Raw genomic sequence first — 231,715 nt, 5'->3', positions numbered from 1 at the left:
GCCCAGCTGCCGCGCGCAGCGCCCCGCTCTGTGGAGGGAGCGTTGGCGCCTGCCGCGGCCCCGCCCTGCTGCCTCCTCTCTCGCGGCGCCTTCCTCCTCCTCAGCCCCCTCCTCATCCTCGGCGCCCTCCTCGTGCTCCTCGCCCTCTGTACCCTCTCGGCGCTCCCCTCATCCTCCTCGCCTTCCTCCTCCTCAGCCCCCTCCTCATCCTCGGCGCCCTCCTCGCCCTCCGCACCCTCTCGGCGCTCCCCTCATCTTCCTCGCCTTCCTCCTCCTCAGCCCCCTCCTCACCCTCAGCGCCTTGTTCATCCTTGGCGCCTTTGTCGTCGTCGTGCTCCTTGATGCCCTCCTCACCCTCAGCACCATCCCCATCCCTGCTGCCCTCCCTGCCTCACCACCCCCTCACCCTCGGGTGGCCTAAGCCCCTGGCCGCGGTGTTGTTGTGGGCCCAGGCGTCCAGCTCGGGCGGCAGCTGGGCCAGAGCAGCCATGGCACCCGTTGGGTGGGAGGCGCCGGCATCCCCGGGCGCCCACATGGGCCCAGATAGCCCCATGGTGGCAGCACCTTCCAGCCCTGGATAAAACGGGGCTTATCGCGTTGGGGCCCACAGCTGTGGCAGGGCCTCAACCGGCATCTTGTTCTCACATTTAGTGTGGAAAGAGTAAGCGGTGTCCTGGGCAGCGCTGTCCTCAGCAGGCAGGGTTGTCCTCAAGAGTCAGGGATATCCTCAAGAGTCAGGGATGTTCTCAGGAGTCAATGATGTCCTGGGCAGCAATGTTCTCAGCAGGCAGGGATGTCCTAGGCAGCATGCAATGTCCTCAACAGTCAGGGATGTCCTCAGCCATCAACGATGTTCTCCACATTATGGGATGTCCTGGGCAGCGAGGGACATCTGATGCAGTACGTGATGTCCTCATCAGTCAACGATGTCCTGGGCAGGAAAGGATGTCCTCATCCTTAAGTGATGCCCACAACATTAAGTGATGTCCTCGGCAGTAAGGGATGTCCTGGGCAGCAGCCGTGGCTATTCCTGGGGCCTTCAACTGGCACTATACCACCTGCTGCCAGTGGGGTGTCCACCACAGGGCCGCATGGGCACCCCGTCTGTCAGCCTGGCCCTGCACCTCCTGCTCAGCACCGCAGCAGCCTCCTTGGAGGTTGCCCCTATCTCAGCCCCGGTTGGGGACCCAGCACTGGCGGCCCCCGCCTGGGGTGTTAGTGCCACCCACCTCCCCCACCACTGGCCTCCGGCGGCAAGGCCCTTCTTCACTTCCTCTCGGCCAACGCCGCGTGCGCAGCCCTCGGCTCGCGTGGTCCCGGTTGGGTCCTCTTGGAGAGCGAGGAGCCAGGAGGGAGAAGGGGCAAGGTGAGGGAGGAGCGGCAAGGTGAGGCCGCCCGGCCCCCACCAGCGCCCACGCGCCCCGTGTTGCCATCGAGTGGGCGCTCCCCTCCTTCCCACACTCGCACAGAGGCGGACCACGAGCCTTTGTGGCATTTCAGTAAAGTAAATATGCTCATACGTTACATTAAGTAATGTAAATTTGCTCGAGTCTTAAATAGTTGAGGCATTGAGTTCTGCTGCAGGAATATTAGGCAGAATCAAACTCCACAGAAAATAAAATAGATTATTAAGACTCTATAAACAAGCCCATTCATGAATGAAAAATGTCAGCTGCAAACTGAACAAAATATTTTTCACTTTTATTTACCTTTCTGGAAATATGAAATGTAAGGGTATAATACAGTAAGGCTTCCAAAGAGTTAATGCGCGTGCTATAATCGTTCCACCTCTTAAAATCCACACACGCACCCTTGTATTGCATTTCTCACAAAGCTAAAATTACCATTCACAACCATAACTGGAATAAAAGTAGTACATTAATCCTTTATGAAATGTGAAAAACATTATTAGCACACAGAAGAGAAGGTTTTTTTCCACTCCTTAATCATTTCACTTCAGTTAATGACTTGAAGAAAACTGATAAGAGAAAAAAAGACAAGGGAAACCTATCAGCAGCAAGTCAAAGATAATAAAAAGGATTTAAAATATACGTTATTAAGTGCAAAAATTCTACAAATTGAACTGTCAAAAATAATACATAAACGGCTGAAAATTTTTCTTTATGTATTTGTGAAGGAGCTAGTTGATGCAGTCATATCACAGAACAATGACACATTTTCTGCATTTAGGCATTTCTGGATCATGTGGTTGAGATAACTAACTTCACAGATTTTTTAAACCTGATGGGTTTGAGTACCTCTCGTGGCCGTTTTTAATAACGCTTAAAGTATTGGGTAAGTTTCAAAGGAGCAGAAGCAAACCAGACTCCAATATTTGAAAAGAGTAAACAAGATAAGATAGACAATTATGGGGATTTTCAGCAGATGATGATCACAGGCAGTAACAGAATAGTTGATAAGTAACACTATTTATAAGGAATTAAAGGAGGGGATTATAATGCTGGATTAACTAGGGTTTATGGAAAATTAATGTTGCAAAAATAACCTCATACCCCTTTTGATTATAGTAGATGTGTGAAAGAAAGCAATAATGCTAATCTTCAGACTTACACTTCCTTAAGTATTTGGTACGGTGTTTCGTGTAACGTGTATGCAACAGATTAAGAACTGGGCAAGTTTCAAACTGCATTTTTAAGTGCAGGGTCATCACTAAGCAGGGACTTTTCCCATTTAATCACACAGAAAGCAAATGGTTCTGTGTGTTACGTGAATTTCATATTTTTGTTACTAAGTTCAAATAAAATATAAAACCATAACTGGAGGAAGTTTGCAGATTAGGGAATGGTAACAGATAAGAATGAGAATAACTGACACACAAAAGTGCTTTATGTTTCATAAGGCCCAAATATAATATATTGTCAGTGTGGGGGGAAAAAAAGGTATGCTGTATTTACAGTTGGGAAAAGAATAGCTGAAAAACGCTTAGGATAGAAGTAGATGAAAACTATGTTGTGATCAGAAAGTCTTATGTGATAGGTATTTACATATAAAAATGAACCAGAAGAGCAAACAGGAATATATTATTATCTTTGTACTGGGCAATTCTATGACTGCAAAAGGCATATTGTGTCCAGCCCTCATACCTGTTGTTCAGAAAAGGAGCAAATGATAGATGTTTTGGAGAACTGCCTTAGGGATGATGAAAGAACAGGAAAATAGAGAGAAACCTCTTTAATATAGCATACAAGCCCAAAGCAAGAGCCCTCCCATGGCTGGGTGATGAAGCCAAGTAAATTCGGTTGGAAATTACAGCCAAGTACAGTTTTTTAAACTGAGAAATCTGGAAAAACTGGGAATCTTAACTAGGGTATGGTGGATTCTTGGCCCCTGGAGATTGTTAAAAATTTCTTTTTTTTAAAAGATATGATGTAGCTCAAACAAGTAATTCAGGGCCGTCACAGAGCTGTTAAACAGAAGGATCGGAATCGAGTCACAGCGATCCTTCTGGCTCTTTCACTTTGATGTCTATGAACGGTAACCATCAATTTATACATATTTATATTCATTGATGAGTGTGTATCTTGTGTGTTGAAAAAATGCTAGGTATTGAAAAAACTTAGAATAGCATACTTTAAATATTTGATTTCAATGGATTTTATAAAATTATCTTGCAAAAACACTGAACACCAACTTATTATTTAGTACAAACAATGGTAAACAGGTTTCGATGTATTTCAGTTCGCCTAGGGAACAATGCCAACAGATAGCTAGGACATACTGACCTGACTTAGTAGTCTTGTCTCCCTGTTAATGAGCAGTCACAGAAAAAGATGAAAAACATCAGCTAATGAGGCTAAGAGAAGGGCGGCGGGCAGTGGGCTGTGAGCACGGGGGCGGCCTCCGTGGTGAGCCATGCGGAGGATCAAGGGGCTGCTGGGCACAGGCTGCCCGCACAGGCAGCAGATGCCCTGCACCAAAATATGGCATAGCCACAGCATCCGACTTTGACAAAATGCTCTATCCTTACTATACGTTTTCTGTGGCTTATTGCACATGAGTGTTAACCATAAGAGAACATAACAGACACTATGACAGTATAAGGGGAGCTATTTCCTTCTAATTACTGAAGTTCAGATCAAAGTTATTATTGCTTTTGGAGACACAAGCAACTTGACAATCTACTTGTTCTGTCATACATGATGAGGTAAGGAAATAATATGTGTGGGAAAAAAGAAAAATTTTCATAGGTATTAAAAAATGCCCTTCATCATATGAATGATATTGGTGAAAAGAACACTCTGCTCTTAAAAATGCCTTGAAAAGACTTATTTTCTCCCAGCCAGGAACTCTGCAACTGATGAAAGTGCCTGCTAATTTTTTTATGCTGTAACTGTGGGACAAAATGAAAACACTCTGGAGCTTTATCTTAACTTCTAATTTCTACTGATATTCATTATGCTATTCACATTTCACGCATGCTTCTCAGTGAATAACTCCTCCTCAGCCCTCTTTCCCCCATCCAAACCATAAGCTCCCTGAAGTCTGCCAGCAATTGGGTCTGCCACTGACACAAACAGGCCTGCTACCAGAATTAGAGGGCGTAATGATGCCTGATAGGAAAATGAAACAGTCATTTGGATGCAAAGCCATTCAGGAAACCCATTTGGGGATCTCCAATTCAAATTCAAATCAAGATTTTAAATGTTCTTAGGTTGCAGAACAGAAAATTCCACCCTGAATCATCAACTTGGTTCATAAACAAATACACACACACACACACAAAAAAAACCTGAAGAACTGCAAGTTGGCTGAAGTTCTGCAACTCAAGTGTGGGCACCTAGATACATATTAGAGCGACAACACATGGACTAAACTAGATGCACAAATGACTTCAAAATCCTGTAACATTAGTTATGTCAGAGATTAACAATGAGCCCTCCTGGCCTTAAATTTCTGTGAATCCCTACAGTCAGAACACATCCTCTGCCTCCTGGAGCGCTCTCTAGTAGTACGGACTGTGCCTCTCACCTGAAAATCAAATTCAGTCATGCAAAAGCCTGCTAGCTACAGTGGGATGTTATCTGCAATAAGTACCTGGGTCATGTTCCCAGATATCCAGCTGCAGAAGCAGGATTTTACATACATGCACTGAAGTAATTAAATTATTTCAACTTTTGCAGAAAGTATTAGGTAATCCAAAAATGCAAAGAAAAACCCCACGTGGCAAAAGATAGTGCTATGTGGAAATACATTCACAAACATTATGAAGTATTACAGTGGCCTGCCTGAGAATCAGAGAATGACAGAGCAGCTGGGGTTGGCAGGGACCTCTGGAGATCATCTGGTCCAACACCCCGGCTTTAGCAAGGTCACCTAGAGCAGGCTGCCCAGGGCTGTGTCCAGTTGGGCTGTGAATACTTTCAAGGTCGGAGACTCCACCACATCTATGGGCAGCTTACTCCAATGCTCAGTCACCTTCAAGGTAAAGAAGTGCTTTCTTGTGTTCAAGTGGAATTTTCTGTGTTTCAGTTTGTGCCCATTGCCTTTTGTTCTATCACTGGGAACCACTGGGAAGAGTCTGGCTGGTTCTTCTTTACACCCTCCCGTCAGATATTTATAGACATTGATAAGATCCTCCTCTCAGTCTTCTCCAGGTTGAAGAGCCTCAGCTCTCTCAGCTTTCCTCATATGAGAGATGCTCCAGTCCCTTAATCACCTTAGTAGTGCTTCGCTGGGCTTGTTCCAGTAGCTCCTTGTCTCTCTTATACTGGAGAGCCCAGAACTGGAACCACCACTCCAGCTGTGGCCTCACCAGGGATGAGCCGAGGGGAAAGATCATCTTCCTTGACCCATTGGCAATGCTCCTGATGTAGCCCAGGATGCTCACGGTCTTCTTTGCCACAAGGGCATGTTGCTGGCCCATCTTCAACTTGTCCACTAGGACCCTCAGGTCCTTCTCTGCAGAGCTACTTTCCAGTCAGTCGGCCCTCAACCTGTACTGGTGCCTGGTGTTTTTCCTCCCCAGGGGCAGGATTTGCACTTGCCTTTGTTGAACTTCATGAGGTTCCTCTCTGGCCATCTCTCCAGCCTGTCCAGGTCCCTCTGAATGGCAGCACAGCCCTCTGGTGTATCAGCCACTCTTCGCAGTTTGGGATCACCTGCAAACTTGCTGAGGAGGCACTCTTTCCCTTCATCCAGGTCATTAATGAAGATGTTGAACAGCATTGGACTCAGTATCGACCCCAGCGGGACACCAGTAGTGACTGGTCTTCAGCTGGACTTTGTGCCGCTGATCACAACTCCTTGAGCCCAGCAGTTCAGCCAGTTCTCAGTCCACCTCACTGACCACTTACCTAGCCTGCACTTCATCAGCTTATCTGTGATGCTGTTATGGGAGACAGCGTCAAAAGCGTTACTAAAGGTAACAGTATGCATTGCTCTCCCCTCACCCACCAAGCCATTCATCTCACCAGAAAAGGCTATCGGGTTGGTTAAACACTATTTCCCCTTCATAAATTCACGATGACTGCTCCTCATCGCCTTCCTGCCCTTCATGCGCCTGGAAATGGTTGCCAGGATTAGTTGCTCCAGACCCTTCCCAGGATCGAGGTGAGGCTGACCAACCAGCCTGTAGGGTCTCAGATCCCGCCTAGAAGGCCTTCTGGTCTGTAATATTCAGCCTAACCACACAATCATGATCGCACTATCCCAGTCAAGTTAATTCATTTGTGCATTCAGTTAGGCTAACAAGGAAGACTAGAAGTAAAACCCTCATACTTTGAAGTCAAATGTTACTGATTACAACCAGGAAATTTCATGAGATTTATATACTTACTACTTCAAAAGCTCCCAGAAATGACTAGAATATTCATTCTAAAACTAACATTTTAAGAGGTATTCCATTAATACATTTCTAAATCTCCTCTTTAAAACAAACACTGCATTTTACATGTCATTTCTTCCACATGAAGTGGAAAACCACTCTAACAGTAGCATCACAGTAACTGAAACCGTTCATTTTGCTTACAAGGCCATTTGACACCAAAATTAAGGCAAATGAACTTTTTCACGATATGCTTACAAATCAAGAGTTTCAGTCACCCACAGTACTGTGAATTACATTTAAAAATTCCTTGTCTTTTAGGATGTTAAGTCAAAACTAACATTAATTTGTATATTCACTGTACAGTTGGTTTTCATAAGGCAGTGAAGTTCTAACATCTGTGCTGATCAGGCCGCTCCTCGTGCTCAGAGGCACGGCAGAAGTAACACGCTACCTCTGAAAGCATACCAATAAAGCCCTCGAATAAAGCCTTAGTGTCCAGGTGTGTACTCCAGTTCCGTGCAGTTGTAATTCTGCCAGCTTCAATGGAGTTATTCCTAATTTATGCCACACTGATTTGCAGCAGTAGTATCAGGCTTCAAAATTTTGAGCTATCAAATACAAATGAACAAAAACACTCCTTCTTCCTGCTGTTCTGAAGATAATGTCTATTTTGCATTTACCAGCAAAACCTGGCCAAATTCAGAATGACTTCCATTCATTTTTCAGGTCTCAATTTTAGAATATTTCTATCCATTTTCTACTGGGCTGAGAAGGCAAATAGAACTGTTTTCTTTCTGCAAACCGCAGGTGGTCTTTACCCCTCTGACACATTGGGCCTCTGCCTTCTTTAAATTCCTCTCCGGTTTGTTTTATTCCAAAAATTTGCTTTTTGAAAGACAGAACCTAATGGCTAGAGAATGAACAAAGTAGAAAAATAGCTTGGTGCTTACCAAGTAGTACTCACTCAGCTGAAGTAAAGAATTAATAAATTATCATCTACCCATTTGAGGGTGGTTTTGTTCAAGAGCCGAGCTGGTAATTTTTTTCATGAAGGAAGAGTCTTAGAGATGCATCATTTGCCCTGGACTGCAGTCAAAACAAGGACTGCAGAGCTATTTCTGAGAAATTGCACTGACATACTGCGAAAGCACGTTGCTTGCTCTGGGTTTCTGAGTTTCTGCGCTGAGCCAATTGACAAGCTTGTAATCAGCCCCAACTGTGGAGCGGGGAGATATGACATTAGAGAGATGGACTCATTCCAGCTGAGGCGGGCAGAGACTGCTTCGCAGAGGAAACCATCCTTACCGCGGCCCTGGTTGCAGATTTGCAGAACCAAGGCAGCATTTGTTACAGCCACTAGAGAAAACCAAAGACACCACGCAGCTCTCACAGAGCCTCATAGCAAACCCACCGTGTTTCCCACGTACACACCTCATAAAGAGAATATTGCGCTATTTCACTTTTAATATGATAGTATATTTTGGCTTTTTTACAATGAATGTCAGAATTGCCCAAATTAAAAGTGCATGAGTTTTAACATATTCCTAACCTCTTTGCTCTAGAGGTGTTACGAAGCTGCAGTACCTGAAAGGGTTTGTACAAGAATTGCAGAACCAGATTTCTAATTTAAACCTTAGAAAAATCCTCTGATATATATTTTAGTTCCATCGCTGCAGGGCTGGAAAGGAGATAAATCTATTGCGCCTCTTGGTTGGGCTTCCCAGCCATTCGGTTAACCCTACTTTGATAATAAAATTAAAAAGTTATCTTGAAAATATTTTTCCAGTATGGAAATATTTTTCCCATCCATGCTTTTCCGTGCTTTTTTGCAGGTCTTAAATGAGATGCTGGCCTTGCCTACGCTCCCCTTGGCAGGGGTGAATTTCATCCATTAAAAGGGCACCATTAGCTGGCTAGAGGAGGCATTCGGTTGCCCTGAACAGATCATCCGAGCTATTGATTTGATTATAGCGTGTGCGTTTGTACTGGCATGCAGGAACCTTTGTTTTAGTGATCAATGTCCATTTTCTGGTTTGTTCTCATCAGGCCACATACAGATGAAAATCCAAAGCGGTGGGGGGGGTTGGGGAGCGGTTCTTCACATGCTGCCTATGCAACGATCTTCTGCACTGTGGGACTCCTCACAGGATATGGAGAGCGCTAAAAATATACGTGGGTTCAATGAGCAGCTGGAGAAATTCACTGAAGATAATTTATCAAGGAGGAGTAGCTAGGCAGACACCATGTCTGGTTACACAAACTGTGGCTCCAAAGCACAAATGGCTGGGTGCCGTACCAGCATTTTAGAGAATTGTCCCCGTATACAGTTTCTAATACTCTTTTCTTATGCAACTGCTATTTACCTCTGTGAGAGCATAGGATACGGGACTAGTAGGAACGCTGACTTTATCTCACTTCTATTTCCATCACCCAACACAGCACCATCTTGCACACTAGAAAAAAGGAGATACTTGAAAGGTAGCCTTGAGGAGCACTTACTAGATTAAATGCTTATATTAGAAATACATCCGATTTCCACGCAGTATCAAAATGCTTCAGCAACTTCAAATGTTAACAGCAAATGCCAAACTGGAATAAATTACCCTGCTTTCCCATTACATATGATCTCTAGCTAACATACAGCACACACACACACATCTCACCAGTCTCTTCAGTCCTAAAATACTAAGTCCCGGCAGAGGCTCCTACCCACTCCCGGTCCCTGGCCACAGCTTCCATCCCGTGAACCGGCCGTGCTGCAGGGCCAGGATGGGGTGGTGCATTGTCCCACTCCGCTAGGTGGAGGACGGAGAGGACTGCCTTGCCCAGAGGGTCAGCCGCAGCGGTGCTGTGCCCCATCAACTCCTGACACCGAGCTTTCAGTTAAACTGAAAGCACACAGAAAAGCCTCATTGCTTACATACATCTATGTGGTAGATATACAGCTAGAGTCATATGTCATACGCTGATCATGCAGCTTATCCATGTTTCACAGTAAGGGTCTAACTCCTGCCCAGATGGTCAGCTGCTCATAACCAGCCTGTTTTACTGAACCCACCTATCAAGCTCGATGACATGACGTTCACTCTTGAAGAAAGCTACTGAAACCACTAAAGACACCGACCCAAGAAGCTGCTCCAGGGCAGGTCTGAAGTCTGGAGCTGAGTTTGCATCGTGCAACTGCAGGTTTCAGTCCACAGGTTTAGCTCTGCCCGATCCTGCTGCCCAGAGCACGCCTTGCTCATAGCTCATGCTTGCAAGTGCTCCACCACGCCATGGCACAGCTCGCTCCGCCTTGACCCCGAGCCTCGCCAATGCATCCAGAGGCAGAGACTTTCCTTGCAAACCACCATGATTAGCAGTAATGACAGGAGTGAACAGCAGGCTCAGGGATACACTAACTGCGATGTGACTGTAACACAGAAAAATAGAAAATAATTCAATATAGACACTCATTTTCCTCTAAAAAATAAACCATAATAAAATGTGCTGTCATGAAATACAACCAATAACTCATAAATAAGCCAAGATAGTGATTATTAGTGCTCCTCTTCTAAAAAAAACCCCAGTGATTTCTATAATTCTGATATCTAAAAATGCCCAGTCTTGCCCTCAGGCAGGTATATTGCCATGAAGATGTTTCAGTTATAACCAAAAATCAGTAAAGTGAAATGTTTCTCAGAGGTAGGTCCCAAAAGCATTTCCCCAGACTTCAGGGTCTCTTTCTTAGGCCTCATTCTCTTTAACTCAAGAGCATCATAAGTTCAACTAGTGCTTTCCAAATACAGGCAAAGGCAAATGTCCTGCTATGAAAAGCCTAGGAGTGAATGACAACAAAAATCCCAACAGTTCAAAGAAAGGACAGTATAAAGACATCGCTAATTTAAAAAAAATAAATAAAAATATGTAACACTAAAGAGATATAAGCAGAGATCTGAAAGAGGAAAAAGGTACTGGGTGGAATAGCAGAAGGAAACTGTTTTGAAGAGGAAAGTCAGAAGTGAGAAAAACTCATCTTTCTCACTTGCTTTTGTCCCATTTGTCCTTGTTTCTCAAGTGATATCATGGACATAAATATGGTTTTTAACAATGAGAAAAGGAACTGCTTGGGATATAACAATGTGCTAGGTCTGAGGAAAAAGAAAACAAGAGAAGTAGACAAGATACATGCCCTAGGAAATATAAAAATAATAGAGAACCATGGAAAAATAGAATGGCTGAAGAAAAGTTTAATCAGTCTAGTCGAAACACTGAGAAGAGTGGGACTTGTTGATGCACTTAAATGAAAAGGGCTGGTACTTACAAAGAGTAAGATCTTAGAAAAGATTGAGTTGAAGAAGAGAGAGGAATGTGGGCAAGGACCAGTGTGAGGAGATGCAGGACAAAATCGTGAAAGCAAAAGAGAATTAAAACCAGAAAATTGTAATAACACTAAATTAAAACAAGAAAAAGGGTGATGGAGATGTTTTCACCACAACAGAAGTATTTCAACACAGATTTCTTTGGACCACAGAAGGCATCACCTCTGCACCCCCGGCAAAAGCCCATAGGAAGCCAGTGTCCTCCTGGGCCACCCCTCCGTGGGCCGATAGACCCTCTACAGGACATCAGCTATGCCCCTAGTATACATACCACCAGCAAGAGGTTTAACTGGATTGCACAGAGCATTTGAAAGATGAAAACAAAGCATTACAAATACAAAAGATGTGAAAGATTTTACCTCTGTCAAAAGCTGATATTCAAAAGGAGATGGCCCCAAACATTTTTCACTCACTTTTAGCCATTTAACTGAGATCCAAGAGAGCAGGTTAAACAAATTCTGGTTTTAGTGAAAGAAAGCACCTTCAGCAGCCATCTCAAACCCTGCACTGCCTGAATCGTTTCCCAGGACCTACTTCTCGCCTCCCTGGTGGGTGCCGAGCACGGGGCGGTTATGTGACTGGGGTCCTAATTCGGACCAGCTTTAATAGTCTCCTAATGGATCACAATTAGACAGGCTCGATCTTGGTGGGGAGTACCTCATTCCCGGTATCTGTGCCTACCTGTTGAATTAAGTGGTGTACATGTACCTGCTCTGTACACCAGCAGTCGAGCTCTCCGGTACCAAAGTCACACGTTAATTAAATCAATCCTGGCAGGACTCGGCTGGCCTCATCTGTGGACCACTGTCCTCGTACTCATCATCTCCCTACACAGAAATGGACTCACAAACCTCTTTATTCCTCTCTCTCCAAATCTTCACCAACCTTCAACTAAAATTAGTAACATGTTACTACAGCCGCAGGTCTCAGAATAAAGTATGCACAAATAATGTGTTATTTTCCCCAAAACCACCTTTGTGCAGGAACTGCTTAGCAGCACTGTAACCAGCTTTGTTGCACTCTGCACAGAAGAGAGATGTCTCTCTCAGTAGTAAATGGCCCATGGGAGCACGTAGCCTGGGACAGACTAGTCTGACGGGTACAGACTTCGCTGTCGTCCCAAGAGCTAAACCGAGGACGTGGGTGTCTCTGTGTGGATGCGTGCATCACCGCTGGTGGCACAGCCCTGCAGCACCTGCCTCTGGCTTCATTTTCCCTGTTCCCTTTACACCAGACTATCAAACCATTGAAGTTCAAGGAAAAAAAAAAAAAAAGGATGCAAAACAGGCGAATACTGTCTTAAAGATCACCTGATGCTTGCTCCTTTTGAAAAGTAAGAAATAATGACTTTTAATATGCCATAGCGTAACTTGCTTATTCCGGGCCTCTGTTAAACAAGGATAATAAATGCCACCTCAGTTGCTATTAAACCGTTGGGTAATTATGTAATTCATAATGCAAAAATAGTGATTTCCTGCCTTCAGTCCTGCCTCTGTTTGTTCCTCTAATGAAGCCATTCCTTTCCATTTAATCTTTTTCCTGTTTATCTGGAATAGCTAAAAGAAACCATGATAGCTATGAGTTTGTGCCAGAGGCTTCTGTTCAACCTCCTCCACAAACTCTGCAGATAGCTTGCTTTCATTTAATATTGCCCCTATCCAAAGCCAAAAAGCTAGTCAGACCTGGATCACTAGTGTCCTTGTATCAGAGCAAAAATCACTGCTTTTACTTGAAATTGTCATGTATGTACAGACACCTACCTAGTGAGGTAGGAAGCCCTGAAGCTCAAACCCAACTATTATTTGTATTTTTTGTGATGAAATCTTTCTCCTGGATTATCTGCACCACTGCTTACATTTTTTGCCTTTACCTTTTATTTCTTTTGCTCCTCAGCAACTCCTCACATAGAGAAAGTTTTAGATGCATCTAGAGCTAAATGTAGTGATATAATTCTTTGGCAAAGTTATTTTACAAAAGATTGGAATATTTCTAACCACCTCCCCAACAGTGTATAGTTTTAGATAAATAAAATGCATCTGTGGCCAGATAGGGACTTGTTTCCCTGTGCTGTGCTCGGCTGTAAGTCATGACGAGCTCGAGTGACGTCGATAGGGATGCACAGGTGCCTCAGTGGGATCAGAGCCGGGTGATTCAGTGGAGAGTGAAAAACTAAAATAAGTGAATTATTTTGTTCTTACATTGCATTCTCCCATCCAATTAGGGAAGCAGATTTACAAAATAAGCTGTGTATTTCTTTTTCAGTTAATAAGATATGCAGGCTTCACTGTTATGAGTAGTTGTGTTGGCATGACTGTAGTAAGCAATTATAACATGTTTGGCACATGTGGGTGATTTTCTGAAGATCAGCAAGGAAAAAGAAATATATACAAAGCTAATTTAATGTTATAGGTCTGACTGGCGCGTTGTGTGTGGATACACAACAACCAGGTTATAAAAATTTGGTTTATCAATACCAAGTGTAAGAATAGTCAAAAATCTATGCTCTGTTTAAAAAGTATATATATTTCTGCTTATGTCGGCATTTGTTGAGCAATTACAGGATCAGATGGAGTCTTTTCTTTCGCATTTTGAACTCACAATACTATGGGTAGAAAGGGTGACGGAACAGTAACGACCAGAGAATAACGTGGGATTGCTCTGGGAAGGCACTGTCCAGGTTGGATGCACACTAACTATCCGAAAACATATCCAGAGCCACATATCTTTCAGTGCACTATACTTAAGCTCCCTAGTAAATCAAAATTATGATAGCATGGACTGAATTTTTGACAGTTATTATAGTTTCTGATTTTTTTTTTAAGTTTAATGTCTTTGTGCAAGCTCTGGAAAAGCTGTAGCCGATATCTCTTCCAATATTTACAGGCCAGGTGGAACCGGGGAGATTAATAACCGAGCTTGTGCAGAGGTCTCTTTTGGTACCAGTTCTAGTCCCAGATGAAGAAGTTTAAAGCATGCTTATTAAATTTACAGGCAATACCAAACTTAGAGGCACTGCAAGAAGACTGAGAACAATGTTATAATTTAAAGTGTTCTTGACAAACTGAAATAATAATTTGGAAGAAAACACAATGCAATTTGATGGGTCCCACCATGTCCGCTCGGTGCAACAGTTCACACCACAGATGTTGTTCTGCTATTTGAAGGCATCGTGCAGGTAAAAGACAAAGCCACAATCCTTAGTGTTCCCCTGGAATTAACCGCATAATACAAAGCAGTATTTTTCAGTGCTATTTCTTCCTTTTTTAAAGTTCTTCAGCAAATCACCAACACTTGAGACAGGCACGTTAGCCCGTGGGTGCTGAGGGACTTCCCTCCTCCAGCTCACCCATTAATCGCGGATGGTGGGAGGAGCAGGTATGTTCACAAATGCACAGTGCAAATATAATCCCTCACCACGGGGCCACCCATGCGGGCGCAAAAGCCCTCCCTCCACCAGTGCTGCTATGCACTTCCCGTAAATTATTCTTAATTAGAGAAACCGAAATCGTCTACCGTCTGCCTCGTATTGCACTTTACTGGCAATGAGCACAAGAGGTCTGGCCCTGGCTCAGCATGTCGGCGGTGTCTTGTCTCCTTCCACCACCAAATCGTTAACAGAAAGACCTTAATTAAATCAACATACTGCAGTGAAGACAAGAATGGAAAAAATATCTTGTTCTAATATTAGATCAAAACTTCTTGCAGTGAATCGAATGAAAGGGGAAAAGTCAAGACAAAGTGTGCGGCGTTAATGCAGGCTGGTAATTGCAGCTATTGATTTAAAACAAAAAAGGTGTGATTCTACCGTTTCTCCTTAGAGCAATTTCTGTTAGCAACGTCAGCATTCACTGCCAGGGCTCGCATGCAAAGCCAGGGTTTCCTCATTCGTGGTGCTGACGGGTGCGATACACTTTCCAGGGCAGCAAACGCGCTGTCTGGTTTTTTAAACCGCAAGACTACGCTGTATGCTGCTAGTCACAGAAAACACAGGAGCCCTGCAAGCATCCAGCCTATAGCACGGCTTTTGTTTTTAACCATAGGTCAGGATGCTTCAAGCCTTGCGTTAAAAAAGAGCTCATGGTCTGATAAACAGGGATTAATGTTTCCCCGCGACGCTGTCGAGTGAGGCAGCATAGGACATCACTGGGCGAGGAACTGAAGAGCCCCCAAACAGCAGCTGCTTTTCTCCTGTGTAATGGCCTGCGCTGGTGCTCCTGGGTCAGGGATCATCTTCAACTTTTCTTACGGCTTGACCCAACGGCCGAGCAATGCTGCACATACGCGGTGACTGATAAGGGAGGCAGACCTCTTCATGAAGAGTAATACGCTGTTATCCCACATCCTCTAAATTAGATCATACAAGGACTGGCCATTTGCAGAAAAAGAAGATGCATGTAGCATCAATTCACATGAGATTAAATGTTATTGGAATATTTTAAAGCCACACTAATAACAGTTTATTGCAAATGCTTGTACTCCAATAAAGAAACACCATAAGTGATCCTCACGAATATCACAGATTTCTATTGCCATACGCTTAATCCTTTTCAGTGGTTTCTGACTATTTCTAGATGTTCTACAAATACTCAGAAGTCTCCTTTGACCAAAAGATCTGCTTGGCCCCGTTTATATACATGGAAAGCATGAGGCAGGGGATGTGAGAGCAGCCGGAGCGCGCTGTGCAAATAACACACAGCGATATAAAGCAAGAAAGAGCCCGGAGCCAGCTGCCCTCCTGTAATGAACTCAGTTTCCAAAAGCTCTGATTCGCAATTTTCTTAATTGGTCTGCTATTCTTCACTGTCAGGACGAGTAGCCGTCTTGCTGCTCTGCCCCGCGTTGAGCGTCATCACTCAGTGCTCTCCCGTCTCTTGTGCGGGTGACCCCGCCGGCGGGGAGCGAAGCTGGCTCTTACTAATTGCAGCTGCAGCCTGAGAGCTGTGGATGGGGCAGACGCTGAGTCCAAGGCTGCAAAAAAAAAAAAATTAAAAAAAATAAATCATGTAATCTAGACTAACTCCTGTTATCAAATGCCATTATATTTCCCCCCATTGCCCTCGTATTCAGTTCAGTAGAAGTTTGCTGGCTCTATTACAGGTTGGAAAAAGACCCAGACTGGCTCCCAAGTTGTGAATTTACTACTTTCCTTGACAGGTTGTTGCAGTGGTTAATCAATCACCCACATGGTACACTTCATTCCTCATTTGACTTTGCCTCGCTTGAACTTCCAGCTCCTCACTCTTACTGTCCGTTTCTCGGCTTGCCTTGCCTGGCCGTCTCCTGCCTGTAAGGTACTGCCATACCTTATCAAGTCACTCCTGAATCTCCTTTTTACTAAACCAAAAAATTAAGCCCTTACTGCAAGGCAGTTTTTCTGAGATAATTTTGTAACTTTTTTCTGCATCTCCTCCAATTCCCAGTGTGGTGTTTAAAAGCCCGGCCAGCAGCGCTGGGTGCAGCATTCGCTGCCGGAGCGCTCTCACCGTTCCTGCTCCCTGCTCCCTGCCACTGGGGCACCGACCTCTTCTACCCCTTTCTGCCGCAGTATCACTCTCATACGCCACAAAATCTTTGCAGAGCTGCTGTTTCGCACAAATCCTTTCCCGTCCTGCAGGGATTCCTCATGCACCTTGTCTCCAAACATGATCTATGTATTTGGCTGTATTAAAATGCCTTTGCTTCGCACAGGCCCCAGTTTCCCGAGTGAGACAAACTGCTTGGCGTGAGTCACCTTGTCCTGGCCATTTTCTGCCGGTCCCCTGCTTTGTGTCGCCCCTCTGTTCTTCCAGGCATGAATTACAAACGTGCTTCCGTTCACGATGACAAAATAAACTGGGGAGGCGTCACCGGGGCGGCCCGTGCTCTGGCCCGTGCCATCACCGCGTGACACTATTCCCAGTGTCTCCGATGGGCGGCAAGCGTGTGCGAGGTGCCTGCACATCTGTATTCCCACAGCGTTCCCATTAGCGGCGCCTAAGTTTGCAAGACGCAGCAGACCCACGATGTTCAACAGAATAAGAAGATTCACACAGGCTGCGAAGAAAGAAGTACGTGTGTTTCCAGCTCTTTGACTCCCCATATTTTCAAGGTTCCCATGTTTTCATGCCAGAGAGCCGACCTCAGGTCACTCCTAGGCTGCTGCTTTGACATCTCAGACCATTAACTCTGTCCCAAGCAAACGCACACCTTGCAGAGATGTACAGGTAGTTCTGCTTCTCTGAAATGTAGGCGGCTAAAAATACATCCAATTATTTCTGCTTGAAATGTCAGCACAGACAGATCTGGAAATTATTCCTTTCCTATCACCTGTTACACAAACTAGCCTAGGTCTATCCGGGAGAAAGTGCTTTATTTGCTCAGGAGACCTAGGAGAAGAGCTGGATGCGACTGGTCCCAGGTCAGGCTTCTTTGAAAAGTTTGCAGGAAGGAGAATAAAAAGAAGTCTTACATTTGTGGAGGAAGCTAGAGTCTGGGGCACGCACCGGAGCGGGCATCCCTTTTTGCAGGAAAATCTATGTCCTGCTCCTCTAAGTCCATCCCACCTTTAACGCCTCCACGCTGCGGCCCCCACGCTCTGCTGCCACCGTCACTGCTCACACGGGTCTCTCGGGTGCTCTGGTCTTAAGGCAGAAGCAGGAACCAAGCCCAAATACACAGGAAAATTGGCAGGACTAAAAGTAATGGAAACCCTGATCTCAGACCAAGCTGCCCATCTACATTTTATCTAACTCCAAGCATGACTTTCCTCTGGATGGTGTTCAGTTTAACGTGACAGTAAAACTTCAATTTAAGCCTCCCTCATTTAATTGAAATTTAATGGTCGTTTTTGCATGTTTCCAAATTCAAAAGGCTGTATAACACACCTTTTGAAATGCAATTTCTGAAGCCTGTAGTTAGCAGTTACTCTTACATGTCATGCCTCAATTTTTCACTTAAAACCCAGGGCTTTTTATTTACAGGCAGTCAATTATATCCGACAGAACGTCTTTCAGACACATCTGCGTGAGAGTATTAAAACGCTTCCAAAGAGAAAGAAACAAAAAATAAATAAAAATAAAAACTGCCAGCTTCCTAGCTCAGCACCCCGTTAAGCTTAGACGCAACGGCTAGGAGTCACTCCTGGGGGCTTCCGGGGCGGCCCGAGGGAGAGGCGGCCGCCGCTCGCGGGGCTCTTCCCTGCGACCGGGGGCCTCCCGCGTTTATGGCGTTTTGGAGCAATCGTCTCCCTAAACTGTTCCTGAGCTGACTCATTAGGTCGCTTACCTACCGCTTCCTTCTGACTATGCAACAGTGTCCAGTGCAGATTTGGGCTGCTCAAAATATTTCTGCAGCTATTTCTCTTATACCGTCTCTCAGCTGTCCTTTTTCTTACTCAAGATCTTTCATTAGTATCCCCAAGAAAATGCCATGCTAATGACTATATATGACATTTTATGGAAGATTTAGAAATAAGTTTACAGTAATGCAGGCAAAAATAGAAAAAGTAATTGCACTAAAAGCACAGTAAATCCATGTTAGCCAGGATGCAAATATAGCTAAACCGTCAGGAAAAGTAGCAACACTGTGCAATTTTACGCAGTGAACTATTAAAACAGCGTCTTTCACTCAAAATGACAAGTAACTGAAGTAACTAAAACAAAGCTGAATATTTCCTTGGAATGGCCGCCTAATTCAACATGAAACAGCCCAAGAACCAGCTGCTGCCTAATAAGAGCACTTTCTAGGGAACGCTATTTCTCATTTCCATCAAACCCTTCAGCAGCCGCCTGTTGCAGCACGGCACACGCACGCAAAGTTATTTACCGGCTTAAAATCACCTCCACGGCAAAAGGCGAATTTCTGCACTTAAGTTTTTGGTGCTCCAGGTCCAGAGCTCCGTTATTACATCCGTCAATAGATGCCATCAATAACCCAGCTGCTGCAGCTGCTTCCTCACTTAGGCAATTTCAGCGATATAATTAACAACTGGCAATGCTGAATGCCCACTGGAGGTGATCCACTTAAAAAAAAAGTCTCAGTGGAATAGTTTTCGAAAGAAATGAATTAGGAGACTAGATTGTTTTGTGCAATAAATTATTGGAGAGTTTATTTCTTTATTTACCTTGGCTCCGAGCCAGCCACACGCAAGGTTTGGCACGGGAACACCAGGGATGGGACAGGCTGTTGCTTCCATGGTGAACGTACACGCAAGCTTCATCAAGCACAGGAAAAGGGAAAACCAAGGCACAACTTGTGCATGGTCAATAGACGCTTACAGAGTGTTATACAGAGGCAGCTTCTCCAGATATTCAGGTTATACTGCCCCGAGTGTCCTGCAGCACCTCGCAGGGAGGGCCAGGCACGGGCCGCTTCAGCCAGGAGATGGAAACCGGCTTGCAACTCCTACGCAGTCACAAAAGCAAGCACTTAAGGAACTGGACTTGCTTATGCAACCTGAGCTTGCTCCTCCTCCTCTCCTGCACTGGGGAGTAAGAGGCCATCCGTTATTGCCTGACCCCGTGCTGCTTTCCCAGGCAACCCCCTCCCTCTAAGGGACGGCGCAGCACGGCCGGCTTGTTGTGCTGCTGCTCAGGGTCTTCTTCAGCATCTTTGCACCTCCTCGGTCAACGGCTTGCCCTGGGCTTCTTTATTGCGCACGTCTCAAACTTCATTCTAGACCTGTAAATCTCCTCGTGTGTTCGTCTGTCATGCTTGCCATTACGTTGTCAGAGTACTTCATAAAAGCTAATTGGTTTTCACAGAATCCCTGGGAGGCAAAATGATTCTGTCTTCCCCTATTTTTACAAGCTGGAACTGAGGTCTAAAGTATTTTGAGAGTCCCATTTAAAATATTGGGGGATGTGAGTTTTTATAGTTCTTTGCACTATATTGCATTTGATGTGTTCAAACAGGGCTCTGTTGACTTTAGCTGCAGCACTTCCGCAAATGGCACTCCGGTATCTCAAACTGAGCAAACAGAAACAAGCATAAAAAATTGCAGTTAAAGTTTGACTAGAATATTAAAAACTGCAAGAAAGAAATTGGATCTGTAAAGCATCATTCATTTAACTCTGAGGCAGCAACACTTTCTTTTTTTGGCAACTCACAGTTTGTTCCAGACCTCTAATTCCTGAAACAAAAGTGTGCACTGTGATTCACGTGCAGACCACACCAGCCTTGGACGTGATATGTATTATTTGGGGAAAAAAACGCATAATCACATAACTAAAGATTGCCTGGCTACAGGTAAGGGAATCAAAGTTCTAGCTTTTCCTTTCTTTTGTGTACTTGATTAGGAAAACTGGAATACTGTTTTTTAACCACTGTAATGGGCAGATGCAGGATTTTAAAGGGGTCTGATTGCTTATTTTATCCTGTGGCAGAAAGTATAAGCATGGATGCTTTCTATTGCTCTTGGTGATCATGACATTAAACTACACTGAACTGTGGCTTCTAGCTTTTACTCAGGGAAGAAATTGAATTCAGCTTTAACTCAAGGATAGGTGCAAGAGCTATTAACTGCCGGGACTTCCAGAGTGATTTGAAAACAGAAATAACAGTGCTAACGTATACTTTTTAAACACAGAAGCAGAAGGGTAAGAAATTTCATTTACGAGAATTTCATACAAACCAATTATTGTGGCAAATATTTCAAACTTAGGTCCAGAACTATAAACCTCTATTATTTTGTACAAGGTCTAACGAGACACTATTAAAGAAGAACGGCTGGGGAAGACAAGGGTGTCAAACAATACCTACACACTTTTTGCTAATGTTTGCTATGTAACAGCCAAGGAGCATTATCTAAGATAGCTCTGAAAAGAGAAGATGCTCTGTCTCGCCCAGCAACGCCCGACTTGCCTAGTCTTTAGCTACCCAGATTCGTTATCATTAAATAAAATCACCACACCAGATTAATTCACCAACTTTCCCAAGATGAGTAGCATTAACAACCCAGGAAGGTCCTGATGGATAATTGTAATGCCGGGAGTGAAACCCCCTGCTGCTTGTCGGCCAGTGACCCTGGGGCCAGAGGCAGGTGCCGGCGTCACCGGTCACTACAGCGTTTCATCCACTGGCTTTGTTTCTAAAGCTTCTGTGATTGAAAAGCTAATGGATATTTTATGTTTGCACATAGTGCTGGAAAGAGTGTAATTTTTCACAGGAAATGCCTAACGGGTTTTTTTCTTTTCCCCGTAAACGTTCCCCAAGCTGCTCGCCCTCGCGAGGGAGCTGAGCAATACGTCGCAGCTCTCCTGCAACACTCCCGTGTCCAAGGCACCGGCCGATGCCTCGCGGGTATGTCAGCGGGAATCAAGATCGGTAGGACTGCTAAGTCTGGTTACACGGCAGCTGTATTTCCATCGCTGAGCCCTGGGATGTTCATTTTCTGGGTGTACACACGTAGGGCGCCTGTGTGGAGTTTTTCACTTTTTAATAGGGGCTGAAATAGGAGTCGACTGGATCTTTTAAATTATCATTATTTTTCAAAAATTTCATCGAGTTACGAACAGACAGACTGCAGAATACCCGTCACAAATTACAAAAGGTAATTATAACGAACAGAAAAGGGCACCACGTTTTGCAACGCTCCTAGAGGAACTTGCCTTGCCTTGCTGCAGAGCAGCGCACCGCGCGAGGCAGCCACGAGGCCGGCGCTGCCCCCGGGGGCACGGGAGTCCCTTTGCAGACCCACACGGCAGCGAAATCACAGCAGCGCGTCAGGAGGTCTGTTATCGGGAAAGCAATTTAATACTTCCATGAAGAAGGAAAAGAAGATGAACCGGTTTGTTTCTGGCACCAAAGACCCAACCCGTGAGGAACTGTTATATTAACACTGAATCACATTAGTCCCACGGCCAAAATGGAAAAGATTTTCTAACTGCATATTTACTAATACTTAAACATTAAAATAATTACCACACTGCCGTTCAGCTCTAGGAGGATCTGTGATACAAACGCTGTTTCCCACTCACAGTTCGGAGCAGAAGAGATCTGCCAATGTAATGTTTTCGATTGTTTCGCCTTGCAGAGTTTTGTTGTGGTTTGGAAAAAAAGAAGGTCCAATCTGAGCGATGATTTTCTCTGAGCTGAGCAAGAGCCGCTGCCTACGAAGCCGCCTCTGATGCCGAAGGGACGTCCCGGCAGGGGAGCGGCTGCGAGCCTCCAATGTCCTCTAAGACAGCGTCATTAGTTAATGTTTCCTTGAACAAGGGAAAGGAAGAGACCGACTATTGTAACTGTCTTGAACTTTTCTTAAAACACACACTTTGCCCTGAAAAAATTAAAGCCGCTTGGGACAGTAAAAGGGAATTGCATGTACTGCAGGCAGTCCCTGCACTCCCTCCCGTCCCAGTTTAGCATCAGGCGTTTTGAAGCGGTCCGCCACGTGAATATTGTATCGTCACCACCATCAGCCACGTGAAGCCCGGCGGTCCCCGGAAAGCACCGCCGCCTCCGGAGCAGGCGGACGGGGCTGACCGGGTGAAACGCAGGTCGAAACCCCGGCACCGCCGCCAGCCTGACGTGTCTCACTACCTCCCCCAACTCCTGCAGTCGAGGGGCAGCGTATCTGTGAGAAAGGAGGAATTTCCCCCTATCTGTTACAACGGCATAGCCCCATTAAGATTTTCCTCTCTGAAAAAGCCAAGCAATTTCACTGGCCGGGACATACGGCTCCAGGAATGCCTACGGAATTTCGGACTCGCCGACTCAGCGGGAAGAAAGCTTATTTGCACAACCTGCAGAAAAAATGAGGAGGCTATAATGGAAAATGTAACCATCTGCGGCAAGGATAATTTAGGACTATTATCCTTTGAGACAGCACTTTTAACGAGCAACATTTGGAAGAGCGCTACTGAAGCGAGGACGTTCGCCTGCAAGTCTAAGGACGACTCACTGCCGAAACAGCCTCCGAACGGGATGCTCGAGCTTCCCGGCTCAGGAGCTGGCTCCTTCTTAACATCTATTTGTCATGGGTCCAAAACAGGAAAAATGGGCGATACGCTCCAGCCTGCACCGTCTTATTAGCTAGTCTGACCTTTTGTATCCTCGTCCCTTGTAGCCCGAGAACCCACAAGCCTCCGAGGGGAGCGAGCACCACTGTTTCACTGGCCGGGTAGCTGCCTAGCGGAGGTCTCCTCGGAGAGGGGGAGGCTTTCCAGGGCGCTGCACCTCAGTTACCGTGCTTCAGGCGTGGATGGCAAGCCCTCCGGCGGCGCCGGCTCTCCCCGGGGTGTGGATCCGTCCCGGCCCTGGGACACCTCAGCTGAGGCCGGCAGTGGCTGGAGCCAGCTCAGCTCGTAGATAATGCCCTTCTTCTGCTGAATTAGGCTGTTTTTCAACGTTAAATCACTTTTTAAAAAAGCCATTACGAGGGATGTTTTCATGCACTATTCATGAGAGCGCTTATCCCCGAATCCCCTTAGAGCAAAGCAAGGCACCTGCAGCGGTTGCATGAGCAGATTCCCAAAGCTTCAGACTTGCCTTCAACTCGCCCGTCAAAATACGTTCCTTCGAATAACGTCAGCGTGCATAAAATACACAAAACATGAACACAAATATCAATAAGGCTCCTGCCGCCTATCAGGAAGAATTAAAGGATGCCAGGCCCAACAAAGACTTTTCAGTTGTAACCAGAGGCAACAAGACACAAAAGACAAATTCTGTTCAATCTCACTGAAGTCTTTAATTTTTTTCCTCAGTTTCTATTAATTATAATTGACTAGATTACCTCCATTATCATGCACATCCCATTTCTTTTTTCAGGGCATAAGAAAGTACAACAAAGCCGGAATAGTATAAGAACTGTTATAGGAAATATCACAAAGTGACTTTATCTTTGTTCACCGTCCTTTTTTGGATCAACGGAGTCAGCGGCTCCAACTAATGTGCAAACACCTTTAAAGTAGGGAGGGGGAAGGAGACGCCGGTCGCAGGACGGGCACTCGCGGCGCGAAGGCTCCCCGTGCCGCTTTCAGTCCCAGAGCCACCGGATCTCCACGAGACTCTGGCAAAGGGGACGTTAATGAAAACCAGGTATTTTGTACGAAAATACAGCCTAACGCAAGCAAGGCCGCAGGGAAGAGACGCCTCGTTGCTACGGCTGGCCAGGGCGTGAGCAGTGCACTCCATCCTCCAGGGAGGAAGCTGGAATGTATTTCTTTTACTCTCCAGAGACATTTAATTCCTCTATCTAATAGTCAGGTTGCCTTTGCAGAGAAATAACACTTTTTAGATAAAATAATTAGCCACCAGCTACTATGACAAGGCGGGTATTAGAAATGCATAAACAGATTAGATTAGAGCATAACTCTGATGTTAAATCCAAGCAATACATCCTGGGGTATTTGCCATTTCTGTCCGCAGAGTGATAGGTGTGGATTTTGAAGAGGCCTATTTCGTCTCTGAAATTTCCGCCCCCCCTTGTCGGGAGGCCGCCGGCGCAGGTAGTAGCACTGTTCCTTTCCAAAGCGTTCCTGCCCACATGCAGCCTAATCCCCCAAACTTTAAATCAATGCGTTGCACCGGCTCTTCGGCTTTACCAGTTTTCTCAAAGACAATCTTTTTATTTCTCCCTTTCCCTTGCCAAGCTATTAGAAGACTTAGGTTTTTACCCAGCTTTCTCATATTTATTCACGTTCACCTTTATTCAAAGCCTGCGTTGCCTCCGCGGCTGCAGAAAGAAACCTCCCTGCTCCAAGTGCTTTTTGTCTTCCCAGGAAACAGGACGGAGATCACTGGTGGCAAAAATGGCTTTAAACTTTCCAAAGGCCAAGGGACTTCACATTTATGCATGTCAACTACACAGAGTTGTCTAAATTACATCACCCTCCTCAACAGCTCTGAAAAACGGGATTTCCCTGCCAGGGAGGCTCGTTCCTGAAGGCTCCCCAAGCCCAAGGTGGCTCCTTAGGGAAAAGCTGGTTTGGTTTTATCTGTCTTCTCCAAGCCACAGTTGCAGCACCAGGTTTCCCCCTGCCGTGCGGACAAGTAACGCTGCTTTATCACACCAAGTTTAGTGTTGAGCAGCTGCTCTGAACACCGCGGGCCAAAACTAACCTTGCAATTTCTGCAGAATTACAGTGACAACCAGCACTGTTAACTACGCATTCAGGATCCGTGCGCTCCATGCTACGCAATGAGCAATTCCTTGGAAGCCTATGGGAAGAGCTTAATTTTGCACAAGACAATTTCCTCGCAACGACCAGCAGAAATCAGGATTTGCTGACACTGGCAGACGATCAGGAAGATTGGGGCCATTTAAAGATCAGCAAGAAGAAGGTAAATAAAGTCTTTCAGCATGAAGCTACCCAAACACAAAATTCACGTAGTACATCATCTCATCGTCACAAAATCCCTTTATGCTCATCTGGACCTATAAAACACTACTCTTTGTAAAGCATAACCCTACGGTTATTATACGGCATCACAAACACTGAGAGTTGTCCACATGCCTTAATGCCTGAACTCTTAATTTCCAGATTTTGCCACGAACACATTGCCTTTTAAGCCTTACCTTCATGCCACTCAGACCGTACCTGTCAGGCTTGATGTGCGGCGTAACCGCAACAGCCCTGTGGTTTTACGTCATTCCAGGTTAATGTGACTGTTACCCTAGAATTATAGCAGGGTTTGAATTTAGTGCTAAATTTTCAGCACAGTGCAAGTTACATACTCATAAAAGAGTAAAAGGGCACTTTTGTCTCGGATGCTTTGTAGTGCTGAAAACCTGATCTCAGTAAATCCAATGATAAAACGATAAAACTTCCAGAGACTTCAATGAGGCCAGGATTTGGTCAACAGAATTCATTTTTAAAGAACCTTGTTTTAACTGCAGCTCTACATCCAAACATACGTGTATCTAGAACGCATTCATATTAATGTGACCCTCTTGCTGGGAAAGGCAGAGGAAAAAGCAGCAATCCAGGCTGACTGCACACGGGAACAGCCCCTGGAACACTGCTCGGTATTACACAAATCAAGAATTTTGCACTGAAGTTATTAAGCAACGTCCTCTCATGCTAACGTTCAACCCTGGGAGGCAAATTCTCTTTTTCCATGCCTTGATTAATCGGCATTGCTGTCACACATTTCTCAGTTTTAGCTCAGACACCAATGAGGACAGTTAGTCACTGCAAGCGGCTAACGTGGCCCGGGCTGGGAGGAGGCAAACAGCAGCTTGCTGGTTCAGCACAGGCTGTGACGAGCCTCATGTTTAATGCAAATTAATATTAACAGAAACGGCTTCCTCCTACAAAGAATTCAAGGGAGGGGGGGGAGACATAAAAACAGATGTTGCAGGTACTTATATCTGGGTAACTTTCCAGTCAATTGATTTTTTTTTTTCCCCTTGCTCAGTTTTCTCCTTTGACTACAAAGAAATTATGTCATCTCCTGGAGGACAGCATGGGTGTCCCGGGAAGGACAACCCAACGGTGGGGAGCACCCGCTCGCGGGGACGCCGGCGCCCCGCTCAACTCCCTGCTCTGCGCTTCCCGCGGGAAAACCGCTCGGCAGGGAGGTGCAACGAGCAGCCAAAACGCTCGAGTGCCAGGCACACCAGCGGCGGGAGGCAGCCGTTTCCTCCACTTCACTTTTGGGGTGGAACATGCACTTTTGTATATTTGTGGGGTACCAGAGGTAACCATCAGGAACGAGGACCATTAATTCTGCTTTAAGTTTTGAACACTTTCCACCTCTATGGACCAAAAAGTCAGTAGAGCCCTGCCATTACCATGAACAATTAATTTTTCCTTTAGGAAGCAAAGGAAGCCAAGATTAAATACAGCGACCTGGCTTGCTGGGGGAGGGCACGCGGGGTTTGTGCAACGGCACGCTGGCAGGAGCTTGTAAAAGCCTGCGCGGGTGAAGGGTGGTATCTGCAGCCGCGCACCGAGTTTTGCTCCTGAAGATTGGAATTAAGCCGAAACTGCAGTTGGTTCCCCCAGCCCCTGTGACAATACCGTGGGCTTTAGCCCTTCGAGCCGTGTAGAAACGCCCTAGGAGATATAATGATAAAGGACAGCACCAATACACATCAAACGTCTTGATTCACCTAACGCATGCCTCTTCCGTTTTCTTACCTGATCACAGCCCACGTCAGACTCACGGCCTGTAACGAAGCATTACCACGAGTCTAGCTAGCGCAACATTTTAAAAAATATATCATTATCGTGCAATAAATTTGTGACTGTTAGAGCCAGCAGCTGTGAAAAAATTGCAGCCTGCCAACATCACCGACTCCGGGCTGGAGCACGAGGGCTGCCGCCGAGCCAGCTGTCCACGCAGGCAGGCAGCGGTGCGATGCTCGGAGCAACAGTTTCCAGAAAGTAATCCCCTGACCGGGGTGTCAGGATAAGCTAAGTGAACAAAATGTCTATTGACATTCTGGGAGCTGGCGCGTGAATAAAGTTGGCTTCGGAGATAACCGAGGCAGCATTTAACGGACAAAGACTCAAAAGAGTAAAATCACGTCCCAGCTTCTGCTTCAGATTTTACCAAATGAGGTAAAACGTCTATCCTTCTTAGTTACACATTAAACTCATTTTTGCTTGAAAATAATCTTGCCAGGTACGAAGACAGCTTCCAGTATCATCTCTCCTTATAAATATTTTATTTACCTCTTCACTTCTTACTCCTTAATCGATCAGATTCCCATCTTCTGTGCAATCACGGGCTCTTTGCTGTAGGCTGAACAGTGCCCGGGAGGGCCCTCGCCCTCGCCCCGCGCCGACTGCTGCCGCACAAACAAGAAATAACAGTCGTATGACTACAAGTGCTAATTTCATGTTAGTTGCACACAGAAAAGATTAACTGAAAGGCGAGTTCGCGAGATGCTGGCCTTGACGAGCTGCAAGAATCAATGAAAGCCTGAAGTGTTTATGACAGCTAATAACTTACAATCTTTTACTGCAGCAGCATGGAGGAGCTGGGCCAGCAAACAGCTGCCAGCGCTGTTCAAACAACACAAACCAAAAAAGCCGAAGGGCACGTCAGCATTAGCAACACTTTGGGCAGATCTGACTTTTAATGAGCCCTCGGGAAGGGCTCAACCACCCCCAGCCTCTCACCCCAGGAGCCGCACAGTCGCTAAAAGGCTCCATAAATAGATTTCTCCTAGGAGAGGGCAACGTGCTGTGATGGTCTCAAGCCCTGCCAGTTGCTTTCGTGAGACAGCAAACCCAAAGCCACCACCACCACCTCCTTGCTCCGAGCAAGACCTCTGCCCAAAACACGCCCCTGCCAGGATTTGGCTCTGCGAGCTGAAAAGGCCACGTGATGCTTATAAATTAACCAGTGGAAAAAAGAGCAAAATGGTTTTGGGAAGGCTGTAATTACCCCGCAGGTGACTTTCCACTCGAAGCAGGTGACCATGTTCCATTAACATCCATCTGCTCAGTACCCAAGTAAAATCTAGTCTCTCCTGGTTTTTGCTTTTTACCGGCTGTGGCTATCCCAATAACTAGTTTTATACTTAGGCATGCATGCAGCACACCAGCTGTTACAACAACACGTAGAATCGGGTATTACAAAAGAGAAAACGGGAGCAAGTCATTCCTTTTCCTGGAAAGCCGCTTCCATCAGGCCCATACCCGGCGACGCACTCAGTGACACTGCTGACATAGTTTTGAAGTCCAGAATGTGCTAAGTTTATTTCCCAAACAAGATCCTCAAGAGTGGCAATCACTCCGGCAAGAAAACCAAAGCCACGTAGCCCTCCGAAGCCCGGCTAGACCCTGCTGCCGTTTCAACCCCCCCAGCTGCCCGCGGTGAACTCCTCACGGCCAACAACCAGCAGAGCTGATGAATGATGTATTGCGCGTGCACCCGAGACGAGCGTTAGCTACTTGAGGCGAGACTGAAAACTGAGAAGAAAGAAAACTGCTCAATTCAGGCAAAGTATATCCGATACATGATTCACGCGCGCCGAGAAGGGACCGAGCTGGCTCCTGCAGGAGGCAGGGACGAGCCCGGCGCGGTTCTGCACCTATCGTTTTGTTAAAGGGAAGCCAAGGTCTGCACGTAGTGTCACGCAGGGGCACGTATCTCACCGGCCGCATTGCCGTGGCAATGACAGGGAGCGGGAAAGGCCGGGCTCTGCAGCAGGGCAGCGAGAGCGGGCGGGTGCCCCGTCGCCTGCGCCCACGGCCGGCCAGCACCACGGCGCGCGCGGCCACGACAGCATCGACTGCGCTTGCTGCCTGTTGCACGGGCACCGGTTCCTACTGCCCTAAACAGAGACGACGGACGCGGCGGCAGAGGTTGCTGTCCAGCGCAACGAAGCTGAAGAGGCCCTAACGAGCTTTATTCCCTCGAAATAACCCATGCAGAAGAGCAATGTCATCTAGCAAAACGGCTACGCCACAGAAGTCCATCTTCTGCCCATATGCAATGAGTTTGCAGAGCTGACGCTCCCTCCCGAAAAACACGCTTTCATCGCTCAGCCGCCAGTGGTATTTCCTGAGGAACAGCGAAGGGTGTCTTTAAAAATATTGAGATACAGCTGAAAATGCCCCCAACAAGGAGTCGAAAGCTCTGTGCTGTCTTCCAAACAATTTAGTGCCCGGCTGGAAACACGAGTCGATTCATAGCTAGACAGCACCACCACATAAACCAAAGCAATTTTAACAGACGCCCCTCGTTTTTTAATGAGCTGGGAGGGATGCTCTTATAAACCCACTGCTAGATTTTGTTTTAGAAATAACCAGCTTTGGCAGATGACACAGACTGAAAATCTCAGCACAGCGACAGTGGTCATTAAGGCCACCCCAAAGCCGACACGACACCGTCTGCATCCACTGCACATGCTTGAAAAAGCATCTGCTACTTTCTGAGAATCTATACATTTTGCAAGAAGGAAAAATCTTCACTTTCTTTCTCTGCTTTTGCTCTTCTAGACGTGTTTGTTTTCTCGTGGGCAAAACTAAGATGTGCCCAATTTCAGCTCCTTCCTCCTCTGATAGGAGATCTCTTGGGTTCAGCGAATTTTATTGAGAGACTTCAGAATAAGGCACGCATATAATTCGCTGCAGATTGATTTTAACTAAGTAATTGCTTTTCTGTAGTGTGGTCTAATTTCCTTTAGAAGTGTGACATGCATCCAAAGAAGAGTGCTTTTTACTTTGCTGATGATCCTTTTGGAGCAGACGTATTTACTTACATATTTTAGAAATTCACGTCATTGGAAGCGCTGAAAATATATTTTATCAGCAAAATAATGAACTACTGAAAACGAAATATGGGTCCAGCCCACAAAGTTTTGGTGCATATTTGCATTTTTTTAATGAAATTTAGATTTAGTTTTGCCTACAGAAGTATAGCAGTAACCTGAGGAAACCCAGCTCGGGTTTCTAGAGCAGGTGGAGACACGCGTGATGGGTGCTCGTGTCCTCAGCGAGAGCTCTTTGTCCCCAGGGCGCCGCGGCCACCTCCTCGGAGCTGCCCCCTCTCCCGGGAAAGCCCAAAGTACGCCAGCCCCACCAGCAGGTCTTACTTGTTTTCCTGTGTCCCATGAAGACACTTCACAATTAGAAAAGTAGTAAATAAATCAAAGCACATTCTTATTCGTAAACTATACAAAAAGTGTGATTGTCAGGAACAAAAGATCTCTCTACCACTTTGGCCAGAGGTAAGATACACAGAGGTGAAAATTGCAGTTATAACTAGTTTATTTTTGAATATCCTGCTTGGGTTTGTGAAGCCTATGATGTTCAGTTACAATGAAATGAAGAGAGCCAGATACTGAATATTTCAGAAAGAATGCATAATGTATGGAGGGGGGGTCATGTTTTTAAAAATGTAGTGACATATATTTGTACAACTTCAACGGTATACATTCTGACTCCGTGCTGAGTTCGGTTTGACAGCAAGACTATCCTAACACAAACCCATGGTTACATCTTACCAGCTGCATTACAAATACTGTTTTAGGAAAGCAAAGGGCAGGCAAACAGTAAAATGATGTTCCTTTCCAAAAGAAACATGTAAAACAAATAATAACTACAGATTCTTAGGGAGGAACAATAGTGTGGTAAAAATAAACCATGCTCCTCTTCTGCAGATAAGCGTCTTATCAAGATGCTAAGTTCTTTAGGCTTTGCCTTAAGCAGCAAAAAGACGTGCTTCAGGACTAGAAACTGGATGTGCGGCTGCATCGCATCCTGAGCAACTGAGGCATCGGAAGAGGGTTCATACTCTCCACGCGCTAGCACGGACTGCTCCTAGCAGTAACAGCTGAGGAGCTCACAAGGAAGCACTCGCGCAGCAGCTCTCCGTAGCTGCTCTCCAGCCCCTTTTCCACCAGGCGCCGAGCTCGGAGCCGCCGTCCCGGCAGAGCGGCCAAGCGCCATGCGGCGCGCGCCGTCTTAAAAATAAAAAGACGACTTTCAGAGACCCCCAGGTCTGCCCTCAGCCCTGCCTCTGGGCTCGCAGCAAGAGCGGGGAATCTTCCCAAGTCTGGAAAAACCCGTATTTTTGTGCTGACCTCCGAGCCGGAGCAGACGGCGGAGAAAAGACGTGCGCCGCTCGTCTGAACCTGCTGCTCCGCGGCGCCAGCTGACCCGCGCCGACGTCCCTCAAGAGGAATAAGGGGACGTGGGCGCTTTGCAGTGGCTTTGTCCCTCCGGGATCGCCTCCTCGCTTTCCCGCGCCGGCGAGCAACCTGCCCTCCGGCGCCGGCGCGGGAACCCCCCGCCGGCCCCGCAGGACGCGGGCTCGTCCACGTCACGGCCGTCCCTTCAGCCCCAAGCACGGAGCAGACGCCTCCGGCCACGCGGCGGGTCGCGCCGGGCGGGCGGGCGTCCCTCTGTCCGTCCGCTGGTGAAGCCGGCGCAGCGTTGCATTTCAGAGCATGACCTGCAACTGCTCGCGGCCTTACGCTGCAGCGAACGGCCCGCCGCGGACCCGCCGCCGTACGCCTGACAGCGCGCTCACGCCGCTCCGTAGCTTTAGACGCCCTCTCAGATCAAAAGAAAAAGGCAAAACTTCCTACGGGAGGCGCCTTTTCCGCAGACAACCGACGCCGACTTTTATCGGAGCCGCTCCCTGCCGACGACTTCAGAGCCCCGGTTGTTCTGCAGGAGAAAAAATGAAGAAATAAAAAGAAAAGAGCATGCATTTTCTTTAGGATGAGTAAATTAAGTCTGCATGAGGCTCAAGTAATAGGTGCTGCCACGCATTTATACAGAAGGGCTTGTGTCTGAAGCGGAAGACGGCTCCTCCGGGGCCGCCCTGACTTCTCGCCGGCACCTCGGCGGCCTCCTGCTGCCCTGGGCGCGCGGCAGCCCCGGCCCGCGCGGCACTCGCAGCGCCCCGCCGGCTCCTACCGAGCCTCTCCGCTAATCCGTGAGGTTGGCCATTTAAAGGAACAACCGTGACGACACTGGAGCGGAAAGGACGAGTAGGAGAGAGCTGCCGGGAAGCGCAGTGCTCTTACAAAAAGCTGTTCCAGCTCTGTTGCAGGAAATCGCCCTTGTCAAGGGCGTTGACTGCTTGAGTTAAATAAAATCAGCCCTCCTTGACACCCCTTTTTGTAGCTTTTTTTATAGGCTCATATGATCAATTGAGGTCGGGAGGGAGGTCATGTAGTCCAGCCTCCTGCTCCAAGCAGGTTCATGTCCCCTCTAAACTTTCATATCCCAGGTGAGATGATTTGTGTCTTTAATGATATAAAATTTGGTGTGATCCTTGCCAAACAGGCAAGGTAAAACACTTTTTAACAGCATCATCCCACCAAAATGACTTGACTGGCTTTCCAGCTACCCTTTCCTGCCTTTTACAACCGAGGGCTGGCTGAAGCCGGCGCCACTGGTGAAGCGCCCTAGCGCAGGCGCAGCAGGCAGAGCAACAATATTTCACGCAAACACAGCTAAATATCAGTGGGACACAGGAAAAAATTGCTAGCAAATCTGTCTGCTTGTCAGCAACTAATTGGTATGATTTAAAGACAGTATATAGCACTGAGTTGTTTGCAAGCTAACGCGCCCCATCCGCCTGCCCCGCCGGCCTCGCTCGGTTTTAAGCACCCGCTTCCCGGGGAAGCGTGTTTACTTGCGAGCACACGTTATGGGAGTTTGCTGTCAGCTGGTCTGAAAAAAAAAATGCCTCCCCGATCTCAGCAAGTGTAACATTTCCTTGAGCCCAGGAAGAAAGGGTGAAGTGCTTTTGGAATTATTTTGCAGATTTAAGCTTCATAGGCAGCTTGATTATTGCAACCAGAAAGACAATGTTGAATTACGGAAGCTTACCCTCAGTGAGGTATGAATCTTCATGAACTGTATCACTAGATGATTCATTTAAATCCCTGCTCCTGAGGATTTTAAACTCTCTCTCTCCATATTTGAAAGCCTCTCTTTCATCTTCTCCACCTCTCTCTGTATATCAGGCTGTCTCATCATGGGACTCATATTTCTCTCTCCAATCTGTAATTTCACTACATTTTCCAGGATTCCTCTTTCTAAGAGTCATGATAATGTATGCTGATGGTTTAGGAGATTTAAAGTATAATATGTCAGAGACCAGTTCCTAAGAGGACTTCTCCTCTTAGCAGTGGGCGGAAAGTCTGCGCTCTTTGTACTCAGTGATTTCCTTTGCAGACCTTCATTTCCTCTGTCTTCTCCGAGGACCCATATTTCTGCGCAGAGCTATCTAATGATCTTCCACTTTATTTTCTTTTCTGTCACATTCTTCTGAGTCACGCAGGGCCCCGAAAGGACTGCACGTAAAATGAAATGCTTCGGATTTAATTTAAAGCAACGAGCTGTTGCCACTTCTGTGAGTTAGAAACTTTATAAAATACATTGGCCATGGAAGAGAGCGCTATGGGACATGTGGAAACTTGGCTGAGAAATCAGCTAGCTTATAAATTGAGTTGGTGTCACAGACCTGTGTTTCTTCTGACTGTATTAAACGCTTGACTTTGGAAACCTATTCCAATATTACTTTCTTGCTTAAACCTACATAACATGACTGTTACTCTGCAGCAGTATCTTTAGTTACAGATAATCCAGGTAGGATGTGAACACTGTAATATTTTGATGGGAAATATAGTTCTGCAAATAGCTACTTTTATTTCTGAACCAGTAAAGAAATATAGAGCTTGACAGTTCTCCTTGCCGAGCTCCCATAGGATGGAAAAAGAAACGTTGATAGCGTTGAGAAACATCACACAAAGCCAGAAAGCTGATTGTTTTTGTTTCTCTGAGGACTCTTCTCCTCAATAAAAATAACTCATGACCTGCCTTCACCACTACACATTAAAAAGGAGAGCATACTCATAATTCATGTACCAAATGTCATTACTGTTGCATTTGCCAACCTACTCTGCTCCTTATTGATCAGGATTGTATGTGTCTCCATGCATAACTTAAACTCTTACCTTGTGACGCTCTGCATGAGGTTCCTTAGCATCGGTCTCAATGCGCTGGAAGAGGATATCGGCACCAGGCTTCCTTGCTGCCACGCTGGGCAAGACGCGAGTGATGAGTCTGCCCTGCCATAGAAAATACAAGACGGGAGGAAATTCAGGTAAGCGTAGCTTCTGAGACCTTCTTAAGAAATCTGGAGAGTGGAGCATGCCCCTCGGCTGGCCCCGCTCTGCGGGAACCGGCGCTGGGATCCCGCCACCGGCCTCCCAGGGACCCGGGCCAGGAGAGTCGCGTCCCCAACCTGAGCAGGAGCCGGAGTACGAGAGCCGGCGCTGCGCGCGGCCGTCTCCTCCCCGCAGGCACGGGGCAAGCGTCGAGCCCTTTCGCCGGGCTGCCGACCACGCCAGATGAAACCAGGGAGAGCAACGCGAAGCAGCACCTCAAAGGCACGCGCCAGCACCCGAAACGTGCTCAGAGAGCCGAGACGCAGGACATGGGGCTGAGGCAAGCCTGCCAACCGAAGCAGACAAACACGAATCTTATTTGAAATGTAGTGTTTCCTGGCCTTAAACCTAAATTTAAGTGCTCTTTCCCCCCCCCCCCCCCAAACACTTATTAGGACTTAAACATGGGAAACTTAATTGTTGCAGCAAAATCCTTGAGAGCTCACCCCAGAGTGACTCTCTTGGCGCTCGTCACTAGACCCTCACAGATCTGTCACCGCTGACGAACCGGATACCTGTGTTTTGCTGTTGTTCGCGGTGGGCACCGTGGTTCAGGTTTTTTATCGATACCTCATGCCAGCAGTAAAAAGCTATTTAGGGCAGAAAGCCGGTAAAGCATTTTGGAAGGAGCTGAAGAACCAGCGGTTTCCTTCCAGTTCAGCTGCTCTGCCGCGTGCGCCTCTGCTTTTAATGTTATTACACCTCCGTGGTGAAAGCACTACATTTAAACTCCCACATTCACAGTGCAACAGGCAGAACACAATATATTATCAAGATATATTTATACAATGAAAGGACAATGGTTAAAGAAAAAACTCCTCTATGTTAATGAAAGTTGAATTATGGAGCACCAATTTAATCACTTCTAAGTATGACTCATTCCTTAGGGTAGATATAACCTTGCAGAATGCGAAGGCGGTATTACCATGATAACAGCAGAGGTGAACTGAGTTGTTCCTATTAAATATCTACGACCTCCCAGCAGGTGAATCGTGTTAGACGCGCAGCACCGAACCTATCGCTCCTGCGCTCCTAAAAAATGAAACGCACAATGGGCAGAGCATTCCTAGGCAGAAGAGGCATAGCCGTAGGGGATAGCTTCCTCAGCCTAACTGGAACGCCCTTTTCCTTGACATGCCCCTCTAGCTACCGCTGCTGAAAAACTTCCGTCTTTATAGGAGGCTCACTCATTGCACACGGCTCTTGCAAGACGAGCAAGTCGTCCCGTGCCCGCGCACCCTTTTAACAGCGCATCTTTGCGCCAGGAGCGTAACGCCAACGTGCTCTGCGCCGAGGCGCGGTTTTAACGAAGCCCTGCAGAACGAGGCCAGCTCTCGGGCACGGGAGCGCCCGCGCCTTCGCAGAGGCAGGACAACCGCTGGCTTGTTTAACTTCGTAGCTGTAGAAAAGCCGCGCTGCCAAAGAGCACCTTGCAGTTTGCCTTTCGTCGGGCCGAGCGCCGGCGCGACTGGCTCCCGTCTCATCTGCTGCGCGAGAAAAGCAGCTCGTTTTCGGTGCCGGGTGCCTTTGCCGTTCCGACCTGCCCAGAACCTACAGCGCTCGGAGACACGCTTCACTTCTAAACCAGGTCTGCTCCAGCTATCGCCCACAGCGGACCTCGGACGCGTTTCGGTAAACCTGCCGTACGGGCGAGCGCGTGCTTTCCTGCAGCCGCGTCCCCTGCACCGCAGCGGGGACGCCCGCGGCCGGCGGTGCAACGCCGGGGCAGGGGCCGCCCGCTCGCCGCGCTGCCTGGAAGGTGCCGCGGTGAAAGGCCGCGCAGGCACCCGGCACGCAGGAAGGACAACCCCTATGGCAGATCATAATCCCAGCGGAGACGCGTCCAACTCGTGAAGGCGCAGAGAAGAAACTGGGGGACGAAGGCGAGCTCGTGAGCCGCGCTGCGGGGGCACGGCCCAGGGCTGCCGAGGACGCTCCTCCCCGACTCCAGCCCAGCACAAGCAGTATTTGTCTGATCACGCTCAGATTCGCTCCTCAAGCGTTTGCTTACTAGGTTAGCATAGCAGTGCTCTTTGGTACGCAGCGCGATTAGCATCATCTGCAAACAAATAAATAGAGAAAGCAACTTTTAAAAAAGAAGAAATAAACCGCGTTCTTCACATTGAGTTCATATCGGTGACAATTTAAAACTTTTGTATCAAAAGAACAGAAACGGAAGCTTTATAACTGTCAAGGCTAAATAGCCGGTGGAAATCTAATTAAGCAACTCATAAATCTATGCTTTTCGTGTCTGCTCGGCGTCGTATCCCGTGAAGAAAACGTTAGGTGTGATGCTTCGCTGTCTGCCCTTGCAACGACAGACGACACGGCCAAAAATAGCCCCGAAAATGGCTGCGGCTGACTACATGCCCGGTCAGCCTGTAGCGTAATCCCCAAACTCCTGATAAAAATAACTAAAAGCACGTGCTAGCTGCAAGGCCCAGCCGCGTGCTTGGGACGGGCTCCTTGTTCCCAGGCCCCTGGCAGGATGCTATGGCTACAAATAAAATAATGAAGCTAATTCTTTATGATCCGCACTTACCAAAAATAGACCCCGACCTGGGGACACACAGTGCCGCAGCTCGTGAGTGACATGGCTCTGGGTTTTAGGACAAATCCTACCATCCTCCACAAAACCCCTTTCAAACTCGGGTTTGAAATGTAAGTTTTCGACTGCGGCAGAGGTGCTCCATCAGGGCAGCTGTCCTCTCCAGGGACACGGGGGTGCTCTTAGGACCTGAGCCACAGCTCAAGCTTTGTCTCTCTAAAACTCTTAAAGTATGCCTCAGAAAAAGAAATAAACACAAGTACAGTTTTTTAAGGAAAATGAGACGTATGTTGTTTCTCTTGCTATAGTTTCTCTATACGTTTTCTCCTGCTCCATAATCAGTCCTAATAATTAACATTTTTGTGACGTGCAAAAAAGAAAAATACCTCTGTTCCTGCATTCATTTCTCACAAATAGATATTTTATGATTCATCTAAATGATTCACATACTATAATTAAGAGGAGCTCTACAGTTAATTGCATCGTTACAAAATATTTTAATAATCAGAGCAGTGTCTTGACAATCATCTTTTTAATTGCATATATGTGATAAATGTTTTGTATAAACTACAGCTCATCAGAAATAAATGGACAAATACATATTCCTCTGAAGGCAATCGAATAATTTTAGGTTCAGAAAATACTGAAACTGCTAAACCTTGCTAGAAAGCATTAAGAACTTCTCTGTAATCGCACAAGCAAGAGCGCTGCTTCGGAAGGACATCACGCTGCAAAGCAAGGTATTAACTACAAAGGACTTTTGCAAATTAGCTGATCAGTACACACAGTGAGAGTATAAAAGGATGAATTGTGAAATTCATTTCTGAAATTGCTATTGTAAAAACATCTCTTTTATCATCAACTGTTTCACTTCTTTCCTGTTTCTCTAGAACCATGCAGATGAAGGCCACAAACTGGTCCGTCGCTCGTACGCTGTCAGGGCATCGCTCTCCTTGCCTGCCCGAAGCTTTGGGTTAGGCCAGCAACCCAGGTTAACTGTACAATCTGAAATACAATCTGATATCGCCACATCGCTGTTTGTTTGTGATAAAATTTCTCAGAAATCACTTTTTCTAGAGAATATGATGATGTGAGCAGATCTCTCCCTCTCAGTCTCCTGAGGTGGATTAATTTTCATTTATATTAACAAATCCTTTTTCAAAATAGACTCTCTCCCTCCTCCTTACCAGAATTTATCTGAGAGTTTTAGAATTCAAGAGGTGACTTAAAATAAGAAAATCCTCCACCCGCTAAAATAAAACTGACATTCTGTTATTGGCACTGCACATTCTTTTTAAATGCAACCGCATTCTTTATTTTCCTTAGAGCTCTGTAATCAGACAGTGTTGCTAGCGCTGTGGATGAGCAGCATCGCAAGTCAGCAAAGCTGCCTGCAGTATAAGATCGGCCAGTTTGGCCTTTCCGCAGCCCTTTGCAAAGGGAGACCTGAAGCCCAGTTTATACAAACGCTGCTTCTTTCCCGCTGAGATTTTTTTTTTTCCAAAACCTGGATGTCTGACGAAGCATGTGAGCAACATCTACCACAGAACTTGAGTTCAGGAAATCTTAATTAAGGATTTTTTTTCCTGAAAAATAGTATTTTGGAAAAGAGGGCTGCCTACGCCTCGTTGGGGTATGGACGCGGGTCAGCGCGGAGGCAGCGGATGCAGGCGGCGAGGAGAGGACCTCGCCTGGCCCTGCCACCGCCACCGCCACCACCACCACCGCCGCCACCGCCGCCGTCGCCGCCACCACCGCCACCACCACCACCACTGCCGCCGCGCGTGTCCCAGCCCGGCTTCACCCGACGCCCCAGCTCCCTTTCCTTGCCGTGTGCGCCCGTCCCGGCGAGGCGGGCAATAGCGAGCCTGACAGGCAAACTCGTCCCCGCGTCCCCGCAGGCTGGCCCGGACGCAGCTCTCGTACATCCACGTCCCCAGCACGGAGCCGGCAGCACCTCTTCCGGATGTTTCAGAAGTTTCCCATGGAAATACAGGGTCTGAAAATAAAGGGCTTGTGGTGGAAAGTGTTTTTTAGCGGACACCATCACTTGACCGTAAGGACTTAAAACACCTATAAAAAAACAAACACACTGGAAGAAAACTAAACCAGTATATTTTAATTCTGCAAAAATGTATAAATATTTAAATGTACAGCAAAGAGTACCAGTATACCGTTTAATAACTGCTACAACATTTAAAATGTGCAGTTCTTTACCCACAATCTACTTTTATAAACCTAATTTGACTCTGTGTTTCAAGCACTTACTCAGGAGCATCCATCCGTAAGCGAGGCCTCCGAACCACCACGCCCCACAGGCTCTTCCGAGCTCAGAAAACACGGAGCAGGAGCCCCATATTTCTAAAATACGCCTGGGCTTTCTATCCCGTAGCCTGTCGTGGCCTTTCCCTGCAAAGCGACACTTACCACGCGGTCCTGAGTAACTGCTCCCAGAGAACAGAAATGGGGTGTTGGAGGGGGCGGGAATCGACTTACGGGAACTATGAATCTGGATGTACGTTATTAAGTGTTAGAAGATAAACACTGACACCAAAAGTCACGTTGCCCAGTTAAAACACACTGCTGGTGCTCATTCAGCACCCTAAAACCGCACAGTTTGCTGGCTGGCCGTTCCAGCGCGGCGCCGTCCCACCGGACGTGTTAGCGCCCCGTGCCGCGCAGCAGCCGGATCCGCTCCCGACACGGAAATACCGGGAACCGATCCCGCAGCAGCGGCCCCCGGAGAAGATCCCGAAGCGAGAGCTTATGGTTGAACCCTTCTCTTCAAAATATTCACCTTGCTAATGCCATCTAGCATTACGCCTGGCTCTCATTTCACCAAAGCAATTCTTAAAACAATACGAGATCCAGAAACATTTTTCCAGTGTAATAACAAATAATTATACTCAGCGCTTGTAAAGTTCTTTATATTTTAAACACATTGCACAAATATTAGTCAATCCTCCCAAGACCTTTCTGAGATACCTTATGGGTAAGGAGATGGACACAGACCTGTATTCTTCAAACGTGGTCTACAACTCTGCATGCTTCAGTTTGTGGGCACTGCACTACAGACACGCACCAACAGGCGACCAGGCCAGCTACGCTAAAGCATTTTAGCCTAACTGACGTGCCGAGGCCGTGCAGGGACTCAGCGCTAGGAGGCAGGACAGGCACCCAAGTACTCAGCTCCTGCCCTCACTCACAAAACCGCATGATCCATCAGCTTTGAAATTGCACTAGCATTTAAGGTGCCCCTGCAATACCTCAAGATCACCACCTCGCTCTGCATAAAAGTCGCTTTACGTAAGACTTTTCTGTAATTATTCCTTGTACTTTTATACTCTTACACAGGGAGAAAATCCAGGGTTCAACCCCTTCAAGTCAATGGCATTACTCACCAGGGCTGAATTTAAGCATGGTCTTCTCTCGACCTGCGTGCAGCTTCTAGGCGCCAGCCCTTTCTGACAGCAGAGATGACCTCCAACAACATTTTCTTTTCTGTGAGGACAGCGTGTACTCAGCTCATAAATAAGTGAAATAAAACAAATGGGCATCATTTCACTTCCTTCTTTTCCCCAATCGGTGATACAGCAGTGTAGCCACTGACACAAGGATTCATTGGCCAGAGTCAAAGAGCATAACACTCCAAACTTGTCATCCTAGTCAAGGGAATACATGCTTTGTAATAAGAGGACACTAACCTTCCTAGTTATTTTAAGGACAGAAGGATTCTTTTCTTCATCTGTTTCTGAGTTTCGACTCAGAAGTCGAGGCAGTTACACCCCAAGGGCACGTTGACATGTCCTTCCATGTCTTGATGACATCAAGAATAATTTGTGTTCCAAAAATGGCAGCGTAAGACTCTTAGCAGCTTTGGTGATTTGCACCTAGACATATTACATAAGATATACTGGAGGTAACCAAACTGGATTACATGACCGACTGCATGTTTCTACTGTCGGTAAATACTCTTAAAAGTTGTAGGAGCTTCCACAATGTTTCTTTCTGCAATGACACGCAAAAGGCAAGTGCCAAAAAGCGATGCGCCAGCACAAACGGCTGTGTATGTGCAAACATCCCTTTGAAAGGAGATGAGGAAACACTTTTAGAAAAGCTTTCTGCATGAAGATTGGTGTCTAAATTTGTTTGTCTGTGACGTTTTCATGCTTTTTCTACAAAGCAAAATTACAGCCGCCTTCTGTTTTGCTAGACTTGAGCCATACCGCGCATTTTTGTGGGGATTTTAAGATGAGAATCAGATGTGTCTGACGCTGCTTTGAGCAGGGAGGTTGGCCTAGATGACCTTCCAGTCTGAGTTATTCCATGATGCCATAGCTCCCATGCACGCGTAGCAATCACTTTTCAAATTTAATACACTTCTGATTTTCATTTAATGGTATGTATCACAAAAGTACAGGTGATCTACGAATTTTATAGTATGTACTCACATGGAACTAGTAGTGCATATTAACCAGAGCATTAAGCGGAAAGTACGGGCAGGCTTATGCCCCATTAAACCCGGTCAAAACATTTCACAACAGACCCGTTACAAGCTACTGAGATCCGTCCCCCCCCCCAGATGTTATGCGTATGGATAGGACGCTTTTTCAACCCTCCCTCCACCCCGCAGGCTGATGCCGCATTAGGTCCTATGAAGCCTCTGACACCACTGAGTGTCACCAGTGCAATTTTAATAACCATGTTAACAAAAACAAAATAATTAAGCCACAAAATTATTAAAAAATATAAATAAGCATCTGTCACAGCTATCAAAGCAAGGACATCCAGCGCTAGAACTGAGATTTGATCCGTAACTTTGTCCCCTGTGCCTAGAGGAAGCACGGATGAACGCATTTATATGTTGTATACGGTATGCAGGTATATCTCAACGCTGAAAGGTAGCAGCTGCAGACTGAGCTGAGCCTGACTCTCGGCCTCCGGAGGGCCACCCGTGCCCCCGCGGCCGTCACGCGGGCCGCTGCAATTCGCGCTAGTCGGAGGCATCGGCGCCCGGCGCGCCTGCTTCTGAGTAGCGTCCCAACGTCTTTTGCTGTTCTTTAATTTCAATTTCTTAATGCAGTCTTTGCTCAGTTTTGCTGCTTTCCCCAGCATCTTCTCAGGAGAGACACGCCGTTTTCCCCCCGCCCCGGCCCAGGACATGAAACAGCCGCTACGTACAGTAATTGGGCTGCTCAGCAGTGTCCTCCGTTCAGCGCTTCCCCGAGTCCCAGTCGACACAAGGGAAGAGCAAATATCCTCACCGCGTTGCCAGGAAGGGCCGGTACAAATCCGTCGAGGCTGCCAGACTCCTTCCCCACGCAAGGTAGCTGCGTAAAGCGTTTTACAGCACGTCACTGTTAGGCAGGATTGTGCGACACCAAGAGAAAACACCCTCCCTTCCGAGCTCTTTGATATAAGGTTCATAAAAGGTTTCTCTGGAAACGTTTTTTGAGAGCGTTTGCATTGACAGCAGCATATGTTACGCTATTTATAGGTTTGAATGTGCTTCTTTGGAGCAGACACAGATTTCAAAGGGGCACGTGGAAAGAAGCCGTAACAGGGGAGCCCCGAGGACTTCGTTCTGCCGGCGGGATCTCAGAGGGCTTCAGCGCCTCTCCGCCCGCCACGAAGGAAGGACGCGGGACATCCTCGGCGTGAGCTGGCGGGCGAGCAAGGAGCACCCCGGCCCCGGGCCGGGCCGGGCGGAGGGTCTCCTGGCTTCAGGCCCCCAAGGTCATGTTGCGCAACAGCCACTGCTGGGACCGGCTTTCGCTGCAGTCTTTCATGGTGGGGACCATCTTGTCCTCCTCGGACGGCTCGTCAAGGCACTGGTTGCTGTTGATGTGCCTCAGAACCAGCCTCTGCAACAGAGAAGCGTACGAGTTGCAGGAAGGTCATTACTGCCGAAAATGGGCATTTTTAGTCTTTTTCTAGCCGCTACACAGGTCGCCGGACAAGCGCGCACCCCTGGACCGCTGCCTGCTCTCGCCCGCGCCGCCCTACGACCCCTCCACCTCGCCACGAGCACCGGCGCGAGCTGCCGCAGCACGGGTCAGGCGCCCTGGGAAACCACCTCTGCCCCGTCCGTACGCGGATGGACGTCACAGACAAGCGCAAAATAGGAGCGTGCAAATTTTATCGCAAAGCAACAGCTTTTTGGATTAAGGAATTTAAACTCCGACAACCTGAATATAGATGCATATATATATGCATATATATATATATATGCCTTTCAGATTGTATATGTATTGCTAGTTCAGAGATAACTTCTAATGGAAATACATTTGCAAAGTATTATAAGAACAACAGTAACACACATGTGAATACTTACATTTTTAAGGAATGTAAGGGTCAGAAGGGGACAACAGGAAACAGAATATATTTTGAAGAAATAAATGATCTGTTTGAAAGCACTGGGACAATATGTTCAGTCAGATCGTATAAAGTTAAACATGAAACTGTGTTAAACATGAAACAGATAAAATTAGATATGCCAATTCAAGTTGAGAAGTAGATGTTTTGTCCATCACTGTTCAGGGGTTGTTTTGGGGTTTTTACATACAAAATCACAGCCATGCACCTATACCAATTTACTGCCATTAATGTAAACATTTAACGCCTAGAAGGTCTTCCAGCATCTGGAAAAACAGTATTGTATTCAGCCCTGCACGGGCGCCTGCAGGCCAGCAGCGCGGCGCGTGCCGGAGCAACGCCGCCCGCAACGCCGCGCGCCGGCCCTAGCGCTACGCCTCGGGCTGGGGGCGAAGCTGAGTTTTGCTTCCAAGGGGCTGGACATCACCTCGTCGGCTGCCCACCCCAACAGCACGCGCAGCGGGGAAAACCCACGCAGGCGTTGCGCCACCGACTTTACGGGGACATGAATGACGACGCTGGATCCTGCCCTCCCCTGACCGTCGGAAACCAGAGTAGAGGGATTTCACTCAAAACAAGCTCTGCACGGGCTGCTGCCCGCTGCGCGGCGAGTCCTACCGCAGCCCTGCCGCCTCGCTGCGTTCCTCCCTCCGTTGGCTTTACACATAATCAGGCAGCCCGTAGAGGCACTGGTAAAAATGCTCAGGCACCGCGGTCAAGCAAAGCCCTGAGCTGTTGTGTACCAGCTACATAGGGGTTACAACCTTGCCGTAGCACCAACAACTATGGAAATGGGGGATTCGGGGAGTCTGCGAGCGTGTCGGGGCGAGCAGGACTTTGCTAGCAGGTTCCCCACTGGTGCACAGACCAACGGCACGGCAAACACTACGCAAGGGAATGAACAGGGGAAAACAGGGCTGGCAGAGTCCTGCAGCCTCCAGGAGGAGGGAGAGAGGATTAATTAACACCGTGATAAACTTATCGCATATGGCACAACCCCCAGGCTGTGGAGGAACAGCAAGGTCTCCTCGAAGAGCGGCGCTTGCTGGAGTCACAGAGGACTACGCCTGCCCCCTTGCTCGCAGCCACGCACAAAGCCCACGGCTCACACAGGGCTCTTCAGTAAATTATGCTCAGAAGCTAAACGCCACAACACAGTTCTCGCATAACCGTGAACAGGAAGAAGCATGCTAACTGCTGCTCAGCTCTCCCGAATGCAAAAATTTCCTAAGAATATAATCAACATTACTGTAACTCCAAGTTATGCAAATAGGAAGAGGAGAGAAACCAGCGTCTCTGACACAAAGTCTCACTAGTAATGAACATAATTTGTATAAATCTTCAGCGAAAAAAAAGGCTGTAGTCTGGGGCTTCGGTTAAACTGTAGTCTGGCAGCGCTAACACTGCTGGAGAAGAGCCCTTGCTATAGCAACCACTGCACCTCACAGAGGTCTACTGCATCTCAGCCTTCCCAATGCCCAGCTCAGTAATATGCGAAAGCACATTATGAAGCTTTTGCAAAAACACAGTGTTTCATACAATATTATAGAACAGAAATCACCCAGCAACTGGCACCAGCAACAGCATATGTGTTAAGGGTAAAGGATGCAAATTTTTGGCCAGGATCCACGGTTTAATTTTAGTCATACAAGCAATGAGACACATCTTAAAGCAGACAGGACCTAGTTCTGAAGTCTCACCTTTGGACGCTCCTCAGCCTGCTGACATGTAAAAAACGAAGGGCTGTGTCAAGGCTGACATTAACCCTAGTTCGAAAGATGTGACTGATTAAAAAGGCAAAGACAAATCTCATAGGTCCCATTCAATGCCGTTTATGGCTTTGTGTAGTAACATACCTGGGACACTACAGGACCACACACACCTCTACCCAGTGAGACAAAGATCTGGAAAGCAGAAGGTAACATCACGAACATGGACCTTCTGGGAAGAGACAGGAGCGACAACCGGAGTACACCACAAGTCTCAGCAAAAAACGGCAACACTAAAGTTTTGAGCTGACATCTTCAAATCTGGTCCTTTAAGCAGCTGCTCAGTATACAAGGTCTATTCCAAGTAAGAGACCTCATGGATGTAAGGTGCAAACTAACACTGAAAAAAATCTGCTGATGAGACTGGAGGACGTCGCAGCTTGGTCTTTGCCCCAGCAAAGCGTGTTACACTCTGGGTTGCCCTTAGGGAAGGAAGAGGTGAGCAGCCACCCGCCAGCGGCACTGCTGGCACGGCCACGCCACTGCACGTGAACGTCAGCGCCCGTGCGCGTTCAGCTTCTTAACTCCTTCGTTTTCAGAGGGACCTTTTTTCCTTCTAAAAACAGCCAAAGATATCCAATAATTATATTAATCTTATGACCATCTCTGGTGGAGTTTTATTATCTGATGCAGTTTTATTATCCAGATATATATCTGGTCTACTGCACAGTAAATTTAACACTGCAGCTCATACTGGACGGACACGTCACATATTAACACTCCTAATTTGTATTATGAATATTCTTTCAATAGCTTGTCCCTAGAGATTTGCTCCTCAGTTTAAAACAATTAAGCAATTCTCAAGGAAAAGCCTACAGATATTATAGCAAATCATTGAGGGGCTATTTGATATGCATTCAATGATGAATATAAGACATTTTTCTGTAATTACAAGAGGAAAGAATTAGTAGTGTTAACAGAAGTAGTCTATTTACTAAATAACACTGTGCAAAGCATCACTGATTCTTCACTTACATTGTCTTAAGAGCAATTAAGCTGCTATCATCTTCTACTATAACCAGAAATGCAAACAAGTCTAAAAATGCTGCTGCCGCCTTCTTCAGCTGTTCCCTTTTATTCAGTGTATAATTTCACGCTAGACTACCATATCATTGGGATTTTCATCTGTCTCCTAAACGCATTTTTCTGTCTTCTATTATTATTTGTGCTATTACAAAAAAGGCCTCCTTTGCTTGGGAAACAATTAATTACCAGGCGAGCTGATACTCACACAAGCCAGCCGAGAATTTTTGTGTTCATCAAAGACGAGAGCCCATGCATGGATGCAGAGTTAGCTCTGCAAACATGCAGGTGCAGGAGAGCAAGTCGTGCAGTTTCATACTTACCAAACATACGCAGATAACAGTTCTGATGGGCAAAGAATCTGAACACACCGTGGCAAAATAATGAAGTAAAAAGTAAAGATCCTTGGGTCTAGCAGCTTGGTCTGTATTTAGAAATACCAGTAACGGAAAACTGAAAGTTCTCCGTCAGTTTCAAAAAGTGGCTTTTGTGAACGAGACGTGCTATCTGCAAAAGATTCCAGTGCGACGTTGCTCACATCAGAAGACAATTCGCATTCAGAAAGTTTCGAAATCTGACTGAGAAACGCCACTCCTGCTGCGACGGTGCGCCACGCACGGCTCCTGCTCGTGCTTGCTCACAAAGATGACATCCTGCATCCTCTCAGCACCGATTTTGCCGCGATAGGAAGGAAGCGCCTGCCACCCCCTCCTCCTGCGAGCAGCTCGGTTCGAGAGAGGAGTATATCTAAGCAACGGCAGTAACTAACTCCTGCTTTAGCACTGCATCTGAGCTGCCTCGTCACTATCGGCTGTTATCACTCGGTGAAACTGCGTAGGTAAGAAAAAGAGTGGTTGGCACAATATTTTGATTTCTTCGGCAGCGAACGTTTCAAAGTTGTCCTTTGAGAGTGGCTAATGTCTTCAGAATGGAATCACTTAAAAAATTGGGAATTCTCAAAATATACGCATCCAAAGCAGACTCTGTAACTGGTCTTATTTAAATGTACTGGAGGAGGGACCAAATGTTCATGTACTGTAAATAGTAACAATTATTCTGAAATCAATAGATCATGGAGGTAGCTCAAGGCAGTAGAATCCATCTAAAATTAATTCTAATTTATAGTAATTAACACTAAACGCGTATACCATTCTACATACACTACCATCTGTAAAGGCAAGAAAGGAATTCAGTGGAGTTTGACAGGCAGAAAATGAAAAAGCATTTTTCTGGGAAGAGCTTAAATCACTGTACTATTTGCTTTTTAATACCAACCTCCGGCAGTTTGTTAAAGGAAATAATCAGTGGGGCTGTAAAAAATGTTTCTAAAGACCTCCAGCCTTGTGTAGTTCCTTAGCATCCACGCTTGCAAAGGGCTACCACTGCAAGCCTCCACCGTGGGACCCTGGGTGCCATCCTCTATTCTGCTTATTGTCAGACACGACTGCGTGATTATATGAAGAAAGGTATGGGTCTGCACGACAGAGAAACGGTAAAAGTAAATACAACCAGCGACCACCAACAAAGGAAAAATAACAGACATTAAATAAACAGAAAATAACAGACATCCATAGCGGTGATTCAGATGAAGCTAGAAGCAGCGGCCCTAAAGGCATTATTTATGGCTAACTGTGCCTGTGAATTCCCTGATGTTAAATGATGCCTTGTAAGCTTTCAGAGTATGGCTAGTTTTAACCACATATACAAATAAATGTATTCATGAAATAAGCTTTAATTCCACAAAAAAATCTTCTAACTGATCTGTTTTGAGGGACTGGTCCACATGAGACCCGTTCACTGAAAGTTTTGCAGATTAGAGACTAATGTTCCTCTAAATCTTTCCCCAAATATACATCGGTTTGTTGCAATCATGATTTTGTTGCTGTGGAGCAAGGTTGGTTAGGAGATGATGTTTCTACCGAAGAAATGTCCTGCACCAAACATACTGAGGCTTACTCAAGAGTTACGGAAGTAAAAAATACAACAAATGAAACATTTATATGTTTTACTGAAAAAAAAGCAGAGGATGCCCCAGCAAGGTCCTCTCAGTTTGCTGCTGGCATCTGCTCACTGTCGCCATCCAGGGACAGTTTTGCAAGACGGGAGGGTGCACCCAGGCAGAGGCAACCGCTGTACGGCGCAAACCGGGCCGCCGCGAGCCTGCCACCGCCGCCGTCGCTCACCGCTTCGCCCTGACCGCTCTCGCAACCGTGTCCAGTTTTTCAGTGAAGTAGACTCTGCAACGTCATTGTCCAACACAGTCTCTAGCGTTGCTCAAGTGTTTTTGCTTCAAGTTTAGTTATAAAAATTGTAAAGATCAGTATCATATAATTACAGCTAATCCTGAATTAGACTTTTCACTGAAATAATCTTAGAACATGACCTATTTTCTTTTGCTTTATGAATCATTCATTTCAGCCTTTTCTCCCTTTTTTTTTTGTTAAGGGAAGAAATAAAGGATGTATAAAGAGCCCACTAAAAAATATCAAGAACAAATGTCCTTATAATGTCACTTTGAGTAACCAGCCTGAACATCAGTTCTTGTTTTTGTTCCATTATGTTTTATTCCTTCATGTTCACTTCTGTCTACTATTCTTCTGAATGAAAAGAAAAGTACATAAATAAATTACTTCAAAATGTAATGATCTCTCTATATTGCATGTTTATATTACATTAAATGCTCAAGTTTAGCAGATTCCACATATGGGGAGATAAACAGTATGATGCATTATTTTGATAATCTGACCAGGCTCTTTTCTCTGGTACATGATACAGAAAGTCAGTAAATCAGAAGGCTGCATTGACTTTAGAAAAGCTATAGTAATGTGAACAAGAAGATTGTTTGTCTTCTTTTTCTGTTTCATTAAACATTCCTTTCTAAGACTGTAAGAATTAAAACTACACTGGTTTCCCTACTTATTTTTAAAGAACTTTGGACAAGTTGTTTTAATACGCAGCAATAAGATTGTCATTTAAAGGACTATTCAAGTTATCGGCCATGATCTCTCATGGTAGAAATCAGTTTGACTACGCTAACTCCAGTTGGTTCCATAATTTTAAAAAGAGATACAGTTACAAAATCTGTAATTGTTTGAAAGATGCAGAATAGTAAATACGAAATTAGTGATGTGATGTCGTTTGTGAATAACAGTGGAAAGGATTATTAAAATATACAATCAACACAAGAAATATGCTAGCTGTTCAAATAAACTGTGTTCACATGCCACGTATTCCTCTGTCATCGTTCTTCATCTTGTATTTCGGAGAGTATGTTTTTTCTTTAGAGAACAGATACCTGCTCTCACTCCGCTACCAGCAACGAGAACTTCTCGATTTTTTTAATAAGCACAAGAGCGCGTCAGGCGAAGTCGGTCAGGAGACACCAAAGACCACCACAAGCGCGCTAACTGGAGAAGAGCAGCCTGCGCAGGAGGAGCCCCGGCTCCCGTCGGAGGGACGCCCAGGCGAAGGCATGCCTTACGCTCGCCTGAGGGCAAGCGTCCTGCCGTATACACGAACTGGAGCATGCAGTTCCTATTAAATGACCTTTCTCATGACATATTCCTGAGCTACCAGTCCATCTTAAAAAAATACATGTATTCCATATAAAACATTGACAGCTAGAAACTGTGTGGTGACTGAATAGGTAGGATTTATCATTTTGGAGCACAATCTACAGGAAGGTACTAAGTCAGGTTGCTGCTAAACGACACTGCTACAAGGAGAGAGAGAGAGATGCGCTATGCTAGATTTGGTACAGGGGTTGCAGTTGTCACCAAACTTACCTCAAAACTATATTCCCATTTACCAGCATACTGAGAGAAGGAAACAAAAAAAAAAAAAATCAGGAATTGGAGTCAAACAGTGACTCAAGATACCTTTTTTTGTGAAGATGCTCAGCTCTCAGTGAACACATTTCCAATAGCTTTACACAAACATGTTTAGTGACACATAGTAGTAATTTCACAGGATCAAATCCCGACCTCATCGCTCATGCATGAGGAAATGAAGCTATTTTCCATCAGATATGACATATTTACAGCATTTTTTCCTTGAAAACATTTACCTGTGTTATATGTCTTAAGATTTCACCCTGCTATACATACTAACATTTGCCTGACATGTCACAGGGAGACATGATGACAGTCACCGGTTACATGGGCACAAACCTAGTAGACAGACCGACACGGTTTTCCACCTGCCCTTGCTGGATCCGAGAGGCGGCCAAACGGCAGTTTTAGGCAGCCCCTGCAAAATTTAATGGTATATTAATGCAGGCAGCAATATAAAGATCTGTATAATATGGCCATACTTTTCTAGCCATAATGCCTCCCAATTGCCCCCTCGGGGGCGATTCGGTGCCAGAGGCGCGCTCCGGGTTCAGGCACGCGGTCTGCGCGCCCAGCCCGGGGCAGCTCCTGGCTCAGCCCGGGGCGGCAAGCGGCCCTGGGCCCGGGCTGCCCCCCTCCGTGGGGGCCCCAGCTCCCCCCATCCTAAGTGCTCCTTGGAAAGGAGAAGAAAAAGGAGGCCACTGCTGCCTGAGTAAATTAAAAATTGCGTACTGGTGCTAAGCAGCTTTTTGAGCAGGCTATTTTTCACGGAAATTCCTCTTCGTTCCCCTTAGGATCTTTCCCTCTTTTAGTTCACGTCACCCGTTGCACTAAAAGGACGTGGGGTGAATTTAATACTCCTGAAAGCAAAGCCCCAGTGCTCAACCTCAGCTCAATATCTAATTCCTCCCAGCTCTGCCAGTGCATCTCAGTTTCCGTCTCCAGCACCGACGCTGCTCCTTCTCCTCCCTTTCAGCAGACCTAGTCTTCTCCGACGAACGGAGCGACGTCTTTCGACAGCGATCTCCTCAACACCGCTCGTGGAGAGTCGATGCCAGGTGACGCCAGCGCTAGAAACGCCTCGATGCCCAGCAGCAGCGAAGGTGTGAATCAGCTGGAAGAGCTGAGCTGCTGCCTTTCAAAACGTGAACAAATCATAGCATCGAGACTAAGACAGACAAGGCGCCCCGTTACTGCAGAAGGTAGTGCCATTACCTCCAAAAATAACCGTATCTCAAGCGAGTTAAAATGCATAAGGCACTTTAAGTGTTAAAAGCATTTAACATGAATACGGACACTTTCGGTTTGAGAAAATGAGGGGAAGGGCTTTTCAAATGGCTCGCTCCAAACTAATTAAATCTGATTATTTCACAGATAATGTACAGAAATGTTTGAGATTTGCCTTTCTTATCATCAAAAATCTTCCTTGTTCTCTGTTCATTTTTGGAGAAATATAAATGCTACGAATAGCTAAAGGAGTTGTAGTATTATTAAGGTATGTATAGATCCTCAGAAAATATTTATTGTCTATGAATTATTTATATATATTTAAATGCCATAATTTAAATAAAACCAAATCTGAATGTTACAGAAAATTTAATAACAGTAAAGAAAATCAAAGAAAAGTGTCTGAAAATCCTTACTGAGAAATCACTACTTATGAAAGAACAGATTATTTACTTGTCACACTGTACGTTCAGATGTGGGTAAGGCACTATTGCCCATTACCAACTCTTAACACCTGCATACCATTAACAGGAGGAAGACTACTGTCTGTAGCTGAGGCACAACACCCAGAAATCATCTCAGTTCAAGCTGTGAGTAACAAAAGAAATGCACAAATGAGTACAGTTTAGCTGGAAAGATAAACAACTGAATGGATACAAGCGATTCAGGCAACATGGCACAAAAAAAGAAAATCAAAATATCACAATCCAGTCATTTTCTCAGCAAAAAACACTGCACAATAGAGCTTTGAGCTTGGAGGCTTCCTGTAATATTTGGGGATCACCATGCAGCAAAAAAAAAACCCCAGAAGGGCTGTGTGCATGAACTGCTGTCCGTGGGGTAAACTGAGGTAGCGCAGAAACATCCCCCTCGCCCTGAGGCCGGCGCAGCGGCTCACGCGAGCCCGGGACAGCGAAGGTCAACGCTACAGCCCCAGCTCGTACACCAAACCACGTGCATGAAGATCGAGTCTGAACGCTCGCCACAGGTTTTGGTGAAAACACAGAAAGGCACATAGGGCAACGGGCGGTGCTTCATACGCAGGAGAGATGGTAAAGTTGTTCTCTCCGACATCTCCTATATGAAAATACCTGACCACAAAGCTGCTATATTTCTTTCTTATGAGCTCCACCTAATGGTCGATTTTGTTTTGACACAACTACTCACAAATTTTCCATTACAGATCTATTATGTTAAACTCAACAGAAAAAGATAGCATATTGTCAAGGTTAAAATTAAATAAGAGCATACTTGGTTGAAAGAAATAGATTCACCTATTTATGGAAAGGTGAAAGCAGTTATATTTATACAAAGTTGCAATATTTTGCAACTGCAAATAGGACTGTACAGAGTTGTAAATCAGTACTTCTTTAGCTTTACAGTTATGGAAATATGCCAGTTTGGCATATCGCGGCATAACTGCTGAGCAGTTAGCACGAAAACTGTGGACAACGTGGAAATGCACTTGCAGTAGCTTGTGCCCAAAATATTCAAGGGAAAGAGATGGGCAGTGTGATTTTTTATGAGGAAAGACGGCTTTCTATGTTCATGGTTGAGAAAAAGGCATTTTGTGAAGAACCTGGTCATGGGCCTTGCATATCTATATAAAAATTACCTGATATTTGAGAAAGCTGATACACTTGGGTGTGAGAGTATTCCCTTAGGTTCTGGATGACGGCTCAGAGCTACGGCAGGGGCTTGGGCTACCAATATTGTTCGTTGCCATCCTCGAGTTAGCTCGCCTGGACTGCTTAAACACATAAAAACCAAAACATGTAACGGGATAAAACAGACCCTGTGAGCCAACGGGAGGTGCTCTGAACGGGAAGGGCGTCAGCCCCCGAAGCCCTGATCAGCTCTGAAGGCGCGTTAGCGCATCCTCAGGTCTCTGCCCGGGGATTTCTGCCTTTGCCTGCTCCCTGGGTGATGCTTCTTGGAGAAAAGAGCTTCTAGCTAATCCCTGCTTATTTCCCTTGTCTCCCACGACCGCTCCTTCAACCCGGGTAGAAAACGGCTGCATGAATTTGCTTGAAAAGCCCCAAAAGCACACATAGTCGTAAGCCGGGGGAATCGTTTTAGAACATGAGACGTTTGCTCTCCGCACGGGCGAAGCGAACTGTGCCTACTGTGGTGTGCAGCCTTTCGTTTCCCGGGGGGATAGATCAAGCGTCGACGGGACGCCGATCCCACCTTCCCGGCCGCTGCGCAGCACTGTGCCTAACATACAGACTTCAAGTGCTGTCCCAAATAAGGTAATCACAGGACTCAAGTTTCTTTTTTTTTTCGTCACTGGAGATGGGCAAAAATTTTCACAACAGCAAATAATTAATGAAATTAGAAAGTAATATAAATATTGAGGAAACCTCAGAACCTGCCAGCCCCCCACCATGACTCACTAATGCTGATCAGTTTTCTAACAAGTGAAAAAATCGTTCATATTTCAAAACAAAAGTTTAAAATAAACTTTCGTTTTCATCCGCTGTTTCCTATCTCATTTTAAAAGAATTATTCAGCTGCAAAATATTAATATTGGGATAGTTGCAGGTATTTTGTATTAATTTTGCAACAACTCCTTAAGCCACCAAATTTTCACAAACTGCACTCTCCTTTCAAAATCCAGACCAAGCCATGTCCCATCCCATTACATCACCAAACTAAACAGGCGACTGGTCTACGGAAAATGAGTAAACAATTAAAATCCACAGTTACCAATCTTCAAGAGCCAGAAGAAATAACTTGAAAAACCGTAACTAAAAAAATTCCTTTTTTCTACTTTATTTATATAAAAATGCAGAATATTTCTTTCAGTTTAAAATAATGCCTTGCCAGCTACGAGAAATAAGCTATCTTTTAAACAACAAGTAGCTTTCCCTTTTCACCCCTCTAAAAATAAATTTTACAGAAACAAATTTTAAATTTTGTCAATTAACTGAACTATTTCCCACTCCAGATCTCATATTATTGTAGGAAACGCTATCAAGCCTATCACATCATCAAGCTATGGCACTCAGAAACACTTCCTTGTACTACAGTGATATTTTATTGAAAATAAACTTCTGCCTCTAAAAAAAATCCAACGGAAAAGCAAACGCACAAAGAGGCGAGGTGTCACTTGGGGCTCTGGCATGCAAGAGCTGCGTACCTCCGCGTCGTACTCCCACAGCTGATTCCCTCGCATATGATGGCACTTCAGCATGATCACAGGGCCGTTGAGTCTTGAAACATCCAAGCACAAATCATCCGTGCGAATCTCTTTGTCAGCGGTGTAAGAAAATACCTGAAAACAGAAAATGATTACAATTGCAAAGTGTTAGCAACGCATATCCCTAAATTACTGCTGATTTGCACTCTACACCGTTTTCACTTCAGTGATGTACTGTGACGCTCTTCTCCGAACGCTGAAACGTTGGCCTGGATTTCACTGGAGCTTCCTGCAAGCCTCGCTACCCGTCAGTGTGTGCTGCACTTAAGAGAGGGAACATCGTGCTCAGGAAAAGAAATTGCTTTGACACCAAACCCAGAAAATACTTGGATATACACTCAATTTTACCTCCTGAGGATGATTCAGTGCAAGACAAAAAAGGAGCAAAGATTTTATCTGAGAATTCTAGAGGTTAATATAACTGTGGTCACCATCTTCAGAAATCAGATCACAGGTTTTTTTAATAGACCGATAAACTGACCCAATTATTTGAAGCATCAGAAAATTCTTGAATGAAATATTCTTACTAGTATCTATTTAAGGTCTTGCACCAAGGATTATCCCTGCTAGAGATCTAGGTACCCGCACACTTCAGGAGCATCCGGTGTGTTAATGACATCAGGCAATAAAGCAGGAGGCGGGAGAACAATGCATCCCAGAAACACTGCAGCAAAGCAGTTACGCGTTTCAGTTCGAGCTCAGGAGACGGGGAAAAGGGGGCGGAATTAGCTCTAAACGCTTTCTGGGCTTTCCTTGGCGAACGGCGAATCCCTTGCAGTCCTCGTGGCCCCGCGCGGCAGCGCACGGAGACCAGGGCGCGACGAGGCGATCCCCGGCCCCGTGCCCAGCAGCGCCGCTGCGCTGCTGAGCCTCGCAACAACCACAACACCATGGCAGGGGGAGTTTTTAACACCTAAACACACACAGAAATAGGAGAAAGGTTGTGGTTAATAATGTAAATACTGTGACAAGCGGTATAATTATGATGTCCCACTCAAGTTCTGATGAGTATAAATCAGCATCTAGCCATACAGCTGAGAAAAAGAGTTGTCAAAATATGTAAAATATTCACAGTATTTCACAATTCACAAGGGCAATGTGCAAATTAGCAGAGCAGTGTAGTAGAAGCATGGACTAATACAATATATGGACATACACCTCCGCTACTTCCAGTGATTTCAGAGTTACTAAAAAACCTCCTCTTGCCAGAGGAACACAATACAATTAAGGGAGCCGAAACTGGGGTATGAGCCAGATATTTTATCTTTCATTGTGTCCATTACTTAAAAATTCATCCACTACCAGTTATCCTGAACCAACTCATAAGATTAATTTTTAATTTATTATTTGTTTTTATATGATAAACATGTATGCATCAGGCATTTTCTTCTAGCCCCAAAGACACAGCAGATGTTTTCTTCTGTGTTTTATAAAAAGCAAATACTTATATTTTGAAATTTACTTCCATTTTCATCTTTCTTTTTCCTCTTATCTTTGATAACTGCAATACACTGTTCCATTACATCTTCTGAAAGAATAAATGATGTCTGAATTAACAATTACAGAAGATGGGCCTGAAAAACATGCAATCTTAAGAAGGAAAAATGAATGCTAATTATGAAGATGTAAAATCATCAGGCTAGCATTTTACTTACATCCATATTAACTGCAGATATAATTATATTAATGCCATCATATAAAAATAGAGGAGGGTGAACAATACATTGCATCTTACGGCTAATTAAATAATATATTTCATGCAACACGTTGCCAAGCGTTGCAGGAAAGGACATCCTGGCTCCGAGTCGCCTGCTACAGCAAGCACCGGGTTTTCATAGACCTGCAACCCGTTGCATCTGTTTGCTGGGTGCCATCTATGGGCTAATCCACAGGCTTCCAAGAGGTGAAAATAAAGTTCCTTCCCGTTTTCACTCGCTCGCTTTCCTCAGCTTTTACACTGCTAAAGGTGTAACGTGGGATAGGAGATGATACAACAACAGTTTGTACCTAAATTGTTCTTGCTGAGGAAATCTAAAACGGTAGGAGATAGCTCTAATGCAACAGCAGTTCTTCACCGCACGCTGCAAGAATCACCTCTGTGCTTGGATGTAATACTTCCCCTAACTCTGAATCCCATCTCTCTCTCCAGAAAGTCTCCAGACTCACAAACTACAAAAATATTCTCACAACTAATGCAGTATTTCTGTCTATGCAGACAGAGAAAGAAGAAATCAACCATCTCTTCCGCTTTTTGTGGAGCTGACCAAAACGAAAAGGGACGGAGTGTTTTCCGGGCAGCGCGACGTCTCGAGCAGGGGACAGGGAGCTCACGGGAACGTTCTCCGAAAAGCCGCTAATAAGGGATTCACGGATATTATTTTGGGGAGCTAGGGAAACAATTCTGTGGCTTCTACCGCTGACAGTGTACAATGGCTTTTACAAGGCTTACAAACACAATGAAGACATTTACTGTCTATCAGCGTTAGTTTTTTATAGTGGCTAATGTGCTTTTAATTTATTTTTATTAATTTACTTTGTTAATGTGTTTCCATACAGCAAGTTTAGATGCGGAAATAAGCCCTATAAAGCCAAAGACACGTGAAAGTCTATGCTTGGAGCTCAGGTACAGCAGCAGTGCGGACTGACAGCGATGCCTTATACATCCCCGACAATTTTATTCCTTCCTCTATGTTAAAAAGGAACTGACAAAGTATTCCCCTCTGACGAAAGTCTGAGAAACTAATCAGTTTGTTCAACGCCGATTAAGTGCAAAGCAACATCATTAATCAGAAATCAGTCAAGTGATCAATTCAAACGTGTAGTTTACACAGGCATAGGGATTTTAAGTGGCGCTTCCTCCGCTACTCCCTTGACGGCATATTAGGCAGCTCGGCGCTAGTTTTGCTGTGCAGCGAGCAGCAGGGCCGCAGCGCGCGCAGCGCTCCAGCTGGGTGCGCGCACCCCGGGCGAAAGGACATCGGTTTCAATGTTCTGGAGCCCTTGACCACGCAGGAGAACAGAGCGGATGGACCTACAGCGAGCTGTCACGGAGGCTGCCACGCGGCCCTGCCTTAAAGACCGCGTTATCCTAACGCACCCTGTCTTCGGGAAGAGAGAAAAAGGCAGAACCGCGCCACCCTGGGAGACCCGAGCTCTGCCTAGGAGGATGGATCCGTCTGTCCTCCTAGGATAGTCATAAATTGGACGTAACTAAGTACAGAAAAATCTAATTTCTTCTGACAACCATTTTAATTATCCTCGGTACTCCCAAGGTAAATTTTGAATTCACCTTTCACAATTGATTTAAAGTATTCTCATAAAAGCTGCAGGGAAGGCACTTCTCCTCCTGAAACTGTTTACACGTTAAATACTCAAAGTCCCCTTAGGCAAAACATGCAAATTGAAGTTATTACACTACCATTTAAAAAAGATCCAGGGATCTTACAGTTAAATTTCCAGTTAAGTCACTTTTGGGGGAAAAGATTGCTATTTTAGCTATTCATTTCCAAACTCCTGTTTAATTACCAAGTCCAGAAGTATCCACTGAAGTATCGTGGCACAGGAACAAACTCCGGAACGCACATGCAGAAAATACCAATAATGATTCCACAGGCAACTCACAGCACAGTCCGCTAGTCTGAGGATTTTCCTCCAGTATGGTTTTAAAAACATTTGTTGTTCAACAGGCAAGTCCATCACAATTACGTTACTCCTCTGAAGGAAAAAATATCCAGTCCCAATAGTCCCCTATTTAAAGAACAGTTCTTCAGAAAAATAAAAAAACTGATTTTCATTCCTACCTTGTTTAGTACGCCGTCTAATCACATGAACAGAAATGAATGTGGTTTCTTTGTGGAAACGATTCTTCAGAGAGTGGGCCCTTCACCACAAGTATTCTGGATCGTGTATATCCAGCCCTATTATAATGACGACCTATAGAACAGGTTTTAGCTTTTGCTCCTGTATCTTTGCAACCTGACAGAAAATACCTAAACTAAAAAGCATGCAAACCCACCAGGATGTTAAATCCCACCAAGAAGCTAGTTAAACTAATCAACAATAATTCTTCAGTTCATTAAATTACTTGAGCACATGTCCAACGGAAAGCACCTCGACAGCTCACTGATTGCACTGGAGCTACTCCTGTGCTTCGAAATAGCAGTAAGTTTTACTCCTAAACCGCCTAAACCAAGTTCTTTACTGGCATGAAATCGGCTCATCTTAACAAGCAGACATTCATCTAAATTAGTGAATGATTTAAGTGCTGTCGGGCCAGAAGTGGCTTTCATGTTCGGGAAAGTTCATATAAAACTTACTCTCCTGTTCCCTCAACTTCTAATCACCATCGCAAGAACGTGCCTTTATCCTGGTGCTCAGGCCCAAGGAAAACGCTGTATTTACCACAAGAGAACATGGACTGAAGTTAGTAGCTGGAACTATACTAAACGGTCACAGGAATAAAAATAAAATAAAACCAAACAAAAGAAAAAAATCCCAGTTGGTAGCATCTACTCAACACGTATACAGCAACAAAAGCCCCTACCTGCAGGAAACAACTTTAGTTAAACAAAGATTCTTAAGGTTGCTGAGGAATTGGTTTTTTGTCATATCCAGAAAACGGCACTGGAAAATAAGCATGGACTCACCCCTGCTGAGTTAATGGCAAACATAGTTTTCTGACACTAAAATCTTTATATTCCCCTGTGGAATCTTTTGCCCTTCTCTAAACCACTGCTGTTGCATTGGGGTTTCAGGTGCCTGCAGTGTTTTTGCACAGAAGCCACAATAAAAACTGCCTTTTGGTTCTGCAGCGGCGGGGTTTGTTACGTTTTGTTCTGCAGATAGCTCTCACTTCCCAACGGATGGACGCCTCACCACCTGAGACAAAAGGCGGTCATTGCTTCCAGGATGGCAAGCTGTTCATTATGCTACTCTCTTCCCCCTACTCCTGAAAAACAACATTATGTCAAAATTGCACTTATTAGCAGGTACAGCAAATACTCTTATGCTGCATTTTATCTATCTTGACTTCATTACTGCAATGTGATCCATCTAATGCTAGTTTTCCTACGCTCCCTGGTGACTATTCCCATCAACTGAAAGTCAAAGCTATTCAGTGTTTACCGAGACTCTAACAGGAAGGTATTATTCTCATTTGCACTGTGTTAAATGAAAGATTCTGTTATTTAACGTGCAGGCATTGCTCCTTTGTTCCCTATTAATCATACTTGTTATAATTACGTTTAAAGATCACCAAGAGCTCCATTGTGCTGGGTCCTGAACATATCCAGAGTATTAGACAGCTCCTGTCCCAAAAGGTTTATAATTACAACACATAAGAATGATGCAAAGTCTGCAAGGGAAAGCATATATCAGCAAAATGGACCAAAAAATATAAGCTGCAACTAATTTTACTCACAAAGGGTTTGTTTAGAAAACGAAAAGCTAAATACAAAGCAAAGATAAGGGAAAGAGGAGACTGAAAAAAGCAAAAAGGAATAAGGCAAAGCAGAGAAGGGCTAGTTTACTTTCTAGTAATCACAAAATCTAGGATTTACTTATGATATTACAGTGAATAAAATCAAAGCAAACTATATACTAAATTAATAAAATCTATAATGAGTGCAGTGTTTACTTGCCCAGTGACCTCTTCAAGAAGAGATTCGAGATTTGGTTTGAGACCAGGCGCACAAGTACAGTTCACATCCTCCTCTGCTACGTAACCTTCATCAGAAGCATGAGCAAATTATGTATTTTCACTTAAATGTCTAATTATCACTAAATTAAATAAGTTGCTCTGTTAAATCTTGCCTCTATAGTGCTTTTAGATGGCTTGATAATATATCAATAACTACAACTGTTTATCTTACTAAAAATGTAAGATGTGACTACCGTATTAGTTGTCTACGGCCAAACTCTGAGCTGACACAAACAGCAAGCAACTCCGCTGACGTTACCAGCAAGCTCTACTCTGTTTAAAATCATGAGATAATAGGCCTCTCTGTTTTTCAAATCTTGCCTGAATATTAATATGATAAAAAATTACTCTATATAACATAATTGAAGACGTCTGCTTTAGAAAAGTCTCAAGGGTAAAACAGCACACACGTTTATACAAGTTCTCAAAAGAAAGCAATTTGTCAGAGGATACAGAGAAGTTCTTACAGACCACAGTTTTTATTAAAAAGTCTTTCTGCTTAGCCCTCCACAGAAGCTGTTCTGATTTGAACGGCATTTAAGAATAGATATTTACTGTACTGTGAATGGGAAAAGGATAAAACGTCTATGAAAGAGTACAGTTTTTAAAGACCCGTTACTTAGAACTAACCTGCAAAAACAGCCCTCTAACAAGCCTCTAGCAACCCATATGTTTTTTAACTGTCTTTGAGTACTGAGTCTGACCTTTCATCACAAAACATTGCCAGAAGGAAGCAATGTTCACCCTAGATGTTTACAAAAATGAACTAAACATATGTTCATTCTGATGTCACCCTGCAACAGATGCCACCAGGTAAATTAATACTGCGGAAAATCCTGGGTGATGTAACTCCACGTTCATTAAAAATTAATCCTGACAAAACACCGAGCATTCTGTTGCAATCATAATTTCTGATGCATCCCTTTCCAAAAATTTTTCTTCCCTACAGAATTTATGTAACCAAGATTAAAAGCACAGGTTTACCACGTCTGGACGTTTGTTTGCATCGAACTTGGGAGACTGTGGGTAAGCACCAAATTTTCTAATAGCGTGAGCATTTATTTGATTTGAAAAGATTATCAAAACTGATTGCATGAAGACAGGTGCAATGAGAAGATGATACCAAATACTCAGTGCCTCATTGAGTATTTCAGTCTCTACAGTCAGTAACTGAGAACAAGAGACCTGAGCCCCAGCCAGAGAGGCTCCCATGACATCCTCATAGGCAAGCTGACGAAATGCAGCCTAGGTAAGTCTCAGTGAGGTAGACTGAAAACTGCTGGGCTCAGGGGGTTGAGATCAGCAGCACAAAGTCCAGCTGGAGACCAGTCACTGCTGGTGTCCCACTGGGGTCAATCCTGGGTCCAATGCTGTTTAACATCTTCATCGATGACCTGGATGAAGGGACAGAGTGCACCCTCAGCAGTTTGCTGATGATCCCTAGCTGGGAGTAGGGCTGATACACCAGAGGGCTGTGCTGCCATTCAGAGGGACCTGGACAGGCTGGAGAGATGGGCAGAGGGGAATCTCATGAAGTTCAGCATAGCCAAGGGCAAAGTCCTGCTCCTGAGGAGGAAAAACACCAGGCACCAGTACAGGCTGGGAGCTAATCGCCTAGAGAGGTCCGAAGGGAGAGTGTAAAGGAGATGGGGCCAGTGGTGCCCAGTGACAGGACGAGAGGCAACAGGCACAAAGTGAAACCCAGGCAATTCCACTGCAACACAAGGAAACACTTATTCATTGTGAGGGTGGTTGCACGCCGGAGCAGGTTGCCCAGAGAGGTTGTGGAGGCTCCGCCCTTGGAGATGTTCACAACCCACCTGGACACAGTCCTGGACGACCTATTCTGGGTGACCCTGCCGGAGCAGGGGGGTTGGACCTGGGGATCTCTAGAGATGCCTCCAACCCCAGTTGCTCTGTGACTCTGGAAAGAGGTTTTGCACTGAAGCAAGTTTCTTTCCACTTCCCATTTCAAGCCTCTGTGGTCAATGCACTGAGGCCGGCTCTAAAATACTGAAATATCCACCAGACTGTCTCTTCTTCAGTAACGAATATAGGAGGTTTTATTAATGACGACACGCAGGAAGAGGAGCACGGCAGGACTGAGCAGGGTCCGCACGGGGCGATGGGCTGCGTTTCTCGGGGCAGGGGCGGCCAAGGCCTTGCAGTCTGCACGCAGGCAGGACTCTCACCGATCCTTGCGCTCCCTGGACACAAGCAGCTGGCTTTCTATCACTGCATGGAAGCGTCAGTTGTTAAGAAATATTTGTACTACTGCCTACATACCGCTGTGATATTTGTACATAAAACCCACCAAGCTATTTATCTAAAGTAATATCTCAGATGGTAAAAGCAGTCATTTTCAGCTGTTGCTTTCATTAGTCTCAGCCTTACAATCAGTTACGCCATCAAACATCCTCCTCATTAATCAAATGCAGACAGTACTCTGAAAATAAAGGGATTTAATAAAGGCATTTATCTTCACACTGTGTAATAAAACAGCTCTTACTACACAACTTTCTGTGGCTGCTCTGCTGTAACACCATGAGACAAAAACAAGCCGCTAGACTGAAAAACAGATGGATTAGATCACAAATAGAGAAGTGACTGCAGGGCTGCAACAATTAAAACATAGAACAAGGTTTGTAAAATTCACCATAACTACCGTAGTACTCTAAAGGGCTTTACCAATATATGGCCAAAACTAATGTGTGTTTGTTATTCTCTTGATTATAGCATTTTGTTGACAAAAAGCTGATTTATTGCCCTACCTAGTACAATTAAAGTGCTAGATCTGAAAAAAGGAATAGAGTGCTAAAAAAAGAAAAAAACCCAATACTGATTCTCGACGTTTCTGTTTGTTGTTTCGTTTCCTCTTCAGCAGAGGAAAGGGGCCTGGCTGAGGACGCGTCCTCGTTTTCCCCGTGAATGCCGGCGGCCAAGGGAGCTTTTCTCCCGCTAGCAGAGTTTGCCTGCCCTCCGCCAGCTCCCTCCCACCGAAGCGTCTGCAGTGCAAAGCTGCAGCTGTGGACCTGCATAAGTCTTCGGTCCCTCTCTTTACTAATATCCTCTTCTTGTCTGTGTGGGACTGCATGATTTGATTATTGTTATGAACAGAGGCCCTACATTCAGAACAACCACAGTAACAGATGACATCACCATGGTAACATAACACAAGACTAACCATTATGCCCATCAAGATGACTGTAGGCAGAAAAAACAGACTGTTTCACCCTCTACCAGGCCGCTGAAAGGAACAAATTTCTTCTAAAATACTACAAAACCAGAAATCAGGTGTGGAAAAAAAGGCATGATAATGACGGGTTGTTCTTTCCTGCCTGATTCTGAAAGCAGACTAATAGTTGTTTGCACGATTCACAAGTAGTCAGTGTTTTAGGAGTCAACCCCAGGTACCTTCCTTCTTAAAAAAAACATCATTACTGAAGTAAAACTAACACACTCCTCCACCCCAAGAGACTTACGCACAATGCTCATTTGCTAAAGGTTGAAACCATATCCCCCCCAGAGCTGATCTCAGATCAGGGCTTTGCATGTTTTTCCGCATAACGCTAAGAAAATAGCTCTAAGATTGCCTTAAACTGCATGATGAAATGTGTAGTTTTCGTTTTACAGATTGTTAATAGTGACCAGATCTTAATCTAGTAAGGATTATCTGAAATACTCATGCCAACATAACGACAAATCCTCCAGTCTTATACTGAGGACAACTCTCAAATGAAGGATAAAAATGAAGGAAGTTTTCCAAGCCTTGAAAACTAATCCATTGCAAGATACCGTATCTTTTCACAGCTATCTGTACTTCACATGTATCAACTAAATGTAACAGATAATCACTCAGAGCCTCGGTCAAAGCAACTCATTTTTCTTAACATTGTTAAAGAATTTTATATTTTTAGAATCTTATTATCCTTAAGCCCTTTAAAGCAGCTAAGAGCTACAGAATATTTTTAGTAAACTTTGTGAGTCCTGAGATATTTGTCTTTGCCTCAAGCTGGAGAGCTGGCATGCATCTTGCTCAGGGACTCTAATGAGCTAGGTATAATTTTTGTTTTCTTTTCATTCTGAAATAGTTTTGTTCCACAGCTATTTTTGTAAATGTACAATCCCTCACCCTCAGAATTTACATTTCTTAGCTCAGCTCTAATTCCTCATTATAAAAGAGTTTAATAAAGATAAGACTTAATGGGAGTGGTGTATGAGCACGAAAGCATGAATGATGTTCTGCATGTAGTCAGGTATTACTAGCAAAAACTCCATCAGGTCACAAATATTACTCTTTGCTCCTACAAATGCAGGGGAATAGATCATCTTCTTTCTGCAGGTGTGCACAACAGATTTAGCTGTGGTTTCTGGTTGATATTAGCAGTATAAAGGAGCCTGCAAATCTAAAAGTTCTTCGGTGATTTCTGATATATTGGTTTAGGAAGGCTCAGAAAGGGAGGTCAGATTTATCAACAGTCACGGGTTCTTCAGGATATACTGTCCGTATGCACATTTGCAACCCATCTGTCTTTATCTCGGAGCCTTACAGGCCTCTTAGCCTCACATTTGGTAGTTTAGAGGAACTGAGGGTTTGGGGACATCACGGCCGTCCTGGATTTTTCTGCTCATTCAACAAAAAGAGAGAGATCTCTCTATCATGTGCAGAAAAGAAGAGAAAGCTTACCAAACATCCAAAACGTAGACAGAATCTTCACCCTTGAATGCATGATATTTTAATAAAATGCTAACAGTTTGATCTTGTAAGTGAAACTTAAAGATAGAGATAGCGAAGTTTGGCATAAATATGATGGATAACTTTACCTCTGAAAGAAACTGAGAAGAATTTGCTATCAGATCCTGGATCTTCCCATTTTCTTAGCAGACGTAGCACTAGAAAAATCTACTCTCATCAAACAGTACGATAAGCATATGGTCAAGGACTCAAAAGATCTTCTCCGTGACAGTCCTATCGAGGAATCTCTAAGGATTAGAAAGGAAAATCTCTAAGGAGAGGAGCTAGCTGCACACCATATGAGGAATCTGGTCTAGAGGCTTGCAGGGGGGAATCCCAACAAGTTAAAAGAAAGGTTTTCAAAAGATAAAGCAAAACGGACTAAGTAGAGAAATGAGGTCAAGCTACACTAAGAAAGCTGCAAGTGAAAACTGCAAGTGGAGATTGCTGCAAGTTTTCAGGGAGGTCCAGGCCAAGCCACTGACAGAGAAAAACAGACTGCGAAGCAGCATCCCATCCCTTTATCCTGCCTGTGCGGTAGGCTGAAGCACGCAGTAGCACGGCCAGGATTGCCAGGTCTCCAGTATCTCCCCAGCTTCGTGGATGCTCATATGCTTTTGCCCAGCATGGTGAGGCCCAGCAGACCTTCCCAGGCCATGACTACCTCACAGACCCCAGGAGCCACCAACACAATGAGCTCGAAGTCCAACAGTGACTTACTGTGTAAAAGTTCCTCAATTGTAAGTTTATATTGCAGATCAGAACTAATCCCAATATGAATCAGCTGTACTGATTTAAACCAGAGGTATTAGAATATGTGAAGCAGGTCATTAGCTGTACAATTCTGAGCTAAAAGAATGGCATTTACCATCAGAACATACCTAAAACACAGGTGAAATACTCTACAGTCCAACTATTTGATTGCTCATTAATATTGAAAAAATGCACATGAGCTATGAATATCCAAATCCTCAACTTGCACAAACAATTTATTTTTTATTTTTTATATACACATTTAAGAAATAAATGAATTCAGCTATACCTCCTCTGGATTCTCATCTATTTCCATTGAAAAAGATTTTTTTTTTCCCCCAGAAACCAAAAAGGTGGATTAAGGTTCATGACCAAATTTTGTAATTTTAGAATCTGCAACTTTAAACATTTCTTTGCATACTAAACAGCAGGAATTTATTCACTTAGATACTTCACAGACCTGGAGATGAAGCTCTATATGCACCAAAAAGTTTCCAAAATTTGCAGCCATTATTTGAAAAATTAGCTTTTGGAATATTCTTCAAGCTCTTAAGAAGCAAGAAATTCAAAATCTCAAAAATTTTGGGACTTTCATTAATATGCTTGCTAATTGCTACAATCGTTTTTATTGTGATCCAACACATTGACATGTGAGCTGCAATACCCGAGGACTACTGAATAAATCACATGTTCCTGTCACGACAAAATCACACGGTACCAGGGACAAAACACCCTACACGATAAGCCGTAAGTAGTACTTGCTTGTTTAAACACTGTATATGCAAAAATAATAGTCCTTTGTCTGCGGAAAGGAAGAAATGCTCACAGGAGAAACCAGCACTAGCATTGCCTGGGACGAATTCAGTCTGTTGGGTAACTGTAGTGCGTATGGTTACGCAGTAGGAGATTGAAGATTGCAGTAATTACTGCACAGACAATAAATGGTTTGGGCTCTTTACCTGATTCCCTCCCATGCCATGGCAGTTGAATATGCCCACTTTTTCATTTTCCTTGCGGCCCATGTTGTCTAAACACTGATTGGTTTCAACATTTCTGATCTGAAAGAAAGAAAAAGATGAAATGCTCCTTGAAAAAAATGTCTGTAAATGTCATATTTTTGCAGAATAAGACACATAACTGAATGAAAAAGTACATATTTGCGCATTCAACTATATGAATGTTTTAACTTCCAGTGTGCAAGTATGTCACATTCACAATACCTCAAAAAAAAAAGAAAATAATTACAAATAAGTACAATGAGTGAGGTTTTAAATCGCGTATTAACTGTAAGCACGAACAGCTTTCAAGTCAAATCTCATTCAGTGCACAGTGTTGTCTTATCTACCAAGCAAAATATGTTTTCATTTCTAAACAATACCAAACTAAGAGCTGACCTCCATGATGCACTAGTCTTTCCTTCCAGCAGGGCTGACTCCGCTCTCCGCTCTCGCACAGCAGAAAGCTGACTACCAACAGTTCCTTTTCTGTGACTCTTCCCGACAAGCGTCTCCTGGGCAGCTTCTTCACCAACTACATCCTCTCCTCTCTGCTCTAACACGGTATGTTGGTGTCCCCAACAGACAGTGACAACCTTTTTAACTCAAACTGTCCCCTCTGAACCCACCTGTCTGTGGAAGGACATATCCTACGTACAGAAATAAAACCAAACAGCATAGTGAACATCTCCGCCTAAACCAAGCAACATTTATACCACTTCGGCCCAGCGCAGCGGTGGAGGAGCCAGCTGCACCAGCCCGCCGCCGGCGCTGCTCTGCGGTACGCGGCGATCCCCTTCCAGCAGCGCTCAGCTCGTGCAACTCTAACGCGCAACACAGAGCATCAGCGCAGACATCAGAGCATCGCTCTCCAAAACGTACTTTCAAAATACACATTTATTCAGAGCGGCCACGTACCAAAGCAAACAGCCAACCTGAGCTGCGAAGGAGGAGAGCGGCGGAGGCACCGCAGCGCCCGCGCGCTGCCGCGGCGCGAGGACCCCAGCAGATGCACGCCAGACTTTGCTTTCTTAACCCTCCTCCAAGTCGGGTCAGACAGCTGTATAAATGAGGGCCCCCTTGCTCCTTCCCACTTTCAATAGCACGGGGTGATTTTCTTACAAAAAGGACACAAAGTAAAAATGTATATTTTCTCTCTCTCTCATTTCTTCTGTACAGCTATTCTGAAACTCTGCATTCTGAAAATGCTTCAGTGACATTTAATACAATTATCAGTCATCCTGTAATTATGTCGCTTTAAGAGGTTTAACAGGCATTGAAGCAAAGAGTAAATCAATGCCACTAGTCTGGAATTAAATCAGCAAGTAAAATGAGATAGTAAAATCTGTCTATAAATTCGCTGAAAGAGTGGATCAACAAAACTCAAGCATTTGCTTCTTAATCCACTCCAGCGTTTTTAACCATACAGAAAGAAGCACTGTCTTTTGCCAGAGAATAATCTCTCAGGGGCTCACACTCTTAATTTTTTAATCTTCCAAGTGCTGCTAAAGGAAACAGCAAACAGGCTGTAAGCAGAAACGCCGTTCAAGAGCCTGCTCAGGGACCGACGCTTTTCCACCTCGGGCTTCCAGATGACAAACACACCGCTGTTTTCAATCACTTTCCATCCGTTTCTGTCAACTTTTATAATAAACGACCCTTGTTTAGAGCCTAAAGGAGCTAAACGTAGTCCCTCGGTGAGAAAGCAACGTGGTGGCACGGCCGGCCGGCCGGCGGCGCAGCGGCAGGACGCGGCCGCCCAGGTTAGCCCGCGCCTCCTGCGGCCCCGGTGCTGGAGCTGCCGGCGGGGACCCAACGGTCCTGCTCTCGGGTCTCTTCTGTCCTGCGCTGCCTTCCACTCTGCGGCCACCAAGGTCACTGCAGTCCCAAGACCGTGTCCTAATGGTTTGTTCAAACGATAATTCAAGAACAGCAGGACTTTTTTATTGTTAACAAGCATCACGATCTGACAATTGGGAATTATTCCAATCCTGACCAGCGAGTAAATGGGAAACCTGTTGAAACTTCGTCTTTGTTCTGGGGAAAAAAATCATTACACATCCAACTGAGCTACTTTGATTTTCCCAGGACAAACTTAATTTCATGAAAAGCTCCCTTCAAGCCTTTTTTCTTAAATTACCTTTTTGTAGAAATAGAGTCTGAAGTATTTCCATAGAAAACAAGTTAGTATTTTGCAACCCCTTGATTCATTAAAACAAACATTACTTGAAAATTCATCTATGATTATGTCCTGGGTTTACAAAATAATTCCTGTCTTGCATTGACTTTGCATCCAGTTTCAGTGTTACATGAGTCAAATGTAAAGTTAAAGAACAGTTAACATTCATCACATGTTGCAAAAAGCTTTCCACCCTTTCAGAGGCCTATTTTCATCAGTCTAGGAAATTTAGATCTAATAGCACATCTAACTGGATAGGAGTTCTGTCCTAATTGAAGGGGAAAATTGAGTTTCAAATAAAAACCGGCAATTTTCAGGATCTGCTAATTAAATCTATGATGCATATGCTTCATAAGCTACTCAAGAACTTCAGTTCTGTGCAGCTCCACACTTTCAAAATCTCAGTTCAAAACTGTGCATTTCATTTATAAAAGCAATAGTCATATTTCAATTAGCTGTACTGGCAATAGTCAAATACAATTCAAATTAACATGCCACATACTACTGATCATTACCGCTAAAACGTTGGGTGGTGCTAGGACACAAGTGAACCAAACATGAACATTACCTCATTTCAAGTTATGCCTGCACTGTCTTGCAGGAAGTCATAAGTAAATTTAGGATGATTATCCCAAACGGGTGAAAATTACTCCTCCTTTTCATCACTGTTTCTTCTACAACAGAATGAAGCGTGCATCCTCAGAGAGCAAGTCTGCAGCCCCACACTGAACACTCATTACATTTAGATTGCACTATATTAGAGAATGATTTTCCCATATTTATTGGAAAATCAGATCTTTGTACTTAGCAGACCTAGGGTGCAAGTCAACAGGTTGCTGAGCAGCTCCTTTTTGATGTCGACTTCCAGCCTGGGCGCAGAGCCTCTGGCGTGGAGGCGGGGAGCACCGCCGGCCGCCGTGGTCCCAACCCAACCAACGAGCTGGGCAGTTTGTCCTACCTGAGAGCAGAGGTCTGCTGAAAGGCAGGAAAATTACTCTGAGAAATGCACTTCAGATTTTTTTTGAATTCTCCATTACTGCTGATTATACCTATGCTATAAGTGTAAAAATCCACTTTACTGCTCCACCGGCAGTCAGCAGCTGACGTCTTCAAGCATGAGCTTTAATTTGTAGCTCCTGCCTGAGTTTCCGTTCCCATGGAAACTGAGGCCGTGCTGGAGAAAATAAGGTGTTTTTAATAACTATTTTATTATTTTCACATAGTTCTATTTTCCAGTCTCACAATATCATAGAGAATTGTATTATTTGACACCTGTTAGATGAGCTTTTCCTTGCCGTAAAACCATGTTTGACTTTATTTTGCCATGGTTAAACTAGAAACCCTACTGTGACTTTTATTTTTCACTGCAATTGCAAGTTTCAATAGCAGATTACTTTCCTGGATGTAATAAAGCCATATGTTCTTTTGGTTGCTGTTCCATCAGTAGCTATCTTTAAATCAAAACATTCAAGAGCTTTTAAAAGTCAGCTTAGATACAATTCAGTAGAGTATTTTTAATAGTAAATTAACTGAATTCTAAAGAGACTTCAGTTCTTGGTTCTGCTCAAATCACCAGATTTTAGGTATGTTTGTGATTCAGCTCTAGGCAGCCTTGCTGGAAAACATAGCATAAATAAATAAAAACATTTTACTGAAAAAAGTGCTTATTCTACCCTGCGTAGAAGCTATAAATGATGATGGAAAGTTTCCTTCCACTACTGCATATTATTTAATAAGTTTAAAGATTAGTCACAAACATTATTTTTTCAATATACTACTCAATTTGATACATATAATTTTAACGAGGAACATTTTCAGAGTAGCATTACACCCTTATGAAGGATTTAGAAAAAAGAAAACCTGCTCAGGACATAAGATAAATAAATACAGAGAAAGTTCACAAGCTCTTTATTCATTTCTCCAGAAACACTCCATCTTATTAGTAATTAACCCATTCGCACTATTTATTTATTGTTTTAGTTTAGTTTAATAAAGTAAATAATTCATACCTCACCAAGTGAGTAATAGCGTCTTGGAATCTGGGAGTCTGGATAGATGTTTTCTAAGTACCACGAGAAGGGTTTACACTTCAGAGTCTCTCTTAGTGCTTTTCTTGCTGATACATCACCATAATCCACTTTAACAACACCTGAAATTTTTAAGAGCGCATATGATTAAAGTATAGTTTTTAAATATCTGCAAAGAATAAATCACTGATCATTTTCCAGTTTTCATGATTTCCCTTTTATCATCATCCATTTGCTATAATTATAACATTGTATGAATACATGTGCAGCTGCTACAACACATATCTTTAAAGCATTAAATAAATAATTTAGCAAATTGAAACGCTTGAAAATTGTATTTTTTTCTTTACAGATAATTTACCAATCTGGAAAAGCTTGGTCATTGAACTTTTTGATTTCTTCATGTTCCAGAATATTAAAGCCTGTTCATCTAGGAGGTCAGGACCAAAGTTCAGCTGGATGTAATCCAAGTATTTCAGACCAAATAACAATTCATCTAACTTCTCTTTAACTAAGTGCTGTACTGGGTTTATTCGATTTGACATTCTCAGAAAGAAACCCATATCCATTCACAATTTTACAAACACTTTTTCAAAAGGATCTTGTTAGTGTTATCAAACATACACTGTTCCGAGAAATCACTGGAATGAAGCATGGCTATTTTATCTAAGAAATCAAGAGTTAGTTTACAACTGTAGGAGGCTGACTGAAAACAAAACTTTCACCAGAAAGGCCTCACACTCCTTACACATGTACATCTAGCAGGGACCCGCTCTGCAGCCCCGAGAGCACCCATTGCTCACAAGGTGCTGGAAACTTGAGGTTCAGCCCTGCAGCACGCCTCACAGCATAGCTACCACTCTCATTAACGCTATTAGAAAATCACAGCAAATTAGTATGTCCTGCAAGAAGAAAGGGAGCAGAGGGGATGAGGTGGCAGGTCTCCTGGAGATCCCGAGGGATGTGGGACACCGGGGCTTGCCCACCCCAGCTCAGTGAGGGGTGCTCACCAGATGGGAGGACGTACTGGGGTAGGAGAGGACCATCACAGTCCTCTCAGCTGAAGCTGTCCTACTTTTCTCATCACAATTAAATTGTCACCGCATCCAGTGCTGTCCTTCCCACAGCAATTCTTTATATTGGAGACCTGAGTTGGCGGCACTCTGCTGGCCACCAGCAAGGAGTGGTGCATGGGTCACAAGGCAGGAGATAGAGTTTACAGAAGAGAAGAGTGCAGATTAGGAACCAGCAAAAGGGAAAATCAGCTAGCAATTCATTACATACTGAAAGTATGGTCCATCTTCTTATTTAAATTAGAGGAATATATAGTGCTTCCAAGAACCATACAGTCTTACAGTAGCGAGCCAAATAATTTCTTGTATGTCTTTACAGTAGCAGTACGCACCCAGGAAAGAAAAGAACAGCTAGGCTGCATGTGTCACATAGAGAAGACAGACTCAAAGAGATGAGAAATGATCTTGCATCAGACATAAACACACATATCATACATTTATGGCAAGCATACATCAACACTGCTTCTAAGTTTGGAAGTGTTCGCAAAGCCTTTGAGATCTAGCACTTGCCCTCCAACCAGTATTGACTAGCTAATATAAAGAAGAGCCTTTGCCTAGCTCCCTGCTTGTACTGAAGACAGTGGTGATTTTGCCATCAGCAGAGGGTAGCAGGGTTCATCTGACATGAGCGCTCCTGGAAAGCCCACCCAGAACATGTATAGTTCATGAGGCAAGAGTAGGCAAGCTCAGCTGTATGCCTTCCCAACAGCTTCTTAAAACAAGGGATAAAAATCAATCATGGTGAGAAGAAATCTGTCAGACATATGATTTTAGTGCCAAAAAAAGGAAAACTTCATATATTCAACTTCCTAAGTTTTTATACGAAGAAAGTGCAACAGATAAATGTTATTTTCATTTTGCACCCTCTTACCAAGTTGAATTTTTTTCAGCTTTGCAGATACTTTCAGACTCCAGATGGGGGAGTCCCATCTTTGGGGAAGAATGGGATAGCTAAGGAAGGTAGAGTACCTCACAGGAAGAAGGCCAGTGCAAAGGTCCTTGCTACATGGCCATATTGAGTTATTAGGAAAGATCTCCAGAACCCCAAAAGCATCTGAAAAAATAGTTAAGAAATATTCTCTGTATTCTAATTTAATCTTAGATGAGGGATTTCCCATGAAAATGTCTCCTGAAGAAATAGTGGAAGCCAAAACACTAGTTTCCAATATTCAGCTGATACTGGCTTATTCCCACCGTACTACCTGAGACAACTCCTCGCAGCACTTCAGCCACACACCAGACATTTGAACAGTAGTAAATTGCTACAGCCACATAAAGCTTTCCTTGAGTCACATTAATCTGATGAGGTTTAGGATTGCTCTCCTTGTCTTCCTTTCATGCTTCACTGCAGTGGGAGCTCACTGCGAATGCTCCCATGGAACGTGCTCCATTGTAGAACATGCCAGCACACTGACATCAACATCTCCCTCAGAAGACACTGAGTCTGATTAATTTTCAATTTGAAAAACCACAAAAAGGGCTTTTATAGTTGTGAAATACTGTATCAAACTCCAAGCTTATGGCCAGTTTGTAACAGCTGTACAACCATCTACAGCTACCACCACTAGTTCTTTATCAGTGTTAGGATTTTGGAAATAGTTCCTCAGTCTACTGGCCTTTATTTGGAAATGCATTTCTAGCCAGATTAGTAGCATATTTATTTTTATCAGTATTTTAAAGAAGTGCTCTATATAACTCCAGTGCATCCAAATACAGAGCAAGGATATTTTGGTCACAATTTTTGATTTACTGCTTTTCAGTCGGTTTTGAGTCCATGGAGGTAGCACTATATTTAAGTCTCAGATCATACTTCGAAAGACACTACCAGATTTATAACTGAAATCCAGCTAGGTTACATGCTGCATTCCATCATCTTCTACCTTCTGTTATTTATAGGATCTTTTCTGAAATTATCATAGAGGTGAAACTCCAAGGATACTAGCATGTTCTCCTAGGAAATCAGGCCCTAAAGCACAAGATTCTATCAATTTTTAAAGAAACTCAGTAAGCAACAACAGTTGAACTATTCATTACTATTGCAAAAATAATAATTCAAAAAATTCTTATCTGCATTTCCCAAATACTTACCTGTTATGTCTTTGAGAAATTAAGCTAATATATGATTATTTAATTGTGAGATACGATTTAATTCTAGATAATTAAATAAAATACAAGGTATTCTGCAAATTATTGCTACAGGCTGAAATCAGGCAGGTGCTCCTGGGGAAGCACTTTAGCCTGCTAATAACGACTGAGGGCGACTGATGCATAATCAACATCATATCAGCAAAAATTCCTTGGAAACTAGAACTGCGTGGTCGATGCCAAGAAATTAAATGGTGCTTACACAAGCTTTAGGGAAGCATGAAATTTTAACATCTCTATTGAGAGAACAAGAACCCGGCCCCTCGACACCAGGCACACAACGGGGCAGAGCGGTGACAGCAGGGGCCGGCTCCTGCCCGCGAGCCGAGTCCGGGGGAACGCCAGAGGGATGGGCAGGACATCGTATGCCGTGGAAAGAGGTAAAGGGACAGAAAAGGTTTGGAGGCATGGGGAAAACCTATGCTTGGCTACAGTATCTCCAGTAACGTATTCTGGCAGATTTTTATAAACACTTATTTTTAAAGGATTTGAAGGTTTTGGGGTTTTTTTGTTTGTTTGTTTGAAGAAACAGAGGTAACACCCCAGCTGTTCTGGAATCAAGGGGATTCACCACAGAATTTCCTTCTACCGTGTTTCAGGGAAGAAAAGCATTCAAAGGTATTACGGCTGTTATGTAACATTTTACTTTTTGAAATGTCAACCGTTGTCCAAGTACAACTCATCATGGACATGAATAGGCCCAGGTATATCGATTCATTGTTTAATTTAACAAATACTAGCTAAAACACATTGGTTAAGCATATGCCAGTGCCACTGAATGAGATGACCTCCTGAGGTCCTCTCCAACCTGAATTATTCTGTGATTAGAAATGAGCGGTGTGCAGGAGAATCTCAGTTTTTACGTACCCAGTGCCCACATGGCTTTGAGGCTGATTTTGAGAGGAACGTGTTCACTTGTACTTGAGAAGTAAGATCCATTAAGGCAATTCACGCTTACTACTCCATATTGGACGCATGTGAAACCATTAGTCATTCTTAAAAGCCTGGAAGGGCCTTAAAATTATCATCAGCAGAAATGAAGCATTTCCAAATTTCCTCACCATTAGAAAGAAAATGGGGATATCAGTCTTCCTCTCTTTTTTTGTCGCTAGCTTTTCTGCTTACGGCAACGCTAATCAATCTCATTTGAAAATGGGTTTATGATGCAGAAATGTGACAAAGGGTTAATTTAAAATTCCAGCTCAGATAAGGTCTCATGATTCAAAGGATGCAGAAGGACATTTTCCTTCAATAGTTGCAATGAGTTTAACACTTGCTAAATGGGTTTTGATATTAAGACAACATGTCCTTATTAGCACTGAGACCCTCCTGTTTCATCTTGGTGTGCCTAACACCAACGCTTCTGCTAATTAGCATCTTATGGCTGGTTTGCTGGTATTTGTTTTGCATGGAGATTACACATTTAGAACTTTTTGCCAGTAAAACTGGCAATAATTCTGAAAGGAAAACTTCTATGGCTCTCTGCCTCCAAGATCACACATTTATTTTGGTCTGACAGCCCCAAGAATCCTTCAAGTGAAGGTAATAGCAAATAGAAGAAGAATGTCACAACCAGATGCCTAAGCGATGGTGTGAAACATGCTGCTGTGACTTGCACGTGATGGCAGCGTGAGGAGATACTGCGCTGGAGATCCGAAGGTCTATCCTGAAGACTGTTTCTGCAAGAGCCAACATGAAAACAGTAACTCCTCACGTTGTCAGTCAAACCAGCGTGCTTCTCCGACGTCCCTGAGCAGAGAGGCACGCTCGGGCAGGATTGCCTTTAGCACTGTTCCGGTACTGTGCAACATCTGCTGTCCTCCACATCTGTAGTCAGACACAAAGGCGGCAGAATTTTGATGAAGTCAACAGGCAGTTGTGCTTTTATCTGTAACATTATGTCAAGGAAATAGTACAAACATTTCAAGAATAAACTTTCATTCATCGAACAAATCTGAGAAAACTTTTCTTTCTTAGTCACTGCTTGCACGCTCTAGCAAGCCAAAAACCTTAACTGTTTCCATGAGCTCTACAGCCACCACAGCCTTGAAAACCAGGTATGTAAGGCAGCTTGGATCAGACGACTTTACTAAAGCATCTCTCTGTCACCACAGAAGGACTGAAGAAACAAAGGCTGGGGAGTACACACCTCGGCATTCAGTAGGCTATTAACAGGACTGTTGCACGAGTTTTGCCTGAAGAATAGTTGCCATTTGTAAATACTGATGGTGGAAAAATAAGGACGCTTGTCTGACTTTAGAAGCCATCTCTGCAATGTGCACTACATAGAACTGACCTGAAAACATCTTTGCTTTTTGAAAAGAGGAACTTTTTCACCATTTGTATGTTTTAAGGTCAAGCTTTTACTGGAAAGGGGGAGTGCATGATGGTGACTGGGTGCCATTTCTTGGGGAAGAGATGTGTGTTACTATTATTATTCGTGCTACTCAGTTCTTATCTATAATTAAGCTAATCTTCCTCATGGGAAAGTACTCAAGGTGTTAGAAAAAAAACCCACAATATCTGTGTTTCAAAGTGCTTTGTACTGCAGGGATCTGATAAAGCTGAACATGAGGAAAAAGGATATTAGCATGGTTATAGCCTGCGATCACGACGAGCACCGCCCACACGCTGGTATCCCATTTACGCACCGCACCAGAAGCGGTCTCTCGGTGAAAACACCCCGTGGACTCAGCGAACACTCGGCTTCTATTTTGCTTTACCCTTTTCACATGGATTTCCTGCTCCACATTTGCTGGGTGTAGACCCCCTCAGGAGGCAGCGTGCTCCTTGCCAGCCGCCCGAGAGCGCCGGTCCCACCAGCAGCCCTGGCAGACCTCCAGCACCATGCCATGAGACCTCATGGGTGATGGCACCCAAGGGAAAGAAGCTTGCTTGGGTGCGCAAAGGGAAACATACGGATTTCGCTCAGTCCTGGAACTGCATACATAGACAGCAATAATCCTTTCTCATTTATTCTGCCTCAACTGCGTAATTGAACTTTCCGCAATTAAACAAACTAGAACAAGATAAATTTTATTTTTAAGGTTCAATAAAACCTAGCACTGGAGATCGGGAGCCTCTGGGGTTTTGGCACGCTCTCCTCAGCGCAGTAGTTTATCTTTAGGCCCCAGGCCACGCGGGCTGCCAGGCCGGGTGCCCAGGCCGGTGGCCGACCCAGGCCCCCGCGCTGCAGCCCGAGCTGCGCCGGCCCTCCCTCCATACGCTGAAAACGCTCCCCGCTACAACCGTGCGATTCTGACAGGTTCTCCTCCTCCAGAGCGACTCCGGCACTACGACACGTTACGCCGTTGCTCACACGACACGCACCTCTGCCAGCCCACACGCTCGGCTTTTTCTTCAAGCAAGAACCTCGTTTGTACAGACCTTGAGTAAGTTTTTATATTCCCTTCTGCTCAATTTAAAACCAACCTAATATGAATCAATACCTATTTAGTGTCACTACTTCCTAAATAATCAATGGGACTCGGAGGAAATACAAAAATAATTAATGACCAGTAACTCCGCTTACATTTAAATAAGAAAATGGGAGTGAAATGTCCTTGAATGGAAAAAAAAAAAAATACAACATTGGAAGAAGCTACAGAGAGGGTGGCGTGCAAAAGAATGGATTAAAAGTACCTCAGGGAAGGAAGCAGATTAGTTTAACAGAGCAGATGTGTTTCAAGTTTCAAATTGAATCATTGTAGAATTGCATTACACCTGCACCTTTTCTAATGGGCATATCCTGCAAATATGCATGCAAGGATACAGTTGCAAAATTGGGCAAATGTGCCATTTCTGTGGAAGAAGATATTTACTCGTGATGATAAACATGAAGCATTTCACCGGAATGAAATATAAAGTCGCAGAACTGGCAATAATTTCCTTTATAGAACAATAGCACTTAGAAAGCTTAATCCAGATTCGGCTCTTGCTGTCTTCTGCTGCCTTTCAAAGATTAAGGGAAAAATTTTGTTTCATTGAACTAATATTCTAGTGTGTGCAAACGGACAGCAATGAGAACAGAAAAGCCACCTTATGCATATCTTTCTGTAGTTCAGTCTTGAAAGTCTGCACTGCCTTGCAAAGTAGCCAGCTCATTATTTGAGATTCCTCATTTAAATTACAAAGCTAAGAAGTGAGTCTGGAGGCTATTCAGAAACTCCAGAGCTAGAGATGGCTTTGTTTCATTTTTGCTTTTTTCAAAACTAAAGTGGCATTTAAATTTGTTTTGTGTTTCATAGGATTAAACATGGCAACATGCAAAATTAAAAATGATTTTGCAAAATCAGGAGGTCTGGTATGACATAAATTACAGAGAAGAAGTGAGAGTATTTGCTTATAATTCTAGAAATACACCAGTTTCTGTATCAACATGGTTCAGTTGGTGCCGCAGAGGACACGTCTATCCAGCAGGCTGCCTTCTCCTCGAAAATGATGGATGGTGAGTGCTTAGGAAACACATCATCGGCACCAGGGGCTACAGTCCCACTCATTCCCTCGCCAGCACAGCGGAGTGATTCATCCCTGCCAGCCACCCCAGGCAGTGGTTACCCATCACATCCTTCTTGCAGGGTTGCCAAAGCTTCTTATAATGCAATTCAGAAAATAATACTTGTAATGCTGTACACTTACAAAATGCAGGGAAGTGCATTTTATATCTGTTTCAAAAGCAGACAAATTAATTGGCAACTCATACAATTTCTAATCAGCCAAAACAGTACAGAAGTTGGCAGTGGAACTCTTTGACGTGCCTTGTTCACCCTGTCACAAAAACACACATCACCGGCAAAAAAGAAAAGCAAACAAAGAACGTCCTAACTCAACCCCCCCCTACACCTTACTTCCCTCTCTTTAAGAGATTCTTACATTAATTCATGAGCAATTTAAAATAAATATACGTAGCAGTCTCATAATGTGAAATACGGTATTGCATCCGAGTTTTTTCCATGGGAAAACATGTCAGCTACATGCGCTTGGGGAAAGTAAGCTGTAGACTTCTACCATGCAACAATATTATTACCCAAGGAAAGGAGTGAATAATTGTCAATATTTCTGCAAATAAAGCATTGTCACGATAGTGTGTTGCACCTTTAAAGCTTCTTCTATCAAAAAGAATAGGACTTTAAATCATGTTTTACCCTATAATCAAACCTGTAATTTAGGGTCTACTTATACATGCATATTTTAGATAGAAAAACAGAGGCTTAGTGAGACTAACCAACCCTTACATTGCCACCTTGGTCCAGAGGCTAAAAGAAAAAAAAAATCATTTTTACTGCAATGGGTATTTTAAGGTTAAAATTGATCATGTATAAAGATGTTTGTACAGTCCACATCTCAGGAAAGCATTTAAGAGAAAGTAGAACTGAGGAGAATCTAGGAACCTCCCTGTGACTTTTGCTTTAGATATCTAGCACCAAAGACTAAGTAGTAAAACTATTAAGGTACTACATGAAGAATTTTGATATTGAAAAAGTGCAGAAGCGTTCATGGGAGCATTCTAGTCCCACGAACACGTCTTTGTACCTGGGAAAAATACTGCATACCTTCACGAAGGACCAGCGTATTCATGGTGTTCTCACATGTAAACATTTGTTTTCTATTGACGTTCATTGTTTTAAGGGTAGATAACTAGGTTAGCTATCAGTAATTACTTTGTAGTAACTTGTAACCTACTTTGTAGGTATCCTAGTCTGATGAATCTCTTTTTGAATGTCCATGCAACCCTACAAAACAGGATTTTTTTCCCCAACTCAGAGTGGTAATGTTAGAGAGGAAAAAAACATTCCCCCCCATCCCACAAGTTATTCAAAAACATGTTACATGACATGGCATTTCAATTCTGGACACACTATGCTATTCATGAGTGTATTATTTTTCCCATTCTGTTTGTGTTATATATATAAATAAAATAAAGGTTTTCTAACTACTCTTCTCTATCAGCTGAAAAGCTACATGAGACAAGTGATTAGAGTTTGCAATACACCTCACACAAGGGATACCTTTAGGAAAAATCGTAAAGGCAGCCCCGTCTGTCCCACAGGCAATGAATGGTCTGCCCACCCACCTCTTTACGCTCCATTTTTTTGCAAATTTAATACAATACTCATTGCAAACATAAAGGTGCAGTAAGTGACACATATGATAAAACAAGAATTTGATCTATCTTGATTCAAGTGCATTATTTAGTGGGGGGCACTTCTGCGTTTGTTGATCTACAAATGGCATGTTTCCTCTCTTTCAAGACATTTTAAAAATGACATCCATGAAACAGGAAAAACATCTAGGAAGAAAGGTTTTAAGCTCTCTCTTAACTGCAGCTGTACGTTAGGACAATATTAGTAAGTCGTGACCTTTGGAGCAAGGACAAGATAAGAAAAATCAAATTGCCACACCCCTCTCGTAAGTCGCTTTGAATTAAATCCAGCCAGATGACCCCAAAAACTAAGCCAAGCAACTTTAACTTCCAAGGCAGCTGCTGGTGTCAACAACTCAGTGTTCAGCTAACCATCGCTGCGTTTCCAAGGCCTCTCATTTTCTCAACCAGGAAGAGCAAATTTCCCTCTCTCCAGGCTTGTCAGTATTTTTCTTTCATCATAAGCCTACCGTTGCAACAGATTTCCTCAAGGCTTCTGAATAAGGTGCACGTTTCCAGCCGAATTAGACAGCCACGAGGGGGACGCCTGACACGAGTGAGGGGAGGAGGAGACGGCAACGGGAAGAACGGCAGGGACGGAGGAGGGCAGGCACTGCAGATGTGGCCACGCGGGCAAGCCAAAGGATGGCCAGGTTCCTTCCACCTCACTACATCACAGATGCCGTAATAAGTAATCACCTTAAAAATATATTATTTTTATTCTCACTCTTGAGTTTGGAACGCATAGGATTCGAAGTACTTACCAGTTGCTGTCATGTTGTATTTGAAACTAGGCACAAGCAAAAATGATTCCCAACAGTCCTTCCGTAAAATGCGGAAAATGCCTCAAAGAAGCGTCAACACAGAGCCTGGCACTTACAACGCAGAACGAACACAAGCTGAATTTAAAAGCGCCCAGATCCCAAACAGCTCAAACTGCACCGAACTTCCTCGCTCCGAGTACATAGCTCCGTCCGGCCCGGTGAGAAACAGCTCGGGCACCGAACGCCTGCGCCGAGATTTCCCCTGCCGACCCCAAGCAGACTCCCCGTCGCCGAGCACAATAGCAGATTACTGAAATAACCGCTGTTGCTCTGCGAAGTTGCAGAGCAGAAAATATCGAACTTCCCACCATATTCAGTTTATCTTTTATACATGCAATCACCTAAAATTAGAATTTAAGGAAAAAAATGTTCATGTATTTTATACCTTTCCTACCCAGAGTAGACGCTCATTTTTCCACATCAATCTCTGACTGTCTTTAGACACAGAGCACCACTTCTGCACACAGTTGCCGCCTCAGTGCTACAGTCCGCTCTTTCAAGCAAGTAACAAATGTTCGACACGGGAAAACGTACACGGCACTTGATAAGCTTCTGTGATAAAAAACCGAGGTAGGTAAGTGTGAGATGGCACTTGCGCTCAGTGTAACCTGCTTAATAAGGAGCAAGCAATCTCTTTTTGAAAGCAAGTCCTGTGTAAACACAAAACTGCTTCTCTAACTGTCCTCCGCTTGCAAGTTGGGGTGGTGGCACAGACTGATTCAAAATAAAAGCACGGAAACATGTCAGCTGCCTTCTGGGCATCCTTTTGAAAGCAGAACCAAAACAGTTATCATTAAAAAGTCAGAGTTTAATAATACCTGCCAAAACCAGCAGGGGCGATTTCCTGCCTCTTCAGAAGCCCTGGAACTCAGAAATACCATCACGACGCTTCCTGAACCCTTCACTTTGATTTCCACTCTTAACAAACATGAAACCAATTTCCACAGTTGAACTGAATTAGATTCAATTTTAAATTACTGCCGTATATTTCATCCAGTTTAAGTTTTCTTAGCATACTGTTCCAGGGATAACGTTATTTTCATAATTATTTATCCATACCTATTAAATGTTAGTACGTAACTGAAACGTCGACACCTCTCTGCAAACTCGGGACCAATTTGCAGACAGACGGGAAGGATCGCGGCTGGCAGGCCGGCAGCCCTGGAAAGGCAAAGCGCTCGCTGCCGACAGCGAGGCCAAGCGCGGGCCCCCCGCGCAGCTGCCAGGGAAGAGCAGGACCCCAGGGCCGCGCGGCGGGCTGGCCGGAGCGCTTCTACGTGTGGCTTAGGGCGGTTGCATGTCTCGTGCTCTAAGGACGGGTGACGTCCAGGCACCATTTCACGTCCTCTGCTGCAAATACAGGCTTGGAGCTTTTATTTAACTGACTCTTCTTTTGAGAAGGAAAACAAACAAACAGCCCTTCACAGCCACTTGCTTCCACTGCAGATCGTCTCTTGGAAAAGAAACACAAGCACAAATAGGCACACTAGAAAATGGCATATTCCAGCAATTTGTACTCTAATCCTGGGGTTTACAGAAACCTCCTCTTTCCATCGCCCAGCTTTACGACACGCTGCAACAGGTATGACAGGCAGGCATCTTGTCCGGTTACTCTGAATGAAGAGTTGAGCAGCGCGTTAATAAGCTCAATAAGCAAGGATTGTTAATGAGATTCAGCAGCACTGGGGCCTTAGAAATATTAGCAGAGAAACAACAGGGAAAAAAAAAGGTATTTCTTGATTTAGCAGCTGCCAGGCATAGCCCTTCTCACCCATACCCCTGCCTCTAAGGTACCTCAGGCAAGGAGTGAACGAGCAGCAACTCCAAAGACATTTACGCGTACGGAGTCCAAGAACATTTGCTTAGAGGAACGCGCTCACACGGGTCTCGGGCAGCGCAAGTGAGCCACATCTTGAGCCTCTAACTTGACCTCAAGCCTCTAACTTGAGGTTAGACAGGTGTGCCGCTGCTCCGTTGAGGTGGGAGCCCATCCCCAGGGCAGGGAGCCGCTTTCGTGAGCGAAGCGCTGCAGACCTCCCCTCACGCGGGCACGTGCGCACGTCTCACCGCACGTCCCGCGCCTGCTGCCGCGGGCTCCAGCAGCGGGTCTCGGCACTGCTGCCCTCGCAGCTCTGGCGGTCCTGCAGCGCTGCAATGCTAACTAGCTAAGGGAAGAGTGAAACTGTTCATCAGGAGCCCTCGCTTGCTAAACTGATACAGTCATTAGCAACCTACTTATACAATTACACTTGAAAAAAGGGTTGAACATCATCTGCTGAGTAAATCTAAAGTAAAACACAAGCACTTATCTTGCAATCCCAAATTAAAACTATGAAGTGCTATATTTAAACTCTCAATAGTGCCTTAAAAATAACACAGCTTGGCATTGTAGCCTAACTTTAATAGGCCAGGTAGTACATTGGATTGAATACTAACTGATTATTAGGAAGATAAAGTGGTTTAACGACGCAGTAAGTGTATAGATAAACTGAATTATTATGAACTTCACCTGTTTCAGCTGAGTGTGCAAATGCAAGCCCACCGCCTGATCAGATACAGTATTTTAATACATAAACTGACATAACTGTCTACATTTTGGGAACATACAGGTTGAGTGGAGCGAGACGTGCTGGAACAACTTGAAAAAGACGGTGAATATTGCTACTAGCGTTAGAAAGTCAGGTGACCGGGGCAGGCGGAGAATGTACATACGTGGGGATACACATGAATGTACGCCTATGTTGGAAAGAATAAAATAAGATACACGTTTTTGCATATGTGAGAGACAACTGCTGGTATAACAGTGAAGAACTGTCTGGGGTGTAATCTTGCACAGCTTCTTCAATCAATTACACTGATAATTTAATGGATAATAATAATGAAAATATGAGAATTCAGCCTATTAAATAGACTAACAAATTTGATACAATTATTAGCTTTTTTATTAGTGATGCCAATAAAAGACTGATATGGATGGAGGATTAGAGAACTGGTGAAAAAAATGAAGAGGTAAAGCTTTGCTTCAGAGTTTGGCATACATTTTGTACACATTTTGCCTCAGTGAAATGAGGTCGGCCACCCCACCTTTTGGGTACTTTGCATTCCAAAGGAGACAGGAAAGAATATTTTTTGCATTCAGAAAAGTGCAAGGATTTATACTGATTTAGGAGGAAAGTCTTCCCTGTCAGCTCCAACCTGGCACCACTGTAACCTCATCACAAACGGAACAGGTTTCAGAATAGCAGTGATGCCAGCTGTAACATGGGCCATATTCAGCAGCTCCTCTGTTTTTCAGAATAAATTAATAGATTCCTTTTCTTTTCTAAGGAAGAGACTTCCTTTAATCCATTTGAAATGTGTCTAGTATTTCTGCAAATAGTTCTTTTAAACTCCCCTGAATTATTTGGCTCTTGTGGTTTTAGGCTGTAGTCATGATGCAGACTCTTTGCTAGGTTCCCACCAAACAAAATTCAAAGCTGCTTCTCATATACAATACTCACAGCAAAACAAAAAGGTAAGTGATCCTTATTGCACTTAAAATGTGTGATCTTAATATCCGTTTGCAAACCAGTCCCAGTCCTGGTCAACACAACGTTCACACCCCGGCAGCGGCGCTGGGAGCCTTCTCTAGACACAGAGTGCAAAGGCACTATTCACTACAAAACACGCCGTGGAAATAAAACTGCATCGTTTTCTCATACACCGGCGCCAACTAACACAAATGGAATACTTTTCTACAAGAATTGCTTCTCTAACTTTTTAGACAAGACAATTCGGGATTCTTCTTTCTGCGCCCTATGATTTCCCTGAATAAAGAACTAAGCTCTGCCATCAGAAGGAACCAGGAGCCTGCAGGAAGAGGTAGAAATGATGAACTAGAAGGTATTATTTAGCAGGTTTTGATGAAAAGTCAGAGCTGCTAGAGATGTCTCTACAATAGTTAATATTCACAGTTTGTTTCTTGGTACTTATGTAAATCCCTGCCCGGCTCTGTTGTTGGCCCATACCTCTTGGCTTGCCTGCACGTGCCCTGGGCACGCTCTCCCCGCCAGCTGCAGCTCCCCAAGCCCGCCCTGCTATCACTTTCTTAAGCACCGCAGACAACATCATCATCCGACCTGCCATTGCAGCCCGTGACCTTATTGTTCTCTTTGAGTCAGACATCTCTTGGCCTTCACAACCAAATTAATTCTTGCAAACTGTTCCTGCATGATATCAAAAACAGGCAAGCTTTCCTTACCAATCACACAAAGAAAATTCCTCATTATTTCACATCTCGGCTATTGCTAGATCCTTTTCTTTAGCCTTAATAAACCAGGCACGCTGAAATTTATCCAGAAGGCTGATGGAAAAGCATAATCTCAGTTCATCGTTTGATTACACAACTGCTGATGCCAAGCCAGGACCCTGGGGGCAGCCTGCATGCCATCTCGGCGGCTCATGCTGAACAGTCAACACGTGCCTTCAAGGGCCTTCCACATTAGCTCTTAGCATCCATATGCTAGATTTTTAAATGTCTCTATGTTTCATCATTCTTTCAAGAAGGTCACTGCCCATAAACTGCCTTATGATAAGTTCTCCAGATCCACCTTCAAAACTTCTCTTTACCATGAGGCTAATAAAAAACAATTCATTAGGGTCTAGGCTGCTGGGGGCCTGCCATGCCTGCAGAGGGCCCCCGCTGTCTCCTCGTTCTCACGTGCTTGCCTGGCCGGCAGTGTCTGCTCCTGCCTTCTTACTGCAGGAGGAGCCATATCCGTACTGCATATTTGACCAAATATCAAGGATTTCTGCTTGATGACTAGGGTTCTCAGGCAACACAGTAACAGCACTGCAGACACTAATAACTTCTCCTCCACTTTGTGTTTGCAAACAGTGAATGAAGTTAAAGAAGAGCAACCACCACATCGACTAGCTCCTGAGAGCAACTGTTCCCAGGTAACGGGAGCGGCAGAGGGGACTGTGAAGCTCCAGAGCGAGAGGAGGAGCATTGCTCTTCATGCAGCAGCGACGCATGGAAAGCATATGTTTGTAACAAGAAAGCACACGAGAAAGTGAACCTATGCAAGACCAAAGAGCTACGCATACAGCTGGGGGGCAGATTTACCATCACAGGTGCCGCGGGAGACCAAGTCCCATCCCGCACAGATGGGGGCCGAGGCAGCGTGGCCAGCAGCTCGGGAGCCAACTCCCGGCCGGGCTGCCGGCAGCCCACCTTCCCTAGCAGCCACTCAGGCCGCAGGAAACACCGCTCCGGGAAGGGGCTGCACGTTTTCCCACCGTTGCGTGAGCTTTCGGCTCGCCTGCTGGGGCCGAGGCCGGGGAGGCTCGCTCGGCGCGGCCGGGCAGCACCGCCGCGCGCTGCTGCGTGTCCGCTCAGGGCTTCGCAACCCGCAGCGTACTGCCTGTACCGCAGCAGAGATCTCCTCCTCCTCCTCCGTTATTTCGTCAAAGTCGCGCAGAAAAGCGACGATTTCATTGTATTATTATTTAATGTAGCAACACTATGGCAGCTAATGAAAACACTGTATTTTTAAAGGATTCATTTAAAGGATATCATATAACATTTAAAATTGTTACATGATAGCATGCAGGAGCTTATTTTAATTGAATTGCCACTAAAGCAGAACTTGATATACACTGTCTACAAAAGCTTCCAGATGGACAATAGATCGTTCCACGAACATCATTGCTCCTAGGGATGCCATCTTTCTGGAAGCAGTTGTTCAACTGAAAATAAAGTGATCAAATATTATCTTACCCAAAACTGTCTCACAACTGAAAATAACTAACAAAAAAAGGTCTCTTGTTTGAACAGTTAGAACATCACGGGCAGGCATTCCTTTGCACTGAAAATGACCTGTCATTAAAAAAAAAAAAAACTTTCTGGGTATTTAGACAACGACCACTATATAAAACAGTGAGGGGTGCCGAGGCAGGCAGAGAGAGGAAGGTACGGCAGGACGACTCAGAGACCAACAGGAGACGCACCCAACTCCTCACAGCTGCAAGGAGAAGCAACACGCGCTCTGCCTTCTCCTACGCGCACCCTGAGGGCGTCACGTACGTATCCTCACATATAGATAAGAATGCATACAGTGACAAATTTGGCCTCCGTTTTAAACCCAAGTATGTGCCCTGAATTAAATCTGTAAGGTTTTCCTCGGTATTTTTTTCTTAAATCTATGTCAGGTATAGTGAACACTCTGGTGCCTAAGTCATCTGAGCATATGGCGTGAACAAAGAGGCGGCACGTAGGACGGCAGACTGCAAGGGCTAGCAGAAATAAACAGCTTTGTTCTTACACACACACACAATTTCTCCAACGGTAAGGGAAGGCAGCAATTTTAAACACGTCTAAGAGCAAAATAAATCTTAGATAGGCTCTTCTTAAGTGGCGTTAAGAGTTATACTTTTCATGTAGACAGCCTCAAGAAAGCTATTCAAAGCTTGATTAATCAAGATTTTTACCTCAAAATATAATTACTAGGTGTGCATACTAATTATGCTGAGAGATTTAACATAACGCCTCTGCGAATAACCACTGGTTCCTCTTTCTCTTAGGACATAATCTAGGAAATCGAATGAATCAGATCCCAGAGGAGAACTGGGTAGATGAATGTGTGCTGATAGATAATAGCTTCAGAGACCTAATTACTAAAATGCAACTTTCTTTGTTCTCTAACAGAATTATCTAGAGATCTGTATTTTTCAGATGAATAAAGTAAAAGAAGTCTTTGTCAGACAAAAGAATAAAAAATAAGTTTAACAATATTGGTAAAAATTTCTGACAGTCAGCAATGACCTATACAAAAATCTAGTATTTCCTTCACATTTTCATTAAGATTTCTTAGTTAAAATTTTATTGTTAACTTTATTTTCTAAATCCTCTAATCACCTTTCTCCTCCCTTTGCCTCTTCATCCTGAGGAACACTACGTTCACATTTCAACTGGCAATTTATATACCATATTCATAAACAACTACAAAAAAAAAATCAGAAAACATAAAGTAGACCTAGGAGTATTTAAACTCTTTCCAATGAGTGAAATGGGAACACATAGCCTCAAAGTGACTTTTATGAATATAAAACTACCACCAAACAGTAACTCAGAAGATGGCACTGCAGGATGGATGACCAGAAGCTGAGTCACCCAGGCACCAGCTCTGCAAAGGAAAAGGAAGGAGGCCAGGGAGCAGTCACGGTAGGTACAGCCGCAGAAGATCTTGTTTCTTTGCATTGAACAACAGTATTTACCCAACACTAGAAAGATATTAAGTTTTGAATTGAATCTTGTCCAGCCAACTCCACCACGATACCAACCTAATGGTCCCCTCTGGGCAGGGGAGACCTTTCACCCCAACACGTGGTGAGCTCCAGGGGGTTTCTAGTGGCTGGAACCTTATTCAGCTGCTGCAGATCAGCAGGGAAAACCATTATCTAATTACATTTTCCTGGGATAAGTAAAATTTACAATATAGGGAAACAATGCCAAGATGTAGAAACATTCCTAGGTACACTCTTAGCAAGCTACAGGTCACATGCTTGCTCTGAAAACCTGATCTTACATGTTCAAGAAATTCAGAGTGGGAAGCTTACAGCAGCCTTAGAATGTGTGGTTTCTAACATTAAAATATGGCTGGAATTTGTATGGTCTTTACTGTGCAAGACCTGTGCAGTCTTCTCAGGTCTGTGATGGATACTGCCAAGGAGGGAAAGCACATACTAACTAACGACACAATCATGAATGAAAACTTGTTTTAAGTTTCACTTATTACTTTGAAAATCTCTCTACGTACGGGCTATAAGTAGCTTTTCAATCAGAATTTTAAAGGTCTCTATATATTTATATGGAGAAATTCTAAAATCAATGCAGGATCCAACATAAATAATTTGAGAAATTATGCAAAAAATAAATCTGAAAATGATAAATAAACTATAAATAGACAACTACAAAGCATTTCCAGCATGCAGTTATTATATAGAAAAGGAAAAAAGAAAGCTCATAGCTTGCTTCTTCAATCCTTATTCTGACAAAATTTTCATCCAATTCAGCAGGATTACAGATCTATTCAGTGACCACAGGATAAATTTCACTCTTCTATTAAGAAAAAAAAATTACTTTTTAAATTTGTTTTATCAACATCTTGTGCAAATATGCAAATGTGTAACTGTAAAGAAGAAAGTGGGCATTTAGCAGTGCTAAACTACTGCTAATTTGTGCTCCTTTTAGAAGTGAATAGTAGTTATGTTAAAATAATAAGAAAGATAAGTCACAATTTAACAATACATACAAGTGTAATGTTACTCACCCTAACTTTTCTAACAAAGAGTTTCATTAAAAGTCGTTATGATAAAAAAACAAATAACATTTGTATTCTGCATTGGCTTTACAGATATACCTATAAATAATAACTGTAAGTAAGATGACCTAGAAATGAATTACTTGCATCACAAAACTGAGATTAGGAAAGGAAGAGCCAAAGTTCTGACATCAAGACCCATCATAAAGCTTGCATGTACCATTTAGCATGTAAGAGGTCCTCTTGGGCACATCACCGTAGCTGAGCTAACACACTTGAAGGTAACCTGGATGCTCATCCCACAAGGAAGTTTGTCAGCCAGGAACATGAAAAAACATGCAGGAAATTAAAGAGTAAATTTCATCGGCTAGAACAGGGGGGTGACTGGCAACCAGGCAGTAGCAGTAATCAGGAAGGAACTGATCCCCTGAGACAGTTTGCCAATCTACAGCGTAATTTTACAGAGCAGAGGTGTCCTGGTAATTTAGGAGATAGGATAATCTCGCTGTCTGGCCTGGAAGGCTGATGAAAAGGCGAGACCTGGTAATTTATAAGGGTCTCCTCAGGTGATTATGCAAGAACTCTTCAAGGGATGCCCTCGTATAATCCAAACGTGCTATAATCCACCAGTTTCTGGATGAATGTCCAGAGCAATTTAAATAAGCTGCAAAAACAGTTGTCTTCCTCCTCCCCCTGAAGTATGTAGCAGAATTCACACGTATTGAAACATCGAAAGATAAGCCACTTTGGCTTCATCTAATTGAGTTCTTATTTTTATCACTAGTAGCTGTTTTTAGCAGCAGATGAAAATGTTCTCTTTCTTCAATACAAACACTTTCCAGCCCACAATTTCTTCAATGTTTCATCAGGATAACTGAAGAAGAAAAGGTGGGAAACGGAAAAAGGAATAAAAGATGACAATCACCCTGCTTCGATGATGGCTCAGGAGCCACAATTGCTTCTTAGTTCCCATTAAGCACAACAAAACCAATTTCTCTCTCACATGCATGGAGCAGAACATACCTGTCCCAAAGCAGCACACATTGTAAGCCGAGAGGTAAGAAAGCGAGCAGGGCATCAGCCCATCCGCTGGCAAGCGGCCAGCTCGAAAGGGAAGCAAATCTGGTGGCCAAGACAGCGAGCTGACACTCGGCTGGTCTGAGCTCATTCCTGATCTTCGCAGATACCCTGCGGGATGTGGAGTGAATGTTCCCCGTCCTGCATCTAAAACTAAAATGCTGAGGGTGTTTTAATTTTCTCTCATCAGTTTCACTTTTTTTTTTTTCTGGTGGAGACTACGTTTTTGAGCCACCCTGGAGTCATACCGGGACAGGAGGAGAGGAAGGGACGAGCCCCATGACCACCACGGGCTGCCAGCCCAAGGAACGGTCCCACGGAGACTGTGGCAGAGAAACGCCCTCTCCAGGCCCACTGCTGGAAAAGATACCTCCACTAGCTGCTTTTCTTCTTGAAGAAATTACTGTGCAGAAGGGTATTTGCAGTGCATGGTACCCTACTAGGTGACAGACTGCTGAAAAACGGTTCGTTAGATTTACATTTATATCTATGCTCAGAAGCCAAAATTAAAATGGCCTACAGCAAGAATTGATCTTTTCAATGGAAGAAGCGATGTCTTTTTGTTTCTGAAAGCAGCCGATAAAATGCTGACTAAAAAGCATAATAACAGACATCCAAGTTAAAAAATACTGCTGACAAAATCCTCCCCCGCTATTTGCTGCAAACTAGGAAGTTGTAAAGGTAGCTACAAAAATGACTATCCAAAGCAATTTCAGAAGCTTCTGTCTAATATAGTAGAAAATAATCTGTTATTCCTGCCCAAGAGGTAAGCTCTTACATGGGAACTTCAAAATGTGCATTTCTGCGACCCCTAACCCAACAGGGGCTCTTCTGGACACAGCTGAGCAGTGGCTTCTGCCATTAGACATGCCTGCAGGTTTCAAAACTTTCAAATTGTCTGTTTTCTACCTAGCTGAACAACAGGGCATTGTGCAGTTCACAACATGACATGACAATATTCACCATTTTTCCAAATTCAAGAAAGCATCTATTCCATACCTTGGCAAGAGATTTCCACACCAAATTATACACTGCTATTGCAACGACCATACAATAACTTCAGGCAAGTATCAGCAGGAAAAGCAATCAAGGATTTAAATCACGCACCATATTCCTCACACCGGCTTTCACAACTACATCATATTTAAAATACTGAAACCTACAGATGTATTGTAAGAAGGGAAATAAAGAAGGCCCAGCTCGCCTGGCCTCCTTGCGGTGTATGTCCCAACAGAAGGAAACAGGCGTTCCTTGACTTCATTCAGCGCAGCCCTTTTGCAACCAAATATTCTGAAAATAATATTTTATATCTCAGTTTTTTACTGCCCAACACTTTTAACCCTTCAAAGTGAGACAATTCAGCCATTTGGTTTTTACAAATAGTTTACAATTCATATTTCAGGCAATTTATATACCTCTTCTTGTATCCTCTTACTCCCAGAATACAACACTTAGCTATTTTACCTTTACCTGAATAAAATAAGAAGAAGCACCTGTGAAGTTACCTATCATGTGAGGATCTCAGCAGACCATACTAACTCCAAAAAACCCTACAAGCCACTAGATACTACAACACAAGTTCCTTCCATAACCTTTTTTTTTTTTTTTTTTTTTTTTTTTTTACAAGCACTGCATTATCTTTCAGATAATATTTAATCAAAAATGAATATTTAAATCTTTTTTACATTTGGCTTCATTTGAAAAAGGGCAAATGTCACTCCCAGCAGCATTGACCAACACAGGGTGGCACAAAGGGCTTGAGCACATCGTGAAGCACACTATGATCTCTTAGGGATGTCTATTATAAAGATGGTAAAAAGCTAATTCACTTTAATCAGTTGTATTTTCTTTTAAGTGGTGAGTTCCAAGCTAATCTATTGAATTGGAGGTCTGACACATCAAATCGCCAAAATAGCTGGCCAGGACAATAGAGGAATTGAGGGGGATCACTCAGCCTTTGGGAGGTGTGCTAGAGAAACAGTCAAGCCTGTCAAAGATGGGCACAAATCTGATATATTTTTACGTGTCCTTTTTCTTTTATGTGTTGCTCAACACTAAATTCCTCATTCCTACAGTTCAGACAATCTAAGTAGAAATTCTGTGAAAATAAAGTATAAAAAAAAAAAAAATTACGGCCTATTCTAGGATTCCTGTTGCAGTTAAAAGGACCCTTAGAAGATCCCAAAACAAAAAGAAAAACAATGGAAGACAAGAGGATAGCAAAGAGAATGAAAGAAGATTCAGATAGAAGCTGAAATGTTGTAGGATTTGAAATGTTGCATTTAGGAATTTGAAAATAAAAATATGTCAAGTTTTGAAGGATTTCTTAACTGAAATGCTGACATATTTCAGAAAACCACACAGCTGCAATTTGATCTTACACTCTTCTTGAAACTGGAATTCTTTAACTATTCTACTGTATAGATCACTACTCTTGTCACTTACATTTTAATGCATTTTACCAATAACTCATTTACAATATATTCTATTTTAAATAGTCTTCAGAATGAAATTTTTAGAGCTTCAGCTCACCTAAATGCTTTCAAAGCGATTAACCCCTAATCAGCCTAGAAAACCTGCTGTCAAGACAGAACATAAAAGCCTGTGGAGTGGCAATCCCCTGGGTTCAATGAATTGTTAGTATTTGCAGCCTCATATCCATAAGCAAATGTATACTCTCAGGGTAAATTATTAGAAATGCATTTAGTTCAACAAAAATGCAGTGGGAACTTAGAATTATGGGGCTGCAGAGAAAGAGAACTGAATAAAGGAGAACTGAATTAAAAAAAAAGATAATCCCATGCAATGGGATCCATGCATGTATTTATGGTTTGATCTCTATCGTATCTCACATTGGTTTTAAATTCACTTGTAAATCATATTAGACTTGTAAATCATATTTCTCAGCATTAATTTTATTTTTTCCCTTTTTTTTCCTTCCTCTTGCAGGAGAATAGAAATCAATTCTATCACAAACAGTCAGCCAAATTTTTCTGTCAAGCATCCTATTCATTCAACTTTATTTGGGTATATATAATTACCAATTAGAGGAACACAATTCTGCCTATCCCATACACAGTTCAACTCCGTATTTAGGAGGATTCTGTGAACGCGACTATATTCCCCTGACGTTATGTGTATTTTTGCACTGTGTTGAAACCAGCTCAGGTGAACTCCATTGGGCATTTCCCTACGGTGTGGCGCTTGTGCAGATGCCTGTTCAGTCAATGCTAAGAGACACCTCTGTAAACAGAAAGGGAGACAGAAATGAGGTCAGATCTTGCTCTATACTTGAAGCTACCGCTTTTTAATTTCAGAAATAAAACATCAGCAGCTTTAATAGCAGATCTACTCCTCCAGAATAAGAGCATCTCCTTCCTGTGAAGACTCAGAAGAAACATGGAGAGCAGAAGACAAACAGGATCTGAAAACGTCAGTGACTTCTGGACAACCCACCCTACCTCGCGGAAACCCTCCTGCCACAGGGAAGAAACAAGGGGAGGAGACGATGGTTAGCATGTCCAGATCCAGCTGCCTCGTTTGGCTCTTGCTACCAGTCTTGAAGCCTGGAACATTTCATCTTCTTTCCCGTTTTCGTCCCTCGAATCGGACTGAGAAACCCTTTTTGATGACCTGCTCCAAGAGGCTAACACCTATTTTTCCCTGAGAAAGAGAATAGATGTTCTTCCTTAAATGTTCTTCTCTGCCTTGTTGTCAGCATATGATGAAAAGCAGCACGTGAGAGGGTCTTTCAGGACTGAGACAAATCTGCCTGCACCTCCCTTGCTTGCAGTTGAGCTGCCCTTCCTGCCACCATGCCCAGCGGGAAGCAGAGCCGCGAGACCACTGTCTAACAGCACTCGCTGTCCACCCAAATCCCTTTGCATCCTATTATTTGGCAAAATCCCACTGACTTCAGAGGGAGCACAGTTACATTCATGATCAGTCACCTTAGACTTGTCTGACACACATTTGAGCAGAGATTTGGCAAAATATGAAGAGCAAGAGCGCATGCACTTGTTTTGTTTGAAAGTCCACTTCGCTGTGCTCCTTTCCAGAAGGCCGTTTTAATGTTGATTTACAGGGACTAGTTTCCCTTTTTTTTTTTTTTAATTTGTTTCTTGCTTTCATCTTTTGGCTATATCTACATTTTATATACTTTATACTTCATATTTTGTATATATTTAGTGTGTATATAGATATATAGGTATCTTCTTTATACCATTAGCAGGGCATAGGGCATAACCTAGAGCATTTCTGTTGTCCCACTCACTAGCGCCTTCTGAAGGGACCTTCAAGGAGCGTAACAGTGAAGGGATCATCTGGTCAAATTCTATGTTTCTTTGACTAAATAGGGGGCAAAGAGCTTTCTCACTTGTTTGAAAACTAAGATGATGAGAATTAGGTTCTTAAAAAAATCCTTGTGAGCTTCAGAAGAGAGAGAGCCTTAAGGCTTTCCTTGGGAAAATAATATAGAAGGCTTTGACACATGGAAAGACATCCTCTTGAATCTTGGAAGCATGCTTGCTGTTATGTCTCAATCTACAGCATATGCGCACGCACTCATCCATACACTCACATATGCGTACCTTACATTTACACTTTCCTTTTTTCAGACAGCTTTACATATCTTTATGATCAGAAAATAATTTATTACCTGGTGAAATTATATAAAAGAAGTCTTTAAACTCATCCATCCAGACCTCTGCCAGTCTTCTGTTATTCTTATTGATGACATGTCCTGTGCCACCAGGGAAAGTGTATGGTGTTGCCTTACGAAACACATGGCCAACGTGCGAGCACGTCACAATCTCAAGGGAGCCGCCACACTGCCAAATCTGAAATTAAAAAATGCAGAAAATGTTGAGGAAGACAAAAACAAAACATGCAAAGGTTAGATCAGGAAGGACTGTCTGACAGGCTGATTAACAGATATCTCCTGATTTATTGCCCCAGGTCAAAAGCCAACAGGGAACTTCAAGCAAAAGTTTAAGGTAAACAGTAAGGGTACAATTCTTAATAGTAAAGGGAAGTGCACAGACTTTAATTACAGTGTGAAAGCTTGTGTGAATGGTATACTTGTTTATACGACCCTACAACATAAATATACACGAACCACCTTTTCCTCCACAGTCTTAGAAAAGTGTAATCTTGTAATGGACTGTTAAGTGTAGGATATCAACACTATTCATGTATTTGAATTTTCCAGGAATTCATAATATTTAAAGAAACAGAGAAGAATTTTTTTTTTTCTTTTTAAATCAGAATCATGTTTATGGCCATTCCAAGCAAGGTGCAGAAGATCTTGGTTATTAATGCAGATAGAAAGATACAGAAACAGCAGCACAGGTACCTTGAACATCACAGAACTACAGAAGTGAAAGACAAACGCAAAATGTTTGTGTTCTGGTTCATATGCTAACTGAGTAGCATGGTCTACCAAAAAAGAAGATAATAATTGATGAACTTCTCTCCGTTGCAAATTCTCCCTCACCACAGCCGAAAACTACACTCCAGGAAAGCTCAATGTCTTCAGTATAACTGCATTAGTATAAGCAATTATATAATCCCAATTTTAATATCCCGTTGTTTAATAAAGTAACAGATTTTTCTGTTAGATCACTGGAATCTTGATACGATACCCATCAGCTCATGCACTGTGTGCTGTTCTGCAATCTCCTCTCTTTCTAGCCTCTGAACGGTACCAAAGAATGAATTCCTTCTTTCCAGGATCACTTCTAGAAATGTCGATGAGGACAAATTAAGTGACTGGCTCCTAGTGATTCACTTAAAATGTCACTAATTTTAAGGTAAGTGTCTAGGCAGGTAGGCCTCAGTTCACCCCACACAGCTTTAGATGCTTGAGATACCAGTGGGAAGACCCTAGTTGCTCTAGTGGCTCCTGTACAATCAATGAAGATAACTTCCATCAGAAGGAGATTACCAGATAGCCTGAATCAAGTTGTGGAGAAACCTAACACTCTGGTCTTTTGTTAAGCAACACAGGCAGAAAGTCACACTACACTCGAACATCAGGTGCAAGGATTCAGTTAATTCAGGGATCTGCACTTAAAGTTGCAACAAAGGCTGGTGAGAGGCTGAGGCTCCTGATTTGCAGACCTAGAGGCATAACAGGCAGCTGGGTCTTGATTTGTACTACAGAGACAAAAGAAGGTTTCCATGGGATGCTTACAGTGTTAACAGCGTTCTGCTGTCCTGCTGGATAATGTAAATTCTTTGGGATTCATCCTTCACTGATGTTTGCCGGCATCAGCAAAGATATCACCAACTGTCCAATTCCTTTTTTAGGCTCATCCTACCCTTGGCTAAGGGTAGGATATCCTAAGCGGACAGCAGGACTAACATATACAATACATCCTCTTAATAAGAAATACAGTAGAAGAACCATTTGGTATCTTGAACTTGAATACTGTTACAATGTTTTAAGTAGGACTCCTTGAAACACGCATACCAGTTGCCATAGTAACTTAATGCAGATTTTATTTAATTAGAGATAAATCCTTTTATATAATTTCATTAGTATGCTAAATGATGTACTCTGTTGGGATAAGCGATGGCAACATCAAAATATTCTTATGTTTAACATCTTGTGTTTTGCAGTTCAGTGACAATTAGTCAGCTCAGGTGAAACTCCAAGTTGATGGACACCAAGAAACACATGCTTGTACTAAAACGAGAACACATATTAAAACTGAAATATACATTACTACAGATTTCCAAATTAACATGGGAGTCTGACTAGACAGGGCAGAGAAGAGCACACAGAACAGTATTAGATGCACTTTAACCCTCTGTCCCTGTCTAAGGATCAGCATTTCCCTAGACTGTCACTGCTTCCCCTCGACCGCCCCTACGAGGAGGAAATTCCACCCACAGAAACATTTTTTTAAATGTGCATTCCTGTACATCTTTTTAAAGCACGTTTTTGTCTGCCCTTGGTACAATCTCCTATTACATTTGTCAAAGGAATGCAGATAAACCTGCAGTGTTGTGAAGAAAGGGATTTTTTCTTTCAATATTAAAAAAAAAAGATTGTTCTTGAACGCTCACTGATAAAACAACTACTTTCCTAAAGTTCATATAATGGTAAAAGACTATTGAATTGTATAGATTTGTTCACGATACAGACAAGATATGACGCAGTAATACATTTGAACACTCCTCATTGCAAGTACAGTGAATACTAAATTTGCCTCTGACACTTTGATATTAAACAGGTATTCATAGAAAACTTATCTCACTTCAGATATTCAAAACCTGCCAGCAGTTTTTTTTACTGACACTGTGACTGTTCCATGTAAGACATGATGGCTTTTGGACAGAACTGCTATTAAATTTCTTTCTAGACTTTTTTCCTTTTAACGTTCATTGTATTTTTTTTATTCCAGCAACATCTCTTCAGAAACAAATTACTTGATCCTTTCAAAGAAGTATATCCTATCTTTTCTCTAACACGCCTAGATTTTTTAAACATGGCAATGATTTTATGAATTACTGCTTTACTAGAGTACTTCTAGTTATCTTAGTTATTTTCTCCTGGAAAATTAAAATCATATAATTTCATTAACTTTAACACTGAGTGAGAATAAAAATACTGCGTATCACGATACCTCTTTTGCAAGCTTTTTTCTTCCTCCTACTGAAAACATAACACAAGGTCCAAGAGGTGGCTTTCGGCGCTCCCTGCTATTTTCAGGCTAACTAACTAGGAGCCTCTCGGCAAAGGGGAGAAGACACACGCGGCTCCGCGTTAACACAAACAGGGAGACCGCTCTCATATCCGGCGTCGCGACAGCTACGCTTCACTTCGCGCAGCGTGGAAGTCGAGAAGCACTAATTCCAGCGCTATTAACACTGAATATTATTAAATTATAACAGCAGACTGGATTAAAAGTCACAGCCTTCCTCCTAAAATTCAGCAGCTCATCGGCCATTCCTCCTAGCAGCTCGCTTTGGGCGGCCGGCGGCTCCTCCCGGGCGCCGCGCGGGGCTGCCCACGCGTGCAGGGACACCCTCCCTCCCACCAAAGCTGCCCGAAGACTTTGCATTGGGACCTTGCGCCCCCCAAACCTCCCCTTGGCCGCCCTCCCCACGTCCAGCAAGCTCCGGAGCCCGGCAGCGAGGCAGCGCCCTTCCCGGCCTCACCGAGCTGAGGAAAGAAAACACCCAAGGAAATCCAAATGGTCCCGCTAGCGCCGGGCTATGAGGGGTTCAGCGCTAAGGGAGCCGACTACGCTAGCGAGCGAATAAAAATCTAGGGAAAAGGTTGTTTCTTGTCGCTCGCGCGCAGAGCTGCCCGAGCTGCCCTTTGGCGCGGGTGTTTGGTGCCAGCGTCTCGTGACGGGACGGCAACGTCGTACTGCGAAGGACAGCAAGGCGTGAACCGCAGTCCCAGCGTCCGCGCTGCTCCAGCTTACTGACTTGCCACGCATAGTAATAGTCTTAATGATGGCTACTGAAAGCACTGAGGGACTAAAAGCAGACAAAATGTAAATATTCTGGTACAAGGCTGCTGCATCTCATTAAAAAAAAAAAAGTTCTAACTCTAATTTTCACACTGGATTATTCCTAAGTTATTTTCACATCATAATTTTTTAGGACTGAAGGTATATTCCTTCCCTTCTCCCCTGATGTTTATCGCTTCTCCTTCCACTTGAATGAATTCACAAAAACCAGCTATTCTTAAAACCTCAATATTAATCAAGCAACCAAAGCTTTCCTAGTTTCCTCTCTGGGGGGAAAAAAGTCCTGGCTGTTCTTCTCTGCCCCTCCTTGAGCCTGAGCACATCCCTCCCGAATGCAGGCGACCATGCTTCTACAGGACAACCAACCCAGATGAGGTCTCACCACTGCCTGCCACTGCTGACACTGTTCGTCCTGATACATCTTCTATTTGGGTTCGCCTCAGCCTGGCCGCTGCGCTTTCAGGGCGGTCAGTCATTCTACGGTCGCCCAGAACAGGTCGTAGCGCTTGAACAATACGGGTCTGAACTACGCAGCGCTGGATCATTTCACCTGTATCAGGCTGAACCGGTGCAAGGGGCTGCAGGTTAATCCAAAGCTCCTGCTGGAAGAGAGAGCAAGCCATGGTGGTCTTGGTCTATGGTATACAGCAGGACTTTACCTTCAGAGCCCCAGCACCCTGGAGCACCCAGTCCTGTCCTTGGGATGCTGGGATCCTCGAGGAGTCATTGCCACAGCCCACTTGCGAGCCATACCTTCAGCTTTTATTCCCCTGCGCTTTCCAAGGAATAGACTTGCAGCTCTCAACCACACAAAAATTCTGCTTTGAGGCTCAGAGAGCCTGAAAATTTAAAACTCCTTAAAAAGTCAACGTCCTTCTCTCCCCCAGAAATTTTCAGCTCACAGGCTTGCCTTAGAGCTGATGTCTCCACCACTGGTTCCTTGCTCTAAGACCTTTCATTCTGCTCTCCTGAACCATTATCCCATGAGTGTTGCTTGAATCCCCCAACTTATTCAGATGCTTCAAATCCTTCTCTGCATTGACAATAACTTCCAACTCAGCAGATTCTAGCAGCTTATTCCCCACCTTTTGTGAACAGACAGTAAAAATAAACAAAATCAAACTGTAAATTAACTAAGAAACTCTAATAGTAACCTGTCTCCAGGCTGACATCTCCTCCTCCAGCACTACTAATTTTTCCACACACCCAGCTCAGATTAATCTCCACTGTCTCCTGATTCTGGAGATAATTTCCAGTGTGTTCTTTATTGAAATGTTCCAGTGAAGAACAGATTCGGTAGATCTGCCATATTTCCGTGGTCTGGAAAATGAGCTGTCAAATCCAGCATTTTATTCTTTACTTTCCGTAAACCCATGCCAGAACGTAACCCATTTTCCATTCATCTTTTCACTTACAAATATTAATTCCTTCAAAACCTGTGCTAAGACACTGCATCCCCCCGCATTAAAACTAACATGGTATTTGCCCACATAATTTACCCCTAGTTAGGTATAGACATCAATCGTTATCTTTGTTTTCACAGACTTATTAAAAATTGCTGTTATTGCACAAAGCTCCACCAGAACTCTGCTCAGCCCACTGATAAGATTGTTTCCCCTTCCATCATTTTTGAACACTACGTCAAAGTTAGTTCCCACAAAACTCAGCACCTGCCAATCAGAAATCTTTAAGGTTAACAATAGTAACAAACTGTATAGAAATAAAAATAAAACATCACGGCTTTACTACGAATTTCAAAAAAAGTAGAAAAAACACATCTCCAGCAGAGCTGTCGTGTGCTTAATTTTGGTGCCCAGAGTACTTACTATCTGTCTGCATCCACAAGTGGAATACCATACAGACAACTTGTCCTTCCTAGATCCTTCTAACCTATTGAAACAGATCTGATAATTTGATGCCACTTTTTACCCGTGCTTTCTGTACCTTGGTACAACACTGCTGCTATCACTCTTTGTGTTCGCGCCTGTGCTGAAGACAGCACCCCCAGGAACGACGGGCTGAGCGCCGCTTAGGCTGCTGTGCGGCTCCAGCAGTTACCATGGACACCTGGCCCCGGATAAAAATGCATATTTGATGTCTGGGGTAAGCTAGGCACAGGCAGTTCGTAGCCAAATACCCTTCTGCCGATACAGCTGCTTTAAGAATTAACCTTTATAAAGCAGAGTTTTAGCAATAATGCTTCTGCACCATTGGTGCACCATTGGCACTCCTCATTCCTGGAGTTCAATTTCCATGCAAGTTCCTTCTATGGCAAAACACGTAAAGCTCATTCCAAACGAAATATAGTATTTTTTAAAGTTTTAGGTTAAAATAAAGCTGAAATTGTAGGTTAAAGAGATGCAAACAGCAAAAGCAAATGTTTTATATGTTAATAATTTTATATACTTCATTTTAGAAAATAAGTATTTATTTATATAAAAGCTTTTTTTCTTCTTAGTGTGCATATTGATGGTGCTACTAGATCAAACTTCTATCACGTGTATAGGCACTGGTTAGAGCTACAGAAAAAAATCCCCAAAGATTACTGCAATCAGAAAGTTAAATGAGTTAAACTTCTTGCCTGCTATGCAGCGATGCATAAGTAATATGTAGGAAAAAATCCCTGAAAATTCTAATAGCAGTATAAAAGATCTCTACAATGAAATTAAATGAACTGGTGTACCTTGAATATTTATTTCCTCTGCACAAACATGAACATTTTTACATATAAAAAAAATTAATGCAGTCCAGAGAAAGAGGAAAATGTTATATGCCTCAAATATAAGCATACAAACCTATTTCGAATACAATTTGCAAGCAAAATGTGCTCTTAAATTTAGTCAATATAGTCAAATATCTAAAGAATATTAAAAAATAGAGGTAGATTTTCAATCTGAGTGTTTGGCAGGTGATTAGGGATTTATATAGCCAAAATTCTGCTTACAAACACACAAAACCATTTTCAATGTCATGACGTACTTCTGAAAATAAATCTTGTGTGCGTGCAACCTCCCCAGCCTCGCTAAGGACTACCCTGGGTTATACTGTGGCGTCCATACTCACACGATGCTGGTCTTCTAGACGTTTAAATCAACGATCATGCTAAAACTGTTTACTCCAGCATTTTTAAATGCTCTATTACACCTACAGTTTCGCAGTTTAAAATTGAGACCGCACAAAGTCAGCCTAAAAATCTGCTGTTAATAATCCTATGTGCATATTTGGGAAAGCTTCATCCACGCTATTCGTCCTCACTGGCAGCAGTGACCGCGGAGGGCGCGCGGTACAGAGCTGCGCTTTGCCTCGGCCTTGTCTCCTCGCGACGAGAGAGCCCGTTTCGCCGTACAGCACGGAGTCGGCATAACTTGCTTGTCTCTTACAGATACTGTGAGTATTTCTAAAGATAGGATACCACATTAAGTTACACCACTGAATTAAACATCTTCGCCCCTTACTTACTGTCTGAATTCTTACAACAGTCAGAACAAATGTCAGAGACCCCGAACGACACGTTAGCACACCATACTAACGAGGAAATACATAGGGAAACACTGGCATACTCGTCTACGCTTCCTACATCAGCCATAACACAAAGACTAAACAGCATTTGATTCTTGTTAAGAGTACGCACTGGCTTTCTCTAGCCTTGTTTTGCCCATTTTTCTAAACAATCTATTTTCTGATGGACAGACTATATTTAATACCCTGTCCAAAGTCACATGAGCTCCTTTCCCAACATCAAGTGCTCAGGGAACTCTCTGACTGGGAAAAAAGCACTTAGAGAATTTAACTGAAGAATTCTGTAAACGTTTTTCATCTATCAAGTTTAAGGATTTTAAATCTCTCTTAAAGTAATTTTCTAGTATGGTTAAAAAATAAAAACTGAAGATTTTTAAAGAAACTGCTGTAAAACACTCTTAGAACACGAGTAATCTAGTCAGGATGAAATTACCCATTTTTTGCCTATTGGCGTCTCAGCCGAACGTTGGCCGGTTCTATTATTTCCATGTTTACACACCCAGCCTGGCTGTGTGAGAAGCTGTCACGCAGGACTTCCTCTGCAACATTTCAGTGTTCTGCTTTATATCACGCAGTGGAGCAAACCTCGGTTAAAAATAAATAAACAAACAAATAAAATTAATAGTTTCCAATGCTGTATGTGATTGAGTTATAACTCTTCTCCAGTGTCTGGCAGACCAAGGCACTGAGTGAAGGATGAACGCGGTAACTCCTGAGCACAGCCGCACTGTTTTCTTTAAATCCATGCTAACTTTCTAAACAGCCGTGGGTGCCAGTGCGTTGTCTGAGGGCAAAAACTATAAAATATGGTGAATGTTTAAGATTAAAGGGTGCTTTCTTTGGTCTAATAAAGTTCCTGTCCCAAGCTGTAGGAGATTCCTTCGGATTTCTTTTTGTCGAATTGCCATTATTAAAAGATACCCTACGAAAGGAATCATTAAAGACAGCTCAGCAATAAGCAGCAGCGCTGCTAAAGGATGAACTATTGATTTATCCAGAAATCAGGAAATTGGATACGGTAGCACATATTACCACAATCTCACGTTAATATTTTTTTTGGAGTTGGATGGCCGCTTTCCCAACGTGACAGACATACTCTCATTGCATGTCGTTAATCTGCACCACGAGACCGAAGCCCCGCGCTGTTAACTGGGGCAGGGGGAGAGGCCCAGGAAAGCGCCGACGCGCTTCGGCTGAAGCGAGTCCGTCGGGAAGCCGCATCCGCACTGCAGCGGGGGGGCTTCAGTAACCTGAATATCAACGCCTACCGATTGCGCTTCCAAGCCTTCTGAGGAGTGAGAGGAAACACGAGCGCCAGCTCCTCCTCCTGCTGAGCGAACACAGGCTGCTGCACGCCCGCGTGCCTTCTCGAAGTTCATCTGATAACAGAGGAATCAGGTAGCAAAGACGATGGAGTAACTAGTCCAGATTCACAGTGGATACAGTAAGGAGAGGGACAGGAACCATACAGTTCTGTGAATCCTTCTCAGATTTACGGTGAGGATATTGGTAATATTGACTATTGCCACTGCTAATTGCAGACTGTCATAGACATTAGCCAGTCAAAGCAGAGTCGGTCTATAAAACTTTTTGAGGAGGCAAGTACAGTCAAGACAGGGATTTTTTTTTTTTCTAAATACAAAATCAACACCAAAACTAAACCTCCTCCAATATTAAAACATTAAATGCAATAAGAGGTCTAGAATTGTAGTTATGGCTGACTGCTTATAGTAACTTTCTCAAAACTAGATTAGTTGCAGTGTTTTCCCGAATTTAATGAGATGTTCCAGCAAACTTCCTGCATAATTGCATGTTCATAACATGATTGCCGGATGAATCTGACAAGCTGCCTTGATGCTCTTTAGCCAGACTAAAGATTAAATAACTCTTATCAATTTTCTGGAGGTTGTAAAAAATGCTCTTATCTACCGCCACTATCCTGATGGTTATGTCTCCTTGATATTTAAGATGTCTTCTGCTTTAGAAAGCCAAGAGCCACAGTCTTGACTTTTAACAACTTCGGCATTTTAAGAGCAGTCAAGTAAGCACTATTTAATATAAAACATCAGGTATGTCCTACTCTTTGGATTATTTGACTATCAAATGACTTTGCACAGTATTTATTACTATGATGCAATTATTTTGCTGAGGAACATCTAAGAAAACTGAAATCAGCAATAACAAATAGCATATGCATGGATTAACAGAATGAGAGAGCCATTACTTTAGTGATGATCAGCTAAGGAAAACCAAAACCCTTAATGCAAGTGCCTTCCTGATGAATTATCACTATTAGAGCATATAGGGATATACTATGAAATATTTTTACTTTTTATTCAGCTGTTTTCTTCTGTTTATTTTGTTTGAGCACATTCACTAATGCAATGACTTTTAGTTTAAAGAGATCTAAGACAGAAATCCTTCAGGCTTCATTAAACACAGCTATCTGAATTCCCTCATCCAGAGCAGATTCTGGTTTGATAAATACATAATAACTACGTAGTACATAGGGATTTAGGTATGCCTAAATCCAATGGATAACTGGAATTCTTCAGCACCATTTTAGAAAAGGATAAAATGCATGCTAAGATGTAAGAGGGGTAAATAACAATGAACACATAATCGAGGAGAAACTCAAACACTGAAAAATAAATAGGTAACATAAAAGTCACAGAAACCTGCTAACACCTCAGGTCAGTGCCAGCAGGTCAGCTGAGTCTACGCCAGCGACCCAGGGCTCATTCACACCTTTTGCACTGATGCACGAGCACCCACACGAATCTGAACCGAATCCGAATCTCCCCTATAACTAGCTCGGGTGGAACTGAACTGGTGACAGACCGACTGCATTGACCGTGGAGACTGCCTCCTCTGGTTGTCCACTGAGCTGGGTGACAACAGCACTTGCAAAGATCTTTCTCAACAGAACGACCTTGAATGTGAGGAACCTTCCATGCAACGAGACTGAAAGATCTTTATGAAGGAAGCAAACAATATACCTAGACTTTATACCTAAACACATAACACTTTGTAGGACTCAACTGTTGGTTATCACTGGCTGATGTGAGTAACTTAGAGTAACTTTCCACATTAACATGCAGATCAATCTATACCATCTACAGATGATTATTTACATTAGCATTTTGGTTTGGAGCAGCAGTGTAGTTTTAAGGGAATTCCCTTAAATCCCTACTTATTGAGCACTAATTGAGCTAGCAAACTGCTTTTGCTGTGCGTGACCTAGACTTCACCAAGGAGAAACTAATGCCGAAGCTCTGCCTACGATGTGCATCACTTGCCCCTAATCTCTGACAGGGACTCACGGGTCCAGACCGGGGACTGGTCCTTCAGGCAGCAGCAAACTGTGTGCGGAGGGACAGTGGGTCCAGGAAACCAGCCTGAACCCACTCCTCAAGCACAGCTCTGAACTTCACCAGGGCCTCAGCACCAATCCTTCGTCTCCCAACCCTAGGAACATCCTAGGGCATTCTCAGCTACATAAGTAGCTTTATTCTCTATAGATTCAGTACTCAAGGTTGTTCAACATAAGCGTTTCAGAAGATGCAATTTCCAGCTGATATTTTTTTCTGTGACTAGGGCATGTTAAAAGGATAGCAACGGCAAAAAAGGAAGGATCAAAAGGGACATAGGGATTGGTATTACATTTTTACAGGGACAGATCTGTTTGGTCAATGAAGATTCACCTGTAGGGCTCTCTGGTGTTGAGCAAGGTGCGAGCTTGTTACATGGCTCTAGGTAAAAGCTAGCAGCATCAGTAAGCTTCAGTAGGGCTAATAAAAATAATGAAAGCTTTGTAGAAGCACTTCATTCCTGTGAGGTTTTTTCAACAGAAAAATGTGAAAATATTTTTTTAAATACTTGAAAAATATTTTTCCATCAGATTTATTTTTAAATTGTGAAACCTCGGGTATTTTATTGATCAATCTTACTCAGTACGTTTGACTTCATGCTTGGTTTTCTTTAAATACTAAGGCTCTAAACACTAAGAAACAGCATAGCGTGAATGCCTTCCATTTCCATGGTAATCTCCCTGCACTGAAAACGTATCATTTTATTTCTATTCTTGATACCAAGCCCTCTTATTACTCTGATGCATGCTTTTCAAGCTGGTAATGTTTCTTGAAGCTGAAGTGGGAAAATCTTCTGAAGACAAAAAATGAGGTTTTCGAATGTGCTGCCCAAAGAGTCAATCAGAAAATTCATAAGCTTTCTAGCCCTCTCTCCCCCCACTAGTTTTAATGAGTTAAGGAAGAGTAACTGCAAAGCTTCTTGTTGTCAATGCAGCTTTTATCACTAATATCTTCTACTGAGAACATTGCTATTATTGGTCTTGGTCTTCTCACATATTTTGGACAGATATTTTTAATGTGAACTTGAAATTCACACATCTCATGAAAACATTCTCACAAAATCTACACACCTTACAGTGCCTTCAGACTGCTCTAACTCCCATCAGCATTGGATAATGTTCAAACACAAACTGAGTCAGACCTCCAGCCACGATCACCCGGGGGGAAAAACAAAACAAAACAAAACAAAACAACAGAGCCAGACAAGTCCTATCAAACACGGAGGCATGAAGCCCCCCTGTGTAAGGCAATGAGAGTTTTGCCACTGACTTCCGCAGAGCCACTAATTATGCTAAACCTACTACCCTGACCCCCAAATCAGGCAGATCAGGAGCTGGGGGAACCGTGCCACATGCTCAGCTTTCCCGGCTCAGACTCCGAGGTGCCAGCAGGGCCTGACAGGCACCAAGGGCAGGTAAGTTTCCCAGTCTGTGTCTCCCATGACACCCGGTATGGAACTGGGGTCTAATGGGACACACTGGGAACCATGCACAAGTTCCACGGGATGGGCCTACTCCATACAGTTGGATTGGCTGCTATTTAAAGTTATGTCCTTTAAATTGCCTCTGTTTTAAGGCTATGACGTTCTCTCAAATGCCGTGAGTAACTGAAGCGGTATTGCCTCTCGCGTTAGTCCCTGCTGACGGCGCTCAAGCCTTCTGCTGGTCACCACGATACTCAGCTGCATCCTGAGCAGCCACAGTAAAACGGAGCAAGATGACAAGAACGAACTCCATTAGGTAACTAAATTTCTCAGAAAAGGTTTTCAAAATATATTAGCACTATTCAAGCAAGACTGCATTAAGAATGTCCTATTCAGGCTATATCGTTAGCATGCGCTTGAAGCTAAGTACACGCTCACATGCCGCTGTCAGCGGAAAATCAATGCTTCCAGCCATAAAGAATATATTATGCACAGGAGCGGGGAAATAGCATGGAAATGTAAATTATTTTATTTTGTTGCATTTGCAGGGCCTGACTGAAAAATTGTCAATATCTGCATCTTTGTCTAAAAAATATAGCCAGCGCCAATAGGAGCCCCAAAAGAATAAGTTTCCATGTTCTCCATTATGCACTCTTAATAAAAATCTCTTTGTCAGTCCCCTTGTACCAGGGTTACTTTTTTATGGATAAAAATGTTCATGATGAAGACCCAGCATTTTTCCAAAAACAGCATTACATAGATTAGCCTCTTCAGTAATGAGCATTAGACTTTTCCAAAGGCATGGCCCAAAACTGGTTCTGCAAAAGGCCTTCTGTAAGCAATAAGAATCTATAGCCTCGAGATTCACTCCGTCAGGGTTTAATGGGCATCGACAGTTCTGACTTTAAAATTTCAGTGAACTAGAGGAACTTCACTTATCAGAAATCACAAACTTGACTTTGATACTCAATGAAAACTAAGCAGCAGTAATCTGTGCATATCTTAGGTTAAATCTGCATATTTAGTACTTCAAAACCCTGCTATTCCCTCTCTGGCTCATGGATCAACTTCTAACAATATGAAAAACAAACCTAAGGTCAAACAAGTTTAAGTTAAAAATAAGCCCCTATACAGGGGCATTCAATGCATACTTTTAAGGGTCTAAATCTAAAAATGTGGAAAACCCACTGATTCAAAACATTAACACTCAGAAGGGTAGCTCTACCCTTCTGCTTTACTGAAAGGAGAATGATGTATCATTTACAGAAAATGGCCTGAAAATCCTTCCAAATTCTCAGTTGATTTCCTCTAGAAATATCTGCTTGACAAAAATCTTCAAACTAGTTTTTGTCAATAGCAAATAGGCTGCCAACCCCAACCCTGAAAACAAAAGAGGGAAAAAAAAAAGAAGAAAAGAAGGATATAACCATAATGCTGTAGAGGAAGTAGACAGGTATACCAGGTTTTATTTTGCATACTTACTTAACATGTAAAAATTATGATACATCAGAGATGCTCAGTGTCATTTTCAACATCCTGTCTAAAAATTTGTTTATTAAAGTCTCAATTTTCCAGTTTTCATTTGTGACAAAAGGACATTTAATAAATAAATTCATTTCACTCAGAGAAATTTTGTTCTTGTCATGGGCAAAATATTATCGCTAACAGAAATAAAGCCACTCTTCCGCAGCTTGGCTCTCATATATAAAAAAGAATAAAAATTCCTGATAGAACTTGCAAATTCATGATGACATACACTTTTGAAAGCTTCTTTTAAAACACGCATTTGGATTTTTTATACTATACACATTTATACCTTATTTATGTTAGTTAGCATTTGTACTAACTCAGGAAAAGCCTTGTTTTTTATACAAGAAGATATTACTAAAATATATATTACCCCAATTTTCCAAACAATAATGAAATTTTTCATGCAATAAAAAAAAATGACCAAAATACTACAATGAGGCATCCTCAAGTATCTTGAGAATTTAAATTAATCCACGACTTGCATGATAGCTAAAACAAAAGTGTCCTATCTACAATGTAGGAACTGTTACAGCATAACTATGTTGGTTGACAGAAAATGAAGGAAAACAGCAATTACCCTAAAAGACATTTCAAGATTCTCGCCACCCCAGATATCCATTCCTGCATCGTAAGTTCCTATCTCTTCAAAGTAGTTTCTGTCAATAGAAAATAGGCCACCAGCCATAGTTGGGGTCCTAGTTGAAAACAAAAACAGAAAAAAAAAAGAGGAAAAGAAAGGAAAAGAAAAGAAAAAATACCTTTTGAAAGACACTGTGGATTTATTAGTGATACTACAGTACATATCTCCTCAGACATTTTGACTATAAATATATTCTATGCACAGTAACTTAAATATAAAAATACTAACAGTATGGTTTCGACTGCATACTTTGTGCATTTGTCATTCAGGCAAAGCTACACGTGAAGTCAATGAGTGTCTTGCCTATAAAAGAAGAACTCCAGGATTGCTTCCTATGTGCAAAATCACATTTCAACAGATTATTTTAGCAGCATTGTAGTGGCGAAGTGGATGGAATTTTGGCCTTCTGCATCCAGAACAGCAGTTTAAATCCAATCTGAAATGCTTAGTGAAGAGAGTTTAATGCCTTAGCTTTGCCTTAGAGGGAGACTGAATGTGCATAAAATTACCAGGCATAATCTCTCTTAACAGGATTATAAATCCTTACAACAGGCAAATCCAGTCAGAGTGCAACTTCCCTTCGTGTAAAGATGTCCCATTTCCCTGGAAACAGCTACTCTATTTTTTTTTTTTAGCATCTAACTTCTACATTAAATGAAAAATGCTTATCTGAGTTAACAGGGACACAGCTTTGAGTTACTGCCCTAATTCTGGGTGAACAGAACCTCAGCTTTTAACTGCTTTTGGGGATGACTATGTACTCTTAAAGCAAGACACGCGTTGCCATAAACACCCAAAAGCGCACAGTGAAAAGGGCTGCTCGAAGCACGGGTTTTAAGTCAAAATTTGTCCCTGCAGACACCGCTGTGCACAAACGCACTGGTCTCCCAAGCGCTCTTGGGCCGGAGCAGCCCAATTACGCTGTTTCTAACAGCAAAGCTACCCTGCAGCAGTCCCTCCAAGGGACTCACCGCGGCCCGTCGCCCTGGCGGAGCCGCTGTCCCCCGGCGGGCACAGGGGGCCAATCTGCCCAGGTCTGCGCGGGGACGTCCCCGGCCACCCCTCAGCCACCCCATGCCCAGGCCTCGTCGTCGCCCAGGACGGGGACAGGGATGGGGATGGTGGCAGGGAGGAGCGGCTGCTGTCCCCGCACCACCTCCACTGGCAGAGCCCCGGCCGGACAGAGAGCGACGCCGCTGGCTGCCGCTAATGACAGAAGTGCTTCATCCCAAACGCTCCTCCGCCGCGGTCTGAGGGCTTTGCTGCACGAGGACCTCCCAGCACAGTTCCTATCCTTATTTTTTCACATGTTAAAACACCTGCAGGTAAAGCATTGCCATTTAAATATCAGTCACGTTTCTACACTCCGCTTTACACATGATTACCAAGTGAATGAGGCTTGCTTTTGAAAGCGGATACCCTAGTGCTGTCTCAAAGCGCAAGAGCACCCCTGCACACAAAAAACTGCAGCCGGTACCCAAAACAACGGATTCCGGCACAAAAATTAACTCTCTCATTCAGTCGATTGCTTTTATTTTGTAAACTGCTTGGGAAGGCTGCTATGAGTGTTTGTTATGCAGTACTAAAAGTAGTCCTCATCTCGTGAAACGCTGGTGACAATAGCCACCGGCCTCTGCTCTCCGAACCAGCGAGGAGCACGAGCGTTCTCGGCGCAAGCACTTCTCCCGACCTAAACCTCAGCGTGCGTGAGAGCTCGTGCGTTTGGAGACGGCCTTGTGCCCACAGGAACATCCATGATGTTCCTAGTGCTTTTCAGAAAAGCAAGCCAACGACGACGACAAAGGTTCACGTGCAATTTAGGAAAATTAATTTAGCAAAAGGCGAAAAAGGAAAATTGTTTGCACTATTTATCAAGTCAGCTGCTCTCTTGCATAAACACAAAAATGCTTGCATATAAACAGGGCCTTGGGCAGCCTGAGGGATCCTTTCTGCGGCTGGTTTTGCACTGGCACTGCTCCACCGTCCTGGGGACCCATGCTCGTGCACATTACCCGTGCACCACCCTGACTTTGGGCCGGAAAAGCCGGAAAAGGGGCTTCAGGAGCACTCCCACCAGCGGGAGAACCTGAGCTGCTTGGAAATTTCCCAGAGCTACCACACATACACAGCTTTAGAGATGCGTTATATGTACCATTAGACAATGCACACAGCTATGCACACGCTATGCATAGCTCTATTGCTCGGGACTGTTTAATGTGGGTGTCACACGCATGCACACACGCGCACGCACATGCGCAGATGTTCTCGGTAGGTGCAGGCAGGGTGCTATGCAGCAGCGCCGAACTCTTCCAGCAGCGGCGTCAGACACAGCGCTGGCAGTGAGGAGCTCGTGCTTATTAGCATACTCAACGAATCAAGGTAATTTTTGTGCATTGCATAATTATTTCCTCTTCTGCCAGAGCGTGCTTTCATTACTCCCATAAAAACGCATAGTTTAACAATGAAATAACATTGGTCCCTGAGCTGACCACCGCTTCATGTCTATTTTTCTCCCTGTGCTTTCAGCAATGTAAGCCCAGTTAATTAAACGTCTGTCATTAGGATATAGCTAAAGCTTCCTAGGTCTCAAAGCCGCTTTAGTGCCCTCAGTCTGGCTGGGTTTGCGCCACGAACCACTCCGCCGGCCCTCCCAGCTATCGGGGGACGCGTGCCAGCGGGCCGAGCAGATGGGGAGGGCCGGTGGCTCTGACCCTGCACCTCGCCGCGCCGCACAGCGTTGGGACAGTTGAACGCCGTCAAGCACAGGAAGAAGGAAGAGAAGCTGACTGCAATCTTTTTTAATGGAACTAGTTTGAACCAAACGATTATCAACATGAAACATCAGATTTAAAGGGAATTTTTATTATTGACTACTTAGAAACTCTATAAGTCTATGCAAAATTACTTAAAATAATACTAAAAACTGTGCGAGTACTTCGTTTACCTACATATCTGAAAGCCGATCAGGTCCTCAGTGCACTCAGAAACATTTGGGGCGAACACGTGCCTAGCGCTGCGGGAGCGAAGCGCAGGTCTCTGACCCAAGCAACGTGAGAAGCTCCACGGGTTTCAGAGGACCGAGCCCCGCGCCCCGTGTCCCCTGCCCTCCTTCTCCCTCCTTTCCCAACCATCTTCCCTGGGGAGTGGTGCTGCTTGCTCGATTTGTACCAAAATTTCCATCCGTGCAAAGATGCAATGTTAACTAGAACAATTTTTGAATAATTCAGCTGAATTCACACTGAGGGTCAGATTCTTTTGCAATGTCATCACCAAACGTTTATGACAAACAATGTTTCCCTCCTAAGTTAGTAACTGAAAATGAAAGTGCTGAACTTTATGCTGTAAAATGCAGCTAACTGTACAGTCATAAATGCCAACGATTCTTAAATAAATGCAACACAGCAGCCAGAACTACTCTCTGCTACATAAATTTAATGTGTTACATAAACAGACCTGCAAAGCCCTCACTGTAAAAACAGCTAAAACATTAATATTAGAAAGAATAAGGATATTTTCATTTTTTTCCCTCAGCTTTATGTCTTATATCACTATTTTGCCTCCTTGGACCCATATTAGCAACTCAGGTAACATGTTGTGATTAACTCTAATCACCATTCAAACCTAATTTTAATTTTGTTTTGGAGATAACATCTGCTTTTCATTTCTGTGACTATTGGCAGCCAGCAAGATACTCATTCCTGTACCTGCATCTTTAGATTCCTGTAACAGGAACAGTACTTTAAAAAACCCTGATTTTGCTCCATGCCAATGGTGCAACAGGTTGTGCCTGGGAGGGAAGGAGGGGAGAGCAGGCCACGAGTGAGACCCCGAGGGGTGTCCCAGGCCACCACGGCCCCAGGAGCTTGAGTCCAGTCCCATACCAGCACTACCCCTTCCACAGAGCAGGAGCTCCCTAGTGCTGCTTGGTGCCACCTTGTCCTGCTTCCTCCAAGCTTTGAAATCGGTGCAGATGTCCCAAGTGGCCCCATAAATTCCCATTTCTAAGTGTGTGTCTTTCTACTGTAATCATCTGTTTAACCCATGCTCAAAAAAGGTGTCAGACGAGGAAATGCCTCCCTGTCAGGGCCTCCCTGCCAGTTTATCAGTTCAGTCTTAGTCAGTGTTTGTTTGGCTAAACCAATGGGCCTCTCGTTTGATGGCTGGATAGCGCTTCATGACACGCCAAGTCTGGGTCATCTCAGTCTAGTTGCAGTGAACAGCAAACGAGCCCAAAATAAAGACCCAAGAACCTACCACAAAATTCAGCCTCCTACAGAGGCCGTGGGCAGACAGGCTGGCAGGTGATCAGCCCGAACGCGCGGTTGGGAGCGCGCCCATTCCTCTCCAAGAAGCGTGTTTCTCCTGACGAGGCAGCCATGACGGCAGTGCCACCCAGCACCCGCTGCAGGGCAACCCGACTGCGCCAGCTGCCAGCACTGAAAGCAGCTGATGACTGATTAAATGTTGTTCCCTGTATGAAAGCCATTGTAGCCCGCTCAGAATTTCCACCAGCTGCTAGTGTTTCCAAATGAAATTTCATGTATTAATTTTGACTGGGAAGGGCAAATAGTGTGAGGATGGAGTGGATTCTTCGGGTGATTAAATTTCTTTTCATGACAGTTATGCTCAGATGGGTTGTCCGAGTTCGCGGTCTCTGTATGAGAGCTATGCATGGTAGCTTGTTTCTTTTAAGGGTCTTTACCCTCACAGCTCATTCCCTTGGTCAGTAAGAGCCCGGATCAAGATAGCTGCAAGGCTCACTTGTTTTTCTGGCTCCCTTCCCATAATGTAAAAGTGAAAGTGAGATGGGAAATCGGGAGCATTTTGTTTTGACACAGAAGAGACTGAAATGTCTCCACTATGTGGCTGGAAAGGGCATAAATGTGTAAAAGCTAAAACCTTGCTTATAAGCTCGAATAATCTCACACGCTCAGAGCCATCTCTTCACCCCCAGTCCCCGCAGCAGTGACCATCACGGACACGTTGCACTCTTATTAGCTTCCCACTGCTTCACTCCACTCTGCTCCCTAAAGTCCATCCTTACTGGAAGAGCTCCCAAAAAGCCCAAGTAACGACTAGCTAAAAGCCTAACTCAGGTGAAAACATGCTTTTCTTTCGCTACCTTCTCTACCCCACAAATAATTTTTTAGTTACTCTAAGAGTCAATTACAAGTACGATTTTGGATTAATTTTAAGTACTACTCTATTTCAAAAGAGGGAAATATGAACTCAGATTTGCGTCTCTTTGAAAACTCCATATGTCTGCAAATTTACTTGGCATAAGAGAGACCAGATAAATAGAGCAAAGCAAGCGATGTGGTGGGAGAAGCAGCCCATATAGCATGAGTGGCAGAGCCGGCAAGGCATGAGCTTGTGCAGGTGGGAAGGATAATTAACTCCCAGGATTTCCCACACACCTCAGCTTTAATCAAACAGCTTCTGGTGGATTTTACATATGAGAGTGAGAAAATTTTAGTCCATGAGGAAAACAGTTCTCTTGAAGCGAAGATATTTTCATCATCCTGCTTCTGTTGATAATAAAGTCCATTTCTGCTCTCTCGGACACTACTTGCTTTTAAGGCCACTCCATTTATTTAAGGCTTTGTAAAATGCATGAGTGCAGCCCTATACTCTGCATACTTCCATAGCATCTCGGTCAAATAGTTTTCAAGTGTTTTAAATTTAAACAAGGCATTGAAAGCAGGTATTCTGGAAAACTGGGTTCCACCAGAGTAAAGGTGGCATAAAAAACAAGCCACAGTTCAGCCAGAAGGGGCCTGCAGAGAACTTCCTTGGCACAGAGGAGCGCTCTGCCAGCGCAGGCAGGCTGCAACTGTCCTGGTCCGACCCTCTGGTCCCAAACTCCTCCTCAGGAAAGAGGCTATGTTTCTGGCGTAGCCGCCTTCCCAGAGCCCAGCCACACGACTCCTCCCTTGGCCTAAGTACAAAGAGAGACCACTGCCGGCATGGTTTGAGGACTGGCCTGCGGGTGCGAATTAAATGGAAATTCAGCTGCTGACCCTCCTCATCATACTATCAGGAGAAGAATAACCACTTTGCAAAGCAAAATGAACATTTAAAATGCTCATGTTTTTAAAAAATCGTATTTACCAGCAAAGGAGTTTAAGGTTTGGTTACTTCTCATGAAGGCAACCTTAGGTCTGCTGAGGCAAGGAAGGGAAGGTAACCTGGTTTAGCAACTCAAGGAAATCGGTTGCCTCTAGTGCAATGAGAGCTATTGTACTCCCTCAGGCTAATTTGCAAGAGGAATTCACTCATCCCTTGTATCCAAAATGGCAGGAGAGTGTCCCGGTGCCCGGTAGCTGGCTCCGCAGGAGCTGGCAGACCACCGCGAAGGATCCCTCAGGGCTGAGCTCACGCGGTCGCCTCCAGCCGCGGCCAAAGAGCGCGAGCCCAGACGGCAGCTGGACCGGCGACGTGCTGCGGCTGCGCCCAAGGGCCAGCGAGGTTCCACGCAGCGGGCAGGAGTCAAACGGAAGAAAAAGGAAATATTCGAAATGGAGACTGGCTGAGCGGAGCAGGAGGCTGCAGAGCAGCCTCCAGCCAGAGTCAGTCCCGAGGGAGCAGAAACAACCCAGAAAACCTCCTCTGACTCTCTTTCAACTATGCAAAAACATCTAGCCACTGTATTCTAAATAATATCTTAAACAGTTAATGGCATGGCTTTCCTCTTTCACAGTATAAGGAAATGGAAGGTAAACTGGTTCCTGAAATGGTTTCCTGGGAGAGATATCTAAAAAAAAATCCCTGACTCCAGACTTTGAAGGACATAAAATGACAGATTTTTGCCATTTCCAGCACAATTAATTAGGAAAAACCTTTCTTTGCCCATCCACTGTCTTACCTGGAAATTTTCCTTAAAGCTTTGCTGTAAACTGTTGTCACAAGAGTTGGCTCTCTCTTTATCTGCCTGTTGCACACAATCATGGGGTATGCAGGATTGGAATTTTTTCTACTTCATTATGTCTCTTAGACAGGTTTGAAACCATTACATCCACTTGTAAAAGCTTTTTCCAGTTTTCATGAAGACCATAGAAGCTATTAGAGCTGAGCAAATAACCCGTTGCAAGTAATTTATTCCATTTATTCCACTTCAACTTCATTTAAAATTTTTCTACAGATTTTGTTACAGTCCTTGGTTTGAGCAGTTAAATGACAATCAGAAATGATAACTGGAATTCAGGACATACTGCTAGATCAGTTTTGACTGGGCGGGTACAGTCATCAATTTTATTTTCTAGGCATAAAAGCATTCATTCAAGGAGTGTAAAGTGTCATTAGAAAATACTTGGGTAAAACGTTCAAAGATAAGCGTTTCAGAAATATCTTCTAATATTTGCTTTAAACTACAAGAAAAGCAATACTGTTTGTAAGTACAACAGATTATTTGCAAAAAATGAACATGGAGGAAACTTAAATACTTTCAGAGCAGATAGTAACTTATTTTACTGCACATTGAAAAGAAAATATAAACGAATTTACTCAGCTCTGATAACTAAACTGCAGCATTAAGGATAGGTCAGACTTTGGTCTTCTATACACTGAAGGGTGTACCACAGCTATCTGACATGTGTTCTCTGATACAATAGCAAAATCTTAATTATTAAGTGTTATTATCTACTTAAGTGAGCATCTAATAGAGTTCAATATCACGGTATTCTCAATCCATTCTCCTTACCTCACAGGCAAGGTTCTGTCTCCTTTTCTCCTGTCCATCTCTCTCTGGGGAACTGGATACCAGCGAAAATTAAGTTTCCAGTTAAACCCTCCATAAGTCATATCAGACCCAGCCATGTACTCAAACGTGTCATCACTGATCACATCAATGATTGGGCAGACAACAGTTTTCCTGTAAGAAAAGATCAGCTATTTTTAAATAAAATAATTTAATTCATGTAATACACTAAATATCCCATTCTTTTCCTTTGTGACTTCACTGCATAAAAACCAGTTTACTAACACTTGGTGCAGGGCTTCTCTTCCAGGAATTGGGCCACGCAAAATTCACTTATCCCTGCTGTCAGTGGCTTTTTGGAAACATTGACTCCTCGCTGCATTCCTAATAGCTGAAAGCTGCCAACACCTAACCCCGCTCACAGGCTCCCGGCTGAGCTGCCAAACCCTCTCCAAACAGCAAGCGCTACCGCCACGCTCACCCCCTCAGCATAAAGCCTGTGGTACTGCTGCAAGCGCAGCCGTTGCCATTACCGCCATGAACGCAGCTGTGCCGTAGCTGAGGACGGGGAGCTGCTGCTGCTGCCCTGCTCCTCCCGGGGCGCCTCTGCAAGTGCTTTTGGAGCATATGCAATGTGTTTCCCATAAATGAAGATAAATTCCAGCTTCCACGAGTGCAGTTAAGCAGGCAGGCTGGTACCACGCACACACACGCACGCACGGCTGCCGCTTCACCGCGCAAAGCATGGGCTTTGTGTGCCACAACGCTATCAAGTGCCGCAGGCTGGTGAGCACGGCAAGGTTTTTAGCTCTGCGGTGGAGCCTCCGTGGGGCCGCGCAACGCTGCCCATGGACACAGCCCTTACCTGTCCTCCTTTATTCTCGCCAGGAGGGGCTCCAGCCAGCCCACCGTGCATTCGCAGTGCGCATCGAGGAAAGTTATGACCTGGCCTTTGGAAGCTGCGGCGCCTCTGAGCCGAGCACGGATCAGTCCTGACCTCTGCTCCATCCTGATAATTTTTACTGACAATTCCAAATTTTTCACATAGTTCTCTAGTGAGGCCTTCAAAAAATCTGCCAAATATAATTAGAAAATTAGAGAAATGGAAGAAAAACATTTTTGTTTCAGCTACGTTCAGCAGCTTAGGAGGATTCCAAATATGACTGTACAGGTTAGGCGTCATGCTAGTCACTCCACAGACTGCTCCTGCAAAATCCAGCAGTGTATAAATACTGGCAAACTAAAGGCTGAAGCATAACACAAGAAATAGACTGTGACATATCTACAGGTCTTCCAAAGCGCGAGAGCTGAGCCATGCAGGTCTGGACTGGACCTCTGTCCAGCACAGCCAGACCTAAGCAGTCTGTACATATACACAAGCACATACCTGAATGTTTCATGGAAATAGCACAGAAATAAAAAGATTTTGAACAATGCGTGATCAGTTTCCAAAAATAAATCAGCAAGTGCAAAATGACTACACCTCTGCTAATTTGTTAATGGCTAATTACAAATAAGGCTATTTTTGATAAATTTCACTGTTTGAGCACTTAAGACTCCAATATTCTTTGCTTCTAAAAAAAAATTTAGTCACCCGGTCTAAAGCCTTCCTCTACCTTCTGGCATGAAGAAATATTAAGCCTACTCATTTTGGGAAGCAGGGAAATTCAGGAGAGTAATTAGAAAGATGCTATTGCTATATGGGGCAGATACAAATGATGGCTTAACTCGCATCCTCTTTACAAGACAGAATTGAGGACCCAAGGGAACCCTATCGCATGTCTGCGGTGGCAGGGTGAGAGGTCGACCTGCATGCTGGGCACTACTACATCTGGAAATGTGCTGTATGACTCCTCCGTGCTGCAAAAGAGCAGCATTCTGCCAGCACTGTAGCGTACGCTGCAGAGAATTTCCTGTCCTCTTCCAAAGGTGTTTTTGTGATTTTCCAAAATCTGCAGCTTCATAAAAAGAAATATAAAACTAATACTAACGAAGCGCACAGCAGGAGATTATCAGATTTTTTTTTTTTTAATCAATTGAGTAATTGCAAATATGTTGTATTTGCCATTAACAAAGTGATATTTGAAACACCTGGCTTTTCCAAGTAAATTTATTTCTCATTCCATCAATTCCATTAATAGAATATGATTCCATTTCCAAACAATATTGTTTTCAGTTGTAAATAGTTTTGTTTCTAAATCCTGATTTTTTTTTTAACCATCAAAAAGCTCAATCCTTATTAAATAAAAGACGACAAAACCATATACTGGCTTTTCAAAACAGCACTGCAAGCAAATTGGCTCAGTCCTGACTTTCAGGAAAACTTGAAATACAGAACAGGGCTCTTTTTTGAGAGACAGCAAGAGAGAGAGAGGCAGAGATGTGTGAGAAAATTCGGCCTTTTCCAACGCTATGAAAGGATGAACTGGTAGATGATAGCGCAAAACGGCACTAACGAAATTCTGGCTTGGAGCACCGTATACAGACTTATTAGCAACCTTTTTCTTAGCTACTATTTGAAAACGTGTTTTAACTCTCCCCACATATACAAGAGTCCATTTGTTCAACAAACAAATCCAGGAAGCAGTTAGCCCACCCTGCTGAGCGCGGTACGTTAGCTTCATCAGCGACTAAGCGGAACCGCGTTTTACAACCCCGTCTGCAGGAGCGTCACTCGCGAAGCTAAAAGGAAACGTGAAATGTGACTCTCTTCTCGTGTTATCGCATACCCCAGCCAGAGTCCAGCAGGAAGGAAAACATACCTCTTTCGCTGGCATCGTCGACCAGGATGATTTCAGCAAGCAGGTGACGCGGAGACCGGTTTATGACGCTGTAAACAGTCCGAAGCAAGGTACTCCAGGCTTCGTTGTGGAACACAATAACTACGCTTGTGTTTGGGAGCTCGTCAGGGTAGACTTTGGTCTTGCATCTGCCCAAACGGAAAGAAAAAAAATAAGAAAAGAAAAGGCGGGGGGAGAGTTAATCTTTAAGAAAATATACAAACAGGAACGCCTGGAGGAAAGCGGGCTTCAGGCTTGCTGAAGAGGACACATTGCAAATGGATGATCAGTCTCTTACAGCTCCCAAATTGAAGGCCTAAGAGGCAACGAGAATACTGAACGCTAGTCCAGACGAGCGCGCACCGCTGCGCTTACCGCTCCCAAAACCGCGCAGGTCTCCTTGCACCTGCTGGTGAATTCACTGAGAAATCAATACTACACAGTGTCAACTTAAACATGCCCAGACATCTCAAATAGAAAATTCTTAGTTACATACAAGCAAATAGCGCAAGTAGTAAACGTACAGGTCAAGTAAGTCTTTCAAATGTGACAAATCCCCAGTTCTGTGGCTTAAGTACATAGGCCTCTGAAACTACAGGCCTCCAAGACCTTCCCATCTTTGGTAGTCTCTCAAAAATGAAGGGAAAAAGGTATTTTCCGGAACTCCCTGTCTTGTATGCCCATTCACTGGAAGAGAGAGAGATGAATAATTTTACCTATGTCCTGAAAGCGTAGAAATTAAGGCAAAGTGAACAACAGATACCCAACATTGCTGATTTTGTGAAAGCAAACTGAAGTTATTTGTTTTGTACGTACAAAGGACAACCCAACCATCTGTGTACTCACACCAGATCTGACATATTTCACAAATACACAAACACCTGTATCAACCTGGGAACATAAACCATTTTATTTTATTTACACATTTTAATCGTTACGACTTAAAATACTTTCCACTTTTTTGATATTTCAATATTTCATGATTTTGTTATCATTGTCATCCTAATTCAGGAAATCACTTCCAGAATGGACAGGTGAGCACATATTTACTTTTTTCAGCAGAGGTGTACACACACTAGTGACTGAAATTACATGTAAAGTGGGAAGAAATTAAGTATATGTTTTTAGTGCATCTTCTTTGTAGGACTGCAAATCTGAAGCTTCACTAAATCATTTCTAAATAAGTGATTTATTTTTGCATTTACATACCCTGTATCCTCTAATTCTCATTTTTCGCCTGTATTATTTGAAAAATCAACTAGTCCAGCAAATGCCACATTTCTTTAGGAGCAACGCTTGGTTGCTCCCGGTCAATTCACGTAACCTTTCAGTTAAGAGTCCACAGAATGAAAGAATAAGGTCCCTAAAGAAAAGTCAGGTTCTCCATACAGTTTCTTCCTCTCTTAACCATATCCTATCACAATAAAACTCTCTTTAACCTTTTGTTCTGCCTGGCTGACATTAAGAAAAAAAATACATAAAATATAACTGTGATCCAAGCTTTCAAAACAGCAGGTAAGGAGAGAATACAGAAAAATACAGAATACCACCAACTTCTGCGGTATAGGTAAAAGGTTCACGGTCTACCCATTGATCACAAGATCTGAAGGCAGAAATCGCAGCGTTAACAGTAACTACAGATGTACGTGACTCTCTTGAAATCACTTTGATGAGAAGCCGGGCAGTCTGTTGGTCGCCACGCTACCAGGTCAGCCTCAGAAACCTCCTCCGCTGCCTGCGGACGCGCTACCACGCGTGCTGCTGCAAGGCTCCGAGAGAGCCGGGGAACCTGCTCGGCCTCGGAGGCCCAAGCTGTTCATCTCTCTAATGAGTGTCAAAGCCCTGGCCAAAGGAAAAAAAACACCCCCGTGTACTCGTTCGCAATTTCAGCAACCTGATTAACTATTAAGCGTAGGCACCTATATGATTTAGATTTACAGAGTACATATGAAAAATGGCTTTACTAGTTATCATCCATGAAGACACCTTTTGTTTAACCAGAGCTGTCTAAAGGAGCCTGAGCTCAGCAGGACAGTATGTCCAAAAAACCAAGCACTTTGAACCGACTGATTTCCAAGCCATAGCAAAAGATTTCCTTAAAAACTTAATTGTCCATGGAAGAAATATTGTGTCAAACCTGGCACCTCACAGTCACTCGTGGAAGACTGAAAAACAGAAAGGCTCAAAACAAAGTACAAAGCTCAGTACCACTTACGGAGTTGTCTTCCAGAGTTTAACATCATATTTCAGAGTATACATAAAGCTGGAATAAATTCTGCTTCTCCTGTATTTCTGAACAGGTACGTATAAGAGAAATAATTTTGGAAACTGGAAGAGAACTATTACAAAATATTTTTACAAAAAATGTTCAAAAATGGATATCAGTAGTGAAATGCCAAGACAGCAAGGAAAGGGTATTTCCTTGTTTACAGTTTAACACTATTTTATAGAGAAAATGGCATATTAAGGAACAGACTGTTTATCATTATGTAGTATTTGCCAGGAGCTTAGGTATTTTAACTATTGTTCTTGTTAATCTACGAGGTATGCTACAGTACCCAAAGAGGCTAAGGGTGATATAAGAGCTAAGGATATTAATGAAGAAGTCATGTAGCCTATGTTTTGCAATTGACCAATCTAAATGATCATAAATCTGGTTATAAAATCTGGGTACACCATAACTACTATATGTCCTTCACAGTGATTCAACATCAATTAACGTACCAGAAAGTGAAGAATGCTTCTACTTCTCTTTTTATTCACATTTGTCTCTACTTACACCAAAAGAACTTGCTGCAAAGCGTCTCCTTAGTTTCACACACAATTATGTAGTGGGATTATCCTCTCTGGAGGAAGATTATTCAATTTCCCAATCAGTTCATTCTGCAGTTATTCTGTGTACAGTGCCTCAAGTACATCAAGTGATGCACTGGGATTTGGTGATATGTGATCTGCTCATCAGGCAATTAAATCTATTCACTTTGTTTAATTTGGGTCATTTGACTTCAGCAGGAATTGTAAATGCTGGTACTTTGTATTGTAGTATAAACTATAACAACTAATTAAATTACAATAAATTTAACTTTTTTCTGGGCATTCCTGGAAAGCCACTTCACTAGTGGAAGGCTGGTTTTGTAAAGCAGAGGTCAAGGGTGATAGATTATTCAGGCATCACCACCGTCAACAACAGGCATTCACAATCACAGCTCTGACACCAGTAAGGACATGTACTACTTTGTAAGATTTTTAGATCTATTTGGGGGGTTGTTATTTGTGCTTTAGTGATCAAATAGGTTTCCATACAAGTTTTTTGATTCCTTCTACAGGCATGAAGCAAGAAAAATTACGACAGCATCAACTCTTTTAGGCCATCTGATAATTCCAGCCACTTTGACTTTTAGAAAAACATAGAGCATCACTGGATAGCAATATGCTGAGCTCATCTTAAAGACCAATAAAATTTCAGAGCAGAAGTTCAAGAGATATTTCATGTTGCATTATGGTTTTTTCTTAAAGACTCTAGTCCTCCTCCCTTCCTCAGAAAAAGGTAATTTTTCACTACAGATAGTGACAGAAGGACCAAATTGTTTAAAAAAAAAAAAAAAAAAAGGGCAGCTGACCTGGAACTGGCAAATTGTACACGAATACACGAATAAGAAGTCATTAGAGCTTGTTAATTATAAGGGTATGCATAACAGCTGACTCCTGCACTGGCCATTGGTGTGACTTGACTCTAGAACCATTGGTCCCACGGTGAAAATGCTTATTGCTTGAATTAAAGAAAAAAACATCACTAGCTTGCTGAAGTAACATACCTAACACCACAGAGCTCCATCAATTTATTACTTGCTGATGCAGCGCACTGTCCTGCGTATAGACTTACGCTGATTCTGTTGTCCTCAGTCCTCTTCCTAGTGCACATCGCAAATGTCTCCAGCATCTGCTACTCATTTCCCAGTACACAGCAACGGCCACCACCCCAAGATGAACCTGCCACGTTCAACTATGCAGCTACAGACAGACAGAAGTAAGGAGGCAGGCAGAAGAGGGGCATGGAGACTGAAACATCTATCAGGCTGAGACTGGTCTGAATGAGAAGTTTATGCTTTTACCAAAACACCTTCATTCTCTGATGGAAGCAAGACATCAATTAGTTTTCACTTGACTCACTCAAGCAATTTTCATACACATTTGATTCACCCTAAAAGTTAAACAACAAAGATCAGGAGTATTACAACTACACAATCACTCTTCTTGCTCTTAAGTAACTGACAACATGATTTACAAGATGTGCAACAAAAAACAATCACAATCCAAGCAAATATTACTAATTTGTAATCCTGCTGCCCCCACCTTGCTCCTGGCTGCATATCACCAGGCTCCTGTTCCAGATCTGATGCTCATAAGATCTCTTCATGGGCTAACTTAGCTCACGGAAGTGTCCAAAACCCCACCTTTTTGCCAGTTTTTCTGCGCTGCTCGTCAACCAGTTCAGCTCACGGGCACGCTGGCAGGGGCTCGAGAGGGTGAAGCCCAGCAGGAGAAGCGCGTGGTCAGGGCAGACCCACAGCACTGAACTGCCCCCTTTACGGCATTCAGCTACTCAAGGCAAAGGAGTATCAGGTATCGTCTTCTGGGCTGAGTATTTTGGTGAAACAGGTCCTGCAAGAAAGGCCACGGGTTTTTGCGATTTGGGGCTCTACAGTGCCGAGTGCCCTTCCCCAGGGAAGGCTTAGTCTCCACCAAATTTTACACTATGCTTGCAGCACTCCTCTAATAGTGTTTCAACCCTAAACAGACAGCCACTTAACACTTTACTCATTTGAAAGTATTTATAAGTGCAGGCAAGATAAAAACCTTTCACTTCCCTTTACAGAAATAGTTACAGTGACTCACACTGCATTTTTTCTACTTTAAAAATACACCACACATTGAAGAAGTGATAAATAAGTCATCTGCTACTTACACAGCTGTTACAAACACGGGGGCTCCCTTCCGCCACTCCTACATTATTTACAATATATTCTGATTGTTCAACATGTACTACCACTGGAAATACTTTCCAGAAAAATCAATTTTTCTCGTACAGTCATCAGATGTTACTTCATGAATACACATGAAGTAAATACAGCTGTTTAAATGTAAGGAGAACACATTTTCCAAGATCAATAAGATGGAAACAGAGTGAGACTCTACCTATTTACCATCCTTCCCTTTGGCTACGTGCGAATTACGTGAACATGAACTGTTGCACTGTGATTTTGTCCCTTTCAGAATCGTTTTGAAGCTCCCAGTGCAGCAACTCAAGACAAAAGATCACACATGAAGGAAAGAAAAGTACTTGCAGTAAAAAATGAGAATTCAAGTATTACATACTATTTATTATGCACTGTTTTTGATATGATGCATTTGGGAACATCTAGAACTGTGTATAAACTATATATAATTTATAAGACTGGTGGGATTTTCATGATTATCTGGTCATTACTTTTATTGCTTTATGTTAATGAAAATAACGATAAAACAATGAAAACAAAGACTTGCAATACTCATCACTTGTATGATTCCTATGTGCAAACGGATTTATTGTACAGTAAAAAAAAAATGTGTAATGAACCTTCTAAAACTCTGGAAATTTCATTATTTATAGTTTTCAAAATTGATATTAGGATTGACACTCCTGTCTGTACCTTTAGCAAAATAACGGTCAAAAAGATCACTTTGTACCTACACGTAAAGTATTAAATACCATTCAAGAACAAATCTCTTCCCTCTCACTATTGTTTCATATTTTTCCTATTCATTGGCTTTAGAAAGACGATGATAACTTCAGAAAACAGGCTGTCGAAAGTGATAGTCGACAGAGGTTCAATACAGCAAATTTTGGTATTTCTTCTAGCAGGACTGAGGCGGAATTGAAAGGTTTTGATCCCAGAGGAGCTGCTAATATGGAGCTGGAAGCCAGTCTGTTACAGTACTAATATTTTTTCTCTGAAGAAAACACATAAGTGTGTGAAAATACAAGCAGCCTGTTATTGCAATGCAGAAAGATGTGCTTCTACTGGCATCATGGATCCCCAGCGTATGATTGTGCAAAAGCAGTAATAAGTCTAGATTTTAGAAGATAAGCAGATAGCCTCTATAAGAAACCCAAGTAAACTCCTCATTTCTAATTTGCCTTAATTACATATGCTTTCTCTTTTTGCACTTGCTTCAATTTTGCTTCCTAATGGCTGTCTCTTTTCTCTTGAATTTTTGCCTTTTAAATTTGGTCCGGTTTTAAAACTCATTGTGTCACATCACACTCATAATGTTGTATTACAGCCTGCCACAGGTCATATCACAACCTGCTACAGGCTTTCTTTCCAGTAGAGTAGCTCTTGAATACTAGTCATTACTTCACGGCTCCCCAAAATAGTACTGTTGGAGAACAGGCCGAGGGAGGGAGGTATACACGCTTCTTCCTGTTTGTAATTTATGCCAGCAATAAAACTTATTGCGTCACATTTCCTGAACACTAATGACTAACTTGAGTTAATGCAACCACAAATCATCAGTGCACCTGAGGTAGCTATTAGCACCCCTAATACCTATGCTCTGCCTGCCTCCAGCGTCATTGTTTAAATGCAATACAAGGTCATAGCTCAAAAATCAAAAGCGGTATCAAAACATCAGAAAGACTCACCCATAATTTAACAGTAACGTACATTAAGAAAGACCAGTACAAAAAGGGGAAAACTCAGAAGTGATCACTTCTACCATTTGCAGTAAGACCCTCTGCAAAATTGCCTGTTAAAAATGGAAATGCTGCAGTTAAGTAAACCACCAAAACATCAGAAGTTCTGCAAAGAATTAAATCAATAAATTTGTTCATCCTTATATAGGTGTGGTTGCCTTCCTGTAAACTTACTATCTTGCAGTTCTTGCGTCTTCTTAATTTAGTATCATGTCCAGGTATGCTAATTTTCACAAACGTTTAAGAAGTATTTTACACAAAACGGAAGGGTTCACCTTTAAACAGCTTATCACATTCCCACAGTAGTTATACTGGATTTTCTTCTGCAATTAATAAACATTGAATTTAAATTTAAATGGATATAAAAGGCCAAAGATGGAAACAGAAAAAATATTAATTTATAACACATACTAAAACAACTCCACGTATTTAAATGTATTCTTATTTGGGAAAAATCTCTCGGATGACAATTCTTAGGAAGACTTTTATCAGTTCTCAAGCAACCTCAGGAAAACTAAAATATCAATAATTTTTAAACATTAATATTTTTAACTTAGTGTTCTCAGCTACCAGCAGCCGAGGTTGGAGAAGGAAGCGAGAACAGCTGAACGTGGGATGGCGCGAGAGGAATCCGCGGCAGGAGCAGGAGTCCAGGGGAACTCTCATCTGGAGGGGAGGAAGAAACGGATGCTCAAAAACTAACTATACCCTTGATCCTTCCGCGTTCAGGGATTTCAGTTTAAAAGTTGTCCTAGTGATAAAGCACTTCAGTCAGGTACACAACCCAGGCATTTAAAACTGCCAAAAGCCTTCCAAAAGTTCCCGCGTGTGTATAGATTAGCGCCACAGGGATTTTGTCTCAGTGGGGGGCTGACTCGAAAGGACTGACGGTTCCCTGCAGACTGGGATCAGACAAGGCCAGGCCACCGCTCTGCTATCAGGATCTGCCCGTCTCCACCTCTCTCTGAAGGTTAATCCTTCTCCCTCGTCCCAATACCTTCCCAAGGAACAAAAGAGAGGACAAGATACGCCCTACAAAAGATATGAAGCTGCTTCGTATTATAGATTGCTTTAACCTTATTTTGATACTTGCAGACAATAGTTACAGCAGCCTGGATGCCTGGATGTTAGTTAGCGTAGCTTAGTTGCTTTGTAACGATGCATAGTCTGTTAACATACTGCTTTAATGCCCCATCGCAGTGACAAGACTATAGATCACAAGTTAAAGGAATCCATTTTTTCATCTCAAAAGGCTCCACAGGATCACATAGCGATGCCAGTTTTGCCTTATAAAGAACCGTGGTTGAAGACCTCAAATGAAAATACCGCAACAGCCCAAGATGTTGCCATCAGCGCAGATCACCAATACTGGCATCTTTGGCACCTACAATTGCTCTCCCTCAGTTGCACAACCTCTCCGACATCACCTCCTGGCTTTGTGGTGGAAGAATGGAAATCTAGGCCTGCCTACTGCTATTACAAAACGCAGGAAGCCTCGAATCTGCCATTTCTCATTGCTGCCCATGCCAGTACCCTCTGAAGGCAAGTCAGCATGCAAGGACTCAAGGATTTGCTATTATTCAACACTGCCAAGATGAATGCACCCCTGCTTAGCAAAGCTGGCAGCAAGTCACATTTCTTTATCTCCCTTACAGGACTGAAACATCATGCTATCATCACATTCAGATACCTAGCAACATGCCAAAGCAGGCTGCACTTTGTATGAACTAAGACCCTTCACTCACACCTTTAGCTCTCACTGTTCATAAAGCGTAGGAACATGTATTGATTATATGCCAAGGCACATCACAATGCTTTATTCTATGCTAACAGCACATAACATATGCTATTCGTGCTTTGTGGTATGCGTTTTTCAAGCCACTTGTATAGTGCATTATTCCAGTGGGATAAACTGTTGGTATCCACAGGAGTATTCATACAAATTTGAATTCAAAATATTTGCATCTTCTTCTAATCTTGAGCATGACTTAAAAACATAAGGAAAGATGCACTAATTTTAAAGATACTCTGACAAAACAACAGCCTATTCTGTGTTTAATAATAATGGAAGGCCATTCTTTCTGGTGTCACTCCACAAAGAACAGCGACCAAAATCACCATCTCTCTTTGGCGGCACTGTCCTGAAAGCCCAAGGACACCACGTGAGGCCACAGATGGCACTGGCAGAACTCCAGCCATTGCACCTACTACAAAGACTCCCCAGCCCTCTCCAAATAAGGTCACTGGGCTGCATTTTTACTGAAAACCACATTCAGATCATCTCTCACCGTGTCAGGTTTTTTTTCCTAAAAATTACACTTTGGTGTATAAGCTAACTACTTACAGTAAGCAATAACTGCTTTCTGAGCATGTAGTAACTCTTGTACTAAAGCAACCCTATTGCTTCCAACAGTTTTCTCCTATATAGTTTATATAAAATCTGTAAGATACTTAGGGAATCTGAAACCACTGTCACGACATATATGGTATAATGAAAAAAAAGACTACGTGAACGTATGAATTCTCTGCCAGAGTAAGCTGAAGCTTGATCAGTAGTGCCTCCCCTTTCCCATAGCCACATGCAACCCTTAACTCTCATGGGAGCAGTAGAAGACCCTCCTTCTGCAGCTATACGGAGAACTATCATTTTCAACCAAGAGAAATAATACAGTACCAGATAATAGATTCTGCTGGAGCATTTCAATACACACAGGTTTAAACGCTATTTTAATAAATGCAGTAGAAAAAAATTCATACATGACACAAATTTCAGTTTAAAATATGAACCGGTGCAATTTATGCAAATGAAAGGTAAATAGAAAATAATTGAAAATGAATTCATTTCACTTAGTGGAAAATGGAATTGTAAAGGAACTGCATCTACATTGTCTTATTGAATTTTACTGCAACAAAATACTCCAAAGCTAATCAATTTTTATATCCGGCAGATGACGGATGCGAAAATATGTCAAGAAAATTGCTCTCTGGTGTTTCATTACAAAGTCTAAATAGGTTTGCCGTTTGTATGAACAAAGACCCTTCACTCACACCTTCAGCTCTCCCTGTTCATAAAGCTTTGAGTGTGGCCTTGAATATCACATCTTCTGTAGGGATTTTAAACCTTAAATACTGCTTTAATATTTTAGAAGTTATTTCAGAATTCATTTACTAAAAACTCAAAGTTCTTTCATGTTTGAGGAAGAATACGGTAACACAGAAAAGGCATTATTAAAAACAAACAACATAGTATATTTCTCCTTCAGAGGACTATACTACAGGTCCCTTCCTATTTTCTCCACATCCAAAAAAAAAATCAAAGATCTGCAATTCCCGAGTCTTTCAACAGTAGGCTAAGGGAATTTTTACCTTATCCTTAAGTGGGAGTATTACCATGCCTTAATGTGATAAGGTTGAAAATGTTAGCAACTATTAGCTGACCAGCAGCTTAAAGCAGGGCAAATCTGTAATGGAAATCATACTGAATCAGACAATGCTTTTTTGAATGGCTTTTGAGAATTAGTTCTGTTCCATTTCCAGTGCCATAGTTGATTATATCCTTTCTGAGTTTTCTTTGAAATTCACTAATTTATTCTCAAATTTCCTCTAATTTTCACCATATTTTCCAAAATGTTTTAGAAAGTATTAAACTTGGACTCCAAAATCTCTCACTCCTATCCACAATAAAGGAAATAAGAACAAGGAAATCATCCAAATTATTTTCATATACTCCATATGTAACATTTCGTCTGTCACAATTTGTATGTCACAGGACTGACTGGACCGTGATTTTAATGCTGTGTAATGATCTACAGGAGCTAGATTTGGAGCCCCTAGCTACAGGGGAAAATTTTGCATCACTCCAAGTAAAGACAAGAGCAGTGACATACTTTTAGGCCACAGTCATGCAGTTCTTCACTCGATGTTTGCTCATAGGTATAGGGTCCTCTTCAACGCTACGCTTCACAACGCAGGGAACTGATGTGGCAGACTTGGAGCTCCCTCCCTAGACTGAATTCCTGTCTAGACAGTGACTGCAACAAATCAAACGCAGGGCCTAGGATGTGCCAGGTCCTCCAAGCGTACCCAGGCAAATCCCTGCTCCTGCGCACGAATCTACTGTCTTTACTAACTGTCAATAATACCATTTTGTAAATTCCCAAGTACTAATACTATAATATAAAGTCAATCAATGCTCATTCCACCAATATTTCAGCACTGTGGTGTGCCAGCCAGATACACACTTCAAAGGCTTTTGGAGTGCCTAAAATACAATAATACTGTTTTTAAAATTCAAAGCACTCTTTCCAGGCCACACAGTCTACCAAATAAATTACTGAGCAGCCATTTGGAAAAGACTTTTTTATTGTGTTCTTACTAGTAACAGTCATGCATACATTTTAAATATAGTTTATGGGATCAGGTAGACAGTAGCATCTTTCTCTGAATGAATGCACATAAGCAAGTTGGAGGACAGCTTCCATTACGGGGCACATAAACTCGGAGCACGAATTGCCCGTTGAGGTTTATTTCCCAATGTTCTCACAATTATTGCAGATTACTTCTTTGTAACAACGTGCCTTTTCTCTATGCGCTACCAACATTTTTAAAAAACAAGACCGCACCATCACCAGAGTGGAATAGCTTCCCAGAAGGGGAAGTAACCTGATATTATATCCACCGTAACCAAACGCAACAAAACAGATGTCTGCCTAGGATGCGGCCAGAGTTTCTGCTACAGGGACAGGACTGCCATGGAAGTAGAGGACTGCCTTTACTCCAACCAGAAATACAGACAAGTCAGAAGAAAGAAAGAGATCTCTGCTTCTCTGATTCTTTAGCAACCCCCTTTTTATTGACGTAACTGATGCTCCGAAATGCAAAGCAGTTATTAAGGTAGAAACATACTGCCGTAGGCTTCATGAAAAAGAAGGAAACAAGGAAAGACAGTTCATTGGGGAATGGCAGATACATCCTTCTACAAAACGTAAGCCCGAAAAAAAATCAGCAACAAGCTCAGCTAGACTCACAGGCATCCTGGTACAGTAAATGTCTTTCTACACTTGCCGCATTTCACTCAGGGGCTATAATTTGGCAAGCTACTACATAAGCCCACTAATGGCTGTTTGAATTGGGATCAGGAGTTTGTCTTGAAGAGATGGGTTTGGGGTGTGTGAAGGCAGGCGCTGCAGCCCTCGCACCACAGAAGCCCTCTACGCACTCGCGGACAACGGAGGGACCTGCTCCTCGAGGGCCCACGGTTAGCGCCCCGCGCCCTGCCAAAACAAACTCATACTGCTGCCCGCGTTGCAGAAGTAGCACTTAACAGCCTGCCGAGCTGAGGTGGCCACCGCCTGCCTTAGCGCCTGTCCTTTCCAAAAATAGCGTAACAGTATGCTGTAACTACGAAGGACTCAATATTTTAGTAAAGAAACTATCATTAGTTGGATTCTTGCTGCTGAATATACATGCAGGCTCTTCTCACTTCTGAATTGAAGTTAGAGACCGATTTCCACATTTTCTGCACGGTTATGTACAAAAGCTTAACTTTGTTCCCAGCAACAACGGGCTGGGCCAACGGCTATACTCACAGTAAACATCAGTTTCTGCGCCTTGACTTGCCACGCAAAGGGCAATGGCTTGACACGAAGGAAGCAATTTCATGCTTGAAGAGCCCTGCACCATTAAATCAGAAAATTGAGTTACAGTCACTTCACAAGGTGGACGCTGCTGCCGCACGGGATCACAGTCGGTCTGCCACACACATGTGGGAACTGCCCTGCAGGACGCCTTACTGAAAGAAAAGCAGAATTGCTACAAGATGAATCTAATAAATAGAACCCTTTATTTTTTAATGACACATGTTTTCTCACAGTATGTACCGCATGAGGATTAAATACCTAATAGTTTAACTTATCAGTCTTATATTATTTAGGGGATTTACAGGAAAGCTAGGCACATGCTTATCCTTATAACATGGATATCCTTGACATACTTCAAAACGGTGCATTAGCAATACAGTTTTAAAAGATAAGTAAGCCAGGCAAATTAAAATCTTCAATTAACCGCCCTCACAGTTCCCATCACCATGCGCGTTTTCAAGTGTCTGGGGGAAGAGCTGGCTGCTAGCTGCCCTGAAGTCTCCTGGGGATGCAGAATGATGGGAAGCCACCGAGGCCAGCTTCCAAGATGATCTACAAATTCGTGACTAGAAAAAAAAAATCTGCCAAAGAAAATTAAAGGAGTATGTTGCAGGAGCACTGAAATTAGATAACATTATATTTATTCATGTCAATATATTTTATAAAAATGTTAAAGCATTTATTAATATTTAACAGTTTAAAGTCATTTTGAAGCCACCAATAAAGTCAGTCATATTTTTTTTCTTTTTGATCCTGCTTTAGATCAATTCTTTATCAAGAAGATCATTCTTTACACTTAGTAGAGTGATTTATTTATGCTTCTCTAATAAGGCCACTATCCCAAACTGACAGCAGTGCTGTCAGAAACTGAAATTTGTTTTTAACTATTTTGATGCAAAGCAAGCAGTTAACCATTCTTCTGTTATACAACCATATCTGCTCATATCAACTGCTATACTCCAAAGCAGACTGCAGTCCACAAGAAATTACGTGTCAGCAAGAAGTAGGTTGGTATTTCTGAAAATCAAACTCTTTAGAAGTTTGCTGAACTAAGGGCACCTTTAAAGCATAATCTGTACTCCCAAGCTGCTCTAGGAGACCAAGCAGCGTTAAGATATTTTATGCAACGGTCACATTATTTCTACAGCCAGAAGATTCATGCATATCAATACGTAGAAATAAATGTCACTACTAAATATCAAGAACTAGGTCAACAGCCAAAAGCACTTACAGACTTGCTAGCCGAAATCCTTTCTATCTAGCAGCATTTCTGTCCCTTTGGTACACCTCAATATGCATGGAAATTTCATTCATTTTCAGATTAATACCAGTAAATGAAGCTATTTCAAATGAAATGAGTTGTTCAAAAATATCCCTAATGAGTATTCACATTTTCTCCTCTTCTTCCACGTGGGTGCTTTGCTGATGGTGTTTGAATCAGAAATCTTTCCTTTGTATCTATGGCTGTTCTGTCAGCAGTACAGCAGGCTTCACTTGAGCCACATATCATATTTTTATCTATAAATTGCTCGTTCCTTGTTAAAAATGTAAGTAACTAACTGTCACCTATGAGAAGCAATTTGAAGAACAGCATGTTTTGCTAAGTAGTAAGAGTGTAAAAGCAAACACTGCTTGTCTGTCTCAAACCTGGCTCCCAGGAGCAACCCTAAGTGAACCTGCGAAGACGCGCTCCAGTACGGCTAGAGCGCTAGCAGAGACGAGAGCTTTCCTTGCATTGATTACTCTCCAAAGCTACAGCACCACCGCTTTTTCAACTTTAGGAGCAACCCAGCGTGTAAGAATTTATTGGAGATAGCTCCTGTTTCAGCAGTATGGGGGAATGAGAGTTCAGTAATTAGGAAATAAGTTAATGAGAGCGCAGGCTAATAGAGGAAGGGCTATAATCATCTCTTGAGTTGCAGCTGCACATTAGGCTTCCCAGTCTGGATGCTGCTGCACAGCTGCTGAAAGTGCCGGAGAACAGGATTTGTGTCAGCTCGATGTAAACTGCCCGAGCCCCACCACGGTGCCGGGCCGCCGGGGCCTGCCGGCCGGGACGCCCACCGAGCCAGCGCGCAGCCCGCAGCGAAAACAGCTCTTCGGTACTTCACCCCAGCATGGCTTGGGGCTGGAAAGAACTAATTTGGTCATTAACAACTGATGGTACAAGACAAACGGATTAGACGCGAACGTCACAAAACGGAGCAGTTTTCCTGGGGGTTAAATTGTGCAACGTCTCTCTTCCCACGGCTCTATCGCGTGAAGAACAAACAGCGGTCTAGCCAAAAGACCTAGTCAGAGCTTCCTCCCTAAGAACACATATTTTGAGGTACTAAAGAGTTTGCACGAATGGGAAAGGAAGTTTTTGCAGCCAGCGACTGCTATTCCACGACTTTTTCCAGGGCCTGTTTTTCCCCCACTCCAGGGCTACACATCAAGCTTTTAATTTTTAAAAGTCAACATAAAACCATGGCACTGAGTTTAAGCCATGATTTAATTCAGAAAAAGGTGAGGCTAGGCAAAGCAGTAATTTAAAAAACTGCTTTTTCTTATGAAACTTGTCCCATATGCTTCCTGGAAGGCAAAGTACCTACAAGTCCTTTATATATTGCCTCGTACATGTATTTTATTGGACTATGAATGGAAGGAGACAATCTTATGAACAGAGGTAATTTACTCATAAATGGCTCTCATATTTAGAAGTAACAGATTTTTAATAAATGCCTGTTTTTCGCTATACAACCTTTGCTAATATTCCTACACGCCCTATAATCAGTGGCATCAGTAACAGCATTTTTGCTACACTATGCTACGATGTCTGAAATTGAGAGGCCCTGTGAATATGAACTGTATCACAAGCTAAGACAGCAAATTCCTACCAACTTTGCTGCGAAAACTCTTTTCAAGTCAAATAAATAATATAATGCATGCCAAACGAGCTACAGAAAAACATGTACTGAAAAATCTGCCTCCATATTAGCCAATTAGATAAGCAGTGAGAGCAACATACAGGATGGCTGAGATATCAGAAAGAAGCTTGCAAAGATCCCAGTCATAAACAACCTTGGAAAGTATATATTGACTACAAAGAAAGCATTTTCTACTTGAAACCTCCTTCCAGATTTACAAAAATCAGTTCTGAATCTCTCCCTCACGTTTCCCACTTCAAAACGTCAGAAACAAGGGTCAGCCTTTCATCACTGACATCACATGCACCCGGGATTCAGGACAAACCAAAACACCCACCAACAAACAACCATTATTTTCACATTGTGAAGAGCACTAGAGCAACACCTGAGCATTTTCAGTTCTTCAGCAAGTATGCTGAACCAAATTAAAAGGATAAAAAAAAAAGATGGAAAATTAATCTTCAGAAAATCACTGACAGTTTAAGTGAAGTAGTGCCCTTTTATTTATCAGTTTTTAAAAAAGAAGCCCTGAGTGAAACATCAAGTAACTCAAAGGAAGAGTTTCTCTACCATGAAGTTTTTGAGACATGATATGCTTCCAAAGCTGCAAAAATGGTTTAATCATGTTTTCTGTCTTGTCCAGAAGACTCTGAGCATTCTTACATAATTTTACTTTTAAGTAACACGAATGTATGACAAACTTAAGTACTCCCTCCCCCTGTTATGGATAAACTTCCTTACAGATTTAACTTTGGAAACTCACACTGAAGGATAATTTTAAGTGCAGCTTTTTGTAACTGGAGCAAAAATATTGTTTACTGTATTGCTCAAAAAAGTTTGTTTATTATGAATATATATTGAAGTGACATAATGGATTCTCTTACTTTCATCAGAATGTCAAGAAATGTATTGTTATGATAAACCTTGTCCTACTATTCAGAAGCTGTGATAGAGTCAAGGTCAGGCAGGAGAACTGACCGTAGCCTACTGCAAGTTTTCAGAACCTAAAGAGATTTTCAGATAACGGTAAAGGTTCAAAATGCAAATATTTGTAATATCTTACGTACTGTAAGGTGTTATATTACATGCTGAGTAAAACTGCATGTTGATTCCATACAATATTTAAAACGTTGTGGTTATTAATAATGGGCATGAACAAATTCTGCACATCCAAGTCTGCTGTTTCAATAAAAACTTTCTAAAGCAGAAAAATAAAGCCTGGTTTTTTCTTATACGAGTTTGTTTCTGATCAGGAAATGGGTGCACATTAGCACACACACTAGCACACACACATACATATATATATACACAAATGCAACAGCTAAATCAAACCTACATTTAAATGGTAAGAAAATCTGATTCTAATGGACTGAGCAATTTGTTGAATACTACCTTACTCATCCAGAATAGATTGAAGAAGGATTTCTTTCCTTGCTAGAGAAAATACTTAAGAGAGAAAATTAAACATTTCTATGTTGAACTAAACTGTTTTAAGGTTTGATCAACAACAGCTACTTCAAATTAGACCTGAAACGGATTAAAACCTTGAAGATGGCAAGTGACAAGGGAAACTCAAGCACTGGAGTGATATTCTTTGGCAGATATTACAACACACAAAGCGATGCAAGTTACAATTGTTACGATGACAGTCACATTTGTTAGCTAGAATTATAATGTCAACACAGGAGGAGAAATACAATAGAATTCAGTCATATTATTTCTTAATAGCACAAAAGTGGTGTATTTTCTGATCTCCTGATGCGAGATCTCATTCCTATTGAAGCCAATGGCAAAACACTCACTGACTACACTGAGGTCATGCCTCTTCACAAACATCCCTGTTTGGGAGAAGAAGGAGACAAGAGAGAGACCCCTTATTTCCTAAAACTGTAAAAGTGAATTTCTCATTAGCCATTCAACTTGGAGTTACCTGTCTTCCTGCAACAGAAAAATTAGGTCAAACTTTCTTAGAAATCATCGTTTTTCCTCAAGAAAAAGTATTCCTCATCGTACAAACAGAAGTATTTTGGTTGCTTTTTAAATGTAGCATTAGCTCAATCATAAAACCTTGAATCAGAAACAAACAATCGAAACATTGCAGGGCTGTTTTGTGTGTTAGTGTCCCAAAATTAACCTAATGTTCCTTCAGGTTTTTTTTTTATTCTTAAATACGTGTTTCTTATTCAGACTCTTATTATGAGATTTACATACACACACACACACACACACACACACACACACCAGTTGTCACAGCACTACTTGGAGGTACAGAAACAGCAGCAATCCCAGACAGGGAGAGCCCCGGTTTCCAGGGGTGGTCAAGATCTGCCAGGGTGGAAGATGAATAGCAAGCTATGGAAGAGAGCAACAGCTTCTATAACCCTTACCTTCACTTTGTACATTTTAGATCGACTTTCAGAAGTACATGTAAACAGCTACATAGATAGCAGCAGCCTTAGCAAAGCAAGAGAAAACCCTACATCCAGATCAAGAGGATGAGATAAAATTGTTTGCATGCATAAAAAATAAAGAGAGGATCAAACAAGGAAAAGACACGAGGAAGGCCAGGACAGGAACAGAATAAGAACAGATTAGTCTGATAGATATGAGGAGAGAAGCAAGAAATAAATGAACGTTCTCCAAGACATCATCTAAAATAAGCATAACGGGATGTCCCCGGTTTTTCTCTGTATATAATGGCACTATTCTGGTGTATGCTCAGTAGGTTTTCTCAGCAGACTATCTGGTTTGACCAGCAGCTTGCCAGTCAGATCACAGCAGGAACAGAGTCATAGCAAAAAAATACCCCACACCAATGAAAAAGCTACCACTTCAGTGTGTACCACTTCCCTTTCATTTTCCATTTCCTAAGACCATTCCCAATGATTTTGCCAAGAAATATACTGTAGCATAACTAGAGAACCAGTTCCTAAAATGAGAAATATTAACAAGACTTCTGCCTTCTTCCCGGGTTCTCCGTTTGTTTCTAATCAGAATTCTTATGTCTGTTTGCATTCATTAGCTGCATGGACATATAATAACACATAAATCGAAATAATTCTAGTAGAGATATAAAGACAGTGAAAATTTTCACCAGGAAATGACTTTTATGATTTAGGGTTAATTCAAAATCATACAACCATCAAAACACAAGATAAATGGGTAAGCCAAGTTTATATTTTTGTTAAAAACGGGGTGTGGGTAGTCAATACCTGGAGACACACCATCTCCTGCTTTAAGTCTATGCTTGACACCACTGACAGCAGGGAGAGGACATCACTGAGAAAAAGGCATTCAGCCTCTTTTCCAACGTCTCAATCTTAAACCGGCCAAAGACTGAAGGTTGCTCCATCTGCCACGAGACAGACACGCAAGCCGCAGATAACGCCTTGGTGCTCCCAGCTCCTGACAGTAACTCTGCTTCGCCTCCACCCGAGAGACCTCCGCACAGCCCCTGTGTCAAATGAATCTCTAATCACTTGCTTAGGCAGCGAGCACTGCGAATGCAACTTAATGGCATGGGATACGTTCAGAGAAAAGTGCAAATGCCACTTACTTACACTCAGTGAAACACTGACACGTGATAGAGGCAATAAAAAGGTCAAGTCTTGCCAAGAGTTAATCAGTTTTGTGTACATGTTCTTCATTCATTTAATCCCCTGACATCATTATGGAAATGGAGAGCAGCTTGGTCCGTTCCCTGCGCGCAGTCTGCAAATAACTTAGTGGCGATACCAAGCTCCATTAGGCCGATGCCCTTTCTGTAGTGTTCTGCCAGTGACTTTTTTTCCGCACTTTTATCTTGCCCAGCTTCTACTCCCCTTTTTCTTACATCCTATAATTAGTTCATCTTCTCCTGATGATCTTCCAGCAAAGTTTCATCTCTATGACCCCAAGTTTCCTGCTGCATTCAATGCAGATGCTCCCAAGCCAATACACTGATGTAACATACTTATACCTTGATATCACACATTTTTATCAGCTCATGATTACTTATAACACAGAAGTGTACATAGATGATTATGAATGTCCACCCAGATCGCACGTCCAGCAAGAACACTTCTTTTCTATTGATTTCATTTTGCCACAATAGCACAAGCAACAAAAAGAAAACTTGCTGGCCTCTGAAAAAGCTTGCAGCTGTAATGTGAAAGGTGTAGTAAGTTAGACACCCAGCAGCAGGAGGGAGAACGCAGCCTCGCTGCGAGGCTTTCGGCCAGGCCGGGCAGAGCAGTGCTGCAAACACTGCTACGTGAGCCGCCTGGACACGGCGCTGGGCAGCCTGCTCTCGGTGACCCTGCTGGAGCAGGGGGGTTGGACTAGACGATCTCCAGAGGGCCCTGCCAACCTCAACCCTTCCACCCCTCTGTGACACTGGCTGCAATCCACCATACCTTGGTCACACGTGGGTGCCTTGTGCTTAGATTTGCTTCTCTGCAACACCTACACACCCGTCCTCCTCCTCTCTCAGGAAAATGAGGAGATCCCCATGCTGGCTGGAAGCCTTCCGCGCCAAGGGCGGCCCGCCGGGACCCTGCTCGGCACGCTGGCGAAGGGCAGGCGATGGACAACACATGCAGCAAGCAGTAACACTTGGCTGCTCGTTCCACCTCATGAAATACATCTTCACTGGCAATAATCTAAGGTGTTGTTTTATGGACTTTTGGCATCACCGAACTACCGATCACCATGCCCTGGAGCTGTGTTACCTGTGTAGTTAGTGAATAAGCTATACTGTCAGAGTAACGCTTTTTCTTCTGTCACTTGCTTGTATTTACAAATAAAATCCTGTAAAGTATTTACTTTAAATTTCACTGGAAACTGAAGAACTTAATTTCAAGCCAAACAAAATAAACAAGATTTCACCTAAGTGACATTCAGTTTAAAAAGCAAACATAACAGGAGATTTTAGAAGACCTGACAATTTGTTTGTATTTAGCTATGTTCATATTTCTCTAAAATTATATTTGTTAAAAACTACAGTAACTATAATTCAATAGTAGGATACAATATTATGCTTAAGGTGACATTTTAAAATGAAATGAAATATATAGTATTTTTAGTGATTTATGGCTATAGCTAGTGATTTATATGCTGTAGTTTTCATAAATCCTGAAAATGCTCATGTGAATAAATCAGTTCCTGAGCATATATTCAAAATTTCCAAAAGTCAGTCATTAAATTATTTGTATTGTAAGCTTGAGCCAATCAGTTTGAATAATGAGTGTTAAGGCAGAACCGAGACACTAGAGAAGACAGAATAACACAACTGATCTCTGCGCAGTTGCAAATAGATGATCCTTGAGACACACGCGCTATTCGGACAAGCTTTCTCAGGTACGCAACGAGCAGCTTCCTTGTAGGCTCTCAAATCTTTTAATTCCTGCATCATACTGAGAAATACGTGTCATGTGCCCCATATGTTAACGGATAGGTTGTTTTATTTAGCTTTTAGTATGCTTTGTAGAAAGAAAAGCTATTTAATACATGCCAGTCAATCAAGAATAGGCATCAATATTCATAACTGCAATTCCTAACTGCAACAAACTTCATTTTTGTTTAAGCAGCAGCACCGAGAGGGGAGGCAAAACTATCCAAGAGTCAGAGAGAGAGGTCACCTTCAAAAGTATCCCTAGAGAAACAGAAAGCTCAAAACGGAAAGGTCAAAAGCAGTGAGATCTGAATGCAACAGGAGCCATTTAAGAGAGTATTTTGATTTAATGCTTTATTAATGTGTAAACATATAATTATCAGACCATTTACGTAGCTAAAGGAGAATAGGGCAAAAAAATGAACTAGAAGTACTTATTGACTTTTCTATTTAAGTTTCTCTAACGCTGAACCGAAGAAAAAATTCTCTCTAAGTACGTACTTAGAGACAGTCCCCCCTCCATGTAATTTCAGTTAAGGATTCTTAGGAGGATGCTACTTTATCCAAAGTTTTCAAGTTAAAATACAAAGGGCTTGGTATTCTGCTCCATACATTAGCTTTAACTCCGTCACTGGCAGACAGGAGGAAATTCTCCTCCCAGTCTTCTCCCCAGTGTCACAGATGTTAGATACTCTATATTTCTACTCTCACTGTTTCCCTGAACCTTCTACATGTATGTATTGGTTTTTAGCAGTCAGTCTACAAGAGAATAGTACCTTTATTTTAGTACCATAACTTGTTACAGGATCTTTAGATAACAATCGGAATGCCTATTTAAATGAAGATAAACATGCATGTTTGCAGTTTCACATCAAATACATATCTAGAAACAAGCACACTGCTGTGATTGCAAAAATTTCATTTGTAATTCCACTAAAAATAATCCAACTTTATTATGTAAGGAAACACTCCTTCAAACACTTACACAGTCTCAAAGCCACTACAGACTTGAGGTTCCACTCAAAGATGATGATTATAAATGACTAAGACTTCAAAAAAAAGAAAAAAAAAATCAAACCTTTCAGATTTTTATCACTGCAAACCATTCTGAAAAATGTTGCATAAAATCCTGATTATTCAAGAAAAGTCTATGGATAAAATTCAAACAAATCTACACACTGTAAGCTAGTTTTAATAGTGTTTTCTTTTTATCAGCATTAAAATGTCAAAGTTTAAGTGCTGACAGCATAATTACAAAATTTCATTATTTTAAAAACTTAAAAATGAACAGCTTTCCCTGAAAAAACAGACCAGATGTCATTTGGTTATGTGCCATGATGTGAACTGATTGCTATACCTTGACAATTTCCAGCAACTCGCAATATAAATTGCATAGGGTACTAACATGTGTAATGCAGTAACTTTTTTAGTTAAAAAAAGTTTGTATTGAAAGTCAATTTTAGAAGTAGTAATTAAAAACAAAATAGTTATCAGCACCTTTTCTTTTATTATATTAAAACAGTTTATGAAAAAAAATTATGATTGAGCATGCACCTGTTAGGACCTCATGCAGCTTGGTCCAAGAAGAATTATTAGTAGGATCGCTTTTTCCTGTGGGGACAAAAACTGGCAACCAAAAGCAGTACAGATTTCCCAATACATCACACTTGTCTGTTGACAGTGATAAAAAAAAAATACAAGAAATTTGTTCTAGAAAATCAGAGAAGTCTAATTCTCCGTGCACATACACACCTACACACCTCTTCCACAGCTGTTGCACAGAGCTCTGCACTCATACACAGTACATCTGCACAGATTTAATACATAATTAAACCCTATCGTTTTCAAATAGCTTCGGTAGGTCACCACTGATAGCAGCACCCATTAATTAACCTTGAGACGATGCTACATATCATGCCCTGAAGTCAGCCAGGAGCTGAAAGGCGGCGGTGGCAGCCCCTCGTGCGGCGCAGCACAGCCCTGCGTGCCCAGCGCGATACGATACCTTGGACACTCACCCTTCCAGTCGCACGTCGGGCAAGCTCCTGTTAAGTGCAATCAAGTCACTGGCCATAAGATTAAACTGGTTGATTTTAAACAGCTCTTTCATTTTCTCCTGGTGATCTTTAGGAATGAGAACAGCCTTGCCCATCTCTCCAGGTCCTTCCTGGCTTCGAGAAATGACAGCTGTAAAACAAGATAGCAAAAAGCCCACTTTTAATATGCGAATGTTGGTTTTGTACTTCACCAATAGGGTTCCTGAATTTTTGGCGTTTCATCAGCAAGGAACATTTTTTTAAAAATGCAACACACCAGAGTTTTATGTATGCTCAGGTGTGAGGTTTCATCTCTATATGGATCTGAATATATATCTACTTGCTTTCTAACACTATAAAAAAAGAAAAAAAATTTTCACTCTCAGTTTTTGATTGTAACTACAAATGACAGTAAATTATTATTCTCATGATATTTACACTAAGGTCACAAAGCTCACTATCAGATTCTCCATGAGATTTTGCTAACATAAAAAGTTTGGGAAACACTTGTGTAACTACTGAGATTATCTGAGGCACTTGTAAATTAAAGCCTTTCTAACTGACTTTTTTATGTTTACTTTACTCTTAGCTGTCAGACATGTGATACTATAATTCCATCTCTAAAAGAAATGTTCTTCATGCTAGAGTGAATAATAAAAACCAAATCCATCCTGAAAAATATAGCATCGCAACCTAGTTAGAATATCTACTATAGAAGATTAGAGATTAGTTTTGAGCAATATTTGTATGGTCAACTCATTATTACGTCTGTATCTTATTAGTCCTCAAAATGTGACATTATCACATTGATAACATTTGAATTTTAAGGAAAATCATATCATACAAGCACTCAAACAAGATAAAGAAGTCCTTTCTAGGAAATACTAAATAATAAGAAAAGAAACATCCTAAGTATATAAATAATTATGATATTTATTCTAAAGTAGTATCTTATCAAAAGAACGATGCAATCACCAGTTTCCTTCTCTATCCTCAATGTACAGCTAATGAGAAAAAGCAAGCTTCCCTGACAACTACTAATTACTTAGATCTTACATTGACGAATAGAAGAAGAGAAACCTAAATTTTGACTAATATTACACTCAGTTTTTTAATCAGACTCTTGACTGCAGCTGATTAATACTGATCATTTATCTTCAGTGATAACTGTTACTTCCTAATCTCACAAATAATCAAAACGAAACCTGCCGGCTGCCTCCTGCAGCCGCGTCCCTACAGAAGGCGGCTGTGACGCTCACGGTGACCGCCAGGCTGGGTGCTCCTGGGCCATGTGCCGGCATTCACGTTTGATCTCCACAAACGGACCTAGCAGTTCTGATTTTATTTTTCTGCCATCGTTCTCATTTTTCGTCTCTGTTATCCCATTTATTTTGAACAATCTGAATGCTTAATATCCTCAAAATTGTCCCTTATGAAGGCTTCCCAGTTTTTGCAACAAAGAACATTAACAAAATAAAAACTTTCCATCGGTGTGCTGAAATAAGTTAAGTGGCTTTGTATGGAGAAAAGATTTCTCCAAGAAAACTAGACATCAATGCTTTCTAGAAGAATCTATCAGAAATTGATATAAAAGGTGTTTTTTCAATAAACATTATGGATTTGGGGAAGAGTTGTTTCTGCAGTTCTGGTTTATGCTTCAGATGAAGCAAGAACCTTCTACCAGTATTATTTGCTACGTTTTTATGCTGCACTCAGAGCAGAGGCAGCAGTGTCCTACGCGGCCACAGGAAGCAGCGCACCAGGTTCCCCTGGGAGCGCGTGCAGGAGGGCAGCGCCAGCCACGCACGCCCGAAGCCTCGGCTCCTTCGGCATAGTCAGCGGGATTCGCGAGTCCTGCAGTACCAGCTGATTTCCGAAGGACGACGGGCTCAGCGCGTAAGGCGTGTTAGGGTCAGCCGCGTCCTCCCGGGAGCTACGCAGGCTGCAGCACTGCAGCCATCGCTAAACGCGTGCGTGACAGGCTCTGACATACCTTCTTCCTTGTCTGAGCAGAGCTACTGCTTCTTCTCACCCGGCTTAGCGAAAGGAACTAATAACTACGCCGCTATGCACGTTTCCCAACAGGCAGAATTTTTTCTTAGAGAACATACCTCACAGGCAAAACATTTAAAAACACCGCCAGAAGGCGGCAAGCAGGAGAGGGGCATAGTCACGCCGTTCTTTCTGGTGCCTCTCAGCAGCAATTTGGTACCTCTCTCGGGCAGCACCCGCGCTTTACCCACATAATTTCTTGGAAACTTCTTATCCTGCATGATACATGCATATCACTACTATATATACTGCATATGCTATTAAATTCCTCTTGGAGCTTCTCGATGCTTTCGTAAGGTAAATTTATTCAATACCCAATATGTACATAAAGTGTTTAGAATAAGGCTGCTATTTAAACTCTGCTATATCCTCACTCTCTAGAAAATGATGAGCTTCCTCAAAAACTGTAATTCAAAGAGCTAGTCCCTCAAGCTGAAAATTTTGCTTAAGGAAATAAATTCTGCTTCCCTTTTGCTGATGAAGGCAGGGGGCATGAATTTCACTAAATAGCAGCAAGGAGCAGGCAAAAAGAGGCAGCCTGGCTACTGAGAAGCAGTCACGGAAAAGCATGTAGGAAGCACAGAAAGCAGCTTGGCAAACATCCTTCTCCCCAAAAAATGCAACGGAAGTGGAAAGGAAGGAAGGGATTCTTCCAAAAAAGTACAAGCATCTCTGAAGAGGAAGAGCGATCAGAAGCTGCAGGGAGTTTGTCCTTGCTGCATCCGTCACTGATAATCTTTCCGAGTGGCCCTGGGACTCCTCATTTTTCTGCCTCCCATGTTTTAGCTAAAAGGTCCCTATTAGTTCAAAGAAATTTACAGATCTCCAGAAGAAAACCAGGATTGCCATTGCATAACCCAGCATCAAGGGGAAGGCAGTTAGGCCTCACGTGAGCCGTGCCTGGAGAGGGACCTGCTCAGCTCACAGCGCGATCTACTGCAACATCTCCTGGGCAGGGAAAGGGGGTGGCGTAACGCACCGCGCGCCATGGCACCTGGCTGAAGACCACATCTATAGAGCAAAAGGGAAATGAGGCATCCAAACGAGAACAAGGCAACACACCAACACACTTCCATTTTCTGCTGAAGTACGTTGGGTCTTAGTGACAATTTCCTTTGTGGAAATCAGACACTACTCATTAAAACAAACTGTTCAGGAAAACAACAGTTTTGAGAAAGAACGTTATCAACCTGTTATTACTATGGCAGTAAATTTGCCACTTCTTCTTAGAGTAAGCTATTAAAACTGCATCTCCCTAAAACGTGCAGGATATCCTCACTGAAGGGTTTCATATCCCGAGCCCAAACAACAGGCAGACAGCTGCACCAGGCTCTACGCTCCAGTGTAAATTCACAAAAAATTGCAGCTCCCTAGAAGCGTATCATTACAGTGACTGGACTTAAACGCAGCCATTTGGTCCTACTTGTGGTAAGACACCACAGAATGTCATTTTTTGGGCCAAAATCATGCTGCACAAAGGAATTACAATTCCTGGCCAATATTCTGAATGCTACACATCAAGAAAGAAGTGAGGATAAGCCTGAAATTTGTTGTTCATTTTTCCTGAAAGCCTCAGTTATATATTCCTAGCTCTGCAAAACTTATTTTCATTTATGCCCAGCAACTATCACACAGGTCCATGGGCTTCTGTTCTTTACTAAGGTTCACCAAGACAAAGACGCAAAGAGATTTTGCTGTCCTGAAAGTGACTGCAGAGCCACTCGGGAATTTCCTAAACAGCCCTTCCACTCCTGGCATTTTATTCAAAGTAAAGTAATATCAGACTTTGACTGTTTAAGGTGAGATAATAACAGAGTTAGGTGTATATATATTTATATAAGTGCCCCTGCGGTGCCTGCATGCACTCTTTCCATCGCGCAAAGTTAGAGCGTGCTGTTCAGCACTGTAAATAAAACAAGCCGCGTGCAAACCAGGGGGCAGAGTAATTCTGTCAGAGCAAAATCACAGGCACAAAAGAATCCAAGAACATTCAAATTAGGAAAAACAAAACTTGCCATTTTCCAATCTACAAAATGCAAAATATTGAAATAAGCAAGTAAACGGCACAAAATCTGAGATGGGAGGAATATTTAGCAAGCAAAGATTTTCTACAAACGTTCAATTTGTCCACAATTTTTTTTTTTTTTAAGAAAACTGAATTTGTATTTTTGCCGTCACTGAATAGTCTTCAGAACCTAACGATGGTTTCAGGAGTTTTCTAACACCCCATACGTCATCACAACTGGCTTTCTAAATGTACAAGGCCACTATAAATACTTCTAATGAAACGTTTATTACTTTTTACAGAATCCAAACAAAAAACTAAATATTTTTTTCAAATATTGAAATTAAAGTAATTTCACCACATTTCCATATTCTGTTTTCTTTTCTTTCCAGGAAGTGCCCATTTGTGTACTTCAAATTAAAACGTACAGAATATTTTCCAAAGTGCCAAATTTGTAGGCAGAAGTTTTCATACCAAAAATGGGATGCAAAAAATTATACTTCTTCAGCCACCTAAGAGAAACACAGCAGGGAAGCTACGCACGCAGCGGGTAAAACAACCCGTGCCTTAAGCGCGTGGAGCCCAGGAAGGGAAGCAGCAGCGAGGACCGGTGCCTAGGCACTGCTGCTCCCGACGCACACGCACCGCTCCTACCGGGGCTAGGCTGAAACGAGTTTTCTTACCAAGTCAATCTTTAAGAATTTAATCACTTAGAATTCACTGTACAAAACACCTTCTCTAACTAACTTTTATATTTCTTTTCGACAGCGGTGTGAAGATCATAGACTTTAAACGACTCGCTAGTGAATAAAGTCATCCCTCTTTAGCCACGAGGACGGGAGCAGCCTTCACAGACTGGAGACCACCCGTCTGCTACAAGTACGTAAGCCGTCTCCGACTCGGAGGGGCAGAAGTTTTCGAGGATCGCCACGCTCGCCCACCCGCCGCCCCCGCCGCCCACGGGGCCGGGGGGGCTCACCGGCACGCCGAAAGCCCTCCCCTGCCAAAAGCACTCGTCTTCCCCAGCGAAAGCTGCCCTCTTACGGAGAGGCTTTCTTGCATCTGTCAGGAGCGGTCTTTCCCAGTCCAAATCCCCACTACGAAAGACAGTGCCGTCAAGTTCAAATGAGGTATCTGAACTTATCTCAGGACTCATGTTTTTGGGTAGCTTGCAAGTATAACCCTGTACAAAACCTTCCTGAGCTTCAGGGACTCGGGTGCTTGCAGTTTTGCCCCGTGCTCTACCCGATGTCCTCTCTAACCGCTGGGACAGCCTGTGATTTCGACAGGTTCAGGTACGGCAAAGGCCTCCTGAACTCTGCTTTGCTTTAGACTTGCTTTGGTGAGAACTTACCTAAAAGGCACTATTCAAGGCTTTCATTCATCAGCATGCCCCAGATGTTATGGGATCCCTCTGCCTGAATGCGAGGACTTGCAAACTTAAGGCTTAATTATCCTTTCAACAAAGGGTATCAGGTATCCTCTCCTGCCATTTAAATTTACTGATATATTTTGACACTAACAGCCTATATAACAGAAATAAGATTCATTCAGGTTTAGAAATCTTGAAATCCGCCTACTTCCAAAATTGATACAGGACCCACTGTGCCCACAGGCAGGGCGATCACAGACGTAAAAGGACCGTTGAACATCCCACACAGCGCTCACGCAGGACAGCACCCACGACAGGTGGGTTCGGAGAGCTGAGGCACAGTGCCCCCAGCAGCAAGGAAACCTTGAAACAAATTTCCAGTAGAAACTCCAGAACTAGCAAACATGGGGGGGGATGAAGGGCGTACGAAAAACAATGAACACCTACAGGCTGAAGTCACTGGGAAAACAAAATCTTGGTATACTGGATCAATTCACTTTTATGATAACTTAATTAAATTAGGATATTTTGCACATTCAAGATTTCAAACCTACCTTGACCATACCCCCCCCTTCCACAGAAAGGAACAAGTCTCATCTTTCATTAGCAGCTTTTTGCCAGCTCTATAAACATGAATGCTTCATATGATATCTATAACACATTCCTAAATATATTTTGATGAGTTTACAAATAATGTATCACTCCTCAGCAAACATCAAAGCTCATTAAATATCTTTCCTATATACTAGTCACATGAGATGATCATAGTTCAAAACAAGAAATTAATGTTTAGATATCTAAAATATTCACTGGAAAACTCCACTACCAGAAAAGGCTTATGAAACGGAATATTTCAAAACTACAAAGATTAAGTTTTCCACAGCTTGGACTTTACCCAGCGATACTTGGTTGAGTTGTAAGGAGAAACGACCAGAATCAATGCCTAAGGCAGTCACTGACTAAAACCAGTTTGTGCTGATGATTCAGCAGACAAATTAAGAAAAACTTGTTTGTCAAGTAATTTACAACAGGACTCGGAAAAACACAGGAACAAACAATATCAACAGAGGAACTGATTAGATGTTCTTAATATTATAATTACATACTACTTCAATACACTGAAAAAATAAGCTTTGTTTGGTTTGTGTTCATCATGGAAAGATGGCCATTAAATCCCGGGAACGCAAACGCTTCCCAGCTCGGAACAAAGATCCTCCTGGCTTAGTACGCCGTCTCAGTGACTAATAGTTCATAGGATAAAAGATACGAACATGCAGGTTTTGAAATAAGTCTTCCACTGATTTACCTTTCGTGATGTGGAGGCTCTATCCAGACCGTTGTGTTTAATAGCCCGGAGGGCTCTAATCGCAATGAATTTCTGCACTCCCCTTTTAAATCTATTTATCTTTTTGACAGGGAACTGCACAGACTTAACTGAGTACTGTTCAGAAGAAAGGTCCCTTTTATTTGTTTTGGTTTTGCTTTCCTACATTTTCATTGGTTTTTATGTTGTGAGACACAGTCAATCACTAATCAGCCTTCTCCAACTATTTATGACTTTACAGGCCTTCAGCTTATCTTTGATTGCCTCTTTTCCAAGCAGCAGAATTATTTTACTTGGTCTCTCCCCACTCGAAAGCCAAACCGTAGTAGCTCAGGTCGCCCTCACCAACCTTCTTTGAACCATGGATTTCACTACAGTTTGAATCAAGTACTAAAAATGTCCTCTGTCCTTCAACGGCCTGAATTCACATGCTTCTAATGGAGTGAACAAAGCTGCTTTAATTTGCAGTAGAACTCTTCTTTTACGATTATCTTTCAAGAACTTGAAATCAAAGTAATCTGCAGTTCTCTACAGATTTCTACACCTTGGCGTACTTGTCTCATTCCAGAAGGAACTGTTTATACTTACCTTCATTCGAAGAAGGCATCTGTACGAGACTCCCGGTGCTTCAGTTAATTTTATTGAGTAGTTGCAACTAATAAGGAACCGTGATTCAGCAGTTCCCGTGGATTTACTGAAGCAGACTTCAAATATTTTTGAAATGTGCTTTTTAAAAAAAAAAAAAAAGCCCATCAAAAAGAGCTTTTACCTTCAAGCATAGGAATTAACAGCTCATCTCTTCAATGACCATTTTGGTGCACGCAGGGATAAAGAGCTGACATGAAGCATGCCCACAAAGAATAAAAACACTATTTTTCCAGCATTCTGCCTGCAGATATTTTTCATCATCTGTCAGAGGAGATAGGCCTCCTTTGGAAATGAAAACGCCCCCCTCAAGGGCTTATTAGGAGTGCTGAGGCCTTTGGTTGAGCTTTCAATAGAAATCATAAAATTCAAGATAAAGAAAGAAGAAAAAAGGCAGGGCCCAAAGGATTTCAAAACATTCAATTTATTTAACAGTTCAGAAAAGGCTTGGATAGGGACTGTTAAATGAAGAAACATGGCAACACTTGTAAGATACAAGGATTCATTCATGGTTTGGTTTTTTTCCTCTCTCTAAACATACATCTCCCTCATAAATAGTTTGGTTGCAACATCTGCACTTGGGTTTTCAGTAACAACTCGCTGCGGTGAGAATCCACGGTCCAACCGCGGGCATCAACCCTCCTTTCGCAATGAGGGCGAATGAGACTCCTGCCACCTACAAAGCACTAGAGCTGCCCCTGCAGGCAAGGTTTTAAGTCTAGGCTAATTCCTGATGTATTTTCTACTGTCTTGTTAAATCTCCTGACCAGGAGCTTTGCTCCTCCAAAGCAAAGTTAACTCTGCAAAGGACGGAGAGATCAGACAAAAACGCTCCCAGGGTCTTTTGGCCTATTTGGTGCCTCTCTGTGGACACAGATCACCAGGCAAATCCTCACCTTTGGGACGGGGAATCACCAACAGAACAGAAGCTGCACTGTATGTACGGCAATATCTACGCGTTATTTCCAGCGCCCTCAGTGAAATGTAAGCAGCAATAATGCTGATAAGCAGAAACCAGAGCGTTTTGGTTTAACCAACAAACACGCTTGGGTAAAAAGATTTTTCGCACATTGCAAATGCTTTGAATGATAAGGGTGCTCAGCAGGTACAAAGTACAAAAATGATCAATACCTATTTCAAAAAAATAAAAATAAAAAAAGAAATCCCGTGGCATCAAGAAGTATTTTCCTGTTTCAGAAACTATCAGTAAGTTATTAAATCTTCTTCATATATTATTAATGAGTTGAATGTTCTAAAAGAGAAAGTTTACCCATCATAGATATGTGACAACTCTCATCTTCCCCCACAGCAATGATCAAACTGGAGAGCTTCAAAACTACCTGTGTATGGCATGAACCGAGAGCCACGATCTTAAAGCCAACATCATTCAAAATTTTGCCTACCTAGGAATATATTGCATACACTGCCTACCGGGCTACACGGCACCTGCGGAAGCAGGAAACCGCCCTGGGTACCTGCGGCCCAAGGAGCTGGGATTTCAGGCACGTCCCGTTCCTGTGATGACACCTTGGACAACAAACTGCTGCTCTCCTTTTTTAACTGTTTGACCCAGGCCTGAGTCGCACTCATTCTGCAGCTGTGAAAATCAGTTGCAATTTTAAAGCAAAATTCCTAGTTTTACATGAAACTGAGGAAATAAATACTTTAGTGCTGTTTGGAAATATAAATAGATGAAGATAAAATTGATCTTTGTATAGAGACAGGAGACAAAGTAGTTTAAGGGGTGTAATCCACATGCAATTAAAGTCCACCTGTAAATCTAAATCTTCTTGAAGTCCCAGTACCCAGAATATTTAGAAGATAAAATTTGAACGGCTTACTGGTAAACCTATCTTAGTAAATGATCATTTGTCTCTACTCGCGATTAAAAATTTGAAAAATATATTTCATAAATGAACTTTGGACTGAAACTAAAACAGAGCGAATGGATAAATGTGATCGGTAGGAACGTAGCTACCACCCCAGAGCTGATCGCTAGCATTTCTCTCCCAACCGCCTTTCTATCAGTACCAGCGCTGTGTCTGTCCAGACACGGCTTGTGCATTGTGCAGTTCCTGATTATCACTGATTTATATTTTACTACAATACTAACATGAAGCACGAAAACAATCACTCTTGTCTCATTCTCAAAGGAATCCTATAAAAAATTGGGCTTAGACCTCTCTGATACTGCGAGCTATACTTAGCTATGCGAGCTAACTAAATACAAAACTATCAATATGGAGAGATAGCTGATAACTCTGTAACGTACGTTCAAGTAAAGAACAGCTCAGGTCCCCAGACACAGACCGGGGCAGCGAAGGTGACTGAAGGCGTCTCTTCGTCCCAGCGAGAAGGTGCTATTAAAATTCTTCTGCGCAGTTTCAGACTGTTTTGTGAATTCTAATCACTTTCCTTCAGAAGGCAGAGCTGAAAAATTAGGTCATTTTTAGCAGGGCCCGCCGCTGTGGCACGCTGGGCTGGCCGAGCCGCGTTAGCTCACGTTACTGCCTCGCGGAGAAGGAGCCGCGCAGCAGGGATGCCGCTCCTCGCCCATCCCTTCTCCCCCTTCCCTGAGCTGGCACAAAGCCTCACTTCGACTCACAGGAAGTTTGCAGCCCTCCTTTCTGCATCAAAAAAGCCAAGAAATTACCAAGGCAAAACATTTATCGTTAAAACTTGTTGAGTTTTTTATTCTATTCTGCCTAAAATCAAGCGTGCGTTAACTACACTAACACAACGCTGAAACTCCCCACAGCGGACTCTGGGCCCGCTTAATGCCCTGAACACGCCACTCCAAATCAGTAACAATTTACTGCTCGTGTTCGGGAAGGGACGCTCGGCCACGTGCCCTGTGCCGCGCAAACGCATCCCAGCAGCGGCGCTGGGTCCATCCGCGCTCCCCGGAAAGCTGCCGGGAAGGCGGCCCCGACCTCAGCGCTGTTCTCAGCCCGCTCGCGTCCAAGCCGGCGGAGGCCGCGAATCCCTGGCGCTGACCCTGCACTTCTCAAGGGAGCAGGAGTCTGGCCAGAGATTTTAATTGCGCTGCACTTTTTAAAATGATGTGGTCTGCACAGTTTTAATGCGGCTGCTCCCCTACGGGCTAAGGGACGATTGTGTCAACCAATTTCAGTTTCATTGGAAAAGAAACCGCTACACGGCTGCAACGCTACACTGCAATGCAGCAAAGAGCCAGAGACGGTCTACAATAATGCTGTCGGTCACAGCAATATCCGAAGGCAGTCAGAAGAAACATCTGACGGACCAGCTCAGAAGAGGCCTAGAGACGACGGCACTCACCACGGCCCGGCACGAACACTGCCCTGGAGAGCGCTCCGGGGGGAGGTTTCCGAAGGACAGCACGTGCCATCCAAGGGACGCAACACTTGCCTCTTCAGATACTCTGTTCTGCATAATTTAAAAATGAGTTCAGGCATATACATGTAGAAAGCATATCAATTGGAAACACAGTAATACCCTAAAACCAGGAGTTTTCTCTTCTCTTCCTTGCTGTGATTCAGCGTCACGACACAGTTGGTTTCCCAGAGCCAGAGCGAGCAAGAGTTAGCAACCATTTTGTGGTCTGACCCATCAGTGCCGGCATAGTTAAGAAGAAAAGAAACCGAAACCTGCCCCCAGATCCCAGTTACGGCAATGGTTGATGAGCTTGTTGGAAAAATACCTCGAGAGAGCAAAATACACCATACAAACAACACTTGAAACGGCTCGTTTTGCCGCCCTGCACGCAGCCTAGTGGTACTGTCCCTCAGCACAAAAAGCCCATTATTTAAAAACCAGTAGTAGTTTATTCCTCTGCATCACATTTATCTACACTGACACAATTTTATTACACAATTTTATTTTCTAAATAACAGAGATTGCTACTACTGGAAATATTTTAGGACAGTATCACAAACAAGAACTGCAAGTTTTCAATTGTAATTGGTAACTCAATCGTGAATGTGAAAGAGCATTAGTTTTGGGTTTTTTTTTTTTTTAATTGCCATACAAGTGTTGAATAACTCCCTTATTTTTTTACTGCTAAAGAATATTCAGGAGAAGAAATCATATAAGCATTTGTTCTAGGCAATGCAACATTGCTCTTTGGCTGTAAAGCAAGACAAAATGAGTCCTTACTAGCAGGAACTGCACTGTGGATGGTCCACAAGGCAGCGATTTCTCAAGGGAAAATCTCCAGTTTCCTGTACTAAAGCTATTTTTTGAATTGTATTCTAGTTTGGCATTAAATGACTTGTACTATGTTTCGGTCCAAAGTATTATTTTTACCGCTTATTTTACCTTCTTCCATTATGCCTGTTAAAAACCTGTATGCTCTCAAGTGACTTTGCTTGAGCAATCAGCCAATAGCTCTGTAGTCCGACCCCTATAGCTCGCCCACTCGTGCTGCCCGCAGCAGCGACACGCAACAGCATTTCTCCCAGAGCCAGGAAAAGCAGTCAGCAATCTTCACTCTCCCTTCAGAAACGAAGGAGCCTTTCAAGCTAAAGGACGCTCCTGCTCTGCCGCCCGATACGCGTCTCCCGCCCCACCGCCATTCCAGGTGCTCCTGGTGCGGTACAATACATCATGATCACCACCACTGCTCTTTTATGTTTCAGCGTGCCTGACTATCCGAATTGCAGTAACCTTTTATTAGCTTGCTACATAAAGGGTTTTTTCCTGAATCCTAAACAAATAATTCTTTCTTGGTTACATCTCCACAGCGAATATAAGAATCTCAATATAATCCTGATATTATATCCCAAATAATTCATCTCCAAAAACTCCATGTAGAATCCAATAAACTAAAGGATCAATTCGCAGCCCTTTGTCATTTGCATGAGATATCTCTTGCTGCTCATAACTATATGCAGACTTATCTTAATCCAGAACTTAAAAGAATTCTAGTTTTAATTATACGGTAGCAATAAATCCTGTGAAGTTGCCATAAACATCATTAAATAGGTCATTTACAGTATTTCTCAATGTGTCTTCCATGATTCTGAAAACACTTAATGCTACTTTCCAATAATGAAAGCATCAGAACTCACTGCAACTCCTATTACAAATACACTGTCTTCTGTTATACACGTTGTCTAGGGATACAGCAAACTGCAAGCAATTCTGTTGCTGTGAGGCTCAAGGCAGAAAGCTTAAAGGGGCAAAAGGAGGTCTGGAGCGAGAGAATAAAAGCAAACATCAGGTTAAAACAAAAAATGTTTAAAAAAAACCATTTAGGATGGGTGTGAACCCTGTTTATAGCTAATGGTTGTCAGTTTTTATAGAAAAGATCTGAGAGGAAGCATCATCACATCAAAGAATAAAGCAAGTCTCATGAACAGTCTTCATAAATACCTAAGAAACCTGCACACAATTAAATGACCACAGGATGCAGCCTTCTAAAGTTAAAAGGTCTCCACTTATTGGCCTTGTTTACATCATAGAAAAAGCTATTGCTAGATTCTGATTAAAGAAAAAAGTCTAATTAAACATCATGCTAGTTCAATGCAGTTCAGATACACAGTTGTTCTTTTTAGCAATTCAACTGTAATGTAATATTCAGACATCACAGATATTGGGCTGAACAGTAAAATAGTTCGCAAGAGGATAAAAATAATTATCCATTCTAAGCCATACACCTTTACTGTTGATGTCTAGTCAGTTAATACACAGTACCTTTTATGAACGTGGCACTGAAAAGCTCTTATATAAAAAATTAGTGGCAGCTACAGGTATTGCTTTAATTTTCTAATATAATGTACTTCAAGACAAACTGGGGAATGAAGAAGTGTGAAAACCCTGACATATGGTAATTAGTGAAGCTTGGAAAAATTCTTCAAGCGTGCTGTAAAATGGTGTTGCGAAAACAGTCTCTGTAAAATCTCAACAGTTATATTAACAAACCTGAAAGCAGAAAGTCTAAACATATTATCACAATGACATTGTCAAGTGATTTTGCTGTAATTTATTTTACAAGCAATTATCCTTTACTCCTACACAGAATTTACCAGATCATGTTTTAGGAGCTACAGCCCCTGGCAGACCAAGTGAATCCCAGGGACCGTGGCAGCCGGATCGGCCGTCTTTCCTGGCCTCTTCTCGGGCAGTCCGGCCAGCCACGTTCACGCACTGCGGAGCTGCCGCTTAGCGCCAGTTAAGGCAACCTCACGCTTGGGAAAACAAAGCAAAAAAAACCTTTCAAGTTCTGCCCTTCTTTAATTTCTAGTTGCAATTTTAATGGGCAATGACTATCAGAAAAGAGTAGTGATTAGTTTTTTCAGATGACCTAATTTTCACCAGAGGAGATGCCAAGTTTCTTAATAGAAGCTCACAGAAGAAAAGTAGAAGGCCCTCACCATCATACAAAAAACCCAGAAATCTACCAAAAAGGAAGATTTAAAAAAACGTAAGAGTAGAGTGCAACAGCTTCTTTTGCATGCACTGTGACTCAGTGACTCTTTTCACGTTAAAATCCCTGGGCCAAAGTTCTCTGTTGGTAGTAGGGATCCCTAAGTGGAAAGAGAGAAAGCCTGAATTCCTCACCAGCGACTTTTCCATGCTCTGGTCCAGGAGAACAAGCAAACCCGCTTCGCCTGTGTAATCTGTCTCTCAGCAAAGTTGTGTCTGCAGAAAGGAACATGGGTGGGAAGGCCAGAAAGAGGACACTTCATGCTAAATTTCCTCAGAAAAGAGAAATCACTTATGTAGAGCACTTCATACTCTATCAGGTGTTAATTTTTACTACTGAGCGAGCCAGAATAAAGAAGATGCACAGTAACGTGCATTTGTGCCTAAATCAATGGGGGTTCCCTTCATGAAATGTCTAATTTGGTTTGGATTTCCCTCACTTGACAATCCCTGCAGACAGCCGTACTAGCAGCTTCAGTAATCACTGCTACCAAAAAATGATTAAAAGATAATCAGTACTCCACTCACCTTACAAAAAGCATACTTGCAACCTTTCTACTTTCAGTGGGATCCGCGTGTCCCTCCAGCCAGGAAACCTTTGCCAATGAGGCATTTCAGAAAAGGGCAATAGCCACTCTTTGTGGCCAGGCTCAGTTCCAACATGCCAAGACAAATCTGATTATGCAGAATTTCATTGTATCTGTAAATTATCATTAAGTCATTAAAGTAATTTTAACTTTTACAATGTATCCTTCAAAGAGATGAGTGTTTTAGCAAATAGAAAATACTACCTTGAGTTTTATCGATTCCTTTCTATACATACAGTCCCCCCACTTTGCAGCTTCAGGAGCTGTGCTCTCACCTCCAGGTAAGCAGATCCAAGGACCGGATGTGCTGCCCACGCTACTGTGCCGTGTCGAGCACGCGCTCTTTGCAGCCGAGCACGCGGCACCTCCGCGCGCTGCGGACGGCTCCGCAGGGCACAGAGCGCCGCCTGCAAGGCAGCTTTTTGCGGGGAATTTTATCCCATGGCATTTACATACATACATACTTTTAGTAAAGACCATAGTCAATAGCACAGATTCACATATTTCGGCACCAGAGACTGACAGAAACAGCAGCAGTTACATTTATATCAATCAAATACTTTTAGATAATTTGTGCTACTTTCTCATTTCACATGCACAAAGATAAAACCAAAACTGCACAAAGTGTAAGACGGAAAAACAGGTCACTTCTTATTTAATTAAAACATATAGAAACTTAAAACAAGGCTTCAAGATCAAGCTGGCAAAGAACGGTAGCAAAATTCAGCCTATTCATTTGTCACCTCTGTTGTAGCAAGAAATATCCTGGACAAAAATCCAATAAGAGAAAAAGATTCATACCAAAGCATCTGCTCCCAAACACTTTGGAGCACTCACTCTACACACTAAATATATGTGTGCATATATTTTAAGCTATAATCTGCAGCATACACCAGTATACTGTCTAACTACAGAAGACTAGGAATCTTGATGCCTGACCTCGCGAACAATTAGATTTAAACGACATTTTTTTCACATTCCAACCCAATATTCAGCAAGCCTCAGTACTCAGATCTAACACTGTGGCGTACTGAAAATACTGTGTCCCTCAGCCACGCGTGTCTTTCTGGTTTGGCTCTCCATACTCTCCATACCCTCCTGCAGCATGTCGCAGCAGCTCCCTGGAAGAATGATGCTTTACTCTTCCCAACCAACCTCGCAGGTCACCAGGAGTGAGGACAGATGAATCCTTTCCTTTCAAGGAAGAGATGTTATTCAAATAAATCACATACTCATCTATCACCTTTATGGTTGTGTTATAAATGAATTCTGGACTTGTATATACAATGAGATATGAGTTACCTCTCCCAAAGTAATAATAAATGAGCAATAACCCAGCAAAGATGCATTGATATATCAATATTAATTTAAATGTAATGGAAATATCTTACTCATGCTACCTGCTAAGTAAGCAAGTGTCAATGGAAAGAGAAGGGACTGAGAATCGACCCGCCATGCATTTTGGAATATATTTCATAAACTTCAGCAGCCAGGAAGAGACCTCCTTGGTGGGGGGTGCTCCTGCCGCTCTCTGCGCCTCGGGCTGCTGCTGCTCCCTGGCAAGAGGAGCCGCCTTCTCCCTCCCCGAGGGCAAGCTCATACTACTGCAATGGCGTTATCTATGCACCAGGTAACTGCAGTTCACAGTCCTGTGACCCTTCAAGGGATCTGCGTCAAACAAGTTCGTGTATGTAACTTCACGCCACTTTTTTCTTTAGCGGTAGCAGGCCTTTATTTTTGAAGAATTCACCATTAAAAATGAAGTCAAAAATATTAAAGCAAACAAATGTGAGAGGCACAGTGACATTCAAAGCAGTCTTTTGCAAAACAACGTTAAACCAAAATTGAGCAAATCGGATGAAGGTTAGAAATGATTCATTTTTGTTTATTCTTGAAAACACCCCCTCAACCTCCATGGCTAGCATTCCAGTGGTTTAAGAGTACCTTAAAAGTCACAATATTACTGACAAATTATTTTCCTAGCTCAGCATTTTATCTGCTTTCATTAACAGGTTTGCTTTTTCCACATTAATGAAAAAGGAAGTATTTAACAACTGCTTGAATTTATTTGCACGTCTTCTGTAAATCTTTAGTACAGGGTTCTTTGTTGTTTGCCCTCTCCAGAGGGTATTTTGCTTTTTATTTTTAAACGCTGTTGTGAACCGATTCCTTTAACCCACTCACACTGCTTTGCTTTTTTTCCTGTAGGGCTGAATGGTTAACCAGTATTTTCAGTCTAACGTGCTATGCTGTAAGCAAGCCAAAAGTGTGGGGAGAAAAATATTTCTTGTATTTTTTTTTTGGTTTTCTGACAAGTTTTCTAAATAAATTAGGCTACTCTGCAGACGTGTAAAGAATATATTTTGCAGTAAAACTATTGTATCTATGCTTGCATGGATTAGATTAAAGTTTACTTACCCACATCTGCACCACACGTTATTTTAATATGTGTGCAAACAAGTATTTTAAAAAACAGAAAACTGGACAAATCAAGCCATTAAAGTCAAATGCATCCCACTACTTCCACACTTGCATACATCAACAGAAAAAACGCCACAGAAATACTAAGCTGAGCACATTTTGCTATCGCAGACTCAGACGCAAGCAGAAACCGAGACGAGGCTCCCCAGGCGCAGCCTGTCCCAGACACGCGACGATCGCTGGGGCTGGGCTTGGGAAAAGGGAAAGCTACAGGCAGGTACCTCGAACCCCAGCCAGATATTCCCCAGTGTCAGAGGCGACCCACCTACTAAAGCAGTTTTCTAACTTCTTTGCCCTGGGACTCGGACACCCACAGGCAGCAAAGCGGGGCTGAGGGCTTGGCATTCACCGACCCACTGCCCCAAAATCCCCCTGCTCAAAACTCCCAGTTCTGCCTTCAGGCTTGTGCGCAGCCTTACCTGAATACCATGCTGTGAAGCTATTAAAAGCTGGCCGTAATGCACTTCTGAGAGGAAAAGCCATGTCATGCGTACAAATCCATCTATTTATGAATAGTGAAATTAATTACTTTCAGGACAACTGCCACTTGAATCAACACGCTGTGAATCCACAGACGGGATGCGCACAGTGCACCACACATTATCATAATTGGTATCTGATACAAGGTTCGATAGGCAATTATGTCAAATTCCAGCAGCACACATCAATCATTTGTTCCGAGAAACCATATTCTTTGGTCTAGCTAGAGAAAACATTATTTCGGTGAAAGAAAAAAAGACCTTTCTGAAGAGGCACCGTACTGTGAATTAATCCTCAGTAACTTGCTTAAGAAATCTGCCTTCTCCTTGAAAATATTCATATTTCTTGCTAATAAGTAGCATAATTCGTTTACAAAGGGGAACTGATGGCGGCAGAATTTTCTGCTACCGACAGCCAACCAGCTGCCACTGCAGGGCCCGCGGCGCCCTCCCGCGGGAGGCGAGGCCGGGTTAGAAACCTGCTGGAGGAGCCCCAGCACACCCTTCCAACGTCCCCTCCCGGGCTCGGCAGCGCTCGGGCAGAGCTCAACGAGGAACCCCGAGCACAGCAGATCGCTCTTGGAAGAGCCCGAGAGGAGGGCTGGTTTCTGTCGTGCCCGTTACCCGGCCGGAGCGGGCTGGGTGGGTTTGGGACCGGCTGAGCTCACCCCCCCCCCCCCCCCGATCGGGAGCACGTCCCTCCAGCACTGCCGGGACCATAAGGCCAGGGGGGCACGAGGAGACCGTCTGCCCAGGAGGTCCAGCTCTCTCCTGCCTAGGGGCATCGATGCACAGGTCCGAAAATGGGAACTCGCACCCTTTCCTGCACTAGAGGAAAGCCAAGAGAGACGCGTCCTGTCTTGCCAGAAAGACTCCAAACCGAACAAACGGCAGTTTGCGGCATTCCCACTCTGAAACGCCAGCGTTTATAAAGAAAAAACTACACACAGTTTAATACCTTGTTAATAATAAGAGCACCCAGGCATTGAAGTCTGCCCCTAAGATCTCCATTTGCGTAAGCACATGGCATCTTACAAAGCTTTACTCTCACACTGAATCCTGCTGTGTTCCATTTGTTAAACAGCTCCCTACAAAATATTTTAATAAAGTAGCTCAGAATTGAAAAGATAGGCTAAATTTGAAATTGCTGTAAAAATTGTTATGCCCTTAACACTGCATTGTATTAAATTTAAGGAAAGTTAAATGCCAAAGAAATTTTTTTGTCCCAAAAGAATCAGAGTTCAATTTCTCTTACCAGAAGAGCTACTGAAAATTTTACCTTATCAAGAAAAACTCCCCTCTCTCTCTCCCTTCCTCCTTAAAACATGGTGCCTGCTTGGGAATAAATCTTATTTTTATGACTAACCTAAACTTACTAACTTGTAGAAGCTGTATTAAGCCCTGTACTACTGTGTTACAAATTACTGTAACTCATGACTTACAAAAAAAGCAAAGGAAGATTGCCAGTTCGTGCAACACTAAATCACACAAGCTTCGTAAGTTATACCTTTTGTATTTTCCATGGGAAACCCTTTGTGATATAGTCACAGAATTTGCACCCAACTTCAGGAATGACACAGCTATGCGTCTAACCCCACGGGGAAAGCGCGAGAGGGGAGCAGAGACCTGCTGCTCGAGGTGCCCTCTGCTCCAGCTGTCCAGGAGCACGCGGCAGATCCGGTACTCTGGTTCTTCACTTGCGCAGCAGGCATGAAAGAGCGCTCCAAAGGCTAAGACTTCAAAATGTTTCATTTACAGGACCACTGAGATGCCTCCTGAAGGCTTTCTGTAACCAGAGATCACCATAAATTCCCACTCATGAATTAATAACGAGGTTATAAGCCAAACTGATATGAAATCACATCCGATTTTATATTGAAAAATGAAAAAATGAAAAAAGAAAAACAATTATCTGTCATATAACATGTGCTTTTAGTTTTTAAACTTCCAGCATTAAATTCTGCAGGTGTTATTATATGCATGACAATTTAAACATCAGCTTTCTGGCCATACACACATCTTAATCCTTTTAGAAAAAGCTGTCTAACGATGAAGAAAGGATCACAAGATTATCCATTTCATAACAGTAATACATCCCATCATTGAGTAATTTTATCCATAATTTCTTATCTTCCTATCTGCTTGCCAAGAGACCAATCTATATAAAAAGGTTAAGCCAATACAGACTATGTACTAAGGATGCACACAAAAGAAGATAACATAACTGAGAGGAATAAGCGGTCCAAGGTTAAACTGGAAAGTCTCTTAAAGTAAAATACACGGAAAACACAAGCTTGTACCTGAACCCAAGTCAGGCACATCATCAAAAGGCAAATGCATCGGTGCAATTTTAACATATCAGTTCTTGCTCATCAAATTTGGTGCTTATAGTCTACACTCCTTGTCTAAAACTGCATGCAGATCGTTTTGAAGGGCAGACTCCAGGTTCAGAAAAAATAGCCTTTTTTATTATTTCCTAATGTAACTCTCAATTAACATTGTTCATTCAGTGCTTGTATTCTGCAGTGACAAAAGATGCTTTCCTTTCCAAACTGTTACGTGGAATGCAAGCTTTTTTCGCTACTGTTTGAAAGACACTGTGTGCTGAGACCATCCATTTTCCACACTGCTGGGGTTTCTTTCCCCCAGTATAAAATAAGGAAATAAACCAGTCATATTCTACCATTCAACTCTTAATTTATTCATAACAAATCAATCTTCTCCAAGGGATATACAGAAGGACTTGATCCAAATCACTAATAACAAGATATTACCCAAAGCAGCGGTGGTGTTCACCTCTTCACGTCCTTCCAAAAGTCCCTCAGAGCAGCTTCCCCAAAAGGAACCCTAGCTGGTATATTTATCTGCAGACCACATCCCTTTCAAATCAGAATAATATCGTGGTATCTTTTTAAAGTAAGTACTCACATATTTCGTTATCCTTAAAGATTCACTGAACAACTGATTTCTTTCCCACCAGCGCAGACAGAGCATGAACACAGTTTTGCCTGCCTGGTTTTCAAACACACTGTGAGAGCACTCCTACCCATAAATTTCTCTTTGAATGTAAAAGTTTTAAAGACAACTTGGAAGTTATCCAGATGCTTAAATACTGGCATTTACTGCCTCTTCAGATATTTTAAAGATGTCTAGGCATCCTGCCTGGGTTCCGCTGCCATCCCAAAAGGAGGACGGTGTAATATCTGCCAGTCCTGCACAGATACCATGGACATGCCAGGTTATCTGTAGCAGTACTGGATGCCTTTGCTGAGGCAGGTTAGTGAGTCCCCCGGTCATAACAAGACTCAGTAGGTCACTGGTTCACTCCTCTCGCAGAAGCTTTGGATAAAGGCATCAGCATAAACTCTAACAACCACAGAATACCACATTAATTACAGAGGGCTATGTAATGCAGTAAATGTCATAAATGCTTAAGCTGCAACTGGAACTGAAACGTTCAACTCCTGACTGTTTGTAAAGGTATTACTTGGTCTTTTGAGCAATCAAATATTAAGCTTACTCTGCTGTTATCCCTTCTTGATTTGTTCACGGCTTCTCCCAAACGCAGTTCAGCAGCAACTCCTGGCTTACTTCCAAGCCAACAAAAGATTTCAGGCTTTCTGCTGCTCTACCTCAAAATGACATCTGGTTCCTTTGCTGTGCAAGCTGCAGATACTGCATATGTTGCAAATGGTGACATGTCCAAATAGCATGGGAGTACCCCAGTTAAACAGAACCTTCACGGTTAAGAAGAGCACAACAGATTGGTTACGAAAGCAGTAGCCTCAGCTAGATGCCAACTCACATGAACAGAGGAGCTCACAGGCTCAGAGATACAGCTTACATTTTGGTCACACTGAAGCACGGGGCCTTTTGGTTTGCTCTTAAAATGCTGCCTTTATACTAGGTTTACACTTGACTTCAGCCTATGATCGGAAGACACATGTACTACACTGCCTAAGAAAACTAAATGCGGGGTCTAATTTGCAAACTGTCCCTTCTTAGTGCAAGGAAACAAGGCAATAAACAGATTAACTGTTGTAGTCTGTATTCAGTTTATTTCACCAAGCACAGAATTTTTCCATTAAATAGATCTATTCAAGATATTTTATCACAGTAAATCATTGAAGGCATTGTGCTGTTTTTATGACAAAAATCTGCACGTACCGCACAGATGCTGGCTGATTTGTCATGTCTTGGACAATCCTGAATGTGTAGAAGCTACAGGACAAGATTTAGTATTAACATTGTGTGGCAAGATGAGGACCATATTAAAGAGGATGCAAGGGTAAGAATTCAGCTACTTTAGTTTCCCCAGAAAAATGGAGACAGACACTCCTCAGACTCATTTTCTATGACGTGTGAGTGAGCCATGCTCAGCATCTCAGGCTCTGGGCTGCAAAGTCAAGCTCTTCGAGGCTGTTGGAGGACAGTCTAACACCATGGCACCGTGCTGGGAAAGCTACGTCAAAACTGAGCACGAGGAAAGGCAGATCCAACCCCGCGCTGCTTCTTTTTCGCTCCCAGGTTTCGTCAGAAGGATCCACCTGAAGGATGGTAAAACTAAGTATCCTACCTGGCTTGACCGAATTAAGTCTTTTGGGACCTATACTGTAAACCAAAGAGGAGGAGAAACTATTTCCAATTGAGTTTTAGATGTCAAGCACCAGCTATATTATGACAGTGATTTGGAAAAATACATTCCCAAGTAAATTAAAAATGGATTTTACCCATCACTAATGTGTCTTAATCTGACAGTTTATGACTGAATCTACAAGTATTGATCAGATATCTTTATATTAATTTAAATGCTACAGGAAAAATGCATCAATATTGTTAGGTTTCTGCCTTTTAATGCTTATACAAGTGAAGCTTTTGGCCAAAGAAACTGCAGCTTAAATTAAATCTTTTCAGAGCCAATACACTGACTTAGCTTCTCTAGGCAGCTGCCTTACATCAACTACCTTATAAGACTATATGTATTTGGTGTCCAAACAAACTCCAAAATAAATAAGTTTAATTAAAAACCCTGACACACGCAACTTTTTTCCAGACAGCTTGGCTAGCCGGCCTGTAACTAACAGTTTGATGCACGTGTCTGCGCACACACATCGGTGCGGGAAACCTTGCCAGGGCCGGGTCCCTCGGCCCTGCCGCCTGCGGGAGCAGTTGCAGGAACCCGGCTCCCGAATGCCTGGCCCAGCCGACTCGTGGCACCTCTCGCTCGTCAAAGCCTTCACTCCTTCCCTGCTACCCATGAAAAGGATATTCATATCAGTTCATAGGAATTGAATGTAACTCAATTTTTAGCTGCCAATGAAGAGGTCAAGTTATTATTTACAAAGAAAATAATTCTTTATATTGCTTTATATTTCAGTTATCTAAAATATGTATGTATGTGCATTAACCTATATATAGAAGCATATAAATAACACCTGCAGTAGTGGAAATTTTAACTTATGGTCTGGAGAAGAATCAGTCTTTAAAAAAATACATATTCTATCAATCTCTCTATCAGTACAGTTTACTGGCGCAAGTCACAATTCCCATACGTACTTCATTCAGAGTAAAATTCGTAACACAGTTACTTCAAATCAATGAGCAAAATACATCGTTTAGATGATTTCAATCACGTTTGAAATTTAACAATACTATGAATTTCACCTGTTTACATTGGTGCTACCTAGATTAAATTAGCTGGAGTATACAATGAAAAGCCAGGGAAGTCCATCTGATTGCTAAGAGCATAGGCAATGGGAGAAGCAGATTTTTCCCTCCATCCTTTGCTGTGAATGATTACTGAGCAACGCCTAATACCAGCCATGAAATGAACTAACGTAACCTGACGGCAAGACTAGAGCAATTGGAACTGGCTGACAATAACTGACACTTCTTCTTATTAATTTTCAGCCACCACTGTGCAAATGATGCTAACTATAAAATGATAGAAAAAGCTGAAATTGAAATGTCATATTAAAATATCAGATACCCGTGTCTAAGGCAATACGCATACTCATACACACATGTACATATGCATCCATACATATAAGTGTATAAAAGAAAGTAAAAGCACAGAAAATGCAACTTTAGGGACCCAAAGGATAAATCACATCATAATTGCAGTCTAGAACAAAGCACTCTACAGAGATATTTGGAAGACACAAAATTATCTTTTGTAAAGCAGACGGAACATTCTAACAAAATGGAAGTCAGCCAACTGGGAGAGGATAAACAGCAGATTATGCTTTATTACCATGTGCATTTTCAGGATTAAAGATCTTAGAAGGGCCAGAGATACTTGAGAGTAGTTTCAAATAAGCAGTAACATCAGTAGAGCTGTTAAGGATCACTGCATATGCAAAAAATACAAATTGAAAAAAAAAAAAAAAAGCTGCTATGTGGCAAAGGAAAAATGCCATTACCAAGAAGGAATGTGGAGGGGGGGAAAAAAAAAAAAAAATCAGATATACGTTATGTTGGGGGGGGGGGGGGGAAACAAGACACATTGTTGAACCTAAATTCTGAACATATATCTACTCTGCAATGTTCATTGCAAAAATGTTCTGCAAAAAAAATTTTTTTTTAAGATGGCCTGTATTTCAGAATTTAAAATGCAAATTTTTTTCTTTTCTAGTTAATAAGGAAGCGCTCTGGGAGTATGATTTCTCTTATTAAGTACCTTCCGCCTAGACTACAACAAGCCTGATGCTCTGTTTCATTACACAGGTCCGAGTGGTGATCACCCATATAACATAACAGAATTCGTGCACAGAGCCAATAATTCTTTCATACACAAAACTAATTATTCTTCCAAGAAACTGCATCTTACATGCAAGCACTGGGTGGTTTAATTAAGGCACTTCATGCATTTTTAATTGCTGAAATAGATAAGAAAGAAAAAAAAGACACTGTTTGCATAGATGAATTCAGCTGGGCTAATGGCATGTATACAGGATACCAGTGACAATCAGTACAACACTATCTTTAAAAAGAGGCAGCTACACAATAAGCCTGTACTTCATAGGTACATCCCTTCTATTTAAATAAAAAGTTGTTTAAAAAAATCCACAAAAATCCTATAAAAACTTATTTGTCATAATAAGTTTTGACATATTTTATTTTTGACATAAATAAATGTCACAAAAAAAACAATAAAACACACACAAAACAAATCCAACCCTTCCTGCCTCAAACAGTGCTATCTGGAAAAAGCTAAGCTTCCAAATACAACAGGCAATGGGCATTAAAAGTGTTCCAAATACCCTCCCTCACCTTCCCCCCCCCCCCCAAAAAAAACCCCATGACTGAAGCAAGGCTGCCAAAGGACTAAATCACTTCTCTAAGTTTTATCTTTTCAATGTGCCAAGGCACTGTAAATGTTGCTTGAGAACTGTAACAGAGGAACAACTCTGTTACTTTGAGCACATTACAACATGAATAATACAGGTAGAAGTTAAACAGTTACAAGAATAAGCAAAAAATATCAGTGCAGTTAACGCTGAAACCATTATTTAGATGCACGATATCCTACAACACCATGCATGATATTCACAACAAGGGCTGCTAAGTTCCACTCCATTACTTTAGCAGAACTATCCACTGCACTAAACTACTACTTCTTGCAATCTAGAATTCTTCCTAATTCTCATATAAGATGAGCGTCATCTTTTTTTAATAAAAAAGGACTATTTTTTCCTATATTAGTGACAAAACAACTTCCAGTACTCTACTGAAACAAGTTAATCATGGAATTACACCTTATATTTGTACAGTCATCTTTTAAATCTTCATATATAATCAAGATTAACATTTTGGAATACAAAGTATTACAGATCGCCCTCTTCTGAACCTAAAATACAGTGCTGAACGACCTCCTAAATTAAAATTTGGAGTTTTGCCTTCTCCTCCTTTCCCATTGCCTACCCTAACAGTGACTGGAAGGGAAGGAGCTCCACATGCCAGCCGCAGAGCTTGGGTTTTCTGAACACAGTTCCCTATTACTTCCAGCATGCACAAAGATCAAGACAATGCCTGTCTTGGGGGAGGGGGGAAACGAGAAAGCGGGGAAAAAAGGAAGAAACAACGAGAAAGTGGGGAAAAAAAGGAAGAAACAACGAGAAAGCCGGGAAAAAGAAACCATAAGACTTCTAATTAGGAGAGTAAATCATGATATTAATATTTATGCAGGAAAACAAACTTGGGATGGGATTAAGCTTACACATCAATGGACGAGAAAGCCTTCTTGCAATTCGCGGAGAGGGAAAGGCACTTCCAGAGGGCACCTTACTCCTCTCCACTGACTATGAAGGAAGCGAGGCAGCTAGTTCAAATGAATACCTCTACGTTTGGTCCTAATTCTTCTTTGACATATTAGAGTCCTTAAAAGGATTCAGCGCTGGGCTGCAATCCAATTTGTGTGTCACCTTCCAGCATACGTTTGCCTGGTAGATACTACAGGAAATAAGAAAGATACTGTCACTTTGGACAGTCTTATTGATTCTCGTAGCAAGCCGACTGCTGAGCAGACACGTCGATTCATCATCGCCTCGTTTCTCCAGCGAGGATTATGTAATGCAGGAGTTGCAAAGTGTTGTAGCCTTTGATTACCTCTTAGTAATCCAAAGGTCTACCTAATCAATTTTAAAATGTTAAAAGCAATTTCTCAACACATATGTAATCTTATTTAATGAGAATGAAGCGGCTGCCTAAAGATATACAAAAAGAGATTCTCTTTGATTGCTTTTGTCTCCAGTAAGCTTATCATCACAAGGACTGTAGGAAGAGATAATAGCTTTTATTAGATCAGCTGATACATGAACCTTTTTTGGGTCAGGACCGTGTGCTTGGAAAGCTTGCCTTTTTCCCCTTCAAATATATATCAACTGGAGTAAGGAAAGAAATGTAACCCTTCCTTACAGACCTCTCTCTCACTTAATAGACCATTAGAGCTACAGTCCCATGGGGATGGTTCATCTCACATGTTCTCTCCAAACACTCACTAGCAAGAACCGCGGGAACAGGTCGCAGAGCAGAACTTGGCCGTGCCGAGGGAGCTACCCGCAAAGAGACAGTAACCTAGATCTCTGCAGGGAGCCAGCAATCCAAACCACAGGGCAAGTGCATGAGAGTGCGCAGACACCGAGGCAACATTGTGCAGCATCAGCATTGTATATGGACACAATCAAACAGCTTGCATGGGACTACTCACTAGAATACATAGCTGGAAAGTTAAAATGGCCCTAACAGCAAAAAGTGATTTTTTTTTTTCCTCTCTATTCACATTCTAAAGGCCTGACCTGCAATATGGGACCCAGAGCAGGGATCCTCCTTTCTGATTGATTCAGGATTGCTAGCAGTATAAAACATTTGTCAAAGTTTTGCTTGTTTTGGCAGATCCTTCATCTGTTAGTCCCTCAGGTGGGCACGAGCACCAGCACTTGGCACATCAAAACTGAGTAAGGAAGTTACACATACAAGTTTCACATCTTACCCACAAGTCAAGAGGCAAAATAATGATCCTCTGAGGAGAAGTATTAATGCTTTAATTGGTGTTTGTTTTCTTAACAATTCCACATAATATTAGCCTAATTAAAAATAAATTAACCTGTATAGTAAATAACCAAAGACAATTTGAAAGACTACAGTTATAAAAATCTTATAGGGAAAAAAAAAAAGGGGGGGGGAACAGGAAACAAAAACAAATTTGTTGTCCACAAAAACAAATTTGTACAATGCAAAAATAGAAACTCGGTACTCACAGAAAATCAGATCTCAGATAAAATGAACCTGAAAGCAAACTGGTTACAAAGTCAACGAAAAAGTGTGTGCACGCACGCATGTGGGAAAAGCGAAGAAGAATAAATTTCTGTACAAACCTAGTTAATTGTTTTTAATTTAAGCATGCGCTCCTAAAATTCAGTAAAATCTATTTTCAGCCCAGCATGAAACTAGCAGGCAAAGAGACAGATCACATTGAGAAGATATAGAAACATGTTTATTCTTCTGTAGGGGTTTTGCGGGGGGCTAACATCTTGCATATGTTTCAGCAGTTATGTATGGCTGCAATAGGAAAAAGTTGTAAGTTTTCTAAAGCATTACCTAAATGGACATGTTAGCATCACCAATACGGTAACATGTAGTATAGGGTTTAAAGATTATCAGACTTCTAATATAAATTTAAATGCATCAGTTCCACAAACTAGAACAAGCTACAGGTAACTAACACACAACAATGAAAGCAATCGCTTGTGTTCACTGAAAGGACCATTTAAGAACAAACATTTTCAATGTAAGGGAAAAAAAAAAATGACTAAAGCTGTGATATCCAAGGGAATTTCACATGAACACAGACTGAAGAATTCCCTTGCACACAATGACTTGATTTTTTCCTGCAGTGCAAAGGGGCTATTTAGATCTTTTTCAAAAGAGTTCAGAATAGCAAATAAAAAAAGTAAAACAAAAAGGTATAAAACTAGATTAAAACTGATTTAGATACTATTTGTTTAATCAGTACGTTCATATTTCTCTTCTCAGAAGAGCCAGCAACATTTAATAAGCCTCAGAATACTTTACAGATAGGAGCAATATCATTGCCATTTAACAGCTGGCAAAAACAAGGCATTTATAAAGTAAGGCTATGTCTGTACAACCCAAAGCAGTAGCATTCAAACACAGCCAAACAGATCCTGAACACATTGCTTCTAGAACTGAAAAACAAGATTATGAAGTGGAGCAGCACCAGCAAATACGTACCTGGAAGAGCTACAAAGGACTCTGGAAGCAGGCGCACGCGCTAGGCGGAGGGAGCCAATGAATTTGTGCAGTGCTACCCAGAGTACGCGTCTCTGCGATTTGAGCTGCCTGACACTGTAATACAAAGCGAGTGGCACAAGCACATTAAACCAAGTTCTCTGTACCCGTAATACAGGGGACATCAAAACACCAAACTGAAAGGGATTGCCGGGTGGGTCACAGTCCTTCACAACTGCAACCGCGCACACAGTAGACAGGTACTGCCTTTCCTCAAGGACAATCAAGAGGCCTGGGGGGGGAGGGCTTTTTGAATCAATTTTTTGTACATATATATAACCTAATTGTCTGTTGAGATGTCCCACCTTCTTCAGTGTTCCTGAGCTGACTAGGCAGACAGATTTTTACTTCTTTCTCCTTTCTTTACTCCTCTAAGTTTCTTGAATCCAAAACTACAAAAACCCCTACTTAGGAACAATTATAGCTTGCCACATAGCTGTGACCGTCTTAACATTATGAGAATACTGAAGACCCACGTTTACATCTCTGAAGCACACAGCAGCGAACTCAAGAACACACTTTTCCATGAAATGTAGTTTATAAAGAATTCAATGCCACTATGGCAAATAATTTAACAACAACATTTCAGTATTAGTTCTGCAGCAGACAGCATACCTGTAAATAATTCAGTACTAATACATAGCTAGATAGTGGTTTAACAAACGAGAAGAGAAAGTCCTTCTGTCTTCCTTAGTAGCCCTATGAAAAAAAGGAAAGTTTTAGATCCAAGCCCAGCGCTCCCCTCCTCATATCGCTAAGCGCAGCCAGCTCCATTCAAATTAGCTTGCTCCTGCTCCCAGAGCAGGAACAGAACAGTAACACAATTGTGCTTCACAGTTCGTATCTGAAGAGCATAGTTTCCCAAGGATAATCTTGTGAGATATAATTTTCAGATCATTTTCCTCCAAGTAAATGCTCATCACGTCAGTATGTCTTGGAGTCTAATACTCTGGCTGGTTGCCAGAGAAACATTACCCAATTTCATGTGAAATGCATGCTGTATTTGAGGGTGCTACCAAACCACCTGAGGAATTCTGGTTCTGCACTTACCAAAACGTGCACTTCAGCTTTCTGCTCCTGGAGCAAAAGCTTCTCAGTGGGTCTGCAGAAAAGAAAGCCCTAATTCTGCATCTGCTTTTTACCCAGGCCTCCCAACCTCACTAGGCACTTTGCAAGAGAACAGGATGTGTCCTCTGACTGACTTCTGTGTAGCTGAGGCTTTAAAGAAAAAAAAAAAAAAAAAGAAGTTACAGTTCTTTCTCCTTCTTTACTGAAATGGTAGCACTATGGGTCTACATGTTTCTTTGCTTGTTTTTATACTGTGACGTGAACATCAGGTAATACATACATGCCAGATCTTCTGGGTGTTGGACAAGAAATTTTCCCAACTATTTGCTTGTAGATAAGCATAGAGGAAGATCCCTAGGAAGATGAACATATTTCTAATAACTAATAGATTATCTTAAAAAAAAAAAAAATCCCACAAACATACATACATACCTTCCCCACGCATAACCTGGTGGCCACTTTAGGTTAAAATCAATCTTGTAACATTGCTAGAAGCCAGTAATTAATCAACAGAAGATCCATGTGCTAGATAACTAGATTATAAATAGACTGGAAAAGAGCACCTCCCAAAACAAGTGCTTCCTCATCCCTGTGTCTCCTCCATTTCTACTCATTGAACCTGTGGAAGGGGATTCTTCACGTCTAGCCGATGGGAGCACGCTAGGAAGGCTTCCTCTTCTCCACCTGCTCGTAGCCCAGACGGCCCCAGCAATAATTAAATGAGGTGAGTGGCTGACAGCAGCCCTCTATAATGTGGAATTAATTATGAGATTATCATTAGGGAATTCCCAGAAGTGCTTAGATAAATCTCATTACCAACCTCTTAGGTTGTAGGACAAAACATAAGTTTTATATTTACAACACAGCATTTTCAGCAGAGTAACAAAGCAGGGGGGGTTTGCAGTAAACGAGTGCTCCCCCCTTCCCACGTTAGGAGATGAAATGAGCAGCACTTCTCCCAGCCTGTCTCCTCAGTGGGCCTCTTAGAAGGCACAGACTCAGGGATTAAACTACAGAAAAAACATTGTTACCCCTCTTTGTCTTTCAACCAACCAAAGAAATAGAACCGCCCACGCCCTTACCAACCTGCACCAAGAATTCACAAAAGGCAACCTTAAAAGCACCCTAGACTAGGACCCTAGATTAACAAACCTTTTTGCAATCCAACAGTTAGGAAAACCATCCACAAATGAGAGGACTCATTTCAGCTTTGTGCTTTTGCCTGAAGTAAAACCACAACTACATAAAAGTAAAATTTTATGAACAAATGCAAAAGTTTACATTTCAACAGGAATTCTCATCTACATGGATGGACAGTACTTGTCTCCAACTTTCAGGCCAATAGGTAAAAGCTAAGATTCAGCTAGCAAAGATAAAACCCAAGATATAAGGGTGACCTACTTGAAATCCTGACCCTGAGCTCCAAAGGGCGATATTAGTCCTGCTGCCAGATCTTATAGAGTACTAGAAATCGTTCTATTTGTATTTAATTTTGTCACTTATTTTCTTCATATATTTATTTCATTCCTACACAAGGAGAGACCAAGCACTCTATGGACCAAGCTAAAAACTTGGTGTGGAGCCTTCCAACAAACACATACCTTCATGAAAGGGCAAGTGACGTTTGCAACTTGCTTACCAGCAGCTCCAATAACCTCAGGAACAGATTCTGACAATTTATATCTCTGGAGACTTTTTCATCCAGAAGTCCAATGCTAGTGCATAATTAACTGAATGGTTATTAGATTCAGAGTCTCCTCCTTGGAGATTTGTTTCTGTTTATCCTTGACAGAGCGCTTTGAAGTTTGATGAATGTGTTCAGAAATTGTGCTCAGATTGATATTAAGCAATAGGGAGCACAGCTAGACAAATCTTATAAACATATCTAGGAGGTCAGGTGACAATGTTGCCACCCAATGGTCTAGGAATAATATCAAAGGATATAATTGTGTCAATTTTCCTCATTTCCACACCTACAGCTTTGCTGAATACTGCTGGTTTTAGAAAGCTTGGAATACAAAAAGCTTTTTGTCTTTAAAAACATTGATTAACATTCTGTAGATGCAGCTGTGCTGCTAATGTCGGCTTAACCAATTTTATTTCCAATTCCTCCCACCGTTCCACCCAAAAGTGTAACTTGATTTCAAGAGTTTAAACTTTTCCTATAAGTTAACCAAAAGAAATCTTAAATTTCAGCACCAAATGCATACCAAAACACTTGAGTTTCCCGAGAGCAGACTGGACAGCACAGTACCATAGCCACATATTCAGTATTTTTCTAATTTATGATTTCTGCTCTAATGGCAAGGATTTCACACAATCCAGCACTTATATCAATGCTTAAGTATGGAAAGCATAAAGTACAAGGCACTTTTAATAAAATGTGTGTGTACAGAGATTTGTGAGCTAAAATTAAGGCTTACAAATGAAACAGATGGTAGCATTTACCTACCTACCCTGTTTCAAGAAGTTGACAAGCACAGACTATTAGGTCCTATTCCTAAAATTGCTGGCTATTTATGAGAAATGCTCATCTCTCCGTTTTTTTTAAAAAGCACCTAAAAATCTTCAGAAAGATAGTCCTAAGGTCTGTAACATTTATTATTTTTTCATATTACCATTTTCATATGTAGTTGACCTACAGACTGCTCTTTTATCATTATTTTCCTCTTCCCCTACCATTTTTCTTCTGATATCAAAAGGATCTAGGAGTTGCAGAGCATTACAGGCTGAATATGAGTCAACACGATGCAATATGTGGAAAAAGCAAGAGCATGAGCACGGATATAGCCTGCACAGCACGCGAGCCTGCTCAGCGCACTGATGCAGTACCGCAGTTCTGCATTAAGCACCACATTTTGAACACCTATCACACGGGAGGTAGCAAGCAGAGAGCAACGAGAACTACCAGAGGTCTAAAACAATCACGCAAGGCCAGATGAACGTTGCTGTGGAGCCTACAGAAGACGAGACCAAGGCGTGACATTACAGTCTCCAAACAGCTATGAGAACTTTGCAAATAGAAAAAGGGTATCGGTTATCCAGGCCCATCATCAACAGAAGGAATGATCTTGCTTCATTTTGCAGCAGCAAAGATTCAATTTACATGACAAGAAACTTTTTACAAGTAGAATAATAAATTGCTGGAGTAAGTTGCCCAAGGAGAGAGCTGGCATGGCTCACCCTGACAGGAGGAAGGAATATAGTCCTGAGACCGCAGCTCCCTCCCTCCCCGGGCCTGAGGGCAAGGCAGGTTCTCTGTAACGTTTCAGTTTGCTAGAATCAGCAGCAAATTTTCAGTATAAACTTTTTTTTTTTTTAAGGTTTAACTAAAAAGAAGCATTTTATGCAAAGGATTTGTTTCTTCAAGGATCGATTAAAAATGATTTTATTCCTACTTGCACTGGAAAAGCAAAAGCTTACTTGATATAACTGGCCATTTGGGCCCATTGCTCAGTCCTCAGACCAACAGTCAGGATCCCAGGAGTTGTTTGGTCCCATTTACCCTCACTTCTGGCCCAAAGAGCTGTCCTGTCACGAAGAAAAGGTGACGCTGTCTCCTCTGCGGCGCGAGGCAGGGGAGGGGGCACAGCCACAGGGGCCCGCAGCATGCAGGCCACCTCGTACCGCACGTTGCAAAGGCCGAAAGCGGCCCCACTTCACCGTCCGCAGAGAACCCCCGGACACAGCAGCCTTCGCCCAGGACAAGATGCACGCGCCCTCTGCCAGCGGGGAGCAAAAACACGCCTGCAACGTTTTTCTGTTTCCACACTGAAAGCGGTTTCTCTTGCTAATGGAGAAGCAGTACTCTTTAAACGTTATCACAATATTTTCCAAATTATTCTTTCTGCTTTGAAAGCGGTATCTTCTCTAAAAACAGTCGAGATTATTTTTTAAACTTCTGCTATCACAGCTAGACTCCGCAATGAAGTCCTGTTCTAAGGGCTTATTATCTCAGGAAATTAAGTGGTAAGAGATAACTTAAAATGAGATACACGTGGGAAGCCCACCATCCGTGTGTATAGGTTTTAATAGATATTTCAGGAGGTGAAGGACAAAATGATCCAAGAGAAACTATCCTAAGATTAACATATGCCAATAATACCAAACGAGGCACAGACTAGGTCATATTAGTAATGATAGGAGGATTCAATATTACCATCTAAGAAGATATTACCTCAGCTTCCTGAGAAAATGTTTAATAATGAATATAAATATGAATGAGGGTACTTAATTTCTTTCAAATAGGAATGCATAATTTATTCAAACTACATAGTCACACACATACACGCTCATTTTTGATGAATTATAATAGTAAAACAACCTATTTAGTTTCTCTGAAAATTTAAAAAGCAAACAGGTTGCCCTCCCTCTGTGGTTGTAGATGTCTGCCCATAAAATACAGAAAAGAGATCTTCAGAATATGCCCTTTTATAAAGGAACTACTAGGTTTTAAGAGACTCTACAACCCAAGTTTCATGTTACATATGAGGTTTTGAAAGAATCATTTTCTATCCTAGTAGAAAGGATAATAACGGACAGAACATACATCCACAGCACTTACTGAATGAGTAATTTTAGTACATTTTCATTATTTATTTTATGCCTTTTACCACATACTAACGAGTGATAAACCAAGGCCAGTTTGATTTAGTTCCTGAGTTGAATTTGAGATGCATCATCTAGTTGTCCTGAAGCAGTTCTTTTCGGAGACTTATTCTTTCATCACATTGTAAGTTTTATGCAAGTTTAATAGCATTTACTATTGTAGGTCTGCCCTGCCTAATTTGTAGTTCATAGCTCTGGCTTTTTTTTTTTTTTTTTTTAAAGTATACCTTCAGAATGTCACAGCAACTTTTGTATTTGCAGAACATCACAAACATCTCCAAAATAAAATTATTTCAAGGACAAGTATTTAATTACAAATGACATAACCAATAATTAAAAGACAGTGTAAGAAATCCTCATTTTAGACAGAGTATTAGCGCTTACCTTTACCACTAGCATCTTCAAAACGGCATTAAAGTAGCAAGTATAACATCTAAGAATAGGAAAGTGATACTCAGAAGGTAAAAATCAGGCCTCCTAGCAATTGTCCATAAAAAGCTGGGGAGACGGAGAAAAAAAACACCCCACTCTCCCCCAATGAAGCAAACCAATAGGCCAAATCCAAAACAAACCTATCCTTCTATTTTCTTATTAGATGTAAATAAATGCCTCCTGCACTTGTCCCTTCCATTGCAGTAATCAGATCATCATCCATTACAGAACAATCTAATTATTCATTCTTATACAAAAGAACTAAAAGTATACTTGAAATATAGCAAATATAAAATATAAATACTTTTTACACAGTATATATGGCATGACAATGAAATTGAAATATAATAAGGATTAAAGTACTTTACACTCAGGATTATACATATACATAAATAATGAATGCCCTCAACTGCAGTATCCTTGAGGAAATTAAATGAAATGCTTAAGTGAAATGTTTATCAGTAATACAAATCTTTAACATTCAAAACAGAAATGGGCCTTTGAGAAGAGTCAAAGCAAAAACAAAAAAGCAAACGGAGACCTCTCCCTTCACCATTTTTGCTCACAGCTATTTCTACATTTCTCCTCGAAAGGACACCACCTGCATCTTATCTTGAGGCACCCCAAGGCTCACTCCAGCCAAGGCTGTGAGCCAGGCGCAGCACTGATCTAACCCAGCCGGCGAGCTGCGTCCCAGCGCGGGAGAACCACCCCGACTCCCCAGCGCGTTACAACGCCGGCGATGAAACAAGTGACCAGCTCCACACAAAACACACTAGCTATCTTCCTCAAGCGGATTACAAAAAGCAGTTCAAGACTATCAACACACTAGTGCCAACTGCTAAGTCTTCCTGTTCTACAGTCACGGTACACTCTACCTAAATTTTAACTGCATTAGATTATCTGATTTTAAACTTAATAAAATGGTAATTTCCCTTATTTTGATACTCAGTGGAAATCATAATTTTAAGACCATCAGAAGTGGTACCAACTGCTGAACCCACTAGTACTTAGGCCACAAAACACTGGATTTAAACTTATGATTTCCAATGGAGTGGCAAATAAGGGGAATTCCCATTGTATAAAGTCTAAAACAAGAGACTTTCACGTCGTTAGAATTTGCCAATCTTTCATGGTTTGGAAACAATTTTTCTTTATTAAGTGATAACAGAGCCATTTCTAATGAAAGTCTTTTATGATTAAAGTTTTATTCAGTATTTGATACCAACATTACACAAGGAATATTGTTCCTGTAATTCAGCACAATTTGGAGTGCAGAACTCCCTCAGTATGCTACTTACTCCCTCAGCTGAATTCACTAGAATAATTACGTCACAGCACTTCATTGTATGGAAATCCACGGCTCTTTGAAACACTGCTTGTCACTGCCCCACTGCATTTTTGTTGACTTCGGCGGAGCCGGGACCTACTTCACAAGCCTTGAATGTGACCCTCATGTAACAACGTAGAAAACGTTTAGCTCTGCAGCGTAGAAAAGTACAGTTTTGCCATTTCTGATGACGCAGCACCACCTTAGTGGAATTCAGGAAAGTTAAGTTAAAAAGAACTTCAGAACTTGACTGAGATTAAAAGGCTACATGAGAGAAAAATGTTTAAATAAAACTAAAGCACAAAACAAATATCCAATTGAAAAAAGCAACCCTATGGGCAAATCTATGATGAAGCATCCCATAGATTTTTAAATTATGTACACGGAAAAATTGTTATTGCATAGATAAAGCACTTTTCTGCTGCAACATTTAAATCATCACACAAAGATGTGCCATCCACTGTAAATAAAGTGGATTATTTTAATTCATTAGTCTTTAAATATGTTCTTGAGAAGCACTCCTTGTTCTTCATAAATATTCTACATACTTTGTACTTGTAAGTTCATCTCCCTCATCCACCAGACAGTTCAATAGATACACACTCAGAACAAAACCTAAACCACTTCTAAAGGACTTTAAAAGATACCTCTCAGGGAGTACCTGGCTCCTTGGTGACTATTGTTGGGCAGGAGCCGGCAGCTCCCACTTACTCCCCAAGCTTAGTTATTTTGCCTCAAAGGACTTGCTGATGAACTGCCATGGAAGCCAGATACCCCTGTTTGAGTTTTCACACTCGTACCTTGTTTGAGTTTTCATTAAAGCCAAACAGAGCATAATAACTCTAGCTCTGAATTATCCTTCTAGGATAGTAAAGCCACAGCACCTCTCTGTGTGAGCTGACACACTAGTGATCAGGTATTTTATTTATTTTCCACAAGGCATGATTTAGCACATTAATTAAACGAGCTGCGTCAATTAAATAAAAGCACGATAGAACAAAACAACAGGGGCACAGCGATCTGTATGCATTCCCCCGTGACAAGCCTGTTCCATCAGTGCCGTCTCCTGCACGCAAGACAATCTTTGCCACCCAGTCAATTCCACTTGGGCCCAAGCGGGATTCTGGGTTCACCAGGACTGATCCATAAAGAACTGACCGCAGGATAATGGCCTAATGCTCCTAAATAGTGTAAGAGTTCAACTCCTACAAAGCTTAAGAAAAATGCCTCTGTTATACTGGCAAACTCATATTTCATCGAATGTGTTTAAGTATTGCATGAGATAGGGCCCACGCTTACAGTTTGCTCTACGAAAGCCTAGACAAGCTAGATTCACAGTACAAGACTGATTTATTTTGCCAAAAACTAGGAAAGAGGGGAGGTAGGGAGGGAGGCAGGACTTTTATCATTACTGTTGATGCATTAAAAAAAGAACACAATGCAATATTAGTAGCCTTTGTACTATTCACTACAGTGTTCCTATACAACCCGTACATAAGCGTAAGGTACCTGCCAAAATGTTTTTATCAGTGGCCCTAGAACAAACAAGCCTATAGAACACACTGTACTCTTGTTCAAATTGTATTTACTAACATGAGAATACTTCAAGTCCTATTAAGCTAAAACACAAAAGGGAAAAACCCATAACCAACAAGCCAGACAGAAAAACAAAAACCTAGCAGAAGTTTTACCTTTTAAGCTATCTGGAGACAGGGACTTGAACTAGGTAAGAGTAGGCCAACATAGCCTGCTGAAACAAACAAAACCTTTTCTTATAAAAAGGGAGAGAGAGAAAAGAAAAGGACAAGATGCTGGGCAGATAAACTCAGGATTGTAGGAGCACATAGTCCAACAGTTCGGCAGTTAACCATTTCCAATTTACTTCAAATTTTAATAAGAATCCTAACAATAAATCTGTACAATACAATGCAAAAAGATTAATTTGGAGTTACATGTAGAAAACTATAAAATTAAAGATATTGGCTAGATTTAATGCATGTTATAATAAAAGAAAAGTCCCAGATAACTTAAGAAATATAGTTAGGAAAAAGACTAATATGCAAGATTTATTGACAGTAGCTCATCTGAGCAGGTATAGACTTTATTGTTTAGCCTGCATTCACTGATCCACTCAAGGTGGCAGTTTAAGAAAGGGGAAAAAAATATACAAGTCTTCAGTTTTGTGCTAGGTTGTCATGATAATACTAGAAGTAGCATATTTCTAAAGCACTTCACTTTTTTAAAAGGTAAAAATCCTGCAAAGTTATAGAAACGTCTCTCAAAGAGACTCTGAGATATGAATTCTTTTCTTGGAGTACTTACGTTAACAAGTTTCATGTATATAAATCATACAAAGAAAAGTATTTTTTCTGTTTTGTAGATATATTTTTTACTGTTTGAATAAACTAATTCACTGATCTTTAATACTTTTTTTGCTCTTTAGCCTCAGAAAAGCTTTTAATTGTTTAGAATAAAACTCAATATAAAGGTGTTAAAAAAATCATACCATGTCAAGGCAGAAATTCTCGCTACTGTTATTATACTATGACAGTGCCATAGAACATAATCTTGAAATGCCTGCTAGTTCCTTTCTCATTAAACTGTATGCCTTTTTCAGCCAAACATTAAAGGTAAATGACACCTTTATGCTACCAGTAGTTGGTATATCACAAAGGACGCAAAATACCAGATCTTATTCTTTATCTCATTTATATTAACACATTTTTCTGCATGTCAACTGGATGGCAAGAGGCTTTTAAAAAAAAAAAAAAAAAAGAATCCCAAGGACAAGAAGGATGACATTGGAATAAATTTCACTCTAATTCTTCAGTCTTTGTTATGCAAATGAATGCTCACTTTAGCTTGTCAGATTTGGCAATCAAGGCCCTTGAGAATATCTATAGCTAAAAACTTCCATTATAGCATACACAAACACTCCACATGATATCTACTAAAAAAGAAAAGCCTCAGAGCATGGCATTCAGATATACAAACAAGCATGGCATTACTGTAGATAACATCAAAATTTCTAATTATTTAAATTCTGTACTGTATGAAGAAACACATATTAAAATTATTTTTAGTGATAAATTCAATCAGTATGTATTTCAAAATCTTGCCCAAATATCTGTAAAATCCAATCATAAAAACAGTGGCTTACAGCTAACATAAAAATACTTCCATCACCTTGCAAAATAGAAGAGTTGCAACACGTTGGCAACCTAATACGACCTATCACCTTACCATTCTGTGTGCTTTCTCAGTAGTTCCAATTTCTCCAGTGTTTTATTCTATTTCTTAAAACTTTTCTAGGACTCACTCAAGCCAAAATTACTCTGCTGCACTGAAGTTTTAAACAGCATAGATTCATATATATTGTATAATTCGTAGAACAATTTAAGGATTACTTAAATTTGGATTTAGAAAGGCTGACTGCATTATGAGCTTCACCTTTTTAAGGTTGAAGCCCTGCAAACGGACCTGTGTGCACTGACACTGTTTACAGAGCTTTCCTGAAATCAGTGAAGCCTCATTCAAAGTCTGCATGTGAGGTTTTGATAACATGAAAGGAGTAATAATTTTTAGACAATATCCATTATCAAAGCTTCCAATGCTAGAAATACACATTTTTTTTATGAATACTTTTTAGTTTTCATAAAACTATTTTCTCTTAAGGTATTGATTGTCAATAAACCTTGCAAGTAGGTAGGTCTGAATGGGACACGTGCTTTGCAAAAAGATAAGCTAGTGTCTGAAAATAATCTCAAGTAATCTTATGATTCATCTGGTGAACGTTAAAAAAACTACAAAGCAGCTGAAAAGCATGTTCTGCGATTGCCAAAGGAAAGTCAATCATATTAAAAACTAGGTTTCCGTTAATTCTAATATGAATGACTTGAAAGAGTTTCTCAGTTAAAAGAATATCTTCTTCCTTCTGCCTTGTAATTCAGACAACTGACATATCTTACTATCAGAATAGCTATTACTGAGAAAAGTATTAGTGAAAATGAAAAAAAATCAAAATCCTGCTCTACTACACACATGCACGTATACACAGCTTGAAATCACAAGCATTGGCCCGAGCCAGTCATTATAAACTGGCCGTCTCCTGAAGAAAGACAGCGAAGTGCAGAGAACCTGTGTCAAGCACTGATAATACATTTTCCTGCCTTTTGCACTGAAGTATCTACCTTCTTGAACATTCAACTAGCAGTAGGATCGCTTCCCTTTAAGTTTGTACTTAGTTCTGGTTTTTGATTATGCCTACTGGTATTAAAAACACTAATATTTACCAAGCTAGCAGAGGAAGCAAATTGACAAGTTGCATGAAATCTATTTTTATCTTATAATATTAGAGATAAAGTTTAAGCTGTTACTGGAAAAGTGAGTGCAATTGTTAAACGTAAGCAGCCCTAATCAGCAAGACACACGTCTATGCCTACGCTTCCATCCCAGTTACGTGCATGAGCTCCACCCTGACAAACAGGTCTGGTGCTAAGATGAAGAAATGAAACCTAAACATGAAAGGCTTACCTGAAAATAAGAAAGAACAGTGAAATAAATCTAGAGCATGTCAAACTATACAACCTGCTAAATGATACCTACTAGTAAAATTCAGATGAGCTAGGCTGCTCTTTCACCCACCCAGGGCATCTGCTACACGGGCAAGTCTAAATAGGCTTTATGAGGACAACTGGCAAGCATCTAGATATCAGAGATAATACTGTCAGTGTGGCATGTTTAACACTTCAAAACAGCATGGAATATTCCCTAAACAAAACAAAAATCCCCAAAACGCTGTTTAACATTATAAATTTGTAAGTGGGAAGGCTAAGTAAAATTAACCCTATTTTATTCATAACTTTAGGACACAAGGTAGACTTCTCCCTGTGCAAGTTTTTCACGATTTATGAAAAATCAACTGAAAGAATAATCCATATAAACCCTTAGTGTATCAGAAAAATTTCAGAGTTCAAAAAATAATCAATCTGGGGACTGACAGCTGCAAGTTTCTGCATTGTTTTAAAACAGAGTCCTATTATAAAGTACACTAGAGTTACCCAACTTTGGGGCAGCAAGGAGAACATATTTGCAATTACATCACAGATATGTCATTTTTCTGTCATCTGCCACAGGTGGAAAGCATTCCTGATATCTTCCAGTATTTGAATATTTACCGTCAACTAAGCTAAAAATATATTATCTTCATAATATTTAAAATATCTAATAATAAAAATTAACAGTCAATTATGGAACTAGCTCTTTACAATAAGGAATATTTGTCAATTTATCCTATGATGGCATTCCATAGTGTGTTGGATAACAGGACATTTTCTGGCAGGAGTCTGTAAAAATTAGTATGCACTAGCTCTCTCAGTAATACAGCTCCCATTTATTTTTAAGTGTACAATCAGAAAAAGGTGTCTGCTATGCTACAGTTTTCCCTCAAGCTGTAGAAAGGCTTCTTCTTGAACTGCATGATGAAAACCTATAAATAAACTTAGTGCGTTGTCACAATATCCAAATTAACACTTGAAATTTCATTTGTCAACAAATTTGTGGCAAGATTTCAGTGCAATGTACATATGCATCCATCTATCTATTAAATCTCTATGGTATGCTATTAAAATATCTGCTACCATTGTCAGTGCAGACAGTCCAATGCATACAGTAATCTGACAGATAAACGTGTTTCTATGGAAACTACCAAAATTAATGTCTTATTTTCTAAACTTGGCCATAACCCCAAACTTTTATTAAAGCATCCAAATGTTTCATTCACTTGCTATACAGGATCACAGTACAGTCCTTTTCTCTTTAAGAAATATAAGATTTGAGTAAATGAACCTTCCTCTTCTACTTTTTTCCAAAACAGCATTTTAATAATTTCTAACAATTTTATGACAATTCCTCTTTTTTGTAGTACTTAAGATGTAGTTAATACTGAAACAAAAAGGTATCTGCATAAATACATTAGATATCAGAAGTCATAATAAAGATCTGTCATTGCTTTATTAAAAGGCAAAGCATATATTCATGTTCTAAAGCTACATTAAAAACATTAGTCATGTTGCAAAGACAAGCATTCAAAATTACAATTTCATCTCATTATTCACATGCACTCATATTAAGTAACCACTTTTTCTTTATAATTACTGTTTCAATCACTGCACATGCTCCTTATTTTATTGTTTAGAGAACAGTACTTTATTTCACCAAGCTCACCACATTTTTTTTACTCAGTCTGCGCAGAAAACTCATGTAGAGTTGAAGAGAAACTTGAAGGGGTTTGATTTGATTCTGTAACAGTATTTGAGAGGTTACAGATGGAAGACCTGTATCTGGTAGCAGCCAAACAGATCTCAAAAGACGCGAGGCCTTTGTATTTCTCAGAACTGATGCTCCTCCCTACATCTATCTATAGTAACTTACCAAGAGAGGCTGAATCTGTGGCTATTAATGCTCTGCTGACATGTATCACTTGTGCTCTGTACACACTACTCAAACCTCATTCATACATTTCAGCAGGATCGCTGGTTGCAACCAGACTGGTGAACTCCTGGTCATTTTACAGCATCTAACCCAATGGGATAACGGTCTCAACTTGGTCAGCGTACACATCGCTGTAATAAGGCGAAGTCCGCAGTAACCCTGAAACGGGCCTTTTGGGTGTGCAGAATTACTCCAATTTGTGGAAAATGAAAACAAAGCTTAACTGAGAAGACGCCAGGCTCTCAAATTGCCTACTGGCTTAAAAATAGCCAGCAGGCTTTTAAATAAAAGAGAAAGATCTACCAGGTAGAATTTATTGGACAGTAATGCACATTCCTACCTACATGATGCCAGAACAGTGATGAGAAGCATGGTCTACTGGAATGAATTGCCATGCTACAGTAACGAGATTCTCACAGGGCACCTACAGCCGCTGACTTGTTTTTCCAAGAAAGCTGGCCTTGCACTGTTCACACCATCTTGTCGGACACATTAAGATGTCTTTGGTGGCACCTGGCTTTATTATGAAGTATGTTTTCTTTAACGCAAATACCTACAACTTCAGTAATACACACCATTTGAGAATGTTTCAAGATGTTAAACCCTTCACTCAGTCTTCTAAGATTATGCACTAAATCTTTGTTCAACAGAGGCTCTGTTTAGCATTTTGTGTGCTCTGAGAGAGGATGCCACTTAAATTTAAATGGTATCTGAGACAAGACCTCAGAATTAATAAGGGAGTATTTATAATCATTATAGCCTGCTCTTCATAGCCTCCTTTATGTTCAATAGTTGGAAGAAAAAGAAAATAGTGAAGAGGAAGCTCAAGCCACTTCTGAAATAAAAGGAGCATGGCTCCAGTCTTTACATATACCTTCTTCATGAGATCTCTTAATCTTGTGACTTAAATTGGATGGTACAGAGTTCTGACATGATTTAAACAGTATTTCACTAGTTATAAGCTCATTTTGCTGAGTGAGATGACTTTTAGACTGTGTACAAAAAGGACTTCTGTTTTACATATAAGTAAGACTATTTCTTCAAGCAGACCTGAAAGCAATCTGGCCTGTCAGCTGCAGGTATCGTATGTTTCAGGAGAATCATCTGCTAGGAATAGCAGATGGAATATGATTAGTTCAAAGCATAAAAAAGATTGCATTTGCAATCTCTTCCTTGGACCAGCTACCTCTCCACTTTTCTCTATTATTTCACCTATTCACTCCCACAGTCTTAAATAAGACCAGATACATTTCTTCTCCTCTCTGCCTGCCCCAGGCCCTGAGAACCAACTTCTCAAAGAAGAGTTGTTCTTAAGAAATATTTGAAGCAGAATTGTCATTAATGCCAGCACTGAATGTGACCGAGTTCTGCAATTCTTAGCCAAAAGCAAAACAAGAAATACACACTGCATCAACATGGAACAGAAGAGTCCGAGTCTGAGCCAGAACATTTGACAAATCAAGCACCATCTTCTCCCATGTAATTCTGAATCCATGCTTAGCTCAGAGGCCTGAGGAGAGACTTTGCAACAAGCATTTTTCAAGATGCAATACAGAACGTCTTGAATACTTACAAACTTCAGAAACTAAGTGAAGACTGTGCCATGCCTCCCATCAGTTTACTCTAAGTCATGTTTCTGAAGTTCTCGAGCACACGCCCTACAGGGTAAAAAACATATATGTTTGTTGTTTGGGGGTTTTTTGGACTTGCCGACCTTTTTCTTGCCTTCAAAGCCCTAGTCAGGTAAACTTCTACCTGGTGCAGCTTGGCTCTGGATGTTTTAGATCTACAAGCCAGCTGTGGCCCCTGCCTTTGCAGGAAAAGCCACACAGACAGGAAGGAAAAGAGGGACCCTCATCTGCATGTTGGGACACACTTCTGGGACTCCCCTCCCCAGACTGCTCTCCCCTAGCAGAAGCACTGCTAAAGCATTGCCCCATCCTCTTATCTAGTACAAAATACGTTGGCTCTTTTTGCTTCAGCTTGGAAAGAAGCCAGACCCAGCTTCAACTGAATGCTATGTTCTACGTAATACCTTTATCTTGCTTACAACTCTTCTGAGACGACTTAGGCATGGTGAGACCTACCCTAAATTACCTTCCATAGGGCAGAGGAATGTGACAAAGTAGGAAGATAAAATAAATACAGTAATGAAGACTTCAAGGCTTTGACAAGTTTTCCAGAGTATCTTCACTCTGGTTTTTCAGCTCAGGAAAACCTGCAATTCCATTGCCAGCATGTGACATCCACAAAGGAACCTGAGTGAACAGGTATGTCCTGATGAGACACGGTAACAGTGAGTTTTGTTCACTCTGCAGAGGAAGGCTTGTCTTCATCTACAATCTCTGTATCTATTTTGCTGCCATTTTCATCCAATAAACACAGTTTTTGGAAAAGTACAAATGTATAGACTGCAATTTTAATTTGAGACAAGCTACTCTTCATAAGCTTCCCAAGTATTTCCCAAAATCCTGAACAAATCTTTTAAAATGGATTTCATGTGCAGTTTTCACTGTATATAATCACATGCATTTCCCAAGAACATCTGGGAAACATCCCAGATCCCCACCTCAGACCTAAACCATCCACTATATCCATCTACTATATTCATACATCTATGAATAGAAGAAATATTCAGAGTTTTACTGTGATCTTAACTAAAGAAAATGCAACAGGCTTACCCTAAACCAAGTCATCTGGAACAGTTCAAAAGTATAAATCTTGACAAGGAACTTGCAATGCATCTTAAACATATCCACAAACCAAGTGAGGATGAATTACTCATTGTATTCGCACCTGTAAGAATTTGGACTTTTTTTTTTTTTTTTTAAATACTATATGGAATTTCATCCCCTTCTTCTCAGCACATGCTGATTCTGAGAGGACCGTTAAGAGCTCTCTTCAGACAAATGTCAGTCAAGACCTTCATGAGACGTTTAAAGATTTAACGACTGTGGCAAGCAATTCAGAACATGGAATCAAGTACAGTAATTCATTAAACACTCTACAGAGGATGAATCATGTAGGAAGAAATACATTATACAGTATGTATCCCCTATATCACCCTAGGAAAAACAAAAGCAAGTGAATTCCAGGAGTACTAACAAAAACCAACCCCATACCACACCTTTCAGCAAGGTGCTATAGCTCTTGCTCATTTTGATATGTATGCAATTTCTTCCTTGCTGGGAGCTACAAGGAGTCCCTGAAATCTCCTGAAGTTCAAGATAAAAATCTGAGTTTCCAGGGAAATCGCCACACTTCCTGTGCAGCTTGCCCTCTGACTGAAGGAGTCTTTGGGAGCAGCGAGGGATCACAATCCTCTTTCTTACTACCTTTTCCTGGAAGAGCTCCCAGGCAGTCTGTCTGAGGCATACCCTGGGAACTTACCTCTCTGTCACCGCAGTATTTTTCAGACAACGTTGCCCACGCAACACTGAGTTAGACACCCTGAAGTACGTTCAAACGTCTACACACAAACGTTAGGAGAAAGAAACAATTAAACCAACTCAAGTTGGGGCTGCGGGCACTGCACTAAGCGAAAGCAACATTGCTGCCCTACTGATCTGGTATTTTCCCAACTCCTATGTATGCCATTGATAAACAATGGCTGCTGAAAGGCTGTCCAGTATTAACTTTAAGTAGGAAGTAACTTCAAGAAATAAATGTTAATTCTTTCACTCGTGGTACAAAAGCAGATGCAAGTAAAGACTATTTGATTGAATGCCAGCTCCAGTTTGAGTAGAATATTGTTAAGCAATATTACTAACCCAATACAGCAACAGCTCATTTTTATAACACTCAGCTTTTATACTTGTCACTTGTGCACCACATGATGTACAGTGAGATATCAGAGGGGGATTTCAGATAGTAGTGCTCCTTTCTGTAAACTATCACTGTTTACATTTGAACATCTAACGTAGGGTTATCTTTACGAATCATTTACAATGCAATAATTACTAAGACTAAGAAGGCATGGAAAGTTTACCTCTTTTACATCTAAACACACAATTCTACACAAGCAGAAGTCTTCTCTCTCTAACTAATAACCAATGTAATGGATTCAGTGAATTAAATATTGGGCTACTGTCCCATTTAAATTTCTAATAGTATATTGACTCTTCTACCTTTCTAATATTCTTGTGGAAATACCGTATTTATGTTGCTTTTTATATTTCCAAATCTGCATTCTCAATTAGAGGTATTCACAGACTGACAAATACAGTACTTAAAAGTGATGGTATCCAGGCAGGTACTTAACAGCAAAAAAGCAGAAATATGCTATTTCCATAGGAACAGCTTGTGGCACTTAGCGTAAAGAGGATTTAGTAGCCTGCAGTACTGGAACGCACAGAAGTTCAAGAAAATGCTTCTAATTGCTCCACCAGAACACATACAATTTCAGCAGGATTAAATGAGAGATTTTGCTGGATCTCCATTACAAAACAGGAGATTACAGTATTTTGGAATTTTTATTTCAAAATATGCATGTCCACATGGCAATAAAATATCACTGTCTATTTTAACTAAAAATAGTTAGGGCATTGAATAAACTCACTTGCAAATCGTAAAAATTTCCTATGAATTTAGTAGACTGGAATATAAGTTTTATTCAAGAATGCATATTTATACAGAACTGATCGTATTATTAATTCAAGCGTGTAGATATACTAATACAAAACTCCACAAATTTCAAAGTTTCTGAACCTTTAATTACAACTGCCAATGAGAAAAAATGGTTTTGCTGTAATTATTTACACGGTCCTTGTTTAGTGAATTAACAGCCCTCATCTGCTAAAAATGTTTTCCTAAAACCAAAAGTTTTTAAATAAAAATCAACAGGTCCTACTACACCTATTTAGAAACTAGATGATTACAGTTTACTTAAATCATTCTAACTTAATCATTCTAATTTTGTATGCCACTGAAAGGACTAAAGGTATCAGTGAAGGATATCGTTTTATACTCCACAGAACTGACTTTTTTTTTTCCTTTTTAAACTGATCAAAAAGTTAAGGATAAAACAGATGACTGCTTTTTCTCAGAGCGTTCTTTTGAGACAGAGGCTTACTAGAATTTCAGTAATCTCACAAAAGGAAACACGTAATGAATTTCCAATAAAATTATGTTGGTGTCCCCACATATCACATATCACTTTAATAATTTTGCCAACAATATTGTAATCAATTATTTTTCTGGTATAAGAGTAAAATATGCATAGTAATAACCATAATACAGCATTTACCAGGCTTGCAGGTAGAAATAAAATTATATATTCAGTACAACTTCTTTCTCAAAACTGAGGTCAAACAGCTTTTAAATGCTAAAGCCCTAATGAAGAGATGAGTTTTCTGCACAGAAATTCTAACACAGGCCATGGAATTCAATGAATTGAATGTTAAAACAAACAAACCAAAACACTCAATTAGCCAAATGCAGAATACGTCAAAATAAAAGTCCACTACTACATAATATTTTGCTTATTTTCATGGACTATACAAGAAAAGCGTCAAAAAGGCAAAAATCATACTTCTCAGTTCTAGACATTCTGAAACAAATTCAGAGGTTAGGTAGGGAAGGAGTATTCATCTTTTTTAAATCTAGATTGATTTACAGAAAATGATGCTAACATTCAAATAAAATTTACTGTTCTAATAGTTTATATTTTCTTCTATAAATTATTCAACTAAATAGCAAAAAATGCAGGCCGTTAAAGATGTTTCACAAAATGTAATTGATTATGAGAAAATTCCAGTGTAAACTTCAAAAATAACATATGACCACTTTTCTGCAGCTGAAAATAGAGATATATTAGGTCATTTTATTCATGATATGCCGGATTCTTATCCAATATTTGTTTTGAAACACAATATTTCTATTACACAGAAAAACAGTGACAATAAACCATACCCTAATGTTTTGGAAATATAGCTGAACATTGTTCAGCTATCCGCATGATTGGAAGGTCAAAGTGACATCTTCCTAATATCTTTTGATAAGGACTGCCATATGACAAGTGATTCATTTCATAGTATTTTCATTGCAAATTATTGCAGTTATCAACTCAACTGAACCATATCCCCAAAGCTCTTTTAGAAGGATGGCAATGACTTAATAGACACACTTTTTGTCTACTGTCAACAGTAAGTACATTACAAAAGCAGTTGCACTAGTTATAATTAGTCTTGTCCCAATCCCATTAGGGATTCAAACTACCTTCCTTCCTCCATATGCTAAGCCTAAACTCCTGAAGGATAGGACGTTAATTTACTACAACAACAACAACAACAACTGTATTTCACAAATTTCTTCGTGTCCTTCCAAGTGGAATTTTCCATAGGCTGATAGTCTTAAACGTATTCAGGAATCAAAATTACAGTCTCCATAGATTACTATCAAGTCCTAATCAATACTTATGTCATTTCTTCTGGATATGCAGAAGCATATACCACCTGTCCTGTGAATGCCTGCTCTGAAAATTTACAATTACAAGTTGAAAACTAGTTGCTTCTGTCAAGGTTCCTTTTTCATGAACACTCCCTGTAGTAAGTTACATTGCTAAAAATACCTGGAGTGAGACAAGCCAGTCCCTCCTCCATCTCCATTTGAGACTTTATCCTAATGTTTTCATATGGCAGAAGGAATCAAAGCATCTTTTAAAAGTTTTGATTCAGCACGAGTTAAGAGTTTAAAAGCAAGCTTCCAATATCTTTCACAAAGGTAAAAAAGCAAAGTAGCTTTGGTTTTCTCTTTCACGCATCAGAGACATGTGTTAGTTTTGCTGCCAGCACACATGCAAAACTGAGACTTCATTATGACAAAGGTCAAACACTAAGACAACTGAAACTAATCCAGAAACCACTGAAATACAAAAGTATAGGAAAAAGTACTTCAGATTCTGGTCTTTTGTCTTGTTTGAACTGGAAAAATAATTCAGAAAGTACAGAAAAACACATATGATGCCAAATACTTCCAACAAGTCCTAAGCTATCTTTGAAGGCCAAGGACTTGGCACTTACCCCTTAAAGCTGGCAGCAGAGACCTCTCTTTCTTGTCATCACATTTATTGCATTCACTGAAGTACAGAAGTAAAAAGACGTCCACAAGCACCCACATTAGAGAAGTGGCTAGAACCACCTTGCAGTAAACAAATCTCCTCATTGCTTTATTTCGTTTCTCGCTAAAGTGCTGAGGAAAGACAGCAATCGCTGCGATGTACTGAACTCCCACAGTCAAAATCCAACACGGACGCAAGGATAAGCATCCCTCTGCAATCATAAAAAAAAAAAAAAAAGAGAGTCCAAATTAGCTAACAAGTACACACAGTTTGAACTGAAAAATTATATAAAGTGCAGTTTTGAGACATTTTAATTACTTGTTTCTTTCCATATATGTATGTACTTTCAGTTTTTCAACCCACCTTTAGAGGATGTCTCTGCTAAGTTTTTATGAATATCAACCATTTTGATCTGCCTACTTCATGGATAGTTTACATACCTGTCTTCATTAAGAAACGCACATATTTTCATGCAGGGTAACTTTTTTTAATAAAGATGGCATAAAAAGACAACAAAGCAGTCCTAAAACACTGCATGAAGAACCAATATTCATCACTTTATTGAATATTAGACCAATACATTCATAAAAAGAAAATCTGAATTTTTCTTCAAAGAATTTTTGTAGTGCTATTTTAAATACGTTCTCTGAACACTAAAAGCAAATTGATTTCATCTTACAGAAAAATGTCATGCTGAGTTTTTGAATGCCATCTTGCCACCACCAAACATGCCTGCAAAAAAAAACAACGCTGCAGTCATCCATCTACATATTAAAGTTCTTGCCTGCAACAGTACAGCCGGTCAACAAACCCAAGTGTAAGGGTCTACATATACTCTCATAGCCTCAACTTAGATCCATAAGTTACATGGCTGTATTTAAACCCCTACACTTACCATTACAAAGTGCATTCCATGTCAAGATTGGGTGTCCTATTTCCTATCTTGTTTCCAAAGCACAGTCTTAACAATGAACTGCAGGACAATTTTCCGAGTGCCTAAAAAAACAAAACAAAGAGGAAAAAAATCTTTACAACAGGACTGTGTTTTCTAAAACAGAAATAAGTTTCTTTGAATTAAAGAAAGATCTCAGATGTTTTGTCCATATTTTACCCTCCCTACGTTAATCAAACGTAATTTTCTATGCACCACTTTTCTATTCTAGCTCTGAAAAGATCTTCTTAGCTTCTCAAGCCAGCAGTATAAAGACTGGTAAAACCCAATCTTTCCTGGCTTACTAACTGGTTCCCTTTGCACATATTTGGATTCATGTCGTACTACCTCGTATTGCCATATTACTTTCTAGTTAAATGGATTTCTGACAGTTTCAAAGTGATCTTCACAAGGAGCAAAACATCACAAATATGAATTTGGACACTAGCATATATAATACAATGTAGATATGGAAGAATCATGGACAACTGGTCAAGTTTACCTCCCTGTTTAAAGCAACAGCATACTAGATGAAAAAGACTGTTGAGAGAGATTCCATACAAGGTCATTTTCATTTTAAATAGTTCCAAACGTTTTATAATAAATTTCTATTATATTTTAATTACAACTAAGTTGAACTAACAAAGTGGAAGAGATTAAGTCATTTAAATACAGTTTTCCAAATTAGTCTTGAAGTACTATTTCACTACGCAATAGTCAATAAAGTTTTCCATGTGTCTTCGCATATAAATTCAACCAACAGATTTTCTTGCTATCAAAAAAAGTGATTTACAGACAGTTGATTTAAAATCTGAAAGACTCAAGAATGCAGGAATACTCGTCTCAGGTTAGCACAATTCATTTTCACGCTAAGCAACAGGAATAGTTTAATTATACAAAGAAAATTACAAAGAAGTTACAAAGAAAAAAACAAATTAACATAGATCTTTATTAGAAAAAGAGGAGAAAACAGTTGAAGTGTTAGCTGTCCTCGTACATTCTCTGTCACCATGGTGGCTGTAATGGGCTTTTGTAGCGTTGAGTAGAACGGTTATTTGTTCAGCAACAGCTGAGACACAAAGGCACTTCCTCCCCAAGCACTTGATAACAGAGAATTCTTTTCTTCATCAATTCTTATTTTAATGGAAGTGAATAAACCTCAAAAGTGTAGCAGTCATAGATGGGTGATTGGAAAAATCTTCCATTCCTAGTGCTGTGCATTTTTTAAACATATACTCTGCACAAGAACCACTGCAATCTGTTGCTGTGTTTTAGCTAGCTGTGCAGTTTTCAGTTTCTGAATAAAGTTGATGCAAGACTAATGTAAAGTTAACAGAAAAGGCAAACTACTTTTTTTAAACAATAATTAATATATAGATTAAATATTTCTCCCCTTTCTTTAAAAAAAAAAAAAAGAACACACACAAAAATCTGCTTTCTATTTTTACAGTCCAGCTAATTCAGGATATTATCTTCCTGTGTAGACACAGCATTTTAGTACGGGTGGTAGGCAGCGCAGCCTGCCGCACAGTGCCAGAGACCTCAAGTTCTAAACGTTAATACGATCCTACGTTGCTTTGCCAGAAAAGTGAGGATTACTAGTAGCAGAGAACCAAGCCTTCTGTTCTACACATCTTATAAATACCACTTTTAAGGAAGAGGATTGCAGCTGAGGATTAAATTTTTTATTGAAACAAAAGTTCTGAATTCATAATATAAGAACCATCTATTTTGGGGGTGGAAGGGAGTTTAAGAGACACAGAGAGGGTTACTTGCACTGTTTAATCTCTCAGGTATCTAACTCAGATGATCTGACTTGCTTCCTGAAGGTATCTGCCCCTTGTTTTTCTGGGATGAAGAATTAAAATCAAATAGTTGAAGCAGGTCTATGTATTTTCTGCATGCTCTTCTTATAGAAGTCACCGTTCTCACTGCAGGCATGACTGAACAGCTCACAAAAAGAGTTTCTGATCCACAGGTCCTTTCAGTTAGGAATAAATTAAGCCAGGCTGAAACCAGAATCAGATCTATCTGTAACAGTGTAGGCACTACTGAGTTTAAACTGCTCCCACACACGCCTGGAGAGCTCCTGGGCTCTCTAATCTCACCACTCACAACTCCCAAATTAGCTTATATTTCAATTAAGGAATTAGGTTCATATGAACAAAGGAATAAGCAAAAATCCATGCAGACTGAATTCCAAATGCATACACATAAATCAAGATAGGCTAATGGATCTTTTTAAATAGAGTGCCTGACTTGAATTTCAAAAAAAAAAATATATATATATATATACACACACACTATATATATATTTTAATAAAATTGAAGTTTACAACCGGGAGTTCCCCTTTTTCCTTTATTCCTATCTCCATTTCAAGATGGAAGTTCCTCCCTTCTCTCTCATCCTTCCTTTTACCTGAAGTTCCTATTTGCACAAAAAATTGACAATCATTTTGACTAATCAAGATAGTATTTTTCAGCAAGTATTGGAACAGAAGTGTTTGCCCAGCCCTAGCTTTGCACGTAGGAGCACAAAGTTCTCTCTCTTTCGCTTTATCTGCGATTTGACATTATTTAAAATCAAACAAAAACCCAGAAACAAACCACCACACTACCCATCCACACACCATCAAGTTCCTGAATATCTCACACTGACCTCAGGACACTTTTCAGAAAACTCCACGCTTCTGTCAATATACTTGTGGATTCCAAATGCCTTTTGTTCCCCCAAAATGCTTTATATCACAGTTCTTTAAGAGACAGTTTAACTAAAGTGTCTTTAAAATATATCTGATGCAAGGCTTTAAGCCAAGAATTAGACACGACAGCTCCTAGCTCAAAAGACACAAAAGGGGAACACCACAACCAAACACAGTGTGCCTTTGGCTTTATTCCAAGACTTGTTAACGTATGAATTTAACTGAAGAACCGCGGTCTTAAACTCCCTACCATTCTTCCAAGTACAGACACAACTGATCTGCTTACTCAGCACTTGGGACAGAAGCCACTCAGGTCAGAAACAGCATTTTGAATGTGAACTGTTGTTTTCCTTGTTTGATATGAAATGTACATAAAAAGAACATTGAAAGTTCAAGCACTCAAAAGAAAAAAAAAAAAGACAGAATTGGGGAATGTAAAGTAGTTGCCAGAACACATGTGCATTATTATGACCTTAAGTCGCATTCTTTTTTCCGTAAGATTTCTGCATTCAGCCACCCTCACCACTTTCAGACCCTGCACCAACACACAACAGTTTCCATTCTTCCCATTGGGGCTCCTCAGTCCACCTGCTCCTTCTTTCTCATTTTCTTCCTAATTCCATCTGGCAGTCCTCTTTATTCCCAGTTCTCCCACCTGCATGAGTGCCACAATTTTAAGAATGGCAATGCTTCCCAGTCAAGTGTTTCCTCTTTTCTCCTCCCATTTCCCAATGCCTATTCTCAGCTTTTAATGTTTCCTTATTCAGCTACTCAGCTCCCTCTCCTCCATCCATTCCCTCTCACCAGCCCCTAATTCCAGCCTCTCCCCAAAAGTTGATTCTCCTCTCTTTTTGGCTCCAATTACCTGTTCTCTCCAAGATCCAGGCTCTTCTGCTCAGCTTAGCCTTTTCCCTCTTATTCTGGCTCTCATCCTATCTACGCTTACATAAATTGGGTCCTTCCACAACTTGGCTTAAACAGCCTTAGAAGCAAAACCCCAGCAGAAAAAGAGACAGCGAGGTCTGTGCCGCATCTCAAAACAGCCCGGGGTAACACCAGCACAGGAGATCTCGCTCTTGCCTAGGAAATCCAGTGTGGGCTTCTCATGCGTTAGGTGCAAACAGCCAGCGTAGGGTCTGGTCACCAACAGACACGAGGGCTGGAACCTGCTGAGCAGGACACCAGCACCAGCCACTTCTGCTCTTCCGGCAGCCTAATGCCCTTCTCCAGGCACCAGAAGCAATGACACTTCTCAAAGAACAGTTTCGTTTTGTTTTTTTAAATGAACATACAGGGAAACAAAGTTTTTAGGGGGAAGGGTAAGTGAAACATGCTAGGTTTTTTTGAGCTACCCTTTCTAAGAACAAAGTTAGTTTACAAACAATATCTAGCAGCAACAAAGCCATGGAAATTTCTGCCCCCCAAAAACTGCAGTTTGATAGTGTTATGAACAACTGAAAACAGCGGTTTGTAACAGAAAAGAGTACATCAATTTACAAATCATCAGAGTTGCCAGCCTTTCCTAAAACCACCACAACAAAATGCTGTGGCAAAGACAAAAAGAAAAAGTGTTATGTAGGTTGTATGTAACCTGAATTGCCTTTCTCATGTACTTAAAAACCACACACCACCCACCCACAAGGCAAATTAGATGTGGTAAAATGACACAACTATTCAACTCATGACTCCCCACATGGCCCCATGCCCTATTTCATGCCAGCCAAACCATGAAGAGAATGAAAAATATTTAATTTCCTTATGGGCTCAAAGCTATGGCATTCATCGCTACACTATCCAGTTGCCTCAAAAGCTTGTAATTTAGTTTCATAATATCTCTGTGAAATACAATTAATCCCTTTTTAGGAACAATGGAAGCAGAGACTGAGGCCAAGACTTTGAGAGAATCCACCCATTCTGCTCTCCCAGCAGCATTTCTAGAGTCACCCGCTTCACATTTTGACACGTAGAGCAAGTTAGTGCATTGGTTAAACAAAAGCAACAGTTCTTGTGCCAGCATTTTCCTATCCATGGCAAGAAGGGCCCACTCCTTAGGTCCCACTTCCCTGGCTCCTGGAGGCCTCCTTCCTCTCCAGCACATCTAACAGGAATCACATTCACCCCACAGCATCAGCTACGCTCCCTTCCTGGGCATGGTCTTCAACAAGGGCACCTGAGGTATGTAGCTTTCACCTTTATTTTTCTCAGAGAAAGAGTGGTCTGCTAAATGATGAGCAGAATTTCCACGTCCTGTGACTTATCAGAGTGAACGTATTAAAACCTCAGATAGGCTGCACAATACAATTTTGTCTGAGGTGTTAACTATAAGCTACTAGAGAAATTAATAGCCAAAGTAACACCTTTTTGAAGCACCGAACATGGTTCTTTTTAAACAAGCCTGTTGATTATCTTATCTAGGCTCCTTTAAGGAGCACTGACCTATTTCACAGCCAAATGGTTTCCTCCAACTACCTTGTGTCTTCACACTTCAGTAATGCGACTTCCAGCAATTTCAGGCTCAGCTGTGGACTTACAAGACTACCTGCAGCAACACAGAGGAGTAAGGGAAAGTTCAACACAGCAGCACTTCAAGCACCACATGCAAAATCTATATTCAGAAGCAACCTAATGCCATTTTATCTCCACATATATTCAAACAGCCAGTTTCTGTAAATCTGCATCAACATATCCTTCAATGGTCCCTTAATCTGCATTGCCACTACTAAGACCGGACATGAATTAAGCGCCTAATCCTACAGCAAGACAGAAATAAACCGCTGTTTACAAAAGCTCCATCAAAGAATATTAGAAGAACTCCCCAGTTTATCACTTAGCACTTTTAGTGATCTAATAGGAGAAGCACAGTTAGAGTCCTGGAACAGGAATTACATCCTTCAAAGTAATATCAAAACTATTCTAACGTCAGTCGAATCTTCCGAACCTGTGAGATTGCAACTTGCGCAATGTAACTTATGCTAGCTGTCAATACTCGCAGGAAAACTGAAACTCACTAGTGACTACTAAAAGGACATTTAGATGCTCAGGTAACAAAGGATATATGAACTACAAATTATTAATATAACAAAATACCATTTCAGAACAAAACAACCAACTCACTGTGGAATGAAATCAAAGAATTATGTTCAGCACTGTTTTAAAGTCAACATTGATCTTAATATTAGCATTAAAAGCCTGAAGGAGCTAGGGCCTGGTAAAAATACAGCCTAGATTACCATGTATTACAAAAACATGGACCTGTATTTAGTGAGATTAACGAGGAGGACAGGAGGAAGGAGAGAAGGGACTCCTCGGCCAGATGCCTCCGCAGCTGTACCTCCGCACCGGCAGCAGCTGCCTAGCAGCCCCGCGGGCGCCCCTCCATGCCGCACCAGCCCCGTTCCCCGGGCACGGCAGCCGGGCGCCGGGAAGCTCCCAAACTGCTTTGCTAGGGCCATCAGGGGAAGCCTGGGTAACTCATTACATTATTCTGGCTTTACAAAACACAGGCAGCATTTGGGCTTGCTTTTAGGGAGGGGAGAGGGTTTCTTTTCTGTTGCTGCTAGGTTTTTCTCAGCTCCTTTAGAATCATCACGAGCAAACTCCTGCAGGTATCTCACAGCGCCACTGTACCAGGGGTTTGGGGAAGGGATATACCACACTCTCAGCAATACCAAGTGGAACAACAAAACACTCAGAAATCCCACTGATGCCCTGAAGCCTGTCACACAAAGAAAGGAAAAGGAGGCTCAGTTATGTTACTTGGTTGGTACATTTAAAAGTTTTGCTATGCACTAGGAAAGTTTTAGCTAAAACACGCTGCGTTTCAAACCACATCAGAGTCTTACTGCAATTAAGCAGCACACGTTATAGTTGCAAGTCTTTTGCAGCTGAAAAGCAGAATCAAAACGCACATTTTGATAACCTGTTATTTGTATGGATGTTTTGTAGTATGCATATGATTAAATAGCACTGTATAAAACTACACATTTCAGCAGAGACTTTCTCCCTCGCCAATACCTCAGCATAGCATCTAACTACAAGCTGAATTCCTCCTACTCCTTTCCTTTACATCCCTCTAAATTAACACTGTAGAGAGGGAAAAAAAAAAACATGCTACTTGGAGGGGGAAAAAAAGCAGAAGACTGTTTTGCTTGACCTTTGTTGGTACCTATCAATTACTGTATACAACCTTCAGATCATAGGTGCATTAGAAAGATGGGTAAGTGGATAGAGAAAGGATGTAATGAGTTACATTACTGTTATGACTCCAGCGGTAATTTCCTGCCTTTTCATTATTTAACTGAGGCATGCTGCATTCTCTAATGAATCTGTTCTTCGTTACCTAGGCCATTCGTTTAGCACATACGGCTTACCACCTCATTCAGCACTGAAATTTATCCTGTTTGACATCTCTATACAAGCAACTATCTCAATTCACAGGCTTTCAAATATTCCTCTCATACACATTTGCAAGAATTTAGGCTAAAGGCTAAGACATAGAAACCTTAGAATGGCCACAGATATTGGTATAGCATTGACCACAAGAGTACTGTATATGGGATACACTGGATCATTTTATGACTGTTTAATTTGAACACATTATATTACTGTCTGTGACAAATCCTTATTATAATGCAAGATTTGACGCTCAAGCAATGTAGATATTAATGAAAATTGAGCTTCTGATAGTCGTGGAATACTTAAGTCATTTTAAAAAGAAGCACTAAAAGGGTCTATAAAGCCCTCCAATGAACCAGTATTTCAACCTTCCAAAACTCATCTATAATAAACATCTGTTCTGTCAGATCCAAATCTGACTTCTGCAAAAGGTGGCAGATCGACTGAAGAGTAATCAAAAATAACTCTGCTGCAGGAAATTCCAAAGCAGAAGAAACAGCTATCACAAAAGTCTTTTCACACCTAAGGAAGACAGAGCAAAGTCCAATTTATCTTCCCTGTCTAGAATTGCTTTGAGAAATCAAAGAATGAATGGGTCTGTTTCTTGTAGCTTTCCCGGGATTCACTGAGGATGCCAAAGTTAGAACAGACAACAACAACATTTAAACAACCGTCACAGAACAAGTTGGTATTACTATTTTTGTTAATTTCTATAGCAGAATCTGAGTTATATCTAGACATTACTACACCAAATGACAATTAGGCAATATGAAGCGACATATGTAAAAACAAAACTGCATCCACACATACCAGAACCATGATACCATGTAATATGGTCTAATAAGTTAGTCTGCTTAAGTTTTAGTGTAAAATGTGCTACATCATGTTACAACTTAATCAGATTTGTTACCAATGCCATTATCACTTAAAAAAAAAAAAGCAAGCTTGCTTTAAAAATTAGTATGCTTTGCAAATCTATCTTCCTAAAAGATGCCTTAAAATTAAGATATATGCATATAAAACATATCTTGCCTACAAAAAGCTAAGATGTAAGTTGCACCTAGGCAAACCTTAACATATATTTATATTCTCTGAAAAGCATGAATCATCGTTTAATACGACAGGCAGTTTACTGATTTATGTACAGTTATCTCAACACCTTATAGTGGTGGAACTACCAATCTCTTGGAAATTAATATAGGAAGCTCTTTCACATTTAGGGAGAAAATAAAAATAACTATCTCTAGTTAGTGGTATTCAGTGTTTTGTGTCTTAAGAATTATTCCCCCTCCCCTTTCCTTAAATAGACTGCTTGACATTTAAAAATAGATCTATTCTTCATGTTCAAATGCATTTCCATGATTCAGAAATTAAAGTGGAAAAGACTAATTAATTAAATTTAACCAAACCGCTTCATAATAAAAGTCTACTTTCTATTCTGCATTGCTTTGCTCAGACTACAGTAAAGTGATACAACTAGCACCAGTTTCTCCTAGAATCAATACTGCAAAGCAATATCTCTCTTGGATCCCCAATATCCGGACAGAAAAAGCTTTCTGTGTTCAGAGCCATCTCACTATAAGCCACTTAGCTTGCAAATGGTGTCAGATTTGTAAAGAATTTATCTGGGTTTATTCCTTTCTTTAAAGTTCATGTCTTCAGATAATAACCTTGCACTAAAACAGGCCATTTCTACAGAAGTGTTAGCACAAAGCACTAAAAGCTAAAATAATGATCCTAAAAGATATGGGCATAAACTCAGTAACCAAACATCAGAAGACAATCCCAGCTGTTATAATGCATGGGAAGCTCAGAGAAGAAACGCAAAGACCTCCTCTCACTCCTTTTCCCATGCTCGCCCTCCAAAGCTCAGCCCATCTAATAACAGATATAAACAATTCAGAAGACATTGGTCACAAACCTCCAAGGCTTTTCCCTGCCTCGAGAGCTGGCCACCACGCCTCCCCTAAGCTGCCCTCCGCTCCCTCCCCACCGCGCACTGGCTACCTAGCACCTGACACACAAGCATCCCCCGGCAAGCTGCTGTGTGACCTTGTCACAGCCAATTAACAGTAACGGTGCCTGCATTTATTCTGCTCTCAAAAGATAGGGGCTCTCCCACATGCCACTGCAAAACAACTGGCCAGGGACAAACCCTTGAGTGGTACTGATGTCCAGACAGATACCTGTTTTCTAGCCCTTCAAACAAGAATAAAATGCTGGAATAACCGTCAACCAGCGAGATAACGACCTGGGGAAAAGCTATGGGTCAAGTATCTGAGGAAGAACAAGGACCAAATGGCTGTAACTGCGTACCAGAGAGTTTTGCCCTATTCTTTGACTACAGTGAGTTTCCAGCACTCACCAGCGCAGATGCCACGTGCTCCAGAGACATGGGATCGTGGTCCAACACACTACCCGGCCAGGCCAGCCCACCACACCATGCTGCAGGCTGCCACTCGGGAGATTAAAGAAGATGCAGCGGTTTCTCCTCTGTCATATGCATGGATTGCCATCCAGTAACAAAGTTTGTACATCACTCTGGAGACACAATATAGTATTATTTAGACCAAAATGACTTGAGAATCCAATTATCTCATGGCCAGAATCAGCCTCCTGAGCTGCTGGCGATGACAATTTTTCCTGCAGCCATCACAGAAACCCTGAGCCCAACACCTCAACCACCCTTTCATTTACAAATACGTATCTGAAAGTCTAATTACGACAACCATTAACTGAGAAGTCAAAAATTACTTCACATTACACATGCAGTGAAAAATAACTAAGTATTCACATTATACTAATTCCACTAGTAAAATGAAAGAGGATGCACCTATGAGGACGTCTCTATGAGTAAAAAGAATATTATAAATACAAAATTTTAAGCTGCTGAAACCATAACCTCACACACAAAAAAACTACTGCCTTCTGTGAGACAGTCTTCCGTGCAAGTCTTGTTTATAAGAGGCTACATGACTTCCTACTTTGGATTATCAAAAAGGGCAGTGACCTACTGGGATGCATGCTTATCTACATACAGGTCAAGGCTATTACATAAGCCTACATTCAGCACCGTTCAGTTCTAGCGCAGAAGAGTCAGAGGACCGCTCTCATCAGCGGCCGCTGGCTTGAATCTGAAGATGAGACAAGCAAATGACAGCAAGACACTTCTGTTCACACAAACATGGAGGACACACCAACTACCGGCTGTTTGCAGCTGCATCAACAGAAAAAAAAAAATTGCATTTCACTTTTAAAGAGAGAAAAAGAATGACCTGTTGATTCTTTTTCCTACAAACTAAAGCCAACAAATAATTGATAACACTGGAAACTAGAAGTCCTTCACTTCCTGCAGCCCCACAAAACAACAGTCTTGAAAATTTCTGACCCCTAAATATGCTTGGCAACATACCTACTGTGATTTTAAAACTGAGTCATTACAAAATTAGTAGAAAATACACCGTCTATTCCTTTTTCTCTAAGCTTTTGAAGAAGATAGGTTTGTTAGGAGTGCATAGGTTTTAGCATATTGGATTGACAAATAAAAAAATAAAATCGCATTCTGTATTCTCCCTGTTCAGATGGAACTCAATTGTCTAGCATTCTCCTGAATTCATCTGCTGATGTCACACAGAACAGCTTATACAGGTTTCCAAGCTTCTTATTTCCAAGTGTTCCTGCTTTTTTTCCCCTTGGCCTTAATTTTTCTGTCATGTGACAGTGGGTTTAGGTAAATCTCTGCTTTATTTTGCCTCAACCCAAAACAACTGCACTTAATATTACAAGGAACATAACACAAACTGATTCTGCATGAGAACTCCCAAATATAGAATAGCCATAAACTTTTACTATGCTTGATAAGGACTGCAACAACTTATTTTCCCCTTGTAATAGGGCTTGGGGGGGGGGGGAGGGGGATAGGAAGGGTGAGAACAGATATGCCTCTCCTTCCTAAATGTTCAGAAAGAATCATAGGCATGGGGGTTTACACACGTAAAGGCCAGAACCTCGGCCCATTGCCTTCCCTCCAGTCTTCATTTGTGTCTGAGAGGCAAAGCTGTTTATGCTCTTATTTTCTTGCAGCTCATCTACAGTCAGAGATGAGAACAGCAGACAATAAAATGCGAGATTGCACGTCTGGCTTTCCACCCTCTTCCACCAGCATAAAAATCTCCTAACAGCCCAGACCCATCTTCTGCAACTCGCACACGCTGATCACTCACATGCGAGCACAGAGACTGCAAGATTCAACACGTTGCGTTTCTTAGAATATTGTTTCAGTGAAGAAATCACTTCCAGCTCTCATGAAACTAGTCTCAAAGGATCCAAATTTAATGCCATCCAAGACTACTTTTTATGAACAACAAGAACCACAAAACCTAAAACATTTGTAGTAATGGTCCTTGCTAAAAAAAAAAAAATAATCAAAAGAGAAAGCACTGGTTTGCAAAAAAACAGCGGACAGAAAATCCACTATATAGGTTTTTACATATCCTCATTAGTCTTAGCACTTTTGCACAGGTTTACTGATGCACACAGAACATGAAGATCACTGGTAATCAGATTTGCTATTAAATGAGGTAGAAGAAACCACAGCAGAAGAAAAAAAATTATAAACAGACTACTTAAAAATATTAATAGATTTAATACCTCCTGTCTTTGCCTGAAGTATAGTAGCCACCAACCCGTTAAAATAATCCTTGTCTCATGCTCTCCTCTGCATAATTCTGAACATGTCTTATTCTCTCATTAATCATGTCTCTTACTATTCCCAGTCACCTAGAAGCACCCAAACAAACATTCGCCAATTCTCATTTTGCAACGAAGGAGAAATAGACAGTTCTAGCAACTATTTTTCCTTTACTATTTCAGATCAATAGAAATATGTTATAAAAAATAAAAATAAAATTTAGTTTTCTGTTAACTTGGAAGAAGGTTTTAACTGATTCTTGGGAAAACAGTTAGCACCCTAACTGAACTACAGATAAGTAGGGTCCTTATGAAGAAAATACTTCACTGCAAAACAGCTGTGCCAAATCTTATTTACCCTGTTTTTTCATTATATACATTTACGCAAAATGAATACAAAAGGCTAGCAAAATCAGAACAGTGATTTTCATAGCCACTTCCACGTACTCTGCTCTGCTGTGTACGGTGACAGGATGTGGAGAAAAATGGGGGAAAAGAAAAAAAAAAAAGAGAGAGAGAGAGACTCACGGGCTTCCAGAGAGCTTTGAAACCTGCATTCAAAATTCACAGATCAAATTTTTATTCCATCTCTACGGTAAATACACTCGATCGCTAGCTTTCAGTGGCACGCACGTCTTCTCTCTCAACCTCCTATTCCAAAAAAGCAGAGACGCCAACAGCTCCTCAGAAAGAAACCCGAATACCACGGCTTTGACTCAATTACCACGGCTATCCTACAAAGTTATCTGGACCCAGCGTTTCAGGCCAGCCTCATCCCTGCTGGAAAGGGTCGCAACTGCCTAAAAACGCACCTGGAACCAGGAAGAGAAAGTAGAAAGGAGCAAAGCGTGAAATACATCACCCCGAGGTCCTCCTGCCCCGCGGGGCTCGGCGGCACCGAGCGGAACAGCAGCGCGCGGAGCCCCCGCCGCAGAGCCGCCGCCGCCGCCCCCCCCCCGCGGAGCCGCCGCCGCTCCCGGCCAGGCGGCGCCGCCGAGCAGTTTGTCAGCGGGGCGCGGAGGGGCTGCGCGCCGCGGCCGCCTCACGCGGTGGAAGTTGAGCGCTCCGCCGCCGCCCCCCGCTCACCTGCGCCGGGACCGAGCCCGACGCTCAGCAGCAGCGCCGCCGCCCGCCCGGGGCAGAGCGCGGCACCGCCGCCCTCCTCCTTCTCCTCATGGCCGGCGCGGGCTTGCGCTGCTCTCCGCTCTTCTCCGCGCCCAGCCGGGTCGGATCGGGTCGGGTCGGTGGGTGCACGTCAGCCGCCGCCGCCTCCCCTCCGGCGCGCCGCCCAATGGCTGCGGCGGCGCGGGCAGCGCCCGGCTCCCGCGATACTTGCGCTCGGCGGCGCCGGACCCCGGTGGGGACGCGGCGAGGTGGCGGGTCCCTCCGTGACCGGCCGTTCCGGGCGGCGGGTGCGGGCGCTGCCTTAAAAAGGGGGGGGGGGCGGGAAGGTAAAGAAAAGATGCGTTAAGCAGGGGCAGGAGGCAGAAAACAGCGTGTGTCACCGCGAGGGGCGGGAGGGGGGCGCTGAGGCGAGGGGCGGGAAGGGGATGGAGAGGGGCGCTGAGGCGAGGGGCGGGAAGGGGATGGAGAGGGGCGCTGAGGCGAGGCGAAGCGAGGGGCAGGAAGGGGCAGTGGCGGGAAGGAGGCGCTGAGGCGAGGGGCGGGGAGGGGCAGTGGCGGGAAGGGGGCGTTGAGGCGAGGCGAAGGGCGGGAAGGGACGCCGAGGCAAGGCGAAGCGAGGGGCGAGAAGGGACAGTGGCGGGAAGGGGATGCTGAGGCCAAGCTAGGGGCGGGAAGGGGCAGGGACAGGATGGGGGCGCTGAGGGGAAGGGCGGGAAGGGGCAATGGCAGGATGGGGGCGCTGAGGTGAGGGGCAGGAAGGAGCAATGGCGGGATGGGGGCACTGAGGCGAGGCGAAGCAAGGGGCAGGAAGGGGATGCTGAGGCGAGGGGCGTGAAGGAGCAATGGCGGAATGGGGGCGCTGAGGCGAGGGGCGGGGAGGAGCAATGGCGGGAAGGGGCAGGGGCGGGATGGCCGCACTGAGGGGAAGGACGGGAAGGGGCAGGGGTGGGATGGGGGCGCTGAGGCGAGGGGCGGGAAGGAGCAATGGCGGGATGGGGGCGCTGAGGCGAGGGGCGGGAAGGAGCAATGGCGGGATGGGGGCGCTGAGGTGAGGGGCGGGAAGGAGCAATGGTGGGATGGGGGCGCTGAGGCGAGGGGCGCCGAGGAGCCACCCCGAGGCCGTTAGCACACCTGTATTTCGGGGAGACCCTGGCGGGGGGAGGCTGGCGTAACCCCCAGCCCAGAAAAGGCCGTTTGAACGCGGCGAAGGGCGCGTGAGGGAGGCGGCGCGCTGTGTGTGCAGCCCGCGGGGTAACAAGGCGATTAAACTCGCCAAGGGGGAAAAAGAAAATACAATTCGTGAATAATTTATTAGCCGCCAGGCAGGCAAAAAAAGTGCTGTTTGTTAATAGTAGTGACAAGCAGGCTGTGAATCCAGCTAAAACGTGTTTTCAGAATGATTATTTATGAGTTGATGGAAAGGAAGAAGCTGCTGGGAGCCCGCAGCGGTGCCTGGCCGGGGCCTCCCGGCCTGCTGGTGACGGCGGCGTCCCCCCGGCGCCCTCGTGCCCGCCCGAACGCACAGTCGTGAGCAGAGCGAAGCGCAGAGACAGGAGAAAAGATGCAACAGTAGGCATGAGCCCCTCCATTACATTAACCTAAGAGTGTAATATTTTGCCTCAGTCAAGGTAACGTAAACAGGGATAGACCCACAGAAGCCCATAAAGTTGTGCCAATGTTCACTGCCTAAGGGCTTAGGCCTACCTGTTAACCCACATGAGCTCTTGGTCAGTTATAAGACTTTCAACAGCTGTTGGCTGGCTGTGCATAATGCGAACTGAAGCCTTGAGCTAACACAGCCGCGCTGCCCTTCTGCCAAGCTGTTAACGGTGACTGTCTCACTTTAATACCTTCGTTAACTTCCGAAAACGTGGGGAAACCGCTTATGCTCCCGTTATTCCAAAATGGTAGCGTCGTAGATCGGCTCTTACCTTCCCAACCCGTCCCTTGTTACCAGCTCTGAAAGGAACCCCACAGATAGTTTCTGTTACATTTCAAGATGTTGTATTTCCTAAAAAAAAAAAATTAATCATTGTAGAAACATTTACCCTGAAGCAGATGTCCATGAACTTCACAATTCTTCAATAAAGAAAAGGTGGTTGTGTCAGGCAAAATTTGAAGGAAGCTTCCACCGTTCTCTCTGAAGAGTCCTTACAGCATAACAGAGTAACGGTCATAAACAAATATACCAAAGTCCGGACATTTTTTTCAAATTATCACCCACAAATCTTGTACTGAAAGTGGCAATGCGATTTCAGCAGTGGCTGAAATGTTATATTTGTGAGAAACTCACACTCATTAGAAAAGCAAAATAAAAATTACCCATCCTGTTCAACAAACAGCCACATAAGGATTTCCTAGATATTAACTTTTTTCTCAATGGGTGGTGGATAAGAGGTCCAGAAGCACGGTCCTTTCCCCTCTCCCTGGCTGCAGATAACCAGACTTGAGCAAAATGAAAAAAGTAGTCTCGACCTGCAGGATTTTAGAGTCAGTGTAATAACATCTTTTTGACACTGAAAACTAACTGCATCGACTAGCTACTCTAAGGACGAGACACCTCTTAACACTTTATATTTCTTGTTACAATTGCAAAATAATGAAGTAATAAAAGCATTTTCAGTATGTTCCAAAATAACATTTAAATAAATAATTTGATAGCCTATGTTTCTGTTCTCAAGAGATACTGATATTAGACTGCTCAGAAACAACATCTCTACATAGGTTTAAAAAAGTCTGTTTGATGTATGTGATAGATACCATTTAAAGTAATAACTGATACCAAATATAGATTTAATACAAGCTAAGTAGAGAACTTAGTCTAGTGGCTAGAGCGCAAGACTTGCAAGCCAAAGTTATGTGCTTTTCTGATGATGAGCAAGTTGCTTAATTTCTCTGCATTGCAGTTTTCTTATCTCTAACCTCACTTGGGTGTTGTAAGGATTAATTGCTTTCTGTAAAGTATGTTAAGATGCAGAAATGGATGTTGCATGTATAAGTGCAAAGTATTCTTTTTCTCTGTTCGTTTTTATTAATATTAGGATGTGTGTTCTAAGTAGGAGAAAGTGAATTATCGTAATAGACAAAAATAACAATCAACAGTACAAAATAAGATGTCAAACTGTGAACCGGTTAAAACAACAGCTATAATTTTTTTAAACTTCATTTTTCCCTTGTTGTTTAGAACTAGATTTCACCATATAGTTATGTGTAAATACCAAGACTTCTCTTCTATTTTTTTTTGTGTTGTCTTTGGCCCAATTTTTGAAAATGCTGATCATTCAACATGCAAATAATTTCAGTACAAGTGGTGCGTATTAAGCATCTATGCTTAAGTGATGTCAGTCATTCTGCAGTAGCTTATCCAGTCTGTCACCTTTCTATTATTTTCTGCTTTTATTATCCTTTAATAGATCATGGTCAAATGATACACAAGGCCAAGGCAAAGACTTGTTTCTCCAAACTTATAGTATATGGCACTACATAGTATTAGTGTCGCCTTTAAAATAACATTTTCTTGACAATCTTAGAATTTAAAATAAAGCCACAGAAGTACAGGAATGAATAAACCATTCAGGAGTAGATACATGAAGTTTGAATGTATGATGACTTTTGTAGCTGTGGTGTTTACACCAAAGTAACTATTTTATAACTTATCATGGGTGGGTTGCATTCTGATAATCACGAGGAAGATAATTTGATTTTTTGAGAAAAAAAATCCATAATACCAAATATATGATGCTAAGGGGACACATAACATAAGAATGGACATACTTGAATGAATCGAGGACTCACATACAATGGTCTGGAGTGGATGCTTGGAAAAAGAGTATAAGAAATAGGAGCAAATGTAAAGTAATTCTCTCAGCCATCACTGCTTCCAGTAATTAGCAGCGTAGAGCTTCCAAAGTGGAGGCTGCATTCCGACCATTGCATTTAACATCTATATATAGATCTTCTGTGAATTTCTCTAACATCTATTTTAATCTGTTTAGACTTTGGCTTCAACAACAGCTTGAGCCGTTGAGTTCCAAGACTAATTATACATTTTGTATAAAAGTACTTCACATTAACTTTATTCTTGCTGCTTAATATTCTCAGTGGGTGGTCTTCCATTCATGTATTTTGAGAAATGGTGAATAATCATTTCCTGTTTACCTTTTGTATGACGTTGTGATTTTACAGGCTTCAGTCTTCTCTCTCCCTTAGCCTTTAAATCTAGAAGAGTCCAAGTCACTTAAGTTTCCTCGTATATGGAAGCCATTCCACATCTGTATTCATCCTCATGTTTCCCTGGTCTTTTTTGCTCCTACTAGTTCTTCTACCTCCCAGAGAAAATAGGATTATAGAACATCCCTTTGCTTTTCAGATATGAAAGTAGTAGCACAGTCAGACTGGTTATCAGTAGGTTGACTGTATGACCAGCATAAGTTCATGTTTGCTAAGCTTTGACAAACTGGAACGGAATAGCACTTTAAAGCAGTGCTTTTTTTGGCCAAGTACTTTGAAATATTGTGCTGCATTTTTTATATATTTTTTATAGTTTTATATATATACATACATACACACACATATATATACACATATATATGCATATAGTTGTCCCAAAACTGTCCCTAGCTCTACTTGAATATCTACCATGACCTTCTAACCAATCTGTCATGCCAGAAGGTGACCTTTTTTGGTGAGGAGGGTGCGCTTGGAGATAACTGCTATGTATATTTATTTTCTAGAACTGATCCTTTGACTTGTGTATGATCTTATGCAGATAGGAAAACAAAGCAGAAGAAACCAATTCATATTCATCTGAATTTTACATCAATAATTATACAAAATATAGAACTCTTTCCTACCACCTAATAGAAATAAAATGGACTAATAGATAACAGACTGACAGTTATTGCATGTATACTGCATTTCAGTATAATTCATTTATTATTTTTAGGTTATAGCAGCATATAGAGTTCTACTTACTCAATTTTATTGCTTTTGCTATATTACCTCTTCCAGTACAGAACCACCAGTAAACCAAATGTAGCCATTCATCAAACCCATGAAGCATCATTTATAATATTAAAGCAATCACAGCTAATGCATCAGTTAATCCTGCATTTTCTCTAGCAAAGACTTCCTTTACAATTACACAACCTGGTTTTACCATTTGAAAAGAAATGGGATAACCTTTGAGATCAATTTTCCTGCCCTATAAAAGTAGGTTGAAATACCCTTGCATTTAAATACTTTATGCTCTGTATTGCCTTTATGTGTTGAACACAAATCTTAGTACTTTTTTAAAGCAGGGTGTGACACTTAGTCCACTCGTCTGATATAGTAGCTGTGGGTAATGGTAAATTACATGTATTTGGCAGTAGTTCAGCTACTTCGCACTTTAGTTTCTTCAGGAATCTTTAAACAAATGCCAGCTCGTCTTTGTGATTTAATACTAAGATGTGCAAGAAAAAAGGAAAATTCTCAAGGTAACTACCTGCGTCTCGCCTTCCTTACTTCTACAGGGCAAACTTCAGGCTGCTTCTTGCTAGTCTTGCTTTTTTAGAATCAGTTTACCTCTGCTTCTGTTCTCTTGAAGAAAGAATAAAATGTATTTCACTGGTAATGGAAGTGAAGTCAGGACATTAGCATTAATACTGCTCTGTGTTTTGTTTCTTATTTAGGTGAATCGGTCTGCTTCAAAGAGTAAGATCAATAAAGCTAGAAAGTGTAGACAGAACTGAGTCTAAACCTTTACACTGAATTTCAGTTTCTCTCTACAGCTACAGACCCAAACAGAACCTCAGATCTCAGTGACCTCTGTTTCAGGTCCAGTGAGAAGTCAGTGCTGAACTCCGAGGGCTGTACTTACTGAACCGGCCTGTGCTGGCGACAGTAAAAAGCCTTTCTTCTCATGACGCTTCTGAATGCAATAGCCTGCATACGGAAATTGGCTCTCAGGTCTCTGCTCGATACCAGTTAGTGATGATAAAAGTAATATCCCCAAGTTGTTCACAAGTTGAAGATGAGGATGATCAAAATGACACATAGGTGCTTTGGACATAAAGCACTTATGATGCAAGAAAATATTTGGGAAAATCCTTTTTTAATCTGATCTCAGAACTCTGTTATCCAGATGCATCCCTATTTGGCATTACCAGAGAATTAATTTTGTCATCAGCCTATTTCTTCATGTTTGATAAAATTTCATTTCAGAAATAAAGGATTTATAGCTTACTTCCCCCCAATACACATTTTCATTTATATAACTGACAGGTTCAGTTGTTAAGAGCAGTACATGAGTTTTTTCCAGTAAAGGGCTCGCATCTTGCTGACATTATTACAAGTTTATTACTTCAATAGCCTTCTTAGTGAAGCTGTTTCACTCATTGTGGGAGTGTCTGAAGTACAAATTTTTCATTACCTGTGATTTACCATTAATTTTAGGCCAGAAGTGATTTCATTTTGACTAGTTGTTAAAAACAGGAAAGACATAAAAATACGTGAACTCAATTAAGCTGAGAAAACTCATTTAGGATGGGAGGGGAAGGTTAAATTATGATTTCTTCCAGGTGATATGTCTACCTACTCAGAGTAGAGAAAAGGGTGAATTAGGCATTCTTTTGATTTACTCTAGAATAAAAGTCACTGCTTAGATGATTCAGATGAATTGATTATATGACACAACTTTTTTTTACTTCTGTATCACCATCCTGGTGATTATTTTAAGACAACAGAACCCTCAGCTGAGAAGCATTGTTTGTCTCAGATGCACAGTAAACCAAGTTCTGAAGGACATTTTTTGTATCTGTATACAGATACTAAAATGGGACTGCCTATTCACAGGTTAGCTGTTCCTCTTGCCTCCACACTTCTTTTTAGGAGCAGTTTCGTAAATACCTTTTTGTCCTGCTGCATCAGCAGTCACACGCTTGGTGTTCAGCCTTGACGTCTTCAGTGTCCCTAGGAATTGTCTATTCTTTGGCCCTCACAGCCCATCCGCTGCTTAGATGACTAAGCTAATTATGGCAGAGCTAACAGGTTTTCTCCATTATCTAGGTTAGCAATGAGCTGAATAAACTGCAAGCTTCAAGCTTGATCTCTGATCCTATATTTATTCCTATTTTAAAATATAAAAGATACACATCTCAGATTGTAATGAATTTTAGCATAAGATAAAAATACAACAATCAAAGTCATTGAAGCCAAAAAAATAAGTAATCAAAGATGAAACCAAAGTCTGCTGACATTTGTGGTGCGAAATTCAACGTGTTGAGAAAGATAACAGAGTGCAGTAGTGTGGACAAGGCCTCCCCCTGCCAGTTGCTCTCAGTGCCAGAGAATGGTCCCCAGCAAGTTTAATGTATGAGTACAGATGAAGCCTTAAGGAGCCTCTCTCTAGATCCTAAATTCTGACTATAGAGCATGGTAAAGATCCTCAAAAAATCCATGCACACAGCTGCCTCTTTTGGAGGACCACAGCAGCAGTTCTAGCCCTGAGACCATGTAGCTGAGCTAGTTTGGTGGTTCTTCCATTACTGAGGACCAGCTCTGGTCCTGTGTCTAGAAATGCATTACCTTGCCATATCTGGAATATTGGCTTTTGATTCACGGTAATGTTTTAGGCTGTCAGAGACTTAATAAGGTTCTACCACTTCGCCAAACCTCACTAACAATTTTGATCACATATCTCCTCTAATCATTTCTCTAGCTTGTTTACAATAACACATCCATGATAAACAAAGACATCATTTTAGTAAAACTGAATTTTCTTTGACCCCTTTACCTATCTTCCAGTCAAAACAATTTATCTTTCCACTGCAAATTATCTCCTTTTTTAAAATTAAACTTCTGTTACTAGTATTAACCATGCAGTCTTTTTCCCCTAAATCTGTCCTTCGAATTTCTATCTGCATGAATGGCAAACTGTACTTCAAAATCTTACATAGAAACAATGCTTTATGAATACTGGAAGTCATATAGCTTTCATATTAGAAATAAAAAGCATCTTGAATTCACACCATAACACAGCCCTTGGGACTACAGCACATGTTCTCTTGGAAACCTCACAGGCATTGATCAAAGAGTTTACTGTCTTTTTGGTCTCAATTCAGAGAAAAATAATGTTTTACAGACTCAATTAGAGTTCCTGAAATTAAAATAAAACAGTTAGAAATGGCAGTTTTGATTGGAAAACATTAAACGGTAACAGGAGTTTGATCTAGCTATGTGCAGGCCATGCTCGAAACAACTCATCAATCACAAGAGAAACATTCACGTAGGGGAAAGGGAGGTTAGCAGACCTAGTCACACCCAAGCTGCTCCCTTGACAGTGACAGAGGAAGTTTGGAAATTCTGAAATGGAAGTTTAACCGTTGCTGTTTTTCTATGGGATGGCAATGGTTAAATGTAGCCATCTGTATGATTTTTGTCATTTTTGTTCCACACATCTGTAATTGCCTACCTGTAACCCCTAAGGGCCAGTAAAATGAGCACTTTTTTAAAAATCAATATTACCCTTCGTTTAACTGCAAACCAAATGATATTCTAAACGCGCTTGTGGCTTGCAAGAAAGTAAATATCAACGGGCAGATAAATACCATATTATAACTGGGTGGTGTTGCAGGCTGGTGCTGCCTAGGCGGTTTCCTTTTGTTGCTATAGCAGAATTTTTCTGAGAACCTCTTTTCAGGTGGACTTCACACAAAACTCAGAGGGCATGGTCACCTGCTGTCTGCTTTCAACCCAGGAGGACAGTACATAAATCATTCATCAAGGCTGTTGAAGACCGGCAAATAGTTGTCAACTCTGCTTGAGGAGGCCTGAATTGATACGTTTGGTCTCCCAGCTGTGGTCTGCAGGCAAGCAGTCCGCAGGCAGGCGAGTACTACGGCACGCTAGAACTGGGCTTCTCCAGGCATTCCTGCCTACCCAGCTCCCCACCGCATGCACTAAGTATAGTCATAGCGTCAGGAGCAGGCACGTTAAGTATTCGGTGCACGTAGAGAGGGACAAAGGTCTCAAAACCCAGCTTCTAGATCTGATCTGCTACCTCACGCAGGCCTGTGCCGTGCTGCATTACGAGTGTGGTCTCTGGAAGGGTGGCAATCTCTGTGCGGCATCCCCCCGTGTCCCTAGACGTGCCAGTGATGGACAGGAGCTTCGTACGCGTCAGACTGGCAGGCCTGGGTTCAAGCCTCTGCTCCAAAGACTATTTAATGACAGAAAATCAAACATTGACTGGAGGCAGGCTTAGAGCCCAGCTAGCCACCCTACCGTCTTAGCCTTAACCCTACCATTAATACTTAATGCTTCTCTACAAAGTGGTACAGCTTTAACAGGATGGACTGAGAAAAATTTCTCTCCTGCTCAGGGGAAATGGGAGCTGCAGGTTTCAGCTCTCTCAGGCAGAAGAGGAAATTAAATCCCACTCCTGTGTGGGCGCTGCAGCCACTGGACTTCGCGTGCGCCCGAGGCAGCGGCGGCACCTCCTCTCCCTGCCGGCGTCACGCCGCCACATCCCTGCCGGGACTAGCAGCAAACGCTCTGCTTTGTGACACTATAAGCTTGTGAGTATGGGCTAAAAATTGTATCCTTAATATCCAGACTAATATTCATGGAGCGTGATTTGAGAAAACTACAGCAATATTTTAATCAGAATTTTTTCACCTGAAGTAGCTGTTAGATATTTACAGCATTAATTCAGGCTTGATGGCTTTTTGCCGAGGGAAATTTTTCATTTTAATAACACACAGATCACATCCAAGTGTGACCTCATTCACAGCTGGAAAACAAATATTCTAGATACAGTGTTTTCTGGGGGTTAGTTTTGCTTCTGTCAGTAACTGCTACCACAATTTTAAACGAGGTATCGCATTTCCATATATATATAACGGCCAACAATAAATTGCAAATGTTCTTACTTACAAATGAACAATCATTATCTATGGTGCTGTCAAGTTGGTATCTCGTAACACATTTGCATTAACTCCCTTTAAATGGTTTTGGCCTCAGTACGTACAAGAGAAACAGAGCTATGACGTGTGAAGAAATGAAACGCACTAAGAGGAGGAACTGGACGTCCCTCTGCAAGCGCTCGTTCCCAATGTTTTCTCAAGGCACTACCCAAACGTCATTTATGGCACTTGCAGAATTTCCAGTGTAAAAATGCAGTAATTTGATTTAATTTTGCAAAGCATTATATGAATCAGTCTGAACCAGCGCATTTCATTGAAATCTTTCTTGCAGTGGGGAAGTGCCACCCACCGCTTGAGAGAGCGCCTGCTGCGTTGCAGTCCACCTCTAAGCAATGTTCAGACCTGAAAGCAACTCCATTACCTCTTAATGCTGCCATCAAAATTTCACGCACAACATAATGGACTAAGTTGCTTCCAACCATTAGCTTTTTCCTAACTCAGTTCAGGTTAACTCCACCAAAGGAAATAATAAAGCATTCTCCAGCATCTCCACAAGCGCCGAAACAAGCTACGTGTTTATGTGTAGGATCACTGACGCTAAAGCAGCACACAGCTAAGAATGAGCTACGTTTCAAGCATAATGGTGTACTGTGGGTTAAATATATCTTGACTCTGCATAAGAAAAGGATAAAAAGAAAATCGAGTTCTGCGACAGTACTAATTTGTCGACAACTACCCATTTCTAAGCTTGTTTATTTTAAACTTGCTTATAGAATTATGAGTGCTCCTGCTGAAAGAGAAAGCATTTCTAATTAAGTTCTTATAAAACAGGGTGCATTATTTACAGCTTAGAAACTTTTTTCCTATTCGTCAATTAATCAGAGAACAATTTCAACATATAGACAACGTTTGAAATTATTCAATTGTATGTGAACATAAAGCAGCAAATGAATTGCTTACATATGTCACTTTGTGAGCAACAGTTTAGAGAATCCAGAAACCACAAATGTAATCCTTGAAGTATCCACAGATGTATGCTGTCGGTACTCCTGTGTCCTAATGTACCTAGTTAAAACGATACAGAAGCCATATGTGGGGCAGGCCCCATGCTTCATTGAGGGGCTGCACGGCACCTCTGCACGCCAGCAGACGGTACTGTAACTCCAGGGAGCGCGTTCAGAGGGACGACGGATGCACTTGTCCCGAAGCAAGCCAACTTGTGTGGGTTTATTGGGTTTTGTGCCACCCATCTGCTCACCCACATCCTCTACTTAGATTTTCTGCTGCTGGTATCTTGCTCTGAGAAGTTCAAGCCCTTCTTGGTGTGGGGTTTTTTTGTTTGTTTGTTTTTGTTTAATTCCAGTTGTTCCTTCTTAAGATGAATCTTTTAATTTTTGACTGACATTGCAGAATCTCAAGGGTTTTTCTTCTTTCTTCTGAGATCAGCCCCATCAATATTTTCCTTCCTGCAGGCTTAGACTCTCACAACAGCCAGCTAATCCTGGCCACGCTCTTGTTTGATCAGTTCTGATCAGAAAGGAGGAATGCTGTTTGGCATCTGCAGCTCAAAATATGATTTCCTACTGCTAAGCTGTAACATCCTTCATTCAATTTTAATGCTGATTGGCAATTTGTCTTGTTTTGAGGAGACAGAATAGACATTTATCTCTGTAAAAACAAAATAACCCAATCTAATCTCATTACTCTGTCTTACCAAAATAAAATTGGTAGTAGTGGAACTGCCCTCAAATGTCTCCAAATATGTGAAAACATAATTTAATACTGTATTTTCCATAGTTTTTGCAAACCTTTGTCATGTGCAACCTATTGTTCTTTCTTCTCTCCCCAAGACGTTCAGTCGGTTAGAGGAAAACTGCATGTTATGACAGAAATTGATGAAAACTGCTTCAACAAATGAATATCAGTCCTTATTTGATGTTTGTGATTAACATTTCACACCATAGTCTTACCAATTTACTTTTTCTTTTTACTGACTTTAAAGACTATTTACATTTTTTCTCTTTTTTTCCAAAGCTCTTTCCTTCTCCTTTGCAAAGGGAAACACTTAACACAATTTTGGTACCTCTGATTTCTGCATTACATCTCATTTCCGTATTTCATATCTCTGATAAATAGTTACCACTTGAAAAAAGGTATTGATCTTAAAGAGAATTCCTGCAGTCCTCTTTGAATTTTATTTTTGATGTTTCTTTCACTGACTAACTTTTAAAGATCTTGTTTTAGCTCCCATGCTGAAGTTGATCATTTATTAAAATATAACAGCTTAGTAGTACCGAGCATCCAAGTTCTTCTCTTGGTCTTCATCTTATTTTGTTTCCATTTATATTTTACTTTCTATCTGCTTATTTTGGCAGCAGCAGCTAAATTTTATTTCTGCTGTCCCTTTCTACTCTGTGACTGGAAGACTTCAACTGAATTAAATCCTAACGCACCCCATCGCTTCCAGGCCAGGCAGCCACGCTCAGAGACGGCCTCTGCGCAGTTGGTTCTTGTCAGATCACGAAAAGCACTCGCTCGCTTTGCAGCAGGCCTGCGCCGCACCACGGAGCGCCTCTCCGTGGGCGTCTCCGTGCACAAGGCCTGACCCCAACCTAACCATTTTCGCTTGGGGCGCAGGACCACCCGGAGCTATAGGTGCCACCTCAGGGATCTCTGCATCACACCGTATTGAAAAGGCTCTGAGGAGCCCACGTTGTGCTGCAAGTAATGCTTTAGGCTTCTAAGCCATTTTAACATTTTTTTCCCCTGAAGTGACCCAAGTCCTATCAGCTGGCTATATGGGCCTGTTCATAAGTGTTTTGGGAAGATGATTAAAGAGAATATAAAGTAAGGCATTTTCTTGCCACGAGGGAACAGAACAAGGACGACAGAATACAAACAAACTCCTGGATATAGGGCTTCTATTTACTGGGCTACAGATAAAGCGTACTCACTGCCAGCAAAGCCTGGACCGCTCCATCACTAAAAATGTTGCAAATGCAGAATAGGTAAGTGATTAAAAAAGCCAAGTGCTTCATAAAGCCAAGTGTAGCATATTATATGGAGTACGCTTCTGTAGCTCAATGTAGAGATTCACAAAAGCAAACGTTTGCGTAATGAGGTTAACGTGCCGCGGTTCGCTGCGCGGGCAATGGAGCGGTGCTCGTCGGCGGGTAACTCGGGCTCCCGCTCCACACTGCTCTCCGGAGGCGCCTCTCTCCGCCGGCTAACCAGGGAGCTTTGGCAGATGCTACGGGAGGCTGAAGCCGAATTTAACCTTTTGATTATCCTCCTGTACGCAGTGAGAGCGCTCTGAAGATGTCTGGCAATTAAATCAGGCTGCTAACGAAGGATCAGTGGGACCGGCCAATGTATGCAGAACTGGACAAACAGTGGTGCTTTGACGATAATTAAATAGATACACAGTTTCTATAGGTATACTGACTAAACTTAAAGTGCTCCATATATGCATTTTCCAAGCACAGAGGGATTTGAAGCCAAATGATGCAGATGTTCATAATGATCATTATGAACATTCTCTTATGAATATTATGGTTTTTGAGGAAAAAACTGTATTCATATTTAGTATCTCAAAAAAACAATAATTACAAGGAATTTTTTTTATAATTTATTCTTTTAGTAAGTAGGAAGGAGATTAATACATTTCCCATTACACGTGGTAGTATTAGATAGGCATGCCTATCAAATAATAATGTGAGATATGTTGATGGTAGTTTTATATTATGCAATTAAAAGCGTTACCTTTTCATATGATTAACTCAAAAAAAGTAATGCTAAAGAATCAAGGTTACTACTATTCGCAGAGATTTTATTTTACAGAAATAAAGTTGCAGGAACTCAGGTTTCTGTGCTGCACAGATCCATATGCATGTCCCAGTTTTCTTTTCTGGGGCTTCGTGAAGGAGGAACATCACGGGATTAAACAGGATGGGCAAGAGAGACCTAATACCATGATACAGCAGAGGGAAGGTGAGTAATGAATACATGCAAGGACCTCTTGCTGAAACAGCTCTGCTCTTCCCTTTGGATTTGAGGTTAAACATTTAATAGTCTCCTGGATTGTCCACTGGGAATTCTCTCCTGTCTTTCTTTCCCATAATATGCTTCTGAGTTTGAACTGAAACTTTGTTTTCATACCATTTTCACATACGTATGCCTATCCAAAAGTAGAATTTCTTTTCAGCTTTCTTGATTCGGACTGGGGAAGTCCTTCTGTTCTCCTGAACTACCTACTCCCGTATTTTCTCGTGTACAAGAGACTGCTCACGTAACTGAGAGCAGCGCTTGGATGAAAGCGTCCGCATGAAGCACCTGGCAGGCAGCAGACCAAATGCGTATGGGAAAATACAAGCTGAAATTTCACTGATTGAATTTCATTTGCAAAAATAATTTGTTCACCCAAATATCTGGGGCAATCTTCACTTCAGAGCATCTCCTGACAAAAAGATTTTGCTTACTTTTTTATAAAAATAAATGTTAAAGATAAGTACTATGAAAATTGCATCTTCAGTTTTTTTCGAAAGGTCTACTCTGTTTTAAATTTCCCCCCCAGAAATAAGATTAACTGAAGACTGAAAGAGCTGTGGAGAGATGCCAATCAGGGGCCGCATTTTAGTAAAAAAATAAAGACTTAATGTACCAGTTTTAACGATTGAATTTATAACCATTTATCCAATACTATACTAATGATTTTGTAATGGATTTTCACATCTTAAGAACGTCTATTTATTAGGAGACAAAAGTCTGAAGACTATGATGTCTTTACTGAGTCTAATAACTGATGTGCTGCTAAAACATGTCAAGATGTCAGTTAAAATGTACATATGTTTTTAAATAGCACGGTACCATCTGATTAAAAAGGCAGTCAACTCAAAGTAGGAGTGTGAAAAATTTTTCTTCTTTATTCTTATAGAGAATGAAACTGGAGGTTAGAGGTTATCTTGACAATAGCACAAGAAATGTGGTACAGAAAAATTTTGTTCTTTCAAAGCTGTGTAAGTTATAAACTCCAGCAGGTGAAATGTAGGATGGAGCAGATGAGCTGAGAAAGAATGCGGCGCTCAGACAGTCAAAGATATAAAAACTGTAATTATCTTGGAAGCTTGCACGTTGCAAGAGAGCTAGGGGATCAGCTCAGCCACCAGGGCATAAGGGAAGTAATTTTGCAGGATAAAGACTCTCTTGAAGAGCTAAACTATTTATCTGTACAGCTTTTTATTATAGAAGATACTGGAGAAATGCCTGTTCTTTAAACGTAACAAAAGAGACGCTATCACTGTCAGAGGGAGCCAAGCGTCCAAAGAGTAGAGGTCAGACCAAACTGGCGAATTAAAGTGCTACATAACTCCATTGCCAAATACTCATCTCAGAGCTCAAGAACCTTGGGAATTACAGATAAAAGGCTGTTACTTAGGCATTTGGATAACCTGAAATACAAATTAAAAGCAGCATTATAAAACAACTAAGCTTTATAGTTCAAAACCTCTGGTCAAGTCAGCTTTTTTTACATCAGATACTCCTCACTGAATTATAACTTTTCTAGAACATCAGCAGAACAGAGGATAGTAAAGAAACTATAGATCAGCTTGTTTGGTTTTGGTCCCCCCCCCCCCCCCAAAGATAACAAAATTCTTCGGAAGAGCTATCCAAGAAACTATTCACAGAGGTAAGGACTGCCTCAGGGAGAAACAGCGAGAAGCCTTTAGGCATCTAACTAGGCAAAGCAATCGAGCAGGAGAATGGCAGATCAAATACAGCATTGGCAAATACAACGTGCTCCGAAAAGCATAGCCTGAACGTTAATGAAATCTTAAGTATTATTCTCAGAAAAAGGACCTGGATGCCATTGTGCCCAAATCTCTGAAATACTCCATACTAATACTCAAACCAATATCACCGTAATACACGGTATTCAATCTTTAAAATAAAAGAGATGGAGCAGAACGGTCAGGAATAGACAACACAGCTAGAAAGAGAAATGGCATCTGCAGACGCAAAGCTTAGTCTAGAGCCTGTGACAGCTCTGAGGAGGCATGTTCAAAATGTATTTATAGCAAATGGAGTAAAGACAGGCAAGCGTCCTCCCTTGGTATCTGCGGTGTTTTCATTTCTTAAACAAAGACCAGCAACACTCTGAAAGACAGACCTGCCCGTGAAAGCTCTGCTGCACAAGCAAAATGAACGTGAAGGAACGAACCTGTGTTTAACCTCTTTTACCAATGCTAGTTTAGGATAGCACCATCTAAAATGTCCAGATGATAAAAAAGAAAAGTATTGTCCAAATCCTGGATCATGTTTCAAGAACTGATGTTCCTAAGAAACTGTACTAAAAAAACCTGCTAATTAGCTAGGCTTGCCTCCAGTTACAAACACGCTCCTCAGCGCTGAGGCTTTCTTTGGTACGGACATCGGCTCAGCAGAAGTTCTAGCGTACCCAAAACTCAGTGAAGATAACCTTCTTCTATCCAAACGGGACAGTTCGTTTTCTCCATCTGCATATCAAGGGGAATATTCAGGCTGTGAAACTTTCTGTCTAACAATTAAGATATCACTTATGGGAATACAAAGTATTACATTTGGTAACCGTATTTCACCAGAGCTTTTCTTAGGGTGTAGAGTATGTAAGCAAGGCCCAGGAAGAAAACTTACAGAAGGGATACTGGATAAACTCAGTGTTCACCTGCCTGGTTTACCCTCCAACTCTCCAAAATCTTTGATACCTCCCAGCCTGGTGATAGACTTAATGGCCAACTGTTTGGGAACTCGCTGTTTACTTATCTCAGCTCAATGGATGTAGGCCAGAAACAAGAGGCTTTGAGATGAGCACATTAGAGAGGCAAGAGGTTTTTAAGCTTCGTAGTTTTTAATTTTAAGATCTTTCCAACAACCTTTTATAAAACGAGCAGGACCACGTGGAGTGGATAGACCCATGACTACAGTCACTGAAATTCGGAGACATGTCAAAATGAGGATGTGAAAGAAATTTAACTAACATGACACTCAGGAGGTATATAAAACAAGAACAGATCATTGATGGGCAGAAAAGTCAGCTAGAGAGATCAGCCTGCTTTATTTTCATCTTCAGCAGTGATGTGGCATAGATGGTTTAGGTAAAAAAAATTATCTTTGGAGATCTAGGATGCATCATGCATCCCTGATTGTAATATGCAGCCAAATCACCTATAAATAATGATTCCAAATTCTCCCGAGTTGCATGGTACAACTTTAAAGTTTTAATTTGAATCCTATGGAATACAATGTGTTTTTACACATTTCATTCCTTACACATTATATCATTATTCCTGAGCCTAGCTGAGCTCTATTTTCTGAGAAATAGACCAAAAACTTACTTTGCATCTGGAAAAAAAATAAATGGTGGAGACTACAGCATGTAAACAAAGCAGCTGAGAAAAGCAGTGCTGTGAGTCTCACCTCACACAGCAGAGCTCTTAGTTTATAACCTGCTAAACCTAGAATGAAAGGTCAGCTCTAACCACCAAGCCTGAATCCTAACACCCTGGTCCTACAGGCCACGCAAATTAAAGCTAACATACAGAGTGGAGGAGGACAGGCTAAGCTCTGGTGTCCTGACTGCTGACGTTAGAGCTATCCAACTTCCTTTCTGCTAAAGACAGACCTGGCAGGTCCTCCCCAAACAGAACTCAGCCAAAAAATAAGGCTTTTATTTTTAAAGCCTTTATTTAGAAAATGAAATATGGAAGAGAGGAACTAAACAAAGATATCACCAGCAATGACAGAGTGATAACTAAGATAATGATAGAGACACACTACTTTATCTAAATTCTATGAAATGGTTATTGCTTCTCGTTTGGACTAGCGCCTGCCTGCTCTGCCTTCCCAGAGAACAAGACTGCATACAAATTGCTTCCTTTCTGCATCTGGAGAGCTTCTTCCTGGTTTGTTCAGCCTGTTGTGTTTGTCTAAAGCACTTCTGCTCCAGCCTATTCCAGCATCACAACTGCAATTCTCTTGTTACGGTTGGGAGGACATTTAATTCTTATTCTGGGGTTTCAGGAGCTTAACACCTTCAGAAATTTTGAGTCTAAAATGTAATTTTTATGTCTTCTCTGAATCCAGAGAAGTTTTATGTTGAAACTCTGATTTTGAGCAATGAAGAAATTCTTTCATTCCTCCCAATTGGAAATATTTATAGAAATATTTGTGCACATTGGAGGAAAATGCCCTTTTAAGTCATTTGAACTTCAAATATGATATTTCTACAGTTGTCAGTGACTGCCTGTGTACGCAGAAACATATCTGAACACAAAGCATAGGGGATGGGTAGACAGCCAGGTGGCACGTGCCACTGTGGTGTCCCAGGAACCAGAACAACCATGCACAGCGTGTGCACCTGCAACATAGCGTTCTCATACATGGCTGCTGGCAGCATCCTCCTCCTTAACTCTTCTTTCTTTCCCCCTAGCAAAACAAGTACATTGAGAAAATACAGATCAAAAGTTTAGGGGCTCGGCAGAGGTCTGGAAGACTCAAATGCAATTCCTGACACAGCCATGGATTTCACATGGGACTCCACAAGCCATGTGCAAAGCTAACGTTAGCAAAACGAGAGAGAGAAGTTGTAGCAAAACATATTGCAGAGCACTCTGGTGACTACAGAGGACGTCTAGGAACATTAGGCCCTGAGGACTAAGGCTAACCTTTGTGAATACCCTCCTTAAATACTTTTTTCTCATCTATAAAATGGAAATAACAGTACTTTATTACTCCATAGATGCAAGAGTAAATAAAAAAAGAGATTTTAAGAGATCATTATGCAGTATTTCCATACATGTCTGCTTTTCAGACATTGCCTGGACCTACTGCCCACCAGTTTCCTTACAATTCACAGTCAGATAATCATCTAAGGTGCAAGAATGTAATTCAGTCCCCATGCCATGCCCATCTAGTCACTGGATTCATTTCAGCCTCTGCCTACATCTGTGACTTGATTTCACATAGGGAGGTGCCACCAGAAGCCGCATTAAAGAAGTGAACCGTAGACATATCAGGGGTCTGTTACTCTTCAATTAAAATAGTCCTGCATATGGAAACTTGTTAGGTAGCTAATGGAGAGGTTTTAACTATAAGGCAACGTAAGCAGAGAATCTGGGCAGCAGGTATATTAGATAACAGATGGACTACGGGTCACAGAGAGCATTATTGAGCCATTGGGATAAAACAGGAGAACGCAGAGTGTCCTTTACTGCGGTGTATCTTGATAACGTGACAGCAGAGAGCGGGACAGCTTCGCAAGACTGCTATTGACTCTGATGGCGTCTTGCTGAATCACTCATCATTTCAAAAGATTATAGAGTTCTCTTGCAAAATGAGTATATTACATCTCCCTTATTTTTAACTACATGGAAATGAAGCTGAACAGTGAATGAAGTGTAATCACTTCTTGATCCATTCAGCGGCTACTGGGTCTGATTAAAAGACAGAAATGCTGAAAACAGTGTGCTGCAAAAACATGCTTAGAGACTGATATCACACTACTCTCCCAGAAACAGAAAAGAATTTGTTAGCCATTGTAATCTAGATATTTATGACAAAAGCAAGTATTGATAATTGGCCTTTTTTTGTTGTTTTCTTCTGTCCAAAAGCACTCAAGGAGACACCGGAAAGGTATTTTACTGGATATAAAAACTAAACTGAATCTTCAAATCCTGAAATCCTAAAGGGAAATAGAATGGAATAATCAAGAGGCAAATTTAATAATTTAAAACCCATTTGCATGTGGCAGAGACTATGGGTATGTTTCAGAGCTACAGCTGTAGCAATTGCACGGAAGGGAGGTTAAGAGTCAGTAGAAATTACTGTATTTAGTTATGAACTTTTCGTTAAACATGAACAGAGGTATTGTAAATATAGCTATCAGAAGTTATCAAAAAATACAAGAAAAGCAATACTGCATATTTGAAATAATATGAATGTTGGATTTCTTGTATGTGGACAACATACTGTTAAAAATTCATTGCTCTCATTTAGTTTATTTCAGTCACTCAAGTCCGTAGTTGTTCTGCCTCTCTGCAGAGATCCTTGTCTTCCACCGTTCCGTAACGGTGTGTGCGTTTTTATAGCTATAGGGCTAAACAGCATGGTTATATTTATAAGCACTTTGAAATTAAATCAAGATAGATATTTATTTCAATAACCGGTTGTTATTGAAACACATTGTTGTGTCTGGTTTTGAGATATCTTTATGGATGTTATTACCATCCCTACTACTACAAGTTGCAAACAGGGCATCCCTTCAACATGGGGAAGAAGGCTGCAAATCCCTCCCCAAATTTCCCTCTGCGGGTTTTCCACGAGGGCTCCCTGCACAGGCCCTTTTCTCACCCAGCGTAAACACAACTACCTTTACTTTTGTCACACGAGGCGGTGTTAGTCTAGGCGCAGGGAGAACCATGGCAATACCTCCCGCTACCGAGTCGTCACAGAGACGACAGAGCCAGCCGTCCCTGGAGGGTCTGAGAGGATGGGGATCCTCACTAAGGGCAGTTTCGAAACAAAGAGGGTTTTTAGGACTGTTTGCCAAGAAAGCATGGAATATGAAGAGTTACATTCACAAAAGTAAGTATCCGATTTGGTTTTCAAAAATCATATATAGCCATCAGATTGTGAACAATTTTACATTTGTAGGTTATATTGGATCCATTCATAACGTAGCCCTGCTTCACCAAAAGGCCCTGCAAACCCAGCCTGATCTACTTTCTTCTTTTTAAAATAAAAAAGAAAGTAGTAAATTTTTACTTAACTTGAAATATTAATGAGATATAGACAAAAGAGAAAGAGAAAGAAGGGTGGACAAACGCTGGTTGAAGGGAAAAAAGAAAACCAGGAGTGAACATTTTTATAAAGGTAGAAGAAACTGAGCTGTAGATAACAGTGGTAGCAAGAAAAAGGAAAGACAGACATTGTCTCAGGAGGGGAAGAGATAACTAGCCAGTGGAGAGAATCAGCACTGGGGAAAAAAGGAAGTAAAGAAAGACAAGTTTAAAAAAAAAGTCTGACCTTCCTAAGCCAAACCTTATCAGCCATAGCCAGAAAGGCTGTCTTTAGAAAAGCAGCTCTGACTTGAAGAAATCACAGGAGGAAATAGAGAAATCCCCAAGCCCCTAACCTAGATAGAAAAACTGCAACTGGATATGAAGGAGAGTCAGAACCAAAGAAAACAAAAATAAAGATTACAAAGGGGAATCCGCAGATCATTTCTTTTGACACCGCTAATTAATGATTCTTGGACTAACATGGTTTCTGCTGTATTTTCTAAATCCCATGGGTCCTACGACTGAGCGTTGTGGGTGGGAGGTGACAGATGACAGCACATCTTGGAGACTCCTTTGTAGTCCAGATTGTTGAACAGAATTAAGCCTTTCCAAACAAGTTCAGATGCTTAGGATCCTCGTTGCTGGGAAATATTAATTAGGCTGAACATTTTGCAGCACCTTTCTAACAAATTAACCAAGAAACCTGTGCTGTAGCTAGCTCAAATTTTACCAGTCTGTATTACAAGCTTTGCTGTCTCCAAGAAAATCAGAGCTAGCCAGGTTCACACACACAAACATATTCCCAGGAACAAGTGCAATAAATAATTTTTGTTAAGTGTTTTCTTGATGGAACAGATAACAGAGTTTAAAAGACATAACTTAAATCAGTGAGGATATTTGTGTAATCAGTTGTGGGCATCGCTGTTTATACATTATGTAACGTGACGTGAGGCCGTTTAGCTTCATGATATGCAATACGGACAAGTTTCATCCTTTCAAGGCAAGGCACGCGCTCTGCCCCGGCAGCCTACGACACTGCAGCCAGGGCACGCGGCGGGGCAGCCCTCCGGCACCCGAGCGTAGCAGCTTTGCTCCAAAGGGTCACCACTCTTCAGGGTCTACCTGAAGAGCTTCAGCCACGTGGTCACAAGGTAGATGACCTTCATCGTGTTAAGGATGGTGCCAGTCACGTACCGATCACACCTTGAATTTTGTCACCTGGCTAAAACGCATGGTCCACATGTGGTGGAGAGAGGCACGGGATGGGCCAACAGCCCCGTGGCGTAACAGGACGCGCCGGCCTCGACGCGTCACACGAGAGCAAACACTTGAATGTTGGGTCTGCCACGGCTGTACGAGCCCCTTAATCTGCTTCCTGGGCTGCCAGCATCACAGCGCGGCGCGTGGGGACGGGAAGTGGTGCCTCCAAAGAGCTCAGCAGGCCTTGCCGTAAACGCTCACCCACAAAGGGAAGAGCGAGCCCTGCCCGAGGCAAGGGGCACGGCGTGAGCCGCACCGAGCATCTGCTCCATCTCTAGGATGGGAGAGGCCGGTGCCACCCTGGCACCTCCGAGAGGTGGAAAGGGTCAGCACAGCCCCGGGTGACCAATGCAAATACTTTTTAAATGGACAGTACCTCACCGAGCTAGCTTCTTTCCGAAGCGCCTGACGGGCTGGAAGCGGCACTGAGCGCAACTGGAAGGGCTGCACCATCCGAACGGGAGCGCTGCATCGGGAAGGCAGGCTGCACGGAGGGTGCAGCGGTCACCCAGGGGTCAGGGCCGCGCGGCAAGCCGAAGCCGGAGGGGTTTCCGAGCCGGGCGGCTGGCTCGGAGGAGCGCTGCCGCTCTGGGGAGGCGCTGGGGTGGCGCTCTGGAGGGACGCGGACAACGGGACGCACCGTTTCACCATGCGGACGGGTTCCCTTCCTGCCACATCCGCAGGGCGATTAGAGCGGGCCAGCCCCAGAACGGACAAGCAGTATGTCAGGTATGCTCCTGCTACGTATCTGAGTACCTTATTCGCAAAATACCCGTCCTTCTTTCACCTCGCCTCCTCAGGCTAAGCTTTAGCAGGTGGACTTGAGTAAAATAGTTTTGACTTGCTTTGGAAAAGGATGCACGTATAAAAAAAAAGGATGGGTTAGAGAAGTTGGAGTGCAAATATATTTTTTGCAGTGGCCCTAAAACAATCCTTTAGCTAAGTCTACTGCTTCTGTCTTACAAGGCATAAGCCATATTCTTAGGAAAGAGATTACGAATTATTACATGACACACAATTACAAAGCATAGTGTTTGTGATCAGTTGCATCAGGAAAGTGGGACAATTCATCCTCCTACAAGGCAACCTGAACAGCAAGGGCAAGGTCTAACTGCTCTCAGCAGTTACGGGTTCCTCAGAGGAGGGAAGGATATTCCAGAGACGCTTCCCTACGATCAGGGTCACTTAAACCGCACTGGATACCTCATCTAGGAGAGCAGAAGCATCCCCAAATCCCGGTACTTTTCACTGCAGTCAAAGGAGTTCTCTGAATATTGAGCACTAAAACCATGAAGCTTCAAAGGTACACCTTCCCAGGAACCAGCACCCGGGGTAGAAGTGGAAGCGACTCAGGTCCCTCTTCCACCTGGCTGAGGGATTTGGCTGAACCTCAGACTGATGCCGGGCTCCCAAACGGCTGCAGGAGCCCTCCTGGGGCACGCTGCCCCTTCCGCACCGGGCCCAGCCGCGCCGGGGTTAAGGGGCTGGTTTGTTTTTTTTTTTTTTAAATATGTTTTAGGATGTACATGAAATGATTTATCTTCCTGAATGCTAGCACAAAGCACATCTAGGATCTGTAACTTAAGACTTGCTTTTTCACAAAACAATAAAATTGAAAAAGTCTCATCAATAGAGACACAAGATCTTGGAGGAAGAGATTCACCAGAAAGCAGCAGAGGATGATGCAGGTTTTTTTCCCCACTTAATCCAGAAGGAACTTTTTCAGGACTTAACTTCAAAAACCACATGATAGCTTTGCTATTGGTTTTTCTTTGGAAAAAGACATGTGGGGAAACCTTCCCAGGTACTGCCGTGCTACAGATCGATCGCATGGATACGGTCAGCGTGTGGCAGGTAACTCTGAGCGCCCAAGGCAGGCAGGGGAGGAAGCTCAGCACTACCCCAAGCCGCTCCACCACCGCTCCCGTAGCGGCAGAGACTTCCTAAATCCAGAGCTCAGCTCACTAGAGGTTACCAAAATAGACAGCTCACCTCTCTGCAGCAGGTCACGGCAGGAAACACACACGAGCAGATGGCACCGTCCTCCCCCGGAGCTCGGCGACCAGCTCCGCTCCAGGGCTGCGCTCGGGGGCGATGGATCTTCTCTCCTGACCTGGCCGGTACACGACAGCTGCTCTGACTTGGTGCCCTTCCTGCAGCCAAACTCCCCGCTCAGCCCCAGAGAGGAGCCGACCCCCTCAAGCAGGCCTGTCCCACCCACAGGGCTTCTTAATCCCAGGCGGCTGCTGCGCTACCTCTGGGGGGGGGGGGGGGGATGCTCAACAACACCCACCTGGACCTCCTGGGGGCATTGCATCATCAGGGTGACGTCATCAGGGTGACATCATCACCACAGCTCCTTCAGACGAGACCCATTTTATTCCAATTTGTCGTTTTGGAGGGGACAAACACTGCAGAAAGGCAGTTGATCGAAACCAACACTTCTGCCTTCTTTCACTTTTAAGCTAACACTTCATTTTTTAATTTTAGTTTTTGAAACACCTTTTCTACAATACATTAGTTTTCGCCCTTTTTTTAAAAAAAGGGCGAGAAGTTAGATTTATGTCAGCCAGTAAAATAATGGTTTAATCAGTATTAAGTTTCATTAATCTAGGAACAAAACTAGCTGTAACGAAGTTTAAAATTCTTCTCGTTAGTAGCAAATTAGTTTTACCAAGTTTTTTTTTTTTTAAGTGACACATTTTAAAAAGGGAAAGAGAGGCACTTGAAGTTGTATCTGGTACTACGATTTATAAATGCAAACGTACGTTACATGTCATCGAAATGACTTCTTCACTTGCTGGTCTACATGAAGCGAAATGTTTGTTCTGATAATTGGCTTTTGCACAAAAAAGGCCGTAAGCTGCAAAAAAGTGAATTATTTATGAGGCCTACAGTAACGTGATTACTCTCCGAAGGCTTTACAAAGAATTTTAAAAAAAAGAAAAAAAAAATCAAAACTCAGGCTCGAAGCTGTTCCTCGTTAATAGACGAGCGAATGGAAGAGGCTGGGGAGGGCGCCGGCCGGCTCCCCGCGGCCGCCCCCGCAGCGGCAGCGTGCGCCCCTCCTGCGGCTCACCGTTAAACAAACGCTAGAGCGCTGACTTGCTCTACTCTTTGCGCTCCCCGTGGCCGGCTGAGGCTCGGCCGGGCGGTTGCCGCTCCCTCCGCGCGGCCTCCCTGCCTCCCGCAGCTCTTCGTTCCCAGCCGCCCGGGAAATACTTTAGCAGTACAAAAGCACAATTAATTATAACCGTTACAGTAGTTCTGTACAGACAGAACTTGAAAGTACTGTTCGGATGCGAGCAAGCCGAACGACAAGGTAATTTGGACGAAGAGAAAACAAAGATCAGTGTTTTGCTGGCATCAGGAAGGAAACTGCAAAAAACTTAAAACGCACCAAATAACCTTCCCCGTTAGCTTCTTTGCAAGAAAATACAACCTAATGTTAAGAGCTGCCATGCAAAGGACAGCCGTTCATAGCCTCGAACCGCTTATTAAAACGACACGTGAACTACGGCATAGAGCAGAAACGGCGCCGGCTGAAAGGGCTTGAGCTGCTGCAACCGCCCCCTGCTTGTGTGCAAAATGATAGCAAGCGGCAGAGCCTATTTTAAAGTCAATCTTTTAAGTGAATCTTAATAAAGATACACGTTTTAATGTTAATTAAGAAGATGAAATAACTCAAAGACTATTCATTTGCTCACTCCAAGTGCTTGTTCAGAGAAGCACAATTACTCACATAATTAAAACGTAGGTTACGTTCTCCCATGTGTGTCCTCCCTTGCACATCAATTCAAAATTAAAAACACCCTCTTTATGGTCTGCATGTCCATATTCAAATACATCGCACGTCCCTAATTTCCTTTCAGGTAAGCAGGTTGCTTCAATATAGAAGAGACCGAGATGAGATTTAGGAGAAGGAAGCACTCTCGGAGGCCGAGCGCGTGGAAAATCTCTCTTTTGC

General features: G+C 42.2%; 1 protein-coding gene across 9 annotated transcripts; it reads right to left on the bottom strand.

The window, feature by feature from the left end:
* Positions 1 to 29,446: 29,446 nt before the first annotated feature.
* Positions 29,447 to 205,949, bottom strand: GALNT13 (polypeptide N-acetylgalactosaminyltransferase 13). Of its 9 annotated transcripts, XR_011142020.1 has the most exons (19): positions 205,731 to 205,949; positions 192,823 to 192,923; positions 191,890 to 192,138; positions 142,761 to 142,929; positions 120,070 to 120,236; positions 118,173 to 118,380; positions 117,311 to 117,481; positions 109,549 to 109,666; positions 95,300 to 95,480; positions 71,061 to 71,200; positions 66,837 to 66,935; positions 54,632 to 54,766; positions 40,667 to 43,129; positions 36,729 to 39,264; positions 35,643 to 35,749; positions 35,164 to 35,307; positions 34,795 to 35,003; positions 34,505 to 34,618; positions 29,447 to 32,201 (listed from the first exon to the last, which is right to left on the bottom strand). XR_011142020.1 is itself a non-coding variant. In XM_068949416.1 (13 exons), exons 3-13 carry the CDS (start codon positions 192,029 to 192,031, stop codon positions 42,989 to 42,991), a joined length of 1,671 nt encoding a protein of 556 aa, XP_068805517.1. In that variant the 5' UTR covers positions 192,032 to 192,138; positions 192,823 to 192,923; positions 205,731 to 205,949; the 3' UTR covers positions 39,365 to 42,988. The 9 variants fall into 9 exon arrangements, 1 of the variants encoding a protein (XP_068805517.1); XR_011142019.1 differs by having other exon boundaries at positions 35,164 to 35,749; XR_011142022.1 differs by having other exon boundaries at positions 34,505 to 34,613; positions 35,164 to 35,749.
* Positions 205,950 to 231,715: the final 25,766 nt, after the last annotated feature.

This window comes from Struthio camelus, chromosome 6 (assembly GCF_040807025.1).
Source record: "Struthio camelus isolate bStrCam1 chromosome 6, bStrCam1.hap1, whole genome shotgun sequence".
Classification (NCBI taxonomy): domain Eukaryota; kingdom Metazoa; phylum Chordata; class Aves; order Struthioniformes; family Struthionidae; genus Struthio; species Struthio camelus.
This window is presented reverse-complemented; position numbering and strand designations above follow the sequence as displayed.

What these genes read in the sequence shown, in the direction of transcription:
- GALNT13 (XM_068949416.1), bottom strand. Translation starts at nt 192,031, where the DNA reads ATGAGGAGATTTGTTTACTGCAAGGTGGTTCTAGCCACTTCTCTAATG. An exon ending in CGACGATGCCAGCGAAAGAG is followed by an intron (nt 118,381 to 120,069) that starts GTATGTTTTCCT and finishes TATATTTGGCAG; the next exon opens with ATTTTTTGAAGGCCTCACTA. An exon ending in TGTGGGAGTACGACGCGGAG is followed by an intron (nt 43,130 to 54,631) that starts GTACGCAGCTCT and finishes TCTCTGTTGCAG; the next exon opens with AGGCTGGTTCTGAGGCACAT.